Source organism: Budorcas taxicolor, chromosome 5 (genome assembly GCF_023091745.1).
Source record: "Budorcas taxicolor isolate Tak-1 chromosome 5, Takin1.1, whole genome shotgun sequence".
NCBI lineage: Eukaryota > Metazoa > Chordata > Mammalia > Artiodactyla > Bovidae > Budorcas > Budorcas taxicolor.
The window spans coordinates 104,280,491-104,524,283 of record NC_068914.1 but is presented as its reverse complement, the minus strand read 5'-3'; the positions used below and the strand labels follow the sequence as shown (position 1 = coordinate 104,524,283).

The following is a 243,793-nucleotide window of genomic DNA, read 5'->3' as shown; positions in this document are numbered from 1 at the left end:
AAATGAAATGGTTGAAAACTATGCCTTCCTTAACTGCCAAGACTGAGTTTGGTTTCCAGATTTGTTTCCCTTGTAAGGACACCTAACATCACTTTCCTGAGAGCTTTTTATAATGTTGCTTGGACTGCACCAAATATCCTGGATGCTATCTATTAACCCTTTACAGTTAAATTCAGTATTTCAAACATTGAAAATTTGAAAATTAAGATGTAGACAGGGAAGAAATTTCCCTCCCCAGATTTGTAAATTGTATGCCTATGGCGATATTCTGATAATGATTGTAAACAGATCTGACTCTGTAAACTAACTCTCTACAGTTAACTTTTAAAATAATGGGCTACAGCCATATCATTATGCATTGGTATCAAGCTCTTTTGCAAATGTTGGATTGGTACAAAATATTTATGAAAATTAAATGTTGAGGTGAGGCTAGCTGTTCTGTTTTCAAAAGTGAAAGTGAAGTCATGTCCGACTCTTTGCGACCCCGTGGACTGTAGCCTACCAGGCTCCTCTGTCCATGAGATTCTCCAGGCAAGAATACTGGAGTGAGTTGCCATTTCCTTCTCCAGGGGATCTTCCCGACCCAGGGATCAAACCCGGGTCTCCTGCATTGGAGTCAGACGCTTTAAGCTCTGAGCAACCATGCTGTTTTCAAAGCATGTTCAAAAAAAATCCTTGGAAAATAACATTTTCTCACTAGTTTCACTTTTGTTGTTGTTTTTCAGTCACTAAGTCGTGACCAACTCTTCGCAACCCCATGGACTGCCGAACGCCAGACTTCCCTGTCCTTCACCATCTCCCAGAGTTTGCTTAAACTCATGTCCATCCAGTCAAGTGATGCCATCCAACCATCTCATCCTCTGTCTTGCCCTTTTCCTCCTGCCTTCAATCTTTCCTGGCATCAGGGTCTTTTCAAATGAGTCAGCTCTTTGCATCAGGTGGCAAAAGTATTAGAGCCTCAGCATCAGTCCTTCCAATGAATTTTCAGGACTGATTTCCTGTAGGATGGACTGGTTGGATCTCCTTGCACTCCAAGGACTCTCAAGAGTCTTCTCCAATACCACAGTTCAAAAGCATCAGTTCTTTGGCGCTCAGCCTTCCTTATGGTCCAACTCTCACATCCATACATGAGTACCGGAAAAACCATAGCTTTGAGTATATGGACTTTTGTTGGCAAAGTAATGTCCCTTCTTTTTAATAGTCCATCTAGGTTTGTCATAGCTTTTCTTCCAAGGGGCAAACGTCTTTAAATTTCATGGCTGCAGTCACCATCTCACTTTTATGAAACATAAAATTACTTTGCTCAAGTAATATTAGGGGATGATAGTTGATTGCTGCGGTTAGCTTAATTTGCTTCATTCCTATTGCAAAAAAATAAATGTACGATGCATTTGGCCTAGCAAAACAGAGAAGCGCATAGACAAAAGAGCTTTTCCTCAATTTGGTAAGTTAATTTTTTTGAGGACTTTTTTACAATTATTAATAATTGGAAAGGCTCCAGAAATTCATACATGTGGAAAATCGTTTTGTAGACAGGTAAAGCTATATATTGATGTTGTGTACACAAGTGGTTCCAAACTTTCCTGCTCAGTAGAATCCAGCAGACTTAAAACTGCTTGCTGGGCTCCATCCCAGAGTTCCTGATTCAGTTGGTGTCAGGTGGGGGCTGAGAATTTTCGTTTCTAAGAAATCCCCAGGTGATATTGCTGCTGCTGGTTTAGAGATCATCATTTGAGAACCACTGATGTAAGGCAACTGAAAACCAGCTTAATAACACCAGCTTCTTTTTTTCTGTATCTTATCTGGTCATGTTTCACGTTTGTTTTCCAGGCTATGTCACTCTCAAAGTGTGAATCACAGAAAATATTTTCTGTCTCCACCTCCATCTACTCCCTGCGCAAAGTTCAATGACCTTCAAATTCTCCCCTTCAAGGGCCCGCTTTCCTGAGGCTGAAGAGTATATGTCTCAGGCTTCAAGAGAGCGGTTTCCCAAACTGCTCATCAGCAATTGTGTGTTCCTCGATATTTTCATATATGACCTGTGATAAAGTTACTCTAGGATCAGAACATTTTGGGATACACTGGTTCAGCTGGAGAGAAAATTACTTTTAGTGTCAGGACTTTTCAGAGCTTTTAATATATAAACGTGCATTATGAATTTCCAAAAGAGATTAAGTAGTTGGGTTGAGTTTGAAATCCTTCTCAACCCTTTTCCCCTGCCAAACTCTGTGTGTGCTCAGTTGCCTCAGTTGCATCTGGCTCTTTGCGACCCTATGGATTATAGCCTGCCAAGCTTCTCTGTCCATGGGATTCTCCAGGCAAGAATACTGGAGTGGGTTGCCATGGCTGCCCTTCCACCCCAGGGATCTTCCCTACCCATAGATCAAATCTGCATCTCCTGCTTGCAGGCAGATTCTTTTCCCATGAGCCACCTAGGAGGCCGACCAAGCTCTGCTGCTGCTGGTGCTGCTAAGTCACGTCAGTCATGTCCGACTCTGTGCGATCCCATAGATGGCAGCCCACCAGGCTCCCCCGTCCCTGGTATTCTCCAGGAAAGAACGCTGGAGTGGGTTGCCATGTCCTTCTCCAATGCATGAAAGTGAAAACTGAAAGTGAAGTCGTTCAGTCAGGTCCAACTCTTCGTGACCCCATGGACTGTAGCCCACCAGGCTCCTCCGTCCATGGGATTTTCCAGGCAAGAATACTGGAGTGGGGGTGCCATTGCCTTCTCCAACCAAGCTCTAGGAAATATCTATTAAGCACAGTTTGGGAGATGATCTATAACTTTATCATTTAACTTTATTCTACAAGGTTAGAAAAAAAATCTATATTACAACCTAGGGAAAAGGCCAACATGCCAAAATCATGACATGTGAATTTTAAATCGGTCTTAAAATTAATTAAATGCACGCACCCATTATTTTGACTGAATGTGACTTTTTCTTTTCTTTTTTTACAATTGCATAAGAATAGATAAAAAGATATCTACCCTCTTAAATTCTTAAGGGCACAGTACAGTGTTGTTAACCATAGGCACAAAGTTGTACAGCAGATCTCTAGAACTTTTTCATCTTACATAATTGAAACTTTATACCCACTGAATAGCATTCTCCATTTCCCGCTCCCTCTAGCTCCTGGCAATCCTTCTCCTATTTTCTGCTTCTGAATTTGACTGTTATAATTCATATAAATGGAATTATGAAGCATTTGTGCTTCTGTGATTGGCTTATTTCACTTAGGGTAAAGTTCTCTGGTTTCATCCATAAGTAGCATCATTTCCTTCTTTTTAATTGCTGAATAATATTCCATTGTATGTAAATACCACATTTGTTTTTTATGTGTTATTTTCTAGATTAAATAATTTACTAAGTTGATACTAAGAAAGAACCCATGGCTTTCAGCCTTTGTTGATAATCAAGACTTTCCTCAGCTCACCACTTATCCTGTTCTGTCAATTTCCTTTGCATTACTATTTCATTAGATTTCTCATGATTATGAGTTCTGAATTTCTTAAGTGATTATATATTTTTATTGCTTGTTTCTACCACTAACAAACAGTTCCATAATGGCTATATCTTGTTGGTGTTGTTCACTTCTATATTTTCACTGCCTAGAACAGTGCCTGGCACATCAGGAGTAATCAGTAAATTTTTCTGATGGAAAGAACAAATAGATGGATACTATCATTAACTAAGCTCTAATTATGAAATCCTTATTGTAATAAAAGATGTAGGAAGAGGAAAAGGTACTTTTCACCAGCTTTAGATGGGGCAATTAGAATAATCTTTTGATTTACAATGGAGTAATTCTAATATAATGATAGAAGGGGGAATTATTGATGTGTAACTCAGGATGTTAATTTGTAAACTTACTTTTATTATGATTTCTAACATTAATAAGGGTCCAAAAAAGAGGTTCAATTTTTTTTTAAAATAAGGCAAGTATGTGATAAATATTTGGTATATAAGTAGGTCTTATAAAAATATCAACTTTTCTGTCTTTCCAACCTTAAAAGATCTCTGAATCATGCTACTTCTTGCCATATTACAAAGTTCTTTGACTTGGACAAATTTAAAAAGCGTCAATTACAGTTTTTTTTTAAGCCCACTTGTTCTGAAAAACAGCTTGTTATATATTTGTGTTCTTGTATGATAAGCAAGTGTTAAATATGTGTAGAGCATAAATGCTGCTAACTTATGGATTCTGGTAATTTTAGATGTATGGGAGTGGTTTGATGGAAATGTATGATTGTTGAATATTACAGTAGATACGTCCAGTTTGGTCCAACAAAATAAGATAAATAGGCAGATATTATTTTTAGGGAGAAAGGATTCACCCAGGAATCCAAGAAGATAACTGTCAGAAGTCCTTAGGACATAATGTGATTTGAAATTACATTAAAATTTTAGTAAGTCTATTTCTGGGTATTACAATGGAAAAATATTTATATCTCACTTCACCGGGCCTTTTATGTGGTTTTAACTTTTTTTTTTTCTTGTTTAGGTTGTCTACATCCGGTTTCCATTCTCTTTTCAGTCCTCTCATGATCTCCCTCTAGGGGGTTATGTTTTTGTGTTTACTTGATGCTTTTATCCTTTTTAAATGAAAAAAGTGGGTCAGTATTACTTCAGTTTGTCTTCACTTTCACTCTGCTGTTCATTCCTGAACTAGCTTTTAGCCTCTGGGAGAGAAGAAAGTAAAAACATTTACAGAAACTGGGCCAACCTCTCTCCGGCCCCCCTCCTCCAAGAAAACAAAACCTAACCAGCTCAGCAACAGAAGTTCCTTTCTGTTCTCACAGCACCTTCTATTTCCCTTCTCATAAAGCTCAGGTTTTTATTATAATTGCTTATGGCGTATCTTTCATGCTAGTGAGACTCTCAGTCCTTTAAGGACCTAGTATATTGTCAAAAACATAATATAAAGGAGATTGTAGTTTAACTGAATAAATGCTGCCTGTGTGAGTGATTGCTGCTCTCGTATTCACCCAGCCGCCCACAATAAAGGAGAAAAGTTGCAGCAATCAAGCTCAAGTGTGGGTCCTTTGACATCAGCTTTCTAGAGAACGAGTAGAGAACTGTGGCCATGGTATCTAAATTACATAATTACTTGGATAATTTAAGCCACAGTTTTTGTGTTGGTGGGGGGATGTTGAAAGATGAAGGGGCTGAACCAGTCAGATTTCTTCCCCAGTCGCCGTGGACAGGCACTGCCTAACCTTCACTCTCGTGGGGTCTCATCACCTCTCCCACCGCCCTCTCGCCACCCCAGAAGCGGGGCACTTGAGACACAGGGCCCCCACCTCGGGGTGGGGGGTTTCCCGGGGATACCCCGCCCCGCCTTCTAGGCCCCGCCCCCACCGCGGCCACCGGCAGGGGTCGCGCTGCCCGCGGCGAGCGGCTCAAGCGCTGGTGGGGGAAGCTCCCGCAGCCGGTCGCCTTTCTCTGCTGCTGCTGGTTGGAGCGTTTCAATAAAAGTCTTTTTTCTCTCGCGCTCGCTCTCCCCCGGGAAACAGGCGGAGGCGTCAGTCCGCAGCCGCCGAGTGAGAAAGCGACGCACACGCAGCGGCGAGCGTCTCGTCGGCTCGGCACCGTCCGGCGGCCCCAGAGAAAAGGAGCCCGTGTCCGGCCCGGCCGCCTCAGCCGGGCGTCGGCGCCTCCCTGCCCGCCTCGCTCCCACCCCGGCTCCTCCAAGGGGATTAGTGGGCCGCCCGCGCGACTCGGCGGCCCGGGAGCCATGTTGTCCGGGGGGCTTGGCAACGCGTGAGCGACCCGCGGCCCCTCCCGGAGGCTCAGACTCTTCGGCGAGAGCTGGAAGGCGGCTGCGGCGGCGGAGGCCTGCGCGTCGGAGGCGCCTCGGGTCGGCCAGCCGCTGGGACCCGGACCTGCATCCGGTCGCCGCGGGCGTCGGCGGAGCCGCTTTGCCTCTGCGCCTCCCTCGCCTCCCCTGCTCTCGGGACGCAGCCCCCGCACTTGCTGGTGAGTTGGCGGCCGGCTGCGGCGCGGGGCTTGCCCTCCTGCCCCGCCGACCCCGGGCGGAGTGGAGCCGCAGGGTGCTTGAGACTGGGGGCCGGGGAGAGCGGCTGGGTAGGGGCGTGGGAGGCTCAGGCCCGGTCGGGAAGTTGAGAGAGGGCGGCGCGGCGCAGGGGCTCGCTGGTGCTTGTCGCCCCTGGGGTCCAGCGCGGACCCCGGGCATTTCCCCGGGCGTGGGGTGGGGTGTGGGTGTCTGACGCTCTGGCTCCTTCGCGGGAGGCGCCTTCAGCCGCCGCCGCGTCCGTGTTTGCTGCCGTTTTGGTCTCTGGGGGCAGGCCGGTCTCCCCGCGAGGCCGAGGAGGGGAAGAAGCAGAAAGTCTCCTGAGACACAAAGGTCCCCTCGGCGGGGGTGGAGCTGCGGGAGCGGGCGGCGCAGCCCCGAGGGGAAGGAAGGGGCGCGGGTCCGCGGGAGGTGGGTGAAGAGGCGGCGGCTGCCGCGTTTCCAGCTCCTTGGAGACGCCGGAGGTGTGCGCGGGTGGGGAGCGGGAGGAGGAGCCCTCGCGTGGGGAGCCGGCCGAGACAAAGCTCGGGGCAGCCTCCCGCTGGCGGGTCACACCCCTGAGTGTTGGCCAGAGCAGAGGTGGAGGGAAGGTGGGAAACCCCAGGAACCGATGGGGAGGGGGAGATGAAGGGGCTGCCAAGTACTGTCGTCTGCGTCGCAGTTGCTTTTCTCAGGGTTTTTGTGCCGATGGTTTTTGCTCTCCAACTCGGCTGGAGAGCTCCAGATCTGCTCCCTCCCATCACCCCCTCCGTGCCACACTGACTCTCCTGCGGTTTCCCCCTCGTTCTTCCCTTCTCACCCACTCCTTTTCGGGTAAGCAGCATTATGCCTTCTGCTTGGGGAACGTTTGCTAATGACAGGATGTCTGAGCTTGTTCTGACCCTGAACTGCCTTGAACTCCTCTTTCTTCCTCCCACCCTTTCCTTTCTGGGATCTTATAATGTCACATGGCCGTTAACAATTAGCTTTTCTTCTGCAAAAATGGCAAAAGCATGTAGCTGAAATCTATGGCGCTGCTCCTCTATATTTAATGTGTCCACCAGAGACACGTCGCTGGTCATGAATTATCACCTTTTACTTATTAGCCAAATTAACGTTTTAGATACAGAAGTGGCAAATTTTGTTTGGAGTTTTGACTGTTCCTAGGGCCAGCAAGTATATCCCTGTCAGCCACTAGATCTGTCACTTATCAGGAAATGCTTGACTTAGACAATTGTTTACTCAAACTTTGCTGGTTCTTTCTCGAGTCTTTGTTGAAGGATTTCTTTTAAAAGGCTCTTACGTAAGGTCAGAGTAACAAATCTGAATTACTGTATTTTAGGCGTATTGACCATTAGACAGAAGAAAATGAATGGGATTTTTAAGATCTTTGATGTCCTGAGTAAAGGAGGGCCTTCTAGAAGGTAGAAATCAGGTTCAACCATACTGTAAGAAAAGGACTTGCTAGCATTTAATTGGTTTTGTTCTGTTCTTTTATAAGATTAAGTAGGTTTATTTACTAAATGTTGATGTTGCTTTGTTAATGAAGTTATTTAAGTCTTTGTATTCCTAATATCTGCATACTTCCATAAACAATGGGTTGGAACAAAAGAAAAAATGTGGCTATATTTAAGGAATTTTTTTTTTTTTTTAATGGATGAGATTTCCAGATGTAGAAGCAGTAACCTTTTATCTGGTAAATTATCTTATGGGCCAGGAAAACTGATGGTTTTGAATGTTGGACTTCAAAGAATTTTGTCTTTGAATTTAAACTGTTTTAAAATGACTGTGCAAATATATTACTGATTTTTTAACAGCAAAAATAAAAACATGTTGAGATGTGTTTGACATCACTGTTGCTAATCAGTCATTTTAAGAATAGTCACGTCTTGCTGCTTGTTGCCATTAAAATGTTGACACTATAAAAATTGTGAAAGGGACTTCAGTTTAGGGATCAGTCTGAATTGAAAGACTCCCTAAATTCTTTGTGAAATTAACAGGTCATATCATTAATAATCAATGTTTTATATATTTATTGAAAGGCTGTATTGAGGATACACTGATTCCCCCTCTACATAATTATTAGTGTCTAATTAGTTACGTGAAGTTTTATCCTCACTAGAAGGAAATCTGCCAAAAAGTCAACAAAGATCTAGGTAGTGGGACTTACAGATGAATAAAAATACATTTCTGTATCTTTCAAATTTTCGCCTGACCTTTACAATCAGTAAAAAAAATATATGGAGAATTAAATTCTTGTTAAAAAAATTGTCTTGTTCTGATTTGCCTGTTACTAAAAGGAGGTTCTATAAAATGTGTAGTGTATTCTCATCTTTGGATTCAGGTCCATTAAAATCACTTTTAGTGTTAGATATTTGAAATAGTGCAGCTTGCCAAATGAGTCTGATTACCTGGAGAAAAGAGAAGCGATACATAGTAATGAAAAGGCAAAAAGATAAATAGTAAGGAAAGATGAAATTAGAATAATTAATTCAGTGTATTATAGCGATTCAGTGTGGTAGTGGTAGCTTTGTATACCAGCAATCTTGTTCTAATAAGTCATTGGTTTTACCAATAGAAAAACTAATTTTTTTTGTAGCACAAAATAGCTGTGTTGACTAAGGAAATTTAAAAGTATATAAGTGTTGATATATTTAGTTTTCATTTACCGGTTTAGTCCTGTGATTATGGTGAAAAGAGGTGGCATGGAAAATTTACTGTCAATGCCTTTGTTTTTTCCCTTATTTTCAGCAGCATTTTTCTCCTCTGTTGGTGAAAGAGCGCTAACTAAAACACTGTAATATTGTGAACAATGGCTACTGAGATAGACATTCAAAAGTGAAGATAATGATGTTACTTAATATAAAAAAAATTTTCTATAAACACAATTTTTGCCCTGATATTTTCTTTGTTATTGTCTAATATTACTGAATATTAATAGGGCATTACATTTTGAATCTTTATTACTGTTCTGTAATCTTAATAAAAATTAGAGCATCATGACATGACATTTATATGGCTTTTATAATTGTAATTGTAATGAATATATTGCTGTATTATAGAAAAAAGACATATAAGTTAAATCCAGCTTCTAAAATACTCTTTAGAGTATTTTATCTATTTTAAAAGTTGTCCCCTTTCACATAGGTGAAGGAAAAACAGTTCTTTGAGTTTTGAATGTGTAGTTTCTGCTTAATCTTTTAAATGGAAAAAGTATTTTAAATGTATTTTGTAAACGAAGTATGACACTTTGCATTTGAAATGATGAAGATAAACAGTAGGTTGATGGTATCTTAAAATGTGCTTTATATAGTATCTATGAAGTAAAATCAGCCTACGATAGAAAACCTAGTATAATTTACTAGCATTCAGCTTACAGTGTTGGCAATTTCTTTGAACTGTTGGGGAGAGGACCTGTTAGACTGACTTTTAAAAAAAGATTTCTGTGAGATACTTACAAAATTAAGCCAAGAATTTTTACTGTCATTCATGAATTCTTTGTCATTGTTTTGCTCCCAGATTTTTTAGTGGCAGTCAGTTTGATATCTGCAAAATATTTGACCTGAAAAGAGAAACTGTTATGGACCAGAAAAACATATTAAATATATCTGAGATGCAGCTTACCTTTCCTAGCCTGTTTTCCTCTCTTTTGGCCAACTTGGAAAATCAGTAGACGTCTATCAGTAAATCTAATAGGTGGGGTGCCTACTATAAATAATGCTATGTTCTGCTGTAACATGATATTGAACACTATATGTAAGGAGATAGATTTACAGATCCATGACATTGGGATAATCGAAAGTTGACTATAATTTTCTTAAAGTGTTAAAGTTAGTTCACCTTATTTGAACATGTACCAAATTTTATTGTGATAGTTTCATCGTTAATGAAATCCATCCATTCATCTCTTCATCCATGTCTGAAGTACATGTCTACCCTGTACTACCACTGTGGTCCGTGCTAGAATACAAAGATGAGGAGACTGGCACGTAGATATTACAGTGCTGTGACATGTGGAGAGAAACTCTCCTTTTTTTGAGGACAATGTTACTTCCTGGAAGTTGTCTTTGATTCATTCTGGCAGAGTTACCGTGATCCTGCTATAGCATTTATGTCTACTGTAGGGCTCAATGGGGCCTCCCTGGTGGTGCTAGTGGTAAAGAACCCGCTTACCAATAGGGGAGATTTAAGAGCAGAGGTTCCGGAGAAGGTGATGGCACCCCACTCCAGTACTCTTGCCTAGAAAATCCCATGGAAGGAGAAGTCTGGTAGGCTGTGGTCCGTGGAATCACTTAAGAGTCGGACACAACGGAGCATCCTCACTTTCACTTTCATGCATTGGAGAAGGACATGGCAACCCACTCCAGTGTTCTTGCCTGGAGAATCCCAGGGACGGGGGAGCCTGGTGGGCTGCCGTCTATGGGGTCGCACAGAGTCGGACACGACTGCAGTGACTTAGCAGCAGTAGCAGCAAGGGCAGAGGTTCAGTCCCTGGGTCGGGAAGATCCCCTGAAGAAGAGCGTGGCAACCCACTCCAGTATTCTTGCCTGGAGAATCCCCAAAGACAGAGGAGCCTGGTGGGGTACAGTCCATAGGGTCTCAAAGGGTTGGACACAAGTGAAGCGACTTAGCACCCTGTGTGGAACTTAATACATTGTGTTGTAATTAATTATTTACAAGTCTTTACCTTTTTGACTGCTTTGTGCACCAGAGGGACCATGCTTTTTAAATTTTGGTATTTCCCCCATATTATGTATTGCTTAATTGAGTGAATGAAGTGATGGAATTAGAGAAAACCACTGAATTAGTAAATTAGAGTCAGATTAGTTATGGCCTGGAAATAAGTAATTTTGATACAGTAGAAAATAAAGAGCCTGTGTTTTGTGTATGCTGTGTTTTTATGAGAGTAATCTGGAAGCAGTTAGTAGGCCAGTTTGGAGGGGCAATAACTTGGTATTGGGCCTTTTAAATTACATGTGAGATATATGCAAATAAGAAGAAAAGAGATGTAATCTTCAAAGATTTTTCTTTTAGACAAATTAGATCAATTACAATATCTATATGTAAATACAATATCTATATGTAAATAAAATATGTGTGTGTGCTCTTTGCCACCCCATGGACTATAGCCCGCCAAGCTCTGTTCATGGGGTTTTCCAGGCAAGAATATTGGAGTTGGTTGCCATTTCCTCCTCCAGGGGATCTTCTGAACCAAAGGTTTAACCCATGCCTCCTGATTCTCCTGCGTTGGCAGGCAAATTCTTTACCACTCTACCACCTGGGAAGCACATGTGAATAAAATAACTATTTTTAAAGGTCTAAAAACATTGGTTAATATCAAGAAGAAGATTTGGATAAAATTTCATCCTTAATCCAACTGTTTAGCTGTAGAGTACTAGACTTAAATTCATTAAAATACAGAATTGCACTCAGAACAGTGCATTTAATGTCATTCCTGTTAACCTTACAGTTTATATATATATACACTTTTCATTGAAATTACTGTACTTAAATAAAAATTGCTTTTATTCTCAACTTAAAATTAGACATTTCATTGAGGTTTTTACAATTGAGTTTTAAATTATATCTTTGATATAGTGTTATAAAAACAAGATTTGAGAAATCAGATTATAGCTTGATAAGATCTTGATGTGACATTTTAAAAAAAACAAGTTTTCACAACTTGTAAGATTTTATGCTTTTTCATATTCCTCAGTTTATTATATGGCCTTAAAGTGCTGAAAATGTTTATATCAGTTAAATTTTCAAGATGATATATACCTACATTTTATCACTCCAGAAACAGAAGTTAGAGCATTGTATTTTTCAGTAATTTTTGCCTGTAAGTTTGTGAACATGAATTTTTGCCATTCCTTCTCCAGATATTTACATTTCTGTTTTCCTCTGACCCCTTTTTTTTTCCAGGAAGCTATAAAATGGTTGACATTTTAACTTTTAGCTATAATTTTTTGGAAAAAAAACTCTACAACTCATTTCTATTATGTAAAGTTTAGAATTGATTATAGGTTTTTTTTTTCCTCATAAAGACTACTTCAGTAATAACTAATAACTATATGATCTTGAGCTAGTTAAACTCTTCAGGGTCATTTTCTTTTGTAAAATTGGGAATGACAGACCCTACTTTATAGGGTTATAGAAATTAAATGGTATGTGTAGAAGACTTTGCGAAGTACCTTGCACCTAGTGAGTACTCAGTTAGCAATTATTTTTATTACTCTATTATTATTACTCTGGGAAAGACTTGGTTATGATACTAGGATTGCTTTGCAGAGCCATTGCTTCAGGTTGATGAATGTCTAAGTAAGTGATTCACAAGGATAATTGAGTCAAAATCATCTCTGGCTTTTTAAACCCATAGATATACCCTGTGGATTTTCTAATATGCCTCCCACCAAATTTGAGAATCAATGTGTTAGTGAGTTAAGTTTACTAATAGGTGTATGTTGCACCCTTTATGTGTATTGGCAGGAGGGGAATAGCATAGACTAGTGGACTAAAGTAAGATATTCATTGTTGTTTCTTATCTAATGACCGTTAGGAATAAAACTGTCATAATCTTCCTGATGAGCACATTGATAAGCTTTTCCTTAGGGCCAGCCAAATTTTTCTTGTAACCATCTGCCCTGTTTCTCTGTGCTATACCATTTATTTGACATCTTAATAGTCTAGACAATGTATATATGCTTTCCTTCTTAATGAGTTTTATGTGTGACTCAGATTTTCTGAAGTCAAAATAGAATAACAGTTAATACAACTTACCCATCAAAAAAAGAAACTAGTTTTGCGTTTTTCCATCGTCATAAAATCGGCTTAGATTTTTGCTGCTTACTGTGTTTTTATTCTCTTATTTGTAGGTCAGTGGCCTTTACCTGAACTTCAGAAGCATGCTTGTTGATTAAAAACAACAAAACTAGAAGCCTGAATGTGTGTGTGTAAAATTTCAAGCTCTGTCCTAGAGCAGTTGAATTGGGATACTCTGGGTTTGGGTTTTTAAAGAATATTTCAAGTAATTCTTGAATTTTAGAGTCATTAGTGTAGTGTCAAGGGGAGGAACCACTCATATAAGTTAAAGTAAAGACAAAATGGTTAAAAACTTTCATCATTCCATCTTATTTTTTTCCTTTTTATTCTGTTTTATATTTCCTAGTTTAATTGTGTTTGGGGGAAGGTTTTCTTAGGTTGATGTACAAAAGTCTTCTGTTCCAGTTATTTTATTTACTTTAGTAAATGTTTTCATCTTGCTTTTTAGTTTGTTTGGTTAAAAGGTAAACTGAGGGGACTTCCCTGATGGTCCAGTGGTTTAAGACTACACTGCAGTGGGCATGGCTTTGATCCTCGGTTGGGGAACTAAGATCCTGCTTGCCATGCAGTGCAGCCAGAAAAAAAAAAAAAAAAAAAAACCCAGCCAAACAAAAACCAGTAAATTGAGGCACATTAAAATTTTTCAACTTTATTTGAGCATACCTTGATTTGAATCAGGCAGTACCAAGCCGCAAGTGGTTAGGAGTACTCCACCAGTAGGAGGAGGGTGGAGGTTTTTATAGAGAAGACATGGAAGCAAAGAAAGGAAATTAACTTGACTGGCTAGAGCTTAAGTGATTGCCTTATTTAGGAAGCCTAGTTGGTTGGTTGTTCTTAAGTTTAATTTTCTCAGATACAAGTGTATTGCGTCTGGCTTAGGTTTTAGTCTGCTGACGTAGACTACCAAAGCATTGGAACCACCCCAGTCTATGCTCATCTTGTTCAATAATTTTAGTTTCTTTCCAGTGTCTTACTGTTTCCTGCCTTTATAGTCTCAATTATTATGTTTTGAAAATCTTTTAAATATAAGAACATAAAATAATGTAAAAAATAGACTTTAAATTCCTTACAGTGGTTATCATCTTCAAATAGTCCTTTTGTCTTTTTTCATATTTGGAGTTAAATATTTTTGCTCAGGATCCTTTTTATAATGTAAGTTTTTATGCTAATACTAATTCTTATGGCTATAATTTTTAGTGGTTAATCATCAATTAATCAAAATAATTTAAACATTTCATAGTGGTTGATAATTATTAAATTATCACTTTAAAATTTTCACTTTTAAATTGTGCAAGGACAGACTCCAGCATGTGACGCACCAGCCCCATTTTACATTTCCTTAGGATGAGTAGATATACAGACGTGGACTTCCCACTTGAAGCCTGTGAGCCTTTTCTGGTAATGCCTGTTGTACCAGTGCCGCCAATAATTACGCATCTATTTTCAGTGACACTAATATTTAAAAATATTTGCTTCTGATAATTTGCTTATAGAAAGGTAACCATTTTATTTGAATTTCTTTCATTGCTAGGATGTTGGCTTTTGTTGTTTTTTTCCTTCTCTCTGTATTGTCCCCTCAAACTGCTGGGGAGGAGTCTATTAGCATTCCCTAAATCCTTACAGCTTTGTTGTTGTTGTTGTTCAGTTCAGTCGCTCAGTCGTATCCTACTTTTTGTGACGGAATGGACTGCAGCACACCAGGCCTCCCTGTCCATCACCAACTCCCAGACTTTACTCAGTCTCATGTCCATAGAGTCAGTGATGCCATCCAGCCATCTCATCCTCTGTCGTCATCCCCTTCTCCTGCCCTCAATCTTTCCCAGCATCAGGGTCTTTTCAGATGAGTCAGCTCTTCGCATCAGGTGGCCAAAGTATTGGAGCTTCAGCTTCAGCATCAGTCCTTCCAATGAACACCCAGGACTGATCTCCTTTAAGATGGACTGGTTGGATCTTCTTGCAGTCCAAGGGACTCTCGAGTCTTCTCCAACACCACAGTTCAAAAGCATCTATTCTTCGGTGCTCAGCTTTCTTTATAGTCCAACTCTCACATCCATACATGACTACTGGAAAAATCATAGCTTTGACTAGAGTTGTTATTTTGTCATATTTTCTTTGTATCAAATTACTACATATAAAGCTTTTTTTCTTTTCTAAAGTCAGAGAATTCATTTTGGTGATCTTATGTTTTGGTGATCCATGTATTCTTGTACTAATGCCAGTTTATTTTAACTTTTCACCATGTTATATCTTCCTGCCTGGTATGGCAAGATACTGAATATTTTCTCCCAATAATTTTGATATTATATATGTGTTCTACTTTTGTAAATGACAGGCCAAAAAAAAAAAAAAGATATAGTTGTCTCCATTTTTTTTTCAAAACTGGTCTTCTCTGCTATAAAATTTTAACCCTAAATAGGTCAACACATCTAATAATAGTTGTATTAGGAATCAGGATAGACTTCTATTTACTTAGTCCAGATTATGCCATGTAAAGAGCATCTCAGTAAAACTTACGTAACTTACGATAGATTTTATCCATTTTATGCTCTCACTAAAGGTGGACTTAAATAGTTAACCTGAGGAGAATGAAGGAATGACTTTTAGCCAAGGGTATTAGGTAGATTTCTCAGAGGAGATGCTAAAGATAATTAGCTCTACATACAGAAAAGGGAAGCATTCTCAGATAAAAAAGGAGGTATGAATAAAGACTAAGCATTATTTTAAAAGAATATATTCTCTATCAACCACTTGTAGTATAATAGGAATAGAGAAATAGGGGTTGCTTGTGGGCATAGTGGTAGAAGATGAGATCAGAGAGGGAGATACACCAGCAAGGAGTTTGGATTTTATTCACCAGTGGAACATTTTTAGCCATAATATAATCTTTTCTACTGTGAGTTTTGGGAAAGTTTTGTGAACAGCTGCAAATGAGCTACTTCTGAGTGTTGAATAGGCAGCTTTTTGTGATGGAGGCCTTAGAGGATTGCTTTCCTACTTGAAAAGAGCTCCCTGTGCCCTTGTTCTCTGCTTTGGTTCACCTCAGAGACATGAATATTATTTTACTGGCTCTTAGGTGCACTTGGATGTGGGTTTTTATTTGCAGACCCCTGCCATTTTTATCTTCCAATGAGAATATGTTCCTGTATGTTAGAAATTGGTTTCATCATTTTCTTGGGGAAATTTAAAAAAGTAGTAAATTTATAGCTTGTAGAAATAATAGATACTTTTAATTAACCTTAAGTATCAGCTTACAAGTCAATAACACAAATATTGTGCTTATACAGCTGATTTTGTAGTTTAGACTTTATCTTCATGCTAATAACAAAGGTGATTTTACAGCACTATAATTATTTGTCTAATAGTAATACAGTTACGTTTTGAGAATAGGGTAATTTTTAGCAGGTGTAGTGGAGAAGGAAATGGCAACCCACTCCAGTGTTCTTGCCTGGAGAGTCCCAGGGATGGGGGAGCCTGGTGGGCTGCCGTCTATGGGGTAGCACAGAGTCAGACACGACTGAAGCGACTTAGCAGCAGCAGCAGCAGGTATAGTACATTTGAGCATTTTTTTTTTTTATTAAAGCTTGCAATGAATTTTTGGTACATAATTGTCCCTAAGTGGGAGCTGTCTTATCTCATAATATACTTACTCTTCAGAAATGATCCTCTCCCTTCCTCATTCTATTTGAACCCTTCAAAATTTTTTTTTTACAGTTGCAGGCATTAAAAATTATTTTCAATATTAAAATTAAATTTTTTTGGAATAAGTAATGTGATTATGGGGCTTCCCAGGTGGTGCTTGTGGTAAAAAACCTGCTTGCCAATGGCAGGTTGGACCTAACAGATGCAATTTCTGTCCCTGTGTTGGGAAGATCCCTTGGAGGGGAGGGCACCACAACCCACTTTAGGATTCTTGCCTGGAGTATCCCCATGGACACAGGAGCCTGGCAGGCTGCAGTTGGTAGGGTGGTACAGAGTCAGACACAACTGAAGTGTCTTACTTAGCATGCACCCAGTGTGATTATAAACCTAGAAGTATATAGAGACACACAAAATTTTTGTTTCCTGTTTTGCTTTCTTCTTGTTTTTCCTCATACACCTTTTATAGGCAAACATTTCTTTTAGTATCCTGCTTATTTTTCAAGTGTTTTTTTGCAAATGTAAATAAATATATATTTTAGTTTGGAGGCTTTTTTCATGTATAAAGATCTTCCTTTATTTTTAATGGTGGTTGTACTTCTATTGGTTATATGGTCACTCAGTTCTGTGGGGATCTTTGTGTTGTTTCCTATTTTCTGCCATTATTTTGCCCAATGAATAACATATGCTTACTGTTTTCATAAGCAAATGGATAATTTATAATCCAAGAGCATTCAACAAACTAACATCATGGCATTCAGTCCTATTACTTCATGACAAGTAGTTGGGGAAAAGTGGAAACAGTAGCAGATTTTCTTGGACTCCCACAATAACTGTGGATGGTGACTGCAGCCATAAATTTGAAAGATGCTTTCTCCTTGGAAAGCTATGATAAAGCTAGATGGCATATTAAAATGCTGAAATATCACTTTGCCAACAAGGGTCCGTATAGTCAAAGCTACAGTTTTTCCAATAGTTGTGTATAGATGTGAGAGTTGGACCATAAAGAAGGCTTAGCACTGAAGAACTGATGCTTTTGAACTGTGATGTTGGAGAAGACTCTTGAGAGCCCCTTGGACAGAAAGGAGATCAAACCAGTCAGTCCTAAAGGAAATCAGTCCTGAATAGTCTTTCGAAGAATGATGCTGACGCTCGAATACTTTGGCCACCTGTTGCAAAGAACTAACTCATTGGAAAGACCCTGATCTTGAGAAAGACTGAGAACAGAAGAGGGCGACAGAGGATGAAATAGCTGGATGGCATCACCGACTCAATGGACATGAGTTGAGCAAAGTCCGGGAGATAGTGAAAGACTGGGAAGCCTGAGGTGCTGCAGTCCATGGGGTTGCAAAGACTTAGTGAGACTTGCAAGACTTAGTGACTGAACAATAACAATAGCAACATAGTCTAAGAGCAAGTATTTCTCTAAAATTCCTATGTTGAATCCTAATCCCCAGTGTAATGGTATTTGGAGGTGGGACCCCTAGGAGATGCTTATGCCATGAGGGTGGAGCCCTCATGAATGGAATTAGTGGTAAGAAATCTACGAGATCCCTTGTTCCGTGAAGACACAATGAGAAGACAGCAGTCTGTGAGCTAGAAAGTGGGCTCTCACCAAATGCTAACTATGCAGCAGCCTTGGTCTTGGACCTCCCAGCCTGTAGAACTGTGAGAAAATAAATTTCTGTGGTTTATAAGCCACCTAGTCTAAAGTACTCTGTTATAGCAGCCTGAATAGGGTGAGAGAGTTAACTTCAGCAGTCATAAATTACATTAATAATATAGTGTGTTGAGAATAGCACTTCACCTCTGTGGTCTTCCTCCCCCAAATTATAACCCAGGCTAATCATGAGGAAAGCATCAGACAAATCTCAATTGAGGGGTATTCCACAAAATAACTGAACAGGACTCTTGAAAACTGTCAGGGTCACCAAAACTGGGAAAGTCTGAGAAACTGTCACTGCCTAAAGTAGCCTGAGAAGGTGATTATACTATAATGTGGTATGCTGCATGGGATCCTGGAACAGCAAAAGAACATTAGATAAAAACTAATAAAATCTAAGTAAAGACTTTAGTTAATTATAATATGTCAGTTTTGATTCATTAATTGTGACAAACCATGGTAATACAAGATCTTAATGGCAGAAGCTAAGTTTGTGGTGTAGGGAGACTCCATACTATCTTTGAAAATTTTCTGTAAATCTAAAACTCTTATAAAACATTTATTAAAAAGTACAGATAGGTGTTTCTGTAATTCTGTTAGATGTATCTAAAAACTTTTTTTTAAGAACTGGTATAACTCACACTGTGGTGTTTGTCTCATCATGAATGACATCATTTTTTTAATATGTCTAATGGGTATTTAACTTATTTTTCCTTTCTGTTAATGTTCATGTTCTTTATTCTGTTTGATTGTTGGCCTTTTTCTTGTTAATTTCAGGAGTTCTCTATAAGGGTATTAGCACTTAAAAAAAAATTAAATTTATTTTTAATTGAAGGATAATTGCTTTACAGAAGTTTGTTTTCTGTCGGACATCAACATGAATCAGCCATAGGTACACATATAGCCCTCCCTCTTGAACCTCCCTCCCATTTCCCTCCCCATCCCCCTCCTCTAGGTTGATACAGAGCCCCTGTTTGAATTCCCTGAGACATACATTGAATTCCCATTGGCTATCTATTTTACACACGGTAATGTAAGTTTCCATGTTATTCGCTCCATACATCTCATCCTCTCCTTCCTTCTCACAGTGTCCATAAGTCTGTTCTCTGTATTTGTTTCTCCATTGATGCCTTGCAAATAAAGTCACCAGTACCATCTTTCTAGATTCCATATGGAATCTAGTTCCCTGTAGGGAGATTAGCCCTTTTTGTGATATGGATTGCAAGTGTTTATGTATAGATTCTCTGATTTTTTTCATGCAGATTTTTCCTTTTTTATATGGTAGTTTTTTAGTGTTTCTGGATTTTGAAATATAGTTAGAAAAGTCTTCACCATTCCAAGGTTGTGAAGGAATTCATCCATATTTTCTTCCAGTACTTGTGATTTCCTTTTTTACACTTAGATCTTAAAAGTTTGAATTCTTCAGTTCCTCCCAATTATTGAGTCATTTTAAATGCTTAACCTTTTCTTTCATGCCTGTGTAAGCATGCTTGTAACCTTATTGGTACTTTAAATGATTTATAGTAGAAGAAATCTTTATACAGTTACTCTTGGTGGATATGAAGTTTCGACTTTCTAGAAAATACATTAAGCATTTCATTGTATCTTAATTCTGAATCACGTTTAAAAGTTTTACAGAAATGAAGACTCTGAAAGTTTCTTTTCACTGTTATACTGTTATATATTTAGCAGTATTTTTTCTTCCAGATGTTTATCATTGTGGATTATTCATATGTTTAGTTTTTACCCCGTCCTATTTCTCCTTTGATTCCTATTTAGATTATTAAACCTCTCTGTGATTTATCGTCTATCTTCCTTAGAACCCTTCACTCGTTTTATGGCCCCTTTGATGTCAGTAATCTCTTTATTTCATTTTATTTAGAAATTAGTTTTAACTCATTAAGAGACTGGAACCAGTAGTGTCAGCTTGTGTTGCTAAATACAGGGTGCTGATTTCTTACACCATTTTGTATAGCTATTCATGTTTTCCTCATAGTACTTGAAACTAGCCTTGCTGAACCGAATTTTAACAGACATTTGAGAAACTATCTGGTTGTGCTGTGGAATGTTGGTTCCTAGAAAATACTACCCAAAGTAACCTGGTGAGTTTGTTGCTTGTGATAGTAAAGGAGGACACCACCTTTCCTGAGTTGGTAGAATCTGCTGGGACAAGAGGGGTGTGTGTATGGGTGAAAAGAACAGCAGAGTTAGGAAGGAGAACGAAGTTGGAATATTTATTGAAGATTTGAAATTTTTAATGCAGGTATTTCAGTGTAGGAGCTTGATTAGAATTAGTAGAGGTCATGATGTTATAGTTTAGGATTGATAGACATAGTAAAGCAAGGATTTTGAGGTGAGATTTTTTTTCCAGAATCTTGGAAAGCAAACAATCATTTGCTACTATTTATTGAAAAGTTGAACAGTCTGATGTTTTATACTGGGTTTTGGTGAAGTTCCTGGAATGAACAATGAAGTTACTTGCATTTCTTATCTGCTTGGGCAAGAGTTTCCTGGAATAGTAAAGTGTGTTGTTGAAGACAGCTGAATGTGATGTTAATGTGGACTGTAAACTCTGGGTGCAGATGGTTTCAGTTCTCGGTGCCTGTTCAGAACCACAGTAAGTTTGAAAATCTGTTTGTAAAAAGTCTAATCCTTAGGCCTATCTACAAAGACAGTGCATTCTCTTGGTGAAGAGTTTGACATTTTTTTTTTCTCCTTCCTGAGGAATGAAGCCTAACTTCATTACTGAGACACCTAAGTAGTTGCTTTATGTATGAGACTGCCTCCCAATGCAGGAGACGTAGGTTTGATCCCTGGGTGGAGGAGATCCCCTGGAGAAGAGCATGGCACAGCCCACTCCAGTATTCTTGCCTGGAGAATCCTGTGGACAGAGGACCCTGGTGGGCTACAGTCTGTGGGGTCACACATGAGTCTGCAGTATAGTAAGAAGAAGTATACTTGGGCCTAAAGAGTTCAGTGCTTAATGGCTGTACTGTGTGTGTGTGAGTGAGTGAGAGAGACTGATGGGTGTGTGTGAGAGAGAGAGGCAGGGAGGCAGCCAGCCATCCGGCTACCCACTCCAACAGAGGAGTGGCCGAGAGGTAGAAAGAAAACCAGGATGTTGTTATGTGGTCTCTGGAGATGTGGCGATAAAGAAATGGGGTCAGGACACAAAACCCTTTCATGCCTAAAAGGAGAAAGACGTATTGGCCCCAGTGATGAATTTTCATTCAACAGTTCTTATACATGTACAAAAAGATAGACTTTTCACAGAACTATTTGCTCTGTCATGATACTCTTCACATAAGAATTGCCTAGTGGGCAGTTCTGTTTGTAGGGTAATTATTTGAAATTAAGAATATTTTCTTAGAAGTTATTTTACCATCTTGCCCCGACATTACCCCATAAAAGTTATTTAATCTCTTATTGTGACTGTGATTGAGGAAAGTAGGTCATTGGTGTATAGCCAGCAATTTTATATATAGTGTCTATATTTGCTGCTCATAATTTGGGAGAAAGTTAACATTCCTGGTGGCTCAAATGGTAAAGAACCTGCCTGCAATGCGGGAGGTCTGGGTTCATTCCCTAGGTTGGGAAGATCCCCTGGAGAAGGAAACAGCAACCCACTCCAGTATTCTGGTCTGGAGAATTCCGTGGACAGAGGAGTCTGGCAGACTGCAGTCTGTGGGGTTGCAAAGAGTCCGACAGGGTTGCTTTCACTTTCTTTCTTTACATTTGTTGAATGCCTACTGTGTGCTAGGCACATATATACACATTCTAATGTATATCTCACATTCTTGTTAATTCCTTTCTTCCGAGCGAAAACTAAGGTTGGTTTTCTCACCATTCCACTTCTCACTCTCCTTAATGTCTATATGAAGGAAAAAGATTTGAACTTGAGTGAGGCTCCCTTTCACCAAGTGGACATGCTGTAAACCCTTGATTAACCAGAGCCAAACTTGTATGTAGTTAGCATTTTCCCACAGTTGTTAATTAAATATAGAATATGTTACCTCTTAGCTTTTGAGATTGTGACTGACTGAATAGGTAGTAAGCAATAACGAAGCAAAGAAGAGAGGATCTAGGCCCTTATTGTCGAGAATCTTTAACTGGAATCCATTTAATTTCACCTAAAGGAGATACTTAGGAATTGTCATTTTAAAATATTTTTCTGTGTCCTTATAGGTAACCTTTTTTGGTTACTTTTGTAAAAAGGTACCTTTTACCATCTTTGTTCTTCAGTTGTGTTCATCTAATTTAGTTCCTTACTTTTCTTGTTTCTAATATGTAAAGATTTCCTAAATAAGTAGAATTAGTAGACTAGAAAATGCTAGGGAGAAAAACTTGTGGAAAATACCAACATTATAGCTATGGGGGTTAGTCAGGTGCAAATTTTCTTCTGAATGTTTTGATTGAACTCTTAACACCCTAGCCTCTACTATAGATCTTATAAAGTAAATTAAGTGTGCTTGTTAATTGACTGGTTGTTTATGCGCCCTCCCTCTTAGTATTGGAATGTGAGCAGTTTCTAATTTTCCATTTAGCAAGTAATGTGGTATAGAGGATTAACTTTTTTTTTTTCCTCAAAAATCACAAGAAGGCTTTTCTGATAGTTTTAAAAATTTGAGATCAACTGATACATGACTCATTCTTAGGAAGATCCTTCTGGGGGATATTTTCTGTTATCTTTAAAACTAAGTGACCACTTTGTAAGAGTGTTTTCCCCCCTAATCAGCCCTTTCTTCCCCAAAGAACAACTACCAGAAGATTGGAAGGTGCTGGCATTTTTAATGCCAGTGTTGCTGAGGAAAGTTGGCCACTATCCAGTAGAATTTGTCTTAGGAAAGCTTTAATGAAGTGTTAGTTTAAAAAAAAAAAGTGAAGCTATTATTGTATCACAAGTTATGGAATGACAAGATAACACATTCAGTTATCTAGTTCAGATGTTTATTGGAGAGCGAGGCTAGAAAGTTGCCTACACAGTTTTCCTTTTTTTAAACATCAAAAACAAATTCATATTTATCTTATGCCAAGTATGGTAACATTCTCAGTGAATCATGGATAAAAGTAGATGATTTTGTGAAATTTGTACTTCATATAAAAACATAAATATATAAAACATATAAAAGCAATACATTATTTGGTAATTTAAAAATGTGTGATTTTTTTTTTTTTTAAGGAGTGGAAGTTTTATTTTTCTAATAGCCATAGGAATGTGACCTTCTAAATATCTAAATGTGTATTTTACATGATTCTTTTCCTAAAATGCTTTTTTAACTTCCCTTCTGTTGAAGTTAGGAGGTGGTTGGAAGAGTGAATGATTAGCTGAGCCTTACAGAATATCTTTATGTTAGTGAGGTCATTATTTGTCACCATGTGACAAAGTCTGACCTTTTGAATTATGTGGGCTAACATTCCTGTTCAGTTTATTTTGAGGTGATGTGGTATTATAGAAACTTGTATGTAATTTAGGTATAAAGTATAGTGTTGATTTAGAAATGTACAATGAAGAAATGACTTAATGCAGCACTTTTTGGGGGATATGAGTGTGATGAGGGTAGGTAGAGACACAAAGATTTTTATTTTTTTATTTTTTATTTATTTTTTCCCTTTATTTTAATTTACAATACTGTTTTTGAAGACAATGGTCTGCTTTTCTGGTTGCCTGATGTCCTCTGCTAGCCTACAGAAGTTGTTTTGTGGAGTTTGCTCAGTGTTGAAATGTTCTTTTGAGGAATTTGTGAGGGAGAAAGTGGTCTTCACGTCCTATTCCTCCGCCATCTTAGGACCGCCCCCCACAAAGATTTTTTAAATGTTTCTGTTGTTAGAGTTTTTAATAGCGTGAAACTCAGGAACTTTCCATTTACATAGCTCACTTATCTTGGTGAGTAAATTTGGAAGTGAGTTTAGAAGACCAGATTTTAGATTTCAGGATTGGTTGAACATAGCTTTTTAGACCAATGGCTTTCAACCTTTTTGGTCTCAGTATTAAAAAATTCTTTAATTTTTACAGTAATTTACTTAAAGATAACAAGGGTTGCAAATAAATGAAAACTGTTTTCAAAAAATACAGTGAGAAGAGTAGCATTATTTTCATATTTGCAAATCTCTCTAATGTCTATCTCAGTAGAAGACAGCCAGCTTTCGTATCTTTTATACTTCAGTCTATTGCAATATAATGTGAAATATAATCTGAAAAACTCCACTTTATACTCATGAGAGAAAAGCTAAAAAGGCAAATATGTTTTTAGTATTACTGTAAAAATACTTTTGACCTTAAGAACTCCCCCCTGGTGGCTCAGACGATAAAGAATCTGTCTTCTATGCAGGAGACCTGGGTTTGATCCCTAGGTTGGGAAGATCCCCTGGAGAAGGGAATGGCAACCCACTCCAGTGTTCTTGCCTGAAGAATTTCATGGACATGGACAAAGGAGCCTGGCAGGCCACAGTCCATGGGGGTCACACAGAGTCTGACACAACTGAGCAGCTAACACAAGTACCAGCCCCCTTTAAAGATTCCACGGACCACACTTGGAGAACCTCTGCTTTAGAGCAAAAGGAAATTGGATCCTAATCCTGCCCTTGATCATCCTCTCTGTATTAGATATTCTTAGGGACTATGTCTGTTAAGTTGTAGTAATGCACTGAAATAGTAATTCTGTTTCTCGAATCTACTTCTGGCTGTCTTCTGTGAAGAGCCTTGGAGCTATAGGCTTTGATTTTTAATGTTCCCCTCCTGCTTTTGGAAATGATAAGGCTTGCTAACTATAAGAATTTAGGCAAATTCGTTAACATTTTGACTGTTTTCCTTATTTGTAAAAATGGGCAGAGCACTTTTTAACTACCAACTCAAGTCTTTCATGAAAATCAAATTAGATAACTAAAGTTATATACAGTTGCTAATAGAATCTTTTATTAATAGAACTTAGCAGAAAGAATGCTACCTGAGGTATGCTCCAATTTTGCATTGCCTCTTCTTTATAAGTTACTCTAGAGAGTGACTTTTTTTTTAAACTGCTCTCCTTTTTGTCCTGTCCAACACTTATGTGAATCTTCCTTCTTAGATCTAGGTCCTCCAAGGAAATGGAATTTTAAAACAAGAACAGCAAGACATCATTTGTCTGCAGATTTTCTTAGTTTCATACTTTAACTAATTAGAAACAAATCAGAAGATGCTACATAAACGATGTATATGAAAATAAGGACAACATAGTGTGCTGCTGCTAAGTCGCTCCAGTCGTGTCCGATTCTGTGCGACCCCATAGACGGCAGCCCTCCAGGCAAGAACACTGGAATGGGTTGCCATTTCCTTCTCCAATGCATGAAAGTGAAAAGTGAAAGTGAAGTCGCTCAGTCGTGCCCGACTCTTAGCGACCCCATGGACTGCAGCCTACCAGGCTCCTCCATCCGTGGGATTTTCCAGGCAAGAGTACTGGAGTGGGGTGCCATTGCCTTCTCCGACAACATAGTGTAGGGACTATATTCTCTAGGTAAAAGAAGAATAAGGAAAGGAAAAGGATTAGTATGTGCCTTATTTCTTAAAAGCTGATTTTTATAACTCCTAGAAAAAAGGAAATCTATTAAGCATCTGTGCGTGCATGCTAAGTCATTTCAGTTGTGTCTGACTCTTTGCGACCCCATGAACTGTAGCCCACCAGGGTCCTCTGTCCATGGGATTCTCCAGGCAAGGATACTGGAGTGGGTTGCCTGCCGTGCCTTCCTCCAGGGGTTCTTCCCAACCCAGGGATCCAATCCACATCTCTTTGGTCTCCTCCATTGGTAGGTGGATTCTTTACCACTAGCGCCATCTGAGAAGCCCATTAAGCACCCAGCCAATTCATATTTATTGAGTGAAGCAATGTGTTAAACCCTATTCTGGATATGTTAGTTCAGAACAATGAACTTGGTAGGGTCTTACACTACTTGGGTTCCAGCTGCCTCTTCTGCTGTAACCTTGAGCAGGTTTTTAAGTCATCAGTGACAGCTGCTTTAGATATATAAAATGGGGACAATTTAAATAATATTACAGGGTTACTTTGATAGTTAAAAGAAATTAATGTAAATAAAGCACTAGAATAGATTGGCACATCATATTATTAACTCCTTTTCCTAATACATAAAATTGGGAAAGGATAATTTCCTTGATAATGTTAACTTCTGGTAGTCTCACAGAGATTTTATATTTTAAAAGGATTGATGAAAAATTATATAATGTCAAAGGCTAATTTTGTCTCTTTTTGTTGTTGTTAGCCAAAGCACGGTTTTTATTATTTTGGCTTGCACAAGAGGAGAAAATTGATTAAAGGTCAGATCTCTTAACAGGTAAAATATATTTTATCTAGTGAAAATAGCTCAGTGGTGTTCGACTCTTTGTGACCCCATGGATTATACAGTCCATGGAATTCTCCAGGCCAGGATGCTGGAGTGGGTAGCCTTTTCCTTCTCCAGGGGATCTTCCCAACCCAGGGATCATACCCAGGTCTCCCTCATTGCAGGTGCATTCTTTACCAGCTGAGCCATAAGGGAAGCCCAGGAATACTGGAGTGGGAGCCTCTCCCTTCTCCAGGGGATCTTCCTGACCCAGAATAGAACTGGGGTCTCCTGCATTGCAGGTGGATTCTTTACCAACTGAGCTACCAGGGAAGCACATATTTTACCTAAATTCACATTAATAATCTTAAGTACTTATTTCCACTGAATTTATTATAGACACCTTCTTACATGATAATGCTAGAGAAACTAGTGGGCAGGGAAGTACCTAAACTTAAATCTCATTTGTTGAGAGAAAAATTGTTCATTAATATCACTGGGTACTAGTTATTTTCTGTACATTCCTAATCATTTCCCAGTGTATAGGGAATGCATAAACTTGTGAGTTACCTGGTTAACGTTATGGAGAATTGCTCATAATTTTCATGTTGAGACTGATTCATTTGAACAAGTCTTTCAAGCAGTTCTTGGTAAATCAAATTTTGGATCAAAACCAGTGTCAGGTTGAGTAGTAAACTATAACAATTACTCCATTCTAGAGCAATGATTATTGAGAAGTAAGAGGAGTCTTTTAATCAGTGAAAATCATTTTTAAATTTAATCCCTTCTGCTTACAGAAATAATAGAAAAAGAGTAGAAACCTTTCTTTTTTTTTTTTCACTAAGGATATCAAGAGAGATAGAAGTGCTAGTGCAGTGAGTACACAGAAGGCAAATACACATTAGGGATCTAGGAAAAACTTAATTGGTGTTATATCTCTTTGGTAAAAGAAGCCATATTTCTGGAAGCAGTTGGCACCACAAAGAAGAGTCTATTTTGGACTGCTTGAGAAGCACTTTGATGCTCCTGGCACTTAAAAAAACTGTATTAAATCAAATACACTCGCTCACGGTAATTAAATAATGGACCCGCTCCCCACCATGTTTGAATAAAGTTAGAGTAAAATATATTCTGGAGTTCAGTAACAATGAGTTCATACCCATTTTACTGACTCTTACTACTCATGAGTTCTGGAGAACCTTGGTAGGTACTGTTAGGTTTTCTTTCCTATTGATTGCATACCTAATGACTTGGATTTTAATCATATATTCAGCTTGCTGTTATGGAAGCAATCATAAAAGTGAACATGTGCTCAGGTGCCTAGGAGCTCACTATAAACCTTGTGCCAAAGCATGATAAAAACAAAAATTGATTTTCCAGCATCAGGTCAAATTCTGTAATACTTATTTTTAATTTTTATATGCAGTATATAAGAAAGCTTTCCTTAGTGATCAGTGCAAAGAAATAGAGGAAAACAATAGATGAGAAAGACTAGAGATCTCGTCAAGAAAATTAGAGATACCAAGGGAACTTTTCATGCAGAGATGGGCACAATAAAGGACAGAAGTGGTATGGACCTAATAGAAGCAGAATATATTAAGAAGAGGTGGTAAGAATACACAGAAGAACTATACAAAAAAGAACTTTACAACCCAGATAATCATGATGGTGTGATCACTCATCTACAGCCAGACATCTGGAATGTGAAGTCAAGTGGGCCTTAGGAAGCATCACTACAAGCAAAGCTAGTGGAGGTGATGGAATTCCAGTTGAGCTATTTCAAATGCTGAAAGATGATGCTGTGAAAGTGCTGCATTCAATATGCCAGCAAATTTGGAAAACTCAGCAGTGGCCACAGAACTGGAAAAGGTCAGTTTTCATTCCAGTCCCAAAGAAAGGCAATGCCAAAGAATGCTCAAACTTCTCCAAGCCAGGCTTCAATAGTACATGAACCGTGAACTTCCAGATGTTCAAGCTGGATTTAGAAAAGGCAGAGGAACCAGAGATCAAATTGCCAACATCCACTGCATCATGGAAAAAGCAAGAGAGTTCCAGAAAAACATCTACTTCTGCTTTATTGACTATGCCAAAGCCTTTAACTGTGTGGATCACAATAAACTGTGGAAAATTCTGAAAGAGATGAGAATACCAGACCACCTGACGTGCCTCTTGAGAAATCTATATGCAGATCAAGAAGCAACAGTTAGAACTGGACATGGAACAACAAACTGGCTCCAAATAGGGAAAGGAGTATGTCAAAGCTGTATATTGTCACCCTGTTTATTTAACTTCTATGCAGAGTACATCATGAGAAACGCTGGGCTGGAGGAAGCACAACTGGAATCAAGATTGCCGGGAGAAATATCAATAACCTCAGATATGCAGATAACACCATACTTACAGCAGAAAGAGAAGAACTAAAGAGCCTGTTGATGAAAGTGAAAGAGGAGAGTGAAAAAGTTGGCTTAAAGCTCAACATTCAGAAAATTAAGATCATGGCATCTGGTCCCATTACTTCATGGCAAATAGACGGGGAAACAATGACAGACTTTAGTGTTTTGGGAGGCTCCAAAATCACTGCAGATGGTGACTGCAGCCATGAAATTTAAAGACGCTTCCTCCTTGGAAGGAAAGTTAGGACCAATCTAGATAGCATATTCAAAAGCAGAGACGTGAGTTTGCCAACAAAGGTCCATCTAGTCAAGGCTGTGGTTTTTCCAGTGGTCATGTATGGATGTGAGAGTTGGGCTAAAAAGAAACCTGAGCACCAAAGAATTGATGCTTTTGAACTGTGGCGTTGGAGAAGACTCTTGAGAGTCCCTTGGACTGCAGGGAGATCCAACCAGTCCATCCTAAAGGAAATCAGTCCTGAATATTCATTGGAAGGACCGATGCTGAAGCTTAAACTCCAATACTTTGGCCACTTGATGCGAAGAACTGTTTCATTTGACCCTGATGCTGGGAAAGTTTGAAGGCAGGAGGAGAAGGGGAAGATAGAGGATGAGATGGCTGGATGGCATCACCGACTCAATGGAAATGAGTTTGAGTAAACCCCGGGAGTTGTTGATGGACAGGGAGGCCTGGCGTGCTGCGTGCATGGGGTTGCACAGAGTCGGAAGCGACTAAGCGACTGAACTGAACTAATATACAGTAATCAAATCTTAGTTGGTATCTACATATTTCAAGTAGTATTTGCTGTATAAGAATGAAATAAGAAAAAGTTTCTCAGTGAAATTTAACCTTATTTTAAAAAGATCACATTCACAGAGATAGGCTGATAAGATTATACAATAAAATTTTTGTTTAACTGGAATACTGACTTTGGTTCTTTCCTTTTCTCTGGTTAAATTCTTTTGCAGTTTAAGAATGTTTTTTAAACCTGTGTAAAAATTTTATTACAGTTTGTTAGCACTCCATTTAGAAAGGAAAGTTCAAATCATATGCCAATTGCAGTTAAAAAATTGGTTACGTTAAAGTATTTTGGGTCACGTAGATGATTGCATGCTTGCAGAGTCTTCTGTTTGCAGTGTTTAAGAAGACAACTGAGGGTATAGTAGAAGCTCTGACTCATTTGTTCCTCTGTAAGGCTACTGATTGATGGTCATGTCATGTTTAATAATAACCAGTGACTAGTAGTCTGGTCTTTAGTTTGATCTTCTTTTCCTACTAGTTGTTGTATGCCAGCTTTACTTGTAATTATATGACTTAACCGAATATTACCTAAACCAATAAAATTTCAGTGTATAAGGAGAGTTACTTCTGTGAAAACTCGGGAAGGAGTTGATAAAGGCTGGTTGATGTTTTTTTTAAAAAAAATTATTTGGAATTAGATGTAAGGAAGACAATGAAAAACCTGGAACGTTCATACAAATCTCACAGTTGGGCATTGATTGCTTTTCAGGTGTTTCAGCTGTTCTCTTCAATTTAAAAGAAATCTTCTAGAAATTGTAGTGTCTGCATTGGCACATGTGTTTATATAAGAAATTCCAATCTTGGCTTTTGTTTTACAGCAGAAGATTGATAAGCACATTTGAATGTTTTAAGTTAAAATGCATAAGGTACATACTTGTAATTTTTTCCCTTTCGTGATTTATTGAATTACTGACTCGATTAGTGGACTGGTCCTGAGTTAGTTCATGAATTCTTATTTTTAGTGATGATCCCATCCTATCTGAGACATTTTTCTTAAATTCTCACTTGAAAGAAAGCAGTAGATTTGAAGCACTTTTTTCAAAGTTTAACATGGATTTTGTAGTAAAATTGGAATATTTTGTGATTCCATAGTTAGTACCACTTGTGGTTATAGCAACAGTCATAAAATTTTGCATTCTAGCTGTCTCCTTTAAGAAAACTTTGTAATTACCTAGGTTTCAGTTCAGTCACTCCATCGTGTCCGGCTCTTTGTGACCCCATGAATTGCAGCACGCCAGGCTTCCCTGTCCATCACCAACTCCCGGAGTTCACTCAGACTCACGCCCATGGAGTCGGTGATGCCATCCAGCCATCTCATCCTCTGTCGTCCCCTTCTCCTCCTGCCCCCAGTCCCTCCCAGCATGGTAACCCTCTAATGCCTGTTTTTAGCTTTGTATCCCCCCACCCCAAACACACACTTTAAAAATAGCAACAACAGAATGGCTTCCTGTAGAATTTCCTCTTCCCAAGGAATCATCTGATGCTTCTAAGGCAGACTTTTGAGCCAGTATAATGGTTTTGTATAGAGGTGTCAAATATTTCATTTTCTGGTGGATTTTAGACTGAAACATGAAACAGTTCAACAGTTATAGCTTGCTTGGAAAATTAAAAGGGTATTTCCTATTTATGTTTATCTTCTTCCCTTGGGGAGCTGAAAATACCTTATAGGAATTAATATCAACAAGACTGGCCTGCATTCGAGTCTGAGCAGGCACAGTGCCCGGAGAGGCCCCCAAGCTGTTTCGCTGGTTGCCTGTTCTGGAGCAGCTGACTGACCAGCTGCAGAGCACATTGATCGGGTCATAACTGCTTTCATCCTGGAGCAGAGCACGTTAACAATGTAAATCAAGAGCCACATTAGAGGATTCTGCCCTTAGGATAACCTCTCATTTCCTACCTTTGAGAGAGGGAACAATTCCAGTCACTTCCGTAACTTCTAACCACAAAATAGCACGGGAACATATAGCCACATTTAAAGATGGTGACCTCTTGACTTTCTTTATCCTTTATACAGGTGGATTCAGAACAGTAAAAGGAATAAGTCATAATGTACTATTTTTGTTGAGTAGAGAAATCATCCCTCCCCTCTAACTCAATTTTTTTTTCTATTGGAATCTTCCTAGATCATTCCTATAGATGCAGTGTAGATAAAATAGTAGACCTGAGACTATGTTTGTAAACCCTCTCTTTTCCTTAAAAAAAAAAAAAAAAAAAAAAGCAGAGTGACAGTTCTCGTCTGTTAGCAGACCACTGTTTCTTGATATATACAGTTTGTGTGATTGCTTTCTTTTGATAAATCTCGGCCTCCCATTATTCTCTGAATACTCATACAGTCACTGTAGAGGTCTTATTGGGCTTTATTTTCTAGAGGTTTCAACTTTGTGCTGTAACTCACATGACAGCAAAGATAATTTCACATATGGAAAACTATAGATTAAGAGAGGCTGAGAATTGTGAGCAGTTCCCAGTTCATAAACTGTAAAACCATTCTTCTCTCTCATTCATTATTGGGAGTGATATTATTATTGAAATAACCCTTAATTGGCTCTAATTCATTAAGTATAATTCAGTTTTTAAATTTCAACTGTTAGAAATTCAAGTAGTCAAGTGCTTTTGGAGGATATATTGAGTTAGAACAGAATAAGAAACAATAGTAGAAATCATTAAAAATGTCATTCAATGAGACAGCCAACGGAAATGAGGTAAAAATATATTCAGGTGTTTTTGTAAATATTAAAATTTTGTTGACTTATATATTTAAGGACCCCAGCTATCTAACCAGGATCGCATCCTTTGTATCAGTGATGACATTGAACCACCTCAAATCTTAGCTAAATTCTCATAGGACCAATGATACATAGTTCCATTTCTTAATGTCTGGAGTTGTGGGTACATTATATTCCTACTAGTGCAAAGCTAACGGAGTTATATAAGGATCAAATTATTGGTCTTGGCCTTAACCAAATACTTTAAACAAACATGAGTTACTAATAACTGACTTTTTTGGTGGGGGGATAGTAGAATTTAAAAACAGTTTTTATAATTCCACTTCTTATTTTTCAAAGATTTTTACATTCTTCATTTCTGTTTATCCACTAGATATAACATACCAGATACCTTATATTATTATAATATGTTAGATAATGGCTGTGGTTTATTATACTTAGAACTAAGGAAGCTTTCCATGTGGATGTTTATTTTGCTTTTCCTTATATGAAGGACTGAGTTATATTGCCCATAAAAGTGATGACAGAATTGACCAGCTATGTAGTAAGGGTGGAGAAGGTAATGGCACTCCACTCCAGTACTCTTGCCTGGGAAATCCCATGGACAGAGGAGCCTGGTAGGCTGCAGTCCATGGGGTTGCCAAGAGTCGGACATGACTGAGCGACTTCACTTTCACTTTTCACTTTCACGCATTGGAGAAGGCAATGGCAACCCACTCGTGTTCCTGCCTGGAAAATCCCATGGACGGGGGAGCCTGGTGGGCTGCCGTCTATGGGGTTGCACAGAGTTGGACACGACTGAAGTGACTTAGCAGCATGTGGTAAAGGTAAGGGTAATGTCTGTGTTCCTGTAATAATGAATGTGGCCTATTTTCTCTGATGGGATGTCTTAACTCTTGACAGTACTGTTCTCAAAAACTTTATTAATTATTTTAGTAACTTCATTTAAAAATACACTGACTAGGAAGGCTGGATATCTGTCGAAGGTTTGCTAGGGGCCTTTTGTCCTTCTCTTTGTCAGATATCTCTTCTCAGAGGTGTTAAAATATAACCAGGAATAATTGAAATTTTTCCTAACCACTTGTGGAATTGAATCTGGAATTTATCTTTATGATTCGGCCCGGGGAGAAATGTTTGTAGGCCTATGGAAGGAGGAATATTTACAGGTTTCCTGTAAATGTACTATTTGTAGTATTTTCTACTTTGTATAAACCTAGTTTATATTTAAAAGAAATATCAGATAAGATACCCTCCTTAGGAAATAGTTTATTGAGCACATTTTGGTAGGATAGTAAGTAAAATCTGTTGACTTGCAGATAATTTGATATGACTAAAGTTGCTCTAAGTTATGATTTTTCTTTTATAAAAGATTATTACATTTGCTTTGATTTACTTTACTTAAGAATATTACTCAGTTTCACAAAAATTAAAAGGAAAGGCAGTTTGTATTTCCCTTGTAAACTGCACATGAACCAACTTATTTGTGTGTGGGTTAATGGAAAGAGCACATAAGATTTGAATTTTGGCTTTATCAGTGATTTACTTAGTGTAATGACTTTGAGTTACTTAAATTTTGAGCTTTTATTTTCTCACTTGTATAATGGGAGTGATAAATAATACCTTTTTATCTCACAGAATTGTTCTAAGAAACAAGATGTGAAGACTGTAAACTCTATAAAGCTAGGTACATAGCCATGTAGAAAATTAAGTTTAATAATACACTGTTTATGAGGATGTGGAGCAACTGGAACATACTTTGCTGGTGGGAATATAAAAATGGTGCAGTCCCTTTGGAAAACTGGACATTCCTTAGAAAGTTAAGCATACATCTACCATATGACCCTGCAAAAAAGATCTGTACAAAAATGTTCCTAGAAACATTGCAACTCTGGAAACAAACTATGTGTTCTTTAACAGGCTAAAGAAGAGAAAGTGGTGTAATCCATTCAGTGGAACACTCTTCAGCAATAAAAAGCAAGCTGCGAAAGTGGTGTAATCCATTCAGTGGAACGCTCTTCAGCAATAAAAAGCAAGCTGCTGGTGCATGTGTGTTACTTGCTCTGTCATGTGCAACTCTTTGCAGCCCTATGGACAGTAGCCCACAGGCTTCTCTGTGTGTGGAGTTCTCCAGGCAAGAATACTGGAGTTGGTAGCCATTCCCTTCTCCAGAGGGTCTTCCTGATCCAGGGATTGAACTCAGGTCTCCTGCATTGCAGGAGATTGTTTACTGTCTTAGCCACCAGGGAGGCCCTGTATCTGTCCTTACCTGCTCAGTAGCTAAGTCATGTTTTGTGACCCCGTGGACTGTAGCCTGCCAGGCGCCTCTGTCCATGGGATTTTCCAGGCAAGAATATCGGCATGGGTTACTATACTCCAGCGGATCTTTCTGACCCAGGGATCGAACCCTTGACTCCTGCGTTTCCTGCATTGGCTGGCAGGTTCCTTTACCACTGAGCCACCTGGGAAGCCTGGTACATAAAATGTGGATTAATTTCACAGTCACTGTGCTGAGTAAAGAAGTCATGTGTTATAAGACTGTATACTCTTACGTGTTTCAGTTTACATGGAATTCTAAAGAATGTGCTACCTCCAGGGGCTTACAGACAGGAAGCTGCTAATGGAAATCTTTGATCACCTTTCCAGCACTGTGAGCTCTCTTTCAGTGTACAGAGTTTAAAAAAAAAACCCTGTTTAAGCCACGATCTCTAGAACAAGTAGCACCTCGTGGAACCCTAGGGTTCTGTGGAACCCCATTTGAAAAACTGTACTGGCCGGGCTAATTATAATAATGCTCATTGATACTAATTGCTTTATTTCCTTTCAAAACTGGAAATGATGTGAGTTTTTATTAGATGCATAGATCTGTGTTTGTGAGTCACTTCTGTAATTGTCTATCCCCTCAAATATTTTTTGGATGTGAATAAGTTGTGAGTTACTAATTATAAATGTCTGAGGGCTGGCTCCTTTCATTAAAGCGCCTGGGATACTGGAATGATACATCTAGAATGTCTGATTTATAATGTGGAATTAATTTTTGTATCCAACTTTCCACCCCCACCCTTCCTCCCTGCAGCAGTACGTGAGAGGAAAACTGAGTTTATCAAAAGACTGAAACTGCTTTTCTAGTTAGTTTCCTCCTTGATGTTGTTACCACTGTAGGCTACTTTGGTCTGTTTGCTTTCTGAAATAGAAAAGTAGTATGTGATTAGAGCAGGATCAACAAGCTACAGTCCTACAGCTAAGAATGGCTTTACTTTTTTAAAGGTTGCTTTTAAAAAATTTGGCAGATACTATATGTGGTTCACAAAGCCTAAACTATTTTCTATTGGGTAATATGCAGATAAAGTTTGCTGGCACCTGAACTAGAGACTCCTCTAATGTATAGTTATTTTCAGTTATTTTGAAAGTATGCTATAAATATTTTATGTTTGTTTTGATGTGAGAGAAAAGAATTTATCATAAATATAATTATTTTAACAGCTTTGAACTATAATTTATGTACTATAAAACTCACCCCTTCAAAATGCACAGTGCACTGGTTTTTAATATATTTGCAGTTCTACAAGCCTCACTATAATTTTAGAATATTTTCATCAACCTCTGCCCAAAAATAGAAACTTTGTCCCTGGGGACTTCCCTGGTGGTCCAGTGGTCAAGAATCCACCTTCCAATGCCGGGTGAGGGGATGGTGGTCTATCCCTGGTTGGGGAACTAATCCTGGGCGCCACAACTACTGAGCCCTCATGTCTCAGATAGAGAGCCCACGTGCTCTGGAGCCTGCATGCTCCAATTAAAACTCGACACAGCCAAATGTAAATAAGTAAATGACAAAACGAACAAACCCCTGTACTCTATTCCTTCCCATCCTTCACTACTCATGCCTTTGCTCTCTGAATGTTAAATGATACTGTTAAGCTCACTAGTTTGAAATGAAGTCAGGTTAATCTTGATGCTCTTTCTGGAGAAAGATATTTGTTGAGTAAACAATAGGGTAAACAAAGCTATAAGAAAAATAAAAGTAGAAATTTAAGAAACCAAAATACTTATATGTACTCTGAAAACTAGTGTAACAGCAGTTGACAATGAAAAAGTTATTAATCAAAGTATATTCTGAGTATGATTCTTACAATAAGTCTTAAAAGTCCATGAAAGAATTCATGAAGTCATAGTTTATAGCATTTTTTCCTTAGTGGTTTATATAGTGATGCTGTGTTCTACGTAAACAACAACATAGTTGATGGCATCTTAGATTTGGTGAAATGGTGTATGTTTGAAATGATGTATCCTTAAGTCAGTTATTCCAGAGATGCAGAACATTTCAAGCAATAAAAATATTAGTCGTTCAGATTAAGCTTTGGTTTAAAAGAAAAAGCTACTAACGTCTGAAAGTAATGAGATAGCATTTATCTAAAATTTTAGCAATTCAGACCTTTCATTAATCCACATTAATCTTTTCCTTGATTTTTGAATAGGTGAGAGTTCAAAATTTATTGTTGTTCAGTCACTGAGTCATGTCCCACTCTTTGTGAACCTGTGAACTGCAACATGCCAGGCTTCTCTGTCCTTCACTATCTCCAGGGGTTTGTTCAGATTCATGTCCATTGAGTCAGTGATGCCATCCAGCTGTCTCATCCTCTATCAGTCCCTTCTCCTCTTGCCCTCAATCTTTCCCAGCATCAGGGTCTTTTCTACAAGAAAAGACCTAATGAATCAGCTCTTCACATAAGGTGGCCAAAGTATTCTAGCTTCAACATCAGTCCTTCCAGTGAATATTCAAGGTTGATTTCTTTTAGGATTGACTGGTTTGATCTCCTTGCTGTCTCAGGGCCTCTGAGGAGTCTTCTCCAGCACCATAATTGGAAAGCATCAGTTCTTTGGCACTCAGGTTTCTTTATAGTCCAACTCTCATATCCGTATATGACTACTGGGAAAACCATAGCTTTGACTACACAGACCATGGTCAGCAAAATAATGTCTCTGCTTTTTAATATGCTGTGGTTGCAGTCACAATCTATAGTGATTTTGGATGCCCAAAAAAGAAAATCAATCTTTGTGCACTTTTTCCCCTTCTATTTGCCAAGAAGTGATGGGACCAAATGCTATGATCTTCGTTTTTTGAATGTTGAGTTTTAAGCCAGCTTTTTCACTCTCCTCTTTCACTTTCATCAAGAGGCTCTTTAGTTCTTCACTTTCTGCCATTAGGGTGGTATCATCTGTGTATCTGAGGTTGTTGACATTTCTCCCGGCAATCTTGATTCCTGCTTGTGCTTCATCCAGCCTGGTATTTCACATGATGTACTCTGCATATAAGTTAAATAAGCAGGATGACAATATACAGCCTTGATGTACTCCTTTCCCAATTTGGAACCAGTCTGTTGTTCTGTGTCTGGTTCTAACTATTGCTTCTTGACCTGCATACAGATTTCTCAGGAGGCAGATAAGGTGGTCTGGTATTCCCATGTCTTCAAGAATTTTCAACAGTTTGTTGTGATCCACACAGTCACAGGCTTTGGCATAGTGAATGAAGCAGAAGTAGATGTTTTTCTGGAATTCTCTTGCTTTTTCGATGCTCTCGTGGATGTTCGCAGTTTGATCTCTGGTTCCTCTGTGTTTTCTAAATCCAGCTTGTATATCTGGAAGTTCTTGGTTCAGATACTGCTGAAGCCTAGCTTGAAGGTTTTTGAGCATAATCTTGCTAGCCTGTTAAATGAGTGCAATTGTTGAACATTCTTTGGCATTGCCTTTCTTTGGGATTGGAATGAAAACTGAACTTTTCCAGTCCCGTGACCACTGCTGAGTTTGCCAAATTTGCTGGCATATTGAGTGCAGCATTTTCACAGCATCATCTTTCAGGATTTGAAATAGCGCAGCTGGGCCTCTGCTACCTTTGTTTGTAGTGATGTTTCCTTAAGGCCCATTTGACTTTGTATTCCAGAGTGTCTGGCTCTAGGTGAGTGATCACACAATTGTGGCTATCTAAGTCATTAAGATCTTTTTTGTATAGTTCTTCTGTGTATTCTTGCCACCTGTTTTTAATATCTTCTGCTTCTGTTAGGTCCATACTGTTTCTGTCCTTTATTGTGCCCATCTTTGCATGAAGTGTTCCCTTGGTAGCTCTAATTTTCTTGAAGAGATCTCTAGTCTTTCCCATTCTGTTGGTTTCCTCTATTTCTTTGCATTAGTCACTTAAGAAAGCTTTCTCATCTCTCCTTGCCATGTCTGGAACTAAAATTTGTATGTAGACATTAAATTTGAGCCTTCAGAGTTTTGCTGAACTCTTTGAGATTCTCATTTTGTTTTTTTAAGGTCTATATGTTGCCTGATTTGTGGAGAAATGGTGGTTGGTTTAAAATTTGGGTTTTAAAATAGATCCCTTCATTTGGTCTCTATTATTTAATTTCCTCACAAGTCATGAGAAGGCTCAAATAGCTTTATTCAGCTGGAGTTTTGTAATTCTGAATATTTGCAGAATATTAAACATTTTATATTCTTAAATATTTAGAATGGAGAAGTAAAATTATAGGTGGTACTGCCACTGAGCTGTATTTTCTGTCAGCTTCAGTCTTGGCCTTCTAAACTTTGTTTTGTTGTGTGTATTCCTCTTTTACCTGCTGGTTCCCTGTCACATTCTGCCAATAGGAGATAGCAGTTCAGTTCAGTTCAGTCGCTCAGTCGTGTCCGACTCTTTGCGACCCCATGAATCGCAGCACGCTAGGCCTCCCTGTCCATCACCATCTCCCGGAGTTCACTCAGACTCATGTCCATCGAGTCGGTGATGCCATCGAGCCATCTCATCCCCGGTCGTCCCCTTCTCCTCCTGCCCCCAATCCCTCCCAGCATCAGAGTCTTTTCCAGTGAGTCAACTCTTCGCATGAGGTGGCCAAAGATAGCAGTGGGAGACAGTAAAGCAAAAAGGAGGGTCAGAGGATTTGCTTCTCCTTGTTTGCATTTCTTCCTGTCTGTGTCTCCACAGAGATAGGACTCCACTAGGGCAAAAGTAGTAGTGGCCGATGGCTCCTGTTTGCATTTTTCAGGGGCCCTCCTTCAGGTTCTTGGTGTGCTTCAAAGAATGCTTTCTTTCAGAGGTGGTCCCAGGTTCGTAGGGTTTCTCTAGGCCTTTGAGGTTTAATAATTCCAGGTTTGCTTTGTTTCTTTCAGTTCTGGGGGTCATAGCTGCTCCTTTAGATCCTATCAGTCTGTGTCTTCTTTTTGCCTTTTCAGTTCTCCAGTTCCTGATTAACAACTTAAATTGAATTCTCTCTTTTAAAATTACTGTTGTCCTTTCTGTTTTTTGATTGATTCCTGACCAATACACAGGTCAAAATAATAGGTCTTTGCAAATTAAAGTCCTGGAGATCCAATTAGGCTGCTTTTCATTTAGTAGTTATTGAGCCTGTGAAGTCAGTCTGCCAGGCCTTTCTTTGTTCTCTTTGTCCACTATCAGATGTCCTCAATAGTGGTCCCAGAGCTGCTTGAGAATCATCATTATCACACTTCATTATTGTTGTTTGCTTTTCTTTATTTCTGACTTCAAGGCCAGTCCTTAGTTCCTAACACAGGATTTGTGTATACTGGATGCTTAGTCAGTATTTTAAATAATGAACGTGCTTTTAGATAATGGTTGCAAAGGGCAGGAGTCATGATAAAAATTATCTGATGAAGGGAAGGATCTTATTTTGATTATTATTGGCATCTGAAGCTCCTCAGATATTGAGGAGTTTAAACCAAATATTAGTATGACATGAGGGATTATATGCTACCCCTCCAAAAGACACATACTTCAAGCCTGACTGGACCTTTCTGATTCAGTTGTTCTAATCTGGTTGTTCATGAGATTGAATATGCCTAGTTCTTAGTAGCACATCTTCACCAACTGTTATACAACTCTGTTCCAGGTACGAATCCAAATCATGATACCTTTTCAGGTTATGAGGCCTAGCATGTCTCACTTTGATTAAACCTTCAAGCTTCCCCTTCCACCTTCATTGTATTCAGATTGAGCCCTATTCAGTGTACTTTCATCATTATTATGTAAGTGTATGCTTAATACAGGGTAGCCCAGAGAGTTTCCAGGTCTCCTAGTTAAGCTGATTACAGTATACTTCCCTCTCCAGGATATGGTATGATTATCTTGGTCTACATCAGTCCCAGTTCTAAACTCTTGGCTCCATTGTGATACACCTTGTCATAAGACCCTTTAGTGCAAGTTACCTTCCTCTCAGTTTAAATCAAACAATTTAAATCTGTAGTTACTGTTTTCCAAAATGAGAGTTTCGGGGAAATCTTTCTGTTCCTGTTGTATTTCCTTTTTAGTGGAGGATCTGTTGAGCAGCTTGTGTGCTTAAGTCACTCAGTCGTGTCCGACTCTTGAGACCCCATATACTGGAGCCTGCCAGGCTCCTCTGTGTATGGGATTCTCCAGGCAGGAATACTGGAGTGGGTTGCCATTTCCTTGTCCAGGGAATCTTCCCGACCCAGGGATTGAACCCATGTCTCTGCACTGCAGTCAGACTCTTTACTGACTGAACTGAGCAGCTTAACTATGGACAATTTGAATGTCTTAGCAATACTGACATTTTGTGGGGAAAGTAAATGTTTCCTTGAAATGTCTTAATGCTTGTTAAGGAATATATATATATTTTTCCCAGTCTTTGGAAATTTTGATGGTGATTTGGTTTGCATTTGATCTTTTCTTTATTTGCTGTTTGAATTTTTATATTGTTAAATCATTTAAAAATCAATTATGTTGGTTATTTCTAATCTTGAGTTTTTAATGCATAATAGTATGTTAATATTACATTTGATGTTGTCTCCAAATGCTAAGACATTGTGAAATTGTGAAAAATGTTCACACATATTCTGACTTTCCTCTTGGGAATATGGTAGGAATTCTGCCTGCTGAAAAAGATTAGGCATGCCCATGTGATTTGATTTAGCTAGTGAAGTATGACTAAAAGTGGCACTCTAGATGGAAGCTTTAAGAGATAGCATTAAATGTATTCTTTGTCATACTCTTTGTTCCCTTCCGGTGGTAGCTTCAACTTTGGATTGGTCCTTGAAGAGTTGGAGCAGAGCCCCAGTCCATCCTCAAGGGACATAGAGCGTGAAAGAACAAAGTCTTAGTTATTTTAAGCCATCAAGCTTTTTTTGTTACAGTAGCATAACCTAGTTAAACCGTATACTTTTTTGTAGTAACAACATTTATTTCACCGTTGTTCTCCCAGGTTATATGTGTCTTTTGAAGTTTAGCCTAAGTGTTTGTAATAATCAGTATAAGTTATAAAGCGAATCTACTGGGATGATTAGCTGGGTGCTTTATTTGTGTGCAGAATAGTACAGTGACACGCAGTAGAGTGTTGGTGGGCCAGGAATGGAAGAGAAGACAAGAACGGGGTGACACACCATCTGAAAAAGACCAGATTTCATAGCTGGTAACTTTAAATGCAGTCCAGTTGTTTCTGGAAAGGAAACTTTCTAATCCATCTGACAGTTTGGAAACTCAGTTTTGAAAGCTCACCTGTTAAGTGACTAGTCTAAGAATATACAGCTATTCAGTGGTAGGACTAGAAAAAAGAAATCAGCCTTATTGACTCTAGCCTTCTGTCCTGTTTATAATTAAAAGATTTTGCTTATTCTCTTGAGATTTTTTGATCCATTATGCTTCTCATTCCTTACTTCCCCCCTCTAAGTATTAACATTTTTAACCAGCTTGCACAGAATAATGCCAATCGTAACTATTGGATCATGATTTTCCTCTCTGGACTGTGCATGGTCTGCTTATCTAGTGTGTATATATTTATATACATCAATAAAATAGTATCTGTCAGTCCATTTTCTTGGACCTTGCTAGTAACTTGCATCTTCCTGTGTGTTCTCCTTGCCTCTCTCTAAATGGTAACTGTCATCCTGAACTTTGTATTTTAATCTTCTAAATTTTATAAAAATTATAAATTTTATAATTTTATCCTATGTATGTTTACCTGAACAATATATTTTGTATGGGTTTTTTTTGTTTTTGTTAAAAAAAATATACTACATGTAGTCTTTTGGACTTACTTTCTCGGTTAAATATCACTGACATTCATTCTTACTGCCTGTGCTTTCAGTTCATTCATCTGACCAGTGTATAGTCTTTCTGCAAGTTTACCATCGTTTGTCCATTTTCCTGTCTGTAGACATTTGTGTTATTTCCAGTGTTATGCTGTTATAGACTTTTGTGATGAGTACTTCTGTTCCTATTTCTGTTAAACTTTTCTCTTGGATATGTACCAAGGCTAAGAACAGCAGGATCACAGGGTATTCAGTGTTTAACTTTAGAAGATGGTCCTTAATAAATTAATTTCTGCTGTTATAATAATGCTGTTCACTTACAGTTTTTTTGTTTTTTTTTTTAAACCTTTGACAGACTGCCAGAGGTTTTTCTATCTTATAACTTTTCTGAAAGAACCAGGGAGAATAATAATGGCGCTTGTTGTAGTGATTTAGATAACAAATTATGGTGGTTTAAACTAAGACCTGGCAGTAGAAATAGAGAAAACAGGGTGAGATTGAGAAATGTGAGCGATATAAAAGGAACATGATCTAACTTGATGATCATATTGGATACTGCTGTTGAAGGAGTGGAAAGGGTAAAGAATGACTTGAGTTTCTAGTTTGTGTGTGAATCAAAGATGTAAATATAGTTACCTTTTCTGACTTTGTAGTTAAAAAGTGCTCAGATCAATTTTTCTTCTTTAGTTTCTCTACCATCATTTTCTGATTTTAAAAAATAAAGCGTTTTACCTCATGAGATTTGGTAGGATACTGTTTTTTTCTGTACTAATGCTTAAAAAACAAGTAAACTACTGCAAGAATAATTTGAAACTGTGGTTCTAATATTATCAGTCAGTTCAGTTCAGTTGCTCAGTCATGTCTGACTCTTTTGCAGCCCCACGGACTGTAGCATGACAGACTTCCCTGTGCTTCACCATCTCCTGGAGCTTGCTCAAACTCAGGTCCATCGAGTCGGTGATGCCATCCAACCATCTCGTCCACTGTTGTCCCTTTCTCCTCCTGCCTTCCATCTTTCCCAATCAGGGTCTTTTCCAGTGAGTCAGTTCTTCACATCAGGTGGCCAAAGTATTGGAGCTGCAGCTTCAGCATCAGTCCTTCCAATGAATATTCAGAACTGATTTCCTTGACGATGGACTGGTTGGATCTCTTGCAGTCCAAGGGACTCTCAAGAGTCTTCTCCAACACCATAGTTCAAAAGCATAAATTATTCTTCAGTGCTTAGCTTTCCTTATAGTCCAACTCTTATATCCATACATGACTACTGGAAAAACCATGGCTTTGACTAGATGGACCTTTGTCGGCAAAGTAACATCTGTGCTTTTTAATATGTTGTTTAGGTTTGTCATAGCTTTTCTTCCAAGGAGCAAGCGTCTTTTAATTTCATGGCTGCAGTCACCATCTGCAGTGATTTTGGAGCCCAAGAAAATAAAGTCTGTTCCATTGTTTCCCCATCTATTTGCCATGAAGTGATGAGTCTGGATGCCATGATCTTTGTTTTTTGAATGTTGAGTTTTTAGCCAGCTTTTTCACGCTCCTCTTTCACTTTCATCAAGAGGCTCTTCAGTTCCTCGTTGCTTTCTGCCATAAGGGTGGTGTCATCTGTGTATCTGAGGTTACTCATATTCTCCTGACAGTGTTGATTCCAGTTGTGCTTCATCCAGCCCAGGATTTCACATGATGTACTCTGTGTAGAAGTTAAATAAGCAGGGTGACAATATATAGCCTTGACGTACTCCCATCCCAGTTTGCAGCCAGTATGTTGTTCCATGTCTGGTTCTTACTGTTGCTTCTTGACCTGCACACAGGCTTCTCAGGAGGCAGGTCAGATGGTCTGGATTCCCATCTCTTTAAGAATTTTTCAGTTTGTTGTGATCCATGAAGTCAAAGGCTTTGACGTAGTCAATGAAGCAGAAGTAGATGCTTTTCTGGAATTCTCTTTGCTTTTTCTGTGGTCCAACAGATGTTGTCAATTTGATCTCTGGTTCCTCTGCCTTTTGTAAATCCAGCTTGAACATCTGGAAGTTCTCAGTTCACGTACTGTTGAAGCCTAATTTGGAGAATTTTGAGCATTGCTTTGCTAGCGTGTGAGGTGAGTGCAGTTGTGTGGTAGTTTGAACAATAGTTCACTTTATTTTTTTTAATTGAAAATATGACAGCATATTTACAGGAGACTTGAAAAATATAGAACAAAGTTATATATAGTTCCATCATATATTACAATTTTTTAAGTAGATAATTTAAGATTCTTTGTTGGATTTTAATATAAAACTCTGAAAAATTAATAGAATGCATATACAGAAAAGTAGTAGAAGAATATAATAGGCCCGAAAAGCACTGTGAGCCAGTTCAACGTAATTAAGATTTATATAATTTTCACAAAATAGTGTGCAAATTCTTTTCACAATCACATAGACTATAAGCCAGGAGACACTGGAACATATCCAGGGACATAAAACAAGGTGCAAAAATTTCATGGCCTAAAGGTATTGAAATCATACAGAAACTTTTATTAGTGTGAAATTATGTTAGGAATCAGTATCAGAAGATATTTGAAAATAACCCACATATTTTCAAATGAATATTTCACTCTTCATGAAGTAAATGTGATAGACACTACACAAAGCTGTAAAATCCCAGTGTTTACTTTATTGTTTAAGAGTGGTAGATCTCAAAGGACAAAGTAATTTAAAGCTCAGAATAATGAAGTCTACTGTAACCTTCCTGTGGTTGTACTCTGAGAAATACAGTACTTATATGCAAACCCAAGATCAGGTGATATAGAATGGTAATCTGAATTGCATTCTTTGTTTTTTAATTACAGTGGAGAAATTTAATTTTTTTAGAGTAGCAATGTTTTACTAGCTACAGGGATGATGATTGATTTCAAGTGTCGGAGATAATTGGCAGAACAAGTGTTTTAAGAGCAGCTCTTTGTATCTTTAAAGAACTCCTGGTTTTATAATTTATTTTCAAGTTTTTGTTTAAATCACAGAGAATTTCGTACAACAAATCTAGCTGAAATGAATAATTAAGAGAATTTGATTTATTTACAAAGAAATAAACATTAATGAGATAATACATTTTTCAGATACCATTTTATTTCCACATCTTGGCTGCTGTTTTGATGGGCCTTTTCCTTTTTGTATATAACCATTTGTGTATCAAAATGAGGCACTACCTCAAGTGATTACAATTGCTCTTTTGGTTCTGCTCTGAGTAAGACCATTATTGTCAAAAGCATCAGATGACATTTCTTAATAGATGACTTTCTGAATTCACTGAAACTGAACAGCTGTTTCAAACAAATGCCCTTTCTGTGAGGATTTTTCATCTGCAAATCAGTTGATGGTTACTCATGATGGAAGTATCTACATTTTGAGTGATTTTTAAATCGGGTTTTAATCACATTTTGAATTTTAACTTATTTCCCATCAGAATATGTATCAACAATGCATGTTTAAAGAAAATAATTAAAATAACTTTTATTGTTGTTTAGTCACTGAGTCATGTCTGACTCTGGCTTCCACTGAATGATCAGGGAAGAATGGTGGTGAAGAATCTGCCTGCCAGTGCAGGAGACACAGGTTCGATCCCTGATTCGGGAAGGTCTCCTCGAGGAAGAAATGGCAACCCATTCTACTCTTCTTGCCCAGGGAGTCCCAGAGACAGAGGAGCCTGGTGGGCTGTACTCATGGGGTTGCAAAGACTTGGACACAACTTAGTGACTAAACAACAACAAAATAACTTTAAGAGGAAACCTATTACCATCTAACGGAGAAGGCAATGGCACCCCACTCCAGTACTCTTGCCTGGAAAATCACATGGATGGAGGAGCCTGGTGGGCTGCAGTCCATGGGGTCACGAAGAGTCGGACACGGCTGAGCGACTTCCCTTTCACTTTTCACTTTCCTGCATTGGAGAAGGAAATGGCAACCCACTCCAGTGTTCTTGCCTGGAGAATCCCAGGGACGGGGGAGCCTGGTGGGCTGCCGTCTATGGGTTCGCACAGAGTCGGACGCGACTGAAGCAACTTAGCAGCAGCAGCGTTACCATCTAAAACATGAAGAATTTGGGAGATTATTTATACCAGTCAGTGTATTAATATTCAGCATTAAGAAGCCCGGTAGAGACTCCTTGGTGACTGGTTTATATTTCATCTAAGTTTGTGCTGCTCAGTCGTGTCCAGCTCTTCGCGATCCCATAGACTGTAGCTTGCCAGGCTTCCCTGTCAGTGGGCGCCTCCAGGCAAGAGTACTGGAATGAGTGGCCATTTCCTTCTCAAGGAGTTCTTTCTCACCCAGGGATCAGACCCAGGTCTCCTGCACTGCAGGCAGATTCTTTACCGTCTGAGCCACCAGGGATCATGAGTCATGTCATGTACCTATAGGGGTTCCAGTATAATGAACAAAATGTTTTGATCTTACAACCGTAATAAAGTTAGCCAGTCAAATTAAATTTCACATGATATGTCACATTGATGAAACGATTTTCACAAAAAGTGCAGTTTGACTGTCCTCTTGGTTGAATAAGTTGCTTGGCTTTTGTAAAAATTATAAAAATGATTAATGTATTAACCTAGAGTTACTCATTTGCTGTACTACAACTTCATCGTTCTGAAAATGATACGACACCTTCCCAAGCTAAGTTTCTTATGGGCAGAGTTCATATCTTATTTATCTTTCTACCTCATATTGCCTGGGACATGGTAGGGCCTCTTTGTGAATGTTTGTTGAATGAATGAATAAAACATTTTAACATAAGGGTAAATCTTAAGCAGATCAAAATGACAGTGATCTAAAACTTTTGCCAGATGATAGATTGACTTTAGATAGAAGGATTTTGGGTTATAAAAGATGACTTGTCTCTATGATTTACTTTTATTCACTGATTCATTCATTCATTCAAACGAATGATGGATGCCTATTGAATGTCAGGTTTTGGGCTAAATGCTAGGTTGTACTAAATAAAACGATTGACAAAACATTAAGTCCTTATTCTCAAGGAGATAAAATTCTAGTGGAGGTTATCTGTAATAAACCAGTATTTAGAATGTCAAGCAGTAAGGCAGTTCAGTTCAGTTCAGTTCGGTCGCTCAGTCGTGTCTGACTCTTTGAGACCCCATGAATCGCGGCATGCCAGGCCTCCCTGTCCATCACCAACTCCCAGAGTCTACCCAAACCCATGTCCATAGAGTCGGTGATACCATCCAATAATCTCATCCTCTGTCGTCCCCTTCTCCGCCTGCCCTCAATCTTTCCCAGCATCAGGGTCTTTTCAAATGAGTCAACTCTTCGCATCAGGTGGCCAGAATGTTGGAGTTTCAGCTTCAACATCAGCCCTTCCAGTGAACAGCCAGGACTGATCTCCTTTAGGATGGACTGGTTGGATCTCCTTGCAGTCCAAGGAACTCTCAAGAGTCTTCTCCAACACCACAGTTCAAAAGCATCAATTCTTCGGCACTCAGCTCTCTTTATAGTCCAACTCTCACATCCATACATGACCATTGGAAAAACCATAGCCTTGACTAGACAGACCTTTGTTGGCAAAGTAATGTCTCTGCTTTTTAATATGCTGTCTAGGTTGGTTTTAACTTTCCTTCTAAGAAGTAAGCGTCTTAATTTCATGGCTGCAGTCACCATCTGCAGTGCTTTTGGAGCCTCCCAAAATAAAGTCTGACACTGTTTTCCATTGTTTCCCCATCTATTTGCCATGAAGTGATGGGACCAGACACCATGATCTTAGTTTTCTAAATGTTGAGTTTTAAACCAACTTTTTCACTCTCCTCTTTCACTTTCATCAAGAGGCTCTTTAGTTCCTCTTCACTTTCTGCCATAAGGGTGGTGTCATCTGCATATCTGAAGTTCTTGATATTTCTCCTGGCAATCTTGATTCCAACTTGTGTTTCTTCCAGCCCAGCGTTTCTCATGATGTACTTTGCATATAAGTTAAATAAGCAGGGTGACAATATACAGCCTTGACATACTCCTTTTCCTATTTTGGAACCAGTCTATTGTTCCTTGTCCAGTTCTAACTGTTGCTTCCTGACCTGCATACAGGTTTCTCAAGAGTCAGGTCACGTGGTCTGGTATTCCCATCTCTTTCTGAATTTTCCACAGTTTATTGTGATCCACACAGTCAAAGGCTTTGGCATAGTCAATAAAGCAGAAGTAGATGTCTTTCTGGAACTCTCTTGCTTTTTTTGATGATCCAGCAGAGGTTGGCAATTTGATCTCTGGTTTCTCTGCCTTTTGTAAAACCAGCTTGAACATCTGGAAGTTCATGGTTTTTGTATTGCTGAAGCCTGGCTTGGAGAATTTTGAGCATTACTTTACTAGTATGTGAGATGAGTACAATTGTGTGGTAGTTTGAGCATTCTTTGGCATTGCCTTTCTTTGGGATTGGAATGAAAACTGACCCTTTCCAGTCCTGTGGCCACTGCTGAGTTTTCCAAATTTGCTGGCATTTGAGTGCAGCACTTTCACAGCATCATCTTTCAGGATTTGTAATAGCTCAACTGGAATTCCATCACCTCCACTAGCTTTGTTCATAGTGATGCTTTCTAAGGCCCACTTGACTTCACATTCCAGGATGTCTGGCTCTAGGTGAGTGATCACAGCATCGTGATTATCTGGGTTGTGAAGATCTTTTTTGTATAGTTCCTCTGTGTATTCTTGCCACCTCTTCTTAATATCTTCTGCTTCTGTTAGGTCCCTACCATTTTGTCCTTTATTGAGCCCATCTTTGCTCATTTTCTTGAAGAGATCTCTAGTCTTTCCCATTCTATTGTTTTCCTCTATTTCTTTGCATTGATAATTGAGGAAGGCTTTCTTATCTCTCCTTGCTATTGTTTGGAACTCTGCATTCAAATGGGTATATCTTTCCTTTTCCCCTTTGCTTTTCACTTCCCTTCTTTTCACAGCTATTTGTTAAGGCCTCCTCAGACAGCCATTTTGCTTTTTTGCATTTCTTTTCCATGGGGATGGTCTTGATTCCTTTCTCGTGTACAGTGTCACGTACCTCCATCCATAGGCTCTCTATCAGATCTAGTCCCTTAAATCTATTTCTCACTTCCACTGTATAATCATAAGGGATTTGATTTAGGTCATACCTGAATGGTCTAGTGGTTTTCTCCACTTTCTTCAATTTCAGTCTGAATTTGGCAATAAGGAGTTCATGATATGATCCACACAGTCAGCTCCCTGTCTTGTTTTTGCTGACTCTATAAAACTCCATTTTGGCTGCAAAGGATAAAATCAATTTGATTTCAGTGTCGACTATCTGGTGATGTTCATGTGTAGGGTCTTCTCTTGTGTTGTTGGAAGAGGGTGTTTGCTATGACCAGTGCGTTCTCTTGGCAAAACTCTATTAGCCTTTGCCCTGCTTCATTCTGTACTCCAAGGTCAAATTTGCCTGTTACTCTAGGTGTTTCTTGGCTTCCTACTTTTGCATTCCAGTCCCTTATAATGAAAAGGACATCTTTTTTGGGTGTTGGTTCTAGAAGGTCTTGGAGGTCTTCATAGAACCATTCAAGTTCAGTTTCTTCAGTATTACTGGTTGGGGCATAGACTTGAATCACTGTGATATTGAATGGTTTGCCTTGGGAGTGAACAGAGTTCATTCTGTCATTTTTGAGATTGCATCCAAGTACTGCATTTTGGACTCTTTTGTTGACTATGATGGCTACTCCATTTCTTCTAAGGGATTCCCGCCCACAGTAGTAGATATAATGGTCATCTGGGTTAAATTCACCCATTCCAGTCCATTTTAGTTCACCGATTGTTAAAATGTCGATGTTCACTCTTGCCATCTCCTGTTTGACCACTTCCAATTTGACTTGATTCATGGACCTAACCTTCCAGGTTCCTATGAAATATTGCTCTTTACAGCATTGAACCTTGCTTCCATCACCAGTCACATCCACAACTGGGTGTTGTTTTTGCTTTGGCTCCATCCTTTCATTCTTTCTGGAATTATTTCTCCACTGATCTCCAGTAGCATATTGGGCACCTACCAACATGGGGAGTTCATCTTTCAGTGTCCTATCTTTTTGCCTTTTCATACTGTTCATGGGGTTCTCTAGGCAAGAATAGTGAAGTGGTTTGCCATTCCCTTCTCTAGTGGACCACATTCTGTCAGACCTCTCCACCACGACCAGGCCATCTTGGGTGGCCCCACACGACATGGCTTAGTTTCATTGAGTTAAGACAAGGCTGTGGTCCATATGATCAGATTGGCTAGTTGTCTGTGATTTTGGTTTCAGTCTGTCTGCCCTCTGATCCCCTCTCTCAGTGGCTACTGTCTTTCTTGGGTTTCTCTTACCTTGGATGTGGGGTCTCTGGAGCAGCCATGAAGAGAGACCCCACGTCCAAGTAAGGCAATAAAGGAAATTAAAACAGGCAAGAGGGATGGAATGTGTAACTTGGTTGAAGAGTTGTCACTGTTTATACAGGGTGACCAGGGAGGTGATATTTGAGTAGAACCCAGAAGGAGGTTAACCTTAAACGTGTCTGGGAGAAGTGCATTGCCAGCCGAGGAGGAGGAAGAGCAAAGGCGAGAATCACCAGAGACAGGTGCTGCTAGAGTAGAGCGGGTGGAGTAGCGTGGTAGTGAATGAGGTTAAAAAAGGGAGTGACAGAGCAGACGTCCAGGGGCCAGTAGCCACTTAGGGGCTCTGGGTTTAGCTGTTGAATAAAGTGCCAGTCGTTGGAAGATTTTGAAAAAGAGATGATGTTATCGATGACTTAATATGTTTGCTCTGGCTGCTGTATAGAAAATATGCCATGGGTAGTGGGGCAGGGAGGGGGAGTGTGGTGGGTGGGAGTGAGAAGACCAATTAGGATGCTCAAAATAGTGTAAGCAAAGAGATGATGGGACTTTCCTCAGGATTTTAGCAGTTATGGTGGTAAGAAGTGGTCAAACCGTGGATATATTTTGAAGGAGCCTGCAGTTTTTGGTGATATATTGATTCTGGGGTTTCAAAAATCGGAAGACAACCAGAGCAGGTGATTGACTCTAGTTACCATTTACTGGGATAGTGAAAATTATAAGAGGAGCAGGGTTTGGAGGCAGTGGAGATACAATGTTATTTTTCTCCTTGATGTCTTTCCCAGATGCTAGACTTTTAATTCTTTTGAATAGCTATACTCATTTATGTAAATAGGTCTCCATGACATAGTTGTGGGGGAAAAGCTGAAATATAATATTTGATAAGAAAACAGACTAGTTTAGGTCCTAACTCTGTTACAGCTTTAGTTATAATTACTTTAGTTCATTACTGGTATCAAATGTTTTGAGTGCAGAATCAGAATTTTCCCTTCATTAGGGCTTGGGATCTGAGCCACCTGTGAGACTCAGGAAGTCTCTTCATGGTTTAAAGTCCAGCCAACAGTAAAACTCTAAGATCTCTGTTTCACAGCTGAGATGCTGGTGTTCTGGGCAGCCGAGCCGTTTTCTTTTCTCTTTAGCCCCACTCCTGGCTTTCCTCGCCTCTGGAGAAAGCATTCACCTAATGAATACCTGTGTACCTTTCTGTAGAGGCATGGACTCGCCTCTTGTGGACAGAGTTTTTTCTGTTAGCTCTGCTGCAGTGTCCCCAGCATTTTGCAGTCCTGCATCCCCACTCCCTTGTTAATACAGTGTCAGTACTTAGAAAGAGTCCTGTTGAGAAAGTACGGATTTGCTCCACAGAGCACTGAAGCTGCCCCAGGTTTTAGTGTCTTGCCAGCCTCCCTGAACTCCTAGAAAGGTTCTTAACAGTTGGGCTGGTTTCCCCCTTTAATAGCAGGTTTACTTCTCCTTTCACTGTGACCCCAGCCACTACTGTTTTCATTCCTACAAAGGGCTAGTTCTCTCTAGGAATTTAATTTGTTTATTGATTGATTGCATCTCAACTGAGTTTAAAAAGCTGTGATTTTATAGTCTTCCTGGGTTGTTCTTACTGTTAAAGTGGGAGCAACAGTAGTCCTTTGTGAGCTTCTACATCCCAGCCGTAAGCAGCAGTCCTAGTGTTTGCTCTTTTGTGTTCAGAGTCATTTGTATAGGTTGACTGTTCAAACCGAAACTATTTAGCTTGGTTTTTAATAAAATTGTACTAAATAAGGTGTTGACCATATGTAGGTTTGATTAAAAAACTGGTAAGAATACATGCTGACACAACAGTTGATATCTTTTATTGTAGTAAAATATATATAACATGAAGTATACCGTTTAAACATTTTTAAGTGTACAATTCAGTGACAATAATACATTGAAAAAGTTGTGTAACTATCACCACTGTCTGTGTCCAGAACATTTTCACCCCAGACAAAAACGCTGTACCCTTTAGACAATAACTCCTCATCATCCCTTCCCTTTTATTCCTTGGTAACCTCTATTCTGCTTTCTGTGTATATGAATTTGCCTATTCTAGAGATTTCATAAAAGTCGAATCATACAGTATGTCCTTTTGTGTCTGACTTACTTCGTTTAGCATAGTGTTTTTAAGGTTCATTGCTTCCTCCATAGCTCAGTTGATAAAGAATCTTGACTGCACTGAAGGAGACCTGGGTTCGATCCCTGGGTTGGGAAGATCCCCTGGAGGAGGAAATGGCAACCCACTTCGGTATTCTTGCCTGGAGAATCCCGTGGACAGAGGAGCCTGGCAGGCTGCAGTCTATGGAGGCGCAAGAGTCAGACATGACTGAGCGCAGTGCTCATGATTGAGTATGTGTCAGAACTTCTTTACATTTTTATGACCATAGTGTTCATTCCATTGTGTGTGGGTGTGTGTATTTTTTGTGTATGTATATATGTGTATATATACATGTTATCCATTCACTTGTTGAACACCTGTGTGTTTTTACCTTTTGTCTATTATGATTAATACTGCTATTGACATTTGTGGAAAAGTATCTGAGTCCCTGTTTTCAATTTTTTGGGTATAACCCTAGAAATGGAATCATTGGTCATGCGGTTATGAGGAACCCCCAGACAGGTGTCCCAGTGGCTGCATATTTTAAACACCCAGCAGCAGCAGTACACAAGTGTTCAGTGTGTTCACATCCTCACCTGCTTGCCCTTCCTTCTTCCCTCCCATCCTCGCTTTCATAATAGCTGTTCTAGTAGGTGTTCTGTGGTATCCCACTGTGGTTTGATTTCCTTTTCTCTAATGAATAATAATGTTGAACATCTGCAATGTTTGCTCAGATCCTTTTCCCATTCTTTAAAACTGTTTTTTGTTGAGTTGAAGCTCTTTATATTTTTCGGATAGTAAACTCTTATCAGATACATGATTTACAGATATTTTCTCCCATCCTGCAGGTTGTCTTTTCACTCTCTTGATACTGTCTATAGATGCACAAGTTTTTAATTGTAATGTCTAATTTGTCATTTTGTATATATATGAGTTTTCCAGTTTTCTTTGTTACTGATTTCCAATTTCATTTCATTGTGATCAGAAAATATACATTGTATGATTTCAGTCTTTTAAAATGTATTAACGTTTGTTTTGTGGTCTTACTATTGTCTATCACAGAGAATGTTCTGTTTTCATTTGAGAACAGTGTGTATTCTCCTGTTGTTAGGAGGAGCATTCTATATATGTCTGTTGAGTCTGTTACTCTAGGTATATAGTGTTGTTCAGTTCCTCTATTTATTCATCCTCTGTCTGATTCTTCTGTCCAGTGTTGAAAATGGAATATTGAAGTCTCCAATTACTATTGTAGAACTGTCTGATTCTCCTTTGAATTTTGTTAGTTTTTACTTAGTATATTTTCAGCCTCTGTTGTTACATGAAGATGTTGTGATTGTTATGTCTTAATCTTTTATCATAGTGTCTTTGTGTCTTGTAACCTTTATTTCCAGAGAAGGCGATGGCACCCCACTCCAGTACTCTTGCCTGGAAAATCCCATGGACGGAGGAGCCTGGTAGGCTGCAGTCCATAGGGTCACTAAGAGTCAGAGACGACTGAGCGACTTCACTTTCACTTTTCACTTTCATACATTGGAGAAGGAAATGGCAACCCACTCCAGTGTTCTTGGCTGGAGAATCCCAGGGATGGGGGAGCCTGGTGGGCTGCCGTCTGTGGGGTCGCACAGAGTCGGACACGACTGAAGCGACTTAGCAGCAGTAGCAGCAACCTTTATTTCACTATTTTGTTCTATTTTTCTGACAAAAAATTTAGCTATTTCAGCTCTCTTTTGGTTACTGTTTTCATGGAATATGTTTATCCTTTTACTTTCAATCTTAGTATCTAAAATAAGCCTATTATAAACAGCACATAGATGGACCATATTTTAAAATCCATTCTGCCAACCTCTGCCTTTCCATTGAAGAGTTTAGTCTATTTACATTTAATGTAGCTTCCTTTGTAGCTCAGCTGGTAAAGAATCTGTCTGCAGTGCAGGAGACCTGGATTTGATCCCTGGGTCGGGAAGATCCCCTGGAGAAGGAAATGGCATCCCACTCCAGTATTCTTGCCTGGAGAATCCCGTGGACAGAGGAGCCTGGCAGGCTACAGTCCATGGGGCTCTAAGAGTTGTATACGACTTAGAGACTAAACCACCACTGATAAGGAAGGATTTCTTCTGTTTAGCTACTTTTTTCTATATATCTTTGTCTCTTGTTCCTTCATTCCTCTGTTATTGCCCTGTTTTACACTTCCTTGATTTTTTTGTAGTTGATTTTCTTACTCTTTTCCTTTTTCCCTGTCCTGTGATATTTCTAAAAGTAATTTTTAAATTTTTGGTTGTGCAGGGTCTTCTCTGATGTGCTTGGGCCACTCTCTGGTCGCAGCGCACAGGTTTCTCGTCCTGGTGGCTTCTCTTGCTGCATAGCGTGGGCTGTAGAGCGTGTAGGCTGCAGTAGCTGTGCATGGGCTTAGTTGCTCCACAGCATGTAAGATCTTCCTGCAACAGGGATTGAATCAGTGTCCACTGCATTGCAAGGCAGATTCTTAACCACAGGGCCACCAGGGAAGCCCTCGGTAATATTTTTAAGTTAATTTCTTAATGGGTACTTGGAAACTAGAATTAACTTCTAATAACTTACCTTGAGTAATACCAGCTTAACCTCAATAGTATATAAACACTCTGATATGTATAAATATATATCTATAAATAGTATATTAACTTCCCTGTCTATATATTATTGTCACAGATTACCTCTTTATACATTGTGTGCCCATTAGGTTTATGTTTACCATTTTTGTAAGAGTGTGTGTGTGTGTGTGTGTGTGTGCATTGTCCTTTAAATCATATAGGAAAGAGTGGGGGGAAGTGAAGCTACAAACCAAAAGTACAATGATACTACCTTTTATAACTACACATACTTAACCTCTACTGGTATTTTTTAGTTTTTATGGCTTTGAGTTACCATCGAATGTCCTTTCATTTCAACCTACAACTCTCCCATTAGCATTTCTTATAGGGCAGATCTACTAATAATGAACCTCTTAAGCTTTTATCTGAAATGTCTATTGATCTTTTATTCTTGAAGAATAGTTTGCCAAATTAGAATTCTTGGTTGACCAATTGTTTTTTTTTTTTTCTTTTTCAGACTTTAAATACATTATTCTCAGTGCCAGCTGATCTTCATGTATTTTCTCATACGACATCAATTGTTAATCTTATTGAGGGTTCCTTTGTTTGTGTCAAGTTGCTTCTCTCCAGGTGCTTTCAATTTTTTTTAATTTTTTGTTTTTGGGTTTTGACACTTTGAATATAATGTGTTGCAGCGTGGATCTCTTTGAGTTTATCCTTCTTGGAGTTTGTTGAGATTCTTGGATGTATATGTTCATGTTTTTCGTCAGACTAGGGAACTTTCAATCTTTATTTCTTCACTTTTTGTTTTAACCCTCTTCTCTCTCTCTCCTCTCCTGTGACTGGTTTTGTCGCTCTGCTTGATGATGTTCTATAGGTCCCTCAGGCTCTATTCATTTTTCTTCTTTTTTCTTTCTGTTCCTCAGACTAGTAAGTTTTACTTTCTTTCAAGTTCACTGATCTTTTCTTCTGTCTACTTAAGTCTCTCGTGAATTTTTCAGTTACTGTACTCTTAGCTCTAGCATCTACATTGTGCCGTGCTAAGTCGCTTCAGTCGTGTCCAACTCTTTGCGACCCCGTGGACTATAGCCTACCAGGCTTCTCTGTCCATGGAATTCTCCAGGCAAGAATACTGGAGTGGGTTGACATGCCCTTCTCCAGGGGGATCTTCCTGACCATCAAACCCACATCTCTTAAGTCTCCTGCATCGGCAGGCAGGTTCTTTACCACTAGTGCCATCTGGGAACCCAGAATTTTATCATTGGTTCCTTTATAATATCTGTCTCTTTATTAATACTATCTTTCCATACATTGTTTTCTTGGTTTCCTTTAGTTCTTTGTTCTTAGCTTCCTTTAACTAGGAGCATATTTAGGGCAGTTTACTTAATACCTTTGGCTATTACAAATTCTGGTCTTCCTCAAGGTTTCTGTGAAATGCTTTTTTTCTTATAAATGGGCCATGCTTTCTTCTTGTTTGTGTGCTGTGTGATTTTTGTTGAGATCTGGACATTGTACTATAATGTGGTAATTGTAAATGAGATACTCCTACACCATGGCTGTGGGTGTTTCTTGGCTGTTGAGGTCTGCTCCCATCCATTTGTGACTTTGCCAAATTATTTTTGCAAATGTGTATTCCTGTGTGTGGTCACTGAAGTTTCTGTTCCATTATCTTTGCAGTCAGGTAGTGACCTGATGAAGATCTTCTTTAATACTTGGCTCAAGCAATAACGAAAAAAAACATTGCTGTCTTTTAAAACCTCCCAACAGATAGATGCTGGTGTAGGCGCACCTGGCAGTCCAAAAGGGTCTTAAGCGTGTCTACATCTGTGTCAGTCTGCCAAGGAGTTTGCCAGACTGACCAAAATCTGCAGCCTCCATTTTTTGTGTGTCAAAGGTCCCCACTGTCTTCCCTGGCACCAGCCAGCTGCTCTGGAAATGCAGGTTGCATTGCAGCCGTCTCTGTCATTGGAACCAGGCTGAGGAGTGAGCAGTGTTGACTGGTTGGCACATGTGGTTCTCCTGTCAGGATCAGCAGCTTGTCCCTTTAGCAAGCACTCCCCTGGTGGTTACTTGGGTTCAGTCAAGTGACAGAGGTCTGAGATTGTTGGTTCTGGTCCTTTTCTCACTTTGCTGGTTGGTTTTGCTGGGGTGGGGTGGGAGCAACCCCAAGAGCTTCCTGCAATGATATTTTGCATCTGAAGTGTCACAGTATTATATTGTTCCTCTAATGTGTGTTTGTGAGTAGACAAAAGTCTTTGGTAGGTGTCTTTTTCTTTTTTTCCTGGTTTGTGTGTTTGACTGCTCATACTTTCAAATGAAAAGACTCAGTCTCATATTTGAACACATAAGAGATTAAGATACTTAAGTGGTGGAAAAAACCCATAGGCATGACTGAAATTTTATTTCAGTGCTCTGTCAATCTTTTGTACAAAACTTTGTGTTTTATACAAATAAGAAATTTTTGTATCTAGTGAAAAAACTTCATTTTTAGTTATTCCTCTAAGTATAGCTAGCCCAAGTGTCCTAGAAAGTGGTAGATATTTATTGTGATTTAATTATTGAGGAAAAACTATTAGAAAATTTGCTTACTGTCCACTCAGTGAATTTATTTCATTTACATGTTTAATATAAAACCACAGTGACTGAAGAAAATGTTATAAAGAAGTAAATAAAGCTCTCTTTGAGAAGTCATATTAACTACTAGATATTTTGGAAAGGTTGACAACAGCAGGGCTAAGTGAAAAAGTATTAGTTTGTCACTTCAATTTTGCATTAAAAATTTTTTTAAACAAATTTTAGTTTTTGGCCTCACTGTGTGCCATATAGGATCCTAGTTCCCTGACCAGGGATCAAACCCATGCCCCCTGCCTTGGAAGCAGAGTCGTAGCCACTGGACTACCATGGAAGTCCCTCAGTCTTGGATTTTAATCCAAACTTTAAAATGCTTAATTTGTTCTGCATGTAAATTTAGCTTCTTTACCTAAAAGAAAGTCATAGCATTTTAAAAACAATTTTTAGCTTTTTCCTTGACTTGAACTACAGTTATTAGTAAGAAATTGTTTTAAGAATATTTCGAAGATATAAGCAGAGAATTGCCTCTCAAATCTTTTAATTAGGAAAAGTTTGGTTTAAAAGGTAACTTTGAGTACAAATTCTTTTTTTATTGGAAATACCGAAAGAGCCACAAAATGACAGCATTTTTATGGGTAAATACTCATAGTGAAGGACCTAGTTGTGAGTTTTTATAGCTTTATACAGCTTAAAAACAGTAGCAACAGTAAAAAAGAAAGAAGTGGTTTCCCATTCCTATGGCAAAACTCAGTTGGTATTCCAGAATGGTTATCTGTATATTCTGTAAGTAAATGGAATATGGGCATACCTCAGACTTACTGTAGATTTGGTTCCAGACACTGCATTAAAGTGAGCCACACAGATTTTTTTTCCCCCAGTGTATATAAAACTTATATTTACCCTATACTGTAGTCTTGTAAGCATGCAATAGCATTATGTCTAAAAAATGAGTATGTACACCATAATTTAAAAGTACTGCTAAAAAATGCTGTCAACCTGAGCCTTCAGTGAATTGTAATCTTTTTGCTGGAGGATGTCTGTTGACTGATGAGGGTTGTGGTTCCTAAAGGTTGGGCTGGCTGTGGCAAGTTTTTACTGTAACAACTGATGTGTCATGCCGGGGTCCAGCCCCGGTGGATCCAGGGAATTCGAAGCGGGGATGGCGTTGGCGAGGAAAAAACTTATTTATTTATTAATATAAGATTAGATTAGGAAGAAATAGTGTAGTAGGAAAATTAAGTGGAGAAAAGAGGCTGAATAACTTGGTTTACATGGAAAGCCAATAAAGTTCCAGACAAGGAGCTTGCACCATCTACGTTAGTCCATTTGAATATTGGAGAGTGCCCTGCCTTGGGCTCTCTCTCTTACAGATCTTAGAAGCCGGGACAAGTAAGTAGACATGGCGAGCCTCCACGCCCCAGATGGGAATTCAGCCTGAAATTAGAGTAAAGAGGAGACATGGGGGAAACCAGTCCTTCCAATGACTGGCCCAGCCTCTGTTGTCTAGAAAGGCCTTTTATACCTTTTTGATTGTACATAGAGATCAATGGTAATACGAAGTTATGCAGCATTAGCAGCCCAGACTCTTATCAAAACCAGGCTTTTCTCTCTGCATACATAATTTTATACACAAGTCTTAGGTGACTTACATCATCTTCCGGCCAAAAGGGCCAATTAACATTTTACAGCCTTTTTTCTGATAAGGGTTTGTCAACCAGAAGACTTATTTGTGGTGTTCTTCTCAAAGTCTGGTGCCACTCTCAGAAAACACTAAATAAAGTTACATTCTTACATAGCAAAGATACAGCAATTTATAACAAGTAAAAGGAGTACAGTGATTTATAACAAAGGAAAGTAATTAACTCAAAAGTCTAGTGTTGCTAACATCAGAACTATTATATATGTTTTTCCATATGCCGTTTACATTGATTAACATCCTCCCAGGTGCCTAAAAGATAAAGAATATGGAGGTCTGGCAGCAATCATTGAGTCAACAGTGAAAACCCATCACCAATATGATTTTTAGCTCTTTAGAAAAGGCTCTGTATCTTTAAGATGCTTTAAGCTTTGTGCTTCTCGCGGTTGGGGGGCTGTAAGCAATTCACAAGCTGTAAGAGGTCCAGGGGAACCTGTTAGGCAAGCTAGAGAGTTATCAGAGGGGGTTTAAATGAAACATCCCTTTCAAATGCAGAAGACTAAAGCCCTGAGTTAACTTTTTCCAGAGAGTGTCAGAAAAGTAGAAAAATACAATAAGGCAGGCAGATTCTTATTTTTTTGGGTACATGCTCAGGAAATACCAGGGGGAAAACCTGAGGTCTGATTAGCCTTGCCATCAGAGCTCTTCTGCATGACCTTGTCACGGGTGGAATTCCTCACGCTGGCTGCCGGCAGTACCAACTGATTCTTCCTTTCATGACTGATTTCTCCATAGAATACAATGCTGTATGATAGCATTATTCCCACAGTAGAACTTCTTTCAAGATTGAACTCAGTCCTCTCAGACTCTTCTGCTCTTTTATCAACTAAGTTTATGTGGTATTCAAAATCATTTATTGTTATTTCAACAATCTTCATAGCATCTTCGCCAGGAGAAGATTTCTCTCAAGACCACTTTTCTTTGCTCATCTTTAAGAAGGAGCTCCTCAACCGTTAAATCTTTTTATCGTGAGATTGCAGCAGTTCAGTCATATCTTTAGATTGCATTTTAATCCTACTTCTCTGCTATTTCTATCAAATCTGCAGTTTCTTCCTCCACTGAAGTCTTCGACCTCCTCAGAGTCATCCATGAAGATTGGAATCAACTTCTGCCAGACCTCCTGTTAATATCTTGCCTTCTTCCATGAATCAAGAATGTCTTTAATGATATCTGGAATGATGAATCCTTTCCTGAAGGTTTTAAATTTATTTTTTCTAGATCCATCAGGGGAATCACTGTGTATAGCAGCTGTAGCTGTATTAAATATATTTAAGACATGAAAATCAAAATTACTCCTTGATCCATGGGCTGCAGAGTGGACGTTGTATTAGCAGTCACAAAACATTCATCTCATTGTACATCTCCATTAGAGCTCTTGGGTGACCAGATGCATTGTCAGTGAGTAGTAATATGCTGCTGCTAAGTTGCTTCAGTCATGTACGACTCTGTGCGACCCCAGAGATGGCAGCCCACCAGGCTCCCCCATCCCTGCATCCTCCAGGCAAGAACACTGGAGTGGGTTGCCATTTCCTTCTCCAGTGCATGAAAGTGAAAAGTGAAAGTGAAGTTGCTCAGTCGTGTCTGACTCTTTGCGACCCCATGGACTGCAGCCCACCAGGCTTCTCCGTCCATGGGATTTCCGTGGAGTGGGGTGCCATCGCCTTCTCTGGTGGTAATATGAAAGGAATTTTTTCTAAGCAGTAGGTCTCAAGAAGAGTAGGCTTAAAATACTCAGGAAACCTGTTGTAAACAGATGTGTTGTCATCCAGACTTTGTTGTTCCTTTTACAGAGCACATGCAGAGTAGTTTTGCACAATTCTTAAGGTCTCTAGGATTTTGGACTGGTAAATGAACATTGATTTCAGCTTTAAGTCACCAGCTGTGCTAGCCCCTAACAAGAGGGTCAGCCTGTTCTTAGAAACTTTAAGGCCAGGCATTGATTTCTCCTCCAGTGAAAATCCTAGATGGCATCTTCCTCCAGTAGAATGCTGTTCTGTCTACATTGAAAATCTGTTGCGTAGTGTGGCCACCTTCATTAATTATCTTAACTAGATATTCTAAATAACTTGCTACAGCTTCTACAGCAATACTTGCTGCTTTACCTTGCACCTTTCTGGAGATAGCATCTTTTCTTAAACTTCATGAACCAGCCTTTGCTAGAACTTTTCTACAGCTTCCTTACCTTCTTTCACCTTTATAGAATTAGAGAGAGTTAGGGCCTTGCTGTGGAGAAGGCAATGGCACCCCACTCCAGTACTCTTGCCTGGAAAATCCCATGGATGAAGGAGTCTGGTGGGGTACAGTCCATGGGGTTGCACAGAGTCAGACACAACTGAGTGACTTCACTTCACTTTTCACTTTCATACACTGGAGAAGGAAATGGCAACCCACTCCAGTGTTCTTGGCTGGAGAATCCCAGGGACGGGGAGCCTGGTGGGCTGCCGTCTGTGGGGTCACACAGAGTCGGACACAACTGCAGCAACTTAGCAGCAGCAGCAGCAGCAGCAGCAGCAGCAGCAGCAGCAGCAGCAGGGCCTTGCTGTGATCTGGGCTTTAGCTTAAGAGAATGTGGCTGGCTTGATCTTCCATCCAGCCTACTAAAACTTTCTCCATATCAGAAGTAAGGCTGTTTTGATTTCCTTTTTTTTTCTTTTTACTATGTATGTTTACTGAAGTATAGTTGACTTACAATATTTCAAGTGTACAGCAAGGTGATTTCAGTTATACACATATATTATTTTTGAGATTATTTTTCATTATAGGTTATTATAAGACATTGACTATAGTTCCCTGTGCTGTACAGTAAACCTTTGTTGCTTGTTGCATATTTATTTTTTTTTAAATTAGAAATCTAGCATTCCATTCATACTAAGTCAAAGAAGAAGAAATCAAAATGTCATAAATTTTTCAGTTAGGCAAAAATTCATACATTTTTAAAGACATATATATATATATATCAGCAGAGACATTTCTTTGCCAACAGAGGTCCATCTAGTCAAGGATATGGTTTTTCCTGTGGTCATGTATGGATGTGAGAGTTGAACTGTGAAGAAAGCTGAGCGCCGAAGAATTGATGCTTTTGAACTCTGGTGTTGGCGAAGACTCTTGAGAGTCCCTTGGGCTGCAAGGAGATCCAACCAGTCCGTTCTAAAGGGGATCGGTCCTGGGCGTTCTTTGAAGCTGAAACTCCAGTACTTGGGCCACCTCATGTGAAGAGTTGACTCATTGGAAAAGACTGATGCTGGGAGGGATTGGGGGCAGGAGAAGGGGATGACAGAGGATGAGATGGCTGAATGGCATCACCGACTTGATGGACGTGAGTCTGAGTGAACTCCGGGGGTTGGTGATGGACAGGGAGGCCTGGCGTGCTGCAATTCATGGGGTTGCAAAGAGTCGGACATGACTGAGCGACTGAACTAACTAAACAATTACAATAATACATCAAAAATCACTGATCACAGGTTACTACAACAAATATACTACCAATGAAAAAGTTTGAAATATTGTGAGAATTACCAAAATGGGACACAGAGACACAAAGTGAGCAAATTCCATTGGAAAATGGTACCAATAGACTTGCAGGTTGCTGCAAACCTTCCATTAATGTAAAAACAAAACAAAACCCACATTATCTGTTGTGCAGTGAAACAGAGTGCAATGAAAGAAGGTATGCCTGTAGTTATATTTTCAGGATTTAAAAGAAAAAAATAACCTGAAGAGTTTTCTTAATTGTACAGCAGGCAATCCCGGATCAAATTTAGACTCCGGTGATAAAGTAAGCCAACACATTACATATTTTAAGCACTTGTAGTTGGAAAGTGATTTTTCAACATTTTCATCTGCTTGTGTGTATTTGGCGGAGGAAGGGAAAGAGGCACGGTTTATATGAAGTCATTCTGAGTATCATTTATTGCCCTTTTACCTTTAAATTTTTTTAATTAATTGATTTTTAATTAAAGGATAATTGCTTTATAGAATTTTGTTTTCTGTCAAACCTCAACATGAATCAGTCATAGGTATACATATGTCCTCTCCTTCTTGAACCTCCCTTCCATTTTCTTCCCCATCCTACCCCTCTAGGTTGATAGAGAGCCCCTGTTTGAGTTCCCTGAGACATACAGCAGATTCCCATTGACTATCTATTCTACATATGGTAATATAAGTTTCCATGTTACTCTCTGCATACATCTCACCCTCTCCTCCCTTCTCTCCATGTCCATAAGTCTGTTTCTCCACTGCTGCCCTGCAAGTAAATTCTTTGGTACCATCTTTCTAGAGTTTGTATTTATGCATTAGTATAGGTTATTTCTTTCTCTTTCTGACTGACTTCACTCTGTGTAATAGGCTCTAACTTCATCCACCTCATCAGAACTGACTCAAATGTGTTCCTTTTTATGGCTGAGTAATATTCCATTGTGTATGTGTACCACAGTTTATTCATCCATTCGGCTGTCAGTGGACACCTGGGTTGCTTCCATGTTCTAGCTATTGTAGATAGTGCTGCAATGAACATTGGGGTACATGTGTCTTCTTCAGTCTTGGTTTCCTCAGGGTATATGCCTAGAAGTGGGATTGCTGGGTCATACGGTGGTTTTATTCCTAGTTTTTTAATGAATCTCCATACTATCTTCCATAGTGGTTGTATCAATTTACATCCCCACCAACAGTGCAAAAGGGTTCCCTTTTCTTCACACCCTCTCCAACATTTATTGTTTGTAGACTTTTTGATAATGGCCTTTCTGACCGGTGGAGGTGTTAACTCATTGTAGTTTTGATTTGCATCTCTCTAATAATGAGTGATATTGAGCATCTTCTCATGTATTTGTTCTCTTCTTTGGAGAAATGTTTGTTTAGGTCTTTTTCCCACTTTCTGATTGGGTTGTTTTTCTCATACTGAGTTGTATAAGTTAGTTGTATATTTTGGAAATTAATCCTTTGTCCATTGTTTCATTTACTGTTATTTTCTCCCATTCTGAGAGTTGTCTTTTCACCCTGCTTATAGTTTCCTCTGCTGTGCAAAAGCTTTTAAGTTAATCAGGTCCCAGTTGTTTCAGTTCAGTCCCTCAGTCGTGTCCAACTCTTTGTGACCCAATGGACTGCAGGACGCCAGGCTTCCCTGTCCCTGTCCACTTGTTTGTTTACCTTTAAAATTTTGATCTAGCTATGGCAAAAAACTGGAGATCTTTTTGACAGCTAGAAAGGCATAAAAGTTGTTTTGGATTATACATGCACACATATATTTGAATGGAATATAAATGTATTTATGTATTTGTATGTTTGTGTTAAGTGCTGTGAGTGAAAAAAAGAGAGGAATAGATGGGGTCAGGAAAGAGCCCTCTAAAGAGTAACAGTAATACTTAGGCCGAAATTTGATTTTTAAAATACTTGTTCAATAACAGTAATAATAATTTCAATAACAGTTTGAAAATAATTGTTCTCTCTGTAGATGGGTCTTAAAAATATTAAAACCAAACAGTTGCAGAGTTTTTATTTAGGGTTTATTTTAAATCACAGCACATTTACTTCTAAGGTAAAAATAGTTTTTTCAGTGGCATGAATTAAATATAAAACTAAATATTCAAGCATTCACTCTAAATCACATTCTTACCATATCTTAATCTTCATAAAAGTGATGGTGTAATGATGCTAAAGCTGAAACTCCAATACTTGGAAAAGACCCTGATGCTGGGAGGGATTGGGGGCAGGAGGAGAAGGGGATGACAGAGGATGAGATGGCTGGATGGCAAAACCGACTCGATGGACATGAGTTTAAGTGAACTCCGGGAGTTGGTGATGGACAGGGAGGCCTGGTGTGCTGCGATTCATGGGGTTGCAAAGAGTTGGACACAGCTGAGCGACTGAACTGAAATGAAAGATCCTCACAGTTCCAAATAAAAGTTTTTGCCAAAACAGAAAAAATATTTTATCCCATTTCTTGAGAGTTTTGGTTTTAAGAAATCAGTAATTTAGCCCTGCTTTATTATAATATAGTAGTTAATGTAAATAGTAATTTTTACTTCACGAAAAGTGTTTTATTGTGGCATTGTATGTATTTTTGTCATCAGGCTAATGGGAAAAAAGGTTGGTATGCACAACTCAACTTAGAGATAATTAGAAATGTTGGTAAATCTTTAATTTGGGAGTATTTTTTCTTTAATAATGATCTAGGCAGTGTTGATGAAATTCTTTAACATCCGTGTTTACTGATCATTGTGACTTAATTAAAAGGTTACGGTTACAGCATGGAAGATAAAAATAGGACCTTTTTGAGGTTGTGATGTGTTTTATTATGAAGTGTCTTTTCTCTTACTAATATGAATTAGAAATGTCTTTCTTAATCCTGACAGATTAGAAAATACATATGAAGTTCTTCTATAGACTAGAATTTTCTCCCCTCTTGATGGAAATGCCTACTATTCTAAGTTATAAACACAGAGTTTCTCTTACTATTTTGTTCAAAAAGCATCGTATGAAGAAAAAGTTAAGGCTTATGTGATTTTCCTCCATCCCCCTTTTTGGTACCCACTTAAAACTACCAAAATTTACTTAAAACTCTATATTGGCAGTATCCCAAGAGAAATACAATGCAAGCACCATACTGGATTTTTAAAGTATTTTGCAGGCATATTCAGTTAGTAGAATTAGTTTTTAATATACATTTTATTTAACTAAATATATCTAGAATTTAAAAAAATCATTATGCATATAACGATTTTTTTTCACATTCTTTTAAACTACTAAGCCTTTAAAATCCAGTGTGTATTTTTTACTTATAGTACAAGGGAGTTTGGATTGTCTACTTTTCAAATGGTCAGAATGGGTTGTTTCTGTGTTATGTGAATCAATTCCATAATAACACATCTGTTATAATTTTTTTTTTAATCTTTATTGTCATCTAAAATAAGAGGCAGGTACATGGTCAGCAAATTTTCAGAAATGGTGTGTAAGATTCTCAAGTGGTAATGTTTGTATAATTAGACATTAGTAACCATGTGACTGGAAAAGGTGATGGCACCCCACTTCAGTACTCTTGCCTGGAAAATCCCATGGATGGAGGAGCCTGGTGGGTTGCAGTCCACGGGGGCACTAAGAGTCGGACACGACTGAGCAACTTCACTTTCGCTTTTCACTTTCATGCATTGGAGAAGGACATGGCAACCCACTCCAGTGTTCTTGCCTGGAGAATCCCAGGGACAGTGGAGACTGGTGGGCTGCCGTCTGTGGGGTTGCGCAGAGTTGGACATGACTGAAGTGACTTAGCGACTTAGCAACCATGTTTTGAGAAAATTGGAGTCAAAAAGTTGGTAATTGTGAGCGAGTAGCTCTTAGGGCTTTTTGTTTGGATACGCAGATTTCTTGAAGGAGTATGTGTTGATGATTCCTAGGATACTCTCATGCTTGATAATTTGCAAAAGGCATAGAGATTTTTAAAAAGCTGTTAAGCATATGATTATGTTTTATTAGAGGGAAAAAATACTTAAGATTAAAGTAAGCAAAGGGGAAAGGGTGTGTAGGGCAGAGTCCAAGAGAAACGAGGTATGAATTTCAGTTATTCTCTCCTAGTGGAGTCGCATGACAGTGCTTCATTCTTCCCATTGTCTTGTGTGACAACGTGTCAGAGTGGTGCTAACCAGGGAAGCTTACCTGGATCTTGGTGTGCAGAGGTATTTTTAGGGGTCAATTACATAAGCGTGGAAGTACCTACATGGCTGTCTTTAGTTACTCAGTCTCCAGCTTCCCTTATTCTTTCTCTCCCTAGAGGTCAAACTGACAGGCATGCAAAGATAGGGATTTACCATAATTTACATTGTTAATATAAATTATTGGGTGTGGCCCAAGATTTCAGGTATACAAAGAAATTTATCAGGCAGGATATTGCAGGAGTCAGAGGTTATCTTCCAGGAGCTAGTCTTAAGTGATCCCTCTTTAGAATGTGCAGAGTTTGACCCCCCCCCCCCCCCCCCACCTCCCAAACTTGCAGAATTAGCCCATTATTGCACAGAGTGATTCTGGAGCTTTAGAAAGGAAGGGTGTGTCTCTAGTATAAATTCCTAAAGAAACTAAAGGGTAGATGAGATTGGCAATAGCTCAATTCACCTTAAATACTATTTTTTTTTAAACAAATACGTGGATTACTGACCCTCAGGGTAGAGCTAAATGAAGACTGACTTTGAAAAGTAAAGAATCTAACATTTAGGACAGCTCTATAGTTACAGATTTCTTAATTGGAATCAATCTTTGAGTTTACTGACTGCCTTCTATAAATTCACCTTGTTTGTTAGAATATATATTATCTCCATCTAATCCGTATCTGAACTTCCATTTCTGTCTATGATGAGAGGAATTAGTATCAAACCAAGGCTCCTTGGAAGAAAAGTTATGACCAACCTAGACAGCATATTGAAAAGCAGAGACATTACTTTGCCAACAAAGGTCCATCTAGTGAAGGCTATGGTTTTTCCAGTGGTCATGTATGGATGCGAGAGTTGGACTGTGAAGAAAGCTGAGCGCCGAAGAATTGATGCTTTTGAACTCTGGTGTTGGCGAAGACTCTTGAGAGTCCCTTGGACTGCGAGGAGATCCAACCAGTCCATTCTAAAGGAGATCAGATTTGGCCACCTCATGTGAAGTGTTGACTCATTGGAAAAGACTGATGCTGGGAGGGATTGAGGGCAGGAGGAGAAGGGGACGACAGAGGATGAGATGGCTGGATGGCATCACCGACTTGATGGGCGTGGGTTTGAGTGAACTCTGGGAGATGGTGATGAACAGGGAGGCCTGGCGTGCTGCGATTCATGGGGTTGCAAAGAGTCAGACACGACTGAGCGACTGAACTGAACTGAAGGCTCCTTATCAAGGGCTTCCCTCGTAGCTCAGTTGGCAAAGAATCTGCCTGCAATGTAGGAGACCCTGGTTCAGTTCCTGGGTTGGGAAGATTCCCTGGAGAAGGAAATGGCAACCCACTCCAGTATTCTTGCCTGGAGAATCCCACGGACAGAGGAGCCTGGCAGGCTATAGTTCATAGGGTCGCAAGGGTCAGACAGGAGTTAGCAACTAAACCACCACTAAGGCTCCTTATTAGACTAGGGAAAAAGTATACTTTGAAGGCATTGTAGAGCTTCTGAGTCAGTCAAGACTTCAGGAGTAAAGATTCAAGAGAGAGAGAGATACTCTGTGCTGGGTTTCCTCTTGAAATATTTTCCACCTCTTAAGCTCTTTGGGATAAGAAGATAAAATTGAGCAGTGTATGAGAGGTGAGCGAAATATGACTTGAGGGAGTTGAGTGGAGCTTTCAGTAGATTTTGTTGTTACTTTTGTCCTGGGTTTGCAGCTGGCATTGTTTGAAAGGCCACACTGTCAAGAGTGGAAACAAACAGAAGTAGGCCAGTCTTTACTGTATCTGAAACTCAGTCTCAAACCAGCTGTGTTCCTAATTGGACTGAGGTGGTCTGCTGTTACTCTGGAAGAGCAGGTGGAAAAAAACTAAATCCTTTCTAGAAGAAGAAAACATCATCCAGAGCTTCTACATTTTTTCCTAAGTATTTTCATATAGTCATTCGCATACAATGTGTAGTATTCTGTGTAGTATTCTGTAAAAAAATTACTATGCATGCAGTAGGACCAACAGAAGAAAACCAGCAGTCGAAACAGGTTATACAGATTATTCATAGGTTATGTAATTCTGGAGCTATAGCAAGAGCTTTAAAGTACTGTAACTAACCTAGTCATGAAAATAGACAGCATGGTGAAGAAGTTCACTGGAGAACTTGAATCTATAGAAAGGAATCAATTAAGAATAAAGGACTGAAAATAGAACCCAATAGATCAGTTTAACTGTAGTTTAGACACAGCTGAAAAGAGGACTAGTCAACTGCAAGATAGTAGAAAATATTCAGCAACAGTAATTTATCTTTAAGAATGTAAAACAGAATTGGTGAAACATAATATTACTTACAAATTTGTGTTTGATACCCGCCCCCCAGCCTTTGAGCAGACAAAAATTATTCATTATAAATACCTTATGTAGCTTGTTTAGCACACTCAGCTACTTGGAGTAAAGTCCTGGAATGAAAAAGTAAGCAAAATACTTACCAATTCAGAATAGATATCCAGAGCTAGATGGTTAAACAGGTATTTTAACATATTAGTGTTAGAAGATTCTTACTTTTAGTTCGGCTAATGGTTTTAATATGCTTGGTAATCTGATAAACTGGTTTAATTGCTAAGTCGTGGCCGACTCTTGTGACCCTATGGCTGCCCTCTTGTAGCCTGCCAGGCTCTTCTGTCCATGGGATTCTCCAGGCAAGAATACTGGAGTGGGTTGCCATTTCCTTCTCCAACAGTTAAGACTGTAAATTAGGAAAGAAGTTACGGGTAAATAATTGAGGACTTGATTCTGGCAACCAGTACCTTGTTTAATCATACCTAAGACTCTACTATGAATGGTACCATTGGTATATGTACTACTAAGAAAAGAGAAAGCTGTCAGTTGTAGTTGACATTGCATTAATTGTGATACATCTTGATTTCAGAGATGTTAAAATGTGGGGGAAAAGGTAAATGATAATCTTAGTTTTAAATCTCAGTTATGTCATTGTTTGTTTTCAGTCAAGGAACTTCTTTGGGCCTATTTGCTTACTTGTGAAATTGGGATAGTATAGTCTACTCTTTAGAATTAGGAAGGCTAAATGAATTAAAAGATACGAATAGTCTTATGCAGTAGGCATTTTGAAACCTGTTAATTAGACTTTCATTTTTTTCTTTCTAAAATTTGGCATTGTTATGATAGTAGGAAGAGACTCCTGACAACTGATGGGATGGCGTGAGGGAACAGAACCCCAGTATATTGGCTAAATAAGAACTTATAAGAAAATTTCTGCTGGTGCTGTTTAATAAATTGTCAGACTTCATTCTTTATTCTCTCCCTGCTTCATTGCTTTCACCTGTCTTATCTCCTCAGTTGTGTCTAAAGATATCACTGATTCCAATATGATGATTGATATTTATAATGATGGAACTAGCACATCAAAATAATAATATATTTTCACTGAAGTGGCTTTTAAAGAGTTCATTTTAGGAAAATTTCTCATCCTTCTAAGTTTAATTGTGATGCTTAAAATCTGTCTTTAGTTTTGTAGAATTCTTGCTCTTATGATGATACTATATACATATGGCATTAATCAAAATGAATGGATATTTTTAAGGAAGAGGCTAGATTTTGTGATGTTTGATGCACATGAGAATTCTTACTTTATACGTATTTTGAAGATTCCCAGTAAACCCAGAAAAACATTGTTCTTGAGCAGTAAGATATTCATAGCTTTACTCTTGTGTTCATTCTGTTTTCTTCTTTCAGGATTTTTCAAGTCACATTCAGTTGATAGGATGAAAAAATTTAAGAGAAGGCTATCCCTCACGCTTCGAGGAAGCCAGACTATTGATGAATCATTGTCTGAACTGGCTGAGCAAATGACTATTGAAGAAAACAGCAGCAAAGATAATGGTAAATATTTGGGTGAGTGGGGTGGGAAGGAGAGATGCTTCTCCCTTGAATTGCTTTATAAATCCAATGTACATTTACTTTCCTGGTTAGTTCCTAATAGCTTCCTTTTGTTTATTTCTTTGCCTCCTTCCCTAGTTCAGTAACTTTCGCTTGCTTACTGGAATGTTCCGTTCTTAAACAGTGTTACTCTACCTGGTCTCTAACACTGATGAATTCTATATCCTGTTTATTGTCCCATTTTCAGTGGTTCTTGAATAACAGTACTTTGTAATGTCCTAGATAAGTACCTACTTTTAAATTAACATTTAAATATTTTTGTTATTCTTATAATTAAAGTTACTACAGCTTAGAAGTGCAGAGTAAGTTTGTGAAATTCCGGGGAATTCCCTGGCTGTCCAGTGGTTAAGACTTAGCACTTTCACTGCTAAGGTCTCGGGTTCCATCCCTGGTCAGGGAACTAAGATCCCACATGCTGCGTGGTGTGTCCAGGAAAAAAAGTTTGTGAAATTTCTGTTTGAGACCTCATCACAGATTTATAACATTATGTATGCATATTGACTGTCCACACAGACCACAAGGTTTTTCACATGACTGAATCATACTATTTTCTTATTTTATATTGACCAACGAATCTATCCATAGTGTTGAGAGCTCTTATAGTAAGATAGGCTTATAATATTCTACAAGTTTGGCAGTTCTTTTTATAGTGTAGTTAGTACACAGATGTTAATTTAAAATAAAAAGGATTTGTTAAATTGAATGCATTATAATGCAAAATCCTGATGAAATTATAGAATAAGGCTACATATTCAAAACTGAAATAGCCCTAGGGATGTCATAATAATAAGGAAGGAGCGTACAGGAGTGGCTGCCCGTGTGTCATAATGTGCAGATTCTCTGGAAAGCCTTCCTTGCCTCTGCCTGAAACTTTCCTGTTAGAGATTTGTGGCAGTGGGTGGAATCATGAATTTCTTTACCCCCTCTGGCTGAAATGTAAATATCCTTGTGAGAGAGGGAAAGATAAAATGAAAAGCACTCTGGATGTTAAGTTAAAAGTTATGGATTGGAATTTGAAATATACCTTTATATACTTAATAGTTGCATGACTCTGGGTAAGTAATTTATCGTGCCCAAACTTCAGTTTATACTGTTTTCTTCAGAGTGTTGTTACTTTACTCAAGGTTATCTGGCTCATAATACAGAAACATAGATGAGTTGGGTAGAAAATTTAATAATTTGGGTATAATTTACTTACATGTAGGAGGGAAATATTTTACATTTGAGATTTGAATCAAATCTCAAAGCTGATATTATTATGTCTTCTACTCTTCTTGCCAGGAGAAAAATCCTTAAATCTCTCTGATCTCCTTGAATTCTTGATATTAATTAAGCCCTGTATGTTCATTCTTAGCCTCCATGAGTATTGCTAGCTATCTGCCAGTGATACTCAGAAGTAAAGTAGGCACAGAATACTCTTCATGGATGGCTTCTAGGACACATTATTGATAGGAATTTGACTACAAGACAAAATAAATCTTCTTTTTAAAAAAAGTGTGAGTCAAAGAAAATGTAGATACTTTTTGGAGAGTTAATTAATATTTTTGATTCATGACATATTTTCTGGAATACTTTGGTATTAACTGTCTTAAAACATGCTTAGTTTATAGTGAATGGTGAAATATTTTTAAAAATTTTGAAGTAAAATAGTTTATTAAAATTTACTTTTATTCTAATAGTAATATTAAAATTAGTAAAGAAGAGAAAAATAGAAACTACTCAGTTTCCTCTATAAATTTCTCAAATTACTTGAAGTAATACTTGAAGGTGTCATAATAGACATTGATTCCTTTTCAGTTGCAGAGATTGCTGGTAGCATAGGCTATCTCTGAATTATAATCTGTTATTGTTTATTCCCTGTGTATAAAGAACATGGGACAGTTTTCACAAAGATTCAGTATCTTTTTGGTCATCTATCAAAGCTTGATAGCTGGTTCCAACATACTCTTTCTTAATGGAATTTATCTTAGAGGGTAAAAAGCTCCTAAGATCAGTAACACATACCGTCTATCTGAGTATGGTTTAACAAACGAGAAGAGAGAGACTGTACTTTTAAAATGATCTCCTCACATGCTATATAACCAGTTTGTGAAACAAGTGGTCTTTGTCTAACCATATAGAGGCAATGCTAACTTGAGGAGGAAGAATATAGTTTATAAATTTCCTAAGTAAACTACCTCTGAACCAATTTTTGATCTCTTGTCTCTTATTCAGTCACTTGTACCAACAGAATACTCTCACTCTTGCATTATATATAGGCAAGTGACTCTCGTGTATACCCTAGAATAAAACGAATGAGTAAGTACACATAAATGGAGATAATACTCTAAAAATCTTAGAAAAATTATAATGCATATGATAAATTTAGCATAATGCCTTAAAGATTTCCACTACTTTTAAAGTTATAGAATATTATTATCCTCCTGAACTGTCTAGTTAATTGCTGTCATAATCTTGAAATATTTGAGTAATTGACCTCATCTAGTCCCATGACTTGAGCTACTCTGTACATGCTGACTACACCTAAATTTGTCTCTCTAGTCAGGATTTTTGTCTGGATTTTTAGATTCATTTCCAAATGCTTATTTGGCTTCTTCACATAGATGTTTAATAAGAATCTTAAACTTAATGTGACCAGACCACAAATCCTGATTTCCTTCCCCCCAAATCATCCTCTTCTCCAGCTTTCCTCACTTAACCTAAATCACTTAAAACTAAAAATCCAAGAATTATTCTTGATTCTTTTCTCTCTTTTAGTTTTCTGTTCGCCGTTTCTCCCCTCTTCTACCATTGTAGTTTCCTATATATTTACTACATACGTAGCTTTCCAAAACTATTAATGATAGTCATTTGTATACTAGTAAGTTGAGCTTTTGAACTGTGGTGTTGGAGAAGACTCTTGAGAGTCCTTTGGACTTCAAGGAAATCCAGCCAGTCCATTCTGAAGGAGATCAGCCCTGGGATTTCTTTGGAAGGAATGATGCTAAAGCTGAAGCTCCAGTACTTTGGCCACCTCATGCGAAGAATTGACTCATTGGAAAAGACTCTGATGCTGGGAGGGATTGAGGGCAGGAGGAGAAGGGGACGACAGAGGATGAGATGGCTGGATGGTATCACTGACTCGATGGACATGAATCTGAGTGAACTCCGGGAGTTGGTGATGGACAGGGAGGCCTGGCATGCTGTGATTCATGGGGTCACAGAGAGTCGGACATGACTGAGCGACTGAACTGAAGTGAAGTATGTTTTTGCCGCCATTCATTATTAAGTCATTGTTCATTTTGCTCTGCTTAAGTTAAGATCCCCAGTCTTTGATCAGCTAGCTACCGTCAGGGAATGTACATCCAGGCATGGGCCTGGACCGATGTTCGGCATTACTAGTAATGCACTTCCCTTACCTCTGATGCTGCTGGTGCTGCTAAGTCGCTTCAGTCGTGTCCGATCCTGTGCGACCCCAGAGACAGCAGCCCACCAGGCTCCCCCATCCCTGGGATTCTCCAGGCAAGAACACTGGAGTGGGTTGCCATTTCCTTCTCCAATGCATGAAAGTGAAAAGCGAAAGTGAAGTCGCTCAGTCGTGTCCGACTCTTAGTGACCCCATGGACTGCAGCCTGCCAGGCTCCTCCGTCCGTAGGATTTTCTAGGCAAGAGTACTGGAGTGGGGTGCCATTGCCTTCCCCGCCCCTACCTCTAGTCTGGTGTTTTATCCAGAGTAGATGACCTAGGCCTGTGGGGTCCTTGAGGATTGTTTTGTCCCATCCTCCATCTCTCTCCCTCCCTTCAGACAGCCATTATTAGTAGAGGCAGAGACCAAGTGGCCTTCTTGGCTCATTTTTCCCAAGCCCATGCCTTGGTCTTGTTCTGTGGTTCTGAGCCATCTGCTCTTTTTAAGTGTTATATTTTTGTAATGTTTCTGCATGGTTATAGGTCTGTGATTTTTTTTTTCTTTTTAAATTATTGAAAAATTCTAAATTGGGGGTAATTTCAGAACATCTATATTGATACGTACTTAAGTACTTCTGTTTTATTTACTAACTTGACATACTTTTTTAAATGTCTAGCAAACAGGGAGATAGTTATTTCAGGCCAGGATTATGTCTTTTATATTCTGCTGCTGCTGCTAAGTTGCTTCAGTCGTGTCCAACTCTGTGCGACCCCAGAGACGGCAGCCCACCAGGCTCCCTCATCCCTGGGATTCTCCAGGCAAGGACACTGGAGTGGGTTGCCATTTCCTTCTGCAATGCATGAAAGTGAAAAGTGAAAGTGAAGTCGCTCAGTCGTGTCCTACTCTTAGCGACCCCATGGACTGCAGTCTACCAGGCTCCTCCATCCACGGGACTTTCCAGGCAAGAGTACTGGAGTGGGGTGCCATTGCCTTCTCTGCTTTTATATCCTACAGCATTCCTAATCATAAGGCATATATGAGGCAGTCAGTAGATGTTAGGAGAATTATGGAAACAATTTTGAGATGTATTAAACAGATCAGAAACCTGTGGGCTATACTAGTAGCTTTGTGATTGCTAACCAATTTCAATTGTATTAAAAATAGAGGGGTGGGACTCAGAGAGGAGAGGGGGGACATATATATATATATACACGCGCGCACACACACACACTTATGGCTGACTCATATTGTATGGCAGAAACCAATATAACATTATAAAGCAACTATCCTCCATTTGAGGCTTCCTTTGTAGCTCAGTCGGTCAAGAATTTGCCTGTAGTGCAGAAGACCTGGGTTCAATCCCTGGATTGGGAAGATCCCCTGGAGAAGGAAATGGCAACCCACTCCAGTATCCTTGCCTGGAAAATCTCACGGACAGAGGAGCCTGGTGGGCTGCAGTCCATGGGGTCGCAAAGAGTTGGGCACAACTGAGCAACTAACACTTACTTACTTAACCTCCAATTAAAAAGTAAATTTTTAGAAGTGGATCTTTAAGTTACTGGATCAGTTCCAAATAGTATTTTCTGTAAGTATTTTTTGTAGAAATTATTTTAATTCTAGTACTTTATATGCATAGCCAAGGAAATGAGGTTAAATGTAATGATCTCTATCATAATCTCGTTTCCTTTTTTGCTTTCTCAATCCTTCTCCTGTCATCCTGGATCTTGGCTGTTAATGGAATGATTTTTGGCTACTGTGAACTGCAGAGCCTATCGTGAAGAATGGCAGGCCTCCAACCTCGCACAGTATGCACTCCTTCCTCCACCAGTACACAGGATCCTTTAAGAAGCCCCCATTGCGGAGACCACATAGCGTTATTGGAGGAAGCCTTGGTTCCTTCATGGCAATGCCCAGAAATGGAAGCAGATTAGGTAATGTATCTGGTTTTGTTTTGTTTTGTTTTGTTTTTCTGACTGTGGGTTATGTCCATAGCTTGGTTTCCCCTGTATGCAAGTCTGCCCGCCTTTATTATCTAGTTTTTTCTTGTAAGGTAACAATCAAGGGAATAGGAGAGAGAGCAGAAAACTGGAAGGTTCTGGAGAGGCAGTAGTGCTGACACTAAGGAGGAGTAATGTTTGAAAACCTGTTCACCAGAAGGAAAATGGAGCCCGGAAGAGGCAGATGGGAAATTTCAAGATGGATAGCAGTTTGACGTGGTGCTTAATTTGGGGTCGTACCTCAGTAACTCTAGATTATCACTTTGATAGCTAAGTTCAATAATTAGTATATATGATTATTACCTGAGTTGTTGTTCTTGTCTCTGTGTCATTTTAAATATCTAAGAAAAATATATGTCTGCAAGTTTCTGTTTATTTCTCTGATCTTTTTTTTTAATGCTTTCTTATCATGTTTTGTTTTTTAAATAATTTTAAATATAATTATTTTATAGGCTTATGACATTTACTGAAGTTTCTGAAGGTTTTATTCTGCTTCTTTCTTTATCTACTTAATCTTGCCATGGTATCAACCCGCAGATTATTTTCTTATGTGTTCTGTTAATTTTGGGAGGATGAGCTTGTCTACAGAGGTTTTTGTCTGTGTCTCAGACTGGTTCATGAGAGATGATTGTTAAAATTTCAGAAATTTTGCAAGCTGATTGTTAATCATAGCCATTATTAAACTTAAATTATATAAACTTACAATTAAGTAAATCAAATTAAAAACATAGGTAATAAATAGCCAAAGTCATTATTTCCTAATTATTGTACTACAGTTAACTGTCACCTACGCTTTGGGGATATTTCCCCTGTATCTGAATACTCAAAAATACTAATGTCATGGTATTCATATCACCCAACTAGGTGTTCAGTGATACCATACTAGTAGCTTGAGGTTTGGCCACAAAGGGAGTATTTACCCTCACAGAAATTGGAAAACACTTCAGATCAGGGCTTAATTTATTAGTTTTCTTGATTGTCTAGACTAGGGGTTGGCAAACTTTTTCTATAAAGGTTCACCCAGTAAAAATTTTATCAAATTTTGTGGGCCATATATGGTCCATTGCATAATCTTTTTAAAATAATCCAAGAGGATGCCAAAACCATTTTTAGCTCAGGGCCATACAAAAACAGGTCATATATGCTGATCCTTGGTCTAAACTTAAAGTAATGTTGAAAATGTTAGTAATGCAGATTAAATTTGAAAGTGGGTTATATCTGTCTGTAGCTCTTAACATTGTGAGTTACACAAAAATTGAGCCATTTGAGAAGTAATTTTTTAAGTAAGTTCTTCTATTACTTAAGAATTACTACCTGATTCAGAAAAGAAGTTGCTCATACTGGTGACGAATGAGGTCTTGATATAAGGCTTCATTGCTTCACTCTTTCTTTATTGATGGAAGTGAAAATACCAACTGGTATTCATGTTAGGACTAGCCTGTTAGTGACATGAGGTGTTTCTTGGTTGAGTCAGATGCTACCAAGTATTTACTCGTAGTCTGAAATTGATAAAACTCCTTCCTTTGTAGTCCTCATGTGGGAGAGCAGATTTCTGTTCTTAAGTCTACCTTTTACTGAAGATGTAGCTCTTTTGAGACTCACCTGCCTTTCTACAGAAAGCTCTCATTTTCAAGTGGGACACCCAAGGTTTCATCCTTTATTTCAGTGTGCTAAATCCAGACACAGTCTTACCAAGATAAGAAACCCCTCCCAAGAAAGTGACAGTCAATTTTTGCATAACAACTTTGGACCTTCAGTTCTCTCTTTGCCTCTGCTTCCTGGGTATTAAGCATGCAGTCAGGCAGACTCAGCTATACATTTTAAAGTATACTCAACATTTTCTTGAGGAAGATTTGTGGATTTTCAGAAGACATGATTAAATTACCTTTAACATTTATAAAGAATGGTAGAAAAGAATGCTTGGTCTCAGATGTCTTAAATACCATCAGATTAGAAATCAGTCACCCAGTACATTGACTTCTACTGCCAAATTAATTTTTTGTTCAGTATAAAATTTTTCCAGAAATGTGTCATTAAACTATATTCTTAAATTACATATTGGTCTATTAAAAATCATTATTTTTGCAGTTGCTTATAGTGTGAATAAGAATTTTCTCAATGTGTTACCAATACAAAATACATAAATGTATGAAACCTAAGACTGATTTGATGAGAACCTTGAGTTAAGTTTTTTTGTTAAATAGTTCTCATATTTTTATAAGTAAATAACTAGAAGTTCAAATTTGTAGTTTTGAAGTACTTATTTATTTTACATGGTGATATTTCATACAACATTTCATTTGAAAGAAAAGGTCCAGTTGTCTGGTCCATCCTTTGATTTTTTCTTTTTCTTTTTTAGTAAGTGTTTAAGTCAGTGGAGTATTTGTTGAGTTACTTACTAAACAAATTTAGTTCGGTTCTAGGAATAGAAAAGCGAATAAGTCAGATTCTGTCCCCAGGGGATCTCATAGCTTGATATAAAATCACATGAACCAAAAACTGCTCTTCAACACAATTGGTGTGCTAGGTGTGGGCACAGTGTTAATTTGTGTCTGAGAGTAGAAAAGGCCTGATATGACATATGAGCATACTGTTGAAGAATGGATTCACCACATTGATAAAATGAAGAAATAATCTCTTACAGATAAGAAAAAACAAAAAGCTTGCTAAAGCACTTCAGTATGGAAGAACATGATACTTTTGGGGGAGTGAGTAATTCTGTGGAGAGGACCCATGCAAAGAGATGTGTTTGAGATCTAACATTTGTTTCTGGTGGGCTACTCTTGCTAGATAAATTAGAAGGTGATTGACAAATGTAAATATAAGAGCAGGTATAAAAGTGTACAAGTGTATTTTTAATATTCCCCAAAGGAATTAATCTCCCTACCCTCTACTCCATTTAACTTTTACTCCTATTTTAAAAAACCATAATTTACCTTGCATTGTAAGTGAAATGTTTTTGCCCCCAGTAGATTTTGCGGTGCTGTTTTTGTAGTTAAACAAAATCAGCACTCAGTGAATACTTTTTGTTTTTTTTTTAACACTTGGGGAAGGGGAGCTACATTAGTAACTGTAAAACAGAGTTTTAAAAGACTATGTAAAAAACCAGTTCATCTTGATTTGACCCAATGGCACATTATTAAATGGAAGGAATATTAAACTAAATAAAAGATCAGGTTTCTATTTTGGCTCTGCCTCTAAGCTCTGTGACCTTTGAAAGTCATTTAACCTTTCAAGATCTCAGTTTCTAGATCTGGAAAATAAGAGAACTGACGAAATAATCGTCAAGTGTTATTTCCGGTCTCTAATTTTATTAACTCTTGGTAATAACTTGAATGTTAGTTTTTTAAAATAACTTTTTATAATCTTAGAGCATAAGAGGATTTATTACTACTGTATCAGGACATTTGTCGTAAATATGCAGTTTTTATTAACTGCACATCTGTGGTACCCAGAATGTAAAAGACCTTTTATGCTATGATTTTTGGCCATTGGCTGTCTACATCTTACATGCAGAGATAATAAATTATGTGATTCTGTAGAATTTAATACATCTCTTCTAAGATAAATAATATTTCATTTTCTGATATAGATATTGTTCATGAAAATCTAAAAATGGGATCAGATGGCGAGAGTGACCAAGCTTCTGGGACATCATCTGATGAAGTCCAGTCACCTACGGGTGTTTGTCTTAGAAATCGTATACATAGGCGGATCTCAATAGAGGTACCTTTTTTAAAAAAAAAACATAAATATGCCTGTGTTTGTGTGTATAAATACATAAGAATAAATGCCTATTTGAAAATTTTCATGACAGCAATGACACCTGTAAGAAAGTTGTTTCTTTGCATTAATAAAAACTAATCTGTGAATATTTTTTCCTAATTATCTGTTATACCAAGTCACGTATGTAGTATTATACTTAAACATTCTGCAAAATACTATGTAGAGTCTTTGTAAGGGAAATTTGAATTTTCAAAAGTTTCAGAAATCCAAGACGATACATTAGGGAAAGTCGACCTTTTAGAAAATACTTTAATTAATATTTTTGAGATTCATTTAGGTACTTCAGATTTTGTAAATATTTTCAGATTTCAAAAAGTATACAAAAAATAAGCACCAGCTTTTTTTCCTTGGTGTGTATTATGAATATGGATATCACTTCCTTTTTTGGTGTATTATACCTACTAATCTCTGTAGCACATGTAAGTTATTTCTCCATGTAAAAGAATGAAAAGCTCATTTCCTTCTCTCTGTCAATGTTGTGTATAACCTTGAGGACAGAAGTTGATTATGAATATTATTATTTCCATATATATACTATAGATTAAAAATAATTTTCTCTAGAAAATTGAGCACGTTTTGAAATAAGAGTGTTGTTATTTTCTTCAGTCCTGTTGAGGTATTGATGAATAGGGTATTTGCCCTCTTGGTTGATTGCATTTTTGCTGATGAAAGATTGCTTCTGAATCAGTTATGCAAAACAGTACCAGTTTTTAAATGGTAAAATACCATCTTCAACTCTTGAAATCAACTTGATATCCGTTCGTTATTGTTTAGTCACTCAGTTGTGTCCGACTCTGCGACTCCATGGACTGCAGCATGCCAAGCTTCCCTGTCCTTCCCTATCTCCTGGAGCTCACTCAAACTCATGATAGCTGTTCATATCACTGTTTAAATTACATCACAATAGTAATAAAAATATTTATTTCTCTTCACCATATGTATGATTTTCTTTATTATAGGTTTAAAAGTTTTATTTAATACTAGGATCTATATCTGGACTTTCTTATTCATCTATTGAGCTGTATTCTCCCCCAGAGGTGATACACTAGATAAATTTTAAATGTTTTGTTCCAAGAATAATCTTACTTTGATTTGTTTAGAGTTATGTAAAATATAAAACTAACTTGGGAGAATTATTATTTTCTCATCAGTTGAGACCATGATATATTTTGATACTTAAGCCATATATTTCTCAATAAATCTGTGTGTATAATTTTTATACATCTCAATTTTATCTCCTGATTTATTATTAATAGCAGGGATTTATTTTTATAGGTTTATGTTTCTTGGTGTGATAATATAGGCAAGATCTCTGTTTCTCTCAGTTCACATAATTAAATGAAATAGAAATACCTTTTACTTGTTTCCACTGACATAGCAATAATAAAATATTTCAATTATCTCACTGTGTGCACACAAAATCATGCAGTATCCACATGATTAGTTATTCAAACCAACCCCATTTTATGGTAGACTTTGCCTATTCCTACTATATGGTATTTCCAGTAGTCATGTATGGATGTGAGAGTTGGACTGTGAAGAAGGCAGAGCACAGAAGAATTGATGCTTTTGGAACTGTGGTGTTGGAGAAGACTCTTGAGAGTCCCTTGGACTGCAAGGAGATCCTACCAGTCCATCCTAAAGGAAATCAGTGTTGAATTGGAAGGACTGATGCTGAAGCTGAAACTCCAATACTTTGGCCACCTGATGTGAAGAGCTGACTCATTTGAAAAGACCCTGATGCTGGGAAAGATTGAGGGCAGGAAGAGAAGGGGATGACAGAGGATGAGATGGTTGGATGGCATCACCGATTCAATGGACATGAGTTTGGGTAGACTCTGGCAGTTGGTGATAGATAGGGAGGCCTGGTGTGCTGCAATTCGTGGGGTCACAAAGAGTCAGATACGATTGAGCAACTGAACTGAACTATATGGTATGCTGTTCATGGGGTTCTCCTGGCAAGAATACTGGAGTGGTTTGCCATTTCCTCCAGTAGACCTTGTTTTGCCACAACTCTTTACATAACCTCTCTGTCTTGGGTAGCCCTGCATGGCATGGCTCATAGCTTCACTGAGTTATGCAATACCTTCGCCAGGACATGTGGGTCAAGAAGCAACAGTTAAAACCGGACATGAAACAACTGACAGGTTCAGAATTGGGAAAGGAGTACAACAAGGCTGTATGTTGTCACCCTGCTTATTTAACTTATATGCAGAGTACATTATACGAAATGCCAGACTGGATAAAGCACAAGCTGAAATCAAGATTGCCAGGAGAAATACCAGCGATCTCAGCTATGCAGATGATAACACCCTAATGGCAGAAAACAAGGAACTAAAAAGCCTCTTGATGAGGGTGAAAGAGGAGAGTGGAAAAGCTGGCTTGAAACTTAGTATTCAAAAAACTAAGATTATGACATCCAGTCCCATCAGTTCATGGCAAATAGAAGGGGAAAAAGTGGAAGCAGTGACAGATTTTATTTTCTTGGGCTCCAAAATCACTGCAGATGGTGACTGCAGCCATGAAATAAAAAGACACTTGCTTCTTGGAAGAAAAGCTATGACAAACCTAGACAGCATACTAAAAAGTGGAAACATCACTTTGCTAACAAAGGTCTGTATAGTCAAAGCTGTGGTTTTTCAGTAGTCATGTTTGAATGTGAGAGTTGGATCATAAAGAAGGCTGAGCGGTGAAGACTGATGCTTTCAAATTATGGTGCTGGAGAAGACTCTTGAAAGCCCCTTGGACTGCAAGGAGATTAAATCAGTCAATCCTAAAGGAAATCAACCCTGAATATTCACTGGAAGGGATAATGCCGAAGTTCTAGTACTTTGGCCAACTGATGTGAAGAGCTGACTTATTGGAAGAGACCCTGATGCTGGGAAAGACTGAAGGCAAGAGGAGAAGAGGGATTCAGAAGATGAGATAGTTAGCATCATCAACTCAATGGACATGAATCTGAGCAACCCCTGGGTGGTAGTGGAGGACAGAGGAGCATGGCGTGCTGTAGTCAACGGGGTTGCAAAGAGTCAGACACGAATTAGTGCACCATCTCACACGCTAGTAAAGTAATGCTCAAAATTCTCCAAGCCAGGCTTCAGCAGTACGTAAACCGTGAACTTCCAGATGTTCAAGCTGGTTTTAGAAAAGGCAGAGGAACCAGAGAGCAAATTGCCAACCTCTGCTGGATCATCAAAAAAGCAAGAGAGTTCCAGAAAAACATCTATTTCTGCTTTATTGACTATGCCAAAGCCTTTGACTGTATGGGTCACAATAAACAGTGGAAAATTCTGAAAGAGATGGGAATACTAGACCATGTGACCTGCCTCTTGAGAAACCTATATGCAGGTCAGGAAGCAACAGTTAGAACTGGACATGGAACAACAGACTGGTTCCAAATAGGAAAAGGAGTACGTCAAGACTGTATACTGTCACCCTGCTTATTTAACTTCTATGCAGAGTACATCATGAGAAACGCTGGGCTGGAAGAAGCACAAGCTGGAATCAAGATTGCCAGGAGAAATATCAAGAACTTCAGATATGCAGATGACACCACCCTTATGGCAGAAAGTGAAGAGGAACTAAAAAGCCTTTTGATGAAAGTGAAAGAGGAGAGTGGAAAAGTTGGCTTAAAGCTCAACATTCAGAAAACGAAGATCATGGTGTCTGGTCCCATCACATCATGGGAAATAGATGGGGAAACAGTGGAAACAGTGTCAGTTTATTTTTCTGGGCTCCAAAATCAATGCAGATGGTGATTGTAGCCATGAAATTTAAAGACACTTACTCCTTGGAAGGAAAGTTATGACCAACCTAGATAGCATATTGAAAAGCAGAGACAATACTTTGCCAAGAAAGGTCCATCTAGTAAAGGCTGTGGTTTTTCCAGTGGTCATGTATGGATGTGAGAATTGGACTGTGAAGAAAGCTGAGTGCTGAAAAATTAATGCTTTTGAACTGTGGTGTTGGAGAAAACACTTGAGAGTCCCTTGGACTGCAAGGAGATCCAACCAGTCCATTCTGAAGGATATTGGTCCTGGGTGTTCTTTGGAAGGAATGATGCTAAAGCTGAAACTCCAGTACGTTGGCTGCCTCATGCGAAGAGTTGACTCATTGGAAAAGACTCTGATGCTGGGAAGGATTGGGGGCAGGAGGAGAAGGGGACGACAGAGGATGAGATGGCTGGATGGCATCGCCGACTCGATGGACGTGAGTTTGAGTGAACTCCGGGAGTTGGTGATGGACAGGGAGGCCTGGAGTGCTGCGATTCATGGAGTCTCAAAGAGTCGGACATGACTGAGCAACTGAACTGAACTGATATGGTATAATAATGTTAAAATTAATTCCATGGTCATTTTTTCAATGTAGGCACTCAACTCAGTTGTAGAACATCATTTCTGTAAAATAAATTGTATTGTATACTTTTGCTTACAGTAAATACATTTGCTTTCAGTATATTATAGCTTCCCTAGTGGCTCAGACTGTAAAGAATCTGCTTATAATTAATGTAAATACCTTTGTAATTGCGACAAACGTTTATAGTTAACTGATTGCTAAGCATTAATATATTAGAGCTTATGAATTAAAAAGTCAAATGCCCTTGTTGTCTCTGTTTGTGGTTACCTATATAGATCTTCTTTTTCTTGATTTTTAAAAGGATTTAAATAAGCGGTTATCACTGCCTGCAGATATCAGAATACCTGATGGGTATCTTGAAAAGTTGCAGATAAACAGTCCACCATTTGATCAACCCATGAGCCGAAGGTCTCGGAGAGCTTCCTTAGTAAGTTTTTAAGTCTCTTATGCCTACTATATTAGATCTGGTTGTTTGATTTTCTGGTTATAAACATTTTATATTAATTTTTATATTGTTAATAGCTAAAGTATATCATATTTTTTTCTGGATTTTGTCATTTTCCCTTAACATGTTAAAGATGCTATATTGAATAGAATTTAGGTTTGTTTTATTTTTTGGTAAATTTTACTGATACATACTAGATGTACAAAATATGTACCAGGTATATAAGTATGTATTAATATGTACTAGATACACAGAGAAGTACATAAGCCTAATTGTAGAGCTTCATGAATTTTTGTGACGTTAGCGTACGTGTGTAACTTGTATCCAGATAAATAAAAGAAAATCCCCCAAATTCCAGAAAACTCATCCTGCCACTTCGTTGTTCACTTCCACCCTCCCTTCCTCAACTTTGGCATTATCTCTGCCTTCTAATGCCAGAGATTCGTTTTACCTTTATGTTTTTCATTTTTTTGATTATGTTTATAGTGTTTAATAAAAAGAAAGACTTCTTTATCTTGATTTACATACATTCTTATTAATTTTAAAAATGCGTTTGATATTCTTTTCTTGATTATTCTTAAACTTTTGAACTTTATGTAATTATGAATATACAAATGCTTAAAATACATTTTATACAAATAAGATATATTGCACAAATATATATAAATATATATACATACAAGTTTATATGTATAGTATAGAAAAATATCCTATTATGTATAGAAGTACACCAATATGTATTCTTCTGCAGTCGACTTCTTTTGCTTAGTGTTAGTTCATTTGGGTTATTGCATGTAGTTAGGTTATTCATGTGTTCTTTTTGTTGCATGGTGTTCCATTGGTGAGTATACTATATTTTATTCAGTCTTCTGTTGATGAACGTTTACATTTATGTTATTTTAAATTTTGGCTATTATCAAATACTGCTTGTATCACCATTCCTGATTATGTGTTTTGGTTAACATATGTAAGCATTTCTGTTGGATGCATACCTAGGAGTGGAGTTGTTGGGTAAATTGTGTGCACATGTTCAGCTTTTCTAGGTGTTGTCAAAGTTGGTTCCAAAGTGATTATACTATTTTACATCCCATTCTAGTTCTTGCCATGATTTTTTTTTGGTACTGTTTTCTTCTTTTTCAAAGAAACTTTTAAATTTTTCTGATGAGTGTATAGTGTTATCTCGTTGTGGTTCCCCTGAAGTAGGAAATGGCAACCCATTCCAGTATTCTTGCCTGGAACATCCCATGGACAGAGAGGAATGGGCTACAGTCTATGGGGTCACAGAGAGTCAGATCTGACTGAGCATTCAGGCATTGTGGTTTTATTTTTCATTTTCTTGATGGCTTAAGGTGAACACCTTTCTAATGTTTATTGGCCATTCAAATATCCTCTTCTTTGAATTAATTGTTGAATTTTATTATTTCTTTTCTGTTGGACTGTCTGCCTTTTTCTGATTGATTGTTGAGGAATTCTTTATACATTCTGTATAAAAGGCTCTTTTCAGTTATGTATCTTGGTCTCCTATTGTGTAGCAGTTGACCCAGCACTGCTTTTTGAAAGAATAGCTTTCCCTGTTGCAGTGTCATCTTGACATAAATTCAGGTGATTGTGTATGTGAGGATCTCTTTTGGATGACTTTAGTTCTATGTAGAAGTGTATATAAAGTGCTATGGGACAATTAAAGAGCAAGTAAAATGTCTTTGCACATCACAGGCTTACAGAGGTGATAGTGCTTAAGTTGACTTTAAAAAGGTGGGTAGGAATTTTGTCAAGTTGACAGTCATTAGAAGAGTGTTCTAAGCAAAGGAAACTTCATGTAGTAAAACCCAGAGAATGTGAGTATGTTGGAGAAATTATAATTGGTACGAAATGTGGATATGGAATAATTTTAAAGAATAAGCCTTGAAAGGATAGGATAGATCTAGACCAGTGGTCCCCAACCTTTTTGGCACCCAGGAGCAATTTAGTGGAAGACCGTTTTTCCATGGACAGGACTGGGGGGATGGTTCATGAGGTAATGTGAGTGATGGAGCGGTAGATGCAGCTTTGCTTGCCTGCTGCTCACCTCCTGCTGTGCAGCTGCTCACTTCCTGCTGTGGGGCTGGGTTCCTCACAGGTTGGGGACCCCTGCTGTTGACTTTAAAAAGCTTCAGCTGTCAGGCCAATGAGTTTGGACTTCATCCCATGTAAAAAGAAGGACCTCAGAGACATTTATTTAAACAAGGGCTGGCATAATCACATTTTTGTTTCATAACTGTTGCTTCAGGAAAAGTGTAAACAAATAGAACAAGAGAAAGACTAGAGGCAGGGAAATGAATTAGGAAATGAATTCATAGTTAAGGATGATGTGGTAGTCATGTGGAAATGGAAAGTAGAGCCCAGATGCTAGGGACTGTGTAAAGATAAAATACTCAGGACTCAGGAACCACTTAGTACTAAGGAGGAGGAGAAGGGGGACAACAGAGGATGAGATGGTTGGATGGCATCCCCAACTCGATGGACATGAGTCTGAGTAAGCTCCAGGAGTTGGTGATGGGCAGGAAAGCCTGGTGTGCTGCAGTCCATAGGGTCACAAAGAGTCAGACACGACTGAGTGACTGAACTGAGTACTCACTTAAACTTTGGGTCTGAAGAAGGAGCCACTGATGAGTATTGTGTCACTAACAGTTGTTTTATCTTCTTCTTATATACTGTATCGTGGAATATTTTTATCTGCCAACAACTTCCATTTTGGTTGCATTTTCTAAAGAATAAAATTACCTAATGCTGTATAATATGAGCACATTATTATTTGACATTCACCAGTATACAATAGGGGCTTCCCTTACAGCTCAGTTGGTAAAGAATCTGCCTGCAATGCAGGAGATCCTGGTTTGATTCCTGGGTCAGGAAGATCCACTGGAAAAGGGATAGGCTACCCACTCCAGCATTCTTGGGTTTCCCTTGTGGCTTAGCTGGTAAAGAATCCACCTGCATTGCGGGAGACCTGGGTTCAGTGCCTGGGCTGGGAAGATCCCCTAGAGAAGGGAAAGGCTACCCACTCCAGTATTCTGGCCTGGAGACGACTGAGCAACTTTCACCGTTCACTGTTCACTAGTATACAGTAAGGTTAGAGCTTGATTTTGGTATTGGTTTATGGATCATCATAGTTTTACATCACTGCCTAAGACATTTTCATTAACATAACTTTGTCATTTAATTACCAGGTTGAAAGTGTTCTTTGGTTATCAAGTTTTACTAAAGATTGGTACTTAGGATAAATTTTAGAATTAGTAAATATTCAGTTTGGGACTAAAGGTATGGTTTAATCACCAAAGCTATCATCTAAGACTTATCTTTTTCAGTGTATATGAAATTAAGGAAAACAGTGCCCTTTAATGAATGCTGAGTGACTGGAGTTTTCATTGTGTTGAAAGTTCCTATCTTAATTCCCTTGTTTTTTTAATCTGAAATGGCTTACCGATTTCACATTAATCATTGCAGCTGTTTTGGTTTTCATTGGTTCATCATTCTTTTCATTGTTTATCTTTTTTTTTAAACTAAAGTCATGGTTTCTTTTGAAGTATATTAGAAAATTATTCTTAATACCCTAGGTTTATATGTGAAGGGGAGGGATTTAGGGAATCCGTGGAAAGGAGATGGGAAAACGAAAATACTCTTCACATTTGTTAGAGCTTATGTTTCCATGGATGATATACTCTTAAAAACATTTTTGTTTCAAGACAAAATATAAAATTTTGTCTTTCTAAAAGGATAAACTTTTTTTTTAACTTTAAAATTTTTATTTTGTGTTGGGGTATAGCCAGTTAACAATGTTGTGGTAGTTTCAGGCGAAGAGCAAAAGGACTCAGCCATACATATACACGTATCCCTTCTCTCCCAAACCCCCCTCCCATCCACCCTGGCGCATAACCTTGAGAGTTCCATGTGCTTTATAATAGGTCTTTGTTGGTTATCCATTTTAAATATAGCAATGTGTACATGTTTGTTTTTGTACTTTCAGTTTGCAATGTATAATAAGTAGAGTAGTAAAAATAACAAATCACTTGAGTAGGAGGTAAGAAACAAGTCTGAGTTCACTTCTGGTGAAGATACAGTAGGGCTGACTGGTTCTTCTATAGAATCATGAGCATCAAGCTCAGTTGGATCCTCAGTATCATTTGGCCCCTATTGCGTTTCTTTGGTTAATTCTTCTCTCACTCTGAGCAGATGACCTCTTACCACTACACGAGCAGGAAGAGAGAGGCCACTAACTGGAAACCCTCTCATTTTCTGAATTACAAATGTGCGAGTCTGCCTATAGCTATGCTAACTCTACTCTAATAAGTTATTTTGGAGTAGTTATAGATTTGCAGAAAAATTTAAAAGATCATATAGAGAGTTCTCGTATACCACATACCTAGTTATGCTTATTATTAACATTTTACATTACTTTAGTACATTGTCACAACTTAGGAAACCAATGTTGGTACATTACTATTAACTAAACTCCATACTTTATTCAAATTTCCCTAGTTTTTCACTAATAGCTTTTTATCCCCAGGATCCCATCTAGGACACTACATTACATTTAGACATTCTATCTTATTTTAAAGATACTGGTTATTGGATTGGTAAAGTGTTATTTAATATTCATTTATAGTTGATAAGGAATGGAATATTCTAACTCTTAAAATGCTTAAACTAATGACTAGTGGGAAAGCCCATAGACAGGTCATGATTTATTAGAGCATTGTTACACTTACAGTGATGGCATGCCCCATGGAAATTTCGTAAGAGTGTTAAGTGCAACTTTAGTAAACTAAGTCTATATAGGAAAGTTTGTCTCATTTTATTGAATTTTAGGTTATATGAATTCTAAGAATATGCCTCTTCCTAAACATTAAGTTTTGGGTTTCTCATTCATGGCTTTACCAGTATAGATCATACATAGCCGTTATTTCTAAGGACAGGTGAGAAAATAGGGTATCAAGTCCTGATGTTTTTCAGAAGTGATTTTATGGTGTGGAAATGAGGTTCAAAGTTCACCCACAATTTAATTTACCTATGGCATATTATGGACAGGGGTAAGGTAATATTTTGTAAGACAAATGATCAAGTAGAATAGAGATTCTCAGTTGACCTACCCCAGTCTACCTGAGTAGACAGACATTTCTATCAATAACAGTAACTTGGTAAATCTCACAAGGCGGGAAATGGATAACTGAAAAATCTGTGTTTGCCTCCACTGTGTTTTATATGCACATTTACTCTTAGAATGGCATCTAATAGAGTTATTGCGCATGTCTTAGTTGTTGTCAAGCTCATTTAGAATTGCATTGCCAGCATGCAATACCTCTTTATAACTTTGGTAGAATGATTATACTCTTAGACCAAAGTAACAAAGAAATACCCTATAATAATCAATGCTACTTACAGGTTACTCGAAATTACAGGAAGGCTATTATAAATTATAATTTATTTTTATTTTATTTCACTTTCATGTGCTTACTATATAAGAACTATTTTAAAATTTTTATTGGAGGAAAATTGCTTTACAATATTGGGTTGATTTCTGCCATACATCAGTATGAATCAGCCAAAGGTATACATATGTCCCCTCCCTCCTCCTGAACCCTCTTCCCACCTCCCTCCCCACCCAGCCCCTCTAGGTTGTCACAGAGCACTGGGTTGAGCTCCTTGTGTCACACAGCACATTCCCAATTGCTGTCTGTTGTACATACGGTAACGGTTCTATGAAGACCTACAAGACCTTTTAGAACTAACACCCAAAAAAGATGTCCTTTTCATTATAGGGGACTGGAATGCAAAAGTAGGAAGTCAAGAAACACCTGGGGTAACAGGCAAATTTAGCCTTGGAATACGGAATGAAGCAGGGCAAAGGCTAATAGAGTTTTGCCAAGAGAACACACTGGTCATAGCAAACACCCTCTTCCAACAACACAAGAGAAGACTCTACACATGAACATTACCAGATGGTCAACACTAAAATCAGATTGATTATATTCTTTGCATCCAAAGATGGAGAAGCTCTATACAGTCAACAAAAACAAGACTGGGAGCTGACTGTGGCTCAGACCATGAACTCCTTATTGCCAAATTCAGACTTAAATTGAAGTAAGTAGGGAAAACCACTAGACCATTCAGGTATGGCCTAAATCAAATTCCTATGATTATACAGTGGAAGTGAGAAATAGATTTAAGGGACTGGATCTGATAGAGAGAGTACCTGATGAACTATGGACTGAGGTTCGTGACATTGTACAGGAGACAGGGATCAAGACCATCCCCATGGAAAAGAAATGCAAACAAGCAAAATGGCTGTCTGGGGAGGCTTTACAAATAGCTGTGAAAAGAAGAGAAAAGGAAAGATATAAGCATCGGAATGCAGAGTTCCAAAGAATAGCAAGAAGAGATGAGAAAGCCTTCCTCAGTGATCAATGCAAAGAAATAGAGGAAACAACAGAATGGGAAAGACTAGAGATCTCTTCAAGAAAATTAGAGATACCAAGGGAACATTTCATGCAAAGATGGGCTCGATAAAGGACAGAAATGGTATGGACCTAACAGAAGCAGAAGATATTAAGAAGAGGTGGCAAGAATACACAGAAGAACTGTACAAAAAAGATCTTCATGACCAAGATAATCATGATGGTGTGATCACTCACCTAGAGCCAGACATCCTGCAATGTGAAGTTAAGTGGGCCTTAGAAAACATCACTATGAACAAAGCTAGTGGAGGTGATGGAATTCCAGTGGAGCTCTTTCAAATCCTGAAAGATGATGCTGTGAAAGGGCTGCACTCAAATGCCAGCAAATTTGGAAAACTCAGCTGTGGCCACAGGACTGGAAAAGGTCAGTTTTCATTCCAATCCCAAAGAAAGGCAATGCCAAAGAATGCTCAAACTACCGCACAATTGCACTCATCTCACATGCTAAGTAAAGTAATACTCAAAATTCTCCAAGCCAGACTTCAGCAATACGTGAACCGTGAACTCTCTGATGTTCAAGCTGGTTTTCGAAAAGGCAGAGGAACCAGAGAACAAATTGCCAATATCTGCTGGATCATCAAAAAAGCAAGAGAGTTCCAGAGAAACATCTATTTCTGCTTTATTGACTATGCCAAAGCCTTTGACTGTGTGGATCACAATAAACAGTGGAAAATTCTGAAAGAGATGGGAATACCAGACCACGTGACCTGCCTCTTGAGAAACCTATATGCAGGTCAGGAAGCAACAGTTAGAACTGGACATGGAACAACAGACTGGTTCCAAATAGGAAAAGGAGTACGTCAAGGCTGTATATTGTCACCCTGCTTATTTAACTTCTATGCAGAGTACATCATGAGAAACGCTGGGCTGGAAGAAGCACAAGCTGGAATCAAGATTGCCGGGAGAAATATCAGTAACCTCAGCTATGCAGATGACACCACCCTTAGGGCAGAAAGCAAAGAACTAAAGAAGCTTTTGATGAAAGTGAAAGAGGAGAGTGAAAAAGTTGGCTTAAAGCTCAACATTCACAAAATTAAGTTCATGGCATCCGGTCCCATCACTTCATGGGAAATAGATGGGGAAACAGTGTCAGACTTTATTTTGGGGGGCTCCAAAATCACTGCAGATGGTGATTGCAGCCATGAAATTAAAAGATGCTGACTCCTTGGAAGGAAAGTTATGACCAACCTAGATAGCATACTGAAAAGCAGAGACATTGCTTTGCCAACAAAGGTCTGTCTAGTCAAGGCTGTGGTTTTTCCAGTGGTCATGTATGGATGTGAGAGTTGGATTGTGAAGAAAGCTGAGCACCGAAGAATTGATGCTTTTGAAGTGTTGTGTTGAAGAAGACTCTTGTGAGTCCCTGGGACTGCAGGGAGATTCAATCAGTCCATCCTAAAGGAGATCAGCCCTGGGTGTTCTTTGGAAGGAATGATGCTGAAGCTGAAACTGAAATACTTAGGCCACCTGATGCAAAGAGTTGGTGATGGATAGGGAGGCCTGGCGTGCTGGAATTCATGGGGTTGCAGAGTCAGACACGACTGAGCGACTGAAATCAACTGAATGTATATGTTTCCATGCTAGCCTCCCAATTCGTCCCACCCTCTCCTTCCCCCAGTGTGTCCAGAAGTCTGTTCTCTATGTCCTGTGTTTCCATTGAAAGTGAAAGTGAAGTCGCTCAGTCATGTCCAACTCTTTGCGACCCCATGGACTGTAGCCTACCAGGATCCTCGCTCCATGGGATTTTCGAGGCAAGAGTACTAGAGTGGGTTGCCATTTCCTTCTCCAGGAGATCCTCCCGACCCAGGGATTGAACCTGGATTTCCCACATTGTAGGTGGACGCTTTACCGTCTAAGCCACCAGGGAAGTTAGGTGTCTCCATTGCTACCCTGCAAATAGGTTCATCAGTACCATCTTTCTAGATTCCAGATGCATGCATTAATATATAGTATTTGTCTCTCTCTTTCTGACTTAACAGTGAAATATTACTCGGCTATAAGAGCTATTTGAACAGGAGTTTGTTTGGTTTTCCAAAAAGCTAAGTATTAGAGCAGTGAAGTATCGAAAAAAATTATCTTCATTTGAAGCAGAATTAAGATTTTATATTGTATTAAAATGCAAAGTGTATTGTTTCAATCATACAGGTATTATTTCTGTTTTTATTAGACTTTAAAAATATTCTAAATCTAGGGTGAAAGTCAGTCTAGATTGTGAACTTATGAGAGGAGGAATCATATCTGTCTTCTTCACTCTATCCCCAGTACCTAGCATTATGCCTGGTAAATGTTGAATAAATGAGCTTTGTCTTCTGTCCTCTGAATAATTTCCGTAGGAGAGTGTGTCAACAAGCTAGTCATTATGTCTATTGTTAATCTTGTCATGCTCAGCAGATAAAAATGCAAGCAAACTTTTCTAGAAATTCCATATAAAGATTCAGTTAAGCAGTAAATTGGATGTAATTACTAAATCCTGAAGGTTGGGAATCATTAAAATGTCGTCAACCCAATTCAAAACCTGTTTAATTGGGTTGTGGCAGACAATTCCAGTATTTACCCTCTTTTTGAAAAGCGTACTTTTAATATATTTTAATGATCTCACTAAATTTCACTATTTAAAGAGTGACTCTTTTTTAATGTTAATATTTCATGTAATGTTAATATAGATGCTATGCTATATAGTTAATATATCTCTTATATTAACTATAAGAGTATTATCTCTTATAGTTTATTCCTTGTATACTTTATATGATATGATAATCTGTACATCAGTACTGTGTTTACAGTCTTGAATTTGTAGTTCATTTATCCACTCTTTAAAAAAAAAAAAACTTTAGCATTTTTGTGAAAGCCACCGTTAGAGAAAAGTGTACATGATCTTATAAGGACATTCTAGTATTTATTCACTTAAGATTAAAAAAGGGAATAGGAAAATTTCCCAACTCCTAATAAGAGAAATTTCCCAGGGAATTCCCTGGTGGTCCAGTGGTTTAGGACAATGTACTTTTGCTGTTGCAGGCGTGGTTCAGTCCCTTGTTGGGGAACTAAGTTTCCACAAGACCTGGTGTGGCAAAAAAAAAAGGTTCCTTGCTTGTAGTTATATTTTTCTATGTACTTCTCACTGTTACAGGTGATGACATTTTAATTACATCTTGGGGGGGGGGGCATTGATTATTTCGTTCATACTAGTTTCCATTTTTTCTTGCTGTTCTTTTTCCTTCATAAAAAATCAGGTGAGATTTGAAATTCATGTCAAAATAGTTCCATGTTTGTGAATTTAATCATCTGAATTCTAGAAAATAGGTATAAGAAAATAAACACTGTAACATAGTTTGTGTGACCTTGGCAGTTAGCCTTTTTAAAGTGTTTATGTGAGATCTTTTAAGTGTTATGTGAGATTGTATGTAAATAGACTATAGAAAAACTACAAAATCAAAAGATGATTCAGAATCAGGTCCTCGGGTATCAAATGGTGGTCTCTTTGCCATATTTTCCATATTAAAATTAAAAAACTCCTATTTGTATTTGGAACGTGTTTATTGTAGTTTTATTATCCTGTATAATTATTGACAATAGAGAATAAGGACTTAATATCTGTCAGTCATATATAAAATAGTGTGTGGGTGTATGGATCATGATGGGTTCCAAAAATCTCACTTATTTAATTTTTTTTTGAAAATACCATATATAGGAAAAAGTCTTTAAGAATACACAGAGAGAAGCAATTTTTCAGTCCTTCAGTGATACCACCAGTACCACCTGTGACCACAGTTTTTATTAGTTTACCAAAATTGAATGAGTACCATTGAATATGCAGTTTTCCTCATGGCTTTTAAAGTGATATATATGTCTTGTAACAAAGTTCCTTGTACAACAGTTCCTTTGAGAGGCCCCTGATACTTTTGACTATCAGTTTTGGGCAGTTTACCTTTTTTTGTTTCAAGTGGTGAGTGATGTTAAGTCAAATTGTCGAGTATCATTTTTATTTTGTTCAACACCTCCAGAAAAAGTGTATCTGAACCTCCAGAATTTGACACAGAATTTAATAATCCAGCATGCACCTTTAAGAGTTATATATAAAAGAACATTATTCCTTTCATTGGCTACTTAAGGGCATTAGTGTCACTCTGATAAGTGAAGTTTTAGATTACTGTTCCCCTTTCCACTATCTACAAAAGGGATACTAGAAAGGAATTTAAGAAAATTCTTATTCTCTTCTTTTTAACTTTTGCCCCCATCTCTGCTCTCTCAGTCTCTAAATTTTTATTGTTTTGTTTTTTACCCTAAATCTTTTGTGTTAGGTGGTTTTTTTTAAATTACTTTTTAAATACTGGGTTTCCATTGCATATTTGAGTATTCCATCTACCTCATTTATCGACTCCGTACAAAATAGTCAAGCTCAAGGTTTAAAAGCAATGCTTTTCAGAACTCACTTTTAAAGCCTTTTGTGGGGGATGGAGGAGACTGATTGAGACTTATATTACTTCTTCTGTGTCAGCCATTTCCTGACTTATCATAGAGTATGACATGTAGCTATCTGTCTTACTATATTTCGATGGGAAAAGTGTTTTGTTTGCAGCCCTTCCTAGGGAAAACATAAGATTGATGAAGGAAAATATGTAGGAAAATTGTTTATTTTGTGATTTTGTTAAATCATGTAGTTACCTTTTATAAAATCCTTTTATATCCTAAAATGCCTGTGATATCTTAAAATTTCAGTCTTAAGGTAGGACAGAAATTTTTCAAAGCAGAATGTTAATCGATTTGTAAAAAAGATGAGTTGACAGTTTTAATAGTGAACTTTGTTTTTGAGCCTTTAAATGTTCCGATTTTTAAATTTGACAGATGTTCAACTATTTAATCAGATTTGTCTGTTCCAAAACATTCCCAGAGCAGGAGAGTTTCAGATATTGAGGCAGAGAAGAATTGAAATTTTAAGAATACTAAATTTATAATTGTTTGCTTTCAGTCAGAAATTGGGTTTGGAAAAATGGAAACCTACATCAAATTGGAAAAGCTTGGAGAGGTAAGTTAACATTTTTCTTATTCATCAGCTAAAAGATTGTATCTTGTCCTATAAAGGCAATAGAATATTAGAAGGAAATACCCTTCAATTCTTGAAATTATTCCATCAGTGTGAGAAGAAAGGAATTTTTAAAATAGCATTGTAACCTTTTGTTGATGCACAAAATATTGTGCTTTTTTTGGTAACAAAATAGGCATCTGTCTTTTAGTTTGCTCCTTGGTACTCTGTGACTATGCTGTCATATGGGAAATTCCATGTGTTTAAACTTGTGAAAAATAAAAATACTATCTGTAAAGCTAAAGACATATCTTAAAGGTTAAGGAAATTCTTGGCTCATTTTCTTGAAATGAAATTCAAGGTTTTCTTGAACTTGCTACTAGTACTAGTTTTGAAATGGTCTGCTTCCCAGAGTGATAAAGTGCAAAGAAAATAATAGAATTAGTTAATAGGGAAGCCTTAAGGGAGTTTGAGAACTGTCTTCGCAACGATAGAAGATATCTGTAGAATACATTTGGTTTTTAAAGGAGAGCTCTAGCATTCAAAGATTCTGAAAATGGGTAAAATTTTAATAATATGTTAGTTACAGTTTCAGTTTTCACCTTAAGTTTTCTTGCTTAATTTCCTCAATCTTCACATACCATTGTAGTTATAGTTAATACAATACTTTTAAATTAAATATTCTTCTTATGTTTTTACTTTTGAAGTACTCTGAAGGGTTGTAAGAGTAGGGAAGCTGTGCACAGGGAACTGAAAGTCCTCTTAGCTGTAGGAAAACCAAGACTAGTCATGGTGGAGTTTTCTCTGCAAGATGGAATTTAACACATGGTTAAAAATTAGAAATTTAGTTAGGGCTCTTTCTTGTATTGATGATATAGACTCATGCTACTTTCATGTATCTTGCAAAATATATTTTGTAGGGTACATATGCAACAGTATATAAAGGAAGAAGTAAATTGACAGAGAATTTGGTGGCCTTGAAAGAGATCCGGTTGGAACATGAAGAAGGTGCACCCTGCACAGCAATAAGAGAAGGTATAATTAGTACTTTTTGTGAGCAGAATGCTTTATGAAATTTATATAGAACATTTTAAAACCAAAGCTATGTAATAAGAGTTCATTTTTTGTAAGTACAAAGAGCTCAGGTATAGAAATAATACATGACTGGAAAATAATATGCCATCACAACTAATGGCATCTCGTTGAGGAAAAAGAATACAATAAAATGAGGCCCTGGGGGTAGAAGCAATATCTAAAGCTAAAATATTTAACAAAATGGGATTGGATATATTATCATACAGCTTATGATGAAATACTAGGAAGTCATAAGATTACTGTCATAGACAAATACTTGCCATTGGGAAATGTTACATATTGGTGCATGGGGAAAGAGCTGGCCATAAATAGTGTATACAGAATGCAAATATATTTTTATAATGGTACCATTTTTTTAAAGGATTATCCAGAAAATGGTTTGAGGCAACTGATAAGCCAGTTTGGAAGAAGAAAACATATCTTGGGACAGTCTCAATAAGTTAATATTTGAGTGAAAAAAAGGATGTTATGGAGAGTATTAATGTAGTATAGGGAATAATTTAGAAGTATTAAAAATATCAAACCCAGTACCATAAAAGAAAAAATTCTTCTAAAATTTCTACTACAGATCCCTTTGGATTGTTTTAAGAGACTCCTAAATTCAGGCATTCGTATGTTAAACTTAGGGTTCTTTAAAAGACTGGCTACCACAGACTAAATAATTGGCTTTCCTTCCTGTTTTGCAGTTTCACTATTAAAGGATCTAAAGCATGCAAATATAGTAACCTTACATGACATTGTTCATACAGACAAGTCTTTGACTCTGGTCTTTGAGTATCTGGTAAGCATTTCATAAAACTTCAGTATTTAATTTTGCTATAATAAAACATACAGATTGGATTTTTTAACAGCCCCAGGGACATTCTTGTTATTAGCATTTAATTATGTATGGTACATTCAGGATCTTTCTTCAAAAAACAACTAATTTTTTTAAAAAACAGTATTTAATACCTGTGTATAACTGAATCAGTTTTCTGTATACCAGAAACTAACACAACATTGAAAAGCAACTATACTTCATTTTTAAAAAGCAAACTTATTTTTAAAAACTAAGTAAATGTCATGCCTTCTCAAAACTATGTATCACATAGTGCTCTATTTTTTTCAGGATAAAGATCTAAAACAGTACATGGATGACTGTGGAAACATCATGAGTATGCACAATGTAAAGGTAAGCTTACTGTGTCGTTTCAAATTGTGTTTAGAGACGAACACTTAAGCAGAGACAAACTGCACTGCATTACATAATGAAATACGCCAGTCTCATAACTGTTCTGCTTCGGAATTTTTTGTTATGCATTTTAAATAAACTGAGGTTGTCTGAACACATTTACTCAGAACTTCTGTTTGCTATACTATAGTATTTCCTAGAATCAGACCTTTTTTGTAGAACTACTTCATTTTAAAATTTTTAATAAGTACTTCGGAGGAATTTGAGGTTTTTGAATAGAAGCCACCTGTTCTCCTTGCTTGGCCCTTCAATAAACTTTTAACCTTTCTCTACTTCAAAACAGAAAAGTCTTCTGACATTTCCTTTCACAGTATTATTGGTTCTCTTCGATATATATAGAATACATTTACAGGTATATTCTGCTTAGAAAGATAACAAGAAGCCTGTTTTATCAGAATCCAAATGTTTAAGGTAAATGAAAATGATACAGTGCATTTTGCAAAGGGCCTCTTTTAAATGGCAAAGTCCTCATGTTTACAATGGTATTTAATTATAAAGCAACTTTTGAAGGTGCTAATCTAATGAGTAAGGTCAGGAAGCTACATAGGTATTATGAATACTAGGCTGGAAATACCATTGTGCACTATTAAGAGGGAAAGTAAGATAATTATGTTTTCTTACCTGAAAAATATGTGAAGATGCAAGTAATGATAGAAAAGTTTGACATAAACTTTGTGCCAGATAAAGCCCAAAAGTAAAAGGAAGATCAGGTAAAAACCCTTGATACAGTTGTGTTCTTACAGCAGGTTTCTTTGACTGGATTTACTCCAAATTTAGCAAAGATCTGTTTATCCAAACTCACTCAATGGTTCGTGAGACTGTTCTGGAAATAGGCTGTCCCAGCTGTGGTTTTGCGACAGTTCCAGTTCTATAGATGCTAACTTTTAAACTTAAGATACTTTTTAAAATAGTTAAGTTTGTTATAAAGGAGAACCAGTTTGTTTTACTATAAAATAGTTCAAAATATATGGATTGCTAGGAATTTTAGAATAGGGCTTTAAGTTTTAAGTCTCTTTTCCATATAGTTTCTATGAGAATTGTTCTCATCATATTTTATGTTTTATTTGGCAAGGTATTGTGAATCTCATTTGTGTTTACTTCTGCTTATGGCTTTTATGTTGTTTTTCCTGCAGTCATATTATCAGTAATTTGGAAATAAAGTTGTCCTTAATTATCATAATTTGACTAAGATTTGAGAAGTTTATTTGTCGTAAGCCAGGTCTACATGCCTGAATTAAGTTGAAAAGTATTTTATTCTCTGTTAAACATAAAAAGTAATGAGAATATTTGGAAGTAATAATTTAAGAGTTTTCAAAATATAAATACGTAGAGTATAGAAGCTCTGCTAATTACAATTTCTTCCGGCCCACTGTTCACCTGCTGCCTTGGCTTATTCTCAAAGTTCTAAAGCTATTTTTCACCTTCCAAGAAAACCAAGGGTACACTCCTAAATGTTCTGGACTTGAGGCTCTTTTTTGTTAACCACAAAGAATCAAATACCGTCTGTGTTTCATATTCCCTTTTCCACCAAAATCCACAACGAAAAAGTCTACCATTAGCCTTATAGGAATTGCTTTTTTCCAAGAGTCATTCAGAGCTCCACAGTGCTTAATCCCTTTTCTGAATCATAGCAGGTTTTGAAGGCTGAGTGGGAGGTGCTGAAAGTAAAGTACCCAGGAGGTGGGTGATAGAAGCTGGGTTAGGTTATTTTAGGTTATTTTTATAGCACATAATTTGCCAGAGCTGTGCAGCGCTGATCTCTTTGACACTTGAAAATGTTCATAAAACCACCAACTCCAGTGCCTTATATTAAAGGCTTTGTCCCACATCAGTTTTTTTTTCAGGGGGCAGAGGGTTGGGTAATGGTAGAAGATTGTTTTGTGAGAATTTCATAAATAAACTGTAAACCTAATTAGTAGACCTGTAAGTTTATGAGGTACATTTATTTAAAATCATTTTCAGTAACAAGTGAGCTATTACTACTAAGATAAAGTTTCATTCGTTCACACTAAAAAAATAGATGTTTCAAATAGAATAATGAATTGTAAAATTTAGATAAGTATGTAAGGAAAAGGAGATGGTTCCTTTTTTCGTTTGACTGTTCTAGGCCAGTTGCTTTTCTGTTTACCATAATTTACACCAAAGTATGTCTTATTATCTGTAAGACTAATTTCTGTGTTTTGTTTCCATAGCTGTTTTTATACCAGATTCTACGTGGTCTGGCATATTGCCACAGAAGAAAGGTGTTACACCGAGATTTAAAACCACAGAACCTCCTCATTAATGAAAAAGGAGAATTAAAGCTAGCAGATTTTGGTACGGAATGTATGAGATATTTATAGATAGTTCCAGGTGGTTAAGTTTAAAAGAAAAAACAAGTATTGACACTGTATGATTGCTTTTATGTGAGTTTGGAAGTTTTTGGAAGATATTTGAAAATTTTGGTGGTCAGTTATGTTAGTGAATGCTAACCATCCCAGGTTCTCAGAAGTGGTCCATAGTCCCCTAAGTGTGCTGAGACCCTTTCAGGGGATCTCCAAAGGTATAAAGTTGTTGTTGATCTAGATGAAAATTCTACTTTTCCTGTAACCAGGGAAGTATTCATATAAATAGACATTTTCATTAATAATAGAAAATGGCTTATATAATAATACCATGTCACATTTAGTTAATTTGGTTTGGATGAAATTATTGTCTATTGCATTTTATGTTAGTATTGCAAATCTAATTGTGAACTGGACCAGAAGCCTGTTTGAGCAAGTACCATAGTTTAGAATTCTCTCAGGAGGAGAAGGAAAAGGTACTGAGGAAACTACAGCTGCAGTTGCTTTGATGTTGTATGTGTAGGAATAGCAAATGTGAAGCCTGTCCTTTTCCCCTTATAACCCAGTATGATATCAGGAAGAGGAATCAGAAAGTTGCTAATTATCAAAACATTTTGAATTTATTTTACCAAGCTGGGATGGTCAAATAAAATCTGCAATTAAATAAATAGTGTCAACGTTATTTCAGTTACATCCTTTAGCCCTTAAACTAAATGAAAATACTATGAATACTGGCTGATTTTTTTTAAAAATTCTGGTTTCACTTGGGTTTAACAGTTAAAATATCCTTCTATGACATTTTTCTTACTTAGGATTTTAATCAGATATAATAGTTACAGCAGAAATCACAGCCTGTGAATGAATTATTCCCTGTTTGAAATAAAGTATTCAGTTCAGTCACTCAGTCGTGTCCGACTCTTTGCGACCCCATGAATCGCAGCACGCCAGGCCTCCCTGTCCATCACCATCTCCTTGGGTTCACTCAGACTCACGTCCATCGAGTCCATGATGCCATCCAGCCATCTCATCCTCTGTTGTCCCCTTCTCCTCCTGCCCCCCAATCCCTCCCAGCATCAGAGTCTTTTCCAGTGAGTCAGTTCTTCACATGAGGTGGCCAAAGTACTGGAGCTTCAGCTTTAGCATCATTCCTTCCAAAGAAATCCCAGGGCTGATCTTCAGAATGGACTGGTTGGATCTCCTTGCAGTCCAAGGGACTCTCAAGAGTCTTCTCCAACACCACACTTCAAAAGCATCAATTCTTCATATATGTTAAAATTTATATTTCTTCAGATATCTTTTAAAAAGTTACTTCTTTAGGTGATAAGAATTTGGAGGCATGGGGGTAATAAAAGCAACTCTTACATTAGTGGCTCAAGAGAGAAAGTTGCAAGCTCTTGCCTTTATATCTGGATAATCAGTGAATTTCATATTCAACAGGCAAAGGAATAGCACATGTTATCTACAGCAACTAATAAGATCCAAAGACAGGTTCATTGTATTTTAATATTAACTATATAACGTAAAACTTAAGAAGTACAGAACGACAATGTAGTTCATTGCAAGAAAACTTTAAATAAAAACTTCTGCAAGGGAATTGTTAATAAAACTTAACAGGATTATGGACCAGTAACTTCATGCTTTTTGGTAAGAATTGGTACAGCAAGCGAAAATTGTAATCAGGTTAAAAGTCAATAAGCCTATAACTGTAAGAAGTAAAATTGTTTATCTTAATATCATTGGCCTGTTTTGCATTAATTTAACTTGAAGTAGGAAGTAATTTTGGCATAATCATGGCTAGAAAGAAGATATCTTATGTTTAGATTAGCCCAGATACTGAGGCCAGGTGCATTCACTCGTAAAAGTAAACATAGTCCCTGACTGTGTAATTATTATTATTTAGTTTAATTACATGAAGATTTGCTGACCCAAGACGGTACACACTCAAAAATTCATAAAACGAATTTTGTTAAGCGTCACAATGGTATAGAGTAATCATCTCGGGCATCTTTGTGACTGCAGTCATTGTCATATGAACTGAGAAATACATTCTAGTTATTTCTTAATTGTTTTCTTTTCCCTGTGAAGGACTAGCCAGAGCCAAGTCAGTTCCCACAAAGACCTACTCAAATGAAGTTGTCACACTTTGGTACCGGCCGCCTGATGTGCTTCTGGGTTCCTCAGAGTACTCAACACAGATTGACATGTGGTAAATATGTGCATAGTTATTGCCATTTATAATTTTGAAAGAATGTAGCCATTAACACAGGACATACTGATTGGTATTTGGCTTTAAGGAGATGTTATTTTAAAGAGAGACAATATAAACAATGATGAAGAGTTCTGGCAAGTAGGATCACCTAGGTTTAAAGACCAATTCTACCACTTACAACTATATAACCTTTTTGAAATTACTGGCCTGTGCCTCAGTTTCCTCAATTAAGGAAATGGGAATTATAACAATAACTACTTTAAAAGCCTGTTCTGTGAATAATGTTAAGACCAAATGAGCTGATATATATAAAGCATTTTGAAGAGTGTCTGGTACAAAATTATTATTTTTATCATCATTTAATATTCACCAAAACCCGCTTGCTTTAAGTTGATCTTGAAATAGTGAAATACAATAGTAATCTTCCTCACCCGGCACTTTGATCATGACACTCCTTTATTCAGACACATTTGCTGCTTCCACATTCACTGCCTGTTATAGAATAGGGTATCGTTCTTCAACCTGATATTTAATAATCTTCATGAAACGTCTCTACCTTTTTCAGTTTACTTCAGACTACTCAGTGTAGATGTTTCCATTTAGCCAAATGGCTACTTACTATATTTCATAAATAACCTGGGCTTTCCCAGCTTTGCTCTTATATTCATACCAGTTCACCTGTCTTGAATGACTACTCTGTTTCTCTGTCTAAGGCCTGTGCCTAGGGCCTTCAAAACATAGTTTTTCATAAATCCTCCCTGACTATAACCTAGCCTCCCATGGCTAATTTTTTCCCTTGAACTGTGGTTACACTTACTGCAAGTACTCTTTGTGTAGTGATAAATCATATACTTTGTTTTGTTGTTGTCTTGGGTTGAACGTTTATATAATTTGTATTGTGAAACATTTTTTTCTTTTTTAAGCTTCTTTAAATTTTGGGAATATATATATAACCAGATTTACCATTAAGTACATTTACAGTGCTGTGCATCCATCATCGTCAGTCTCCACAACTCTCTTCATTTTGCAGACTGAAACTCTGTACTTACTAAATAGTAACTCTCCATTTCCCTCTCCCTCCACCGTTTTTCTTTCTGGGTTTGTGAATTTGACTTTTCTAAGTACCTCATATAGGTGAAATCATATAGCATTTGTTTTGTTGTGACTAATTTATTTTACTTAGCATAAATGTTATCAAGGTTTACCTCTGGTGAAGATAGATACTTGACTTTTTTATGTGTCAGAATTACCTTCATTTTTAAGGCTGAATAATCATTGTACGTATATGTTGTTTATTGATTCATGCACTGATGGACAGTTGGGTTGTTACCACGTTTCGGCTGTTGTGCTGCTGTGGACATGAGTGTACAAATACCTCTTTGAGATACTGCTTTTCTTTTGGTTATATACTTAGAAGTGGAATTGCTGGATCATATGGCAATTATGTTTTACATTTTTTGATGAATTACTATACTGTTTGCCATAGTGGCTCCATTATTTAATCTTCTGTATAATTTATATATATATATACACACACACATATATATATATGTAATTGCTAGGTTGTGAGTCTTTTAAAGGAAGGACTCCTGTCTTAAACTCATGTCTTCACACAGGTGAAGACAGTATCTATTTAGTGAGCGTCTGTCCATTTCTCTTCCTTCTCTTAACACATTCTCTCTCTCTTTCTCTGTGTCTTACTCTCACTCACTTTACCCCACATCTATGAGCTCTGTCTCTGCTTCCTACATAAAAACATCTTGAATCATTTGTTTCTACCTAGCTCTGCTGACCACTGCCTAACACATAGTAAGCATTAAATCACTATTAGCTATGGTTAGTGGTATTCTTCAGGGATCATGCAGAAGAGGGCTGGACACTTTAAGTGGGGAAAATGGATATAGACGTATGGAAGATGATAAGCTAAATGTTAGCAAGTTAGTTTAGTTATATCTGAAAGAAATCTGCAGATTTTCTAGCAGGCTAGTACAAAATTCTCCAGAAAGGCAGCCTTAGGGAAAAGATTCTTATGCTTAATAATATATAAATGGATTACTCATCTTTTTTTTTATGGTATATTTTATAGGGGTGTTGGTTGCATTTTCTTTGAAATGGCTTCTGGAAGACCTCTGTTTCCAGGATCAACTGTGGAAGATGAACTGCACTTAATTTTCCGACTGCTAGGTAACAGAAGAAACTGTCTTCTCAGTGATTTGTTACCTGTAATTGAGTAGCTGGATACGACTACATCTTTCAAATATATATTTATAAATTCGATACTGAGACTAACATAAATAGCTATTAGAAGAATTATAATTTCCATGTTAAGATAAAGATCCTTCTAGATAACTTCTCCTTTTTATTTACTGACTTCTACCTGTGCAATGATTCTATGAAGAAACAGAAGAGAAATATTATTGGAAAGGGACTTTTAGCACATTATTAGGAAATATTTTAGCTTAGATGTCAATAGGCATCCTTTTGGTGCAATCTTTGCTTAATCTGAAAAGAAGTCTGTATGTTTACTATTTCTGTCATTCTAATTTTAGTTGAAACAATCAAATTATCTACTAAATATAAATTGTTATTTAAGACACTTTTGTTCTGCCTATATATATTTGCCTGTATAAAAATTTCTATATATTTATAAGTATATATATTTTTAAATTCAGGAACTCCATCTCAGGAAAATTGGCCAGGTGTTTCTTCAAATGATGAGTTCAAGAACTACAACTTTCCAAAATATAAACCGCAGCCTCTAATTAACCATGCACCCAGGTATTTTTTTTCTTTCTTTATGTGAAAGGGGGAACACACTATTTTTTTTTTTTAATTCTTTTTAGTCTCTCTCTCTCTCTTTTTTTTTTCTTTTTAGTCTCGAACCATTTGTCATGGTAAGGATTCAGGAAAAATACTTGATTTACATACACAATTCTTAAATATTTTAGAATTTAATTTCTTCCTATGTCAAATTAATTTTATAATTCAGTGACCAAGAATCACCAAACTATGTAAGTCCACAGAATTGAACTATAAATAAAATGAGCATAGAATATATATATATTATATAATTCTAGGATTTATGTAGGTTGTTCCTTTTCCCAGAAAGAAAACATTGATTTATGCCTAATTCAGTACTGTGAAGACCATGATGAAATTTATTTTTTCTACACAATTATTCTATATTTTGGGCTTCCCAGGTAGTGTAGTGGTAAAGAATCTGCCTGCCATTGGCAGGAGATGTAAGAGACACGGGTTTCAGTCTCGGGGTCAGAAAGGTCCCCTGGAGGAGGAAGTGGCAACCCACTCCAGTATTCTTACCTGGAAAATCCTATGGACAGAGGAGCCTGGCAGGCTACAAAGACCATGGGGTCACAAAGAGTTGGACACGACTGAGCACGCACATTCTGTGTTTACTTAGGAATGTGTTATAGGCAAAATCTTGGCTCTTATACAGGATTACCCATCATAATTTTGGCCAGTGTTAATGATAATTTGTATTTGAAGAATATGAACTTTCTGACCCTTCATATCCTATATGTTGCCCATCCAATTACAGACCTACCTCAGATCCATCTAAGACTCCCATTAAAATTTGAGTCAGAGTGTTTTTACTTACGGAATGTATTACATTTCTGTAAGTAATGTTAGAATCACTAACCCCCTTTTTATTTTTTCATCTTTCCTTAAGAAAAAATAGATGTGAAAAGGGCACCAAGATACCAAATAAGGCAAATATCTGTTTTAATCAAAAGCCATTCACATTGCTCACAACATAACATACTCTAGTTCCATTTATTCTCAAGATAGGGACAATGAGTAAGATCATTCTGGTGCCAAAACTATTTTGAAAGTGTTTATGTGATTTGATAGCCTTGTCACTAAACTAACTGGTAACATTCTAAGTAGACTTCCTAAGAAGGAAGAATAATATACCGTGTTAAACTTTTAGCATAAAAGCATAAATCCTATTTTTGTCATATATATATTGCTTGCTGTTATAATGTCCAGGGTAAAAAGTTGCAGCTCTTTAAAGCAGATTCTTCATGAGCTTAGCACCTAGCTTATCTGTAGCCTGATAGCTCAGTTGGTAGAGAATCCGCCTGCAATGCAGGTACCCTGGTTCAGTTCCTGGGTCAGGAAGATCCACTGGAAAAGGGCTAGGTTACCCACTCCAGTATTTTTGGGCTTTCCTTGTGGCTCGGCTGGTATAGAATCCGCCTGCAATGTGGGAGACCTGGGTTTGATTCCTGGGTTGATCTTCTCCAGGGAAGATCCCCTGGAGAAGGGAAAGGCTACCCACTCCAGTATTCTGGCCTGGAGAATTCCATGGACTGTATAAGTCCAGGCAGTTGCAGTCGCAGAGTCAGACACGACTGAGCAACTTTCACTTTATCTGTAGCCACATAGTTCTGGGTGTTTGTCAGAATGGCAAACTGCAAAGGATTAGTAGACTCTGGAGAATCTCTAGGCCACAGCATCCACAGTACCTACTAAGAGCACTTCAGGTGGAAGGGAGGGGAGACAGTTTCCGTAATTGTGCTTTTGCCAGTGAATATCAGTGCACAATAGGATTTGTGACTTGTGACTTCTGATCAAGAGGTTATCCCTTTAAGATAACCGCTAAATCCTTACTCCTGTTTATTAATTCCATCCTTAAACAGTTTTCTGTCTTTATTGATTATGTCATTGGTTTTGTATCCCTCTTAAATAAAGTTTTATGAAATTGAGGCATATTTAAATTGAACTTTATAGCTTCTAGTACCCAACCTTCAGCATATTGTCCTGTAAAAATGAGTTGAGTGATTCATCTCTGTTTATCTTGAACCACAGTGATAAATTTGGAGGTCTCTTACCGTTTTGTTTTCACCTGTATAATACAAAATGATGCCGTTGTACTCTTGCCTTCACTAGAACACTGAAAACAGATCTAGTTTACTAAAGTTTTTTTCAATAATACAGGTTATTTTGTTTAGAGGTAAAATAGTGATTTTAAAAAATTCTGTCATTTTAGTGATCTAATTTACTCTTGAATATTGAAATGTTGAGTTGATGCCCGGTTACTTATGGTTTCTTAAACAAGTGGCACGATAAATCTTAAGGTTAAAACAGATTTGAATCAGTTTGAAAAGCAGCAAAGTGTTCTATTTTAGGGCACTTGAATTTAGCAGATGAAAACACTTGGAAAGTAGTTTTATTTAGAAAGTTGCTATCAGCTAAGATTAATAAAGAAATTGCTACTTGTCCTTTGTTTTTAGGTTAGACTCTGAAGGAATTGAGTTGATAACAAAATTTCTTCAGGTAAGTTACATCTTTGTTATAGTCATTAAATGGTGTGTTAACTTGTCTGAGCCTTAGTTTTTCATCTATAGAATGGGATCAGTAATATCTCTCCCATAAATAAGATTATTTATGCTAGTATCTAGCATGCTTTTTTTTTTTTTTTTAAACATTTATTTATTTGACTGCTTCGGGCCTTAGTTGCAGCATTCAAACACTTAGTTGTGGCATGTGGGATCTAGTTCCCTGACCAGGGACCAAACCCAGGCCTCCAATATTGGGAGCCTGGAGTCTTAGCCCCTAGACCACGGGGAAGCCCATCTAGCATGCTTAAGACATGTGCTTAAGTGAAAAAATATGGTTTCTCCTAGTGTGTCTGGGTCTCTCCTTGTAACCCAGAACAGTCTGAGGTGAAGGGAATATTCTGTGCATAGCATATTCCCTTCACTTACCCCTTTTTTTATTTCTTGAAGCTTAATTTTGGTGATTATTGGCGATCATAGAAGCCAAAGAGATAGTTGCTAATTGCTGTTGTTGTCCATCAACTTTCTTGGTGATTCGCCACCAGACTGTGTAGAAACAGAAAAAAAGACATACAAAAATGTGCATAGCATATTCCCTTCACTGAGGTAGTTAGCTGCTGGCACTGATCAACTGTGTCAAGGCCATGTTCTCTGCAGTTCAGGTTTTCTTACATTTGCTTTCTTTTTTCCTTATACCTATGCTCTGTAGGCTGTTGTTCCTCCAAATCCAACCATACCTGCATTCAGAGCAGAAACGACAGAGAGGATAAGAGTGTGTCAGTCACATTAGTCCTCTTGTTTCTGTAGAGCAAAGGCTTTTCCAAAAACCCCTCTAAGGACTTCTTCCTGTGTCTCCGAAATCTTCATATAGCTAGAATGTTGATTGTAAGAGAGGCTGAGAATTGGGGAGCTGGATTGCCATAATTAGCCTAAACTTAGAACAGTCATGGTTCTTATGTCAGAGCTGGAAGCATGAATGCCTTAAATCTACATTATCTCATGAAGGAAGAAAGGAAAATGGGTATTCAATAGGTAATTTAATAATATCTTTCTTAAAGGTATTAGTTACATTTCTAATAATTCTTTGTTGTTCATGAAGAAAAGTAACACCACAGGTCAGATATTTTGCTTTTTTTCTATCACTTCAGAAAATATAAGGAATCTTAATCTTTAGTTAAGATCCAGCTTTATTTTGGAAATTTGAAACTGGGATCATTGCTACACAAGCTCAGTAGTAACTCAATTTAGAGGATAGTAAATTGGTTCTTAAAAATAAGTAATTTTTATTAAGTATTAAGTAATCAAGATAACGGTAGCTCTAAACGTTTAAATGCTAATTTGTGTGTGTGTCCCCCACCCCTCACACATGCTTTTTCCAGTATTTAGAGAAAAAAATTAATGAAGCCGCTTTTTTGGTTTTACACAGTATGAATCTAAGAAAAGGGTTTCAGCAGAAGAGGCCATGAAACATGTGTACTTTCGAAGTCTGGGACCAAGAATACATGCTCTACCTGAAAGTAAGAGAAATTCTAGAGTGTGTCCTCCCATCCCCTTTATTTTTATCCAGGTTTGGAGACTGGGGTGAATTAGGAGTTTAGGAAGGGACTATTGGTTTTTAAGCCTTAAATTCTGGTCTTTTTGCAATTAGATCAGAAATCCCTGAAGGGAGGCATATATCTTATTTACCTGTTTTAATTTATTTCTTTTAACACTGAGCATGTTGCTACAACTCTTAAGAAATCAGTAGCGCTTATATGTGGCTCATTAGTCTTATTGGACTTAAGCTGGAAAATGTCATCCAATGATAGACATTGTCATTAGGCCCAATCTGAATTACTTTGATTTAGAGTTGTTAAAAATGGATTTCAAGCAAGTCGTAATGAAACACAGCCAAAACATTAGTTTTCTCATGAAAGTAAATTTCCTTTTTAAGACATGAAGATGGTTTTCCTTTACTGTGTTCACTCTGACTTAACTATCCCCATGACAGAGGTGAGCATATTGTCATTAAAATAGCTGATTTCTCATGCCTGAGGTAACTGCTTGATTTTACTCAGAACATTCTTAAAAATTACCCCAATATTTTACTTTAAAACTGAGCAAGGTGAGTGGGGAATTAAGAGAATATTTCGGAAATGAGCTACCAAAAGCTTTCATTAATTTCCCATTCTCATTTACTAGACAGTGGTTTTCTAATTGGAATCAAGACTCATGAGTTTTCACTTAGAACTTAAAGGATATTTTGTAATGAAAGACTACCTCTGTGGCAGAGATGGAAATGAGAAAGATGAATTACAAGTATTTTTTAAGATGCTATGTACATTTTATTATTACTAATAATATCAAGTTTTAAAGTTTGAGTTGTAGGAAAGGTGTATAAACCTATTTCTTGTTTTTCTGTAAAATTCTGAAGATAGTTTGAGGGTTTGACCTTTACTGCCATCATAAGACAAATGGATAAAGGATAGAATAAAACTGAGTGATACATTTTGATGAGGTCTCCCAACCTCAGTGAGCCCTAGAAATAAAGTGTACATTCTCCTCAGAGAAACACACACACACAGCCTGATTTAAAGCCAAATTGGAGGAGAAAGATTCTGAGGGGAGATTATTTGGCTTGGTTTTCTTCTCAAAACCTTGGAACAAAAGAGAAAATACTTCAGTGGGGCTCTAACCTTGTAAATGTAGTATAAATGTTTCACATTCACTCAGTATATAATTTAGACGTTTTGTCTCTAGTTGGATTATATTTGCTTTAATGATTCATCTGCTATTTTTTGTCTGTGCATTTTAGGTGTATCAATATTCAGTTTGAAAGAGATTCAGTTGCAAAAGGATCCCGGTTTTCGAAATTCTTCTTATCCAGAGACAGGTGTGTTTGTCATAAACCATTTCACATGTCGATCATGAAATTTTGTGTGGAATCAAGTTTTTGGTTTATAAATTGATCAGTAAAATTATGTAAAAACCAATGTACAGTGCATTCCACAACGGCGTATGTTTAGCATTGCACATACTCACTTTTCTGTATGATGTGGGCAGCTCAGTAATTCTTCAGAGAGAATCTGACTCAGTCCAATCAGGGATCCTGAAAGCTGCAGATGGCACAGAGACCTCTTACAAGTGACCTGGCTTGATCACTGACACGCCACACCTGGCACCTGAGGCAGAAGACACATCTGTGCTCCCCTAGTCATCAGGTTCATCACTTCGAAGCATAGAAGCTGTAGACTGACCCCATCAACAAGAGGGTCCTTTAAGACAGAGCTGATCACTCTTACCATGGAATTAGCTTTTGCTGGTGGGAACATTAGCTTCATAGAGTCACCAAATACTGTATGTGGGATAAAACTGAACCTTGAACTGCCTCATAAAATGACTTTATATTTTAGGACATGGGAAGAACAGAAGACAGAGCATGCTCTTTTAAGTCTGATAACATGGTTTCAAGCCCAGCCCCCAGCCTTTCTTATCAATCAAGGACTCAAATCTGAAGGCAATTATTTCTTTTGGTGGACTTGGAATCTTCGTTTGTCTACACTGTCCTCTTCACAGTGGAGTCTTTTTATTTCAGACCTACAAATTGTTTTTATATTTGTTGTCACAGTGTGACAATTTTTTTGTACAGTTGGTTTTAAGGTCTTCTCTGCCATTAGAGCCAGTAGGTTACAGCTGTTGATGTAACTATAGCTGCAATTTTTGTGCAGGACTGAGAAACACAGTGCATTATTTATTGCGGAATCATTGCTGCTAAATAACTACTGTCTGTTTATTTAACACAACAGTTGATGCCTGAAGAAGTTGCAGTGGCTTTATTATATGTGAATGCATCTGTTTCTCCTCATAAATTGTTTTACTGCTGCATTTTTTGTTTGTTTTTAAAATTAAACTGCATTGTTTCCTGGAATGTAAATTTAGCTTTGCTTAACGGTAAAATAAGTGAGCCAACTTGAACACTCTTACGTTCATGCTATATAATTTTTTATTGAACATTGGCAAATAGAGTAGCTAAGAAATCAATAAGCACATTATGTTTAGGAAAGCATGTGATGCAGAAGTTGATTCAAGCAAGTAAATACCTGACATTTTGGGGATCTCGAATTACCTACCAGTAAATTAAAGTACCACAATTATTTATTTTTACCTTTCCTCATTTTAGAAATATTTACTGCATATTTGTATACTAATACACTTAACCTGTTTTACATTGTGCTTTAATTTAGTTAAACCATACAAGTCCGGTCAAACATGAGAGATCTTGTTTTGTTTATTTGTCTTAAATACAATTCTTTTATTAGAATGGATGATTCTTCATTGGGGAACAATTTATTTCATTTGAGAGATGTGTATATGTATGTGTTTTAATAGCATTCACTTGGAATCAGCTGAAAGATGTAATATGTGTTTGAAATGAGCCATGATAAATAACAAACAAGAGAAATGAGAACTTGGAAGATTGTTTTAAAGCATTCTAGGTATTATCTGTTTACCAGAGATAGTAAATATTACAGTTTTAATTATGCATCTTTTTGAATATCATAAATACACCTTGATGTTGGTAACAGTGTTTTAAGCATTTGTGTTCACTTTTAAGGACTATTTGTTTAGTGCATCTTACCAACTGCAAATCTTAATTGCTATATTTTGAAATGGTCATGTAAATTTGGGGCTTATATATCATGAAAAGAGTCATAACTTAATTCATTTTCCTGGCATTCACTGTAAAACATTCAGGGTCCTACCATTTCTGTTCAGGAAATCTTGTAGTTTATTGTTATTTAACAGTATTAAGTGAATTTTTGTATATTTCATTTTAACTTTATTTGTGAATAGTGATTGTGGCATGTTTGGGGTGTTATTTTAATATTTCATGATACTGAAGTTTTAATTTTTAAAAGATTTCTGGAAGAAACAGATTCATGTGTAATGGTGAATATTGGACCACTACTGCTTTTCACATTTGTAAATTGGTTTTCTGTTAAACTCTGTAGCCTAACAAACTGCTGTTATTTCTAACTGACAGACATGTATTAATATTGTACTTTGAAGGTTATAAATATTATGTGAAAATTCCTCCATTTTGTTTCAGAATTTATAATAACAAAATCTTCATGTTGTTAAAATGTGGTTTTGTTGAGTCACGGTTCTTTCTTGGGGAAGAAGGCTGTGCAGAATGGGACCATTTTCTTTTATGTGTCTCAAGATAATGAAGTGTCTCGGCCAGTAGCAATTAATTTATAATTGTGCTGGCGATTCATTTACTAATCTTTACTGTAATTTTATAGGATAGCACTTTTAATTGTCAGATTTTTCATTTCATAGGTTATCTATTTGATTTGTTGAAAATTTGACAGTTATCCTTATGTTTCATTCTTGCATATAAAAGGTGAAGAATTGTATCCAACAGTTATATAAAATTGCTCTTCATAGGAAAAACTACGGATGTTCCTTCATTTTATTAAGGAATTTGATTTTCTTTTTTTGATACTTGAGCATCATTCAGATTCTGAAAACTTCGCAGTGAAGAGAATTGAAGCTCAAATTGTGAACCTTGAACAGATGATTCGTCTTAAACTGACAGGGTTCTTAAAGGTAAGAGGGGATGCCTTTTTTGTTTTCCTTCCAAGTGATGATGTTAACATGTTGAATATGTCATATTCTATATAGAAGTGGCTGCTTTATTAGCTTACGAAAGCCTACTTGTTAACGTTATAATCTTTTTGACCCAAGACAGTTCATGTGGTGTGTGTGTGTGTTTACTATTTTTTAAAATTGTGGTAAAATACATGTAACATAAAATTTACCATTTTTACCCTTTGTAAGCATACAGTTTAATGGCCTTAATTATTATGTTCACAGTGGTGAAAAGCAGTTACCTATTTCCAGGATTTTTCATCACTCCAAACAACAGAAACTTTGTAGCCATTATAATCTCCACCCCACCCCCCACACACCACCATGTTTTCTCCTTCCCTCATCCTTTGGGTAATCTCTTACTTAGAATAAGCAAATTCATAGACACAAAAACTACATATTTCATGTAAGTGGAATCATACCACACTTGTTTTTTTGTCTCTGGCTTATTTCATTTAACATAATGTTTTCAAGGTTCATCCAATATTGTAGCATGTGTTAGAACTTCATTTGTTTTCATGGCTGAGTAACATTGCTGCATGACTATACAACATTTGCTTATCCATTTTATTCTATATCCAAGCAAAATATGGATAATTTGCTTATCCATTCATCTGTTGATAGACTTTTTTTTTTTTTCCATTTTTGGCTGTTGTGAATAATGTTGCTATGAACATTGGTATACAAGCATCTGTTTGAGCCTTTCTTTTCAAATTCTTTGGGTTCATATACCAGGAGTAGAATTGCTGGGTCAGTTGGTAATTCAATCCTTAACTTTTTCAGAAACCACCAAACTGTTTTCTACAGTACCCACACCATTTTACATTTTTCAGTAGTAGTGCATGATGTCCAATTTCGCCTCATCCTTGCTTCTTTTTTCCCATTATATTCATTCTAATAGCTTTGAAGCGGCGTCTCTTTGTGGTTTTGATTTCCCTAAGGACTTGAGGGTGTTAAGCACCTTTTCACGTGTTACCATTATCTGCTTAGAGAAATGTATATTCAAGTCCTTTGTCTTTTAAAAAGTTTGGTTGTATGTCTTTTTGTTGTTGAGTTGTAGTTCTTTATATAGGCTAGAACGTCATGACATATGTGATTTCTAATTTTTTTTTTCTGTGGGTTGTGCTCACTTACTTTATGGTGTCCTGTTGATAAACAAAAGTTTTTTATTTTCATGAAGTCCAGTTTATTTCTTCTTGTGTTGCCTTTGCTCTTGGTTGCATATTTAAGTTGCTTTAGCTAAATCCACGGAGAAGGCAATGGCACCCCACTCCACTCCAGTACTCTTGCCTGGAAAATCCCATGGATGGAGGAGCCTGGTGGGCTGCAGTCCATTGGACTGTGAAGAGTCGGACACAACTGAGCAACTTCACTTTCACTTTTCACTTTCATCCATTGGAGAAGGAAGTGGCAACCCACTCCAGTGTTCTTGCCTGGAGAATCCCAGGGATGGGGGAGCCTGGTGGGCTGCCCTCTATGGGGTCGCACAGAGTCGGACATGACTGAAGCGACTTAGCAGCAGCAGCAGCTAAATCCAAGATGGTGAATATTTTCTCCCGTTTTAAGAGTTTTATAGTTTAGTGCTTACATTTAAGACCTTGATCAGTTTTGAATTAATGTTTGTGGTGTAAAGTGAAGGGCAAACCTCATTCTTTTGCATGTGAGTATCTAGTTTTCCTAGACCTGTTTGTTGAAAGACCTGAGCTTTTCCCCCTTAGCACCCTTGTTGAAAATCAATTGATCATAGAAATGAGGGTTTATTTGGAGGTTCTTAATTCTGCTCTCGGTCTACATATCTATCCTTCTACCAGTACCATAGTGTTTTAATTAATTGTAGCTTTATAAGTTTTGCACTCAAGTGTGAGTCCTCCACTTCTGTTTTTCTTTTTCAAGATTGTTTTGTATATTTTAGGTTTCTTGAAATTCCATATAAATTTTAGGATGAAATTTTGGGGATTGTGATGAATTTATTGAATCCATAGATCACTTTGGGTAGTACTGTGATCTTAACAATATTAAGTGTTCTAATCCATGACCATGGGATGGCTTTAATTTCTTGATATTAATCGCAGCTAAAAGAGTAAATGGTTATATAGTTTTCATCTCCTCATTACTTCCCTACCTCAATGCAGAATGACAGAACTTCAGATTTAAGTGATCGGAGGACCAGTTTTCAAATCCATTCCCTTCTATCCAACTCAGTGTCAATAAGTATATTTGTTTCCTTAAATACCTGTTTAAATAAGATTTATATATACATAGTGTTTCAATGTGCAATATTTAAGCTAAATAACAATTCTTTTTCCAACTTACACCCATAGAATAGCAATTTGAATGGGATGATTTGAATCATCCCAAGTAAATGGAAGTAATACAACCCACTTGCCTCTTCACACCTTTTATCACAAAGTATTTATTGAACAAAAATAATATAACAGTAAAAATGATACATATATGAAAACTGAGTGAAGATTTGCAGTCATAGAAAAGATGTGTACAAAAGAGACCAACAGTTAGGTTATAGTTCTATAAACTTTACCATAGCATTTTAACACTGATCAAGCAAACATATAAAAAGGGAAAACAAAGTTATTATGTTCTTTGAAACCTATTTTTTGACTAAAATAATTGTTTAAAAAAGACAAATCCAACACACACACACACACACAGAATGAGGCAGAGCAATAAGGATTATATACTTCAACACCTCCAGTTCTCTATTTGTGTCATGTGAGTTTTTTGGTGCATCAAAAAATACTGTGTTTTTTCCATGTCTAATAAATGGAGCTAGAGTGTATGTTAATCATAGCATTTGGAGGAAGGGAATACCAGGTTGAGGTTTTTGCACATTGACTTAGTTTCTCTGTAAGAATATTGCATTTGAGGTATGCTCTTATCTGACAAGTTTTTTGTTTGTTTTTCATGCTCTTTTGTTTTTTTCCTACCTAACATGCAGTTTTGGACCAGTAGTTACCTATAGCTAGGCACGGGGAAGTAGAACTGGACTGAGCACCAATCATTGTTCTCCCTTCAATGAGCTAGGTAGCTTTAGGCATTCCCACTTCTGTGCAGTTGTCCTTACCTGGAAATGGTGGTTGGATGTATCTCAAAGGCCTCTTCTAACATTTTATGTTTGGTAAATACCAGTCCCCTGGACTAGCTCTTTTAGTACAGAGTTATCCTTAGCCTGTGGGTAGTGACAGTAGTGTCTCCTTGCAGATTGTGGAACCAGGCCCATTACTTTATATGCAAAGATGCATATTCGAGTTTGGATTTTTCCCCCAGATGAGGGCTTACATCACCAAATAAAATTCCAATTGAAAATCTTAAGCTCAATTCCAGTTGAACATCTCAAGCATTAAAAGTATCCCAACAAAATTTTAGATTTCTTGAAAACTCAAATGTTTGTTTTTACAACCTTTGTTTTTTACCCTTTCTCATAATCCCTGCCATTCAACGCCTCATTTGGATCAGTGAATTATTTAGCCACATTTCAAATTGGTTTCTGTTATAGTTAAGGATGGTAATTTTATTGAGTTGAATGCACTGGGCACCTTCCAGTTCTTGAATCTTACATTAGAACTTTACTACTTCATATACAGATGGGCACCTTAAACTAGTGCCTGCTGATTTTTCTGAAGGAACAGAAAGTGTTTCTATTATCACTGTTCTAAACTATACTACACAAAAGGATTCACTGCTTAGTACTGCAGATTGTTACATAAATTCAGTTCCACAATGATAAGGTTCCTGAAGAATTTTATTTTTTTTTAATCAATTTTCCTTCATTCTCACCATAAACAGTAATACATAAAGCAGTGTATCCTGCACCTCAATTTCCACAACCAAGGCTTTACCCATACACATGAAGATACCTGGTATTACAAAATGTTTTCTTTGTTATATGTATTCATCACCAATCTGTGAACCTTTTCCAAAGCATAGGATTTTTAAATGTTAATTATAGTTTCTGGGGTTCAGAGAAACCCTAACTAAGATACAGCAAATGCATCAGAGAGGTATGATTCTCAATGGAAAATGGGAAGAACCAGGTTAATTTTTTTAAATAAGAATGTGCTAACCTAGGAAATATTCCAGGGGCATAGACTGAGTGAACTTGATTTAGTTTTTCCATCTCAGGCTTTTGTGTGGAAGGAGTCTCAAAGATTGTAAACAGGAGGCTAGCCTTTCAAGGTTCATTTTTCAAAAAATGCACTTTAGAACATTTTCATGAAATTTTATTGTCTAAATATGGCTTAGTTGTTTTTTATAAAAACATTACTTGGATATTATATTCACTGAATTTCAGTTCAAAAGAAGTTCTAAGGCAATTCTCATACAGTTGAAAGCCAAAAAGAAAAGTAATGAATGCTTTCATATTGCCTACTTGTGAAAAATAATGAAATTCTACTAGAGAGTTGATACTAATTTTTGTCTTTCAAACATTTTCTCAATACTAAAAATATATATAGATAATTTACAATAAACTAAATGCAAAGGAAGGCACAGCTGGTTATAGTGTATATAAGCACAGTTCAGCATTTGCAGAATTAAAGAGGAAGAAAGCTTCACATCCTTATTTCATTGAAAACCATTTAGAAAAGTTCTTCACTGTCAACAGTGTTCAACACTTAAGAGCTAAGAAGATATAAAAACAAAAACATTAAAATTCACTTAATGCAAAACAGATTTTCATATATACTTGAATATAAAAAGTTTTTAAAATGCTAACATAAATCTAGACCATCCATGTTATGAAAAGTGCAAACCAAATGAACAGACAGGTTTCACAACATCCTTCTCACGACACAGGTAAACTAGCCCATGGGGACAAATTGTTTTATCAGTTAATGAGTCTTTAAATTGTGGCCAGATGTCATCAGGATTTCTGAGAGTTCGAAGAAAGCAGTACTGGAGAAGCAGCTCTGTCCAGACTGGGGATTGGCACTGGCATGTGGCCATTAAGCAGTGTTGGGAACTGTAGGGGCAAAAGATGTTTACAATAGTTATTGCAAATCCATTGGGAAGACCGGAGTTTTTAACATTCCTAGACAGTGCACCAGTTCTCTCATCACCTCTGTGACTGATAGAGGTCAGTTGCCAATTTTTTAAAAATACTTTTATTTATTTATTTGTGGCTGCTCTGGCTCTTTGTTGTGGTGTGTGGGCTTCTCATTGCAGTTGGCTTTTCTTGGTGCGGAACTCAGGCTTTAAGCGTGTAGATCTCAGTAGTTGCGGCGCACAAGCTTATTTGCCCTAAGGCATGTGGAATCTTCCTGGACCAGGAATTGAACCCATGTTCCCCACATTGGCAGGCGTGTTCTTAATGCCTGGACCACTGTGAAAGTCCATGTTGCCAATTATTTCACAGAATGAGTAATTGGAAAATGACAATGAAATCAAGATTACGTATAGCAGAGGCTAAGGCTTAGAAAATGTCCCAAATTATTTTAAGTGCAGAGGCTACTGGAAAAAAATACATACTTTATATGTTGCTAAAGCATGTTCTAATAGTGTTTGTAGAAGATTCCAGTCTATTCAGAATGATTATTTGCTTTACATATTAAGAAAAATCAATTTTGGAAACTAGGAAACTCTTTGTATATGAATCAGTAATTTCTCATATTGTATTTTGAAACTATGTTTTCCAGAATACTACTGATGTTTCTCAGTAACTGTTAAAAATGAGGAATGTTTTTATCTTAAGAGATTTAGAAAACAGTATCTGTAAAAATATTCTAGTTAAAATGATAATACCAAACCAGAAAGATAACCCGTAAGTGCCAAAATTTAATTTGTCTTGTTGCTAAGATGGGACAAACGTATATGCTTTGATGTCTTTCATGTCTAAAGTATAGCAGCTATACTCTCAACTGAACACAAAATACTTAAAGACCTCCTTCTAAAACCCGATTGTTGAAAACTAAGTTTTCCTTGTTGAGGACAAGATGAGTCACAGTGATCTCTTGGGCTCTCTTCTAGTTTAATTCTTACTTAGTCTATATACTGTGCTTTCTGTACCCAACTGCCCAACTTATTTTAATGTCAGTGGCAAGGGGGTGGTGCTATTAATTACTATTTCTGTAATGGTTATAATCAAGGTCTTCTTTCCTGACATGTTGAATTTTAACGTTATATAGAATTTTATCCATTTCATCTGGGGTTATCAAGTCTGTTTACATTTAGCTTATACTTTACTTTTTATTCAAGGTGTGCTCCTAACCACTGTTCCCATTGATTAAGAGTAGACACTGGAAGGAGAGCAGGCTTTGAATTCTCATTCTTGTGGTTTACTGACATCTCCTCTCATCTTAGTAGTTGTTCATCTTACTGGTGTTTTCAAGTTGTGGTTTTGTTACTGACTTCTGTCCTCTTTACTGCTATATACCCAAGTGCCACAGTTTCTCTTGGTGAGCCTGACCTTTCTGACATGGTTCATGCTCCTCTTTATTGCCCCCTCCCCTCCCCTCCCATCATCCACAAGCAGTCCCTTTCCTTAAACAGCATTCCCCAACTTTTGTCCTCAGCCTTCCTTTCTCCTGTACTGTACTCAGCAAACACTTCTTGATGTCAGTTAGATAGCCCAGTACCTCTTCCCCATTCACTCGAAAGTCAGTAAGAATGGTGGTAAGGAGCACGACACTAAACAAGCTGCCGCTTGTTAACATGGGATCTTGGGCAAACTGAGCAACATCTCTGGGCCTTAGTTTCTTTTTCTTGTAAAATTGGTCATCTTTTCAAATAGAGCTGTTGCGACTATTCAATAAGGAGCCATGAAAAGTGCTTTAGAACAATGTCTGACATATGATAGCCCTCAAAGAATTGTAGTTATTTGTTATCAATAGCATTCCCAGTCTTTTAATCACTCAGTAATGCTTGCCTCTTCCTGATTTTTCACTAATTACTCCTTACACCCATCTAAAAGTCATCCTCTCAATTTTACCTCTGGAATGTCTTTTTCACTGTTATGTAAAAGGTGGTTCTCCCCCTCAGAATTTGGAGTAGTGTAAATCTATGTATTCCTGCCCCTTACTCTTTCTGCCTTCTGTCCTCTCTCCACATTATGATAGCAGTGATATCTTTCTAAAATAGAGATCTTACATTATCTCCAGCTTTAAAAGGCCTCCCATGGTTTTCACTTAACAACTCTTTAGTATACTATCCAAGCCCCATTGCTGCTTTCCCAAGCAGTCTATCAATCACCCAGGTCCCTTCCAGAACAGACTATTTTCATATCCAAATGATGCATATCTGTTCATTTAGAATGTACTTCACTCTGCCGTGATCCTGTCCCATCTTCCCAGCTCAGATGTCCCTTCTGCCTTGGGGCCTCTGTTCAGGCCCCAGCTGGAAAGAGCAACTCTTGTTGGGTAGCTGGAGCACTGTGTTTACACACCTGGTATTCACGTGTTGTATATCCCCACAGTCCCTGTCTCAGAGCTTTACATGTATTTTCTGGGTTAGATTTGTTGAGTTAAAAATTACGGGAAACTTTCTCAGTTGAAAATTACCTTGTATCTGTACCTACTAGGTATATTCCAGATATGATCAAAATCTGTTTCAAAAGCGGAACAGACATCCTAAAGACAAGCTTAAAATACTAAACAGTCCAACTGGGAACCCATCTCACTTTATAAACCAAGGTGTATATTTAGATTTAGTACAGTGTCTTTGGCATCTCTCTCTTTATGTGTCTCAATTACAAAGCATACCTCTTCTAGAAAGGCTTGTATCTCCCCTCTCCTTCCCTTGAAATTCTCAGTATCTGCTCATCACTTACTAATAATAGCAAGAGACCCTCAGTGCCAGAACTCCTCCTCAGCTTATCAACTGTTACCGTAAGGATTCTGATCTATTTTTCTAATCATAACAGGAAATTTGCCAGCATCACTATAGGCCAAGTCTAATTTTTTTCTTTCTCCAACACATTCACATAGCATATGTGAAAGAGGCTTGTTATTTTTAAAGTTACTTTCATTAGTTTAAAAAGCAGTACTGTTGATAGTAATCTAAATTTGAAACTCAATCATTTGAAATGTCTAATTAAAAAAAATGATTCTTGCCATATTTTAACCATTTTCAAAACTGCAAATTTCATCTTTCACCAGCTCAGTCCTCTTATCATACATAGGAAGAGAAGTAATACTCTAAAAGGTACAAAGTTATTTTTCTTTAGTCCCACAGACCCCAACCCCAAAAAGAGGGCCCAAGGCCATGCAACCTGTCAGCCATCCACACCTGGTTACATTTTCCCATTCAGGGTTGTGTTCTGAATGGCTCCAGGAGAGAGGACTGGCCCAGTTTGTGAAATCACAGTTCTGAGCAGGTAGCCATTAAGTGCAGGTTTTCTTCTGCAGAATTCTAAATGTAAATCAGGAGCCACTGGTCAGCAGTGGTTCTGAGTGGGGTTTCTGGAGCAGCAGCATCTCTAGGAATATATTAAAGAATGTTATTATCAGGCCCCATCCCAGAGCTTCTGAATCAGAGACTCTGGGGGAGGGAGGGACCCAGCCAGGTGCATTTTAACACACCCACCCTCTGGCTGAGTCTGCCATGTGTGTTAACTTGAGAACCACGGGTCTACAGTACAGTACTGTCTACAGTACAGTACAGTCTACGGTAGTGACTGAAGGGATACGCATCTTGGCCAATTCCCAGAGCTCCTGATACCTTTTAATGTGTAGAATCAGTGGGGAGATGAATTACTGTTAACTGTTGGGAGTGAGTGAGTGAGGTCGCTCAGTCATGTCCGACTCTACTAGGGAGTAGTGGGCTAGAAATCTCCAAAAATTCTGGACCAGTAGTTCTGGAGGGCTTCCTTGGGAAGTCACCAAGCCTTGCACAGTCAGGTCGTAGGATTTTCAGCAAGGAGGGAAGTGAGAGTCCATTCATTATTCACATATATCACAGGAAACCTAGAGAGGCTTTGTGTTAGATTCCAGGATTAGGGTAGAATTACAGGCCCCAGTGCCCGCTGTGGAGCTGACTGACTACGCACACGATCCTGTCTGCTCTACTCAGGAACTCTCTGCTGCTCCCATCTGGACACTCCCAGGAAATAAGGTCTTTCAGCTTCACCACCAAAAAATCACCAATCTAAAACTTGCCTAATTCTGCATTTGCTCACTGCCTTTTGCTATTGCTAGTTTTTGTTTCTTTGCCTGAGTTAAAATGGCTAAGAGTCAACACATTGGCTGTGCACGACCATATCTCAGTTTCTTGTAATGAGAAGGGAGGCCAGGAAGAGAAACCTGATAACTCAAGTATAGTTACATCATGACACCCTACCTCATCCCTACTAGGAAACCAGAGAAGCAAGATAGTAACCAGAACCTCTCTAGCTCTACCCTTCTCCCAATGAGGCCCTAAATACCAGCATGTATAGTCCCTGGCACAGAGGTGACTATTAACCTTGACAAACAAATGAACAATAAAGAAAAGCACTGGAGATGTGATCTTATTAGCACAACTTTCTTAGACGTCTCTTCTCTTGGTGAATTCTGAGGCGTCCCTTCCTTTAGTCAGTCAGTGGTAACTGCTGAACATGCTGTGGACCGAGCAGCGTGCTAGATGCCAGGCACACGCCACAGCAAACAAGATGCAGTTCTGGCTTCTTGAGGGCCCACTGTCTAGTGGGGAGATTGTCAGATAAACAGGCGGTACAAAGTGGGCAGTGCTGGACGCAGTGCGAACCAAAGCGCGACAGCTTGAGGTCAGCTGGGCAGAGGTGAGAGGCAAGGTGAACGAGACAGACAAGGTCAGACTCAGGAACAGAAGGTGTGTGCATTTTATCCAGTTTTGCCTCATTCCTGTCCCTGGGATCCTTTCTACACTCACATGTTCAGACAGTAACATCTTGGTCGGTGAGTCATAATCTTTGGGTCTCCAAGGGGAAATACCAGTTTCCACATGACAGCAAGTGATGCTACTGCAGGTTTCTAGTATGGAGATGACTAATGAATACGCTTACCTAGTACAGGGAACTTTATAAGACAAACGGCTAGACTTAATTCATTTTTTATCAGATCTCTGGATGCTTCTTTTTTCTATTATAGAACAAGGAAACCTTGACTCTGACTCATAGAATTATGCAGGTAACTTTGCTATTATTACAGTGTAGAGTTCACTATTTTTATCTTTATTCTTTGTGGTTACTATACTAATAGGTTAGTATGTTAAAGTCTTATGAGATTTTATAAAATACAATTGAAATTTTTTTCCTCATAAATTTCCAGTTTTCATAGTGAAAATAAATGGAACAATTGGATAACTTATTGTTCCATTTATGGATAGCTGACATGTGCACGCCACCTCAATGAAAGTACCGGCCTCTGAAGGTGCCTTTTGCAGCCACGTTACCATACATTCCTTTTGGAAACTTACACAGTGAGTTCTGCCCTACATTTAGAGAAAATGTTACCTTGCAGGATTTATCAAGGAAACACATCCCTTAAAAGTTGGACATGTACAAGTTCATTTCTAAATGCTCACCTGAAACAGCGTGCTTGGCCCTTGCAGCCGGGCAGGACTCAATGGAGCAACTGGACTAAGGCTGCTCCAGAAATGTATGCTGGACAGCAGTGGACTCGGGGTCAGAAGCAGTCCATTCGGTGTCTGGGAAAGAAAGCACACACAAGATTGATACCTGTATCGCCGGTTCCCGCTGTGGTCAACAGTGTGGCCAGGGGCACCAGCCACAAACCAACCTCATCATTTTAGGAAAATCTGATGTTATTTCTGCGGGGATGTGCAGTTTAATTTCCTTCAGTGCTAATTGTATGAGCAATTTGTATTAAGAACGGAAAAGTTACCTTCCATAACCATTCTAGTAGAAAACTCAAGTTTGTAACAACTTTTGTCCAGCTTCTTTCTTCAGTTTGCTCCCCCTCACACATTAAACAAGATTGGTGGCACTAGCAGTAAATACTCCACCTGCCAATGTAGGAGACACAGGAGATGCAGATTTGATCCCTGGGTCGGGAAGATCCCCTGGAGGAGGAAATGGCAACCCAATCCAGTATTCTTGCCTGGAGAATCCCATGGACAGAGGAGCCTGGCGGGCTGCAGTCCATGGGGTCACAAAGAGTCAAAACATGACTGAGCACACGTGAACACAATACACAAGCAAAGGGGATCTCATGAGAGGGCTTTATTTTTCCTTCTCTATATTAATTTTTCTACAGTGGACATCCATTACTTGGGCTACACACATTTTTTAAGGGCCTCCCAAGCTTCACTTTCCCTATCAACAACCCTTTAAATACTTTAGGATCTGCTGCTAAAATAACCTGTAGCAGCTTCATGAAAAGCTCTGAACTGAGTTTACCAGATTTCACTCGCGATATGGGGCTAATGAGAATTCATCTCCCCAGGAATGGCTCAGAGGGAAACAAAATCCGTTCTTGTCAGATAGGATGTAAAGCCAAAATGCTGGGTTTCCTGGGAGAGTGCCAAGGATGGCATTTGCTTGCATACTCACAGCAGGAGTCCTGGTCTTCAAGCCGGCTAGAGTGCAGAAGGAACAACCCACTCTTGCCCGGCTTTTATTCTCAGCAGAGACAAGCTCCTTGTCCACGGTGGCTGTGCATCTCAGGGACTAGGAGAAGCCCCTCTGTACTTTTGTGATGTCAATAAGGTTCTCTGTGTAAGAAGAAGGGCAGCGAGGGCACCAGCATTTCACATTGCATCATGCTGCATGCGAAAGTGGTTTTTTTTCCCCTGGAATTGGCCTCAGCAGCTTTGTTAATTATCCAGAATGTTTGGCTTAAACCTAAATGGAAAGGTCTGCTCTGTTCTGCAGAAAGGAGATAAACATCCAAAGGTTCTCAAAATGGAGCTGCTGAAAAAGACTCAAATAATTTGAGTTTTGGTTCCCCAGTATTTCCTACATATTGAATGACCTACAAAGTTACCCAAAATACATGTTTTGGGTAAATTTCCCATTTGTTCTAATCCAAGGTAGTTTCATAGACAGGCCAGGCCATCTGGCCTAACGGTTCAGACTTGGCAGTTCTGCATGGGCTCTACTAGGGTTCCAACCTCAGAACAACTACTTATGAGTTAGGTAACAACTACTCTCTGCCTTGGTTTCCTAATCTATAAAACAGGGAGAAAAATGCCTACATGTCTTACATTACAGGATCATCAGGAAGAGTAAATGATCTCTGTAAAGCTGGCAGATTAGAAATGCTCAGTAAATGTTCCAAGACTGCTATCAGTAATTAAGTGTATCTGACTAACTGTATTAAAACCCAGCCATGGGAGAAATCCTCAACTGTATAAAGAACTGGAACAGACAAACCAACCCAGGCAGCCAGGACCCTAGGGCTCCTCTCAGTTGTGTTAGGGTCAGGTCTATAGCTCATCTGATCTGAGAACTAATATTTGCACGTCACTCAGGCCAGGTTCCGACCACAGAATGCCACATTAACATTTAACCAGCGTGTTCAGGGCCTCCTAGCTTACCTACCAATGAAAGTCACAGCTCTAAAGAGACAGTGACTCCTTTAAACTACAAAACAGCTTTCTCTCTCATCCACAGCCATAAATACACAGCCACTCCTTTTTAACCTTCTGAGCAGTATGAGGTATAGAATATATTTTCGTAGTCTAAATGTCATACCCATGTCTGGATTGGAGATGTTTGCACATTTGTTTCTAAGGGATACAGGATGTACTCAGAATATAGTAACCTTCTGTTTCTCCTATTTAATATATTTGAAATGTCTTCTATAATATATGCAAATAAAAACCGTAAAATGACTTCATTCACTCCTCTCCCTCCCATCCCTGTTCTGGCTGAAGATTCTATGGCCGTAGGGGAAAATCTAGTTGGTTACTCTTTTAGGGAAAATTTCTATGAAGCCTGGCATGAGTTCTCTCTCACCGTGTGAGCTTTCAGAGCCTGTCTCCAGAAGCTCCTTGAGTCCTAGACAGAGGCTAAAGAAAGAAGCTACCAGCAAAATGCGTGCTTCCTCTTCCTTCCCTAAAGAATGTCTTAGCAAATGGGGTCTTCTGAGTGGCAGACAGGAACTTCCTGACCCTGTCACCTGCAAGAAAGGAGATGCTCCTGGACCCAAGGGCCACGGGTGTTTATTTTCAAGGGGAAACACCGTCCTGTCGGTGCCTCATGTCATCCTCCCCACTCGGTTCTTCATTGCATACTGAGTCTTCTAGGAGGCCCGCACATCTGCGCTCAACTGAGTGAGCTAATGTTGTCCAGACAAGCCCCTTCCGAGTGCCCTCTGACCACCAAGATTCCGCCTCCTGAAAAGAGACTTCTGTTTTCCCTTCAGCCAGATGGCATGAACTCACCACCTTGCCAAATCCAGAGTTTGTGACTCGGTTTCTATCAACAGTATCAACAGTACCACCATATATCTACCACTCAGCAAATACTGATGGAGTATATAGTATGTATCAGGTGGCAGAGAAGCAGTGACACTGCCCCTGTACGCACAGCCCATCTGCACCCCCGCATCCCAGGCCTTGAGATGCAGGTGCCTTCCCCCGTCTCCTCGCCACAATCTCTGCGCATAGCCTGGGGATCCTTCCTTGAACTGACTCTCCTGTTTATCCCATTTCCAGTCTTGCAGCATCCAAGCCCCCATCAACTTAGCCGGCATTTGGCAACTGCCACCTAAACCAGTCCAGCTGTCTCTGGTCTCTCCCTTCCAATCTGTTCTGAGCACCGCCACAGAATCAATCACCTTAAGACACCGTTCACAATTTTAGGGAAGAGAAGAGTTCAACCTCGGGCTTCCCTGGCGGTCCATTGGTTATGACTCTGCACTTCCACTCAAGGGGTAAAGTTCAATCCCTGGTCGGGGAACTAAGATCCTGCATGCCATGCAGCCAAAAAAAAAAAAAAAAAAATCTAGGTAGACCCATAGTAACCTAGAACATGAATCCCTGCCCCTTCTCTGCTTCATGGGTCCTGACTACTACACAATTCCAACCTAGTAGTTCTTCAGCAATCATTCCAAAACCTCCATGACCCCTCAGCCCATGGTCCCCTGGGCTAGAGTCACTCCACAAAGGATCTCATCTATTTCCATGGTTTTTAACCATCCTATAACCACCTCAGACTCTCTCCTTAGCTCCAACTGCAGCTGGGTGTTTCTTCTCAAATGTCCTCAAACTCCACATGGCCCAAATTGGACTTGGAACCTTTCCCCATGAGTTTGTTTCCTCCCGTGAAACTCATACTCAACTTCTGCTCACCCCTAACACCTCCACACCCATCACCTGTGTCTGTTAGATCCTTCTCCTTTGGCCCCATGCCACTGTCACAGCCACAGGTCCTCATTGTCTTTTCACCTGGAATTTTACAGTCATCTAACTGCTTCCAGCCTCATCCCTCCCTTGCCCATGTCTTCAGGATGATTTCTAAAGCACAGTTCTTACCAGGTCACTCAGGCTCCTCCTCCTACCACCTCCTTTACCTTTCGAATGTATCCACCCCTCTTACTGAACTACTCCCCTAATGCACAAAGCTGTTGCACATTTTTATGACCACAAAGCCTTTGCAGCATCCCCACCCCCAGCAAAGTAAATACCCTCTTCCTTAGTATTCCTTTTACACCTAAAAATTCTCTGTCCAACAACAGAAGGTCATGAAAGTAGGCACTCGTCCTTCCTATGATGTGCAAATAATGCTCAATTATTACTTGTCGATAGATTCTCATAAGAATCTCTGTCTCCCTGACTTAACACCGTCAGCAGCTCTTACTCTCCCATAAAAACAAATTCCTTCCTCCCATGAAACTCATACTCATGGGACTTCTGGCCTCTGAATTCCTCAACAAGTTCCCTGGGCCCTCTATAATTTCACACCACCCTAAGTTACTAATTGTTCTCTTTCTTTACCTATTGGCCAGCCAGCCTGTAAGCTTATGCGAGTAGGAACTGTTTCTTGCTCACCTCTCTATCTCCAGGAGCCTAGCTGATGGTTGGGCAAGTTGTAGCAACAAACATCTCTAACCTTACTCTCCCATGGATGCCAACAAAGTCCATGACACTGCCATTTTGTGGTTAAAAAAAAAAAATCCTCAAAAGGTGACAGTGAACCCCTGGAAACTCCTAGAGTTGTATGAATTCAAATAAAAACATGTATTCAGCAACTTTCAAAAGAAAAGTCACAAACAGAAGTTTCTGTAGCACTGAATGTGCTGAAATGAAGAAGAGGACTACCCTACTGGTCCAGGGTAGCTATGGTAAGAGAGGAAAAATCAGAGTCAGAACAGGGGAGGAGTCAGCAATCTGTGAAGGATCTACAGAAAAAACGGGTTCCGGGGTGGAAAGAGAGGGGCAGGCTGTCACGGTTGGTTCATCCTAGGCACCCAGAGCTGGGGGAGAAGCAAGAACCTCCAGCTGGAGAGTCAAGTCACGCAAAAGTCTATCAGCAACATCCTCCACTGCCAACTTTCTAAAGGACATCCTTCTCCTGCAAGACCAGGATGGAGGAAGCTACAGGCTGGGCTAGGGCAGTGTTACAGAGTGGAATGAAGTAGTGGGGAGGAAAAAACGTTTTTCCTTTTGTGATCATGGCAAAAGAGACAGTAAATTGAGACACCACCCAAAGCTGAGCCAGGACACGGTCTACACTCACCGCACGCATCCATCTTACTCCCAATTCCCACTTTATGATTTGGGTTCAAGGTTGTATATCCCTCAGTACATGCAGAAAGGAGCTATTAGCATTTCAGTCCTCATCAAGCTGTCTCTACTCAATTAGTGGTAATCCACAGCCGCTGCTAATAAAACAGCCCGGGGCATGCATGCTCAGACTCTGATGGTATGAGTTCACGCCCTGGTGCCCGCACATATCTGAGTTCAACATCTTAGACATCACATGGGAGATGAACAGAGGTCTTAGCATAAAGGAAGGGACAAGTGATGAGCCACTCATCTGAACTAACTACACTGCTGACAGAGGAGGAGCGAAAGACTAGACAGGAGAGGCAAATGAGAGGAGGGCCAGATGACACCCAGGTACAGATGATGCGGAAAATCACAAGTTCCAGTTGGCACCATTCAGGTTTCCATGATACCTGGCTGGGAGCCAGGAGGGTCTCATGTCCCAGCTCCTCCCCCACCTCCCATCAGTTTCTGTAACTCATGCCATCAGAGAGAACATTCTGGCTTTTCTAGCAACAGACCAATACGACCTCGATGGCCAAGCTCCAACTGCCTTACTCCTTGGCACCCAGCTGGCTTTTGTATTCTCATTTTTCTTAGTTCCACACAGTCCATGCTGGGGGCGCCTCTGGGTGATCATCACGTCTGTCTACATTAGTAATTGTGGTTTCTCAAAGGCTCATAAAGAGGAATCTCAACAGCATTTCATACAGGTCCCAGGGGCAGTACCATAAGTGTTCTCAGGAGTGGAGGCTGTGATGCTGGGGACTGGCAGAATGCGGGTAACTTTTTCATGCCCATCATGTAGGTTGAAATTTCAAATCTGAATTTGGGCTTACAGGAGGTCTGTGGTTTAATAAGGCCCTGGGAGGGAAATGTAACCACATGACCATTAAGCATGCCAAGACATGCTTAATCCCACCCCTTCTTCCTGCCATGCTTCTTGCTGAAACTGACGGGATTATCCGTGGAATACATGACTAAATAAAATGTAAATCTTTCTTGGAATAAATATAAGTTCTTGGGAACTTCATTTTCAGGGTATCAAGTAATTACAGCACACTTTTATCTCTTGTAAAGCTAGCCATGAAGAAAGACTGATTGGAGGTGCCCACAGGTGTAAACACTGCACACAGCACACCCCAGAGGGGAAAGTGGAGTTTCTGTGACAAAGTGCTAAGGTGTCAAGGTCCCCCCACCCACACCCACGCCCAGCTACACACGTCCTCAGCCACAGTGCATGGAGCCTCCCTTCATTCCCCACATCCTGGTCCAAAACCACAGGGCCAGCCTGAGCCACTCTCCTCCGACACAGCTACAGGGCTGGCATGTGTGCAGAGATGGTGATAACAAACTCCTCAAGCAAGCATAGTCTGAAATCAGAGCTGGCCTGGGCCTGGCTCTAGACCTCCCTACACCTCACAGCTGGAAACACAGGGGAGGCCGCGCAGGAGATTCTCAGATTGTCCGCTCAGAGCTCAACTTCTCAGGTTATTTCTCTGAGCCAGGCCAGAGGCCGCTGTTTCTGAGCCATTTACTTAGTGGTTGTTAGTCCCCAGCCAATGGTGCTGAGTGAGGAAATGCCCCATTTAGAGCACACGCGCTCATTCTGACCTGTCACCAAGCCCTCGGCCAGCCCCTCCGTGGCAGCATGCTTGTCACCACAGGCTCACAAGCCATGCTGACTGTCACTCCAGAGAAGGCCACAATCACTCTGGAGAAGCAACAGAGAGGAAAAGGACCAAGAGCTGCTTTCAGCTGCCCACAGACTCCACAGACATCTCACGATCAGAGAAGGCTGGGCATTTTCCCAGCACGTGTGCAGACAGCATTTTACTTAAAGGGCGTGGATTCTGGAGCAGGCTAACTGGGTTCAAGTTTTCACCTCCAAGTCCTATTAGCTGGGTAAACTTGGGTGAGTTACTGGACCTCTGCCTCCGTTACCTCTGCTGGAAAAATTGGACAATGACAGTTATCTCCTTCACAGGCCTGTGATGATAAATAACTGAGATGCTTCATGGATGGTGTTTACAACAGTGCCTGACACATGAGATGCTCAACTGTGCTGCCACTAATGGTGCTGACAGCAAGGACACCCACAGCGATGGGGACAGAGAGCTCCTACCTGCTTCAAGAACGTCCCCACCCTGGTGCCACCAAGTCACATGATTCTAAAACCCGCCAATGGTAGCCACCTCTCTTCCCATGGCCATTATCCCATTTAATCCTCACACAGTCCATCTCACGGATGTGGAAACAGGCTCAGAGAGCAAGTACCCACAGTCACATTTCTACCCAGCAGTGCCGCCAGGAACTGAATCCAGGTCTGTGACCCTGAAGCCAATGAACTTAACCTCTGCCACTGAAATACATCCAGTTTTCCCAGGGGAAGCAGAAATAGGTTTACCAGTACCTGCCCTGCCTTTGCCAGCTGGACTAGAATGAGCATCTGAATAGTGTATTTAGAGGAAGAGGCTGCCTTCGTGGTAGAGTTAATGACACTGACGACTTTTGTTGCTTCACGAGTTTGCTCTTCCCTCCCCTGTGCCAGGGACCTGGGCTTTCTCAGACCAGCACTGTTTTTACTAAAGCATCTCTTTCTCATCGTTTGGTGTGGCCTCTGCATTGCTTTTTAGGGACTACAGGACAGCCCAGATCCCCACTGATAATTGCAATGGCCATATTGGTTAGCGTGTACTTTCTTATTAACAGAAAACACATGAGTGCCCTCCAAAGAGGATTCTGCCATAAAATTTTCATAAAACCCAAGTGCCTTCTGAAATGTCACTGGCCTGCTCAGCAACTTAAAAGTGTAGTGGCTCAGAGGGTAAAGAATCTACTTTCAATGTAAGAGACCCAGGTTCAATCCCTGAGCCAGGAAGATCCCCTGGAGAAGGGAATGGCTACCCACTCCAGTCTTTTTGCCTGGAGAATTCTATGGACAGGAGCCTGGTAGGCTACAGTCCACGGGGTCAGAAAGAGCTGGACAGGACTGAGGGACTAACACTGTCAGTGCTCAACTTGCCCTCAGAAATCACTGTTTGGACCTGCTTTGATGCCCCATGTGCATACTCCATCTTACATCACTTTAGGCCTCTAAAAGAACCCAATCAAGTGTCCCACCACAGCCAATTTCTCTTGCGTACACCTCTGTCTGGGTGTGATTTCCCTGTACAATGCACAGGGGCCCAAGGATTACCCTCTGAGGGGAAGACAGAAGTTGCCTCTCTTCCCCACTTTTCCCTAAGCCAATGACTCTGTGTGCAGCCCGGACGACTGAACTCTACAGCTCTTACCTGGGCAGTGAAGAAGGCTGGGGTGAGGGATCCCGAGGGGAGGGCCGGGCTGTTGAGGGCGATGGAGCCGATGTCGGTGCCGGAAAGCACCAGTGGGGGCGCAGAGATTTCCAAGCCTTTGGGCTTTTTGGCCTTTGGGGGGAGCGATGGAGATCTGGTCTTGGAGCCCGATGACAGGTTCAAGGGCTCCAGGGAATCCGAGTCATGGCAGGCAGCCTCCAGGAAGAGGCTCCTGTGTTCGGAAGGGAGGGGCGAGTTGGGGGACAGCGACGGGGACCGGGACGAGGAGGGCGAGGCAGACGAGATGCTGGCAGCGTTCGGCAACATTAAGGAGGAGATCTTGGCAGACACGGACGAGGCCAGGAAGGCCTCTGACGTGGAGGGCAGGGACACCACGGGCCGGCTGACGTGCTTATCGGTTTTGTTGGTCACAAACCTGATGACAGTCCTGACTTCTTCCGCGGGAGGGCTGTCTTCCAGCTGCTCCTCCAGCTTCTCTGTCTTGATGGCCTTGAGGGGCTCGGGCGGGTTCTGCAGGGAGTTGATGGTGAAGGACGAGTACAGGCCCGAGTGGATGTACTCATTGCGGCTGGTGCTCTTGAGGGCTGACAGGCCGTGTCTGTGCACCTCACGGCCCTCAGGGGGCACCTTGCACTCACTGTCCTGCAGCAAGAGGCTCTCCCGGCTGATCTCCACCGCGTGAGGGTCCATTTTCAGTATCTCCGGGAAAGAGACAAATTTGTATACAAACTTCTGCCCGATCACCTTCTTGATGATATTCTGCGGACACAAAAGTAGACATGGAAAAGATGAGTGCATCAGAGAAACCGGCTAAGAGGGTCATTCCTGCGGGGTATTTTGCAGGCGGGAGCATCAAAACAGCCTTGATGACACATCTCAGCTAAGGCGTAGTGCACACGGGACTGAGGGTGAGAGTGGAAGAATCTGAGCCGCATTCCAGGGTCTGCTAATTACAAATGGTGTGATCTTTAGCAAACTGATGGTCATTTTGCGTTTCCTTGTCTGTGAAGTGAGGATTATTATACCCAGGAATATAAAACTCTTGCCATTTATTAAGCACTTATTATGTCACTGGCATTGCTTCTTCGTTAGCTCATAAAATCTGTACCGCAATGCTAAGAGGAAAGGACTATTCAACTCCCATTTTAAAACTTAGGGAAATAAGCTTAGAGCCGTTAAATACCCCCACACAGCCACATGGTAGGTAAGTGGTGGAGGCAGCATTTCCCCAACCATAATACAGTATTGTTTTACTGACCTCTGGGGCTTGTGAGAATTCAAAGAAGAAATAATGGGAAAGCCTTTTATAAGCCGGAAAGCATTATAGAAATGTAAGTTATTATCACCAAACACCACAATGTTTTCTTAAATCATGTAGCTTTTTTTTTTTTTTTCCTTTTTAATTTGCTGCCAAGAAAGCCGCTGGAGGAAAAAAACGAAGTGTCTACTTGGATGTTTAGGACATTCATACAGTATTTTAAGTTAATGTTATCTAATTCTGGCTCTTCAGTTTATGGCTCTCATCCCTAAACATTAGGATGTAAATGAACCAATAATCCCTGCAAATTTTCCACCCTCCCCCCTCTTTGGGAGAATGGACTTCGTTTTAAAGGCTGCACTGTTCTTGAGGTTTATTAGATTGGAATATTAGCAAACACCAGATGCTTGCTGGTGGAGATACTCAAGGAAAACAAGGATGGTCTCCATCGAGCACAGAGAAGTGGCAGCGCCATCCTATGGGAAAAGGACTTCCTTATAAACTGTTCCTCCTAAAAGCTGGGTATGAAGGAAGTAAAAAAAAAAAATCATGTTGGGGAGAAAAGCTTTAAAAGTAGCTCCTCTTGCACAGTTGGTAGAAATGTAAATTGATAACAGCCACTATGGAGGAGATCAGTGGCCAAAGCATTGGAGCTTGAGCATTAGTCTTGCTGATGAATATTCAGGGTTGACTCTTCACCAAAACTTTGGCCGCCTGATGTGAAGATTTGACTCACTTGCAAAGGCCCTGATTCTGGGAAAGACTGAAGGCAAAAGGAGAGGATGCAATGGTTAGATAGCATCACCAACTCAATGGACATGAGTTTCAGCAAACTCCAGGAGATAGTGAAGGACAGGGAAGCCTGGCGTACTGCGGTCCACGGGACAGCAAAGAGATGGGCATGATTTAGTGACTGACAGAAACTAGAAATAAAACTACCATATGACCCAGCAACCCCACTACTGGGCATATACCTGAGAAAACCACAATTCTAAAAGACGCATGTACCACAGTGTTCATAGCAGCACTATTTACAATAGCTAGGACATGGAAGCAACCTAGATGTCTATTGACAGATGAATGGATAAAGAATACACACACACACACACACACACACACACACAGAAATATTACTCAGCCATGAAAAAGAACAAATTTGAGTCAGTTCTAGTGAGATGGATGAATCTAAAGCCTGTTATACAGAGTGGGGTAAGTCAGAAAGAGAAAAATTACTATATTAATGCATATATGTGGAATCTAGAAAATGGTATTGATGAACCTATTTGCAGGGACAGAATGGAGATGCAGACATAGAGAATGGACACAGTAGAGGAGGGAGAGAGCGGGGCGAATGGAGGAAGTGACAGACACACATACACCACCATGTGTTTAGTAGATAACTGGTGAGAAGAAAGAGAAAACCAAACAGTAGCTCCTACTAAGCATCTGCTCTGTCCTGGGTATTATGCACAAGTGATCCCACATGATCTCACACGAACCCACTTGCAGACTGGAAGGTATCCTGCTTATGACATGAGCTCAGAGATGGGAAGCGAGGGGCCCGGGAGCCACAAGATTACTAACGCTAAAACCTAATCTTGTTCCCATTTCCACACAAAATTTCAGGGAAAGAATGAAAGAGCCAGTTTAAAATTATTTCATATAAATTTTTTTAATGAGATAAAATTATCATATAACATTAGTTTCAGGTGTACAACATAATGAGTCAATATTTGTATATATTGCCCAACGACCACCACAATAAGTCTGGTTCACATCAATCAACACAGATTTTTTTTTGTGATGAGAACTTTTAAGATCTATCCTCTTAGCAACTTTCAAATATATGAGAGGAAATTTAATTAAATTCTGATGTTTCTCTTGTGATCAGTTTGGTGTACAAATATGTTTTTGTCTCCCCTCTTGTTACATTACAGCCTGCCTTTGTCCTCCTTAGATGGATGCTCAAATCCCAGAAGTGAATTTATTCAGCAGTAAGAAGGATGGGCATAATTACCAAGCCACTGAGATTTTCAAGGAGGAATTCCTCAGGGCAGGCTTCTAACGGAGGGACACATAAGGTCCCCAAGCAGCACCAGAAATCCCAATAATGCAAATCCTGGTGAAACTTGGCTCAGGACCAGCACACAGGAGGTTCAGACCTGAGTACATGAGATTCAAAGCTGGGCAGTTCCAGTGCCTGGGACCCTGGCCTGCTCCTATTGATTCCATCTGACCTCTTTCTCACACTTAACACTAGCAGAGCTGAAAACCACCTTCAGAAACTTCAGAGAGATCTGATAAACCTAAAAGACCCCTTGGGCCTAATGGGCAGCATCTCTGCAGGTGACACACCAGGCCTGGGTATACAACTCACCCAGGAGAAATCAGTTCCCAAGCAGGAAAGGGTTAAATCAGAGTGTTGTTAGTGCCACCTGACCCATAGATATGGAACGAAATCTTGCCTGGTGTGTTCCTCTGCTAGAATTCTAAGGTATTTTTGCTTCTCACTCATAATATTTTTCTCCTTGGGGCAAAACTTCCTTTTATTCTCGGCCAGGTTGAACACTCATCTAAACTCAGTGAATCATTAGAGCCTAGATAATTACATAGAAGAAAAGAGAAACTGTATGGGCTGAATCCTTTCTCCTGGCAGGCCTTATAAATTCTTTAACAGAACCAACCTTTAATTTTATTATGGGTATTCAGAACATAATGTCTGAATGAGGATTATACTCACAAGTAAACCAAGAAGTCATGTGGGGCTGTGACAAAAATGATAAACGTGGTTGGAAATTGAAAGGCAAACTCAAGAGAGAGAGCTGGGCCTTGATGTGTTAAAAAGAATGTAAGGGGACTTCCTTGGTGGTCCAGTGGTTAAGAATCCGCCTGTTAACGCAGGAGACACAGGCTCGATCCCTAGTCTGGGAAGATCCCACACGGTGTGGGGCACCAGAGCCCACGGGCCACAATTACTGCACCTGTGTGTCTGGAGCCCACAGGCAGCAACCACTGAGCCCTCACTCTAGGGCCTGTGGACCACAAGGGAAGCCACCACAGGGAGAAGCCTGCTCCCCACAACTAGAGGAAGCCTGTGTGCAGCAACAACGCCCCAGCACAGCCAAAAAAGTGTTTTTAATTAAACAGAGAACTCAAGGAGTAAGGAACAACCCACATGATGGTTAACTGAGAAATAAAATAGTGGCTAGGGAGAAGGCAATGGCACCCCAGTCCAGTACTCTTGCCTGGAAAATCCCATGGACGGAGGAGCCTGGTGGGCTGCAGTCCATTGGATTGCGAAGAGTAGGACACGACTGAGCGACTTCACTTTCACTTTTCACTTTCATGCATTGGAGAAGGAAATGGCAACCCACTCCAGTGTTCTTGCCTGGAGAATCCCAAGGACGGGGGAGCCTGGTGGGCTGCCATCTATGGGGTCACACAGAGTCAGACACGACTGAAGTGACTTAGCAGCAGCAGCAGCAGTCATAAGATGGAGCGTCATCCAACCATGAAAAGGAGTGAAGCTCTGTCACACGCTACAACGTGGATGCAGTTCAAATGAGTTCTGCTAAGTGAAAGAAGCCAGACACAAAGGCCACACGATGGGCTCTATTTATATAAAATGTCCAGAATAGACAAATCTATAGAGATAGAAATAGATGAGTCTTCTCCTAAGGGGTGACTAGGTGGGATGGAGGCACTCAGGGGTGCTAGTTAAAAAATCAGGTATTTGAGGGGGGTGGTGGGTAGTGAAAATGTTCTAAAGTTGATCATGGTGATGGATGTACAACTCTGTACATAGGCTCAAAGGCATGACTGATATGCCTTAAACAGGTGAATTAGATAGTATGTGACTAATACTTCAATAAAGCTGTTTAAAAAACAAACAAACAAACATGAACCTTTTCCCCCCAGCTTGACTGAGATATAACTGACGTAGAATGTTGTATAAATTTAAGGTGTATAATGCGATGATTTGATACACACACACACACACATATATATATATCACAAAACATTTACCACTATAAAGTTAGTTGACACATCCTTCACCCACATAATGACCATTTTGTTGTCGTGAGCAGATTTAAGATCTCTCAGCAACTGTCATTATACATTACAGTACTGTTAACTCTAGTCAGCACGCTCTACGTTAGGTCCCCCAGATTTACTCATCTCACTGCTAGAAATTGGTACCCGATGACCAGCACCTACCTGGTTCCCCACCCCAGCCCCTGGTAACCATCAAGCTACTCTGTGCTTTTGAGTTCAGCTTTTGTGGATTCCACATATAAGTGAGATCATTCAGTATTTGTCTTTCTCTGACTTCTTTCACTTAGCATGATGCCCTCGAGGTCCATCCAGAACATAAGGAATTTGAAGAATTTTGGCATGCTTAAAGGGAAGATGGTGGGAACGTTTGATGGCTGGATGGCAACTGCCATGACCTGCTAAACTCCACTCTGAACAGAAAGACAGAGACACTGCACAGCCCACTGAATTCAGCTGAAGAAGTCAGGGCCCTTCAGTAGCCTCTGCCTTGGTGAGGAGAACTGGCTGGACACCGAGAGGGCTTTTTAGGGAAAGGTGACACGGGGACAGGGATGTGGAGATGATGAGAGGAGCTGACCAAAGGAGAAAGAAACAGTTTCTGGAAAGAACCAGGCTGGGTCTTGCTTCTCTAGAAACTAACAGGAAAGATGGATTCGATCTGGCTACCTGGACAATTTGAAACCTCTGCAAGGATAGAAGGCTTGAAAGGGACCGAAGCGGAAAGAGGGGAGGGTGGGATGTGTGAAGGAAGGTAGAGCCTGCAGGCCAGCTGTTTAGGAACCCAACTCCACACTGGAGATGTCTGCTCACAGGGGAAGAACCTGTAAGGAAAGCCCCTGACCAAGATGTTCAAGGCCAGAGATCCAGGTGGGTGGGTAGACTGGGAGGAGGTGCGTGCCTGGCAGGTGAACTGACAGCCCCTTCATATGTGACTTCAGCACAGACCCCAGGATGCTATCAGTGGCATGTGTGTCTGAAGATCTTTCTGTAAGTCTCCAAAGCAAAGTTTCCTTGCATGAGTTTAGCCTGGGAGGGGCTTGCTGAGAAAACACACAGTATAGGGAAATAACACTAGACAGTATTTGCTGACTATTAGGTGTCAGGCTGTGTACTAGGAACTTGACCATCCTCAAGTCACTGAATCCTCTGAAAAAGTGGAACTGTTATTACTCCCATTTTAGAGATGGGCAAACTGAGGCTCAGAGACTATAAATCATCCCCAATCACAAGCACATACTTGGGCAATCAGATCCCAGAGCCCCTGGTCATAACAGAAGATGACGTAAGACTTGGGCTAACTGACACAGCCCAGAACATGAGAGCACTTGGGTATGGACTCTTATTATGAAAAGTGATGAGAATATTTAGAAGTCTGTTTTTTCCACCCCTTCCTCCCAGGCTCACAAGTATTTGTTGCTGACGGTTGCCTGGTAACCTGACAAACGCTGTCTGTGTCCAGCTGGGCTGAGTGACTCTCCCAAGCGTGGTTTCAGAGCAACAGTTGCACACATCTGCTTCCCTCCACGTGTGGGGGACCAGCCTCCACTTGTAACTTCCCCATCAAATGGGCATTCACAACCAAGGAGGACTCCTGACCCAGCATTCTGTGTGAGGTTACAGGCGGCAAGGACGGGACCAGCTTCAGCAAAGGGGAAAAGCGACATTCGTCCAGTACACCCCAAGAGGCAGTTCCAGCAGAAGTAGCTCAGGTCTCCAAACTACTCCCTTCATCGCCACTGGCCCAGTGGGTGTTTTAAGGCTGTAGGAGCCTACAGGGCAAGCAATCCATCTGGGTCAGCAACATGGTGGCCTTGTGCAAAGAAACCCTTCCAGAAGCACCAGCCATCCCTGGTCCTGTGAGAGCCTCCCTAGGTTACTTCACCCTAACAAGGTGGATGATGCTGAGAGAGTGGGTCCCGTTTCCGTTTCCCTCAGCACTGCCTGCTGCCCTGACAGGTTCCAGGCTTACTTACACAAATAGGTGTGTCCACGGGTGTGTTCAAATATGTACCTTCATGCCCAACTCTGCCTGCTCCTCCCACTGAAGAAGAAGGAATTTATGTAAATAATCCCCTAGAGTGGAGAACTCAGATGTATGTTTATTAAGTTCCATAATTTTTTAAAAAATTACAGGGTAATAAAGAGATGTTTGTGGAAATGAATTTACCTTCTTCATTTTGATGTTATGAAGGATAATATTAAGCTCATTACACGTTTATTGAATGAATGACTCTCACTGTGGATAGAACAAACCCAGGCAGGAAGCTGGGGGCTTCACCCCATGACAGACACAATTTTCTGTAGCTAATCCCCAGGCTGGTTAAAGCTCCATACCAAGCACTGCATATATGTATTGGCATGTGCTTTTTTGCCGGCATTTTTTATTGGAAAACTCCCAGACAGACACTGGGAACTATATGCAAGGCCCCACAACTTCATACCTTCAGTGAGAGCTTGCTGTTTAGTCGCTAAGTCATGCCTGACTCTGTGATCCATGGACTGTAGCCTGCCAGGTTCTTCTGTACATGGGAGTTCCCAGGCAAGAATACTAGAGTGGGTTGCCATTTCCTTCTCCAGGGGATCTTCCCAGACCAGGGATTGAACCCGAGTCTCCTGCATTGGCAGGTGGATTCTTTACCACTGAGCCACCCTGTAAGAGCTTACTAAACTGTAATTCTACTTATCTAAGTCCCCAGCAAATACCTGCTGCATGTGTGGGCTCTGGCCTGGCACCCCAATTCTGACATAGGGTCATGGGTGTGGCTTTCCAACACTCAGACTTCTTACCCAGCTCACATTCCTTTCTAGCACTGCCCTTCCCCCGGGAGGAGCTGGTCCAGCTTTGAGCTCCCCATCAGCAGAGCCGGAGCTCTCTTGTTCCTCTACCATTTCAGGTTCCCAGGGACTGCAAGACCCCTGCCCTCTGATTTCACAACTTTCCTATCTTGTTCTCAACACAGAGAAATGTCTGAGGCTCATAACACGTAATTGTCCTTTTCTGAACCCAACACTGGCAGCAGGGCTACAGAGGACAGAGTGATGGATTGTTCCATAGATTCTTGACCTTGTCACAAGTGCTGCCACTGGGATGACAAAGAGCGTTCCAGAGCCACGGCCTGAGGTCAAACACTACCCCTCTCTCTTATCAGCCGTGTGCCTCAGTTTCCCCATCTATAAAATGGGGACGAACCTACCACCTACCTTATGGGACTGAACGTGCAATCCACATAAAACTTGCAGAACGCACATGATAAGCCCGCAATATATACCGGCTCTGACTGTTCTGATTTTTACACTCCCAGTGAAGCAAAACAAAACAAAATGAAAAATCCACCTTCAATTTTCGCTAATAACAACTGAAGAGTCAAAATTAAACATCTTAGAAGGCTGTGCTTATTCCCACAGATCTGGGTGACAGGTGGATCATCTGGCAGACAGAAACCCACCTAGTTTACATATCTCAACCAAGGAAGAGAAGCAGGAAGTTCTATTTAGTTGGGTTCAGACAAGGAGGAAACTCTAGGCTTCAGTCCATCACGCCTCGAGTGGCCAGCACTTGACGTCCACCTCACACCTGCCACTTGATTCAGGTCTGGGGGTTGGGGGGCGGTGGGCAGAAAGACCAGCCCAAGGAGGGCAGAGGACGGGAACGATTGCAGAATCTGTGTCCTGTCAGAAGGCCCCTCAGCTTCTGCAGAGATGCCGCATACCCAGCCTGACAACTGGTACAAAAACTAACCCCAGCCCATCTTCCTGTTCCCTGATGCCTCTCAGAGCAGGAAACGCACTGCCCAGGCAGGAGCGAACAGCCCAGCTCCACAGCATCCACCGTGGCTTCGGGCCCTGGGGAGGGTGATGCGAGCAACTGGCCCTGAGCGCCTGACAACGAGATCCTGGGATGGGGAAATGGGAAGGATTTATTTGGGGGACATCTGTCTGGCTGGGCTAGATAGATATCCTACATGAAAGGAACCTGCGGCCAGAAAGGGCAAAAGAAAGAAGCAAGCATTTCCAGGAATAAACCACGTGCTCCACACGCACTGCTGCCTTGCAAGATGGGCACTGTGGTCCCATTTTAAAGATGCAGAAGTCAAGGCTCTTGGTTGAAAGTGAGGTTATATACAATTTCCCAATCCACAGGGGTAGGTTAAATACTGAGTGGAGGAATTTCCCTGGTGGTCCAGGGGCAAGATGCTGCGCTCCCAACGCAGGGGGCCTGGACTGGATCCCTGGTTGTGAATTCAGCTTGGAGCCCCGGACCCCTGGTCAGGGAACCAAGACTAGGAGCAGCCAAATAAATAAACAAAATTTTAAATCCTCTTTAAAAAAAAAAGTACTGGGTGGACCTTATAATGGAATCCCCCAGGGCTCTTTCAGAGGACAATACATCATTAGCATTTACCCATGTCTTTAAATTAACAGTCACGTCCAACTCTTTGCAACCCTACGGACTGGACTGTAGCCCGCCAGGCTCCTCTGTCCATGGAATTCTCCAGGCAAGAATACTGGAGTGGATAGATGGTCCCATCTCCAGGGGGTCTTCCCAACCCACGGATTGAACCCAGGTCTCCTGCATTGCGGATTCTTTACGACCTGGGCCACCAGGGAAGCCCCTTTAAAATAAAATTAGGGTAAAAAAGCAGCAGGCCTGAAATGCTTCCATTATTTTAACCAAAATAATTATATATACACACACATATATATAAAAGAAAAATTAATCTTGGCAGATGTGACCAGGAGCTGACTGTGGCTCAGATCATGAACTCCTTATTACCAAATTCAGACTCAAATTGAAGAAAGCAGGGAAAACCACTAGACCATTCAGGTATGGCCTAAATCAAATCCCTTATGATTATACAGTGGAAGTGAGAAATAGATTTAAGGGACTAAATCTGATAGATAGAATGCCTGATGAATGAGGTTCGTGACATTGTACAGGAGACAGGGATCAAGACTACCCCATGGAAAAGAAATGCAAAAAAGCAAAATGCCTGTCTGGGGAGGCCTTACAAATAGCTGTGAAAAGAAGAGAGGTGAAAAGCAAAGGAGAAAAGGAAAGATATAAGCATCTGAATGCAGAGTTCCAGAGAATAGCAAGAAGAGATAAGAAAGCCTTCTTCAGCGATCAATGCAAAGAAATAGAGGAAAAGAACAGAATGGGAAAGACTAGAGATCTCTTCAAGAAAATTAGAGATACCAAGGGAACATTTCATGCAAAGATGGGCTCGATAAAGGACAGAAATGGTATGGACCTAACAGAAGCAGAAGATATTAAGAAGAGGTGGCAAGAATACACGGAAGAACTGTACAAAAAATATCTTCATGACCCAGATAATCATGATGGTGTGATCACTCACCTAGAGCCAGACATCCTGGAATGTGAAGTCAAGTGGGCCTTAGAAAGCATCACTACGAACAAAGCTAGTGGAGGTGATGGAATTCCAGTGGAGCTCTTTCAAATCCTGAAAGATGATGCTGTGAAAGGGCTGCACTCAATATGCCAGCAAATTTGGAAAACTGAGCAGTGGCCACAGGACTGAAAAAGATCAGTTTTCATTCCAATCCCAAAGAAAGGCAATGCCAAAGAACGCTCAAACTACCACACAATTGCACTCATCTTACACGCTAGTAAAGTAATGCTCAAAATTCTCCAAGCCAGGCTTCAGCAATATGTGAACCGTGAACTTCCTGATGTTCAAGCTGGTTTTAGAAAAGGCAGAGGAACTAGAGATCAAATTGCCAACATCCGCTGGATCATGGAAAAAGCAAGAGAGTTCCAGAAAAACATCTCTTTCTGCTTTATTGACTATGCCAAAGCCTTTGACTGTGTGGATCACAATAAACTGTGGAAAATTCTTCAAGAGATGGGAATACCAGACCACCTGACCTGCCTCTTGAGAAATCTGTGAGCAGGTCAGGAAGCAACCCTTAGAACTGGACATGGAACAACAGACTGGTTCCAAATAGGAAAAGGAGTATGTCAAGGCTGTATATTGTCACCCTGCTTATTTAACTTCTCTGCAGAGTACATCATGAGAAACGCTGGACTGGAAAAAACACAAGCTGGAATCAAGATTGCTGGGAGAAATATCAATAACCTCAGACATGCAGATGACACCACCCTTATGGCAGAAAGTGAAGAGGAGCTAAAAAGCCTCTTGATGAAAGTGAAAGTGGAGAGTGAAAAAGTTGGCTTGAAGCTCAACATTCAGAAAACAAAGATCATGGCATCCGGTCCCATCACTTCATGGGAAATAGATGGGGAAACAGTGGAAACACTGTCAGACTTTATTTTTCTGGGCTCCAAAATCACTGCAGATGGTGACTGCAGCCACAAAATTAAAGACGTTCACTCCTTGGAAGAAAAGTTATGACCAACCTAGATAGTATATTGAAAAGCAGAGACATTACTTTGCCGACTAAGGTCCGTCTAGTCAAGGCTACGGTTTTTCCAGTGGTCATGTATGGATGTGAGAGTTGGACTGTGAAGAAGGCTGAGTGCCGAAGAATTGATGCTTTTGAACTGTGGTGTTGGGGAAGACTCTTGAGAGTCCCTTGGACTGCAAGGAGATCCAACCAGTCCATTCTGAAGGAGATCAACCCTGGGATTTCTTTGGAAGGAATGAAGCTAAAGCTGAAACTCCAGTACTTTGGCCACCTCATGCGAAGAGTTGACTCATTGGAAAAGACTCTGATGCTGGGAGGGATTGGGGGCAGGAGGAGAAGGGGACGACAGAGGATGAGATGGCTGGATGGCATCACGGACTCGATGGACTTGAGTCTGAGTGAACTCCGGGAGTGGTGATGGACAGGGAGGCCTGGCGTGCTGCGATTCATGGGGTTGCAAAGAGTCGGACACGACTGAGCAACTGAACTGAACTGAGGATTACCACTGATTCGTAATTTTTCAATCTGCGTTTTCACATTAAAAGAATTATGTTCCCTATGTATTGCTTGTCAAACTCAGAGAAACAATCAGGCTCTAAAAACCTTAGGTGCCCAGGATGACGCAGCTTGTGACTAGAGGAGCTGCAGCTGAACCGGCTTCTGTCCAGAGCCCAGACGAAGCCTCCTCTGTCCCACCAGCACACCCTCTCCCAGAAAGCAGCTGAGTCGGCTCCGAGGTTGCTACTTAAGTCAGCCTTCCAGGACCACGGACTCTGCGTTCCAGAGAAGCCTCGGGACAACTGCGGCAAGCCTGGGAAAACCAGCTCCTTGCTCAGGAAGCCAGTGCATGGCTAATGCCTCCTGAGGCTGGCCGGCCCTTCTGAGGCTGATCTGTAACTACAGATGGAGCTGCCCCTGCCCACCCTCAGGGTAGAGGAGGTGCCCGCTTTGAGGGGACACCCTGCAGGAGGCACTGGGGACCCAGCAGTCCCTCCACAGCAGGATGGACCCCAGAAGCCCACACAGCAGGCAGATTCTTTACCGTCTGAGCCACCAGGGAAGCCAACCCCCACGAGTGATGGGAAAATAACAGGAAGCTGATGTCCATAGGCACGGCCTGGTTATGGCCCCCTCTGAGCAGCAAAAGGGCTCAGAGGGAGGACAGAGAACACCCAGCAACTCCCGGGATCCACAGGCCCGGGTAGAGGTGCTCACGCAAGGAGACAGGCCCAGAGCCTGGATGGGCCAGACGCGAAGTGCAGCCAGCACAGGGACAAACCGCCCCGGGGTTCGAATCCCAGCTTTACTACTTACTAGGACCTTGAAAAGGTACTGAAATTTTGCCGGCTTCAGTTTGCTCACCTCAATTCAATGAAATGGAATACGTTTAATATAAAATGGTGATATCCTCAGAGCAACATTTTTTACATAAATTTAGGAAAATGAATTTTAAACAATCTTCAAAAGGACGATGGTATCTTTGAAAATCATACAGATGAATTCAAGATGTCACAAGAAGATGTATTAGATAGCTGCTTTCCCCAACTAGATGTCTAGTTCATTCCTAAAAGGGAAATAAAAATATCTCACAGGGCAGTTTGTTCTAAAAGGTCAATGTATGTCAGTGCCTCACTCAGAGAAGTCTTTGGCCTGAGCGTTAACCCGGTGGAATGTCGCCCAGCAAGCAATGATCTAATTGAATAGCATCCTCATTATATCACACTGTCTTCTCATTTTATTCTGCCTTCAAGTAATCAAAATTCCTTATATGGGTGCTTTGGCATGCAGTCACGGAAGGCTTAGTGTCTCATGTGACCCTCACAGCACTCTGAAACCCATTTCACAGATAAGGAATCTGGGGCTCGGAGCTGAGTACACAACCTAGTAAGCAACAAAGGGGAGTCTCCAAGCCCCCGGCTTCGCAGCCAACACCCAGTCTTCAGCTCCTCGTCTTGGGTTTCCATCCAGACCATGGTCTGACTCACTCCTTCCCAACACAGAAACTGACTGTCCTCTCTCCAAAATCAGAACAAGTACTCACTGTAGGAGTCATGCTCCGAGTACCTCCTCCATAACAAGCAAACCCTGGAAATGCATTTGTATGAGAAGCTCCTTGCTCGGTTCTGAGGAACAGCAAAGGAAGGGAACCTGGTCTTCGTCCTCATCCTCGGAGCATCTGACAGCTACTCAGACGGTTGTGGCAGCCCCCGCCTCCTCTCGCCGCTGCCACCTGAACCTGAGGGGACACAGTGGTTGGCCAGCCATACTGGACTCTGCTGGGAACCTGTTATGGGCAGGCTCACCACACACCGTCCGCCCTGGAGCAGCTATGAAAGGGCTCCTGAGACCCAACCCCTGAGTCTGAACTGCCTCCCCTGGGGCAGTCCTCCCCCTCGGTCATGAGTTGAACAGAGCTTCCCTGCCACCCATAAAGTCCACATCGACTGAGAACCTCAGAATGAGACCTTATCTGGAAGGAGGGTCTTTCACATGTAATCAGCTAAGGACGTCAGGATGGGATCGTCCTGGAGTTACGTGGGCACTGAATTCAGTGACGGACATCCCTACGAGAAAAGCAAAGATCCAGAGACAAACACAAGGAGGAAGGTCAGGGGAAGGCAGGGGGAAGGATTGGAGGATGCAGCTACAAGTTAGGAAGCAAGGATTTCTAGGGGCCCCAGAAGCTGGAAACAGCAAGGAAGGAGGTTCCCCTAAGGCCTTCGGAGGGAGCCGGGTGCTGCTGACACCTCAGCGTCACACGTCTGACCTCCACAACTTGTAGAGAATACACTTGTATTGTTTTGAGCCACCAACTTGTGTGTTAACTTGTCACAACAGCCCAAGGAAACATCCTCTCTTATCCTAATGTCTCTGGCAGGGTGGAGAGGCCCGGCCTTTCCCTTCTGAGAGCTCGGCTGGCCTTCGGGCCATCATGTTGCCGTGGACACCCAGTCAGGTGCAGCCTGGAAAACCCTGGGTGCACTGTGGAAGCCCGGAGTGCACCCTGCACGCAAGCGCGCACATATCCACCCCCACTTGCAACTTCTAAGAATAACGCGCTGCCAATAAAGGGCTCCAACTCTGTCTCGGAGCTAACTGACTCCCGGGGGAGGTTTCCATGTGGTTTGGGATGAGATCTCTTTACTCTCTGGCACTGCTAAGCTGTCGGGCAAACCGCCCTTCCAAATCCTACTGGCACTGCTGCTCAAGAAACTCTTGCTGCCCCGCTGGGTGGAGGCGGGGGGAGCCAGACCTCGTGACATTAAGGGCATCCTCCCACCCACTCTGGGCTCGCAGCTGCTTCTCATTGGACAGGGAGTCTTGTCTCCCACTGGGCCCCTTTCAACACTCAAGGGTATTTTTATTTAAAAGGCCTCTGGAGTGTTAATAAAGTCAAATGCAGAACTGCTCCCCTCTTTTCCCCATGGGTGGGGTAGTTGTTGGCAGTGACCTCGCTTCAAGCAGCCGCCGCCAGCACTGGCAGGTGGCTGGAGGGGGTGGGGGTGGGGGACCACAGGTGGTCTGGGAGCATGTTCTTATCTCATTCTGGCTTTGCCACTGATTTTCCTGAAACTTCGCTTCCCTTCTTGGGTCTTCATGTGGTAAATGAGGGGCAATCAGGGTAGCAGGGGATGTGAGGTCCCTCCCAGCGCTGACATTCCAGGAGGGTGGATTTCCCTTGATGCTCCGCTTGTCTTGGTGCTTGCTCATCGTTTCCTCCATCCTGCGCTCATGCGGTCCCAGGCTCCCAAGTGGCTCTGGTAAAAGAACCCACCTGCCAACGCAGAGGACGTGGGTTCAATCCCTGGGTCGGGAAGATCCCCCGGAGGAGGAAATGGCAACCCACTCCAGTGTTCTTGCCTGGAGAATCCCACGGACAGAGTAGCTTGGTGGGCTACAGTCCATGGGGGTCGCACAGTCAGATATGCCTGAGCACAGCACTGCGCTGTAGATGCTGAGAGTACTAAGGAAGGCCAGCTCCCAGAGCAGAGGAGGCATCGCCAAGTGTCCACATCAGCGGGAGGAGGTGACGCAAACAGGAGCTGGAGGATGACCGGGGCCCGGCAGGAGAGGCAGAGGGCGAGTGCAGGCACACGTGAGGTCTGGACAAGGGGCTGGGGTGGTGCAGCAAGGCAGTCAGGCTGGGGCCAGATGGAGTAGAGAGCTTGGAACCTTTCCTGGAAGCCACAGGGAGCCAGGCAGGTGCACAAGCAGAGGGGCGCCATGCTCTGATCTGGCCTTTTTTATTTAATAGGTAAGTTGTTTTTTTTTTTAGTGTTTGTGCCAGGTGGCATGTGGGATCTTAGTTCCCTGACTGGGGATCGAATCCACGCCCCCCTGCATTGGAAGTGCGGAGTCTGGACCACCAGGGAAGTCCCCGATCTGGCATCATCTGGACACACAGGAAGGGCAGGGTGTTTTGGGGTGTCCAGAACCACCACCTCATGTTTTCAGCAGGCTCCGAGGACACTGCCAGCAGTTCTTCCACTGTCATTTCAAACAACAAACACTGGAGGTGATGCCCCTCTCCCTGCCCTGGGGCGATCATCAACAATATTAGGAATACCAGATTCAAGCTTGAGTTCTTGGCCCTGCGGCTGGGTGACCTTCCGGCTTTATAGTCCTGAGCATGGGCCTTGGGGTTGAGACTCCTAGGTAGAAAGCTCTGCTGCTCACCAGTCGTTTCTTCTTGAATCTGTTATTAACCTCGCTGAGATTCAGTATCCCCATCTCTAAAACGGGTCCACTGCCCATTTTAGATGGGCATTTCACATGCAGGGAGATGAGCCTAGCTCAAAACAGAGGCTCCGTACATGTGAGCTTTCCCTGTTACAGTCACAATGGTGGGGTAGGAACCAAGATAAACTGTCGCTGGAGCCCAAAGGAGATGGGAAGGAGGCGGCTCAGGGGAGCAGCTGGGCCCAGTGGGTGGGTGGTGGGCGGTGTGATGTGAGCACTAGGGGTTTTGTCAGTTTATCTCCACAACCACCCAATTTTCCTGCCACGAGAAGCCCAGAATCAGGAAGGCTCATGCTGGCAAGCTGGTGTGGGCTTGGGCAATGGCCTGACATCAGTGGATTTGGCCAGGCTGCCAAGCACTGCAGCCTCGTCAGCACAGTGTTGAAATGACTCCCAGGACTCTAGGTGTTTCTTAGCAACGGCCCTATTTGAGGGAACACTGAGTGCCAAAGGGGAAGCTGGCTTGGAAGTTTGTGCAAGACAGGCGGCACCCCTAATCAACCCTCAGGGTCCCCCCAGCAGGTTGGCTCCCTCAAGCCAGCTGCTCCCTCATGGGGCAATGGGGCCCAGGCTGGAAGCCCTCCACGAGGCCATCAGCTACCTCACAGGTTTCCGGGCAGCATCCCGGCCCAAAAGCTTGCAGAGAGGCCCTGGTCATCCCCGTGGCCCCCAGGCAAAACCCAGTTGCCATCTGTTGTACTTTAAACCATCCAAGCGGCTGACGGGACATGAAAGAAAAAAAAGGCATACAACGAAACACGCCCAGCCCTCAATACTCAGACCCAGGGCTGAGCACACAGAACCATCCGAAACACAAAAGACTCCTGAACAGAGTCCAAGATAGACGGGTCTTCTGTGAAATTTCACAACCCACGAAGGTGTTCTAGAAAGTACCAAGACACAAATGCTTGCCGGACTTTTGTTCTTTCTCCACTCTGACAGACAATACATCACATAATATTCACAAAATTTATTTGGAGGAATTAAAGAATTCCACCCGGGCCAGGCTTCTTGGTGCAGGCAGTTGGGTTCAGATATGTATTATTAATGCAAACATTTTCCTGTCGTGATTGCACACCCAATTTAAAATGAATTATCCAATTAAGTTAAGAAGGTGATGCATTCTGCTTCCAGGAATATGTTGCCAGTGACTCTGTCTTGACTGTTCTCTACTAAAAACCCTTCCAATTAAGTTAAGACCGTTCAGGACATTGTGAGGCTAAGCCGGGAGGTTGCTGTGGAGACAGGAGGAGTCTTCACCATATCACTATTTCAATCTCCTGATGAGAAGGGAGCTGGCAGAGCTCTCAGCCTCCCCCTGGGATGAGTGTTCACTGCCAACAACAACAAGGACAAAAAGCTCTGTTGGACAGAAAAGGATAAAAGATCGTGTAAGCTTCCAGATCTCCTTCTGCAGCTACACAGGGAGTCATGGCTTGGGCTTCCTCAAGCAGAAGCCAGTTGGCGGGTGCATACAAGAGGCAGACGCCACCCTGTCCCTTCTCTCCCCCTTGCTCTCAGTCAGTTCTAGAGGGGGTGTGCAGATCTGATGCGGAAGGTGTGACAGTGCCAGCTCGGCCAGCAGACAGCAATCGACTGGTACCAGTTGGCCACAAAGATCGGGGCTATGGGGTCAGACGGAGACACCACTGATGTCACGAAGAGTCAAGAGGAATCACAGATGTTTATTTCTAAAATGCAGACCTGACCACGGCACTCTCTCGCAGACAGCCCTGTACTGGGTCTCCACTGCCCTCACCATCAAGTTCATCCCCCGCTCACTCTTGCCATCTCATCCCTCCTTCATTCCCTAAATAAACACTCAGACTCTTCCACACCTCCCGGTCTTTGCACATGCTGGTCCCTTCTTCAGTATATCCCTTCGCTACTTTTGTCAGCCTGATAAATGTGTTCTTACTCAAGACCTGGGTCAGATGTCTGGACCTCTGGCAGCTTTGTCTCTGACTTTACAGGCTTCCCTGATGGCTCAGACGGTAAAGAATCCACCTACAATGCAGGAGACCTGGGTTCAATCCCTGGGTTGGGAAGATCCCCTGGGGAAGGGCATGGCAACCCATTCCAGTATTCTTGCCTGGAGAATTCCAAGGACAGAGGAGCTTGTGGGCTACAGTGCACGGGGTCTCTAAGAGTTAGACATGACTAACACTTTACTGCAAGGTAGGTGCTAGAATCATGACCAAGCCAGCGCTTTGCTATCATAACTGGTTTTCGTGTTTGTCTCCCTGAGCAGCTGCTAAGCCACTCAAGGGCAGGGGGTATGTTTTCAAAGGAATGGTCTAACCATAGAAAAAAAGGCAGAGGTGAGAGAAACCGGCCATGCCAACTTGAGAAGGATGTACAGGCATATCTCAGAGATACCACAGGTTTGGTTTCCCAGATCACTGTCAATAAAGTGACCATCACCCTAAAACAACTATTGCAACAAAGTGAGACACAATTTTTTTGGTTTCACAGTCCATATAAAAGCTATATTTATAGTATACTGTAATCTGTTAAATGTGCAATAGCATTATATCTGAAAAAACAACATATATACCTTTAAAATATTTTATTGATTAAAACACATGCTAATCAAAAAAAATTTAATTAAAAAAAATAAAACACATGCTAATCACCATCTGAGCAAGTCAATCTTCTTGAAACAGTAACATCAAAGATCACTGATCACAGATCACTATGACAAACGTAAAACTAATAAAAATGTCTGAAATACCGTGAGAATTACCAGATTCATTCAACACAGGGTTGCCACAAACTTTCAATTCATAAAGAAGTGCAGTTTCTGCAGAGTGCAATAAAACGAGGTATGCCTGTATAATTAGAAACCACCTAGAAGCTGTCCATGAGGTGAGTAAATGCTGTGAATCCCAGGGGTCCCCCATGCCCCTCACACTTAGGCCCATGGGTGCCAGCAGTAATCAGGGCCAGAGACAGGTGTGTTCTGGGTATGGACACTTCTCTTTCCCACCCCAGGACAAGAGATTTTAAAACCAAGTCTGCCTGATGTTCCTGCCTGGAGAATCCCAGGGATGGCAGAGCCTAGTGGGCTTCTGTCCATGGGGTCTCACAGAGTCGGACATGACTGGAGCGACTTAGCAGCAGCAGCAGCTGCCTAATGTTATTTAGAGTTGCTAAACCATTTAATAAATAAAACCTCTGTGACAGATCCTTATGTCTACATCAGGCTGTAGAAGTACCTTGTGGAAGACTCAGTTTAAACCTAAGAAGAGAAAAAACCCGACCCCCAAAATGTAAGCCATCAGAACTACTGAGGCAATGAACCAGCCCACCTCTGAGGCTCCCGGCAAGACAGAAACACAAGTTGTTTGGTAGGAGATGACAGTGAAATGCCCAGGCATGAACTGAACATCCATGTAGGTCTCTGTCTACCCTGGTGTCTGCCCTTCATGGGCTCAGACACAGGTGTCCTCTCATGACCTGCGTGTTTCCAACCTGGGATTCAGAGCACTGAGTCACCTCTTGAACAGCTTCTGGGTGGTTCTAATTACATAGGCATACCTTCTTTTACTACACTTTGTAGATACTGTGTTTTTTACAAATCCAGGATTGGGGCCATTGGGATCAGTAGGTTTTTCTTCTAATCTGTGTCTTGTATTAAAGTCCTCTGCTCTTTCAGGGCATGGAACCCCTGATTTCCGTAGACTCTGAAACCCTCTAAGGTGGGGCTCATCCTCATGGCCTTCGTTCCACCCTGGGGACCCAGCATAGTGCCTGGTCCACGGTGAACACATTGTGACATTCGTTCATAGAGTCTAGTTTCACACCTGCAGTTGAATCGAGCTGCTGTACATGTCACAGGAACAATGATCCTTTAGGATTCGATGAATCAAACCACAATCTCCAAAGCTCTCCTTTGGTGCGTAATTGTGAAAATCTAAATGCAAGCCCAGGAGTGTCAGAAATCATATACATCATATGGGTTGAAGTGTACTTCCATAAAGGTAGGGGAAGGCTTAGTCACAGGGCCTGTGGATGTGACTTCACAGAGGTGAGCGAGTTAAGATGCGGTATTGAGGGTGGACTCAAATTCAATACACCTAGTGTCCTTTAAAGAGGTAAATTTGGACACAGGGAGCAATGCCATGGGATGACAGAGGCAGAGACTGGAGCTAGAAGTCAAGGAATGCCAAGGACAGATGACCACCACCAGAAGGTGGGAAGAGGTGAGGAAGGATTCCACCCCAAGTCTCAGAAGGAATCTGGTCCTGCTGACACCCTGACTTCAGCTTCTAGCCCCCAGAACTGAAGAACAAATATCTGCAGTTTTAAGCCCCTCACTTTGTGGCAAATTGTTACAGTAGCCCTAGAGAATTAATACAATAACCGAAAGGCAGTAACTTTTCTCTGACATGTATTTAGCGTCAGCTTTCATGATAGAAGTGATCTGAATCTGGGTGGAGGCCACTTCACTATGTTACCCGTTTGCTCATTCATTTGCTTCCAATACTTACTAAGCCCCGGGTATGTGCCAGACTCTGTGCAGAGCACCAGAGTGACGAAAGTGGGTAAGCCAGGAGCCTGTGGTGTAGATAGCTCTGTGAGTGGTCACAGAAACAAACACTTGCACCGCCAGGCAGTAAGTCTTAAAACACAGATAACAGAAATGACAGGCATTTTTATAGTGTGTCCTTACCAAGTGTTGATCACACCAGCCAATCCTAAAAGAAGCCTCATTGGAAGGACTGATGCGGAAACACCAGTATTTCGGCCACCTGATGTGAACAACTGACTCATTGGAAAAGACCCTGATGCTGGGAAAGATTGAGGACAGGAGAAGGGGACGACAGAGGATGAGATGGTTGGCATCACTGACTCAATGGACATGGGTTTGAGCAAGCTCCAGGAGATAGTGAAGGACAGGGAAGCCCGGTGTGCTGCAGTCCATGGGGTGGGAAAGAGTCAGACACGATGGAGCAACTGAACACCAACCAGGTGCTGAGCACCTGAGCACATGGTCACACGCACGCCTCACACAATCCAGGGAGGAAGGTGCTTTTTGGTGCCCACTTCCCCATCAGGGATCCGAGACATAGGGATGGAGACACAGTAGGACTCTACCAGGATGGCACTGACCACAAAGGGAGCACGAGGAGGGGGAGGCTCGCCCCACCAGGGGAAGCACGGGGAAGTGTCTGAGTATGAGGGGCGGGAAGTGTCATTTAAATATGAAAGCATCTTTGAAAGCTTAATTGTCAAATCAGCCAAAACAGATATTAAAAAGCACCACAGGGACTTCCCTGGTGGTCCAAGTGGTTAAGAATCTACCTTTCAATGCAGGGGACACAGGCTCAATCCCTCGTCAGGGAACTAAGATGCCACAGGCTGAGGGGCAACTAAGTCTGCACGCCACAACTAGAGAGCACGCGCAGCAACAAAGATCCATGTGTCACAGCTAAGACCCAACAGAGCCAAAAATAAATAAATAAACATTAAAAAAAAAAAAAAAGCACAAAGCATTTCTTAGCATGAGTAAGAAGAGCTGTAACACCTGGACATGCGCGATCCGCCCACCCCACCCTGGTGTGTGCTGGTGCAGGACGCTGGCACAAAAGTCCTAACTTTCTTCTTGGCACCTGCCTGAATTTTTCAAATAAGTGCTCAGGGAACTAGCCTCTGCATTATTATTGTGGCTTAACGCTTGGCAGCACTGAACATGCTTGGGTACTGTTCCTAGCCCTGTTGTCACTCATTCACTCAGTCATGTCCAGCTCTTTGCAACCCCATGAACTACAGCATGGCAGACTTCCCTGTCCTTCACCAACTCCTGGAGCTTGCTCAAACTCCTGTCCATCCAGTCAGTGATGCCATCCAACCATCTCATCCTCTGTCATCCCCTTCTCCTCCTGCCTTCAATCTTTCCCAACATCAGGGTCTTTTCTAATGAGCCAGCTCTTTGCATCAGGTGGCCAAAGTATTAGAGCTTCAGCTTCAGCCATCAGTCCTTTTAATGAATATTCAGGACTGATTTCCTTTAGGATTGACTGGTTTGATGTTCTTGCAGTCCAAGGGACTCTCAAGAGTCTTCTCCAACATCACAGTTCAAAGGAATCAATTCTTCAGTGCTCAGCCTTTTTTATGGTCCAATTCTCACATCCATACACGTCTATTGGAAAAACCATAGCTTTGACTAGATGGACCTTTGTCGGCAAAGTAATGTCTCTGCTTTTTAATATACTGCCTAGGTTTGTCATGGCTTTTCTTCCAAGGAGCAAGCAGCTTTTAATTTCATGGCTGCAGTCACCATCTGCAGTGATTTTGGAGCCCAAAATAATAAAGTCTGTTACTTTTTCCATTGTTTCCTCATCTATTTGCCAGGAAGTGATGGGACCAGATACCATGACCTTCATTTTCTGAATGTTGAGCTTTAAGGCAGCTTTTTCACTGTCCTCTTTCACCTTCATCAAGACGCTCAGCCCTAACCATGTGTTAACTTAGCTAATCCCTACCACAATCCTATGACATAGTCTCTACTCTTACAGAAAAGAATGTTGAGGCCAAGAGAAATTAGGCAAAGCACCTAGTCATGGAGCTGGATTTAAATCCAAACCCTGTAGCCCAGAGTTAATGCTATTATTGTAGTTTTCACTGTGATAATCTGCCCAGGGTGGAGGGGTGGGGGTGTGGGGGTGGGGGACTTGAGGGCATCCTCCTGAGGAACAAGGATTAAAGAGCCTCAGCCCCAACCTGGTTCCATTAGCCTAAACATTGTTCTCTGAAGTCTTTTGCAGTTTTGCATACATTTTCCACTTTTTCCCTCTGCCCATTTCTAAATATTATTAGAATGGGTTAAAAATGTAACATGTAGCATATAAAAACAATAATGTCCTCATGCCTGCTTACTCTGGCAGGAAAACTTGCCTATTAGGACAAATCAAGGGACGTACAGTTTCAACAGGGAAGAGATGCTAGCTGGCAAAGAAGAAGAAAGACAATAGGAACAAAGAAGCAGCTGACAAGGCGGGGAGCCACCTAATGTATGCCACGTGCAGAGCAGGTTCTGGGCAAGTGTCAGGGGGGAGGGAGGGAGAAGGGAGGGGAAGGAAGAAGGGGACTGAGGGAGGCATGAAAGGCAGACAGGGTCACAGGAGGGCTGTGCGACATGAGAAGCACATGCAGCGCAGGATGGGGCACAGCAAGGGCGCCCATGTGGTCAGGGACTCCACATTCACAAAGACCTTCCTCGAACCTACCTCTCAGGTGAGAGACCAGATCATGTAAGAGTGCCATTTTTGTGGATCAAAAATAGTCAGATATTGGCAATTTCATACCATTCAAATACACAGAGTCCTAGAGTCACACTGACAAAACTGACAAGTGTCCATCACAAAATGTAAAATACAACTTTTCACCCTTTGTTCATCTCTTCTCCCATGTTCTTCCCCCTTTCTGTTCTTTCTCTCCCCTCACTCACTCAGGGCACCCGTCCCTTCTTCATCTCCTCCCCATGTTGTCCCTCCTTCTCTTTTCACTTAAAACTATATTAAGTGCCTGCTGTCAGGACTCCCCTCGAAGTCCAGTGATTAAGAATCCACCTTCCAATGCCGGGGTCATGGGTTCGATCACTGGTCGGGGAACTAAGAGTCCACATGCCTCAGGGCAACTAAGCCTGCTTGGTGCAACTACCAAACCCACGCACCGCAACGAGAGGAGCCTACATGCCCCAATGAAGATCCAGCATGGCCAAAACAAATAAATAACTTAACATTTTTTAAAAATTATATGAAAAAACCAACAACCCTGTATTCAGCGTCTAATGACCATCGCAGGTCTCAAGAGAAAGACTCAAACGGCCGAGTGCACACACAAGCGTTTGGTGTAGGTGTTCCCAAGGAAGGAGGAAGGGCATCTTCTCCTGGTGGCTGAGCCCGCATGACACCTGGGCAAGAGCCACGCTGGCCCTCACTGGCAGCGCTAGCTGGCAGCACGAAGGTCACGTGGCCAGACCTTAGCTCAGCCCAGCAGCAGAGGAAAGGGACACTGGGGGTGAGCAGGCCACACTGGCCACTCAGACCCGGCGTGCTTGACAAAAAACAAAAACGTCTAAGGCTGTGATACCCTTTGTGCTGTCTGACTGCCTGCTTGGAAATCAGGTGCTCAGAGGCACAGGAAACAAATGGCTCAGAAGGCAGGGTGTGTGCCTTCCGGTCCGGAACGTGGGCACCCTGGCTCTACCGCTCTCTGGCTGCAGGTTTCCCATCAAAGGCCCTCGTCCTTACCTGTAAAGGAAGAGACACCCGCAGGACAGTCTCAGGGGGTGTGGAGAGCAGGCTATACAAAACATGCAGGGTGACTGCAGAATCTGAAATTGCTTTCCCCAGAGATTTAAAAATCTGCCCAAGGGAGACCAGACGCAGACGGTGCTGCACGGCTTGGCCTGTCTCTTGGGGAAGTCACCTTACACCTCCGATCTCTCTTGGGCTGAAATCCCACAGTCCTCTGTCCCAAGGCCTGGGCCATGTGAAAAAGGGGAAACCAAGTCACAGACACCGAACCCCTTTTCTGTGACACCTTGATTTAAAACTATAAAATCACTTTTTTTTTTTTGGTCAGGCTCAAAGTCATGCTCTTAGGCATTCTGCCAGCCAACAAGATGACAGTTTTCCTTCAGAGGGCCCCAATTCTCATTGTGTGACTTAGAACCTGGGAAAAAAGGCAAAACAATAAACCATCTGTGAGGCTTTCAGACAGCGCAATTTGTGAGAAGTGCTTTTTACATCTTGGTAGGACTCTGCATTAAGCCGGCATTAATTAATTGCTACATTAAAGGGAAGCACCTTTAACATTTCAATGACATAATCATATGCAATTACGATCATATAAAGGAACACTTTATAATTAACGATGCCGCCACTTCCTGAAATGTGTAATCCTTCTGTCTTGAATTCCAAAGAGGTTGGCAGGAGGAAGTCACTAAAGATAGTTCAGGAACTAATATTTAAATCAGTTTTTAATTCACCTTTCAACATGAATAGTAAAACCGGAACAAAAGCTTACCCTTATTAGGACTCCAAATCTTTATGTCTATGAGGCCAAATATTCAGCAACAATAGCTCCACACAGAAATGGTCAACAATTACAGGCCAGAAATGATTACCCCTCAAGAGCAATAATTTTGCCCCAGCAGGCACATCAATTGCTTTTCCAGAAACGCATTACAGCTCATTCCGACTGTCCAGACTTTGGAAACTATGCTGTGTTATCATTAATAAAGCACTCTGACTTATTTCCGGGACTTAAACATGAGAACGATCTTGCTTTTAATTAGGGAGGTTTCCCACGAAGTCGTGATCCCCGAGTACCAAGCATTGCTCTAAGTGTTCCACGTGTGCTGGCTTGTTTAGTTCTACACAGCAGTCCTGAGCCCACATTATTTGAGCCCCATTTTATAAATGAGGACAGCAGGCACCCAAATGTTATTTAGCTTGCCCCAGGTACCATCCCCTCCCCACCCTGGAAAAGCCTGTTTGAGTGAATCACAAACCAGACTGGATAAGCAGACTTTCTCGACTGTCACATTCATTCTGTCACTCTACCTATTACGGAGGCCCCAGAACCTCCCTGCATCTAATTTCTGTTGTGAGCAAATTTTTGCAGCAACCGCAGAAGAAAATGCAGAGGCAACAAAATTTGACCCACGGTACCACCTAAAGGGTGGATCTCCCTTGGTGGCTAACTGATAAAGAACTCGCTTGCCAATGCAGGAGATGCAGGTTCAATCCCTGGGTCGGAAAGATCCCTTAGAGAAGGAAATGACAACCCACTCCAGTATTTTTGCCTGGGAAATCCCATGGACAAAGGAGTCTGGCAGGCTACGTTCCATGGGGTCGAGAAAGAGTTGGAGACAACTTGTGAAACTAAACAACGAAAACATCATCACCTAAAGGGCTGCCAGAAAAAAAGTCCCTACAGCACAGCCTTTCTTAAATAGCAACCAAACTTGCATCAGCAGCCCCTGTTTGATGCCCTTCGTGGTATGCTCCCTGGAGAAGGAAATGGCAACCCACTCCAGTATTCCTGCCCGGAAAATCCCATGGACAGAGGAGCCTGGTGGGCTACTACTGCGCTGGGTCGCAGAGAGTCAGATATGACTGAGCATGCACGTGCGCGCGCACACACTACACGATTTTCCGCTGTCCTCAGTGGACCGTGAGGGTGGCTCCCTCCCCATGACAGCCTCCCGAAACGGCCAAGGCTTACCTTGTCATAATAGTATCGCAGGGCTCTGCTCAGCTTGTCATAGTTCATGTTTGTTTTGTTTTTCCGGAGTCCCCACAGCTTGGCCACTTCTTCTGCTTTGAGGAGCTTGAATTCACCATCATTGGAAGTCCAGCAGATCAGGTGCTCGTGTTTCTGGTCCAGCAGTAACTGCAACAGGAACTGCCACAGCGTGATTGCACTCTCCATACCTGGGGAGGGAGGGCTGCGTCAGTGCAGCTGCCAGGGCTGGGGGGGTGGGGGCACTCGGGTGGATACCTCAGGACCACCCCTACCCCAGCAAACCTCAAGTGACTTTCATTTCCATCCCAACCAGCCACTCTGGATCATATCCGGCTGCATGTCTGCAAAACAAGCCCTGTGACCCTGGTATTCGCCACACACATCCCCACAGGTGACAGGGTTACACTGGGGATGATATGAAAAAAATGATTAACGGACTGCCCCTTCCTAGAATCAGTCCTCATACAAACTATTGCCCATACAATGCACATGGTGTCTGTTCCCATTCGTCCTATCAGCTCCCTCACTGGTCAGCCTCTAGGCTGTTACCTGGATGAAACACTGGAGCCACTAAGTGCAGTTACACAGGGGCTGCTGCTACTGCTACTGCTAAGTCACTTCAGTCGTGTCCTACTCTGTGTGACCCCATAGACAGCAGCCCACCAGGCTCCACCGTCCCTGGGATTCTCCAGGCAAGAACACTGGAGTGGGTTGCCATTTCCTTCTCCAATGCATGAAAGTGAAAAGTGAAAGTGAAGTCGCTCAGTCGTGTCCGACTCTTCACGACCCCATGGACTGCAGCCTACCAGGCTCCTCCATCCATGGGATTTTCCACGCAAGAGTACTGGAGTGGGGTGCCATTGCCTTCTCTGACGTAGGGGCTGGGGGTATGCCAATAGGTGTGACTGGGTGAGGAGCTTCTGGAAGAAGGGACTTTGTTAGGTTACTTTCTGTATTCCCAGTGCTCTGATAACCCAGCCCAATGCCCTACTGATATATGCTTAAAGACCTGAGGGATCAGTCACTGCCACTTAGAGAGCTGGTCTCTTTCTTAGGCACTTGTCACGCTGCAGATAGAAACACCTTTTGTGGGACTTCCTGGTGGTCTTAGACTCTGTGCTCCCAGTGCAGGAGGCCTGGGTTCGATCCCTGGTCAGGGAACTAGATCTCACCTGCACAGCTAAGAGTTCGCATGCCGCAACTAAAGATCCCACATGTGGTAAATAAGACCCCGCACAGCCCACCCCCCCAAAAAAAGCCCACCCCTGTCACAAACACAGAGATGGGAAATGCATTCTTTTCTTCACTATGAGAAGGAAGCCTATAAAATGTTATCTTTCCCCCTTGACTCTGTTGAGGACTTTGTAATTGCTGTTCCTTCTGACTAAAATGCTGTTCCTCAGCTCTGAAGCTTGGTGAAATCCTACTCATCCAACACTACCCAGTTCATATGGGACTTTCTCAAGGAAATTTTTCCCCACTCTCCCAGGCCGTTCCCAACTTCAGACATTTGAAGACTTTCATGGCAATGGGTACTGACTGTAAAAATAACAACAACAATGCCCATTTGTCTCATCAACATTTGCACATTACGAAAGGAGAGGCGGTTGGGCTGGTCTCGAGAGCTTCATCATAGCTCAACCCTCATGACTGGACACGTGAAGTGCCTGGGTTTGGATCTGGCAAAGATGCTGGAATGAGGAAGCCCAGGATGACCAGAGGGTGGATAACTGGCTTCTGGCACAGACAGAAGCTTCGAAGGCCAGTTGTGAGGTGGGGACAAAGCCAGAGAGAGGTAGGGATTATGCCGTAAGGCAAAGAGGAAACACCGAAGCCCCAGCAGGCAGCCAGGGTGACGGGAACAAGCAAGCGGTGACAAACACACGACTCTGGGAGACCCAGGAGCCAGAGTAACAGCCTTAGGGAGACTTATCTGTACCAATATTTTTGTCAACTCCACACCTCCTCTCCTGCATTTCTCTTAAAGGGGCAGCTTTCAGACTGATGAATCATTTTTCTCCCTTTCCACACGGGGATCCATGTGAAAAATATCTAGCTTTCCAATAAGTGTTTATTTCCTTATTTCCTTTCACATGTTCAGCCAAAAGAACACATTTTACTGTTTCTCTGAGCAACATGGGTTTCTCGGTTAGAGAAACAGAATAGCAATGTTCTTCAAATACCCATAGGGCACTTTTATTTACGGCTCTTTAGAGGAGATATTCTTTTCAGAAATCAGTCTTCACCACGATGGCCTCTCCGTCCGTAAGACAATAAATCACTTCCTTGTTGGATCAAAACAGCCTTTTGTATCTCAGGAGTCTCGTAAACACACGCAGCAGCCTGCCAGCTCCAACTCTGAATATAAGCTTCTGATTATTTGAGGACGGACCACAACTTTCTCCCCATCATTGGCACTAAGACTCGCTAACAGTTGTCTCAAATTCTTCAGTGTTTTCTCACCCAAACCCTTCAGACAGCAAGCTTTCAAATATCTCTAAAATTTTAAAGTGGATGCTCGGAGGAACCTGCTCCAAAGGGTAGAAGGCTGCCAGTGGGTGTGGAGGTCTGGATGGAAGGGGTCCCTGGGTCGGCGGCTCTAGCCACTCACACCTTCCCCATCTCTGACACGAGCCATAACGCTCTAGATGCAACAGGAGGGCAATGTAAACATCTCCATGTGTTTCACACTTGGTGCTTCTACCAACCAGGACTCTTCAGAGCTTCTTGTGCTTCCTGGAATCCCTTTCCATGGCATTCCAACCCTGTGTATTGGAGCCATGTGCCCCAGGCATCAACGATGAGGACCGGACAGGATAAATGTTCTCAATCTTTCACTCCTCCTCCCTTTCAAGTGGCCGTGCAGCAGCGCCCAGAATGGGTAGAGTACTTTTCCCCCATCCCACTGATATTTGGGGATGGCCACATTATTTGATTTGGCCAATGGAATGATGAGCAGAAACGGCAATGTGCCCTTTCTCAGCTGAGGTCTAAAAGGCTTCCTATGTTTGCACTTTTCCTCTTGTGTTCGTGTTACTACTCTGAAGCTATGGCGCAAAAATGAGACATGTGGAGCCAATCTGAGCTCGACCCAAAGCCTGGAGACAAGTCCCACAAATCACAGTCTGAAGCAGTGTCCCTGAGGTCAACCAACGGGAAAAATTAATGTTTCTGTATACCAGTGACTCTCAGGCTGTCTGTTATGCAGTATCATAGCAGCGAGAGCTGACTATTACAATGTCTTAGTCTAAAAACACTCTCTTTGCTGGGGTATGATATCTTTACACTGTAAACTTACATTCGTAATCATGAGGTGTGTCTAGGCATGAAAGAGCATGTTATGCAGGGGACTGGCCAATCCTGTCTTTATTCTGAGGGTTACAAGTGGGCCACACAAATGATCATGGGTGCTATGGCACGGCCTTCAGCAAAGGTAAAAGGAGGAAAGAGGGAAAGAAAAGGGAGATATAAGAGAGGAAAGTGAAAAGGCAGAGAAGCAAAGGGTAAGGACAAGGACACCCTCATCAAGGCCCTGCCAGATTTCCAGGATTGATGAGCTGGGCCAAGGAGAGCCACAAGCTGAGCACCAGGAATCAGAGGGCTACCCCGCACACACACTCAGAGCTTTGGTGAGGCTGGGTGGGCTGAGGAATGCCCCCTTCCTCCCCCGTCACTGCTGAGGGTGGGAGGGTTCCTGGGAGGGTTGATGTGAGTGACCCGGCTACACTGGAGGTGACTAAACCGTCTAGCCACTCCTGCCTAAACCACGACAAACCCGCCTCTGACAGCCCATTCTCCTTCTCCAGCCCTTCCGCCACTCCTCCACACCGATGGATCCGCCAGCTTCAGTGAGTGTGCAGTCACACAAATCTTTACTGTGAGAAATCCAGCCACACGTGACTCAGAGATGAGCCTCAGAAATATTTCCCCACGAGCTTATCACACCTACAAACATCTGTCACCCACGTCTACACTTGGCAAAAGTCATGCTGGGAGGCAGTGGGCCCCCCACGGCCACTCTGGCCTCCACCCTTGCCACCCTCTCTGGTGATGGAAGCGGCTGAGTGTATGCAGGGCAATGGGAACACGGGAGGGCTTGGGGTGGGCGGGTCAGTAACTGATCTCACCACCGTGGCTCCCACCACTAAGATACTCAGCGTTTCCTCGATTTTAGTTCCAGCTTTAGTAACTATGATTCAGTGTCATCATTTGCACAACTGTTTTCACGCACAGTCATGCTTCACACCTTTGTGAGCTACAAACTTTGCCCCCTCAAGGACACTGGCAAAGGAAAGAGTCTAACACATGCCTGGGGAACACACTCTCCCCAACCACCAATACACAGTAGCAAATTCATCAAAATTAATATATCTCTCACCAAAAAAAGTTATTTTTAGTGTTTTTTAAAAAAATTAATTCCTTGATGCCTAGAATCCTTAATAAAGTCCTATGTCTTAACATGAAGGTACCGTCAAGTCCAGTGTATCTGGCTGCCATTATGAAGAATGTGTGTAATTCAGGCAGCATCCTGTGGCTCTTACTAAATAAAAAGTTCAAGAAAGCACTGATACTTGAGATTTATGTTTGATACATTATTATACAAGAGGCGGTCTGCTTTAACTTAATATGTTTCATCAGCCTAGCCTCATTTAGCTGACTTCCCACAACTCTCCACTTAAAATATGTGGAATACATGAAAGAAATGCTATAATTTCCTTTAGAAAAAATTTCCCAAATCAAACTTTCAGCTGAGTAGAAAATGGTACTCTTCCTCGTGCCCCACCCCCCAAGGCCTTATTTTGAATGGATAAAATTTTATCAGGTATGGTAATGCCATTCTTTTCTTTTTCCAAGAGTCGATAAAATTTAACATTTAATATGAATACATGATCCTTAGAAATCTTAAAAATCTCATAAAATAATTTGATAGCTGCAAAATCATTGACTGATGGTTTTTAAATTATTTTTAATTTCACGGAAAGCACATGATTCTATTCTTATTTTTATTTTTCCTCTTTTTTCAAGGTTAAATTTTTATCAATTGAAAGATTCTCTAGGTTTTACAGTGCTCATAATGCCGTGCTTAATGTGAACATTAAGCTTTGCACTTTTCTGTTTAGGAGGATCCACTGTGAAAGCATCGCTGCTCTCGCAGGAAGAGGCGCCCTCCGCATCAGGTCCCCTCTGCACCATCGCTGACTGCACCTCGACCCTGCCGCCCACTGCACGTGGTTTCTCCTCAGCACTTCTACTGGAACTAACCCAAGACCACGGTCACAGCAGTGGATCAGGCCTCTTCCAGGCCTCTCCAGAGAACAGAGCTACCTGCTATTTCCCCCAGCTGTTCCTTCTCCTTTGCGATTTATAGCCTAGATATTGCCACGGTGGAGGATAGTTAGATCATTTAAAACAGTTTGTCAAATCTGAATAACACACATCCCTCCTTTGGAAGGAGCAGGAGGCAAAAAATTAATAGGTCCTCATGTGGGCAAATCATCTTCACTAAATATCTTATTATAGTCTCCCTTCAATATTAAGAAGAAAAATGGATATAAGTGCCTCAAGGTTTATAGTCCTTTACAACCAGCTGATCTCTCCCACCCTATGCAAATTAACAATTAATCTTACATATGGCACATGATACTTGGTTGAGAGACAACCAACACAGAAGTTATGGCCATGTAAGTTATTTTGAGTAAGTATGTGTTTATACAATTATACCCTACAAAGAGGAGAGAGACTCAATTCTCCCTCCACCTTTTTCAATTTTTTTTGAGTATCCATTTTATGCCAAGACACTTTCTGGGTATTTGGGATACATCAGAGACAAAGGAGATGAAGACCTCTGTCTTCGTGAATCTTACCTTCTAATGGGAGAAGACAGGCCACAAACAACAAACATATGACTATTAAAACACAATATTTTGGAAAAACAGTGTTACAGGGAAAGGCAACCAGAGCAGGTTAAGGGAGTGGGAGCCTGGGGTGTGTGAGCAGGTCATGGAAGGCCTCATAGAGAAGCTAAGAGCTGAGAAATACCTTTGTTAAAAAATAATTTTCAAAATGGGTAAAATCATGGCTCTCCTACAGATATAAAATGAAGACATGTTAAAGATTTTATTTCACTCATTAGTCAACCAGGGAACTTGGCAGGTGTTCTAACAAGTTCAAAAAAGAATCTGAATAATAAAGGCATTTATAAATTAGGAATCTTGAATGCACAAACAGGGGTGACAGAGGAGTCAACTGAACTCTACAAGATAGGAGAGAATTTTCATACCTATAGACAATAATTATTTTTGTTATCAGCTATCTCTAATTAGTAGATTGTAAAACCTTCCATAAAACCAAAATCACATCCTCCAGAGGAGATTAGAGTCTAGACAACACACAGTTTTTTGTGGAAGCATAATTATTTTCTACAACTTGCAGCAGATGAGAGGGTGAACTGCTTCTGTCTACTTAGAAGGCTAGACAGTGAGGAAGAGCAGATTCAGAGCCACACTATCTGGGTTCAAATCTAAGTACCAGTCCTGTTTGGCTGTGGGACTTTGGTTAAGTTAGTTAACCTTTCTGTGCCTCAATTACCTCATAAGGAAAATGGAGATGATGATAAAAGTATCTCCCTTAGAGGGCTGTTGCAAGGATTACATGAGTTCCTAAGAATGCAGTTGAACTACACTTGGTACATAGTGTTATTCCAAAGTTTACTATTATTTTTTAAGCAACAGAGAAACTTCTTCATAGATCGTGTTGTGAGGATATTTGGCCTTCACCTAGCTCAAAGGCATTATTTAGATACTATATCCACCTTGGTTCTTTGTTCATTAGGCAATGATTCCACAATAGGCACTGAAATCCAGGAAGAATCTTCCAGCTCTTTGGTGACTGTTGTTTATAAGGTGACTTAGAATATGTTTATGTGAGTTTTTAAAAAGACTATCATCAAAAGATGAAAAACCATCAACAGATACACACCACTATATATAAAATAAATAACAAAGACCTACTGTGTAGCACAGGGAACTATATTTCCTACCTTGCAATAATCTACAATGGAAAAGAATCTGAAAAAGAATATATATATAATGAATCACATTGTTGTGTACCTGAAACTAACACAAGATTGTTAATCAACTCTATGTCAATATTTTTAGAAGTCAAAAAACAGATTTTTAAAACTTCTGGCAGAAAATTTCAGATTCCTGAACACATATCTGCTGCCTTCAGCTTAAGAAATCCTGGTGTAAAATGCTTATCCTGAAGCTTCCAAGTTGTTTCTCTAGCGAAGACAGCCCTTGGGTGCTCACATCTCCCTTGGGACTCGTTCTGCCCTGATCTATCTTGTGCCCCTGGAGCAGGGAAGGGAGTTAAGGAGACAAGAACCATTGGCTCCAAAAGAGATAGAAGAAGGGCTCTAAAACGATGACCCAAGGGACAGCCATGATGACACTGCCTGTGAAGACGGAGCCCAACTGGGGAGCATTCCCCAGGCTGCTCAAGCGTAAAGAGCTCGTCCACGGCATAGAGGGAGGGAGGGACATTCAGGCAGACTCTGAGCAGTCACTTTCCACCCTCATTCTGTGTTTTCAACTCTTTTTTCTTTAAAGAACACAAATAGTATCCTTGATTCACTCTTTCATCTGGAGGGAGTCTCAAAGAGAAGGAGGCTATAGACTGAGTATACTGATCACTCTCATCGCCGACGGTGCCTCCCTCTGCCCCACTTTGTCAAACAAATGAATAAGACTTAGGTTAGTACAGGCCTCAGTCTGTGCACTTAACCACTGTTACACTGCCTCCACCAAGAGCAAGGAACCCGCATCAGGATCAGGACTGGGAGCAGGCTACTGGAGAAGGCTTGCTAGAGGAGTGAGCTTGAGCAGAGCCTTGAACAAAAGGGTGCACAAAATCTGAAAAGGGTGAGAGGATTTGACCAATGCACCTCCTTCAAAAGCCTAAAGCTAGAGTTCTGTTCAGAGGACATGCCCGTGATTTCTCCCCTTTCCTTGTTAATATTTAGCTTCTGTTGGGTCATACAGGTTCTGGTACAGATTTATAATTCATGGAGTTGCGTCATCAGGAGAAAGTCTTGTTGTAGGAGAGCATTTGAAGTTCCAGTGGGTGGAAGGCAAGAACAGAACACTCTTCCACCTTTAAAAAGAAAAAGGTAAGAGGAGGGAGTAAGAGTACATCATGAGAAACGCTGGGCTGGATGAAGCACAATCTGGAATCAAGGTTGCCGGGAGAAATATCAATAACCTCAGATATGTAGATGACACCACCCTTATGGCAGAAAATGAAGAAGAACCAAAGAGCTTCTTGATGAAAGTGTAAGAGGAGAGTGAAAAAGCTGGCTTAAAACTCACCATTCAGAAAACGAAGATCATGGCATCTGGTCCCATCACTTCATGGCAAAGAGATGGGGAAATAAGGGAAACAGTGACAGATTTTATTTTTGGGGAGCTCCAAAATCACTGCAGATGGTGACTGCGGCCATGAAATTAAAAGACGTTTGCTCCTTAGAAGAAAAGTTATGACCAACCTAGACAGCACATTAAAAATCAGAGACATTACTTTGCCAACAAAGGTCCATCTTGTCAAAGCTATGGTTTTTCCAGTGGTCATGTATGGATGCGAGAGTTGGACTGTAAGGAAACCTGAGCGCCAAAGAATTGATGCTTTTGAACTGTGTGTTAGAGAAGATTCTTGAGAGTCCCTTGGACTGCAAGGAGATCCAACCAGTCCATTCTAAAGGAAATCAATCCTGAATATTCATTGTAAGGACTGACACTAAAGCTGAAATTCCAATACTTTGGTCACCTGATGTGAAGAACTGACTCATTTGAAAAGACCCAGATGCTGGGAAAGATAGAAGGCGGGAGGAGAAGGGTATGAGAGAGGATGAGATGGCTGGATGGCATCACCGACTCAATGGACCTGAGTTTGAGTAAACTCCGGGAGTTGGTGATGGACAAGGAGACCTGGCGTGCTGCAGTCCCTGGGATCGCAAAGAGTTGGACACAACTGAGCGACTGAACTAAATTAAAGAGGAGAGAGGCAGAAGTTCTGCACCATAGGTAGGGCAGGGGTGGGAGCATCCAGTGATGGCTACAGTCCAAAGCAAGAATCAGAGTGGAGTCCTGGATGAGATGGCCATGTAACCTGCCCAGAGACAACTCATGCCTGAAACACAAAGTCCACCCAAGACCCATAGGTACAAACCAGTGGTTACCAATAGGGAGGGGCCAGCAGGGAGGGATAAGATAGGACCACGGACTGCCGTGCATAAAATAAATAAGCATGGGGCAGAGACAAGATGGTGGAGTAGAAGGACGTGAACCTACTCCATCCCACGGAAACACCAGAATCACAGCTAACTGCTGAACAACCGTCAGTAAAATAAATGAGCTACAAGGATGGATTGTACAGCACAGGGAATATAGCTAGTATTTCGTAAGAACTACAAACAGAGTTTCACCTATAAAATGTTTAATCACTCTGCTGTACACTGGGAACTAATGTTGTAAATCAACTATACCTCAAGCAAAATAATAGCTACGTCCATCCAGCAGCAGAGGTTACTGTGCTCCTTCAAACACCACCAAGCCTCCAGCAGTGGCCAGGCTGCCAGGAGAGTCCGCCCCAACCCATGACCACCAGCATCACCTTGTCACCCTGCACCAGAGGGCTCCTGGTGAAGCTAATGCCTCAGGGACCATCACTTTGCACAAGTCTAGGGGCTCTAGTGATTTTGTATTTATAATTTGTGGGGATCTGTACAAAGAGGATTTCTGCACCTTGTTTTAAGCTTCAGCACCACACCTCCCGAAATCTAGTCCTGCCCCCACCCCTTCTCAGGCTGCATCCTCCTGAGAAGCTGTGCTCCTCTTCTTGATGGCAGTCATTCTGCCGCAAGGTGGCGCCAGACATCCTGACGTGAGACAGAGCGGCACAGAGTACGCAAAGCCTGAGGTTTCTGCTTCCATTCTTAGAAGCTGAAATACCCACTTATTTGCTCTTCTTCCTATCTGCGGCAACCTAACACTTCTCTTTGCATGTTTCTAGTTTCATTTTTTCAAGCTACCCTGAGTTGGAGTTTAGAGGGTTCAGAAAAATTGTCTTTGTAAAGCTTATATATTGTGGGAACTAGAGAACTTCTAGCCAACTTAGAAACAACCAGTTAGAAATGAGAGCCCAAGGAAAGGAAAAAAACTCCTGTGAAAGAAATAAACAAAGTAGGTGTTCAGCAAGTTCACAACTTTTTACTTGTTAAAACTTGCACAGTTAGAGAAGTCAGGATGAAACTTCAACACTCAGTACCGAAAATTCTCTGAATTTCAATTCCTCTGCCCAGAATATCTATTAACTGTTTCTGTAGAGAAATGTCAGAAACCATTTCATTAAAACAAAAACAAAAACCTGTATTTAAGGCAGGGAACTGGAAAACAACAATTTGTACTCTTTGAGGTCAGCAGTAACTTGGCACAGAATAATTTTAGGGCATGAAGTAAATAAGGATTAATATTTGGTAACTGAGCAACACAAATGGAAGTCTTTTTTATATTATTTTTGAGAAGGTGAAACTAAGATTATTGACATGTATTTTCAAAAGACATTTTAATTCTTGCCAACCACTGTATGCAAAAAAAATGCTAATCTGTGAGGCTAAATTCATGTCCCTCGAGGCTTTTTATTTATTAAAAATGTTTATATTCTCACTCCGCGACTATCTGCAGATTGTCTGTGCTTTAAAGAGCAGTGTGTGTGAGCTAAGTCCCTTCAGTCATGTCTGACTCTTTTATGACCCTATGGACTGTAGCCTGCCAGGCTCCTCTGTCCATGGGATTCTCCAGGCAAGAATGCTGGAGTAGGTGGCCGTGCCCTACTCCAGGGGATTTTCCCGACCCAGGGATAGAACCCAGGTCTCCTGCATTGACACCAGCACCACCTAGGAAGGCCCCCTTAAAGGGCAGAGTGAGCAAGAAAAGAGGGAAAGCAGTCATCACTCAGCCTTTTTTTTTTTTTTTTTTTAATACCTTTTGCGATTCACAACATTTTTCAAATCATTCTGAGGACAGAGAAAGATTTTTTCTGGGGAAGTCACTGATAGCCACTATAATAACACCTGCTGTTTACTGTGCATATAATCCACTCCAACTCTGTGTTGTCTGCGGATATATGGGAAGCAACTCAGTTGGTTTGTTGGTGACTTTCAAAGGGTGCATTTCCTTTGGAAAAGTAAATGGATGGCTACATTAACTCCGGCTGGGAAAATAGGTTCCAGCCATTCTACTTTCTGCCACATCCGTATATTCAAGCCATGTCCCACCATTTCCCACCCCACCCATCCCCACCATTGCACATCCAGTCCTAGCTCACCCCACATTTTCAGACTAGGCCCACATGCAGATAAGAAAGGGCCTAATCTCACTCTAGGTTGCCTGGCACGGATGGATACCCCTTGGGTCTCTAAATTTGGCAACATCTCCAAACTTCCTAATATTCCTGGTACTGAGTTTGTTCTTCCTATGCCAGAAGAGGAGGTGGTGATCAATCCACAGGGCTAAAAAATAAATAAAATAACTGGCTGTCCCAGAAGCACCCACCTATTTCTCTGCACCTGAAAGAAACAAATGGGTCGATCTGAATGAGATGGTGTATAGAGAAAGCTCAGCACAGTGCCCTGTACGTTGTGAGCCTTCCCCAGGACTTAGATGCTGCCTGTATCCATGCCTTCTGTGAAGCCTTGAACAAGCCTCCCACCGATGGAGCTATTTCTTGTTGGCCATCAGATTCCCTGGAGGAGGAGATGGCAACCCACTCCAGTATTCTTGCCTGGGAAATGCCATGGTAGGCTACAGTCCACGGGTCACAAGAGAGTTGGACATGACTGAGCAACTGAACAACGACAATCACTACATCAGTGTCATCCAGCAATTCCAGCATAGCACCTGGTAAACAATGGGCATTCAACAAAAACGTATCATGAATCTCAATTTCTTTCCCTTTAAGATACGGACTGTAATATCTGGCTTCAGAGACTCTTCTATCACCTGCTAAAGAGCCCAGACATAGAAGAATTTTATTTTTCTCCTTTTTTATTGGAAGAAAGATGGACTTGCCCACTTCTCCGGCATCTCCCCACATGGCTTACAATCAGGTAGCCACACAAATATTCTATCATCTGTAGTCCTCCACATATATACACATCTCCATTTAATCTCTTCTTTGAAAACATCAGACACAATTTTATTGGGCAGTTAAGGGAACACAAGCCTGCTAGATCAAAGCGGCCAACTGGTCACCCAGCCCTCCCAAAGTGGGGCTGTAGTTCATTACAGCCAATCGATTAACCACATCTACCTCCCTTGTATATCAACATGCCCCAAAAAACAGACTCAGAAGTCCTGGGCACTGAAGAGAAAATCTTTTCAGGTAACCAACGGTATTAAAAAACCAGACCACATCTTGAAAGATAAGTAGGGCTATAAAAAATTAGAGGTTCCCACAACCTGGGACACTCCCCAGGTCCCCCATAGGGTCTCACAAACCCCAGGCTCTGCTGACAATGCCTTTTCTTTAAACAGATGAATTGCTCCTTCCCGGACATTTTTGGACTAAAACCTGAACCTTCGCATTCTTTGCAGTTGTTTTTGTTGTCTGCGTTGTTTTCGAGGATCTTAATTCTGGCTTGAAGCACATCTCCCTCCAGCTCTCATACTTGGTAACATTCAGCTTCCTCTTCTTCTACAGGTTGTAGGCAGGAAACTGGAAAATGGGCCACAGGAAACCTGGCCTCCTACATCTGTCCCACTTTGTAATTGCAGCTCTGGTTTCATTTTGCCTTGTGTGTCAGCTCTGTTTTAACCCTCAACACAACGGCCAAACTCTGCTTTCTGAAAGAACACTGCTGTGCTTATTGCCCAAGGAAATTCATCGAGACTTTTTCCCTTCCCCAGAGTAATTAACCGTATGAATTCAACATGGAAAAAAATACTAAGCAAATTCTCCTAACAGTAGTCATTTGGATCAAAAGTCATATGGAGCTAGAAAAATGATTCATTCAATGTGATAAAACTACTAATAAGTCCCCAGTGAAAATTTAAGACCACTTGATTGTACTGTACACAGAAGTTATTGTATATCAGGATGATTTCTAGAGGTCCAAGGCTGTCAGATGAATTCTGACTTTTGAGGCTTTGATAAGTAACATATGAAAATAAATAATCATCCCTTATTATAATTTCTCATTATAATGCTATTTCAAATTATGTTCTTAACCATACAGCTATTAGGTTGAACCATATGATATTGTTTTCATGGGTTGAAAATAGTCAAATACCAGCAATCTCCTAGAGTCAACCTAAAACATACAATTGTTAATATACCAAGAGAATAGATACACACACACACACACACTCTCATCCCAGGGCAGTACCTTCCTCCTGTCTTTGGTCCATGGACCCTTTTCGAGAATCTAAAATTCTCTAGTAGGGGAAAAAGATATATTTAGATCCCAAAGATAATTTATAAATCTCAGAGAGCCCCATTCTAAAGGAAATGTTAGCTGTCTTCCCCCACCACCACCAATACTGAGTGTCCATGAAATTTTCAAGAATAGGGCTTCTACCAAAAAACCCCCACGATTTCTTCTTTAAAGAGGAACTTTTTTAATGTTAACATGTGATGAGCATTTACTATGTACCAGGCATTATACACGTTGTCTAAATTGGATACCCATGATTTAATGAGGTAGAATAAGATGCTCTAGCCACAGGAGTATTATGGGAAAACAGAGACTCGTATCCAGGTGCACCTGGATTCTGAGTCCAGCTTCTTAATCACCACACACAGTTCTCCCAGCAGAGGTTTCATTTCTTATATGCACACCTTACAGCTACTAAGAGAAATGTCCCATTTTAACACAGAGGAAAATATAGTTAACATTCCCATGAGAAATCAAATCAAGAAGTTTCCTTGTTCATTTCTGGTTTTGCTTCTGTGACTCCAGTTGTTCCAACTGGTTCTAAGAAAGTTTGAACCCATCCCATCATTTAAAAACATATAAAAAAAAGTTTCCCTTTTTTAAAAGATCTACTCTTGGTTTCAATACGCAGCAGCTTCATCCAATGCTAAATAACCAAGGTTGCTTCTTGATGGTAAGAAGCTGTGCCTTCTATTACTTAGCTCTTTCTCAATAGGAAAGACATCCTCCCATTTGGTGTGTACACACACGCTAGATGGTGGATCAGGAGGAGGAACATGGGAAATGAAAGGCAGGTGATCTCACCTAGTCCCCAAGCAGAGCCCCAAACCTGCATGCATTTCATGTAACAATGACATGACTCATGAGAAACACATCACTGAGAGTAGGGGCAGGCTGGGGACCCCACTAAAAAGACGTGACCCACCGGACTTGGTGAGCACTCAGCAGAGGCTAAAAATATCTTCTTTAAAAACCAACACATGTAAGAATTAAAGATTTTAAAATTAAAAAAAATAAAAAATAAAAATAAAAATTAAAAAAAAAAAAAAAAAAAAAAAAAAAAAAAACCAACATCTCTGGGGAATCCCTGTTTCAGGTTCTAAGAAAGCAATACGTGGGATCTCATGGTGTCTCATGACATGCATATGAAATAAAAAAGGTGTTTTGCATTGAGTAAAACTTACTTAAAACCTTGCTAAGTGTTCTTGAGTTTGAGCTTCAATTTAATGAGCTCCCTAATCTCCAGTGGGTACTTTTCTTCCACACTACCCCCCGATTCTTATATTTCATAGGACTCTGAATGGAAAAATCTTTTCCCTAAATTTCTGTACTGTTAATAAAATTCAATCCTGTGTGCAAGGAGAAACACTGGATGTCAGAACATATAAATTCTCATCATAGTCATGGCCTTGAGGAGTTGCATGATCTCAGGAAAGAATGTTAATTTCTCTGTTTCAACTTTTTAAGTAAGACCAACCCTAACCCTGATCCATACAGGGTTAGCAAACTACAAACTACTTTTCTTTGCTGAAGAGTATTTCAAAAGTAAATATCTAAGATATCCTTTGGATCAATTGCTATCTAAATGATCCTTAAAATAAAAATGGAATACCTTCAGCTTCAAATAGAGCCTTCACAGAGAGATTTTTTAAATCTGTGAACTAAGTTGAAGGCAGAAAATGTTTAGTTATCTACTTTTACAAAAATCAAGGAAATCTCACATGCCACTTCTACTAGGATGAAACCATAACCTTTCAGATAAAGTTGAAAGCTCTTCTGTGCTGAACAGTAAGTTGTGTACACACTCCACAAGGATATACAGAGTGCAGTCAGAACACTTCTGCATGATACAACATGATGGTGGTTTTTCCACATCCAGAAACTGAGACATTTCCTGCCAGAGCATCCTCCAAACTCCACTATTGTGTTGAAACTGTAAAATCTTTCTAAATCAGGACTGACTTCCTCCTATTATGCTTTAGAGGCGTCTTTCTGGGAAGGGTAGATTCAAGGCAAAAGGTAGGAATTCCTGCAGCACCACCCAGTGGAAACATAAGAGAGAAAAAAAAGGAGGGGGGCAAGAGAAAACATGTTGAATTAAACAAAAGTCATGTCATAAACTCTGCTAATTAAAACTCTGGACAGTACACTTTTCCCATCAATGGTGACCAGCAATATTTTGCTTAACAATTGTGTCCTCGGTCCTCAGGCCATTCCTTCAATGCACCCACACAAATGATCGACATCACATCTGCCTGGTCTCTCTCACAAATGTGTACACACATACGCATACAAGGCCAGGGAGAAAGGAGTCCCCGGTGGGGTCAGGAGTGGCCTGCGACACCATCCCTTCCTTGCAGAAGGGCCCCCAAGGGACTATGGGGACCAGGAAGTCTGCACAGCTGTGCTCGGTGTCCCCGTCCAGCTGCAGGGTCGGGCATTTCCTGGTAGAAAGGTAATCATCTGTGCATCTTCCCCTTTTCCTGGTCTGAATGCACTCAGTCTGGGCCACCTCCAACATCTGCAGGCATTTCAACCTCCTGCGCTTCCCCCCGAGTGGGAAAGGCTCAGAGCTTCCCCTTCCCCTGTGGCCCTGATCTCCAGTCCCCCAAACTCTCTCCATGGAGACCACTGCTTCTGCTCCTCTGTCTGACCAAAGCCTCCCACAGGTCGTTGCAGTCCATCTCAATTCCACTTACCACCATCATCTGAACACGTCTCTTGGCAGCGACTGCTTCTCACGCACACATGACACATCAGGCTCCTGAGCTTGGGAACAGGATGGAGCAAAAGGGACCCTTGACCCTCTCCTCCCAGCTTTCCTTCCCAGAGAGCCCTGGCATCGGCCAGGAGAGGGAGAGAGCTGTGGTCTTCCCGGAGACACTGGAAACTCTCGTCTTCTCTACCGAACTTAAAATAATCAAAGTATCATTTCCTCCATGTCCTGGCTATTGTAAATAGTGCTGCAATAAACATTATGGTGAATGTATCCTTTGGAATGGTTTCCTCCGGGTATATGCCCAGGAGCAGGATCGTTGGATCATATGATAGTTCTATTTTTAATTTTCTTAAGGAACCTCCACACTGTTCTCCATAAAATCCAAAAAAGAGAGGGTCTATGTATACGTATGGCTGATTCATTTTGCTGTACAGCAGAAAATACCACCACATTGCAAAGCAATTATACTCCAAATAAAGGTTTTTTTGAAAAAGCATCGTTTCTTCAATCATATCTGAATGCCTACATCACTAAAAAGAAAAATGGTCACCAACATTAACACTCCTGGTAAAGTTATCTTTCCCTTTTCCTGGAATAAGTCCACCAAAACCATTTTCCATGTCTTCTAAAAATAGAAAACGATACTAGTTAGCTGATCTTGACATTGTTTAGAAGTATATGATCGGTGTTAGAAACGTTACAGCATTTTTGAACTGTTTACAAATGGCTAATGATAATATAAATATAAACCTTTCCCCTTTCCTTTTTCTGGAGTGTAACATTTCACAAAATGTGCTGGTTTCTGAAAATGTCAAAATTTGGCTGGGATATATTGACTAACATTAGCTAGTTTGGGGGGCCTTACTATATATAGTACTGTTACAAAAATAGTGTTAAGTTCCTGGTATTTGTGACATCTTCTTTAGGGAGTCTGGAGAAGCACAAAATACCTGCCTTTCAGGGGTGGCTACCTAAGCAAAGATCCACACTTACTTGAGCATCATTACTTCTCGAGTGCTCTTCTTGACAAAAGGCTTGGCATGGTTTAGAAAATGCAAATTCTCGGCCTCAACATTTATACATAAATCTGGTATGATAATATATTCACATTGGAAGGGATCTATAAAAAACAGTGACTCTGCAGTCTTCAAAATATCATCACCTGCTCATGTGGTGGACATCTGCGGGGGATTTTAGCTGCATCTCAAGTCATGAAGGTAGAGTCTCACTTTTATAGCTTTGCTGTCTCCATATGCATAATTCTCTCCCACATTTTTGTAGAGATATCAAGTGTAGCTATATGTGACAAGTATGGTACCAAAATGCCGAGTTTCTTCTAAATTCAAATAACTGCTAATAAAGTTCTTTTTAACATGAAGCGAAACTACAATGGCGTGAAGGTAAAATGGCAAGCAAAAGGCATCTCATTGTTTCACAGAACATCCATTTCAAAAATCTAGCCTGACTTGTAGATAAACTGTAGAAAGTGGAACACATTTAAAGTATCTTGGTGTTTCTGTTGAATATGATTACTTGTATCTTTTTTTTTAAGTTGCAAAAACAGATAATGAGTGATTTCAAAACTAATCTTCTCCAAGGCATTATACTTAAAATCTGTTTATTAACCCCCAAACTGCAATGAATAAATGAACAAAATAACAATGAAACTGTCATCAAGTGGAAGACTGAGAGGTCATTCATTCGTGTCAGGCTGATGTGCACACGTTTCCTTTAAGACACCAACAAAAGCATCCAACAGAAAAGAATGGTTGTTGCTGGCATCAGCATCCAACATCAGTGAGCCAAAAGCCTCCTCACACACCTTAACTCCCATGCAGGAATCTGCCATCCACCAAGTCGGTTTAGCCCTTTTCTTACATGTCACGTAAAACTCGTTCCTCTGCTTACTCTTCCAATAATTGTTCCACACAAATATATTAAGTGCACAAAATAAACGCCAGCTTCAACTTTAGATGATCTTTTCCCTTTGCTGAAGAAAATCACCCTTTCTGTATTGGAAGCATTTGGTACATATACGATCTTCTCCATCAAGGTCTGAAGGTCTGTTTTCCTGAAGACAAATTGGTATGTCTTAATATCTAGGCGGCTCAGTGGGTAAAGAATCCACCTGCAATACAGGAGACGCAGGAGACTTGGGTTCAAGCCCAGGGTTGGAAAGATTCCCTGGAGGAGGGCACGGCAACCCACTCCAGTATTCTTGCCTGAAGAATCCCATGGACAGAGGAGCCTGGCAGGCGATAGTCCATGGGGTCGCAAAAAGTCGGACACGACTAAAGTGACTGAACACGCACAGCATGTACAATATTTAGGTTAAAAAAAAAAAAACAAAGGATGTGGCAAAGCCTGGAGGAGGGTGCTGTTCTTGTGGTTCAGTTCTGATTTAAATCAAAGCAGGGCAAAACTCTGGGGAGCAGTGATGCTGAGCTTCTGGGAGCCCCAAGTACTCATTTGGTTTGCTTTAAGACATCTTTTAATAGCATATACTTCTGTAATGAAAGTAATTCACTTTAGGAAATTGTTTAACACTCTTCAAAGTTACTCAGTGCATCCAAGGATCACAAATGCAGAATTGAGAATCAGTGCTAAAGAACCTAAAGAAGTGAATGAAGCAAAGTCAGGAACGCCAAGTGGCTGGATGAGCCATGCTTCTGGTTTTGCCTTGACTATCAAAGATGGAGAGGGCTCACCAACAGCCAGTCTTCCCTCCTCTAGAGACTCAGCACCATGGGACCAGCATCTCTCTCTCCACCTGGGGTTTAATCACTTCCAACCCTGACTCAGAATATCACTGGGAGAATCTGGAGATATTTGTCCTAAAATGCTTCTAAAATAAAAGAAAGAAAGAAAGAAAAAACCTAGCCATGCTCTACTACCCAACACCTTCTGGTCTAAATGATCAATATCTGGAGTTTGAAAAACAGGCAGGAAAGTTAGCAAAAATAGCTTTCCCACAACCCTCATGAAGTCTAAAATCCAGAGGATTTCAAATGGAAGACCATACAGAAAAGATCAAGGAGCTGCATCCACGTAGTCTTCAAAGGATGCTAAGTGGTTTGGTCCCTTCCTGGATGTGCTATACGGGGCTTGCTGAAATTATGATGTACCTGGGCTTTCTTCTCTCCTGAAAATTATATTTTAAAAAATCCAAGCTCTTTTGAGTTCTCACAGTGAAGTAATGATTCTTTGGGATGGGATGAAGAGGTCTGGCAAACTTTCCCTTATGCCAATCCTCTATATAGAACTGGGGCTTGAATCTCACATGAGAAGAGGGACTCTGTGGAGAAGCAGCAAAAACTGAGACCACATAGTGTCTCATTCTCTTAGACTCATGCGTTGCTCCTGTAGCTCCACCTACGGAGGCACACACACATGTGCGTGCACACGTACACACACGCCAATGCTCCAGTAAAGGGGTACTGAGCAAGTTACCTCTCCAGTTCACTGAGTATTAATCAGAGACATATTCTTAACTATTTGTGTTGGGAAACTGTTCTCATGTCTACAGCCTTTTCCATTTGCCTAACGGAACATTCTGATTTTCCTGGGATCTCCTGTCACCATTCTGATAATGATAAGGACTTACAGGTGTAAACATCTTAAGAATTCCTGCAGTTAATTCCTACAGAGAGACCCTGCAGTTACGCGGGAGCACATCCCGGAATACATTCCGGGGCTTGTTTTGTTGTGGTAGTTGTCATAATCTCTCTCTTCTGACAATTAACTGCAGGGAGAAAAAAAATATTGCCTAATTACACCTTCTGATTAATCAAGGTTTGACTATCAACAAACTACTCCTCGGCAAAACCCAGCTGAAATTAGCAGCAGATCTAGCCCTCAACTGAAAACAATTTAGGTATTTAATTATTCATCCTTTCATCAACACACAGGCAGTCTTATTATTTTAAAATTCAATCAGAAAGGTCATTTATTGTAAGAAGTTATAAACAAAAGCTACACAAAGGTTTTAGTATAAATGAAGAAGCACTTTTAACAGTGAGTGTTATGGAACTCAGCCCAAGGAATCTATGGAAATTTGGTCAACTGAAGTCTCAATAAAGGACTATGATTGCTGTAGAATGATTCATTTTAATATGGAAAGAACTTTACATTGAGATTCTTTCAAACTGTACTATCTTATAAATTACCTGTTAACCAAGCATTCTGAGTATAACACTGATATCAAAACAGAGCTAAAGTTTGTCCTCTCAGATGATAACACACTAACCTGATCTCTATAAATTCACAAATCTGGACAACGATATATCCTCTATAGAGTACCTTCTTGGCTGTCTCTTTGGTTTAACCAAGAGATAGGCCTCTTATTAATTCAAATAACTTACTAAGAAGAGCTGGATTTAGGAATAGCAATGAAGTGCTTTATCAAGTTCACTGGCAAAATGGAGGGAGAAGAGCCATCCTGACAAAATCTTTCCCCTTCAGATTGCTTTTAACGCAACGGATGTCACATATTGTACAAAGGGCTGGAATAAATACAAGGATGAGAAAAGATGAGGCCCAGTGGGAGCTTACAGACTGTTGGGCAAGACTTATGAGCAATACATCTTGATACATTCATGTGCAGATATCCCTCAGTTTCTGAATCTAATGAATTTCAGGGTTTGGCGGTGACTTCGGATAACAAGGAGTAGCCAGCTATCAAACCTACATGATTCCTGAGTTTTGAATAAGGAGTATTAATGAATAATGAGAAATACCAACCCTATCTCCAGAAATAAACATCTGAAACTGTTGGGTACCTGCGCTTGGATAGCAAGAATCTGCAGAGGAAGAATTCAGGTAAAAGGAAATCACAAGTAAAGCCAGTGGCAAGGGCTCTAAAGGCCAGGGATGGAAGATAGGGGAGATCTGGTCTGGAGACCTGGCAGAGGTTTCCCCGGGAAGAGATGGTTGAGCGGAGACCTCAAAAGTGTAGTGAGAGAAGTTGATGGGAACAGAGGACCAGGAGGGGATTCCCAGAAGAGAGAAGAGCATTTGGAAGGGCCCAGTGCTCAGAGAGCACGTTACACATTTGAGTGCTTGAGGAAAGGCCAGTGGAGTTGGCCTAAATCACAGCATGCCGCTTACATTAGAGATTTTTGGTCTGTATCCCAGCTGCAGCCACTGGGAGACTGTAAGCAGAGGAGCCACAGGGTCGGAACTGGGTTTGAAGGACTGCTCTAGCTTGTGGGCAGGGAAGGGACCGGAGGGGGTGAGGGGAAATGTGGACCCCCTCAGATTCAGCAGGGGGAAGGATTTTCAAATATGATCAGGAGGAAAGAGCAGGGACCCAACCCGGTGACCAAAATCTTATCCGGGCCACTCAGTACCCAACCTGGAGACAGTCACTGGTGTTCCCAAGAATGAGGCAGTCGTGGTCTTTAGAAACAAGAGGTGCCTGCCATAAACCTCAAGAGGAGGAGGAAAGGGAGCTTGGCACCTTCCCTCCGGTGATCCTGATTCAACAAGGGGCAGAAATGGGATTGAAGGGAAACTTACGGGGAATCCCTTTTTCCGCCACCAAACAGTTTCAAAAACTTGCTGCCTGTCTCTCAAAGTCAGCTTTCAGGGGATGACAGCCAACATTCACTTTACACTTTCACAACTCCTGGAAGAATTCAAGTTCTCTATTCTTAAAAAAAAAAAAAAAAAAATCCAACAAAAATAGGACTTTGGATCTAACTCTCCAACCACTCTATCCTCTGGCCAGGAAAACCTCCGTCCAGGGAGATCAAGTTAGCCTCTAAACCAAACTTGTTTTAAGAGAATCTACTTTTTCCCACAACATACATATGACAGTTGGTTAGCATAAGTGATACTAAATAGTGTAGAAGGGATTTGTTTTTCCTCAAAAACAAATACAGGATTACAGGATGATGAGGAAATCCACACATTTTGACAATTTCTTTTTAACCAAGCAGATCAAGTAAAAATACTACAGTATTTTATTCTAGTGCTCTGGGGTTTAGTAACATGGTAGGATCATGAAATTGCCATAATATAATAAAAAAATAATAACCAGGGAATGTTTCTAGATGATAGAAATTTCTCTCCTTGGAGGTAAGGGATGGGGATTACATAGGTGTATAGTATAACACTTCAGATCTGTGCAATTTCATGTATGTAAATTATACATCAGTGAAAGAAATAAAAAGACACAAAGAGTCTCAGATTCATTCTACTTTTGGAGTAAATGACCCCTAACCTCACCAGACAGTCTCATCACTCCCATATTTATACTTGGAAAATTAGGAACTGTCCTTAGATATGGTAACTTTGAAAATATTTAGGATGCTATGTGCTTTCAAATTTCTCTTTAGAGCATGCATATGAGTAAATTTATTTTAATCCAATTCAAATCAGAATCTATTAGCATAACTATCATCTTAATTTCTTTAAAAATATGCAAATAAATCTCACAGCCAATTATAAAATAATCCCATTTAATTCCTAATTTAATAATAACTTTCCAGCAACTGTAAATTAAAACACACAAAGTGGTCTGTGAGTAATTCCTAGTGGCAAGTCAACCAAATTACAACTTATTGAAACGGTCAATCCAAAGTTTATTTTTAAATTGCTGACATATATTTGAGTTTCCAGTAATGGATGAAAACAATTTTCATTTGGGTTGTGGGTAGGGATGATGAGGAGTCAAATTTCTACATAAAAGACTGACTTATCTACCATTTTTGAAGGCCCATAGGATGTGTTAACATTGCACCCCAGACACAGAAAAATACAAACTAATGGTTACTGAAGGGAAAAGAGGACTTGGCAGGGATGAATTAGCAGGTTGGGATTGACATATATATGATACTATACATAAAACAGGTAACCAATAAGGACCTACTGCACAGCAGAGGGAATTATACTCAATATTTTGTAGTAACCTATAAGGGAAAAGAATCTTTAAAGGCATATACATAATTGAATCATTGTTGTACATCTGAAATTAGCTTGTTATTATAAATCAATTATGTATCAATCAAAAGGAAACAGTACACACACACATACACACACACTGATCATTCAGTTTACTGAGGCTGTATTCTAAGTGGCAAAACCAGAATTTTCACGTTCTCACTGCCACAGTCTCAGCCAAAAAGCTGGATGATCTCAATTCAAATTGGTCACGGGCAATAATAATCTTGAACTGAAAATTCACTGAAAATACCAATTTCAAAGTTCGGAAACTTTACTGATATAAAATGAAATGCTAATGAATAAGAGTCACCCAATGTGCAAGAAGCACCTTCTTCTCTTCTTTATAGTTAGAGAAGTTCAAGGTGTATTTCTGGTCTAACCTAGTTTCTCTGTTTTCACCACTGAGCATTCTATTTTGATGTGTAGCACCCTGGACTTCCTGTTACTACATCTTGATATTCTTCTGCAAATCATGACTCATCCTTAAATCACAGAGAAGCTCATCAAAATCCCAAACTTCACAGCATATATGAATTCAGTCTTTCATGAGGGCAGCATTCTTAGAACATGACTTGGGAGCCACAGAGACAAAAATACTGAAAGAGTTCATGTAAAAATTATGTCAATTCACTGTTGAGTCAACACATTTATTGGATCAATAAATACAAGCTCTTTGGGTGGTGATTTTGGTCTCAGGACAAGTTATTAAACTGTGTTACACGATATGGTAACTGAAAATAAGTTACAAAACAGAAAGTATAGTGTGACTCCAATTAAAAATTTTGTGTGTGCATGTGTGGGTATGTGTGTATGTATTTTAAAAGATCAGAAAAAAAAATACACTGAAGTGTTAACAGGGATTATGGGAGATGTTTATTTTTTCTTTGTGGTTTTCTCACTCGTCCTAAGATAATTCACATTAATATTTTTATAATAGAAAAAAACAACTAACCTTTAGAAAATACTGCTATACTAATGTGACCTCAAATATGTCAATCTATGAAGGCAAAGGGGATTACAGATAAATAATAAAACATGAAAAATCTTGCCTTAAACATACAGAAACATCTGCCAGAAATAGAGCCCTTCATTCAAATGACCACAACTGCTCATCTGTACGTGCAGGTATTGGCCCTTGGGGCAGAAGCTGTCTGCCCACAGTCAGGTCAAACCCAAAAGGGATAGAGAATCTTGTTTCTTTTAAAGTTTAATGAGGAACCCCAGGTCTAGAAATCACAAAGATGGCTCAATCATTCCCTGGGACTAGAACGGAGCAGAGCCATTAATTAGTAAGCAGTAATTCATCATCAGCAAAAAAACAAAAAACAAAAAACTCTATTCCAGGAAGTCACATCCTTAGATAAATTTTTTTTCCAGTGTATTGGGTTTATTTGGTGTTGGTTTTCTGAATCTGATAAACATATAATTGGGCAGCACAGGATGCATAAAATCCAGTATCTGACAGCTAAGAATGGAATATTTTAATTTATATGCACTGCCTGGAAGCCCTTTAAAACCGATTTCAGGGAAAGACTCATGTTCTAAAAAGTTATTACAAATATAAATTTCAATATAGGATCTCACAACTACAGTTATTATGCATTACCAGGTTTGAATTATTAAGCTTTTTTTTTTAATAAGAGAAGGTCTTTCATAAATGTTTAGCAAACATCAAAATTAAAATAGGGCTGAAAAAAAAAAAAAAAACCACTGCTCTCCCCCATCTGGGCTACTGCCATTCTGGCCTAGACAGCATTAGTACCAGGTGAGTGAGGTGCAGAGAGGGTCTAAGTCACCTCACAAAGGCACACCATCACACTGTCATTATTTACATGTCATTCCACACATACTACGAACCAAAAAGAGAGAAAGGGAGAGAAAATTCATGCCTACTTTGTTATTCAACATGACAGAAAAGTGCCAATGATGATTTTTATATGTCCTATTTGTTGAATGAATTCATACGAAAGTTATCATCTTCATCATTAATGTAAACAAGAGTTTCTCAATCTGGGTACTCCTGACATTTTGGGCTAGAAAATTCTTTGTAATGGGCTATCCTGGGCATTGTTGGATGTTCAGCAGCATCCCTAACCTCTACTCAGTAGATGCCAGTAGTACGCAACCAAAATATCCCTGGATATTGCCAAATATCCCTTGGGAAGCAAAATTACTCTTAGTTGAGAACTGATATAAATGAACATCATGCATTCCAAATAATAACTTATCAGAATAAAGAACTTGACCTCCTTTTTGTTTTGAAGGAAATGTAGTCTACAGAGAAGAATATTTACAACCTTCATCCTTAAGATAGCTCCTGCATAATGATGCTGCCTTTGGAAAGCTTTTTTCCTTATCTATTTATTGTAAGTTTTGTTATCCTACTTACAGCTTTCAATGCAACAATTTATTGAGCATCTACTCTGTGCCAGGTGCGGTGTTGGGGACATCCTGTACTCATGTCCACTGACTCACACCCTGGTGGGGCTGGTTGGGTTGTTTTCAGGACACGCTTTGCCACCAGAAAAGAAACACTGAAAACCTTAAAAACCCCTCAAGAGAGCAGCATGTCCTTGTCAATGAAGGAGACCTACAGTGCCAATCAGGTTCCTTAAAATTATTTACCCTTTCCAGTAACTACACATTTCCAACATTGAAAGGTTAAAAAAAAAAAAAAGCCCAGAAGGCCTTGGCTATATTTGGCATAGAATGACCATCAGGGGTTTTACAGGGAGGATCATTACTGGAAACCCTAAAAACATTTAGGGACAGTCTTCTTCTTAACTGTCTGACCCGCGAGCCCTCCTAACACAATTTGTAATTTTATAATCCCCATAAATTGAAACTCATAACTGACCTTTCCCAAATAAAAGTGTATCACAGAGAGAGAGAGAAGGGAGAGATTTCACAGGGTATTCTGTTTGCCAGTAAGACTCAGAAATCAATTTGAGCTCATTAATAGATGCCTGCAACACGCTCGGTTTCTCATCACCTCCGCCGCACCCCCCCTCCCCCTCCAACTGAAGCACAGATGAGAGAGGATGGGTGTGTTTGAGCTGCTTGGGTAATAGAAACTTCACACACACACACACAGGCGCGCGCGCGCGCGCACGGACAGCTAGGAGAGAAAAACCTTGTAAGCCCAAAATCCAAAATGACTTCAAAGTTTAAGATGCTGCCCTGAAATGGTTCGTTGGGCGACTTGCCCCTCTAAGTAAATAAAGCCGTAACTTGTCTCGGTCTCCAGCGCAGGGCTCCCCCGGCTGACAGTGGCTGCACAAAACCCCTCCTGTGCTGAGCAGCGGAAACTCCTAATGAGATTAGTTGGTGTGTGTGCAGACATTACTTAGCAATGACTAAAGGGGCTCTCTTCCTGCAGCAGCCAGTGGAAAATTCAGGGAACTTTTTCCCCCTGCAGCAGCAGAATCCCTTTAACCCTCTCCCCAGCCAACTCCAAAAACAACTCAGCCTCTCCCGGCGTCCCCCACCTCCCGGCTGGGGTGCTGGGGGAGTTAAAGACCCTCCAGGGGCTTCCAAAAGCGGGAGGGTGGGAGGGGGCCGGCGGGGAAGGGGCGGGTGACCCCTCGAACACTACAAAGGAAACTGTAAAAGGCACAAATATATAAACCTGAGAAGGAGCAAACCACAGTTTCTTTGTGAGCTCCTCTAGTGAGTCATTTTCAAGATGCTGTCTGCTGCCAGTTTCAAAGCGGAAGCGCATGGCAATTAGTCTTGCCGTTTCCAGACAAGCCAGAAACTCTCCCGACACTCGTTTTTTTTTTTTTTCTTTTTCTAAAAAGCCCCTTTTGCAGTTTCTGAAATAACATTTCTTTCTCCCACCCCCACCCGCCGCCTAACTGCAGCTTGTCCTCAAGATGATTCCGTTCAGAAAACGTAACAAAAATCCAGACCTCCGATTTTTCTTTTAACCCTCCAAAATTGTGATTCCTACCCCCTAAAGTTACAGTAGCATTACAGGCCAACATTCAGTTGCAAGTTGAAGAGCCCTATCCCAAACTGCTGGGGGCTCCAAGACCATCGCCTGCCTGCCGGGTCCTCCTCCCAAATCGTATCCAGTAATGACTGCCGGCTTTATAAGGTCCAGTTGGGCGTGCGCCTGGGGCGGCGACCCGGGCTGGGGGTCACCTGCCGAGCCAGAGGGGATGCGGCCCCCAGCCCCGCCGCTCGGCTCCCCACGCCCTCCTCTTCCCTCCCCACCCCTGTTCTCCCTGAATCCGAGCATCCGTAACCCAATGCAACCCCGAGGAAGTCCCAGCCCCCCTCGAAGGTCAGCGGTGGTCCAGCCTCCCGGCACGCAGCCTGCTCCAGTCACCGATCCTCCCGGGGACCCCAAGTCTCACCGTCCCCCGCTCCTCCGGCGCGCCCCCTCCTCCGGGCTCGCAGCATAGCCCAGGGTGGGGTGTGCCCGCGCCGGGTGGCCGCAGCCCCCGGGGCCGGCGCGCGCGGACCCAGGCGCAGGAACATCCCGCGGCGCCCACTCCCCGCGGCCTCCCCGCAGCCCCCGGGCCTGCAGCCTCCTACGCCGTGCCCACCCACCCCACCCCCACCAAACCACACAGAAGAAAGGAAAGAAAAAAAAAAAAAAACACAAACCAACCCCCACGAAACTTTGCAAGTGTCCGAGCAACAGGCACGAACCCTACTACCTACCCAGTTGTGGAGGAGCTTTCAAGATCCTTCTTCGGGGGAATTTCTAGGAGGAACCGGGCGAAAGCCCCCGACTTTCCATGCTGACAGGCGTCTGCAGACGGTCTGTTGCTCTTGTAATGAGATCCTGATTTCCCCCCCTTTTTTTTTCTTTCTCTCGCTCCTCTTTTTTTTTTTCTTCCCCCCCTCTGGTGTGTGTGAGAGCAGGAAGTTGGAGCAGTCAGGCCGAGCCGGCTCACTTCCTTTACTGCATTATTCCCCAGGCGGTGTGCAGTCTGTGTAAACAGGCTTTTCCGCCCCGCGCCGCGCGCCCCGGCCGCGGCTGTGCGCCGGGGCTGGCCGCCGAGGCCCGCGCATACTCCGCCGCCCCGGGCCCCGCACCGAGCCCGCGCCTCCGCCCGCCGCGCTCCCCGCTTCCTGCTCGGCCACCCCCGGGGAGGAGCCTCCGGACCCCTGGCGACTCCGAGTGGCCGCAGCCCCTCCCCACGGGGGGGCGGGCAAGTCGGCCAGAAACCCGGAGGAGCTGCCCCGGCGCGCTCAGGGGCTGACCTTGGGTGGCGGCCGGGGCCGGGGGGGTCCCTCTTCCCCACCCTCTAACCAACCCCCCCCCCCACACACACACACCGGGGGTCCCTGGGCTGGGGACTACGCTGGGCGCCGCCGTGGGGGCTTGCCCTGCCCGGTTGGTCTAGACGCGGAGGCCCAAAGTGGGGAGGCGGCTGGATTTGCTGTTTAATGTCAGCTGGGATGAAAGAGCGATGGGGCCGAGGGGCATTGGGAGTGGGGTCTCGGTGCTCTGGGCCAAAGGGCTGCTTTGATCGTGGGTGGGGGCGTGATTGCTAAGGAGGAGATGTTTGTTGCATGTGCAAAAAAGGAGACGCGGGTTTTGTCTGAGAAAAAAAAAAAGCCAGCGCTCAGAGTAGGGGGCCCACTTTGGGGGAAAAGGATGAGAAGCCACAAACTGGAAGCCAGGATTCTCCAGAAGAGCCCTGTCTGGCCGTTCGCTATGGCCTACCCCGGGCCCGACCTTTCCTGCCTGCTAAGGGGACTCCAGAGGGAAATGAGCAGCGACCAGGGGCCCAGGGACTGAGGCTTCGGAGGGAGGCTCCGTGGTCTCAAAACTGGACCCCACACCACACTATTCTCCCACAAGGACACCCGCCTCTAAAGGCTCAGGCCAGGCTCTAACGAGGGAGCTCATCCACTGCCCTGAGGCTTAGAGGAGGGGGCCGGTGGAAGGATCCCCCACCCCAGTCCTGGGCTCCAGCCCCAACTGTTCAGCTTCTGGCCCCTTCCATGTCCACGCCTCTCCTTCCTGAGCAGCACAGATCCCCAGCTCCCAAACTTAAGAGTGCATCATGTAGGGGGCTTGTTAAAACGGTTTTAACTGCACCACAGAAGTTCCTGATTCAAAAGGTCTGGGATGGTTCTCAGCCCAGGCTAAATTTAGAATCACCTGGGGAGTGTTTTGAACACTATTGATCTCTATGCACAGCCCAAACCAATTAAGTCAGATTTCCTGGTGGCAGGGCCTGTGTGCTTTCCAAAGGGTGGCTTTCTAAGAGTTCCCCCACTTGCTTGTTTCTTATTTTTGCAATCTTTCTGAAGATTATTTGTTTATGAACCTCTCACTCTTACTAACTGTGGGCTTCTAAGGGCAGGATTGTATTTTACTCTAGTTAGTACCAGATCCTACCCCCAAGTGTCAATCAGAGCACCTGACCATGGGACAATCCAGTTCCTCAGGCTTTGCTTTGGGGCTGGCATGGATAGTTCACTGAGAAGTGGGGCTGAAGCCCACCAGACCTCTGAGAGAGGTGAGAAAACATGAGGAGTTCAGGGCTTGGGGGAAGGTAGGAGAGTAAAGAAGGAGAGGGTATGGGGAAGAGGGCTATTTATCAACCCCTGATTTTCCACAGCTAGTTGTCCACTTTAGGGATTATTGTTTTAATCCATAGTGGGCTTCTCCTATCACTCAGTAGAGCTCACTCTGTACCCCTGAATGATCCAGCTGGGGACCAGGGGAATGTTCATTTTCTATCCTTCTCCGGGAGAAACAATCTCAGACATACAATTCAGAACACTGTGTTATCTAAAAAGTGTATGCCAAAGCAAAGCATGAGTGTATCTTAAACTAGTGGCTTTCATGCTTTTTTGTTATATATCTTCATAAAAAATCTTTGTTGAATCCTAATATGTAAGCAAGAGAAGGCTTACATGATTTCATTAGGCTTTGTTTTGAAGAAATGCTTATTTGTCTAAGGCACTTCTGAAACGCTCATGAGCAGTCCTGGAGTTTCCCAGACCAAATGAAGACCTCCTTAAGTTTTCCTGGTGTTTTATTTAGGTTGTCCATATCACTAGTCCAAGCTTCTGCTTAATATGAATAACTCAGAGCTGACACAGCTCTTCCTCAAGGTGCAGGGAGGTGTCAGCAGGTCTTAACTCAGGCTGCTGTAATAAATGCCAAGGTCGAGGTGCCAGCAGATTTGGTTCTTGGTGAGGGACACCTCTTGTTGCATCCCCACATGGCCTTTCCTCAATACACATGTGTAGAAGGAGACAGAGGAGGCAAACTCTATGGTGTCTCCTATCATAAAGGGCACTAATCTCATTACAGGAGCTCCACCCTCATGACCTCAGTTAAACCCAATTACTTCCCAAAGGACCAGCCTCTTAATACAATCACACTAGGGGTTATTCATTTCCATGTGAATTCAGGAGAGACATGGAACATTTAGTTCACAACTGCTATTGGTTTTCTATGCTTTCCTTCTCACTATCAAAAAGCGGCCAAAAGATATGTAGCATCTAGTATTGTATGATCACATTCTCTTTATGCTTGTTATAAAACAGATAGGAGTTTGGATTATATGGATGATGAGTAATTTCTTCAGAAACCCTCTATGACAGGAACCCGTAATGAATGCCAGCCAAGAGAGAATGAGGCTCTCTCAGCTTTGAAAAGAACAACAGACCTTCCCAGAGATTGGAGTTAGTCAGTGTGATGAGTTTGAGGATGCTTGGGGCAGGATGGAGGAGGATACGTTCAAATAAACCTTATGGATGAAGAGTGGGGGTGGGGGGAGCGGTGTCTCCAGAAGGAAATCAAAACCTTGGTGTATTGGTCAGCTTTTGCTGGGATAATAGCATGTAGCAAACAGCCCCAACACCCAGTGGCTACAATAACAAGCGGGTCTCAGTTGCCGGGGTTCAGGTTTGCTTCACATGTTTTTCTCATTCTGGGACCTAGGCTGAAGGAACAGGCTCAACACAGGACTTGTGACTTTCTAGAAGGACAGGAGCTCAAGAGAAGTGGGTGAAGACCCATGGAGCCTCTTAAAACCTCTGCTTAGGACTAGCACACCCTCAGGTCAGCTCACAACCCAGAGCAGAAAGTGAGTCATGTGTCCAAGTCTAAAGGGTCGGGGGAAGTGATTGGGCTGGCTCTTCCCTGGTGGCTCAGCGGTGAAGAATCCACCTGTCAATGCAGGAGGCACAGGTTCAATCCCTGATCCTGGAAGATCCCACATGCCATGGAGCAACCAATCCCATGAGCCACAACTATTGAGCCTGAGCTCTAGAGGCCAGGAACCCCAACTACTGAAGCCCATGTGCCCTACAGCCTGTGTTCTGCAACAAGAGAAGCCACCGTGATGAGAAGCCAGCTCACTGCAACTAGAGAGTAGCTCCCGCTTGCCGCAACTAAGGAAAAGCCCACGCAGCCACGAAGACTCAGCACAGCCAAAAATAAATAATAACATTATGAAAATAAAGTGCTTTTTAAAAATTAAAGTCATTGGGAAGACTTCCCTGATGGTCCATTGCCTAAGACTCTGTGTTCCCAATGCAGGGAGCCTGGGTTCAATCCCTGGGCAGGGAACTAGATCTGAGATACCACAACTGAGTTTGCGTGCTGTAACTGAAAGATCCTGTGTGCCACAACTAAGACCTGGCACAGCAAGATAAATAAATTTAAAACTAAAGTCAATGGGACAGGGAGAAGGACAAAGAGGAAAGATGAGAGAAATCTGAACAAATAATCTACCATAAGAGAAAATGGATGCTGGGTATACAAAAACAGCAAATCTCTTGGTTCCCTCATAATTTAACATTGCACAATGTGTAACAGAATGGGATGCTGTGAACAGTTTTAAAAAATACAGATGGATGAGGAAGTATAATTAGATAGGACAAGAAAAAGTGAGTTTTAGAATATATCAAACTAAAATATTCTAGAACATAGCAGAACAAATAATATATGAAACATATGAATTGATGGTATTAAACTTGTGGATCGGTGAATTTTGGTAGAAACTTAAAAATGGTTTGCTTCACTACTTTGGAGACTGCCTCAGTATGGGCGGGGATGTGCGTGGGATTTGGAAATAGACAACCAAAGCCTGATGAAAAGGTGGCATGCAGGTGGCAAGTAGACAAATGGAATCAGGAATTTGGGGATCCAGTCCCACACTGACTTGTTCCAGCTCTGTGACCTTGACTAAGTCACTCACCCTCTCTGAGCCTGCATGAACATCAGTTTTCACTGAATTTTACATTGAATGCCAATTTTACATTAAAACATGTGCTATGGACCAGGACTTGACATTTTTCATGAACTGCATTTGAATGAATATTTAAAATAATTGTATAGACTTGCAGGCAGACCCTTTGAGAGTCTGCCTTCTCCTTTTCGCATTGTTAGAGGTCTGTCAATGGGGACCTTTGAGAAGCACTGATTCGGACCATCGTTTTTGCCCTCAGACTGGCCATCCATGGGCCAGAGGCTGGCAAACTGCAGCCTACAAGACCCACAGCCTGTTTATGACTTTCACGGTAAGAATTAACTTTTTCTTTAAAAAAAAAAAGTTTAATTTTGGTAAAAACCATAACATAAAATTTATCATCTTAATTGTTTTTAAGTGTTTAGTATAGTAGGGTATAGAGTCTATTCACATTGTGGTACTACTGATCTGTAGAACCATTTCATCTTGCAAAACTGAAACTTTCTATCCATTAAACACAATGCTCTATTCTGTCTTACTCCAGCCCCTGGCAACCACCATTCTACTTTCAATTTCTATGAATCCAACTACTTTAGGTACTGCATATAAGTGGGATTGGGTTTCCCTGGTGGCTCAGACAGTAAAGAATCTGCCTGCAGTGAGGGAGACCTGAGTTCGATCCCTGGGTCGGGAAGATCCCCTGAAGAAGGGAATGGCTACCCACTCCAGTATTCTTGCCTGGAGAATCCCATGGACAGAGGAGCCTGGTGGGCCACAGTCCATGGGGGTCACAAAGAGTTAGATACAACTGAATCACTAAACTTTCAGTTCTTTTCATAAGTGGTATTATACAGTATTTATCACTTTTGTGACTGGCTTATTTCACTTAGCATAGTGTCCTCAAGCTTCACCCATGGTATATCATGTGATAGGAGCGCTTTCCTCTTCAAGGCTGAGTAATATTCCATTGTGTATACATACTACTTTTTTTAACCATTCATCTGCTTATACACATTTGGTTGCTTCTGCCTCCTGGCTCTAGTGAATAATAAGAATTTATGTGTTTAAATGATTGGAAACAAATCAAAGGAAGAATAATATTTTGTAACATGTAAAAATTATATGAAATTCAAATTTCATTGTCCATAAGTAAATCTTTGTTGGAACAGAGCCACCCTAACTCACTCACGGGTTACGTAATGCTGCTTTTGTGCTACAGTGGCATAGTTGAATAGTTGTGACAGAGACTGGTATGGCCTATAAAGCCAAAATATTTGCTTTCTGACTCTTTACAGAAAAAGTTTATCAACCCCTGGCATAGGCCATCAAGTTTTGCCCTGTTTTTTGTTTTTGTTTTAGCCGCATTTTCTTTCTGATTCTGGAGAAGACCCCTCTCTCTCATATGGGGTTAAAATCTTAATATCTTTAACAAACTTCACATCCAGAAACTTCCTCAAAGGAAACCAAGTTGTTGGGCTTCATTTAATTCCTCTTATTTGGTCTTCTGCTGAGGTGGGGAATAGCTGGTTTGGACTCTCCTAGCCCTGGAGATAGCCTTTCAAACTTTTCTCTGGTCTCTGAACAAACCTGAGTTCCCAGTCCTGTTTACACACTGGAACCACACATACCAGGGCCTCACCCCTGAGATTCTGACCTTGAATCCAAGAATCTCTATCTTCAGAGCTCCACCCGGATGACCTCTCTGCTCATGAAAGCCTTGTAAATGTCTTACTCATCCTCTTGACTAAGCTCGAACTCCACCTCCTCCAAGAAGTCTTTCAAGATCCACCAGATGAAGCCCATGGCCCATTGCTCCTGCATCCCCATCATACAGGGTTTGAACTTTACCACTTAGCATTATCCCTAACGCCTAGCAAAAAAGGTGCTAACAAATTTTTTAATCAATCATCAGTAATAAAAGGACTGATATACAAGTTCTATAAATGATGTACATTGCTAACTGAGACACATGAACAGTCACTAGAAGGGAGAATAATTGATGACATTTGGAAGGAATAAACAATAATTCCAAGCTTTAGATTTTTTTAGATTCTCAATTGATTGAAACTTATGAATATTTTATATACCACCACTCACCCCCAAACCACACTATATCATTAGAAAGGAAAGGAGATTTTCCTTTCTATAATCTCTGTAGATTATACATATATATAATAATCTGCTGTAATCTCCAGGGTGAATACAACTGAGAAACTATTCTGAGCAGCTACTGGTCAAAATCACTTCCTACATAACAGAAATCTGATTTGTCCAAAAAGGTACAAATGGTCTTGGTTCTTTTTTCTTTTAGTGATGTCTTGCCTAGAGTTCCTGTATAAACAACTGCTTTGGATTTTAAATGCGTAGAACAAGAAAATAGGGCACTTTCTCTGTTTTAAAGTTATTGGTGTATAGTAGCTTCACAATATTGTGTTAGTTTCTGCTACACAGCAAAGTGAACCAGCCATATGCATACACATATCCTCTCCCTTCTGGATTCCCCTCTCATCTGGGTCACCACAGCATCGAGTAGAATTCCCTGTGCTATACAACAGGCTCTCAGTGAGTGGACCGAGGGTTTGGCCAGTCACCTCATCTAAGACGTCACAATTGGCATCTGAGAAATAACTGGAGGAGACTGGGTTTAGGGGGAGCAGAGGTGCAGTACTGAGTCCCCCCAAGAGCAGGCAGATGGTCAACGATGTCATTAGTGGAACATCCATGGTCCTAGGGCCTCATGTCTCCCACAGGCTGCTGAGGCTACAGATGGAACCCACGATGGAGGAGAAGAGAAATGCCACCTACAGGCTGCTTTCAGAAACCAGGCACCAGTGTTTGGATGTAAAGGAAGCTGGGGCGATGGCACGTTTTTGAACCAGCTTTAAATTAACTAGGATTTCTGTAGGTTCCAGCGAGAGCTCTGAGGACAAAAGGAGATTCTGAGGTAAATGTATGGAAGTATTTCCCTCCCCACAAAGTGTCCATGGATCCTCTTAAGAGGGTGTGAGTCTTGGTAATATTACATTCACCCCCCACCCCCCTGCTTCATGTCCACAACAATACACATTTCTTGAATAAATGTGATAGATACTCACAGAGCAAAAACAACTAGAAAATGTGTATAATGCCTCACACTTTAAAAAGTGCAATTAAATAGATGAACTTAATCAGTCTCTAATATTATGAATCCTGTTTTACATTTGATACAACTGAAGAGTGGAGATATTGATTTGTGGGTTAAGGGTCATACAGTAAGTGATGCTGCTGCTGCTAAGTCGCTTCAGTCATGTCCGACTCTGTGCGACCCCATAGACGGCAGCCCACCAGGCCCCGCTGTCCCTGGGATCCTCCAGGCAAGAACACTGGAGTGGGTTGCCATTTCCTTCCCCAATGCATGAAAGTGAAAAATGAAAGTGAAGTCGTTCAGTCATGTCTGACTCTTCGTGCCCCCATGGACTGTAGCCTACCAGGCTCCTCCGCCCATGGGATTTTCCAGGCAAGAGTACTGGAGTGGGTTGCCATTGCCTTCTCTGACAGTCAGTGATGGGGTTGGGACTAAAGTTCAGGTGTTTGGACCAAACCTCAAATCCTTTCTGGTACTCTTTACTGAGTTCTAATAGAGGACTACACAAGGTAAAAAACCTAAGCTCATGGCGTCCACTCCGATCACTTCATGGCAAATAGATGGGGAAAAAGTGGAAACAATGGCAAACTTTATTTTCTTGAGCTCCAAAATCACTGCAGACTGTGACTGCAGCCATGAAATTAAAAGACAATTGCTCCCTGGAAGAAAATCTGACAAACCTAGATAGCTCATTTAAAATTGGAGACATCACTTTGTCAACAAAGGTCTGTATAGTCAGAGCTTTGGTTTTTTCAGTAGCCATAGATGGATGTGGGAGTTGGATCATAAGGAAGGCTAAGTGCTGAACTGATGCTTTTGAACCATGGTGCTAGACAAGACTCTTGAGAATCCCATGGACAGCAAGGAGATCAAACCAGTCAATCCTAAAGGAAATCAGCCCTGAACATTCATTGAAAGGACTGATGCTGAAGCTGAAGCTCCAATACTTTGGCCACCTGATGGAAACAGCTGACTTATTGAAAAAGACCCTGATGCTGTAAGGCAGTAAAAGAAGGGGATGACAGAGGATGAGATGGTTGGATGGCATCAGCGAATCAATAGACGTGACCTTGAGCAAACTACCAGAGATAGTGAAGGACAGGGAAGCCTCGGGTGCTGCAGTCCATGAGCTTGCATGCTGCTGCTGCTAAGTCGCTTCAGTCATGTCCGACTCTGTGCGACCCCATAGACGGCAGCCCATTAGGCTCCCCCGTCTCTGGGATTCTCCAGGCAAGAACACTGGAGAGGGTTGCCATTTCCTTCTCCAGTGCGTGAAAGTGAAGTTGCTCAGTCGTGTCCGACTCTGTGAGACCCCATGGACTGCATGGTGGGACACAACTGAGCGACTGAACACCACCACAAGGTAAAGAGAAACCCAGGATGGAGAGGCTGGGGAACTGCTGGGAGTGAAGTTTCTACCACTAACTTGTCATATCGCCTTTCTTAGACTCAGCGTCTTCCCCCGTCAAACTATAAACTGAGAACTCTGGACCAGGGAGTGTCTGAGACCTCACCTCCCACTGTAGTTATTCACAGCAGTCTGCCTAAGAAGCCTGGTCACAGGGTCTGCACAGCAGAAGGCTAGGGCATTTTAATCTGCCCCCTGGAGCAGTAGGTTGAAAACTTTAACTCCAACCCACAGGAAGAAATGCAGTTTACATCTAAGTCCTATACACACGTATAAAGGATTGAAACAGGTTTCACAATAGATTTTTTTTAGTGTTTATTATGTGTGATGTATTTTGATATCGTCTATCCCTTTTTATTTGCTTAGAAAATGTCATTTGCAGCCCATCAGTCTGACTTCAAGATCCCTGAATGGTTTGAGAGGCGCAGCTTAGAAAGCTGAAAAGAGAGGGTTAGTGGTGAGGTAGACCGTGTGAAAATGGGGTCACAGAAGCCAGATGAAGTCCACTGGGAGAAGTGGCTTAATATAAAAGGGAGACTGTTTTTCTGTTTGTGTGAGTCAGTGTCCTTCTAAACTTCCCCCCACACTTTCACATTGTCTGCCATCTCGCCAAGCACGTTCCCAGCTCTGTCTTGAAGTTCTCTTCCCCAAATGCAGTATTTTTAAGAGATACTTCTGGATGTCCTAGCTTTGTTTATCACTTTTTTGATTTATCAACCCATCAATCAACATGTTTCTTGAGGAACATTCACTGTGTATGTAGCCAGCTGCTATACAGCTGGTCTTCAGTATCTGTGGGTACTGCAATTGCAGTTTCAACCAAACATAGATTGAAATTATTTGGGGTGAAAATTCTAGAAAGTTCAAAAAAGCAAAGCTTGAGTTTGCTGTGTACCCAGCAACTAGGTACATAGTATTTACATTTTATTTACAACTACTTACATGGCATTTATATTGTATTAGATATTAGAAGTAATCTAGAGATGATTTAAAGTCTACAGGAGATACAATGGAATATTACTCAGCTATAAAAAAGAATGAAATGATGCCATTTGCAGTGACATGGACAGATACAGAGAAAAGACAATACCATGTGATATCACTTATATGTAGAATCTAAAAAAAAAGTAGTACAAATGAACTTATTTACAAAACAGCCACAGACTCACAAACACAGAAAACAAACTTACGGTTACCAAAGGGGAAATAGGGAGAGGGATAAATCAGGAATGCAGTATTAACACCTACATATACTATATATCTAAAGCAGATAAATGACAAAATCCCACAGTATAGCACAGGGCACTAGATTCGATGTCTTGTAATAGTCTAGAATGGAAAGGAATCTAAAAAAGAATATATATACACCTGAAACTAACACAACCGTTATAGTGTTAGTAAATCAACTATACTTCAATTAATAAGTAAACCAATCAATCAAAACGCAAATTTCAAAAGCTGATTTAAAAACACATATGGGAGGATGTGCATAGGTTATATGTAAATATGATGCGAATGCCAATGGACAGTCATGCTTACCATGGTGAGACAAGTGATATTTTAGCGGGGTAGTGGTGGGCGTGCACATAACAAGACCCAGATGCCACCATGTAAGGCTGGTTTGGCTGATGGTCCATGGGTGGCACCATCTTGGTGCCAGTACAGAGAGTAGAAATACACCTCTGAGCATGGCCTCACCAGTCAAGGCTTCATGTTTAGCTCTAACATTGTTGCCCAAGGATCTCATTTATGTAAGTGCTGACAGCCTGATAAAGTTGAAAGTAGAAGGCATTCATCACAAATCCTTATATGTATATCCCATCCTCCAACCACTGCTTAAAATGCATTAATATTTTTGTACTACTAATATTTTTGTAGGCCCTTAATTATATTGTCACCAGTACAGTAATACTGCATTGTGTTTTATATGTTAACAATTAAAATGTAAAAATGTGACAATATATCACAAGTTTTATACCCTTCTTTTGCATTTGTTCAGTTTTTAATATACCTAGAACTTCAACAAATGGCAATGGTCTATGCCATTCCCAACTTGGAGAGACACCACCCCCAGAGAAAACTATATTCTCAGTGATGCAGTTTTATTGAAACATTGACAAGTGAATTTGCTGGTAATGAAGAGCATTCCTTTTTCAAAGTGACTAAAATGCTTGCCTCTGCTGTTCAGAGGACCCCTTACATAACCAACCAAGCCAAATCAACATTTTAAAAAAATGGAGTATAATAGCCTTACAGTGTTGGTTTCTGCTGTACAATAACGTGAATCAGCTATATATTATATATACACACACACATATCTCCTCCTTCCCCCACCCATCCTACCCCTATACATCATCACAGAGTGCTGGACTGGGCTCCCTGTCTTATATGGCAGTTTCCCACTAGCTAGCTGTTTCACACGTGGTAGTGTATATATATCAATGCTACTCTCCCAATTCATCTCACCCTCACCTTCCCCCACTGCGTCTACAAGTCTATTTTCTATGTCTGCATCTCTGTTCATCCCCTGCAAATAGGTTCATCAGTACCATTTTTGTAGATTCCATATATGTGCATTAATATGTGATATTTGTTTTTCTTTTTCTGACTTATTTAATTCTATATGACTCTAAGTTTATCCATATCACTACAAATGACCCAATTTTGTTCCCACATCATTTGAGGATTTGTTGCTTTGTTGTTCAATTGCTAAGTCAACCCCATAGACTGCAGCATGCCAGGCTTTCTTGTCCTTCACTATCTCCCGGAGTTTGCACAAACCCATGTCCATTGAGTCCATGATGCCATCCAACCATCTCATCCTCTGTTGCCCCCTTCTCCCCTTGCCCTCAATCTTTCCCAGCATCAGAGTCTTTTCCAGTGGATCAGCTCTTCACATCAAGTGGCCAAAGTATTGGAGTTTCAGCTTCAGCATCAGTCCTTCCAATGGATATTGTGTTGATTTCCTTTAGGATTGACAGGTTTGATCTCCTTGCTGTCTAAGTGACCCTCAAGAGTCTTCTCCAGCACCACAGTTTGAAAGTATCGATTCTTTGGTTCTCAGCCATCATTATGGTCTAACTCTCACATCTGATTGACTACTGGAAAAACCATAGCTTTGATTATATGGACCTTTGTCGGTAAAATGATGTCTGTGCTTTTTAATATGCCGTCTAGGTTTGTCATAGTTTTTCTTCCAGGGAGCAAGCATCTTTTAATTCATGGCTGCAGTCACAGTCAGTGGTGATTTTGGAGCCCAAGAAAATAGTCTGTCACTATTTCCACTTTTTCCCCATCTATTTGCCACAAACAGATGGAACTGGATGCCATAATCTTACTTTTTTAAATGTTGAGTTTTAAGCTAGCTTTTTCACTCTTCTCTTTCACTTTCAAGAGGCTCTTAATTACCTCTTCACTTTCTACCATTACAGTGGTGTCATCTGCATATCTGAGGTTTTTGATATTTCTCTTGGCAATCTTGATTCCAGCTTGCAAGTCATCCAGCCTGGCATTTCACATGATGCACTCTGCTTAGAAATTAAATAACCAAGGTGACAATATAGAGCCTTAACATATTCTTTTCCCAATTTTGAACCAGTCCACTGTTCCATGTGCGGTTCTAACTGTTGCTTCTTGACCTGCATACGGGCTTCTCAGGAGTCAGGTAAGGTGGTCTGTATTCCCATCTCTTGAAGAATTTTCCACAGTTTGTTGTGATCTACACAGCCAAAGACTTTAGCATAGTCAATGAAGCAGAAGTACAATGTTTTTTAACTCCCTTGCTTTTTCTATGATCCAGCAGATGTTGGCAATTTGATCTCTGGTTCCTCTGCCTTCTCTAAATCCAGCTTCTACATCTGGAAGTCCTCAGTTCACGTCCTGCTGAAGCCTACCTTGAAGAATTTTGAGCATTAGCTTGCTAGCACATGAAATGAGTGCAACTGCACAGTAATTTGAGCATTCTTTGGCATTGCCTTTCTGTGGGATTGGAATGAAAACTGACCTTTTCCAGTCCTGTGGCCACTGCTGAGTTTTCCAAATTTGGTGGCATATTGAGTGCAGCACTTTCACAGCATCATCTTTTAGGATTTTAAATATCTCAGCTGAAATTCCATCACCTCCACTAGCTTTGTTCGTTGTAATGCTTCCTAAGCCCTACTTGACTTCACACACCAGGATGTCTGGCTCTCGGTGACCACACCATCATGGTTATCTGGGTCATTAAGACCTTTTTTGTATAGTTCTTCTGTGTATTCTTGGCACCTCTTCTTAATCTCTAATGCTTCTGTTAGGTCCTTTTGGTTTCTGTCCTTTTTGTGCCCATTTTTGCATGAAATGTTCCCTTGGTATCTCTAGTTTTCTTGAAGAGATCACTAGTCTTTCCTATTCTATTTTTTCATCTATTTCTTTGCATTGATCACTGAGGAAGGCTTTTTTATCTCTCCTTGCTATTCTTTAGAACTCTACATTTAGTTGGGTATATCTTTCCCTTTCTCCTTTGCCTTTTGCTTCTCTTTATTTCCTCAGCTGTTTGTAAGGCCTCCTCAGACAACCAATTTGCCTTTTTGCATTTCTTTTTCTTGGGGGTGGTTTTGGTCACCCCCTCCTGTACAATGTTATGAACTTCTGTCCATAGTTCTTCAGGCAGTCTTTCTGCTGCTGCCAAGTTGCTTCAGTCGTGTCCGACTCTGTGCGACCCCATAGACGGCAGCCCACCAGGCTCCCCCATCCCTGGGATTCTCCAGGCAAGGACACTGGAGTGGGTTGCCATTTCCTTCTCCATTGCATGGAAGTGAAAGTGAAGTCGCTCAGTCGTGTTCGACTCTTCGTGACCCCATGGACTGTAGCCTACCAGTCTCCTCCATCCATGGGATTTTCCAGGCAAGAGTACTGGAGTGGGGTGCCATTTCCCTCTCCAACAGTCTTTCTACCAGATCTAATCCCTTGAGTCTATTGTCACCTCTGCTGTATAGTCATAAGGGATTTGATTTAGGTCATACCTGAAAGGTCTAGTTGTTTTCCCCACTTTCTTCAACTTAAGCCTGAATTTTGCAATAAGGATCTCATTATCTCAGCCACTGTCAGATCCAGGTCTTGTTTTTGCTGACTATATAGAGCTTCTCCATCTTTGGCTGCAAATAATATAATCAGTCTGATTTTGGTATTGACCAACTGATATCCTTGTGTAGAGTCATCTCTTGTGTTGTTGGAAGAGGGTGTTTGCTGTGACCAGTGCATTCTCTTGGCAAAACTCTGTTAGCCTTTGCCCTTCTTCATTTTGTACACCAAGGCCAAACTTGCCTGTTACTCCAGGTATCTCTTGACTTCCTACTTTTGCATTCCAATCCGCTGTGATGAAAAGGACATCTTTTTGGGGTATTAGTTCTAGAAGGTCTTGTAGGTCTTCATAGAACCATTCAGTTTCAGCTTCTTCAGTATTAGTGGTTGGGGCATAGACTTGGATTACTGTGATATTGAATGGTTTGCCTTGGAAATGAACCGGAAATACTGGTTTTGAGATTGCACCCAAGTATTGCACTGACAAAACGTGGTCCACTGGAGAAGGGAATGGTAAGCCACTTCTGTATTCTTCCCTCAAGGACCCCATGAACAGTATTTGTTGCTTGGTGGTCAACAGTGAAAAAACATGAGGTGAATTTCTTATCAAGGAGGTCATCTCTGGAAACCACAAAGCTCCCATTCCTCACGTACATTGTCCCTACACTACATTCTGCTGGATGATCAAGCCAAGATGGCCTTTCTCTTTGTGCTCCATTCCCAGTCACACCCTGCTCTGTCTGAACATTCTTTCTTTAGACATTAAACTCCAGCAGAGTAGCTATTCCAGGGGATCTGAAGACGTCTGTTTTTCCCGCCATCACATGTGGATTTAACCTTTTTTTTGTTTAATTTTCTGAGAGAAAACTTACTTCCAAGCCCCAGGGTGAGCCTCTCTGTAGACTCCACACACTCCCAATGTGCATGGTACAAAGTATACACTGCCTGACCTTGAGGATTTACCAAACTAAAATTTAGGTTAAACCAAGAAATCTGTCCTAAACAGATAAATTGGAGCTAGCATTGTTTGGTGAAAAGAACCATGATTCAGCAGCTTAGACTCTCATTCCAGCCCTGTAATATGATTTTGTGAAAGATACTTATACTCCTGGAAATGGTAGGCCTGAGGTGGGAGGTGGTTCAGAAAACCTCTCATTACTGAAACCCATTCTTTCATTCATCCATCATATATGAATTAGTACCTTCTGTGTGTCAGGGATTGAGTCACAACATTATAAATGGCAAGATAAGTAATATATGGTTATTGCCTCCAAGGAACTTTCAATCTATAACTTAAAGCTCTAAAATCTTGTACTTCAAAATACAATGATAATCAGAAAATTTAATTAGCCCAGGGTGGTCAACCATCTTAGTAAAGCCACATGCTACATAGGAAGGTCTCCCACAGTGCAGTCAGATGATCTTTGGTTCAAGTTCGGTTCCATGACCTTGAATATGTTCCCTTATCTTTTCCAGTCTCCATTTCTTTGTCCACAAGATGGACATACTAAGATCTGATTTGAAGTGTGGGAGGACTAGAGATAAAATATACAAAGTACCCCACACATAATATAAATAAACTATCCTCCCAATTTCACTCTTAATCTTTAACATACATTCTTCATCTAAGCAGTCAGATCCATCTCTTAAAATGTAAATCATGTCATATTACTTAGTACCCTCCCACGTGCCCCCACAAATACATAGATTTCTGACTCTGTATTGTGGCCTGTGGGCCCGGCATGATCTTGCCTCTGCCTCCTTCTTGCTCTGTCTCCTTCCTGTCCCCTCATTCTTCCCTTCAAGAGACCACATGCCTCCTCTCTGTTTTCTCAAATAAGGAAAGTTTGTTCCCACTTTGGGGCCTTTGCTCTCTGCATTTTCTAAAGAGTTATTGGTTTCTTACCAATTAACTATTAGCTCAAATGCCACATTGTCAAAGAGGCCTTTCTTGGGCATACATCTCCCAGTTTGGTTCCCTCTATCACATTTTCTTGTTTACTTTTATACCACCCCCCACCTAATTCTTTTTATCTTGTATATTGTCTGCTCTACCTCCCTCAAGAATGTAAATTCCCCAGAGGTAGATTCCTTGTGTCTCTAATTCACTATATCCTCAAAACTGAGGCTGTGCCTGGCATATAACAGGTACTTGAAAAATATGTTTTGAGTTTATGTTATTATAATTATCATCATCATTTGGTGGCTGGAATTTATCTTCCACAGGTAAGGAATGAATCTTGAGCCAAAAGAGGGAACTAACTTTATGCCTAAAATACAAAACTGAGAAGAATGTGTGGGAAACTCAGGAATGAGAAGGAAGGAGAATCTGAGCTCTGAGAGGCCTTTTAATGCAATAGGAAGACTTCTGGATTTGGAGCAAGAGGTCTGAATTCTAGGCCTAATTTTGCCACAAGCTACCTCTATTATTTAAGCCTCAGACCTTCATTACTTCATAAGTATATGAAAGAAAAGCTTGAACTGACTGGGCCTTAAAAGTTGCCCAGCTCTGAAATTCCATACCTTTAGGACGAAGCCACTTCAGGAAGCCCAGAGCATGTGCATGAATGCTAAATGAAAGCATCTGAGAAGGGAGTGCTGGGTGAGCCCTCTCCATCAGAACCGTGCAGATCCTGTGACCCATCCACCCCAAGGCCAGATCGTCCCTCGCCACACTGCTTCCCAGGCTGGGCCTGGCACAGGGCAGCTGTTTACAAGGTATTGGCTGAATGAAGGAATGTTCTCTGGAACCACACAGAGGGGAAGTGACAACTCAGTGACTCAGAAGAAAGGACCACTGAGTCACCAAGCCACTTCCTGTCTTGCTCAGTGTCTTCCATGGTGGGAAGATGGAAAAGTGCTTAAGCTCTAGTGGTTCCATATGCAATGATGTTGCAAAGCGAAGACCTTCAGGGTCAGGGATTGGGAGCTCAGGAGAGGAAATGAAACAGTCCCTTAACCTTTGAGTATTTTGCAGCCAACCCTAATGTGAAACTGAAAGATCATACAGCATGATTTCTTTTTCATAGCAATAAAATTGGTCTGTAGAATGTCAGCTATAAAAGGGGCTGTATCAGCTATCTGGTTCTGTGTAACAAACCACCACTTAGTTGGTTAAAGCAGCAACCATTATATTTGCTCACAGTTCTGTGGGTCAGCAGTTTTGGTGGGGCTCAGCGCAGTGGCTCCCCTGCTAGTCTTGTCTGGAACAGCTCATGTGACTGTTCTTCTGGCAGTGGAATGGTCCAAGATGGCCCCTCTCACACTGTGTGGTAGTTGGTGCCGGATACTGGCCAATCCGCTCCACGTCAGCTTTACTCAAGGAGGCTGGCCTAGGTTTGCTCACACAGCCACAGCATCATTCCAACAGAGTGACAGTGGAAGCTGCAAGACCTCTTAATGCTTAGACTCAAACAGAATGTCACTTGTACTACCTTCTATTAAAGCAAGTCACAAGGCTAGCCCAGATTCAAGGGGAGAAGAAATAGACTCTACTTCTTGATAGGAGAAAAAGTGAAGTTATGCTCCAAAGGAGGCATAACAGATACAGATGGGAGAAATTGTGGCCATCTTTGCAAACCATCTACTGTAGAGATTTCGAGGTTCATGTAGGCCTCTCATTATACAAATGAGAAGACTCACATACACAGCGGCTAAGTGACTTGGTCAAGTTCTGGGAGTTAGTGGCACATCCAGAATGGGAACCCAGGTCTCCTTTGTCTCAGTTCATACTTCAAGACCTCTTCCACCTGCAGCCTCTCTCGTCTTTATCCAAACCTAGTGACAGAGCCAGTCTTTGGAGCCATCCCACTTCTCAGGCTTCATCCTCTGGATTAACTGACTGGTACAATCACACATTTAGGAGCCAAAACCTGGCTACATGCATGTGTGAGTGCGTGCTCAGTCATTTCAGTCATATCTGATTCTTCGAGACCATATAGACTGTAGCCTGCCAGGCTCCTCTGTCCATGGGATTCTCCAGGAAAGAATAGTGGAGTGGGTTGCTGTGCCCTTCTCCAGGGGACCTTCCCAACTCAGGGATCAAACCTGCATCTCCTATGTTGCCTGAATTGCAGACAGATTTTTTTTTTTTTTTTTTTTTTTTTACCACTGAGCCACTGGGTAAGCCTTTGTTCTACAAGTCTCCTTACTAGGAAAGGAGACTTCATTCTATCTTCTGGCCTCTTGGGAGCTTGCCAGGCTCCCAGGCCATAGCCAGATTTGACAGCAAAATCTAATTTCACTGGGTTCTGTTACAGTCATTTGATAAGACAGTGCTCTGTCGTGGTAGTTTTTAAGGCAATATGTCTCTAGTATGTCTTGGAAGGGTGATAAACCAATCTGATAGATGCAATACAGCTATCAAGAATTAATTCACCAGAATTCTTTCTGAAAGTGAAGACTAGAAGAAATAATAACCACCTATTGTTTCTGAGCTTTAACTACATCCAGGCACTGGGCTCAGCATTTACACGTATTAACTCATTTAATTCTCATAACTAGCACATTACATAGGTATTAGTGCTAACCCCATTCCTAAAGCTGGTCTCTCAAATGTCACCCTCATGTCCAGTTGCCAAATAGAAAGTCTTATTTGCAACTTTTAGCCTTTTAAACTCTGAGTAGCTTGAAAATACTCATTCATTTAGGTGATGAGACCCAGTCCAGGTGTAGGCAATATTGCAATAAGCAAGACAAACTTTTCTTGCCCTCACAAACCTTCATTTCTAGTGGGAATGGACAGGTATTCACTAAATAGTAGCCTGCAAGATGGGTGTTAAGAAGAAGGACCTGGGGAAGGACTCTGAAAGGTGAGCCTCTTCCCTCCTGGTTTCTGGGATTTGCATCTCTCCAGATTCTAGTTCCTATTCCTCTGATCGTTCCTTTGCTGATTGCCAGGGTTTGGAATTTGCCTCCTCCCCTTCTGGCTTCAAACACTTTCTCTGGGAGCTTTCCTAAAAGCTTGTGGCTCCAACAGCTACTGAGGATTCCCAAACTAGCTCTCCAGTCACATCAGTGTTCCAGGTCCCTACAAGATCAACATATTCAGACTCGTGCCTCCGTCATTCATAACTCCTAACTGATAATTTTAGTTCTGCCCTCATCCACCCCAGCCTTTTCAGCCAATTAAAATCCCATTCACCTTTAGGGCACAGCTCACAGCCACCCCACTCCAGACAGTCCACCATACCCTCTCCGGGTGGAACCAGTCAGTTCTTCCTATTTCCCCCTGGCTACTCCCATACAACTGAGTGACTGAACAACAACTCCATGCCTGTCACCTTGTGCAATAGAATAATTAGCTTTGTCTGTGTCTGTCTGCTCCATTAGACTGCATGTTCCCTGAAGGCAGAGTTCGGGACTCGTTCAGCTACATGCTCCATGTTTTGCAGAGCAGTTGTTAGATCACTAAGTCATGTCTGACTCTTTGCGACCCCATGGACTGCAGCCCGCTAGACTTCCCTGTCCTTCACCATCTCACGGAGTTTGCTCAAACTCATGTCCATTGAGTTTGTGATACCATCCAACCATCTCATCTTCTGTCACCCCCTTCTCCTCCTGCCCTCAATCTTTCCCAGTATCAAGTAAAAGCCCAAATACTGTTTCTTGAACTGCTGAACTCAATTGGATCTAGGAAACTTTTTCAATTTCCCAGTTGAAGGCAGTGCTTTTTAATGGGACCACAACACTTCCTTTAGTAATTCTGTTAGGGTTAGTTGAGTGTGCCTGTCTCAGTCATGGTATTGCCAGCAATCTCTTTGCACATTTTTATTTGCCTTTTGTCCACCACTGCCCTCCAGGACCAACCATATAATGAGAATCATTCCGTTGCCTTGGTCCACCCTTGCTCAAAGTTCACTTGTTAATTCAGCTATATGTTCATGTGTCTGGGCACTTATTTAACAAGTGCTAATTGAGGGTCTTATTTGAGCCAAGCATTACTCAAGGCAAACCCCACCCTCAAGAAATTTAGATTTTAGTGGAGGACGTGAACAATAAACAAGCAAATAAGTAAACAAGGAAATATCAGATAGATAAATGCTATGAACGGACTAAATAGGGAGATAAGGTAAAATGTGAACAGGAGGGAAGGGTGGCATTTTGGGTAGAAGGTACAAAGAGGTCCGGAAGAGATGCGTGGCGGGGAGGGCAGAGTAGGGAGGGCAGAAGTCCTAATACAGGCAGAGAAAACGGCAGATTGAGAAGCTGAAAGGAGTTCAAGGTGCCCTGTGTGGAATGAACATGTGGAGCATGATGCAGGTAAGCAGGGGCCAGAGCATCCAGAGTCCTGCGGGCTCAGAAGGACTGTTGATTTTATTAAAAGAAAAAAAATGAAGAACTATTATGGGATTTTGTACCGAGGAGAGACACGATCTGATTTGTTTTGTAAAAACAATTCTCTAAAAAAAAAAGAAAGAAAGAAAAATGTAGGCAGGACAGAGTAAGCACAGAAAGATCAATTACAAGATGGCCACAAGGGTCCAAGCAAGTTTACTGGTAGTGAGAGCAGGCGTGGGCCCCACTGAGAGAGAGACGATGACCCCTACACACTCCAGGCTAGAGCCTGTCTGCTCTTACTACTTCTGGGAATCATCCACCCAGCCAGGGGGCTTCTCGGTGATGCTGCTGCATGCCCAGGGCCCAGGAGAAATCCCCACGAGGTGGGTGAGAGGTACCCAGAGTTGGCCAGAAGCTCGTGTCCTTTAGTCTGTGTCTCCTTGGCCCCCTTTTTTCTGGCTCAATCCCACAAGAAGGAGAGCCCCTGTGCCAGCCCTTCAGAGGTCTGGAGAGACTGGCAGGGCACAGGAATGCCTGAGAGCGGAGACGGCCGTGGGCTTTGGCAGGTGTGGGTGGCAGCGATGGTGGTGGTCTGGGCTCCCACCAGCCGCCCAAGCTGCAGATCCATTTTCCTAGGCTGCTATCTGGACTTATTCTTAGACTATCTCTAAACGCATCCCTGCTGCCCTAACTGCGAAAACACAGTTCATTAATGCTGTTTTCCCCCACAAAACCGAGGAGCATTTAAATCAATTAAGCTCAGTCAGAGTGCACCTGCCAACTGTTAAGAGCTGCTAAAAGGTGCCCAATGCCACTGGCCTCAACCTCTTCACCTGTCACCACCTCACCCCATCCTCCCAACTCCTCTGGGAACTAGCCTCATTCCTCCTGGGGGCCTAGTACTCTCCCCTGCTCACCTAACTCCTCCTCTAAATCTCAGCTCTAATATCACTTCCTTCTTGAGGCTGTCCCTGAGGGCTGCCTGCCAGTCTCTGGCCCTGATTAAATGCATTCAAAGCACTAGGGACTTTTCATAGGACTCACAGTAATTATAATTACATACTTACCCAGCAGGGTGGAAATATACACGTGACAGTTCAGGTTTTCTTTTCTTTTTCTTAAAGGTAGCTTAAATGATTAATTTTTATAACTAGTCTCCCATTCCTGGTGATGGTGGGGAAGGGAAAAAAACCTTCAGCTTGCCAAAGGAAGGGAACAGCCCCTTCTGGTTTAAAACCATCTGTTTCCCTCTAACAATCGGTTAATTCAAGGTTGACACTTCCTATCAGGGGTTCTCCCTTTCCTCTCAAATGCTTTCCCTGCTGGTCCTCCTTCCCAAGATGGGGTCTGGATGCAGGGAAGGATGGATCTGGGGCCTCAGGGCCCAGGTGGGCTGCCCTGGGCTGAGGAGGACCCCTCCCCTCCTGGGCATCATCTCTGATGTTGGCCTTGCACAGATCCTACTTTGGGAGATGCCAGGAATCTCCTGGCCACCACACACCCAGCTCAGCTCTTGCTGGCCCTGGATACCTCCAGGACACCTTTTATACCTTGGACATCCCCAGTGCCTCGATGTCTGCCATTTGGAGGCTCAGCTCCACCCTCCAGCCCTCGGTTTCGAGTCCCTGTCTTGGTTTGCTATGAAAGCTCATAGTCTGACATCCTCAGCTGTCTTGGGAGTGTGTCTTAAGGAACTTCTAGTTCCCTTACATGCCACAGCAGGCCAAGGGGAAGTGGGGAACAGGCTCGGGCCCCACTTGGCAGAAACCTACCCACCACCATTTTGACCCTGCTGTGATGAGGAGCCTGAAGAGTTTTCTCTAAGTTCTGAGCAGAAAGCAGAGCCCAGTCTTCTCTGATCTAAATCCCCTCTATCACCTGTACTGTACTTAGCCCTGCCTGGATGTTTGTTCAGGAGTTGATGCTTTCAAATTGTGGTGTTGGAGAGACTCTTGAGAGTCCTTAGTAAGGAGACCAAACCAGGCAATCCTAAAAGAAATCAGCCCTGAATATTCATTGGAGGGACTGATGCTGAAGCTGAAGCTCAAATACTTTGGCCACCTGATGGGAAGAGTGCACTCATTGGAAAAGACCCTGATGCTGGGAAAGATTAAAGATGAGGAGGGGGTGACAGAGGATGAGATGGTTGGGTGGCATCACAGACTCACTGGACATGAGTTTGAGCAAACTCCGGGGTACAGTGAAGGATAGGGAAGCCTGGTGTGCTGCAGTCTATGAGGTCACAAAGAGTTGGAGCATCTGAGGGACAGCAAGGTACCAAAGTCTTTTTCCCCCTCCACCCTCCTCCTCCTAGTGTAAAAGAGCTTATCCCTGGTCTTCCACTCTTATTGTATCCTAGGCCCCAGGATATGGCCTCTGTGGACTCACAGCATGTGTCCACGAATCTCATGATCCAGGTCTGCCTCTCTGTGTGTAAAGGCAAGCTTTGGAAATTAACCATCACCTCCTGCCCCCTCTCACACACACATACCTGCATCCCAACTTAAACTTTTCCTTTCTCCCACAAAGCCTGCCTTTTAGGGTTATTGTCTTGCGGATCTAAAAATTGAGTGTCTACAATGAGGTCTCATCTCACACCCGTCAGAATGGCCATCATCAAAAAAATTCAAACAATAAATGCTGGAGAGGGTACAGAGAAAAGGGCACCCTCCTCCACTGTTGGGGGGAATGGAAATTGGTATTGCCACTATGAAGAACAGTATGGAGGTTCCCTAAGATGCTAAAAATAGAGCTGCTATATGATCCAACAGCCTCACTCCTGGGTATATATCTGGAGGAAAAAAAACATGATTTGAAAGGATGCATGCACCCCAGTGTTCGCTGAAGCATTGTTTACAATAGCCAGGACTTGAAAACAATCTAAATGCCTATCGACGGATGAATGGATAAAGAAGATGTGGTACATAGACACAGTGGGATATTCAGTCAGTTCCTCAGTGCAGTCGCTCAGTCGCATCCGACTCTTTGCAACCCCATGGACTGCAACACCCCCGGCCTCCCTGTCCATCATCAGCTCCCGGAGTACACCCAAACCCATGTCCATCGAGTCGGTGATGCCATCCAACCATCTCATCCTCTGTCGTCCCCTTCTCCTCCTGCCCTCGATCTTTCCCAGCATCAGGGTCTTTTCAAATGAGTCAGCTCTTTGCATCAGGTGGCCAAAGTATCTAAGTTTCAGCTTCAACATCAGTCCTTCCAATGAACCCCCAGGATTGATCTCCTTTAGGATGGACTGGTTGGATCTCCTTGCAGTCCAAGGAACTCTCAAGAGTCTTCTCCAACACCACAGTTCAAAAGCATCAATTCTTCAGTGCTCAGCTTTCTTTATAGTCCAAGTCTTACATCCATACATGACTACTAGCAAAACCATAGCCTTGACTAGACGGAATATTACTCAGTCATTAAAAAGAATGAAATAATGTCACTTGCGCCAACATGAATGGATCTTGAGATTATCACACTAAGTGAAGCAAGTCAGAGAAAAACAAATGTCATTTGCTTATATGTGGAATCTAAAAAAATTATACAAATAAACTTATTTATAAAACACACAGACTTAAAGAACGAATTTATGGTTATGGGGATTGAGGGGGAAAGGTGATGTGGAGGGTCATACTGGGAGTTTGGGACTGACGTGTACACACTACTACATTTAAAATAGATAACCAACAAGGGCCTACTGTATAGCACAGGGAACTGCTTAATATTCTATAATAACCTAAATGGGAAAAGAATTTGAAAAAGAATAAATACATGTATATGTATAACTGAATCACTTAACTATACACCTGAAACTAATAAAACATTGCTAATTGACTATGCTCCAATCAAAAATAAAAACTAAAAAAAAAAAAAAAATCAAGTGTGACTCGCAACCCTGGGCACTGACTTCTAACTGGCAGCCACCCTTTCTGAATTTATCTATTCATGGGCAGGGGCTACACGGTTTTTAGCTTAATGTTTTGAAAAATAACTTCCTATTATAGTAGTTTGTGTGATTCTTTGCTGCCGATCTCTTTACTCAGCCCTGTTTCCTTTGTGACTAACACGTGTCCATGTGACTAACATATTTTATTGTGTGATTTAACTGAATGCTTTAACTTTAGAATAGTCATAAAATGTCAAAGTTGTCAGGGACCACCCAGATCATTTCATCCAATACCTTTATATTTGGAGAAGAAACTTAAGGCCATTGAAGTCACACAATAATGTTAGGTATGGGTCTTGAATGTCTAATTTTCCTACATCAATCTATTAGTTTTCCAATTCACCCACTGGCTTTGCATGAGATTTCATTTGCCTCTGTCTCCTAAGCCAAATTTATATAATTTCATAAAGAGCTAGTTGTCCCAATTAACAAGTTTATAAAGACAAACCCTCTTTCCCCTTCTAGTTTTCTTCATCTGGCAGATAGATACATAGATATGTCATTTTCAGAATGGAAATAGTTTACAGTTTTATGATTGCAAAAATCAGACATTCTCATTATAATGCAAAACTGTAAGGAAATCTTTATTCTGTGTTCCTAGCATTAACATAGTGCCAGTAAGTGCTGAAATCTTGTTGAATGAATATTAATGAAGAAAATAAAGAGACCATGTGTAATTGTGATACCCAGAAATGACTATTCAGTATATATGCTTCAGCGTATATGCTTTCTGTCTGTACATGTATACACTCCATAAAAATAGATACTTTTTTTCTCTTATCAGATTCTTTAAACATATCAAAACATATTTTAAAAAGTAATGAGCAAGAGATCACCTTGGGAGGCTATGCTCTGATTTCAAAGATGTTATTGTTGCTAATACACTTATGGAATTGCTTTCCAAGATTGTTGCTAATTATTTTATCTCCAGTATAAACAAATATTCATTCTTTAATGGATTTTACTTTGGAACAGAAAAATTATTTGAATAACAGTGAAAAAAGTGGGTGTTACTGTTCTGGATCAAAAACAAGATGTGAATATAAAACAATGAGACTGACTTTTACTGTGTGGCTCATAAATTGCCTTGAAGATTAGCCCCCCTGGGGAATCCCAAAATGTTTTTGGCAGGGACATCACAGGAAAGGGGGCCAATCTTCCAAGGGGATCACTTAACAGGTTTGCATCTGAATGTAAAAATTCCAGTAAATGAGATTTAAAAGACAATCATATTGGTTTACAGTAATATGTTGTATAATACTGGATTTTTATGGAAAACTATTAGTAGTTGCACGGAATTTAGCTTAATAATCAGGTTGTTTTTAAGTAGAAATTTGAGGTCTTACATGGTTTTGGCTTGAGGGGATCAAGGATTTTCTTCCCAGTATTTGCTTTAAATTTGCCCATCATTGCTTCGTTTCTCTCCTCACCTGTTATCTTTCTGGTACTTAGTAACAATTCCTAAGAGGAGTAAGCTCCACCCATACTTCTGCATATCATGACATATGTGTTATCAGAGCAAAAGTACATCCCGTCTTTAGGAAGAGTCTAGTTGAGGGGCCAAGCAGATGACATAAATGAGTGAAGAGGACCGAAGAGGGCTGTCTGTTAAGAAAACAACAGTGTCAGCCTGATGACAAATGGCAAATGATGATGAACTTCAGTGTTGAAAGGCCGTACAGAGTGATGAGGACTGGAGAAAGCCACATTCCCATGGAGAAGAGGCAGATTTTGCCATGGGGGAGTATAAGCTCTGATTTTTAATTCTGACAAGCTGGAAATCTGGGTTTTTATCTTCTCTCTCTTGATTTTTATATGTCAGCTAATAATTCAAGCATACCAGAGAGGCAGAGGAGCGTATCAGTCAAGAACTCTCGCTCTGGAGCCAGATGGCTTGGGTTCAAATTCCACCTCTGTCCTTTAGTAATTAACTGTGCCACTTTAGTCAAGGTACTAGCCTCTCTGTGCCTTGGTTTTCTCATCTGTAAAATGAGGGTGGTCATAACAGTTTTAAGGTAAAGATTAAGTGAGTTAATAAAGCACATGTATACCTGGTGTGTAGTCAGGGCTTCAGAAATGTTAGCTTTTGCTATTTAAAATGAGAAGTCATTGTATGAGCTGAATAAATCATATCTGCAGGCTGAATGTGACCCATAGACTTTCAATTTGGGTGTTCCGGTCTAGAATCAGGAAAGAAATCTTTGGTAACTTAAGACAGTTCATATAAAATTATACTCACCATCTCAGCATACACTAAGTCTCTGGAATAGGCTGTCAGTGTCAATCTGACCCTTATTAACTCTCCAATTTGCTGGTGAACACAACTGAACAGTAGTCACTCAGCTGACCCACAGGAGGTGGGGGGGGCTGACCTTTGCATTTCACCTGGGCAGGCTCTATAGATAAGGCTAAGTTGTTAACATATTGAAACAATTTCATATTGGTCCATAAATAGGTGCTGTCCTAGCCAATTGCACCTATTACTTGGCTACCCCGGCAAACTCAGCCTCTCCCCCAGGGACACTGCTGTTACTCCATCGCCTGGCATCTGTTCTGATCGGTTAGTACCCACACCATATAGTTGTGAAATATTTTGCTCACCATCTCTGCACTTGGGTGCAGCAGAGCCAAATGAGTTGCAGATCTGATCATTAAAAGTTTTGTTCTCCTAAAACTTGTTATTTAAGCTTTCTGAGCCTTGGTTTCCTTGTTGGTGAAATAGGGATAATATTAGTAATTATTTCTAGAATTGTTGTGATAAATAAGAGAACCCATGTAAAATGCTTAGCAAAGGGCCCGAATCATAGCACACACACACACACACACACCCCCATAAATGCTACTCTGGGTGTTAATTTAAGTACTCTAACAGAAGGTTGTGCCTTGAATCCCTTTTATCCTCGGGAAGACTTGATCTGGCTCATATGGGCTTGCTAAATTCAAGGTGTTTGAATTTATAACTCTATATGTGCAAAAATCTTAATCCAATTAAATATGACTAATATTAATAAAATTCTACTTGGTTTATTATTATAGATTATAGAAGCATATAAACACATTAGAAGTCATTTGGATGATAAAAAGGATGGGGAAAAATCTATTATCTCACCAGACTGGAATATCATCTTCTAAACAGCCTGTTTAAATATGATTAAAAAGAACTTTTCAAGAGATTCAAGTATAAGTTGACACCTTTCTGATATTTGGCTGGACTATTAACCCCCTGAGGGCAGGATCATGTCCATTTTGGCCACTGCTGTATCCTCATCAGTGAAGTATGCTGAATGAATGAATGAAGACTGGGGAGAAGGCTGAACAAGAGAGCTAGGGGAGGCCTGGGCTGGGGTACCTGCTAGTCTGGGAGTGTGGCAGGACTGATTTCCCTGCACCCCTGCTGGGCCAGGTGGGAACAGAGCACTGTCCGTCTCCCTCCTGATTCATCACCCTTAGCAGCAACCTTGCCTCTTTCGGCCCCGTATCATTCCCTGTCCCTGATTAGAAGGGCACTCCCTATTCCCACTGCTTCCCTTCTGTGGGATTTAAGACCCTCCTGGGGCCTCTCTGGGGTTTTAGGCTCAGGTTAGTTGAGACTCAAAAAGCCTTGGACCTTGTCTCTGAGTTGCTACTAATTTAGAGCAGCAGGCCCTAGACTGTTGGTTACTGAGATGGGAGACTATGCTCTGTACATCATCGTATCAAGACTGTTGCTTAGCCTTTCATGCACTGGCACAGCTGTAGTGGTTACTAAAATACTGAAGTGCACTAAGCAACTAAAGGGTTAACACCTGGTACAGGGGTGGGGGACGTCCAGCACAATGTCTAAAGTCAATGCCTCGCTCTGAAATGTATTGAAAACCACCCTGGATTGTCCTTGCAATGTAACCCAATGTATGGCACCTTATTCTACATATGAACAAATACATGAATGAATGAATGGAAGGACGTCAGTAACAGTTGTTCCAGAAATCTGTGTGGCATGATGGAGTTCTCCATCAACCGTTTTCTGAAAATGCAGGTATTCCTTCCAAGCAGCAGAGCAGTCTGAGTACATCTTAACCAGCATTTTCAACTGCTTTCAGAAGTCAAGGTCACCCTCTTACTTGCACCTGGGCTTTTATATAACACACTTCAATCACCTATTGGGGCAACTGTCAGAAAAGCTTTCTGTTGTGAGTAACACATCCGGAACACAAGCCATATTTTGCTTTACATACTTAAGTGAAGAATCGGTCCCTGGCTGAACATAATGAAAGTCATTTGTTCTGGAAAAAGCAATTCAGAAAAACATATCACCTAAAACGCTAGAGTAGTCCACTCAGAACTCTCTCCTCTGATGGGCTATGAAAGATACTTGGGCTTAAGAGCTACTGGGGGCTGGAGGAGATTAGGGGTGCTTTAATTTCCCATAATGGCATCTTCTAGGAACTCTGTCTGCTCACTGTAACCACTTGCTTCTTCAATGTGTGATTGGCTCTGTCTGAGAAGTAATGAATGCTCCTTTTAAGTCTGGCAGCTGCCATTAGAGCCAGTTTGGAAGTGGCTTCCACAATTCCTAGCCAAGTTGAAGGCACTTCTTCAATCAGTGGGAAAAAAAGAGAGACATTCCTTACACTTAAGAAGTTGACTTCATTACTTGTCACCCATCTCTGTAGTTTGAGGTGAAGGGCAGCCATTTTGATTTCACACAGGGATTTCACACAGGGATTTCACACACAGTGACTAGGAGTAGCGGAAGAGACTCCCAAAAGTTGCTCTCTCTTTTCACCTTGGCTCTTTTCTTTCAGATTTAACAGTGAAATCACTCCTTCTGTTCGAGCTGTGGTTTTCATAACTCAAGCCTAAAGCCAGAGAGAGAGCCGTGTGGCCTCAAGGTTGGGTTCAGAGATTCTTATGGCTCTTCCTCTGAGCCCTGGTTGAGGGTAGGGAGGGAAAATTTCAGCCCTCACTGCCGTGGGGACACAACTCTTCTCACATCCTTTAGGAGTGTGTTTCTTCAGGCACGTCTCTGGCCAAAACCCGGAGCCGAACCCAAGCCCTTGGCTTGTCATGGGAAGCAGCAATTTGGCCACTTTCAACTTTTGTTCAAAGCCTCCTAAAAGGGAGCCGCCCTGTCCCACACGGGACTTCAGGGAAGCCATGCCCTCCCCAGAAATGACAAATGGAAAAGACAGAACAGACTCCAGCCAGGCCAGGATACAGTCTCTGGAAAGAGGTTGTTTTTGTCTCCAGTGCCATAGAAAACACATCCTCTTACTTATTAAGTAGGGAAACAGCACAGTCACACACACTGGAGGTTACCAAGGTGAACAGAATCCGAGATTAAAATCTGCCAGCCCAGTGGTGCGTGGAAGCATGGAAGGCCCAGAGAGGAAATCTAGTTCACTATTGGTAAATTTTTTGGGATGCTGTTTATGTTTGAACTTTTCTCTGTTTTCCTGTAGAAACTTCCGTACCCTCTTCCTGTGTCCCTACAAAAGGCTGGGACAATGCAGTCCCAGCGCTCCTGTAGGACACGGGCGGGGCCCCACCTTCCTCCTTCCTGGAGGGATATCCTCTCCTATAGAAGAGGTAAGAATGTAAGGTTCATGTGAAAATGTGATTATATGCCTTATCTCAGTCATTTTGTGATTTGCTCTTTGGCGACAATAAGTCAGCCTGGCCACATTCACAATAGAGGTGGCCCCAGTTCCTAGTTTTGGCTCCTGCTGTTTTCTCAGCTGAAGAGGGCAAACGGCTGTTAAAAAACGCAGCTTGTTTTCCAGGATCTTATCGAGAGTTCATGTCTAAGGCCAGAAAGAGAAGGGAGGGCTCCATTTTTTTTCTCTCTCCTCATTGTTTTCAACTGAATTGGCAGGAAATGGGAGTCCTCTACCTGTCCCTCTGGGGAGCAAAATTGATTCGATTCCATTTTTCAGATGTATCCGCTACCACCATAAATTGGGGACATTTCCGCTCACCCCCAAAAGAATGTGTCCTGCATTTACACGAATGACATCTTTCAAAACTGAAAAGGAATCACACTTCCATGGGGAGTTTTGGGCTTGACGGTCGCCACAAATTGCCTCCCAGCATCTCAGATTTGTTTTATTTTCTCACCTCTCCCTTGATAAAGTGACTTTTGGGGCTGTGGACCTTGACTGAAGTGTGTGTGTGTGTGTGTGTACCATGAATGGCATAGACACTAAAAGAACTGAAATCCTTCTTACAGGGTTTCATGTCAGTTAAAATAGTCATGCATGACACAGGGGTTGACATAGAATTCAGACAGAAGATTAGTCAGTTTCTTAAGAATCGAGGTATGTTTGTAACTGACCCAGTATTTTCCATTTAACCCAGTTCAACCAATTTGGTCAATCTGGATAAGATTCAAGATTCATCTAGATGCTTCATTTGCTATAAAATCAACCTCAGATAATTATATTTGGAGGGAATTGGTTGTTTTACTGCCTATAAACTTTAAACATAGGAATTATATAAACCACAGTATTACATAAACAGAAGAATCTTTCCTTTCAATGTCAACTTTTCATCTTGGTGCTTAGACTCAGAACTTGGACAGTTACTAGATGGAATCATGAAACAATTAGGCTTAACTCCTCTCAAGAGAACAGAAACCAGAAAAGGCAATTTGATTCCACATCATCCCTATCCAGAGCCCTAATTCTGACCAGAGAGATTCTGGCCCCAGCCAGTCTTGTCCTGGAACTCCCAGCTCCTCCCACCCACTGCTCACCCTGACAGTTGTTTGTGGCTCCTCTTCTGCTATGTGGGGCTTCCCTGGTGAATCAGTTGGTAAAGAATCCACCTGCAGTGCAGGAGACCCGGGTTCCATCCCTGGGTGGGGAAGATCCCCTGGAGAAGGAAATGGCAACCCACTCCAGTATTCTTGCCTGGAGAATCCCATGGACAGAGCAGCCTAGTGGGCCACAGTCCGTGAAGTCTCAGAGAGTCAGACATGACTGAGCAACTCAACCACCTTCTGCTATGTGAGGATATTTGCAGGTAAGGAGGAACTTTCCTGACTCTCTTCCTGTGGGTCCCAGGTGACCCACAGGGCAGTGCTCATTCTGGAGTTCCCAGCTTTTGTTTCAGGCACAGAAGTCCGATTGATTTTCCCAGAGTTACCCTGTGTAGTTTTTCTATCCAAGTGAGGCAAGCAACTTTAGATCAGGCTCCAAGGAATTAGATTTGTGGGAGAAAAATACTTAACATCCTTGTATTGTATTGACCAATACTTTTCCTCAAACCCACATTTCTACTCTCTCCTTGCTGCTTCCCTCATGTCCCTCCTCCCTTTGAAGCAGTTGGGCTCTTCTGTGTTGACTGCCTCAGAGAAAAGATGTTACAATGGAAAAAGAGCCAGGGAAAAGATTGTTCCTGACTTTGGAGTTTCAAAAGCTTATGTAGGCCCATTCAGTTCAGTTCAGTGGCTCAGTCGTGTCCGACTCTTTCTGACCCCATGAATTGCAGCACGCCAGGCCTCCCTGTCCATCACCAACTCCTGGAGTTCATTCAAACTCACATCCATCAAGTCGGTAATGCCATCCAGCCATCTCATCCTCTGTTGGCCCCTTCTTCTCCTGCTCCCAATCCCTCCCAGCATCAGAATCTTTTCCAATGAGTCAACACTTTGCACAGGGTGGCCAAAGTACTGGAGTTTCAGCTTTAGCATCAGTCCTTCCAAAGAACACCCAGGACTGATCTCCTTTAGAATGGACTGGTTGGATCTCCTTGCAGTCCAAGGGACTCACAAGAGTCTTTTCTAACACCACAGTTCAAAAGCATCAATTCTTTGGCGTTCAGCCTTCTTCACAGTCCAACTCTCACATCCATACATGACCACTGGAAAAACCATAGCCTTGACTAGACAGACCTTTGTTGGCAAAGTAATATCTCTGCTTTTCAATATGCTATCTAGGTTGGTCATAACTTTTCTTCCAAGGAGTAAGCAAAGAAATAGAGGAAAACAACAGAATGGGGAAGACTAGATATCTCTTCAAGAAAATTAGAGATACTAAGGGAACATTTCATGCAAAGATGGGCTTGATAAAGGACAGAAATTATATGGACCTAACAGAAGAAGAAGATATTAAGAAGATGTGGCAAGAATACACAGAAGAACTGTACGAAAAAGATCTTCATGACCAAGATAATCACGATGGTGTGATCACTCACCTAGAGCCAGACATCCTGGAATGTGAAGTCAAGTGGGCCTTAGGAAGCATCACTATGAACAAAGCTAGTGGAGGTGATGGAATTCCAGTTGAGCTAGTTCAAATCCTGAAAGATGATGCTGTGAAAGTGCTGCACTCAATATGCCAGCAAATTTGGAGAACTCAGCAGTGGCCACAGGACTGGAAATGGTCAGTTTTCATTCCAATCCCAAAGAAAGGTAATGCCAAAGAATGCTCAAACTACCACACAGTTGTGCTCATCTCACATGCTAGTAAAGTAATGCTTAAAATTCTCCAAGCCAGGCTTCAGCAATACATGAACCATGAACTTCCACATGTTCAAGCTGGTTTTAGAAAAGGCAGAGGAACCAGAGATCAAATTGCCAACATCCACTGATCATGGAAAAAGCAAGGGAGTTCCAGAAAAACATCTCTTTCTGCTTTATTGACTATGCCAAAGCCTTTGACTGTGTGGATCACAATAAACTGTGGAAAATTCTGAAAGAGATGGGAATTGTCACCCTGCTTATTTAACTTCTATGCAGAGTACATCATGAGAAACGCTGGACTGGAAGAAACACAAGCTGGAATCAAGATTGCCGGGAGAAATATCAATAACCTCAGATATGCAGATGACACCACCCTTATGGAAGAAAGTGAAGAGGAACTAAAAAGCCTCTTGATGAAAGTAAAAGAGGAGAGTGAAAACGTTGGCTTAAAGCTCAACATTCAGAAAACGAAGATCATGGCATCTGGTCCCATCACTTCATGGGAAATAGATGGGGAAACAGAGGAAACAGTGTCAGACTTTATTTTTTATGGGCGCCAAAATCACTGCAGATGGTGACTGCAGCCATGAAATTAAAAGATGCTTACTCCTTGGAAGAAAAGTTATGTAGGCCATTAGGGAAATGGAAAAGACCCACAGAAAGGACAAAACATTGGCAGAAATACCGTGAATGAGAACAAAATTCCTCCCCAACCCTACCCAATGAGCTCTAAGAACTGGGGAGAACCCAGTGAGAGAGAAAAATTGGTGGGGTCTGGCACAAGAGCACCAGATCTGAAGGGACTCTGTAGGCATGAAAAGAAACCGACTCCACAGACCACCCATTGTCCACTCACATGACCCTATGTATCACCCCTGCCTACACTAGTTACTTTGTCCTTTGGCTTCCAGTGAGAATGTCTTGCTGACTGTTTAGCAGGAATAACAATGGACTATGCCCCCAAACTTGGCTGTGTTGTTGCAGTTGGACTTAGGCCATGTGATCAACCTAGCACACAATATCTCAGGGTACTTTGAAGTCCCCAAGGAGGATGGAGCCCTCGGGTACCTGACAAGTTCTCTCTATGGAATAAAAAGTCCCTTGTGTCTACAACTGAAGGCTGAAGGGATACAGCTCAAGATTTTCCCTGAGCAAAAACCATGGTTAAGCCTCTCAAGTCCTCTCAACTACATGACTCTGTAGTTCTTCGAAAGGGAACCACGTTGCTCTTTCATGTTGAAGAACTTTGGGCAGTTTCCCACAGAGCTGGTCCAGTGGTCTATTTGGATGATTCTACCCTGTCTTCCATTCCACGTCTCTGAGCTAATCTTGACCTTGATCCGGGGTAACTGCCTGGTTTTCCAGGTTCTCACAGCCCTCACCGCAGAAGCCTGCCCTCCCAGTTCCCAGGCCAGGGTGTGTGCAGTTTTCATCTCTTCCACTTCAATGGGGTGTCAGTCCCAATGCCAGCAATCTTTTCTTCTCATGGGCATATCAGTCACACACCTAGAGGTTCCCTAACTTCTATGACCCTCAACTCCACCATACCTCATCTTCCCTAAGACTGAGTGAGTTACAGACAAAAGTGAGTCCTCAGGTCATACCAATAAGTACCAGAAAGTGGTGGTCATACCTGGGATGAGTCAAGGTACTATACTAACAGAATCAGGTTGGGCCAGTGGCTGGCCTGGATTCCCTTTTATCAATGTGGAATTCCTTCTTCACTCTCTTTCTTCCCATTTGGCTGGTATAGTCAGATCATCCATCCTAGACTAAGCGTATGTTCCGTTTCATTAGGGAGAGGGTAGGAGGGTGGCTCCAGACCCTAAGGAAAGGGTTCTCCCATAATCCAGAGGTAAGGTCCAAAGGGCCACAGAATGAGCCTGTGGGTAAGTACCAATAGCTGAGGTTTTACACTAGAGAAAAAAAGGTGCAGGCCAACCAGATAATTCTTCAATAATAAAGATTTCTGATCATGCCTACAGTGAAAAGATGAACACAAAAAACAAAGTGGAAGGAACATCTCTGGCTTACGTCACATACTTAGCACATTGTTTCTTTTCATGTTTGCCCTTTCCCCTGCCCATCCCTACTTCACAGAGGTGAAGGATTAATTAAGGTAGATAAAGTGTTCTACAGGTCTCAGATGGACGTTCTTATAAAACTGCAAGAATGTGTACCATTACTGACCCTAAGTAGCCTGAAGTCAAGTGAGTATTAACTAGATTTAAAGGTAAAGGAATATTGGTGTATGTTTCAAAGCTCCCACTACCTAAGGGGAAGACATGCCCCATGAAAGAAGATTTTCCATGGTGAAATTATAAAAGTATTCAGAGTGAAAAAAAAAGGAAAGAGGTAAACATCAAACATCAAGGGATTATGAGTGACCATGAACACAGACTAGTTAACAGAAATAAAACAGGTTCTCCACCAAGGTGACAGCATGGCTGATTTTTATGTAAGATTTTTCAGGTCAAGTCTGTTAAAGAATCTGTCAGCTCCATGAACTTTCATTGTGGTGCCATTTCTCTACATTGAATGCTGGCTGAAATTAATGGGGCATGGGTTAGGGATGGAAAGCTTTAAATAAAACATAGAAATTTTTGTGGTAAATTATGGTAGCTTGGAGTTTGTGGTTGGGGGAGGGGAATGTTCTAGAACATTTCTTACAGCAATTGCCCTAGCAATCATACACTACTTAATTTCTCATCTTCGGTGAATGCAGTCATTTAACCTTTTTGTGCCTCAATTTCCTCATTTGTAGAAAGGGGAAAATATTGACCTTATAAAGTTGGTGTGAGGAAAAATGAATTAATAGATGAAAAGCACTGGTATGGAAAATAATACTAAAGGAGTTGCTACCATTATTACAATGATCATTGCTGTAATTGTACTCTGCCCTTGGACAGAGAATCTACTGGAGACTGAATAGGCCTTATAAAGGCCCCAAAGAAGGCCTAAGAACCCAGGGAAGAGAGAATGGAGAAGGAAAGATGCAAAGGGAAAGGACGGTAGATCTGCTACGAAGATTTGCTTGGATAAGTTTTCACCTATTCCAATGGCTTTTTCATGCTATTCCGCCTCATTTGAAGCCATTATCAAAATAGTACCTGGCCTATAGAAGCAAACTGTTTCCAAGCATAGTCAAGGCCTGTTTGTAGCCCAGTATTTTGAAACAACATTGGACACAACAGCATTATTTGGCCCTTTTCTCTCAGTTGTCATGAGACTATCTGAAAAGGATATTTCAGATAATGGAAATGAGACAGACTGGAACCTGGGGCCCTTGCTGCAGTGTTGCAAAGCTCACATGTAGAAACACTTCTCCTTGAGCTACGAAATACAAAGAAACTGTTGGAGACTAAAAATCACTGCGTGCATGTTCAGTTGGGGCAAATTCTGGGCCAAAAGATACAAAAAAGACAAAAATTCAACAACCATTTCTGAAGAGCTGGGAGCAAAAACTGGGTATCAGGAGCAAAATCAGGGTACTGCACATACCGCCACCTAAAGGGAGGGCAAACTGCCTAAGCCACCCCTCCAGCCTAATGCCTGAACAGACCTCTCTACTTGCTTCCAACCTGCAGTGGGGTGCAGAAAGCCTGTTACTTGTTTTCATTCCCTCCTGCAACTGGTGCAGGAGCCCCAGTAAAGCCTTGCCTGAATTTCTTGTCTGGCCTCTAGTCAATTTTTATTGATTGGAGAAGGGCAAGGACTCTGGTTGGTATCAGGAAGGACATGGATAATAAGAACATTTGTCAATTATTTCCAACCCTCCTCCTGCTGGGCACATGATAGGATTATACTTCTGGTCCCCTTTGGGGCATTGGATGGGGTCAATGGGCTAGTTCCTGCCAATGTGCTGTGAAAAGCAGTGAGGTGTGTCCCTTCCAGGCTGAAGTATTTAATAGCCAATGCAACACCCACCAATCCTCTCCTTCTCTCTGGCTTGAAAGCCGGCAACTTTGGAGGCTGTGACTGTTCATCAGCCTCATTCCTTCATGACTGATCAATGATGAGCAGAACCACCTCGTTCCCACTCCTCTTCTGACCAATCCCCAGTGAACAGGTAGCATGAGAGAGAAAGAGACTTATGGTTGAAAGCAGCAATTTAGGGGACTTCAGCTGTTTGTTATTGCAACATAACCTAATCTCTTGTGACAGATACAGGTGTCTTCAGTGTAAAAAGCTACTTGTACACTGAAAAAGTGAATTATTAATATGAGTGAAAGTTCATCCTGACTACTGTCCCCGGGCATATCTCTGTAAAATACCTCTTGGATTATACGATTCATCTTGCAGTCTGGTGTGAGATCTTAGCTCCCTGGCTTTGCTTCTCAGTCCCACATTTGACTTTCTGTCCCACAACTTCAGTAAAGAAACATTCTCAATTAAGACTGAACTCTTTGTCATGGAACCTCAACAAGACTTATTTAGTACTACCTCCCCCCGTACAAACTGTTTCCCTAACAAGAGCAGCTCTGTTCTCTGCCTGTTTAAATCCTACCCTTTGAGTGTAACTGTTACTATCTTTCCAGAGAGCATCTGGAAAGTGATTATGAAACTTTAGCACATGGTTATTGTGTTCATTATCATCTTCATTGGCCATGGTGTTACATCCAGGATCTTCTATCACAAGTGTGTAAAACTGCACCTCTAAGATATTCACTGCATAGTGTTCATCATGGTGAGAAACTGGGAAAGCCTCAGTGGCCACCAATATGGCGCTTACTAAATTAATCGCCGTGAATCCATAAACTGATATGCTGAGCAAGAGTTAAAAGGGATGGAGTGATATGTATTGACATAAATAGATAAGCATGATATATGGTTGTGTAAAGCAAAACTTGAAGAACACTATATGTGGTATGATTTCATATAGGTTGCTAAATACATTTTATATTCATAAAAGTCCTGAAAGGATGCTTACTAAACCAATAGCAATGGCGACATCTGTGGGGTAAGACTGCTGGAGTGGAGTAGGGAACTCCTGCACTTTTTACTGTATTCCTGGACCTCTTACAAGAATCATTTATTACTTTTATGGCAACAGCAATAACAGCTATTGTTGTGTAAGGACTCACTATATGCCAAGATGCCACTAAATTCGCATGATAACCCTCAAAATGTGATGCCAGGAAGAAAGGTGTTTTGTTATCCATATTCAAAGGATGAGAAATGTGAGGAACAGAGACGTGAAGCAACTCAGCCAGAGCTAGTAAATGTCAGAATCGGGATTTGAACCTAGAGAGTTTAGCTCCGTATCGTGTGATCTTAATCACTAAATTATAATACAAATAAATAATTTTTAAACACCTGTTCTCCTTTTAGGATATCGTTCAACTCTCATTTCTGTGATGTGACCTCTGATCACCTCAGGCCATTCATTCATTCAACAACCCTTGACTAAATACTTACAATGGTCAAAGGGTCTGTTTGGGATATTGCAGAATATATAAGTCAAATAAACCACAATTCCTGCTACTGAAGAGCGTACAGTCTAGCAGGGGAAGAGAAAGTGACTTCAGAAACTAGAATGGCAAGTGCTAAGGGACAGAGACGAGATTCTCTAAGAGCTCAGAGAAAAAGAGGAGGCGCTTCCCACCTGGAAGCAGAGACAAGCCTTGAAGGCAAGAAGGATGTCGAAAAAAGGAAATTGTTCCCTTTGGCTGGAGTGAAGGGAGTAACAGTCAAAGCTGCAGAGATGGGGAGAGGAAGGTCTTGACATCATGCTCAGGGGTGTGACTTTCGTTTAGAGAGAAATGAAACCCCATGAGAAAATCTGTAGTAGTTCAGTGATAGAATCAGAGAGCAAGTGAATGACAATAGCAAATATTTATCAAGTGTCAGACAGATGCTAAGTATTCACAGATAGTAACTCATTGTGAAGTGAAGTGAAAAGTCGCTTAGTCATGTCCAACTCTTTGCGACCCCATGGACTATACAGCTCATGAAATTCTCCAGGCCAGAATACTGGAGTGGGTAGCATTTCCCTTCTCCAGGGGATCGTCCCAACCCAAGGATTGAACCCAGGTCTCCCACATTGCAGGCAGATATTTTACCAGCTGTGCCACAAGAGAAGCCCAAGAATGCTGGTATGGAAAGCCTATCCCTTCTCCAGCAGATCTTCCCAACTCAGGAATCGAATCGGGGTCTCCTGCATTGCAGGCAGATTCTTTACCAACTGAACTATCAGGGAAGCCCCAGTAATTCATTAAATCCTCAGAATAACCCTAAGAGGAAATTACTGATACTTTCCCATTTTTATAGAGAGCTGAAATAACCGACTAGTTGAGCTGCACAATTGGGATTTGAACCCAAGCAGTCTGGGTCCAAAGTTTACACCTTTAACCACTTTATTATACTACATTTTGCTGGAAAAGTCTCTTTTGTGCCAATACTTAGGGGTAGCTTGGGGAGGAGAGAGCCTTAAGGGGCAGGAAAGATGGTTAGGACACCATCACAATACTCCAGGCCACCACCCCAAACTCACACAAAGTGCATATTTGATCATTTATTCTATTATCAGAATTTCTTACATGTATTAGTGTTCTCAAGTAGACAAGAAGTCACCAAAAGCATGTTTCTATAACCCATGTAACATTTAAACACATGTGCACACATATATCACGTAAAAGGGTTTGAATGAATAATTTCTAGTATTCTGTCATTCTCTGATTCTGTAGGAAGTAGACTGTGATGATAATTAGAGTAACACACTCCAATGCATGGCACTTTACCATTTTACATTTTCCTCCAGAGCACCATTTCTATTTAATTCTGACCTTTAGAATGGACTCTTGAGGCAGATAGAGCAAGCACTTCTTTTTACAGAGGGAAAAATTGATCACGTGAGGTTAGGTGAACTGCCTAAAGCCGAGGAGCTCCCAAGCAATATAATCTGAACTCAAATTCTGTGGTTCTCCATGACAGAGCTCTCCTAAAAATACAACTGAACCTTCATAGTCAACTTTGTTTCTGAGAAACTCAGTGTTTCAGAAACTGCACTCATCTCTTCTAAAGGGTAGAGAGGTAGAACTGAACCTGCTTTTAAAGCGAACCAACCTTATCACAATTTATGGGTGCCTCAGAGCTGGAGTGATCAAGTGCTGGACAGTAGACCCCAGTGGGGTGCTTCCACCACCCACCACATTGCTAAGGTTGAACCTTCCATTTTAAGGTCACATTAATTTTGCTGCCCTGGCATTCATCCATAAATGCTTTGATGTGGATAGACTTGGGTATGAAGTCACTCTCTCTGACTCACTTCTACTTCAAAGAAATGAATTATAAATGAATCCACCTCAGATATGTCAAAACACTGAAAATCACGGGCCATTCCCTGCTAACTTTTGTAAGACACCGTCCTGGACATGATTACATGGAGTACTGTTTGTGGAATTGTCCAGCACAGCACCAAGGACCTACGAGTGTCTGGATAACCAGTCATTTCTGACACCGCTTGGGCCAAGGCTCTGTTCTAGGTACAGGGAATAGGGCAGCAAGCAAAGCAGGTGAGGCTTCTATCCTCCAGGAGCCCAGCTGGGAAAGCAGAAAATGAATGAGGAAATAAACAAGAAGGTGTGTCAGGTCCTGGAAAGAGCTATGAAAGAAATGAAGCAGGTGACATGGTGGAAATAGATGGTGAAACGACTTCAGATACTGTAGTCAGGGGAGATCTTGTCACGAGAAGTCTTTCTTTGAAGGGTCAGTCATTCAACTGGCTGCAGAAATGTCCTTTGGGCAGAGCTCACATGGGCTGAGCCTGGGAGGGACGAAAGAAGGTGATGTGGCTGGAGTGTGAACAAGAGAGAGAAGCTAAGACAGCATTCTAGAAAGGAAGTAGCAGCCAGACCATGGAAAGTCTTGGTAGGCTGGAGAGAGGAGTGTGGTTGTGTTCCAGTGGGATTGGAAGTGAATGGGGTGGTTAAATATGACTTGAACTGACCTATGTTGGGAAAAGCTGACTCTAGCTGTTGGGTGGGGCACGGAGTGAGGAGGGAAATGTGCTAGTTAGCCCTGGCCGCTACAATAAAATGCCATAGATTGGGTGGCTTAAACAATAGACATTTGTTTCTCACGGGTCTGGACACTGGGTAGATCACAGTGGCAGCAGACCTACTTCTTGGCTTATAAATGGCCATCTTTTCTGTGTGTCCTGCCAAGCTCTGGTCTCTCTTCCTCTTCTTATAAGGACACTAATCCCATCATGAGGGCTCCACTCTCATGACCTCATTTAAATCTAATGACCCTCCCAAAGCACTAGGGGTTACAGCTTCAACAGATAGCTTTTGGGGAGACACAAACTTGCAGCTCGTAACAGGGCAGGTGGCAACAGTGAGAGGAGGTGGCACCAGAGATCCAGGTGAGAGATGGCTGGGCCTGGACCAAGGTGGATGTATCTCGGTAGAGAGATGCAGGCAGATTCAAGTTGCCTTTGGAGTTGAAGCCCTCAGGACAGGCTCTGAATGAATGCTTCCACACATATATATTTTTCCTGTTTCTCCCTTGTTATCTCCTTCATTTTGTGGCAATAGATTATTTCCATAGTAATTCACATCTTTTTCTTTAAAGGCACAGAGGATAATTGCAACAAAAGCCAATTCAAATGAATTCAACAAAACTTCATTCCAAAGAGAATACACAACTTCTCACATCAGATGTTCTTTCTGTTCATTTCAGCTCATTGCAACAATGGGTTGTGATTGGCAGTTATGAGCCAGGCACTATGATTTGTTGTGGCAGTTCCGGTGAAAAACACAGAGGGACTTCCCTGGTGGTCCAGCGGTTAAGAATTTATTTTCCAGTGCAGGGGATGCAGATTCAATCTGCGGTCAAGGAACTAAGATCCCGGGTCAGGGAACTAAGCCCACGCGCTGCAACTACTGAGCCCACACACTCTGGAGCCTGCGCGCTGCAGTGAAGAGCCTGCATGCCGCAGCTGGGACCTGACGCAGCTAAGTAAATAAATAATAAAGAAAACAAAAAGGAAAAAGACACAGAGTTAAACTTCGATGATCTCACAGTCCAAGAAAGGAGAAAGATGAGCAAGGAAACAAGATAATGTAAAAAGAAAAGTGAAACACGGGTAAATGTAAGATGCAGGCACAGAAACGATGCAGAGGGAGAAAGGAACACTCAGAGAGAGCGCAAGAGGAGAGAACTTCCCAGAGCAGGTGCCTGCTGGCCTAAGTATCGGGGAAGGACAGTTCCCTGGCGGACAAGGAGGGGCTGCAGGGCAGGCGGAACAGCATGGGCTAATACTCACAGGAGCAAAATAGCAAAGTTTGTCTGAGGAAGCATAGGCTGCTTAGAATTGCTGAAGCCAGTGTAACAAGAGAGGGAGATGAGGCTGTCAACATAAGCCAGACCCAGGTCATAAAAGGCCTCGTTTACTGTAATTAACAAGCTTGTACTGCATTCTGTAAGTGACGGGGAGTCAGAGGAGCGCTTCCCAGGGGATGACACCATCGCATTGCATTCAACTCTTCGTCAAGTGTGTCCCTTTAAGAACACACCCAGATGCATGAACATTATTTGAGAGTGTTTGTGAAGGTGTGTGAATGAGAGACTCTTAAAAACATGTGGCTCCAAGGCAATTATATAATTTGGAAAAGGCAGGGAAGGAAGAGAGGAAAAATCACAGCAGCTCAAGGAGAGCTCCTCGGCTCCCGTCCAGCCCCCGGGAAAAGTCCGACGCAGGAAAAGCAGCCCGTCTGTTTTGTCTGCAGGCGTCTGAGGCGAGCTCTGCTCCTCCACAGAACAGAGCGATTCATGCAGAAGGTCGGGAAGAGAGGTGCCCATTTTCCAGGGGCTGCAATGCCAATTCCAGTTGCAGTAAGAAGGTGATGGGAGCCTGGAGGACTGGCTATGCCAAGGTACACATTTCCAGTGGGCACACCATTAAGGCATCTAGTAAAAACTCCTAATTGTGCTCAGAGGGTTTTCATGGAGCTTGGCAGCTTGGACTGGCTTGGAATGTGCGCCTCCCAGGCCTGGCTGAGCAAAGCCTCGTAGCATCTTGGAGGGTCTTGAGAGGCGGTGTGAAAAGACAGCCCCAATGCAGGAAAACAAAACTCATTTGAATTCCACTTTGATTTTCTTTTTTTCAGATGCTACATAAAACCTGGGGAAGGGGATGTCATAAAATGAAGTCAGGAGAGGATGGCATTGCTTTGTGATACTCCTGCTGTGCAGAATGAACTGGGAAGGTCAAGGTTTCAACACGGAAACATCCCCTGAGGCTTCCAAATGTTGTTCCTGGCTTTCTGGCTTGTTTGTCGGATCTGTAGGGGGGCGGCCCTCCTCTTTGTAGTGGGCAAAGAGGCAAAATGGGGCTGAGGGCATGGCTAGGAAATGAAATTGAAATTGTTCTATTTTTGGACTGAAAATGCTCAAACATTCTCTATTGTCAGCTGCTACGAAAATCTTATAAATCTGTATGGCCCAACAGGGTAGCAGCCAGCTGCATTGTATTTGAAGTTAAACTTGCGCTAGCCACATTTCAAGTGCTCAGAAGCCGTTAAGTGCCTGATGGCTGCTTCATTGGACAGTGCAGATGAAGGCCATTTCCATCACAGCAGAAAGTTCTACTGGACAGTGCTCTTTTAGACACTAGCTTCTTGGTGCCCTTTGCTCAGACCATAGACTCTGAGTGCTGCTTCATATAGTGTTGTGGAAAGAATAGCAATTACATTAATAATAAGGATGATGGTGGGCTGGTTTTGCCAGGCACTGGGCTAAAGTGTTCCATATGTGGCAGGTTAATTTAGTGAGAAGTTAATTTTTTCATCATTGCCTTCTTTCTCTCTCCCCATCCAAAAATCCAAGAAAGAAGTGACCAAGGAGAAGTTGGTGTTGAAGAACCAAGAATCAAAGTCAGCTGAATATAACATACCTCCTTCTCTTTGGCAAAAAAAGAAGCTAAACTCATGGAGGAGATAGTGTTGGATCTCATGGCTAGGGAGAGCAGTAAGGGGAGGAAGAAGCAGGAGAGAAGGAGAATGGAGCAAGTCCCCCAGACTAAAAGGTGGGCAAAGGTCAGAAAGTCCTTTGGCAATGGAAACCAAACCCCGCTCCTTGGAACTGTGCTGCTGCTAAAGCTCCCAGAGAGGAATGGTCATCTGTCCTGGGAAGGCTGGACTCAGGCCCTAGGTTCCCAGCCCTTGCAAAGGTTTCTATACCCCAAACATGACACAGAAGCCCTGGAATCACTGAACTTTAAAGAATCACCAGCTGGGCCACCACTAGTCCACATGGTGAAATGAAAGTCATTCAGTTGTGTCTGACTCTTTGCGACCCCATGAACTATACAGTCCCTGGGATTCTCCAGGCCAGAATACTGGAGAGGTTTGCTGTTCCCTCCTCCAGGGGATCTTCCCAATCCAGGGACTGAACCCAGCTCTCCCGCATTGCCGGCAGATTCTTTACCAGCTGAGCCACAAAGAAAGCCCAAGAATACTGGTGTGGGTAGCCTATCCCTTCTCCAGCATATCTTCCCAACCCAGGAATCGAACAGGGGTCTCCTGCATTGCAGGTGGATTCTTTACCAACTGAGCTATCAGGGAAGCTTTATGTGCCTCGGTGCTAATTAGAAAAAGGCAATCTTCTCCTTCATATAAAATAAAGTTAGTATTTTACTGATATGGGCTGAATTGTGACCATCCCCTCCCCACACCAAATTTGTATGTTGAAGCCATAACCCCTAGTACTTCAGAAAGTGACTGTATTTGGAGACGGGTTTCTAAAGAGATGATTAAGTTCAAATGAGGCCTCAGGGTGGGACCTAATCCAACCTGACCAATGTCCTTAGAGGAAGAGGAAACGTGGACACACCGAGAGACCCCAGGAGCCCACAGGCACAAAAAGGCCACAGGAGGCCGAATGAGCAGAGATCACGGCAGGAAGCAATGACGGGATGGCCATTCGCAAGCCAGAGGGAGAGAAACCACACAGGCCACCAGTCCTGCCAGCACTTTGATCTTGGGCTTCCAGCCTCCAAAATTGTGAGAAAATAAATTCCTGTTGTTTAAGCCACCCAGCCTGGGCTACTTTGTTATGGCCCCAGGAGATGAATACAGTTCTCATGCTGTCTGACCAACTCTCCCTGGTCAGTCTTTGTGAAGCCTGTGCTGGGCAGGGGTCTTAACAGTGAGCTCACTCCTGTTCACACACACGCTGTACATGTGGACAGGTGAAGAAAGCCCGTCGGGTATAGAGGGAAGGGCGCATAGGAACAGGGTCTCTGAGGCCTGGGGTCGGGAGGAAGCAGCAGCTGCTGGCCTGAGGTGGGGCAGGGCATGGTCCCACTTGCCAGTGAGTATGCGTGTTTGTGATCTACAGGATGTGTACAGAGGTGAGCAGACCTTGCTGTTCCAAGACTCAGGTACAGGCCTGCACTCTACACACCCACCCTCACAGTCTCACAAACCTAAGTGTAGTTCTTTGTTGTGAACAGAACCCCTTTAGAGGAGATGCTGACCTGCATGACCCTTAGGAGAGAAATGCCATGGTATTTCCTGCCAACCCAGTGGAATGGGAGATTGGAGGCAAATTTAGTTCTTTTCAATGAAAATACATTACGTGACTGTTCTTGCACATATAAGTTTGTGAAATGAGATTCCTGTTTCATGTATGAGGCTGAAGCAGGAGCTGTCTACTGGAAGCCTGGCAGGCAAGGAGTCTAGGGAATAAGTACCCCAACCCTACTCTTCCATCCTCTGCCCTCTGCTGTGAGAGTTGGTGTAGCTGAGCCCAGCCAGAAGCACAGAGCAGGATAAGAAGGATGAAGAGTGAAACTAGACCAAACAGGGAAATCCAGCCTACATTTTAAGTATGAGTCAGTTTATCCAGGCCACCAGAGATTTGCCAGAGGCCAGGTGAGTCACTCAGTTGTGTGCAACTCTGCAACCCCATGGACTGTGGCACACCAGGCTTCCCTGTCCATCAACAACTCCCAGATCTTACTCAAACTAGTGTCCAGCAAGTTGGTGATCCAACCATCTCAACCTCACCAGAGGTAGGCCCCATTATCATTCACATTTTATAAATACAGAAGCTTAGGCTTAGGGAGGAGTTTAAATGATTTGTCCCATGAGATTCTACAATGTACGCTCCACAAAGGCAGTGACCTTGTTTGTCTTGTATCCCATTATATCCCCAGGGCCTAAAAACGTGCCTGGAACATAGTAGGTGCTCATTGTGTGTTTGTTGAATGGCTAAAAGAGTGAACTCCTCTAAGATTCCACAAGTACCACATGGTAGTGCAGGATTTAAACCTAGACTCTCTGAGGGCAAAGCTCATAGATCTAAGAATCACATCAATGTTCCTAAACCAAGGTCTGTAGGTCCCTATAGGTCTAAGAGTTTGCCCTGATGATTCTAAAATGTTGTGATTTAGGGACTTCCCTGGTGGTCCATGCTCCCATCTCAGGGAGCATGGGTTTGATTCCTGGTCAGGGAACTAGATTGCACATGCCGTAACTAAGAGTTTACATGCTGCAACTAAGACCCGGTGTGGCCAAATAAATATTTAAAAAAATTTTAAGGATAAATAAAAAATTAAAATTAAAAAATTGTGATTTTTGTATACTAATATCAAATATAGTCTTAAAAATTTAATATGAACATATTCTAGATCACCAATCCCATATACAGGGACTATTTTCCCAAGTCTGTGTTTGTGTTTGTTGCCATCTCTGCAGAAAGCAGTAGCACTGTAATTATCTTGGGTTAATGAGAAAGGAGCATGGATGGGCGTAATTCCTGAGTGATACCTTGAAAATCAAGTGACATCAAGGAACACTGTACGAACAAGAAAAGCAGGGGCGGGGCCCACACTAAAGAACTGGCACCGAGAAGTCAGAGCCATAGTCTCCTCATGTTCAATAATTTATGCTAATGCAAACACCATCTCTCATGCTAATATTGTTATTCTGAATTATACTGATTGTGTAAGTTTGGGCTCTTATATTCAGTTTGGTTTTATAGTTGCATAGGAGATTCGATATAATTTTATGCTTCTACAGTTTGGGATAAAACACAATTGAAATCAACCTATAATGGTTTTTTTACTTTAAAATATGCCCAGACATTAGTCAAGTATAGGAAATGCTTGTACTATACATATGCTACAAACTATGGAATGAATAGCTTACAGCAGGAACCCAACAGAGGCAACACAGACATAAGTATAGATGTGTCTGGGGGGAAAGGAAACTCTTGATTTTCCTCTTCCAAAGCGGGAAATAATTACTTATTGAGCACCTATTAGTCACTGTACTGAGGACTGTCCACTGTGCTGTGGACAAAATCATGTCCCTCCAGAATCCTGTGTTAAACCCTTAACCACAATGTGATCCTATTTGGAGATGGAGCCTTTGGGAGGTAATTAGGTTTAGATGAGGTGCTGAGGGTGGGGTCCTTATAGGGTTGAAAAGTGAAAGTGAAAGTCACTCAGTCATGTTCAACTCTTTGCCGCTCCATAGACTATACAGTCCATGGAATTCTCCAGGCCAGAATCCTGGGGTGGGTTGGCATTTCCTTCTCCAGGGGATATTGCCAATCCAGAGATCAAACCCAGGTCTCCAGCATTGCAGGCAGATTCTTTACCAGCTGAGCCACAAGGGAAGACCCTATTATGGGATTAGTAAGAGTCGGACACGACTGAGAACTTCACTTTCACTTTTCACTTTCATGCATTGGAAAAGGATATGGCAACCCATTCCAGTGTTCTTGCCTGGAGAATCCCAGGGACAGGGGAGCCTGGTGGGCTGCTGTCTATGGGGTCGCACAGAGTCGGACACAACTGAAGCAACTTAGCAGCAGGAGCAGCAGCAGTAACCTTGTAAGAAGACACAGCGGAGATCTGGCTCCCACACTCTCTCTCTTAGCCATGTGATGACACAGCAAGAAGGTGGCTGTCTACAAGCCAAGAATCTGCCAGAGACTTCCCTGATGGTCCACTGGTTAAAAGTCTAGCTTGCAATGCAGGGGAAGAGGGTTTGATCCCTGGTCGGGGAACTAGTATCTCACATGCCTCGGAGCAACTAAGCCTGTGCACCCCAGCTACTGAAGCCCGCATGCTCTGAAGCCCATGAGCCACAATTAGAGAGAGGCTGCATGCTGCAACTGCTGACGCCAGCATGGCGCAATGAATATCCCTCGTGCCACAATTAAGATCCAATGCAGCAAAGTAAGTTTGAAAAAAAAAAAAAAAGAATTGAATCTAATCTGCCATATATATAGTACTTTGATCTTGGAATTCCCAGACTCCAAAGCTGTGAGGAATAAATGTCTGTTGGTTAAACCACTCTGTGAGTATTTTGTTATAATAGCCAGAACTAATATAACATGTGCTATCTCAAATCCTCCTAACAACTTTGCAATGTAATAACTTTCCCATTTCACAGATGAGAAATCTGAGGCTCAGGGAGTGTGTAATTTGTCCAAGCCTTACAACTATGAAAAGGAAAATAAGGATTAATTTATAAAATTTTGTGAATAAAGATTAATAGATTTTTAAAGATTCTCTACCTTCTAAGTCTTTTTAAATATGTGACAAGCATTATTCCTACCATTTACAGTGAATCTCATACTGTTAGTACTGATAGAAACACTTCCTAGTTCCATGTGATACTTTCTAAAAAGTTTTTCAACTTTATACTGATCTGTAGACCATTTATTGCTAACACGGATGTCAACTAGGTTAAAACTGACTGCTCAGCTCTAATTACTTTAAATTTTGAGCATCTTTGAACTTAACTTCTCTTCCCACTTGAAAGCATTCCACAGGAGCAGGAAACTGCTATATGTCTTCTATACTCAAACGGCTAAAGCTTAGATGAAAGAGCTGGGGCTCTTCTAGCTACTCTGACCCTCTGTAGTGAGTCTCCACATCACCAGCAGCACCCAAGCTGATCAACAGCATTACAGGTCAACCTCACAGATAGAAGGCATTAATGAATGATACCATCCCTGGTGGCTCAGACGGTAAAGAATCTGCCTGCAGTGCAGGAGACCTGGATTTGATCCCTGGGTTGGGAAGATCTCCTGGAGAAGAGAATGGCAACCCATTCTGGTATTCTTTCCTGAAGAACTCCATGGATAGAGGAGCCTGACAGACTACTGTCCATGGGGTCGCAAAGAGTTGGATATGACTGAGCAACTAACACTTTCATTTCACTTTCACCATCCCTTATAGGTGATTATCTTCAATGTAAAGATGAGAAATCTGAACCTCAAAAGGTTAAATGCTTTGTTGAGGTGTTGAACCTAAATCACTTCAGTTGTGTCTGACTCTGTGCAACGCTATGGACTGTAGCCCGCCAGGCTCCTCTGTCCATGGGATTCTCCAGGCAAGAATACTGGAGTGGGTTGCCATGCCTTCCTCCAGGGGATCTTCCCGACCCAGGGATCCAACGTCTCTTCAGTTTCTTGCATTGGCAGGTGGGTTCTTTACCCCTAGTGCCTCCTGACTCTAAATCTACTGCTCGTTTTTACTATTCTATTTATTCTCCTAGTTTGAGGAATGTTCCCCTAGTTTGGCCTCTCAGAGGCCACTGCATGCTTGCAAAATATACCAGCACATGTTATAATTACTAGGAATGCAAACTCTATGACAGCAGAAGTTTTCCAAGAGGTTAAGAGCTGGAGCTCTGGACCCAGACTGTTGGATTCAAATCCCAGCTCCTCTATTAGCTAGATATGTGACTTAGGGTAAGTGCCTTAACCTCTCTCTGCCCTAGTTTACTCATCTTAAAACTTTTATATTAATATGTAATAATTTATAATAACATTGATAGCATCTACATCATAGTGTTTTGGGAATAAATTAATGAATACACATAACACTTTTCACATAATGCTTAACACAATGAGTATACAGAAAGTATTCAATATATACAAACTATAATTATTATTATTTATTACTAAATTATTCAGCATCTAGATTAGTGCCTGACACCTAGTACACCCTTCAATTACTTGTTGGGTGAATTAAGTAAACAAGTATTTTATCAGAAGATTCCAAAGATAATATTGTGAAGAGGGAACTCTTAAAACATTTTTACTTTAAAAAGTAAAAAAAATATCTCCCTGTGACAAGGACATCTCACCTTGAATTTACAACATTTCTAGATGCTTTAAAAGATTTAGAAAAATTAATTTTGAATCACTTTGGCTTTTAAATATAACTTCACATCGGTGGTTAACACAATCGAATGGCATACAATAGGCAGTCACTACACACTCGTTACTGACGATTAATTTTGCATCTGTTTTGGGCAAGAACAGAGGAGAAGAGAGGATCACAGTCTCTAGAAAATAATTTTTGCAAAGACTTGGTGGCAAGAACTCGGAGGGCTGGTCTTCACATGACTGATACTGCTTAAATGTTTCTTGCTGAGCATCAGTCCTTGTATGAGCAGAGGTAAACTTTATCCTGAGAATGGAATTTCAGAGACTTTTTTCCTCCTTTCCTAGATCCAGGACTTCTGCTTTTCTGCAGTAATTGGAAAATCAGGAGAGTGAAAGTCGAGGTGGTTCTACCCAGGGAAGCGGTACAAGACTGGGCGTGCAGGATGTCTGCACAGCACTGTGTGTCTATCTACCCAGAAAGCTCTTAATTTGCAGCTTCTGTGATTTAGAGGAGATGATAACTTTGGGCAGCCAACCGTCACAGGTGTAAAGTGCCCAGCAGCAGGCTGAGAGTATGCAAGCAACTTTTCTAACCTCAAGACTTACGGCTGCTCAAGGAGGTTTTGTTCTGTGGAATGCTATTTCTCTCTGTACAGTCATCCCCACATCTCTTCTTATTAGACACCTTTGACTTTCATGAATTTATGTAGAAAATCACATTCTCAGAGTCATCAGAAGTTGCTCTTTCTAGGGTGGATTTTACTCTCCCTCCCACCCCATGGGGAATTTTCCCTGAGACAGGTTTGCAAAAAAAAAAAAAAAAACCACTCAGATTCTTTTCAACACATGGACGACTGTTCACAAGGCACAATTGTTTGTCTTCAACTTGGAATTCATCTCCATTGAGCCAGGAACAAAATCAAGGCGACAGAGGCTTTAAAATTCCGACAGGAAGTTCTGCCCTTTTGACCTGGGAAACCAAGAGGAAGGTGAGGAGGAAGACGATAAAGAAGAATCCCAGGGGCGTCTGATATCTGTACCTCATATATACCTTCCATGTTTTGCCAACAAAAATTCTTAAGGAAGAGGAGGTCTTTTTAAAGACTGCTGATGAACACCCTGTGATCCAGAAGACACCCTCCTAGGTCTGATCCAAGCAGGCTTCTCATCATAAAATCCTTTTTTGCACAGATACAACTAAGGCAAGTAGTTGGAAGAGAGAGAGATGGGGGTGAGGGAAGCAACTTTGAAGCGTTGTGTCCTGCACTTTCCAATGGAGATGTCCTTTCCACACTCACATCCTCTACTTCCTACCTATTTTCTCCCCCTTCCACCCACATGTGCACATCTTTCCCCTTCCTTCCTCTGTGGTTGCTCCTGCCCCTGGTCTATTTCTGGCTCGCTCCTGCAATTCTTGTTGCTTCCTTCCTCCTTCCTCTGCTCTCCCTCAGCCATCGCTCCCAAATCATTTCTCTTTTTAAATCCACATTTGTCCCACTTCTTTCATTTCTACCCTTTATTCTTAGGATTTTCTACCAAAGCACCTCCTCCCCATGGGTAGTATCAGTGGCTACTTTACAAAACGGTGGTTTAGCCTACCCTGGGGGTTATACTTCTAGGTAAATGGTTCTAACTAAGCTAAAACTAAATTCTTCATGACCACCCCAAATTCCTCTCACTCCCACTTGTGACTTCTCTGGCCCTCTTTTTCCTAATCTGCCTGGATCCACCCAGACTAGATCCTTCCCTCTCTTCTTCCCTGCAAGGCCTATTGATATCACTGTAAGGTCTTGCAAATGTTTTTTCTTGCTTTCTGCTCCCACTGCCTTAGTTCAAGACTTCACCTGAACTGTTTTCATCCTTCCTAATCCTGTACTAGTACCTTCCTCTCCTTTCTCATCAGACCTGATTCTCTAAAACCCAGATCTGATTTCACCATTTCCCTTACTTAAAAGTGTTCTGTGTCTTCCTGTTCCTAAGGGCAAGTCAGCCCTACACCATCGGGCTCCAACTTACTCTTCAAGCCACATCTCTCACCACAGGTCCTCCATCACCATGCACTGAATACAAAATTCTTTGTGTTAAGATGTTTTGTTCCATGATCGAAGCAGCTGCGGTTCATACGCAGGGCTCCAGATTGAAAGTACACTGACTCCTGACCCAGATAAATGCTGAGGCATGGTTGCCCTGAGTGATCGATCTGGGTCCTAGCCTAGGATTCCTCATGAATACCGTGAGGTCAAGATGGCTTCAAAACTACCCTCAGTATTAAAGATGATGGGTAAGATCCACAGACTCTTACAGCCAGACTTCATGGGCTGTGGTACTTTACTGAGTTATCCAGGTACTAACTCTCAGTGCTGACTACTTGAAGCCATCACCTCATTCAGAGATAAGATCAGACCCTGGGAGAACTGACTCATACTCCCCAGACTCGGACAAGTCAGATTTGTCCCAGAAAGCTTCTTTATGAATATGCAGTAGCAAGAAGACCTCCATTTGCTCTCCAGAACACGTTTTCCCTACATTAATGGTATATGTGTATTAATATACTACCTAGATTTTTTTTCTTAGTAAGTTAAGTTAGCTATCAAAAGATGATTTGGGTATATGGATTCAGAGAAAGAAGGGCTTGTGATCCATAGGCTGATATTTCCTGTCTATGATAGTGCTAAGTCACTTCAGTCATGTTCTACTCTTTGCGACCCCTTGGACTGTAGCCAGCTAGGCTCCTGTGTCCACAGGATTCTCCAGGCAAGAATACTAGACTGGGTTGCCATGCCCTCCTCCAGGGGATCTTCTCGACCCAGGGATAGAACTTGCATCTCTTATGTCTTCTGCACTGGCAGGCAGGTTCTTTACCAGTAGCACCACCTGTGATAGGGTCTCATGAATTCCCTTTGTTCCATGTGTCTGTTAGAAATGTTCAACAACAAGCAACTGAAACTGACCCTGGTTACACAGAGCAAGAAAGAAGGGTTGTTTGGAGGGTCATGGGCAACTCATGGAGGTTTTCCCTGACCATCCTATCTGAAGTGGCCTCTTCTGTTGACCTCTAATACACCAACATCCTTTCTCTTTCTCAGGACTTGTCTAGTGGGTAATGATCTTCTTTACTGTCCTGTCATCTGTCTTCCTTATGAGACTGCTCATTCCATGACAGCAGGGACATTGTCATTCTTGTTTGTACTCTAGACCCTAGGACAGTGCCCAGCACACACAGTATGCTCACCAATATTTGTGGGATCAATCAATGTGTAGAGGGCTTCCCTGGTGGTCCAGTGGTTAAGAATCTGCCTTGCAATGCAGGCCACACAGGTTCAATCCCTGACCCGGGAAGATCCCATTTGCCATGGGGCAACTAAGCCCATGTGCCACAGATACTGAGTCCAAGCACCTTGAGCCCATGCTCTGCAACAAGAGAAGCCATCACAACAAGAAGCCCACGCACTGCAACTAGAGAAAGCCCACACATAGCAGCGAAGATCCAGTGTAGCAACCCCCTCCAAAAAATAATCAATGAGTAGAAAGGAGGAGCTGAAAAATTAAGCCCTGGGAACAGGCGACAGGAGACAGGGATGACCAGTAGCAGGAACTTCTGAACCCTCTTTGTAGGCATTGCCATAGGATGACTTAATTCCAACTATATTTGTCCCTCTGTGTTTCTGCTCCAGGTTCACGAGCCTAGGGTGGAGGATTCAACCAGTTCAAGTGAAGATCACAGGCCCACTGGAGGGGCTGTGATGTTGGAGTCTTGGGGTTGTGATCCCCCAAGACGTGGATAGCCGGTAGACATCCAACGCACAGTGATCACTCTTCTTAGAGACTTGTCAGTTGGATATAGCAATTCTTTTTCCTAGAGATACCTATATAGAAGCTTGTTTGCCTGCTGTCACTTTGCTTATCTCCATGGGTTCCAGCCAAGTGGGTCTCATCCACTCAAAATTCTCACCTGCTTAATACAGGTAGACACACTCACTCTGCAGACCAGAGCTATATACTCTCTGCCTGCCATAACCCAGCACATCTTTTTGTACATTTGTTTCTTATTTTCTATCTCATGAATAAAACATATAGCTACTTTGCATTTGAGAAATGTATGTGCTTTCACTTAACCCAAATTCTTTATTTTCTGTAAGCCCACATTTGGATTACTTTGTTGTGGCTAATACTGTTCTCTACCCAACAGCCACTCAGGGCTGCAATTCACTCAGCCTAAGGGATGAATCACAACCGAAGCCTCTTGCTCCCTTGCCTGTGATTGGACTGAAGATGACACATAACCTAAATCTGAGCTATGAAAAATAATGCAAAGTTTACTGGGAATTTCAGGAATCCTGATGAGTCACATCAAGAAAAAGGTTTATCATACTTTCTCTTTCTTCCTTCCTTCCTTCTTGATGGGAATGCTATCATAAAGGGCTATGATACTTGGAGCAATGGTAGCCGTCTTACAAATATGAGGTGATAAATAAGGGCATAAGTAAGGGCATCATGCAAAAGATGGTTGACTAGGACAATGTAAAGGCCTGGTTCCTTGACTGATTTCATTCTTGAAACACAGAAATCAACCCTAGATTTCTTAAGTAAATAATAGATATACACATGGCTTTAACTATTGTTGGGCTCTTTTTGCAAATTTCAGTCAAAAGCATTCCTATGTGGCTCAGAGGTTAAAGCATCTGCCTGCAATGCAGGAGACCTGGGTTCGATCCATGGGTTGGGAAGATCCCCTGGAGAAGGAAATGGCAACCCACTCCAGTATTCTTGGCTGGAGAATCCCATGGACAGAGGAGCCTGGTGGGCTACAGTCCATGGGGTCGCAAAGAGTTGGACACGACTGAGCGACCCAAAGAAAAAAAGAGACCTATGACAAACAACTTCTTCTTGATCTTAACTCTCACTCCTTGGATTTGCCATGTTAGAGATGCTTCTATTTCTTAGTAAGTAATAGAAGTTCTACTGAGCATTGATGTGAAAGCATGTCTAAGGAAAAGCCTTAAAATGCACTGTATTCTGTTATAAACCCTCTTCACTATATATGTCTACTTCTTATAAGATGAACAATATGAGTATTTACTTAAAAATACTGTGGCTATTCATATAGATAGCTCATATACAAATATATGTTATCTAATTTTTGTACAATTTCACATTACAAATTAATAGACAGCAATCTGATATGATTTTAGGATTTCTATACAAAAGGGACTTAAAAGTGACAATTAAATGGGAAGTAGGGATGAGGTCTTGAAACTGTATTTGCATTGCACCTTTGAGGCTGAGAAGCAGGTGAATGTCCATATCACAGACTAGGAGGGGCCAAGGCAGCCCCAGGCACCGCCATACCTTGTCATTACTATAGCTTCTATCCCTAAAACCAATCACCTAAGGATTTCAACTTTCCTCTTAGAAGTCAAGGTAGAAGTTTTGATAGTTTTACAGCATGGGCCTCCAAGACAGAAAACTTCAAGGAATAATATGACTTTATGTCTGCATTGTCATCAAAGCTGTCTTAACCACTTTACCTTGTGACATTGGATGGATGATCACTAGCATTTCACAGAAAAAGAGATTCATGGGACTTCCCTTGGAGGTCCAGTGGTTAAGAGTTTGCCTCTCAGTGCAGGAGATGTGGGTTCAATCCCTGGTCGGGGAACTGAGATCCTGCCTGCCATGGAGAAACCAACCCCACATGCCACAGCTACCAGAGGTCGAGCACTCTGGAGCCTTCACGTCACAGCTAGAGAGTCTGTGTGCCGCAGTGAAAGATCTTACATGCTGCAAGTAAGGCCCAACGCAGACAAATAATACATAAATATTAGAGAGAGAGATTCAGGCTCTGGGGGCTCAAGTGACTGCTCAAAACACACAATTAA

At 41.2% G+C, this 243,793-nt stretch overlaps 2 protein-coding genes across 2 annotated transcripts; one reads left to right on the top strand and one right to left on the bottom strand.

Moving 5' to 3' along the window:
* The first annotated feature begins 6,657 nt into the window (after positions 1 to 6,657).
* CDK17 (cyclin dependent kinase 17) lies at positions 6,658 to 112,403 on the top strand. The gene is given in 18 exon segments (XM_052639738.1): positions 6,658 to 6,718; positions 6,721 to 6,846; positions 71,055 to 71,201; positions 76,410 to 76,574; positions 80,233 to 80,366; positions 85,084 to 85,209; positions 96,685 to 96,741; positions 97,659 to 97,773; positions 98,520 to 98,614; positions 98,942 to 99,004; positions 101,257 to 101,380; positions 103,474 to 103,594; positions 105,684 to 105,781; positions 106,270 to 106,375; positions 108,856 to 108,898; positions 110,327 to 110,417; positions 111,695 to 111,772; positions 112,293 to 112,403. Coding segments are annotated over 18 exon segments (1,788 nt in total). The 3' UTR covers positions 112,331 to 112,403.
* A 6,966-nt stretch (positions 112,404 to 119,369) lies between these two features.
* ELK3 (ETS transcription factor ELK3) lies at positions 119,370 to 188,140 on the bottom strand. The gene is made up of 5 exons (XM_052640068.1): positions 188,016 to 188,140; positions 160,171 to 160,379; positions 133,470 to 134,249; positions 125,026 to 125,148; positions 119,370 to 119,512 (listed from the first exon to the last, which is right to left on the bottom strand). The coding sequence occupies exons 2-5, from the start codon at positions 160,375 to 160,377 to the stop codon at positions 119,414 to 119,416; spliced, it is 1,209 nt and encodes a 402-aa protein (XP_052496028.1). The 5' UTR covers positions 160,378 to 160,379; positions 188,016 to 188,140; the 3' UTR covers positions 119,370 to 119,413.
* Positions 188,141 to 243,793: the final 55,653 nt, after the last annotated feature.

Coding starts and splice junctions, on each gene's coding strand:
- ELK3 (XM_052640068.1), bottom strand. CDS start 160,377: ATGGAGAGTGCAATCACGCTGTGGCAGTTCCTGTTGCAGTTACTGCTG. Junction 134,250..160,170: donor TGCGATACTATTATGACAAG/GTAAGCCTTGGC, acceptor TTGTGTCCGCAG/AATATCATCAAGAAGGTGAT. Junction 119,513..125,025: donor GGCCAAGCACGCTGTTTCAG/GTGAGCATTTAG, acceptor TTGCCCCTACAG/TTCCCAACACTGCTTAATGG.